Here is a 268,815-nt window from a genome sequence, read left to right as displayed (position 1 = left end):
TTTTACTCCAATAGGGAAATTTCTGGTACAGGCACAATCAAGTGGGAAGTCAGTCTTCTGGATGGAGGAATGAGAATGTCTCTGCGATAGCAGCTCTCTGTTTCTTTTCTGATCTTCTTACCTTGAGTTATCTTGCAATTTAATCATAAATACTTAGACAGCCAAGGTCAGGGATGAATACACCAAGTGAATTGACAAGCCAGCTGAGCAACTGCCCCTAATATCCATCCATAGGAGCCAGTTAACTCAGGTTTCCACACATCTTTCTCTTTGTTAACATAAGTGAAAAAATAAAGAAGTTGATCTTAGTCACTTTGAAGTAGATAATTTTTTTAAAAACATAATACTCCCAATTCATACCCCACTGAATGGATGTTGAACAAACATGCAACGCATCTTAGTTTCAAGACATCTAGTCTTTCCCCAGTCCTGAAGGTGAGCCTGGGGAGGCACAGACCAGGGAGACCTCCTGGCCTGCTTTTATCTGTGCTCATAGGCTACAGGCAGCCATGGCCCCCACATGGAGGAGCTCAGCTTGCCAGAGGAAGTGACCAGAGAGGGGCAGCATCAAGCCCTGGAGAAAGGCCTTTGCTTGCTGTGTCTTCATGGAGAGCTCCTTTAGGATCCTGTATTGAGAGAGGTATCTGTCTGGAAACATGGGGTTCTGAATTCAGCTTATTCCTGGTGTTCAGACTTTGTGTTGGGACACACATCAATAGAAATATTATGTGATTTTTTATGATTAGGATTAGCTGGGATTTGGAGTGTTAGGATCACAACTGTGACTTCTGAATTAGACCAAATCTGGGATGATAGGTTGCACTCCAGCCTCCTAGACTCTGAATGACATTAAAAGGTATGCATTGTGTCTGTAAAGGTCCCAGTAGGTGGCATGCCCCAACTGGAAACTGATGAGAGTTTAATGCAGGAACTATGTACAGAGGCATGAGTAGGATTAAGAGGACAAGAAAGAATAGTAAAGCACCCAGTAACTAGCAAGAGCAAAAAACTGATACCACCCTAGGGCTGAGGGGACAATGTGAGGGAGCTGTTTGCAGAGCCGGGCAAGAGCCACAAACATGGGGGAAGGGCCACCTGACAACCCGGCAGAGGAGAAGGGGTATGGATATCCTGACTTCCCTCTCCTTCTAGATTGTCATCATGTTAGTAACGTTCACTGGCCAAACCTAACTGGACTCCAGAGAGAAGGGGAGCCCAGTACCGGAATGCTGGAGAAGAATGAATAGCAGATCTGAGGTGGGGCAGAGAATACCCAGCATGGACATGAATACATTTGAATGGAAAAGCCACGTCCATGAGCCTCCCTGGTGATGTTGTTCTGAATAACCGAGAACACTGTGCGCTGAACACAAGGTCAATCCGCTCTTAAGAATTAATTAATGACTGGAACAGGGTTTTTAGCTACACAAAACCAATAAAGAGAGTCTGTAATTTTGTTTTACAGGAAATAAAAGGCGAAGACAGATCTGAATCTGTGTCCTTCGTTGGCTAGGAGAAAACCCCCCCAATAAGGGGAGAACAGTGTTCAGAAGGGGGCCCCACAAGAGTGGAAATCCTGCAGAGAATTCTGGGGTCAGGGGCGAGGAAGAGAGAGAAAGAGAGCTGAACAGATTTTGCCCCAAAGGTGAGGCCCTGGACGGTAAATGAAAACACGGAGGCTGTGAAGAAACAAGGCATGGGGAGCATGCCAGAACCAAACAGAGGGTGCACCCACATTAGGGTCGTTGAGAGGGGAGGTCCAGAAAGGAGTCCCCTACAAAGCCGTGGGCAAGTGTAGAGGGCTAGCGTGCATCCCAGGGCCAGGGCTCAAGTCTCTAGGCTGAAGAGGCAAGTACATGGAGCTGTTCCAGGCAGCCAGCCCCAAGACAGGCAGGCTGGCTGTATGGAGGAGGCTGTCCTGCAAGAGCTTTCTTTGGTCAAGGGAACCAGCCTGACAAGATCCTATGGGGCAGGAGCCAGAGGACTTCAGCCTCAGGCTCCCGCCGCCTCCCCACAAACCAAAACCCCGAGGCAATAGAGTTGCATGCCATGCATCCCATCAGCCTCATGGGCACAGAGGAGGGTGGTAAGGGGAGCAGAGCTGGAAGGCAGATGGCCTTCCAGCCAAGAGCAAAGGCAAAATGTGGGGCCAGTGCGCCAGTTATCCTGTGACATATTGTGGATGCTAGGTTATGAAGACTCTGCTTTTGGTGGTAGGCATGTCCCCAGAAAAGGGACGTGAATTTCTCTGGCCTCTGAAACGTTCCCACCTGGTATGGCTAGGGAGAATTATTAACCAGTGACAAATGACTAGGCTCAGCGGTGTGCCAGGAGAGCATCGATCACGGAAGCTCGAGCCCTCACGGCCACGTTTGAGGCCTCCCTAGGCCCTTGCCTGTGGCTGCACCAGGTAACTCTGCCCATCACATTTGCCGCCTGCCTTCTATTCCCCTCGCCACTCCCGCAGCCAGGCCCTCTGTCCACCACCGGCTGTTGCGGCTGCCTCCCTAACTGGTTTTGGCCTCCCCTCTTTTCTATCTAGTCTAGAACCAAACCAATCTTCCCACGGTTCGTAATCCTGGTTCTTTGTAATGCTTAGCTTAAAAACTGCAGTGCTCCTTACTGCCTAGGTAATGAAGCTAACATTTCCTCACTGACCTTCAAGGGCCCCCTACCCTGCATTTCCAGCCTCATGGGTTGCTCCCCTCCCGCGCCACACCTCCCACATCGCATGAGCAGCACGCTGTTTCACACCCTTTATTGTGCTCTTTCTCGGGGCTGTCCCTCTGCCTCAGGCGTCCCCATGGTGCCCTGCCACCTCCCTGTGACGGTCTCATCACCCTCCAGGCTTCTCCTTCGCTACTAAACCTCTTCCAGCCTCCCTGGCCACCCGGGTCTCTTCCTCCTCTGAAATCGCACAGCGTTTTGCTGGCACTTGTCTTCGATGCTTACCCTAGTCTGCTTTTTATTATAGGAATTTCGTACATAAGGATAAGAATGTCTTTTAGGATTACTGTGTGGTTGTAATTAAGTAAGATATTATTTTAATATACCTAGACAGGTGATAGCATACCATAAAATCTAGTAAGTTGTACATCGTTATATGTAATTCTATAATAATAATGTGATTACTGTTATAATTACTATAGACACAATGTGCTAAAGTGGTTAAGAACACAGCTTTGGAATCTAATGGAAAAACAGCCAACACTTTATTAAGTGTTTATGATGCTCCAGGCACGACGCTAAGAGTTTTAGCATGGATTATCTCTTCACGATCTTACCCTTTTTTTTTTTTTACTTCATTTTTTGAAGCATATGATGTGCTAAACAAAATGAGAGGCACTGGAGATTCAGGAGAAACCAAGAGAGAAGAGGGCTTGCCCTCAAGGAACTGATAATTTTATTAACAGAGATAGGCAGTAAACAAGGAATTTTGAATAATTTGAATAATAAATATCTGCTTGCCTATATGTCTGTCTCTACCTACTAAAATGCAAGGCCCAGGGGATGACTGGGTGGGTCAATGGTTGAGCGTCTGCCTGCGGCTCAGGGCATGATCCCAGGATCTGGGATGGAGTCCTGCCTGCTTCTCCCCTGCCTATGTCTCTGCCTTTCTCTCTCTGTGTCTCTCATGAATACATAAATTAAATCTTAAAAAGAAATGCAAGCCCCAGGTGTGTGGCTGCCTCAGTCAGTAAAGTATGTGACCCTTGATTGTGGGGTCATGAGTTCAAGCCCCAATTGGGGATAGAGTTCACTAAAAAATAAAAAAAATAAAATAAAAATAAATAAAAAATAAAATAAAATAAAATAAAATGATAAAATGCAAGTCCCATGGGGGTGCCTCCAGTTCATTGCTGTATCCCTGCACCTAGAAGCCAAGCCTAGAATGAAAAGAACTCTTAACAAACTTGTGTTATGGCTGAAGATGTTAGTGCTCTGAGAGAAGTAAGCCGGGTAACAGTGGAAATGGTTGGTGGGGAGCAGGGGGACAGTAGGATGATCAGAAGAACCTCTTTCTGAGGAGCTAAAACCTAAGCAATGAGAAGGAGCCATCCAGGTAAGGACCCCGAGGAAAAACACCCCCTGCAAAGAAACCAGTGGAGATGCTGGGGTTTAGAGGGTTGAAACCATGAATGACCTGAGGCCATAGGGCAACTCCACCCCACACGCAAAATGCAAATTGAGACAATCTGATTTTAGAGACTATGTGACTATTTCACAGAGTATGTAACATCCGTAAGATGCTTAGGACAATGCCTGGTACATAATAAATGCTCAGTAAGCATCTCTTACATCTACTCCTGGATTGTTTTTAAATCAATCCTGTTTTAAAAGCATGGAATTATTGATCAGCTGGTTAATGATTCAGCATATGGATGACTTTTAGGACCCAAAGAAGTCAGTTTGTTGCTGTTTAGTTTCAGAGTGATCTTTTTCCCTCCCAGATAAGTGAGCAAGATGGAGAGGGTGATGGGAGAGAGAACGTCCCAAGATACGCAAGGTGGGAGGGAACCCAGACATCTATGGGAAGCACAACAGTTCAGCCACCCACTTGGGAGAGCAGCCCCCATTTCACTGACACTGACTGTCGGGCCAGGGTTATTAAAAGCATTTCTTTCTAAGTCACAGTGACACTGCAGCTACTCCAGTGGAGACCAGTCTTTTTTCTTTATTTTATTTTATTTTATTTTATTTATTCATGAGAGACAGAGAGAGAGTGAGAGAGAGAGAGGCAGAGACATAGGCAGAGGGAGAAGCAGGCTCCATGCAGGGAGCTCGACGTGGGACTCGATCACGGGTCTCCAGGATCACTCCCTGGGCTGAAGCTGGTGCTAAACCACTGAACCACCAGGGCTGCCCAGTGGAGGCCAGTCTTGACCAATGTCCACGCTCTCCAAGGCAGAGCAAAGGCTGGCGTGGAGAGAAGGATAGGAGAGAGGAAAGCCAATCCAAAAGGCATCATAGTTATGACTGGTCCTGGCCCTGCTCTGGGCCGGCTACAGCCAGCCTGCTCTGACTTCATTCACAGGAGGCTGCTAAGAGCTGTTTTGGGAAAAGTAGGCATTCCTCAAAGGAACACAGAGCAACAAAGGCCCAGGCAGCAGGCAAAAGGGCAGACAGCAGGCATGACTCACTGCCCTTTGCAAGATTTTGAGAAGACATGGCTTAAGTGGATCATTGCCTTATTAAAGTTACTGGAATAAGAAGACCATGCAAACAAGCCCTCAAACAGGAAGACAGTTCAGTGGCTTCCTGCTCCTCACCCTGGTGGCCCCAAGAGAGACCCCCTTGCTCTTCTTTTGGAATTGCACTTAGGCACCATTTAGCCCTGCTGACCAATACAACCCTGCAAAGTCACTGTTAACATCCCCCTTTTACAGATGAGAACAGTCAGACGTAAAGGGACTAAGTGATGTGCCCAGAATCACAATGTAAGTAGGGGAACAAAAATTTGAACCTAGTTACGTCTGATTTTAAAGCCTCTATCTACCACACCATTTTGCCTTTAAGAAAGATCTATGCCCAGGGAGGGATTAAAACCAAAATTGCAGAGAAATCTGAAATCTGACTGCAGGGCTGCATCCATCCAGAAGATGCAGTCTACGAACAAAGCCAGGGCTCCAGTTGGCCTCCCTCCATCCTCTGTGTTAGCCGTCTCACTAATAAACAGTCTAGTGCAAAAGAGTGTCAGGAAGATGACAAGCACGAAGCCCCCAGGGACTGCTCTTAAATGGGAGCCTTACCTAAAGGATGGGATGTTCAAAGAGGTTTAGTTTTCAGCACGCTCTCTCCTCCCGACTCCTGGGAGAGAAGCTTTCATTCCAGGGAGTCACAATATTTGTGCGTATTTCAGACAGCTTTCTTTTTAAAGCTGTGCAGCACAGGTAGTTATGTAGCTCTGGATTTATTACAAAGGCTGCTGGGGGAGATGGCAGAGAGCGTGTGCATGTGCGCATGCATGTGTGTGTGTGTGTGAGAGGGAGACAGAGAGAGACAGAGACAGAGATGGAAATAGAGACAGAGCAAATCACTCAGCCCCACAGTCTCTCAAACAGAAGGAAAATGCCCCCTGCTTGATAGCAATGGGGTCAGGGGGAATGAGGACTTCACACACAGCCAACATTTAGACAAATGGGTCTAATACTAGAGCCGGTCAGTTGACCTGTATTATAATATATTATTCGACAACAGTTGGGACCTGCTGTAAAAGATCTCCTTCACTGGTTTCATCCATCCTTTCCTTCTTTCATTCAACCAGCACTTAGGGAGTACTTACTAGACGGCAAGAATTGTTCTGGGTGCTGGAAATGCAAAGAATGAAATATAGTGTCTTTCTTTGAAGGGTGTGAATGGGGTCTGGTGGGCTCTCTAACAAAGAACTGCACTTGGGAGCCCGGAGGCAATTTTGGCTTGAAATCCCAGCATTAGACTCATTCCTTTGAATTAAGGCCTAGCTGCAATTACAGTGTCTATGAATTAGGGGTAACTCTGTGGCGTGGATTAGCTGGTCCCTTTGAAATGAGACAGACCCCGAGAAAATAAGTTTCCATAAGGAATATCAAAAGGTCCAGGAGCCTATAAATTGTGTCAGGGGATTAACAAGGGCAGCACAAGGCCATTTGCAAATCAAGAAAGAGTCCTTTCCCTCCTTTGTCCTCTATCATTGTAAGTTTCTTAAGATGCACATCTCACTGAAGCACAAGACAACATAGCTCACTGTAAATATGCTGGCCCTCCACTCCAAGAAATTTTCTTTCTTTAAAAATTTTTTATTTAAATTCTGATTCAAATACAGCATGATATATTGCTTTTAGGAGTACAGTTCAGTAATTCATCCCTTATATATATCATCCAGTGCTCATCATAATGAGTGCCCTCCTTAATGCCCATCCCCCATTCATCCCATCCACCTCCCATGTCCCATCATCACCTTTCAGTTTGTTCTCTATCATTAAGAGTCTACTGGTTTCTTTCCGTCTCTCTCTCCCTTTTTTTACCCCTTCCCATATATTTGTTTTGTTTCTTAAATGCCACACATGAGTGAAATCATATCTTTTGAGTAATGATTATCTTTTTCAAAATGATTTGAAATCAAATCATTTCTTTCTCTGACTGACTTAAATCACTTAGCATGATACACTCTAGTTCCACCCATGTCATTGCAAATGACAAGATTTCATTTTTTGATGGCCGAGTGATATTCCATTGTATATGTATACCACATCTTCTTTATCCATTCATCTGTCGATGGCACTTGGGCTCTTTCTATCGTCTGGCTATTGTTGATAATTCTGCTATAAATATCAGGTGAATTTACTCCTTTGAATCTGCATTTTTGTATACTTTGTGTAAATACCTGGTAGTGCAATTGGTGGATTGTCGGGTAGTTCTACTTTTAACTTTTTGAGGAAACTCCATACTGTTTCCCACAGTGGCTGCACCAGTTTGCATTCCTACCAAAGTGCAAGAGGGTTCCTTTTCTTCTGCATCCTCACCAACACTTACTGTTTCAGGTATTGTTAATTTTAGCCATTCTGACAGGTGTGAGACGTATCTCATCATGGTTTTGATTTGCATTTCCCTGACAGTAAGAAATGTTGAGAATCTTTTCATGCGTCTGTTAGCCAGCTGTATGTTTTCTTTAAAAAAAAAAAAAAGCTATTCATGTCTTTTGCCCATTTCTTAACTGGATTATTTGTTTTTTGGGTGTTGATTTTGATATAGATTTTGGATACTAATCCTTTATCAGATATGTCATTTGTGAATATCTTCTCCCTTTCCATAGGCTGCTTTTTTGTCTTGTTGATTGTTTCCTTTGCTGTGCAGAAGCTTTTTATCTTGATGAAGTCCCAGTGGTTCATTTTTGCTTTTGTTTCCCTTACCTCTGGCAATTTGTCTAGTAAGAAGTTGCTATGGCAAAGCTGTAGTCATCAAGACAGTATGATACAGGCACAAAAACAGACACATAGCTCAGTGGAACAGAATAGAGAACCCAGAAATGGACCCAGAACTCTATGGTCAACTAATCTTTGACAAAGTAGGAAAGAATATCCAATGGAAAAAAGACAGTTTCTTCAAAAAATGGTATTGGGAAAACTGGACAGTCAGCCATGTGCAGAAGAATGAAACTGGACCACTTCCTTACACCATAAACAAAAATAAGTCCAAAATGGATGAAAGACCTAAATGTGAGACTGGAAAACATCAAAATCCTAGAGGAGAACACAGGCAGCAACCTCGTTGGCCTTGACCAAAATTTTCTTTTGTTTAAGTCTGTGTTTGTTTAAGTCTGTGTTTAAGTCTGTGTCAGCAGTTCAGCCAAGCCAATTAAAGTTTTTTAAAAGATTCATTTATTTATTTGAGAGAGAGAGCACATGCACACATCAATGAGGGGGAGGGAGAGGAGGAGAGAATCTCGAAGCAGAACCCCCCCACCCCCGCCACCGCCACTGAACACAGAACCAGAATCAGGGCTTGATCCCAGAACCCTGAGAGCATGACCTGAGCAGATATCAAGAGTCGGCTGCTTAACTGACTGAGCCACTCAGATGCCCTAAGCCAATCAAAGTTTTTATTCAAGTATGCTAATAGTGGAGTTTGAGGTCATGATGTTTACTTGATACAAAAACATTGTTTTTGCTATGGTTATATACTAGATGGATTTTTTCTTAAATATTTTATTTATTTATTTATTTATTTGAGAAAAAGATACAGCAAGAGCAGGAGAGGCAGAGGGAGAAAGACAATCTCAAGTAGACCCCACGCTAAGCATGGAGCTGGACACAGGGCTCAATCCCAGGACCCCAAGATCATGACCTGAGCAGAAACCAAGAGTCAGACCCTTTACTGACTGAGCCACCCAGGTGCACCTACTGGATGGTTTTTAAAAATTCCATTTACTATTATAAAATATTTTCACCACCCCTACAATAATAAACAAAAGGCCCTCTAAACTCTAGCTTTGCAGACAGACCCTCAATAAAGTCTCAGCATTGAGACTGAGTTCTGTCCAGATGAATGCTACATAACTATGATGGTTGGCCATCAGATACCCATGGTACCTTCATTGTCTCCACTTGCCTGGCAAAGCCAACAGTATTTACTGTAGAAGACAAGTGAGCAGAACAATTTAATTCCATGGACAGCATTCAAACTTTCCTTCCCTTTAGCCCTTTAAATATCATTTCATTAACTTGTGCATCCATCTACGTAAGAAAACTAACATGCTGTGTCTATTTCATTATGATAAAGCTGAGAACCAATCAAGAAAATTATAGAATAAAATGGCACCAGACATTATACTTCCATCTTTTTTCTTGTTGACTACAATTATGTTTCTTCAAGTCTGAAGCTCTAAGTCAACTTTCAGAAAATCTCCCCCTCTGCACCTTAGCTGCATGGTTGTAGCCCAAGCTACCCCCAACCCCTAATTTCTCCATAAAATCTCTCAACTTGTCTTTGAGAGCCATTTGTCACTCAAGTTTCCAGGACTCACCAAGACCTTTCTGGAAGCCAGAGTTGGCACATCTCATCATGTCAGTGATCTAACAAAAACCAAAAATCATTTTAATCATCATTTTGCAGATGGAAAAATAGGTTCAGGAGTTTAAGAAATTACTCAATCAACTGGAAAAAACAGAGTAGGGAATCCACCATAAAACTTTGAGCCTAGATCTCAAATTTCTTCACTGTGCTACTTTGATTGGTTTTAGTTCTAGATCCAAAGCAATATGTGACAGCATTTTGATTGACTTAAAAAATAGTTAATAATTAAAATGTAACTACTACATACTAGACTTTTTCTTTTAGTGTTATAAATCAGTAGGATGATTTTTCACATTTTTTACTTCAATGCCCGCTCTTTAGCCATTAAGAACTTGCTAGAAAATGATCAATTTCCTTGGGGTGATTTTTAAGATGTTCTGTTTTAATGAAATTCTGTTTTTTCTCAAGAATATCTTTAAATTTTTAGACAACAATTCCTCCCCTCCCAAGTCTTTTCTGGAATAGTAATATATTTTTGCCATTTGAGTATGGAAGAGTTGAACTCAAGATTGGTTGGATTAACCCCAAGATTAGTCTTTTTTTTTTTTTCAAGATTAGTCTTAAACAAAGGTGTTCTCTTATTTTTTCCAGCAAGGAACTGGATGCCTCAGCACCCAATCATTTGGGTTTGTTTGTTTATCACAGTCTGTTTTGCTGCTCTGTGTACTACTGTGCACTGATCCCTTAATGTTACCAATAATATTCAGTGCCTCCACTGATGGAATGTCCACAGACACTATGCATTCTTTTATTTCATATTCACAACAATCCTGAGACAGGCATTTCTATACCCATTTTGCAGGTGAGGAAACATGTTCAGAGAAGTTTAATTACTTGCTCAATGTCACACATCTAGACTGGTGGAACTGACCTTAAAACATATTTCTGCCTAACTTTGAAGCCAACACCCTCTCTCACACCCCACTTGGCCTCCCAACTGCAAAATGCTCTAGCAGGTATTACATGGGAATTTGAAAGTCCACAGACTTTTTGATGTTTCCAAAGCATTTTAACTACCATTCCCAGAACCCCAAATCAGGGACTAATACCATAAATCAACCCTGGGCACATAATTTTCAATTGAGTTGTATAGTATTGATGTCTCCCCAGCTGGACGTCCTGATCATGTCTGAAGTTATTTTCTGTTTGTTTCTCTTTCCTTTGGGGAGATATATTTGATTGAGAGCATCTGCTATTTTCTGGAACAATTTCCTCATTTGGCTTTAAGCTTGCTATAGATATCAGATGTGCTTCTTCAGATTTATTGGTGCATTCCACAAACATCATTCATACCTGTTGCTTGAGAATGTTTGTGTAAAGTGAGAATGCCCTCTGTTAGTGATGCCACCATCAGCTTACTTAATTCCATTGCTGCTACTCACTCTTCTAGGCACTTTGAAGGAAAGAAGAGAAACCAGCCCCTGCTAATGCTGTTCTGCTGTGGAGGCACCTCTGCCAATAAAAGAGATCTGTGCCTGTTGTACACAGTGATTCCATCACAAATTTCAGAGAACTGCAGCTAAAAGATTGGTGACATTAGTAACTCATGCAGACTTCTGTCACTGGGAGTAGAGCTGCTGTTTACAGGAAGGTTCATGGGTCTGGTCTGACAGAAATACTGAGGGTAAGAAATCCCTCCCCGCCAGAACAGTTTCCTGTAAGAGTACAGCTTCCAGGTTGGAAAGGACAAACCCAACGCCCACTGACGAATTAGAGAATCATTAGATAATATATAAAAGGTAGGTAATGAAGCATGAACCTAGGCGATGTAAATCTTCACAGTTTTCCCAGTAACATTCTTGAATTTTATCCTCCATTGCCAAGAAATTTTTAAAAACTTAAAAACAGAAAGGAAAATTTCACTGAAGAAAATTTAGAACATACACACAGAAACACACAAAGAAAACCTATCTATAATCAGAGTTCACTGTTAATATTTTTACATGTATATAAATACATATTTTTAATATATCTGACATATTGTGCATTTTTAAACTAATTTTCACTAAATAGTTTTCCATTCAAGATATTTCCCTAAAATGTGATTTTTAACAACCTCATAGTATTCTGTCTTGGAGCTGCCTCATTCATTTTATAGATCTTTATTACCGAACAATTATGTTTTCTAATTTTCCCTAGATTCCTGAAATGAATCACCTTATACACGCATGGTTGTGTATCTGCTCAGTTATTTCTTCAGAATAAATCCCTGGGGTACCTGGGTGGCTCAGTCAGTTGAGCAAAGAACTCTTGCTTTTGGCTGAGATCAAGATCTCAGGATGGTGAGATCAGGCTCCACATCTGGCTTCACGCTCAACAGGGAGTCTGCTTGAGATTCTCTCTCTCCTCCTTCCACCACTACCTGGCTCTCTTGTTCACTCTCTCTTTCTCTAAAATAAATAAATCTTAAAAGAAAAAAATGAAATCCTATGAAGTTCTTACCTCAGTACATACATACTTAAAAACCAAAAACCTCTTTGTAGCATATAGCCAACTGCCTTCTAGGAAGATTGTATATATTTGGTATCAGCAGCAGTATCAAACTCCTACCTGTGCTGGATATTGCAAATACACTTATCTTTGCCAATATAACAATGTGATATTCATGATGGCTGTGGTTATGAAATGCTTGTTGTGTGCTAGGCATCGTGCTAGTGCTTTCCTAGATCTTGCAAGAGTGTGCCATTTTTAGGGCCTTGTCAGCCTGAGTGAGACTTATCTTCTAGTCCGAGCCCATGGTGTATTGGCTCTCAGAAACTGGGAACTAAGACCCAAGTGCCCCTGATCTCGTTTTTCATCTGATTATGCTCACATGTCAGCCACCCTGGCCACACCTTCTCTGCACCATCATCCCCTGGATGCTTGGCACCTCCTTGCCCACGCCCATGCCCCCACAGCTCCCCACCTCCACACCCTCCTGCAGATGGGCACTCCCTGCAGACCCACTGTCTTCTCTGAGTGCCCTCATCCTCTCTCAGCCTTAGAAGAAATCTGGCATTTCATTCAGGACACAGCTTCAGTTGCATTTCATTCAGGACATTGCTTCAGTTCTTAAGCAATGGCTTTTTATGCCTTTAGGCCACATGGCGTGTTTGCTAGAAGAAACAGCTGAAGATGGTTCCAGAAGGCAAAAATCGGAAGTGAGGAGAGCAGACCCAGAGTCTGCTGACTTTTGTTATCAGCTTTGTCATTTTATTTCACCTTAGAAATGATGTACATGTAAAGCAACACACATCTATTACTTTGATAAAAATTAAATATCTTAAAGAAGAAAAGTATAGAAATATAAGTAGCTTGCCCCAAATCACATAATAAGATACCACCTCATTGTTTTGCTTTGCTTTTTTTATATATTGCTACTGAATTTGACTTTTTTCTGTTTTCTGACTCTTGGTGTTTCATAATTTAAAAGTTGCTTCATTAGCAGTTGCTGTGCCCTTTTCACTTTGGGGTATTGATCTGACTAATTTACATATAGTCGGTAGTATTAATGCATTTTGACTCTGTCCTATATATTGCAAATCATTTCCTTGGTTTATTTTCTTGTAGTTTTATTAATGCTATTTTTCAGATATACAGACATTTTATGTTTTCAGATAGTCAAAAATTTCAGTCTTTGTCTTTATGGTTTCTGCTTTGAAAACCCTTTCTTATTCAGTAATTCATACAAATGGTTTGTGTATGTAACTATATATTTATATGCACAGATGTTCATACTATTTCCTTACAATCTTTTTTTATTTTTGTAAGGTTGGTAATGACGTCCCCTTCTTCATCTTTGCGATTAATAAGTTCTGTCTTCTCTCTTCCTTCTTGCCTAATCTAGCTAAAGATTTGTTACTAGTCATTCGTTTCAAACAACCAACTCCTTACTGACTAATATTTTTCTATTCTATTTTAATTATTTCTGCTCTACTAGTAGTTATTTGCTTCCTCTACTTGCTCTGTGTTTACTTTGCTCTTCTTTTCTAGTTTTTTATGGTGGAGGGTAGGATTATTGACTTGAAGTCATTTTTTTAAAGATTTTATTTATTTATTCATGAGAGACATAGAGAGAGAGAGAGAGAGAGAGAGAGAGAGAGGCAGAGACACAGGCAGAGGGAGAAGCAGGCTCCATGCAGGGAGCCCCACGTGGGACTCGATCCCAGGTCTCCAGGATCACACCCTGGGCTGAAGGCGGTGGTAAACCGCTGAGCCGCTGAGCCACCCGGGCTGCCCTGAAGTCATTTTTTTTTAAACAGGTGTTTACAGTTATAAATTTTCCTCTAGGCACTGCTTTAGCTGCATCCCAAATTTTGAATGTTGTGTTTTCATTTTCATTCATCTCAAAGTATTTTCTAATTTCCCTTGTGATTTTGTCTTTGAACCAAGGATTTCTTACCAAGGAGTGTGTTGTTTAATTTCTTCCTGTGCCCATCTGTTACTGATGTCTAATTTAATTCCATTTCATCAGAGAGCATACTTAGTATGATTTTGATCTTTTAAAATTTACTGACTCTTGTTTTATAAGCTAGCACATGGTCTAACTGGGTGAAGTGCTCTTGAGAAGAATGAGTATCCTGTGCCTTTGTGGGCTATAGAGTTCTGTAAATGGCCATTCAGTCTATGGGCTTACAGTGTTAAATTTTCTATTTCCTTGGTGATCATCCATCTAGTTATTTTATACAGTATTGAAAGTGGTTCTTCCATGGGCTTTGGCTTATTAGTTTCTACATCTTTTTGAGGAAGTTTTAATTGTTTATATTTTCCTAGAAAATTGTTTAATGCAAATTTTCAAATGTATTATATGAAGCATACTCACAAATCTTCAACATTTCTGCTGTATTTATGACTATATTCTTCCTCGTTCCTAATGTTTTATATCTGTTTATTCATTTTTGATTTAGATTAGATAGTAGATTATCTATTTCCTTGTATCTTGTCAAAAGAAACTGTATTTTAGGATGCCTGAATGGCTCAGCAGTTTGGCGCCTGCCTTCAGCCCAGGGTGTGATCCTTGAGTCCTGAGATTGAGTCCCACATCGGGCTCCCTGCATGGAGCCTGCTTCTCCCTCTGCCTATGTCTCTGCCCCTCTCTCTCTCTCTCTCTGTGTCTCTCATGAATAAATAAAAAATAAAAATAAAGACACTGTATTTTACTATTATTTTTCTAATTTGTGAGTGTTTGCTTTTATCTTTATTAATTGTATATCTCTACTTTCCTTGGGTTTGTTCTACTGTTCTTTTGCTCACATCTTGAATAGAACGCTTGGTGTACTTATTTTTTATTTACACTTATTTTTAAATTTATTTATTAATTGAGAGAGAGTGTGTGTGAACAGGGGAGAGGCTGAGGGAAAGAATCTCAAGCAGACTCTCCAAGAAGCATGGAGCTCTATGCCGGCTTGATACCATAACCCTGAGATCATGATCTGAGCAGAAATCAAGAGTTAGATGCTCAACTGACTAAGCCACCCAGGCACCCCATTTACATTTATTTTTAAATAAATATATAATATATTTAATATAAATATATACTAACTTATATTTATATTAAATTTCTTAAAGGCCACAAAGCTGACTCTGAATATAGCTTTGGCTATCCCCCTTAAGTTTTGCTAGTTGTTATTTTTATTGCCATGATTCCTAAATATTTTGCAATTATAATTTTGTTTTTTTTCTTTGACTCAGGAATTACTTAAGAGAGCACTTAAGAATTTCCAATCATTTGGGTGGCTTTTAAAAATTTTTTGTGGCTGAATATGTGAGCAAATTTTTGTCAATATTCAATTTCTATAGGGTGTAGAGCAGGAATCAATAAAATAGGTCCAATCCCCACCTACTGCCTGTTTTTGCAAAGAAAATCTTGTTGAAACAATCCACACCCAACCCATTTATTTATTCTCTATGGATGTTTTCAAAATACAACCACAGAGCTGAGTTGTTTGGCTTTTTAAAAAATATTTGTTTATTTACTTGAGAGACAGCACTTGAGAATGTGTGCATGCACAAGTAGGGGGAGGAACAGAAGGAGAGAATCCTCAAGCAGACTCCCTGCTGAGCATGGAACCTCATGGGGGCTTGAGCCCATGACCCATGAGATCATGACCTGAGCCAAAACTAAGAGTCAGACACTTAACCGACTGAGCCACCCAGACACCCACAGAGTTGAGTAATTTTAATACAAACTGTATAGCCCACAAAGCCAAAGTGTTTGCAATTTTGCCCTTCACAGAAAAATTTTGCCAGTGACTCCATAGGAATGAAGTATGCAGGGTATAAAAATTAACAAGACAATCTTTAAATAGAACATCTATTTTTGTAAGTATAAATCACCACTATACAATATAATTTAATAATTAAATAAAACACAATAAGAGGATTTACCATCACCAGAAATGACTATGTTCCTGCAGTAAATATTGGGAAATGTCCTAATCCAGTCAAGGGAATCATAACTCAATACCAAAAGGTAACCAAAGAGAGCTCAAATTGGGGGCACCTGGGTGGCTCAGTTGATTAAGCATCAGACTCCTGACTTCAGCTCAGGTCATGATCTCAGGGTCTTTAGCTGGAGCCTAGCATAGAGCTCTGCACTCACCAGGGGTTCTGCTTCTCTTCTTCTCCGTCTCCCTCTACCCCTCCCGCTGTTAGTGCTCATGAGCACACTCTCTCAAATAAATAAATAAATAAATAAATAAATAAATAAATAAATAAATAAATAAATAACTAGCACATTTTAGACCACGCATACCCTAGAAGTACATAAATATTATGGAAAAGTCGTTCTTTCCTATTTCATGGAATATCAATACTACTAGACTATTGAGCTAAAAATGTTAATATAGAGGTGCCAGGATGGTGCAGTTGGTTAAGCATCTGACTCTGGTTTTGGCTCAGGTTGTGATCTCAGGGTTGTGAGATCAAGCCCCAGGCCCAGCTCCACACTCAGCAGAGAGGAGTCTGCCTCTCTCTCTCTCTCTCTCTCTCTCTCTGTCTCTCTCCTTCCCCCTCTCCTTCTGCCCTCCCCACACTTATGAATGTGCTTGCTCTCTTTCTCTCTCTCTCTCAAATAAATAAATAAATCTTTAAAAAAATAAATTAATATAAATACAGCAATGCCAAGGAGTAAAATGTAATTTGTATCTATTTTCAAGATAAAACAAATTACTAAAAGATATTACTCTTGATTGCAGTAGGCTAATTAAACTACACCCTAGACTCCAAGAGGATGCCTTTATTCACTTTGCCATGGGAAGTTGCTGTGGAATTGTGGTATAAGAGTAAGATGTTCTCTGTAATAATTATCAGTGTGTGTTTATATGGGTGTGCCAAGTTCCCAATTTACCTCCATTCAATACCTAAGAGGCTGGTCCAGAAGGCATTAAGCTTAAAATATTCTGAAATTGAAGCAGAAATTGGCAATGTGGATAACAGCCAAAGAAAATTTGATGTAATATTAAGTAAAAACTGTATGTCAAGGCAGAGTTCAGAGTACTAAAAAGACAGGTAGAGCACCCATTCAGGACAACAGAAATGACAGGATATCCATCCTGGGTGCAAACTTCTGGGACCTATAGCCTGGGCTTCTAACTACCAGTTATGTCACACCTACCTCAACTGAGTGAACAAAAGCTCTGAGCCACTATCCAGTTTCCATCTAAAGGACCTTAGTGTGTTCCTCCTGTCAGCATATCCCAAGAAGCCAGAGTTCTCCAGCACCTTCTCTTCCCAGAACCCCTGCTATGTCTTCTTGGTTTCTCTTTACTCCCTACTTTCTGGTCTCGTAGTTAAACGGCATAGAGGAAGAGCCTCTGCTTTTTTTCTCCCTTTCCTAGAGTGAAATTATCAGCCAGAGAGGAAACTTCAGGAGCTTATTCAGGATCAGCATTCTATTCATATCCGATACGGGTGTCTCAGTGGAAATGTGAGCAGCACCAGTGTAAGCTGCTCAGTCCCACTGTAGTGTGTTTTGCAGGGACTGTATGGGGGAAGAATGTTATGAACACTTTATCAGTGTTTATTCAGTCCCACAAAAAGGAATGGACACTGCATTCCAGAAGTGAATGCCCCTATGTGAGGCTTGGTGCTCATCCATCTTTTCCGTAGCCTAAATGAAATATTCCTGAAGAAAGAGTACCTAACTGGCTAATCTCTGATTCTATGGCTGCTTTGAAATAGTCTGATCCTTGGGGTCCTGGGTGGCTCACAGTTAAATGTCTGGCTTCAGCTCAGATCATAATCTCAGGGTCCTGGGATTGAGCCCTTTTGGACTCCCTGCTCAGCAGGGAGCCTACTTCTCCCTCTACCCCTCCCCGCAGTCATGTTCCCTCTCTCTCTCAAATAAATAAAATAAAATCTTAAAGAAAAAAAAATCTGACCCTGTTTCCCCAGTAATGGCAGAGATTGCTAGTTGTCTATCCAATATCCTTTCTGTCCCTTTATTTATAACATAATTATGATTTTGGGAAGAGGAGGGGTGCTGAAATCCCCAGCTCCTTTAAAGAGATTAGGTTAACTCTGTGACTAAATTCTGGTTTCTAAGATATTGGAAACCCTTGGGGAAAGCCCCATAAAAATGATATTTGAATCAGGTGGGAGTTCCCATTGGCCTTGCCATTCCGTTCCTTCCTGTCAGAACTGTGGGTTCAATGATTGGAAAGGCAATGTCTAACTTGTGACCTTGAGTGACCTTCTAAATGGAAACTATGCAGAAAAGATGGCTTATTAAAGGAGTCAAGACCACTGATGACTCTACAGAGCCAGCATACCAGCCCTTAATTGCCCACATTTACATGAGAGAAAAATGAACTTCTATCTTCTTTAAACCACTACTACCCTAGATTTCTTTTGGTAACAGTGAAACACTATTTCTAATGCCCTATATGCCAAGCAGGATGCCTAGGGCTCACTGGTTAGGTGTATCTCTGTTTGCAAAGGAAAAATTGGTACTACAGATTTATACATCAATCTTCTGTAAATTTGGTTAATAGGAATCAAGCTCCTAAAGACTTCTGTACTTCCAGTGAACTACAAATTTGAATTTCCAGGTCCTACAATGTAGCATATGAGATTAGAAGAAGAATACTGAAGAAAACAAGTCCTTGAATTGGGATCAGCTTTTAGTTAAGGGAAAGTGGTAGAGAGAAGGTTCTGTGAGAAGTTTGAAGATAAAACAGAATTAAGTCAGAAAGGTAGGAGGGTTCTAGACAACTAAGCCAGGAGGCACTTCAGTATTCTTCATGCAGATCCAAACTGCCACCCACCCACCCCATCACCGCCATATTCACAAAGCCCTGGGGGCCCAGAGTATACTCAAGGACTCAAGCCTCAGGAATTAGTAGCACAGACGCTGCTGATTTTCCCAATAGGAAGCAAGTTTCCTTTCTTGCTGCCCCAAATCAACATTTGGCATGCTTGCAGTAGCCATGAGAGCCTGTGCTGGCCATCCATAGGACTTGATTGTTGTCCAGTATGTATGTAACCCACCCATAAAGTTGCTGGAAAGTTAAAGTGGTGAATGGTACCTAAAACTAAATTCAGGGTGCATGTGTGACTCAGCTGGCTGGGCGTCTTCCTTTTGGTCAGGTTGTGATCCCAGGGTCGAGTCCCTCATTAGGCCCCCTGCTCCGCGATGAGTCTTCTTCTCTGTCTCCCTCTGCTTCTCCCTCTTGCTCATTCACATTCTCTCTCTCAAATAAATAAATAAATCCTTTTTAAAAAATAAAAATAAATTCAGGCAATTTATAGTTAAGATTTATGTCAGGAATTAATGGAAGGTAAGGGGAAAGTGTCATGTAAGAAATACTCTGACTTGACTAGCCCACAATACCATTACCTTCAAAGAAACAAGGTTGGTAGCAGGGGGTGGTGCTGAAGGGGAAGCGATGATCAACTTCCCTGGGCAAGGCCAGCCCTGGTCACCATGGTGGCCATTTCTCTCCTGGATGACCTGCCTCTAGGCCAGCAGTCACTCAGTCCTGCTTTGCTTCTTCCACCACTTCCTGGGCTCTCTGTGCTGGGCTAGTCCATGTATTTGCTTTTTCAGGGCAAAGGACCCTATCAGGATGCCCGTGTCTCTCCACAGTGGTGACCTAGGTAGTGACCACCACTGAAGGCTCCACTCAAGGCATGGCTGGTCCAGATCAACCCACAAAAAACCCACTCTTCCAAAGTTACAGGCACTGGAGTTGTTTTCGCTACCGAGCACCACAGCACTCTGTGCTAGTTCACTGAATCTTTTCACCTGCTCTGTGGAGTCAGTTCTATTATTTTCCCATTTTGCACTTGAGGAAACAAACTCAGACAGGTAAGTCATGTGTGTCAGATCGCAGTTCCTGAGTGGTAGCTGTGGGACGCACACCCAGGCAGTGTGACTGTGGCGCCCAACTATGAAACATAGAAGAGGGAAAGGAAGAGAATAAAAATAATGGCCAATTCCACCAACAGAGATGACTACTGGTTTCATTTCCTTCCTGCTGTCCTTATTGCAAGCTCCATCTGACATCACCGTGGCAGTAATGGCAGGCACGTTCCTGTGGGAAATTATCTCTCTTCTTCCCTGTCAGTGGCGTATCTCAAGACCACCCCTGAGAAAAGCTGCACCCCTGCCCCCTCCAGGTGACCCCTGTGGGGCCCACACCAAATGAGTCTCTTGACCAGACCCAAGGCCTGTTCTGTTCTCCCTTCCCACACCAGGGCCCGGTTCCCGAAGAGGCCTGCCCTCCTTTGCGTACAGCATGGCTAACCTAATCATATCAGGTGATAATGCTGAAGCGTTAAGTCAGTTACCCCTCTTACTACTCACGGGTGACATGTTTCTAAAGAGACAGGAATGTTTGAGAGATACTGTGGTTTTTTGCTGCAAGTCCAATGTAGAGATAACACTGGGCTCAACCAGGCTTTTGGCATTTTCTTGGAGCATGTCATCTCTATTTTGAGGCTTTACCAGTGGGAAAGAAGTGTTTTCACGGTAAAAGCACCAGATGTGGAGCTGTGATGAGGCGTGGTGGCAGGTGGGTGGTGGGGAAAGATGTTTCATCTTGTAACACAGGAAATCCCCGACCTGGGAGCCACTGAGGACTCTGGTGAGGGCAGCTCATCTTGGAGGTTGTTCTTGCCTCAAAGCCTAGGCTGACTACAAGGCTCCCTCTGCCCCCAGAGCACAATTAGAGAGAACGGAGGGCCCGGGCCTGAAAATAGAGCAGTGCAGGGAGAAGGAAAGTTGGGAACAGCCCTCTCGGACACGATGCTTCCCTTTTAGGAGAAATATTTCTTAATATCCCTTTTACTCTCTGCAAATAGAATTCTTAGATAATATAACCTACCTACACACATTTTTTGAAAAAATCAATATGATCTCCTACCTATAATATAAAGTAAAAATAAAAAGAAAGTAATCATAAATAAAATGTGTTTAAATATGTGATCCTAGGGGCATCTGGGTGGCTCAGTGGTTGAGCATCTGCCTTTGGTCACAACCCTTGGTCCTGGGATCGAGTCCCACATTGGGCTACCTGCAAGGAGGCTGCATCTCCTTCTGCCTATGTCTCTGCCTCTCTGTGTGTGTCTCTTGTGAATAAATAAATAAAATCTTTAAAAAAAATACGATCCTAGCACACGAATACACTGGAGGACATAGCAAAGAGCCAGATGCTTGCACCTTCACTTAAAAGCATCATGAGCACAATGGCTACAAAGATTGATATAGGTGTGGTTAAAATTGGTGAGTTAATATCAGAATAAATATTGCTGTCAGAAACATCCATTTACAAAATTGTGAACAACTTTAGGTAAAGTGCTAAACAAAACATAATATCATCTTCCTTTTTTTTAAATTTTTATTTATTTATTTATGATAGGCACACAGTGAGGGGGGGGGCAGAGACACAGGCAGAGGGAGAAGCAGGCTCCATGCACCGGGAGCCTGATGTGGGATTCGATCCCGGGTCTCCAGGATCGCACCCTGGGCCAAAGGCAGGCGCCAAACCGCTGCGCCACCCAGGGATCCCAATATCATCTTCCTTTGACTCACAGTTACATTCTAGGCTCAGAGAATTATCTGTAAGATTTTCAAACATCTAGTGCAATTTCCCAAAGTCATATAAGACCCTTATAAGAGCTTGCTGTAAGGGAGGATTACCTTGTGCATTTCAGGAAGCTCAGCATCCTTGGTCTCCTCCCTAAAATGTCAGTGGTACCCTCCAGTCTGTGACAAACAAAACTGCTTCCATTAATTCCCATAATTCTCCCAGTGGTGTGACCATCACTGAGAATTGATGTCTGGGGAGACCTCAGGAAACTATTTGCAAGAAGATCCCATGCCCTAACTCCATGTATGGTATGAATAATTCAGTAGCATCCTGGAAACAGAGGCCCAAAACCTGATAAACAGTACAGGCACATGTTGGTGACATGTTTCCCAAGAAACTAAAACTATGCTTGCCCTTAGACCAAACTATAAAATCAACATAGTAGGATTCAATCGGGGATTTGCTAAGTCATCTTAAAGAGCTAGAAGTACCTAAGACTAGAGATTTAATGCTAACCTAAATAATGGTAGTAATAAATCCATACAACTTTAGGTAAACTTGATGAAAATCAATTCATCAAACATCAATTCACCGAAAGATAAGTCACTCAGTGACCAATTCCTCAAAAGCCAACATGTTGAAAATTAATTTGCTGAATGATTGATTAATTTACCCCAGACTGCCAAATCTGGTACCTGAAACCTTAGGCCTCTAGATGAGCTCATCAGAGTGATTTCAGTCCAAGCCAGTTTGCTACAGGTGTGTCACTGAGGCTGGCCAACTGCTAGTGAATTTGGCACTTTGGGTCTATGCCATTATGTAACAAGACGATTTTGTACATTTGAGATTTCATGCAGTGGGCACATCTTCAATGTCAAGGATTTGATAAATAATAAGGTAGGTTTCTCTCTGCAACTATATTTAGCCCATTGTCTTTCCTATTATCCTTAATCATGGCCTTGTGAATAAGCTCAAACAAATATATTGTGCATGTTTCAGGTTTCAGACTCCTTTCACTTTAATGTATATGTGGAAGAATGGTTTGCCCTTTAAACACAGTTTTATGCCAGTTTTCCCTTCCCTATTTTTGCTGACTTTATCAGTCTTTTGAACAAAAATTTTTGTCTACTTGTTAATTTTGCGTATCTATAACAAATGCGGAAACTAGAATTTTCTTTTCATGAAATGAGTTCTATATATAACTTTAGGTGTGTGGCCTATAAAATCCAAGTTATGCTTGAAGCCTCAAAACAAGAGAAGGCATGAGGCTGTGCTGCAGAGTGAGCTCACCTGTTAACATATAAAATGCTGTGCGGTGGAGATCTAAAAGTAAAAAACATAAGGCCAACATTCAACCGGGTCAGGCTGACAAACTCTCAGTAAAATTGCCGGCTGAAGCAGCTCCCATGAGCCACACCAAACAGACACTGAGAGTTACGCCTCAGAGACAACTGAAGCGACGTCATACAATCCATCTGCAACAAGCTCCATGAATAGGTAGCAGAAGCAAGGTTTTGGAGAATCAATACTTTGGTAAGTGGTTCACTCGGCAAATTGAGGATTCAGGACCTGACTTTCAGCAAACTGGTATATCAGCTTTTGGAAAGTTGGTTTGCTTCACTTAAGAAGTGATGTTATAGGCAGAAGAAAATAAGAGTGACAAAAGCGAGCATGGGGGGAAGCCCTCCCAGCACAGCACATTCACGAAGGTGTCCCATTCTCATTCTGACCTGCATGTGGATGCTCCTTGGAGACAGTGGCCTCAGGCTAGCTCAGCCGCTGCCAAGAACAGGTGACTCTCCTCGCCAATCCCTCTCTGACTCTGCACTCACCTGGAATGCTTCATGATTATAAATGATCTTCCCCAGTAGATTTCCCCTAGAGAGAGAATTTATAGGTCAAGGGTCGGAGGTACCTAGTCACCTTGGTGGACATAAATCTAAATGTGCATTAATAAAAGGGCATCTCTGTTTTGCCATCTGTATTTTATGAGCTTTGTAAAGTGTGGGTCAAAGCCACTGAGTCTGATCACCCCCAGGACCTTGGTAAGATGAATTTTTCACAGTGTCTGTGAATAATGGCTGGACCCAGGTCTGTTCTCAATTCATCCAGGTAGCTCTGCAGCCTTATTGTAAAATAATTATATAGAAATAAATAATTTCTATATTCAGGGAAAACATGGCTGAGTAGGACTCTACATTTAAAAAGTGGACCTAAAGTAATTGCAGAGAGAATAAAATATTTTTATTATATATTTTACATAAAAGCCCTGATGTAATCATATGCATCCAAAGCCACATTGGCCAGGAGGCTAAGATAGGGTCACATTAGCAGAAATAAACAGTATTTCTCTTCAGTGTGCTACTGTGGGCCTTGCACACACATTATTTAGGGGGTTCCCACAGAGCTCTTGTGTGCCAGGGAAGAGACCCCTCAGCTCCCCCTGCCACTGCCCTGCCCTGCTTGGCTCCCATCATCTGGGCCCACTGCCTAGAGAGCTCTGCACGACGTTCACAGCCAGGTGGGCACAAAGGGCAGCCATCTGCTCTGGGGCCTAGTCCCCCTGTTTCTCCAGCTGGATCTGGATCTGCAGAAGCTCCTCCAGGTCTTCCAGGTGCCAAGACTGGGCTTTCCTTGCTGCTGTCCTCCTCCTGACACTTGTCCTCCTCCTGGCACTACAGGGAGAGTGAGGAGTAGCTCCCTCTTCTCCTTTTCATCGCAGTGGGCTCAGGACCTTGCAGCACTGCCACATGTCTCCAAAGAGTTGCCACAAACATCCGTAGGACTCAACTAAGGCTCATCCTAGGCCCAGCTAGAGGAGCGGTTGACCATCCCTATGCAGAACTGGAAGGTAAACAGGCTCCATGCATCAGAGAATCAGGAAGTGATGCAGAATCGCCCAACCAAATAAGACACGTTCTGTCAGCATCAGGGTAAAAGGTTGGCTTTACCCCTTGACTGCCTCTGATCTGTCCTAGCAATCTGGAGAGAGATGGGAGCATTACCATCAAAACCACACTGAAGAACATAGGTCACTTTTATAACCATAAAAAAAAAAAGCATTTTAAACCATCATTGTAATAACAGCATACACTCATTTGTTTAGTTTAATGCTTAGTGAGGTGTGCGCACTGCCACCGGAAGTCCCAAGAATGTGGGTACTGCCACTCTCGATGAATCATTTTGCTGCCTCCATAAAGTCACAAGCAGACAAAACCCTTTAGGTGGTGTTGAGAGATACCCGGTCTAACTGGATCCCACTAAGAGCTGCATCTGATATTCCATCACCCTGAGTGGGCAGGCCAGGTAACAATTTTCCCATCCACCTTCTTTTCCCTGCACCTTTGGAATGGGACCTCAGTGGGGTGTGGGCCTGCCTGGCCCTGCCCAGGTTCCCTTTCCAACCCCTCCCCTCCCTCGTCATGTATCTGAATGATCATGTGCACACACACATATGCACACACATGTACACACATTTTGCTCTTGGTCTGGGTGATTTCCAAGACTGCTGGTCAACCCTGGTACTGCTTTCTTTTTATATATATATATATATATATATATATATATATATATATATATATATAGTTTTTATTATTTTTTTTATTTTTTTTTACTGGCACTGCTTTCTTGATTAAGAGTCGCTCTCTCCAGGCTTCACCTCCATAAACTTGAAGAATTTTCCCTGGTTCTGCTCTGCTGCTCCAAGAAAGCGGAGAACCTCCGAGCAGCCTGGAATCCCACCTTTCCCACGTCATTTCCAGACGGGATTCATGGAGGACATCTGTGTCCTCCGGGAGGTCTACATTCTTGTTCCGCAGGTACCTCTAATTGACTTCAGCATTCCCTTTCTTGTGAAATCTTTTATTTCATGTGTCTTTCTCTCAGTCTCGCTCTTCTTTCAAACCAAGTGAGAAGAGGGACTCTGCTATTTATGGTTGACCTTATCCTGTGTTTTATAAGGTATGCTAAAGGATTTTCTCCCCACCTCTGCCACGGGGTTTTAAAATTAATTTTGAAAGAGAATGCAATTTCTGAGGCTGTCCTTCCTTGAAGGACATTTTTTATTCTCTCTGCAGAATGCGTACTGAGGATTATTCTATAGAAGAAATTGTTCCTGGACCTCTGTTTTGTTTTATTCTTGGTGTTGTTTCGGGGGGGGGGGGCGGAATGGGTGACCTGGTGACCCAACTAACAGGAAGGCAGTGTCCCCCCTCTCAGGCTGAGGTTACTTTACAACATAATCAGGGTGAGCGGTGGATATCCTGAAATACTGGCAACGCTCTCTACAAAAAACATCCTTCTGCCTCAGGCCAAACCTATTCACCTTTGCGGTTATTCTTGCTCAGTGTCTAGCATTTTGCTTTCAGCTATCATACTTGGTTCCTCAGTGATTAAAAAGAAGACACAGGGCTTGTTTTACACACACACATATACACACAGACTCTGGGAGAAATGTGCCTTCCAGAAGAGTTCCTTTTATTGCTACTCAAGCCTGAACCTCTTCCTTGAGAAGAGAAGGGCAAAAGGAGGGAGGGTGAATGTGATGTGTGAGTTTGGGCCTGTGTTTCCTCCACCTCAGTGGTGGTCTGCAGTTGGAGTTGGAAAGGGAAGCAGTCAGAGAAGCTGAAAGCCAGCCGCCACAGGATGAGCACTTCCTTTCTCCCAGTTCCATAGCCTGGCTAACACTCCAGCACACATAGGTAGGAAGCAGAGATGGACAGCACTGCTATATCCATATTCCTGTTGGGGACCTTTTCATACTCAAAACCAAAATATGGCATGCAGGGGACACCTGGATGACTCAGTGGTTGAGCATCTGCCTTTGGCTTAGGTCATGACCCCAGGGTCCTGGGATCAAACCCCGCATCAGACTCCCCACAGGAAGCCTGCTTCTCCCTCTGCCTGTGTCTCTCATGAATAAATAAATAAAATCTTAAAAAATATATATGGCATGCATATATATTTCTGGGTTCCTTCTAAAGAAGTGGCAGGACCATTTGTTCATGGAAATCCTCCCAGGGTTAACTGTGAATAGTGTCATTATTGGTTTGAGGTGAGCGTAGTGGTGACGGGTGTGTGCCAGCATGTGGCTCTGTTTCCGCTGCTTCTCTCTCCTGGTTTCTACTTACTCTCACATTTGTCAGCACTGGCAAGGGCAGGCAATCATTCCCTATTATTACCAACCATAAAGCACACAAAACTGAAGGCAGACCACTCCTGAGTCCCTGACCACTGGTTCTACCCAACAGCATACAGCCGTTCCAGGGTGGGGATTTATCATTTACCATTCAGAGTGACCCCAAAGGCTACCACTATAAATATACGTATCTGACTATATTTTTAAAAGAAAGTGAACCTAAAAACAAACAATTTGCTGAAATCGAACTAACTAGAACTCTTACTTAATTAGGATTGTAAACTACAAAGAAAAGAAGCAAAATGATAACAAAAAAGATAAAAATAATAGCTATTTATTGTGTCACTTCTGTGCACCAGGAAGTTATTTTATAACCTATTTGTACCCACCTGTGGGAAACCCTAAGGGTCATAGAGGTAACCTAGACAAGATGCTACTACTACTCGCAAGTGACAGAGTCAAAATTCAAACCCAGGTTCCATTTTCTAAAGAGCTATGCTGTGTTTATCTTGTTTTTGTTGTGGAGGTTTTTTTGTTTTGGTTTGGTTTAGTTTTTGTATTTGAACCCTCAGTCATGTAGTGGGTAAGAATTTTACATCTATAGGAATAGTTATTAGTGCTGTTCACCAAATATTTTCAGATCTCCACCTTTTTGGGCACAGACTTCCTGACGTCAGCTGGTTGCGCAAGGCCCTGTGACCCATTCCGACCAATGAGTTGTGTGAGTGGAAGTACTAATTGTGGTGTGTGTCAACACCAGACCGGGACCTCTCAGAGCTCCCTTCCCTCTGTGAATGGCCCAGTTCCAGCTCCATCAGTATAGGTCCTAAAGCGAGAACAACATTGAGCCAACCCCCAGCAGGCTCAAGGTAGATATGTTGTGTGCAGAAATTTGGGGATTGATATTGCAGCATAGTCTAGCCTACCCTAACTGAAACAACCTAGAAAGTACAAAATATACCTTTATTTTCTCTTAACTGAACTCTATGATCAAGCCCTCACTTTTACCAACGTAGAAAATCTAGTCTTACCCACTCTACTCACTTTCTTTTTTTTTTTTTAAGATTTTATTTATTTATTCATGAGAGACACAGAGAGAGAGAGAGGCAGAGACACAGGCAGAGGGAGATCTACTCACTTTCAATGTAATGGTCAGCCATTTTTTGAGGGAGGAATACTTGGTAAACTCAAGGTTCTGCTCCCCGCCTTGTCCAGTGGGGAACAGGATAGTACATCTAAGTTCTAGGCAATGGAGGAAATGAGAAGAGAGGCACAGGGGACCCCTTTGCTCCACAGCTTCCATTCTGCAGGCCATCATGGCCATGTGCCTTCCCTCTCAACCTCTGTAGTGGATGGCCAGCACTGCCAAGGCCTGCGAACACCAGATGCACCACTCTGGCACCTCCTCATCCCAATCCAAGGCCTCTGGTATCTGTTAGCCTACTCACAGCATTTCTCCTTCCCCTATGGACCGCACAGTCTTTAAGATGCTATGAATTAGTCCTCAGGTACTTCATTCAGCCACAGTGACCACCGTTCCAGCACCAGGCCACATCGCAGGTGATGGCAGGAGATGTCTTTCCCTAAGAACCTCACCACCTCCCGAGGCTAGTCCTTGGGTAGCAAGGCACAAGTGTCTGCTCATCTTGGGCCCCACCTCCCTGAATCTATCAGAGGTGTCTGTCCTTTTGGTCCTACCCAGTTGCTGGGATTAAGCCCAAGGAGAGGGGTCCAGGGTGGTGGTCAGGATTCCAAACATTCTCACAGGGAAGTACCACAGTGGCATCTCTGTCTCTTGCCTCCTGTTCTGGGACGGAAAGTTGTCTCTTCCATCCTGCTACTCACGGTGCTGGTTTGCAACACAAGAAGGATGCTATGCTGGCATGGGAATCAACACACTGTTCCCTTCATCGAGGAAGTCTGGCTACTAAAAAAAAAATAATAGTGCCAACTGAACTAAATAGTGTTCACAGTGATAAAGTTGATTTACATTCTGTTATGAGCTCTTTATCTCAGTAATAAACAGTTCTCAGGAGGCAGCCGACTCTGTCATACATTCCTACCTATTCTGTTTTGTGGATAAATGTTATGCCCAGCTTCCTTCCAGTTTGGCTTTTGATGTTCAAAGCCAGCCTCTGAAATTTAAAAAACCTTTCTACTCTCTGGTTCCTTGCCTTTCAAGACTATTGTTTCAGCTGTGACTTTGAATCAACCTCATTCAACAATCCAACCGACTTCTTCGTTCCATTTTGTATCTGCCCTCATCCTGAGAATAGTTTTTTAAAAAATCATTGCCGGGAGACTGCTGAGGAAAAGCTAACATTGATACCTTTGTGCTATTTAGCTTTTTAATTGTATTTCCTGTTTCCCTGGTTAGAACACTGCATAATTCCTCAGCTTCTTTTCCAAGAATCTTTTTTGCCAAATTTTAACAATCTTAGAAGGTAATCAAACCCTTCAGTTATGGTACATTATTACTATCATCAACCCATTTAAGACCCTTCCCCTCATCCCTGACCATCATTCCAGCCCAATCCCAAGGACCTGTTTTCGCCGCAGGCCTAGGAAGACACACCATGCACTTTGCTCACCCAGCACCGTGTTTCGAAGATTTGTCCCATCACCAAACACGTTCCATGTCCTATCTTGGACAGTTAATATGTTATCATTTGTGACTGGCTTCTTTCACTTAGCATAGTGTTTTCAAGGGTCATGCACAATGGGACATGTATTTTATTTCTTTTACCAGTCAAGCAATGCTCCACTGCGTTGATATCTAGTATTTTGTGTGTCCCATTGGCCTCTACAAGGAAAAGCGTATCACTTCCAGAGCCTACACTATGGTCAGTTTGGAGATTGTTGTAATATTTACTTTCTATCAAGTAATTCGGATAAATGATGTCTAATTTTTAGACAATTTAGGAATTTCAACAAGATGAAGGGGGAGAGAGACAAAAGGCTGGGGGGGGGAGAAAATTTCTGTATTTTTCTATTCTTTGAGAAAAATGGAATTTTTTTCAAACCAGAAATGCTTTCCCACTTTCCCCCTGTGACCACACATCACGTGATGCTTTCCCCAGCCCTGAAAACAACACGCGGTGCTGTGGCAGCTGGGTGCTGAGATCCCAGCAAGTGCTGAATGAGGGATGGTGGCACCTGGTGCCCTCACTCCCTGCTCCCTGCCCCCCCCCCATACTGGTCTTTTCCTGGTGCCAGGGCTTGAGGAGGCAGCAGTGGGGAGGGTTGCAGGAGAGCTCTGGAGTTAAGCTTAATTACAAGTAAATACAATTTCTCTGGAACTGCTGGGGAAAGGCAGCAGATAAGATCAGTGAAAGTGCTCAGAGGGCCTTGGAGGCAGCTCCTCTACAAATATGGGATTGGCTTTTATTGTTGCTGCTGTTAATAAAACAGATGTTCTCAAAACATTCCTCCAACCGCTGACAGGACTTGGAAATGGCTGTCCCTTTATTGGTTGCTGAAACCAAATAAAAATCAAATTAAAGTTTAATTTACCTCATAATTTTCTTTGTGGCAGTTCTGCTGGGCCAGCCGTGAGGCAGAGCCAACATCCCCTCCTCCGTGGCATACATCACCTTCAGCCTGAAGCCCCCAGGGGTCACCTGCTCCTTCCCCCTCTGCCAGAGGCCCAGCGTGGGTGGTATCAGCAGCTGGCAGAAGGGCCACTGCTTAGGCCAAGATGAGAGAAGGCTGGAAGCTGCTGGATGATACCAGAGAGGACCTCCCTCCTCTTCTCCGTGGGGTCTCCATGGTAACGGGGGGGAAGCTGCTAGGTATTCCAGTTATGTGACCTGGGCCGGGCATATTCCCCAGGCTCCCGAGGGGTGCTGGGCACAGAATCTGAGGCCCATGACCTCGTCCGCCATGTTCACTCCTACATTCCTTACGCCCAGGACAGCGCCTGGGATAATTGGGGCTCCATGAACACTTCACATATCTGTTCAGTGTTCTGTTCAACTACTCCACGAATGCATGAAAGAAGAAATGAAGTCATTCTCCAGCTCTTTCCTTTTTAAATTGTCTCCATTCTTTCCTCTTCTTCCTACGTTCCTTATGTTTTTTTCCCTACAACATATGAATAGTCTAGGACTTCCAGGGCACCATTCCAACTCTGGCCGGTGATTCCACACATCCTGGGAGTTAACCCCTTGCCACCAGCCGTAAACTCAGAGCTGGGCTCTGCATCAAGTGCTCTACAAATGCAAGCCAGTGATGTCTTCGTGTAAATCAGACACGACACAAAGCCGAGGAGGTGATCACGATGGAAGCATGTGCTGACTGGACACTAGCACCAAGCACAGTCTTCAAGGTCAAGTGCCCCAAGGAAAACCATGGCAGTGACGCAAGAACCTCAGCGGTAAAACTCAGGCAGGGCTTCAAATCCCCCTCAGAGGTAAGGCCTGTCAGCCCCTCAGCTGGTCAGGTACCATTTCTGGGCCTGCATGGGGACTGGACCCCCCAGGGATGAGAGTGACCAGAAGACTGATGCATGGGGGCCTGCAGGCTAGCAGGGAGGACACAGGGAAAGATGTTGTCACCCTAAAATGTGAAGAGGGCTTCAGCAGAGACACAGTGTAGACAGGGTGCTGGCGGGATTCTCGGCGGGAGTAACACAGGATGGGGTAGGTTTGGTGGAGTGAAGATGAGATCAGGAGGGGCCAGAATAGGATGGAGAGAGGGTATTTCTTGGTCATCCTTCATCTCAGTACCGTCTGAGGTGGGGACCGCCTCCACCAGGCATTTCCCTCCTGTCTTGGGAGACACTCCAATGGACGGATTCAAGCAACATTGATCTTTGCACATACGACTGGAAGTTTCTCTTAAAGAGAACTAATCATGGCATATCTTCTGGCACAAGTTTAAAGAGAAGAGGATGTGGAAATGACGCTGTTGTTAAGAGAGATACTTTCCTTTCTTTTAGAGAATGTAATGCATTTTCTGAAACCGTACGCAGGCTAGACAACTTACGTTTCCTCTATCACAGAAGTAGCTGAGCAGTTAAGCATTCTGATTTCAGTTCATGAACCAGGAAATCTGTCACGGCAGATCCTGGTGAGTCTTCAGTTTGGCTGCTGACGGATACAGAAATGTGCTCTCTGCAGTCCTTTCCTCTCATCCCCTGTTCTGCTTCCCATACTTCTCAGAGCTGGCAATAGATGCTGTTGACAGTTGGCAGAAGGTAGCCGCATGCTTGGAGAGCTGAAGTTTGCTCCACAGGCAGCCCCAGAGACAGGGAAGGGCTTTTTCAGCACCATGTTGGGGTCACATGGTGGCTACATGTGCCCTGAGTGTCACTCAATGAGGCAGATTTTCTTTCTATTCTTCTCCCCAACCTTTTAAAAATTTTAGCATTTCCTGGACAAGATCAGGCTAGTGCTAAAAAAAAAAAAAGATCAGGCTAGTGCTAGGTAAGGCTGATGTTAAGTGAAGGAGAAAATCAGGGAAGGAAATGGAAGAGGAAAAGTGGAAGGGAGAGGTTGGGGAAAGGGGAGGAGGTAGAGGGTGAGGAAACTGGAGAAGCAGAGTTAAAAGAAAGGGTAGACTTTCTAGCATGGTCGTGAGGGCTTACCTCAGGGCCTTTGCAATTGTTGCTTCCACCAGGAGCTCCCTCTCCTCAATGTTGTCACTTTCTCAACACACTTCAAATGAAGTGAGGGGCACCTAGGTGGCTCAGTTGGTTAAGTGTCTGCCTTCAGCTCAGGTCATGATCCGGGGGTCCTGGGATCCAGCCCTGCGTCGGGCTCCCAACTTAGCAGGGAGTCTACTTCTCCCTTTCCCCACTACTCCTGCTCTCTCTCTCTCTCTCTCTTGCTATTTCTGTCTCTCTCTTTCTCTCAAATAAATAAATAAAGATCTTAAAAAAAAAAGTCATCTCATGATGAGGCTGTCTTGATCTCCCTATAGTCCCCTCCCTGTCATCACTCTAATTGCTTAACTGGTTCTTCTTTCTTCAAAGCAATTATCATCACCTGCCTTATGATGTTTTTTGGTTTGTTTTTCTTCCTTCAAAGAAATGTAAACTTCATCAACACGGAGTTTCTCCCTCTTTTTTTTTAATTACTATAAATTGTTTATCTAACTTGAAGAAAACAAGGAGTCCTAAGCGTTTCCAAAACTACTCTGCAGAAATAAGAGCAATATCCTATAGCAACATTTTAATAGGAATATTTCACATAACTAATATATACATCTGAAACACTTTGTGCTATTTTTTTTTTATTTGTCAGTGATTAACTCAGCACTGTCTAGGACATTTGTATGTCTTAGGAATTATTGAAGTATACGGTCTACCATTTTCTTTCTTTTTTTTCTCTCTTTTTTAAACTAAGGTATATTGGCATATAACATTGTACATTCAGGTGTACAACATAATGATTTATTTGTATACATTGCAAAATGATCCCCACAATTACTGTAGTTAATCTATCACCATATATAGTCACAAACATTTTTTTTCCTGTGATGAAAATTTTAAGATCTACTGTATTGGCAACTTTTTTTTAAAAAAGATTCTATTTATTTATCTGAAGGAGAAAGAGCATGTATGAGAGAGAGAGCATGAGTAGGGGGAGGAACAGAGGGAGAAGGAGAAGCAGACTCACCACTGAGCAGGGAGCCCAACTCAGGGCTCAATCCCAGGACCCTGAGATCATGACCTGAGCTGAAGACCAACGCTTAATGGACTGAGCCACCCAGTGCCCCATTAACAACTTTCAAATATGCAATATAGTATTATTAACTATAGTCACCACATACATTACATTCCTATAACTTATTTATTTTATTTATTTTAATTTTTTTTATTTATTTATGATAGTCACACACAGAGAGAGAGAGGCAGAGACATAGGCAGAGGGAGAAGCAGGCTCCATGCAGGGAGCCTGACATGGGACTCGATCCCGGGTCTCCAGGATCATGCCCTGGGCCAAAGGCGGCGCTAAACCGCTGAGCCACCCAGAGATTCCCCCTTTCATCCATTTCACTCCCCTATCCCCACCCCATTCTCTGGCAACCATCAATCTGTTCTCTGTATCTGAGGTTTTTTGTTTGTTTTTAGATTCCACATATAAGTGAGATCATAGGTATTTGTCTTTTTTTGTTTGACTTATTTCACTTAGTGTAGTACTCTCAAGGTCGAGCCATGTTGTCACATAGAGCAGGATTTCATTCTTTCTATAGCTGAATAATATTCCATTATAGATAAAATAATATATAATACACACAAAATATTTATGTTATATATATATTTATCACAATTTCTTTATCTATTCATCCATCAATTGATACTTTGTTTCCACATCTTGGCTATTGTAAATAATGCTGCAATAAACATGGGGGTGCAGATAATTTTCTCAAGCTAGTGTTCTTTTCTTCAGATAAATACTCAAGGTTTTGGCACCAAAAAAAAAAAAAAAAAAAGATAAATACCCAAAAGGGGAAATGCTGGATCATATGGTAGCATATGGTAGTTCTATTTTTAACTTTCTTTTTAAGACTTCATTTATTTATTTGAGAGAGAGAGAGCATAAGCAAGGGGAGGGGCAGAGGCAGAGGGAAAAGCAGGCTCCTCACTGAGCGGGGAACCCAACTAGGGGTTCAACCCCAGGACCCTGAGAGATTACGCCCTGAGCCAAAGGCAGACACTCAACCATTGAGCCACCCAGGTGCCCCTATTTTTAACTTTTTGAGGACGCTCTGTACTGTCTTCCACAGTGGCTGCACCAGTTTGCATTTCCACCAATAGTGCACAAGGGTTCCCTTTTCTGCACATCTTTGCTAACACTTGCTATTTCTTCTTTTCTATACTAGCCTTTCTAATAGATGTGAAGTGATAACTCACCGTGGTTTTGATTTGCCTTTCTCTGATGATGAGTGGTGTTGAGCACCTTTTCATGTACTCATTGGGCTATCTGTAGGTCTTCTTTGGAAAAATGCCAATTCAGATCTTCTGCTCAATTTTAAATCAGATTGTTTGGTTTTTTGCTATTGAATTGTATGTTTTTTTATATTTTGGGGGATATCTGATTTGTAAATATCTTCTCAGTATTTTGCCTTATAGTTTTGTTGTTGGTCTTCTTTACTATGCAGAAGCTTTTTAGTTTGGTGTAGTCCCACTTGTTTATTTTTGCTTTTATTGCCTTTACTTTTGGTAAAGTATTTTATTTTATTTACCTTTATTTTATTGCCTTTTATTTTATTTGCCTTTATTCAAAAATTGAAAATTGATGTTAAGGAACTTACTGCCTGTTTTCATCTAGGAGTTTTATGGTTTTGGGTGTTGCATTCAAGTCTTTAATCCATTTTGAGTTGATTTTTGTGGACAGTGTAAGAAAGTGGTCCAGTTTCATTCTTTTGCATGTGGCTGTCCACTTTCCCCAGCATCATTTATTGAAGAGACTGTCCACACTGGGAAGTTTTCAATTTCATTTCTTGCTTTATCCCAAGCATCTAGAATAGTGTCTTGTACATAGCTGATATTCAATAAGTATTTGTTGAATGAATCAATAAGTCTAGGAACTCCTTAAGAAAATAAAGCCGTCCTCCTTCCCCATCGAATCTCACAATGTCTCTAAGGAGAAAGGGAATTTTGATGTAAAAGCTTTATCTCCTGGAGAGAAATTGTTTTATTTTCTTATAGTTTGAAACTTACCCTCCTTTTCATAATTTTTTCCTAACAGCACCCCAACCCCCAGCAGAGAGAGTCAAAGATAGAGAAAATTTATGGATGATGTGCATGCGCCATTAAAGGGGTCCTGTCTTTCATGGCCATCCTTTGGGACAAACGTTGTGTCTACAAGGCAAGGACAATGATGATTCCTTACCACCTCCCGGAAGAGGATGGGGAGAACCCAGTCACAAAGGGAAGAGCATGATGAGAGACAGAACTCACATCACAGAGATCCTAGGGGATGCTATTTTTTCTCTTCTTTCTAAAGTCTCTGTAAAAAAGCTCCAGACTTTTGTTTCTGAGTTGTGACCACTTTAAAGAATGTAAAATCAAAAAAAAAAAAAAAAACAAAAAGAATGTAAAATCCGAGCTAAAGTGGCTGCCACATGATTTCACCTCTGGCTGCTGGTGTGAGACACAGGGGTGGGGCTCTGGGGGTTGACATCTGACTCTCAGCCTTGGGGAGGAATGTGGTTAGAAAGAAGGGCTCTCTGATGTGATGCTGCTGCCAGTGGAGTTTGGGGCTTTGTGCCATAACTAGAAGCAATTCAGGCAGGAAAGGCTGAAGGAACTGATGAAAAGGAACAGCAGGCAGAAGTGGAGGGAGATGCAAGGCTGCGGAAAAGGGAGAAAATAAACAGAGGTGACTCACGCTATCTCTAATCCATGCCAAGCTCCCCTGCTCCCCTGTGTACAGGGACCAGGGGAAATCTTCAACTTAGTTTCTGGTCAGTGTAGGCCAAAATTCTACACTTGCAGTAACTCTTCATCATTTGATAAAGCTTTCTACTCAGAGCATCTTAGTTGGTCTAATGAATTTGTCAAGGTATAAAGAATTTGTGTGATTTTCCCCCCAGGCTCCTAGCATGGAGCTTCTAACATCCTCAGGATTTCCTGAATGATAGAAGTACCTCTGTTATTCGTGAGTCCTATCACTATGCTATCATGAAGTTAATGAGGTGACTTATTTGTGGGACCCTAAATAGCTTCAGAATGGGAGCTGGTCACCAGGAAGACTGACCGTATGATTAGAGGGTCTTTAGTTGGCTCTTTGAGCTAGCTCTGGCTCCAGGGAAAGAAGGAAGACTGGTGATTGAGTTTAACCATGGGGCCAATGATTTAATCAATTATGCCTATGTAATAAAACTCTAGATGCCAAAGCTCAGTGGAACTTTCTGACCGGTGAACACTTTGATGTGCTGGACATGATGCACCCTCACTCCATGAGAAGACTGCCCAGGACCCTCCCAGACCTCATATGTGTCTCTTCATTTGGCTGTTCCTGATCTGTATGTATTTTTTATTTTTATTTTTTTTAATAAATTAATTTTTATTGGTGTTCAATTTACCAACTACAGAATAACACCCAGTGCTCATCCCGTCAAGTGCCCCCCTCAGTGCCCGTCACCCAGTCACCCCCAGCCCCCCGCCCTCCTCCCCTTCCACCACCCCTAGTTTGTTTCCCAGAGTTAGGAGTGTATGTATTTTTTAATAATAAAAGTGTACTCATGGTCTAGCTCTTTCCTGAGTTCTGTCAGTTGTTCTAGCAAACTATCAAACTACAGTGGTCATGAGAACTCTTAAATTTATAGACAATCAGCCAGAGGGCAGGTGGTCTGGGAACCCCCTGAACTTGTGGCTGCATGAAGTGGGAGCAGTCTTGGGGGACTATGCTAGCTTTGGGAAGTTAGCGCCAGTTTATTTATTATCTATCACCTATAATATATCTGTATTTAAATAACAATGCACATATCTAAACATACATACCAAGTAAATTTCTTATTCCTGACCATAAGCCCCACAGCAAAAACATATACCTCCTCAAAAAGGAGTTGTGTATGTGGGGCACACAGGGGTACATGGGATAAAATACAAAGTGGAGGCTCAAATTGTTTTTTTTTTTTTTATGAGGCAGAAGGGCAGGTGATATCTATTTCAAATACCTCAATGTGTATTTAGGTGCTAGAGGTAGGTAAAAAGATGCAGTGAACAGTCCTAGGAAAATCACCCGTGCCCTGTCCACAGAACAGAGAATCATAGCTACTCCAGAGAGAATGCCAAATTTGTAGGGAAAATGGATGAATCTTATTATTAGTTAGTTTTTCATCTCCAGGGCTGCAATTCAGCATGGTTGTGCACAATTTCATGTCCAGCCCCAGCTTCCAAGAATCCCTTTGCGCATTCCATCCCATCTTAGCCCCAGCCTGGCCCCATTCTCATCAGGGCCTCTCACCAGCCTCTCCTTAATTCCCCCTCCTCATCTCCCCCTCCTCCCTTCCTTCCTGGAGCTGTAGCAGCAGCAGCTAGCTTTCTATGCCTTTAATTGGGGCTGTGAGGTGGAGGATGTGACAGGAAGGATTATATTCTGAAAGTCTTTTGAGCTTCAACATGGACTAGCATGACTGGTCTCCAAAAAGGGACAAGGTTCCAGAGAGGATCCAGATCGGAAATCAAGGTGCAGAGGCTTTTGCAAACTGGGTTCTAGCCCCAGAAAAGAGGGAGGAAGAGGGAGGGGAGTGCTGGCCCCTTGGGAAGACTGGGTCTAGGGATAATTAATGCAATTACCCCTTGGAATTTAGCTTAGGAGATGGAAGAAACAGACCAGAGATGACAAGCTTGAATATTCTCATTTTAGTTTGTTTCCAATCCTCTGCTGCTTAAGGAGAGGAAGGAAGGAGGAAGAGGTGGAAAGAGACTAAGCAAGTGTGTGAGGTGGCAAGGAGGGTGGCCACCTGTTCGCATCTGATCCTGCGGGTTAACACTGGCCCTTGGGCAAGAGTGGGTGCTAATTGTGATCTCCCAGAGGCCTGACTGTGGTTAAAATGCATGGCTGTGGGGCAAGGGCTGGGTGGCAGGGAGAGCAGGGAAGCCAACCTACTTCTCTCCACAGAGAGCCAGACAGCCAGGCAGTCATGACACAGGAGCTCATGATCTCTCTCCTCACTTGAGGGATTGGTCCCTGGCTTGAGGAGGCCCAGGAACTGGGAGAAGAGCTGGATTCATTGTATCAGTGGGTGAACAGCTTCCTGCTGCCATCTCTGACCCTCAGAGCAATACTGCCTGGGCTTTTCTCAAGGTTCCAGAACAGTGGGAGCCTGAACCTGGCAATGCCCAGTGCACCTCACAAACTAGCTTGAGATGAACACTGTAGTATGCTCATATGTTAGAGGCTTTCCCCCTTTCTGGTATCTCTCAGTTAGGAGACCCACACATACCAACCTCGAGGTTACTCTCTCAGGAGATTGTGTAAGCATGAATTCTAAGCTGGGAAAAATCTCACAAGCTTGCAGATGAGTTTGAATGCTTCTCCCTGCTTCTTCCAATTCGTTCCTTTCTTAAGAGGATAAAATCAGCAGTAAAGCCAATAAAATCTGGATGTTTGCAGACTCATCCATAAACGGCGACACAGTAGCGTTGAATGGCCATTAGCACTCACTGGGAATGCCCACTCGCAGTTTGGAAAGGACCCTCCCTTCATTTTCCCACCTCTGCAGCCCAGGAAGGATGGCTTTTGGCAACCAGCTACCAGTCCCTGGTTTAAAGGCAGAGTCTCTGGGTCCAAACCACCTGTTCTGATCTGATCCTGTGAGCAGCCACGTGCAGGAACGTGGTCTGGCTGAAGATACTGCTGCTCAGTGTTCCTCCGTCTGTGTGTTTGCACAGCCTGGGGCAGGACTGCAGGAGCTCCAGCTCTCTTCCCTGCATTTACCATCCCAAATATACATCAGATCTCTTTTCCATCCCCAGGAATCCTCCACTAATCTACAGCTGTGGAAGGCAGTTTGAATTTAACTTGGAATATGGACTATCTGTAGCTGCATCAGCCAGGACAGGCTGGATTGTGCTGTGATAATAAACAACTCTAAAATCTCAAGGCTGACAACCATGAAGATTTACTTCTTGTTCAAGCATCACATCCATCTTGGATCAGCTGTGTTGAGCTCTATGTTGCTTTCACTCTAGGACCTGAACTAGTGAAGCAAGCTTCTTGTGGGGCATAGCTGGCATCATGATAGAGAGAAAAGAGACCATGGCAAATGCAGGCTGGCTTTGAATGACTCTGTACTGTGTGAAACAACCCACATCACTCATGTGTATTAACTACCTATGGCAGCATAACGAATCACTCCAAAAAAATAGTGGCCTATGCATTAATAACTATGTATTATCTCAGTTTCTGTGGGTCAGGAGTTCAAACAGTGCGGTTCTCTCGGTGTCTCTTATGAGAGTCCAAGCTGAGGTTGCATCATCCAAAGACTTGTCTAGAGCTGAAGACTCTCTTCCAAGGTGGTTACTCTCAAGGCTATAGAGTCGTCTCCACATGCATCTCTTCCTGGGGCTGCTTTAGTGTCCTCACAGGACAGTGGATGACCTTTCCCAGACCAAGTGATCCTACAGAGAAAGGCAAAAGCTGCCATGCCTTTCAGAGCCTCACCTTTGAACTCATGCATTTTGCCATATTCTGTTGACCACAACCCCTGACTCCGTGAAGACGGGGATTCCACAAGACCACAGATTCCAGAAGGTGAGATCAGTCGGGGCCATATGGCTACTTCACTCACATTGCTTTTGCCAAGTTGTCTTGGAGCCAATTCTGGCATCAGTGAAATGGCCACATGTAGCCCCCTTTGGAGGGAACTGGAATATTTAGCAAGCTGAAATAGCATCTGCCATAGTGGCTCATAGACTAAGTTTCACCTTCTCTGTAAGACATCACTAACCCTGGCAGCTCTGTTTCTCCTGCTACTGCTTCTCAAAGTTCTTGCCTCTTCAATAGAACGGCCTAATCCCACTTCACTGGGCTTAGGGACCACTTTCAGGAGAGCCATGGAAATGTAAAACCAAAAGTCCTCAGTGGGATGAAGAAGGCTAGAGATCACTGGTGTGATGACTCTTATGTCTTTTTCTGGAAGCCAAGGCTTTGGGAAGGTATGCTAAAGTCAGCTAGGTCTGCACAGAACAGTAGGAAATTATGGCAGAGCCTTGAGGTAGATCTGAGAGCTAGACATAGGCTCAAGTCAGACTCCCCTGTGCTGGCCAAAAGCAGGCAGCGGGGCTCTCGTGGTCCAGGGCAAGAAAAAACAAATCAAACACAAGAAGAACAGAGCAGCAGAGCCAGGTGGATGTAGGTCTTGAGGAGGATGGTAAGTGCAATGCTCATGTATTATGTCAGGAAGTGAGGAGTGGAGGGTGGGGCTGGGGGTCAAGGACCAGAGTCAGAGCACCAAAGAGCCCTCAGTTCTGAGAGAACTTCCTGTCTCAGACCTTAGAATAATATTGCTCTTGATTTTATCTTCTAGACATGTCCTATTTACATTCAGTACAAAACCAAAAGTGGGGTTTCTACAGTTATTATAATATTGAGTTCTGTGATTTTTATTACAATACAAAGCTCTGTCTTTGGTGGGTGCTCAATAAATGCCTATTGACTATCAGTAATCTCTATCAATTTTCAAAACAAAATATATTGGAAAATGCAGCACATTATCAGGGATCGAGGTCCTGAATTTTGAGTCTCCCTCACCAGCCAAAATTAATGATCTCACCAATGAAAGGGAACGTAGGGAAGCAAATTAGAGTTATTCCCCACCTCCCTTGGAATCAGAGAAGGTTTGGCTGCTTTGATCAACAGAGCATGGTGGAAGTGATACTGTGCCTGAGTGGGTCTGGCCATTAGGAGAACTGACACTTCTGTCTGCCCTAAGCTGCTGTGTCTGACTCTAGAGAGACACTGTGGGAAGGCCCTGAGAAGACACAGGAGAGGAGGAGGCCCAGCTGAGCCCATCCTTCCAACTGCCCCCACCCGGCTGCCAGGGTAATGACAAAGCTGTCTTGCATCCTACAGAAAAGCCCAACTGCTACCTGAATCCTACCAAGTGACCTTCTTCAACCACATGACACACAAACACACCACAGACCCTCCACTTTGACTGAGCCCACAGACTTCAGGTGAGCATATCAGAAAACACATGTTTATTTATGTGTCAGAAATCACATTCACATTTCAAGTTTCTCACCTTCTACAAAGCTCTTAGAGTGCTTTAAATAAGAGGCCTTCAGTTGCCAAGTATCCTTACTGTTATCAGCCCTAAGCTCCACCCACAAATCCCATTACGAAAAAGCTGTACGGAAATTCTGTTTCAGCGATAATGTTTAACTGCTTACCACTCTGTCATCAAAGAAAGTTAGAGGAGCCAGTTGCAGGCCAGTAGAGTGTAATTCTCACATGGGATTTAACCAAGTGGTTCCAGGATCTCCTGCCCTCAACCTACTCTCCTATATCAAGAAAGGATAAAAAGGGGCAAGATGCAAAACTTTTCAATTATAACATAAGATAATGTAACTTGGAAGCTGGCATCTCCTAGAAATCCTTTTTAAATAGCTAAGCACTGGTGTGGTCCATACTTGACGGTGGTCTCATGGTGGTACCCCCAAACTCTGATTGCCAGACCAGCATTGGGCTGGCTGCCTCAACAGCACCCAGGGAGCTTATAATACAGCCTCTAGGCTCTCCCTCTGGTGACTGATTCTGTAGGTCTGGCGTGGGGTCAGGGTGAAACCAAAGCATTAATGGGACTGATTAAAGCTACAAGCTAATGAGCACAGCTGCATCTTTTTACCCTTCTTTCCTTTGGCTTTACCCTTCTTTCCTTTGGGAAATGGATTTGAAGCTTGCCTTCCTGTTTCCTCGTCTAGCTGCCTCTAAAACTCTTTCCTTGCTATAGGTGATGTCTCAGTTGATTCTCTTTGCTGTGCATCAGGCATACAAACTTGGGTTTGGTTACAAAAAGATGTGGATTTTTCCAAAAGCTCCCAGGTGATATTGATGCACAGCCAGGTCTGGCAACCACTAGATGAACATCAGTTTAATTCAATAAATCAGGATCTGCCTGACATATACCAAACCAACTGACACATAGAAGAGTCAATACTAGTTACACGAATGCTGAGTGATAATACTGCCCTTTGGGGAAAAGATAACAGACACCTACAACTTTATCAGTGATTGCGTGTATTTACCAGAAGCTTCAGTAAAAAAGGTGCTTTATTATAAAGAAACAGGACCTTACCGAACCCCAGATTGAGAAGCAATGGACTGGAATAAAAAACTAGAAAGCTGTCAGGAACCAGTGTGTCTTTCTACAACATTAAAAAACAAAACCAAACCCTCTGCTTTTGCCATTGTTCCCCTTGTTTCTCTGAAGTCTGGCTATCTCTACTCCGGATGCACAGACCAAACACAGCAACCACAGCCCCTGTCCTGCTTCCCACATACTGGCCAGAGCAAGCTCACAGGGCAAACTGGTGCTCTCTATCAGTTACGGCCAGCAACTAGGTTTGACATGGACAACACAACTTTTTAAATGTAAAATCATTTCAACATTGTGAGATTTCATATAAAAACCTGAATTGAGGACTTCTATAACATTGGAAAACCTGGCAAACTAGGCTCAAATGTGACAGCATCTGGCTGGAGATGAATAACAGCCAGCCCTTTGCATGGAGCACCAGCCCTCCAGCCTCCTGGCTCTTGCTCAGGACTGCACCTGCCCTCATCTGTCCCAGCTGCTGTCCCAAGAATGCAATAGATTGGCATCTTACACACTGCACACTTACTTCTAACAATTCTGGAGAAGTTCTAGAAAATCTGAGATGAGGGTGCCAGACTGGTTGAGTTCTGCTGAGAGCCTTCTTCCTGGAAGAAAGGAGAGGAAGAGAGAGGATGCACGTTTTCTCATGTTCCTTCTTACAAGGGCACTAATCTGTTCACCAGGACCATGCCCTCATGATCCAATTATTTCCCACAGGTCTCACCTCCAAATACCATCACACTGCAGACTGGAGTTTCAACATAAGAATTTGGGGGGACACAAACATTCAATTCATAGCAGGGTCGCTGAGCCCAAGATCACACACAGGTCAGGTGAAAATTGTGCTCAGAAGTCATGTTGTTGCTTTCCTTACACCTGGCCAGCATCATTTACTACATTACCTGTTTGATCTTTACGGGCATTTGAATTTGCAACCCCTGTGACTTTTCTAAGTGTATATTCTAAACTCTCAGAAGCATTAGACTGATCCAGCATGACCACATATCTGCACCCTGGTCCAAACAATTTGGCCACAGGAGTCATGTGACACTCAGCGGGACCTGCGGGAGTAACAGTTCTGAGAAAAAGTTGAGAGCAAGTTCTGCAAGAAGACAGGAGGGGGTTGGAGGGAAAGTGATTAAAGATTTTTTTTTTAATTTTTAATTTTGGGGCAGCCCGGGTGGCTCAGCGGTTTAGCGCTGCCTTGGGCACAGGGCTGATCCTGGAGACCCGGGATCAAGTCCCATGTCGGGCTCCCTGCATGGAGCCTGCTCCTCCCTCTGCCTGTATCTCTGCCTCTCTCTCTCTCTCTCTCTCTCTCTCTCTCTGTCTCATGAGTAAATAAACAAAATCTTAAAAAAAATTTAATTTTGTAGGGAGACAGTGGGGAAGGACAAAGGGAGAAGGAGAGAGAGAATCTTAAGCAGCCTCTCTGCTCAGTGCGGAGCCCGATGTAGGGCTCCATCTCACGACACTGAGATCATGACCTGAGCCTAAATCAAGAGTCAGACACTTAACTGACTGAGTCACCCAGGCGTCCCATTAATGATCCTTGTATACAGGATTCATGCACTTACCCTTCCATATTTTATCTCACTTCTCTTATGACCAGAGATAGGCATTTGCAAGATCAACAGAGTTTAAGGATGCAACTGGGTTGGTAGACGGTGAGGAGTTCTGGGTGAAGGTTTGTTGTTAATTCCACACACTGAGAATAGTGCCTGATCCATAGACAGACCCTATACACATGTGAATGAGGAAATCAATGAACTGAGCCCCTGCCATATACTGAAGAGCTGTGGTTCTCGGCTAGGAGTGCCCTTGGAATTATTTGGAAAGCTTTTAACAGTGCAGACTCCCTGGCCACATCTTAGAGCTATTGAAATCAACTTTCCAGAGATAGGGCTAAAGAGTCTACATTTTTTTAAAAAGCATCCCAAGGGGGTACTGATGAGCAGAGGTTATTTAAAAAAAAAAAAAAAAAAAGGAAAAACTCTAAGATCTTTCCTGAGGTCTCAGATTGTTTTCTAAAATTCCATAAAATAACTAAAGAAGCAGAGGAAGGGAGATAGAGGAGGAACAAGATAAACAGAAAAATTGAAAAACAAGATAGAGAAAACAAGTTTTCAAGCTTTTCAAGCAAGCATTTCTAACAGTGTTTACTGAGCACAAGCTACATTAGCACCAACTGTATTTTAAATCTCTCTGAAAACACACTCTACATTAACTAACTGGAATTTAAAGAAAAACTTTAGGGGCACCTGTATAGCTCAGTGGTGGCACATCTGCCTTTGATTCAGGTTGTGATCCTGGGATTGTGGGGTCGAGTCCTACATCGGGCTCCCCACAGGGAGCCTGCTTCTCCCTCTGCCTGTGTCTCTGCCTCTCTCTGTGTCTCTCATGAGTAAATTTTAAAAATAAAGTCTTTAAAGAAAAACTTTTTTTAAAAGGTTTTATTTATTTATTCATGAGAGACACACACACACAGAGAGAGAGAGGCAGAGACACAGGCAGAGGGAGAAGCAGGCTCCATGCAGGAAGCATGATGTTGGACTCGATCCCGGGACTCCAGGTCCATGCCCTGGGCTGAAGGCAGGCGCTTAAACCACTGAGCCGCCCAGGCTGCCCTAAAGAAAAACTTTTAAAAAATTAATAGGTGCTGGGGATTCAGGAGCACCCTTCCATGAGCACTGGGCGTCGTATGGAAGGGCTGAATCACTATATATAGTACACCTAGAACTAATAGCACACCATATGTTAACTAATTGGAATTTGAATAAAAATCTTAAAAATAGATAAATAAATAAAGCTCTCTGAAAACAATTTCTCCTATTCCCATTGCGGAAAATCAAGCAGGCACTTTATAATTTGTAAGATGTTTACTCTCAGTGAATGCTTGGCTACACTGTCTGAGAACGTCTAAATGGTCTACCAGATTCTGTGTTGTTTGGTCTCAAAGGAATAAATTTTGCCCTAAATAAATTATAGAGAAAATAAAGCTTGAAATAAGTGTGAATGGGCATTAAGGCTAAAAATTAATCTGCCCGAGGTTGACCAGCTGTGGTTTGATCAGAGGCCTAGAAACCGCCTGCTCTGGCATCAGCCTTGGTGTCCTGGAGGCAGAGCGGGGTTTCCAATGATGCTGCCGAGCTGCAGTGAGGCCGTGCTGCTCACGTGAACCCTGGCGCCTGGCCGCCAAAAGGTCACTGGCATTTTCAAGCGTGGCCCGGGCAGATGGTCAGACTTTGCTTTCATTACAAGTATGTGAGGGCTGTCAGCACTGGACATCGAGAAGGCTTTGCCTCACTGTGGTGATCTTTTCCCCACGTCCCAGAAGGTTGGTGATCCCAGGCTCAGGCAGGAAGCTCATGGGATGCTGAGAATAGGAGTCATGGGCACAGGGTCCCAGACTTTTGTGCAGGAACCTGACAACAGAAACAAGCTGGGGGGATGGCAGTGCAAACAGGACTCTAAAGGATCTAAGCCAGGGACGCCTGGGTTGCTCAGTGGTTGAGCATCTGCCCTCAGCTCAGGTCGTGATCCCGGGGTCCCGGGATTGAGTCCTGCATTGGGCTCCCCATGGGAAGCCTGCTTTTCCCTCTGCCTATGTCTCTGCCTCTCTTTCTGTGTCTCTCATGAATAAATCAGTAAAATCTTTTAAAAAAATAAATAAAGGATCAAAACCAGTGACCTAAGAACTCAGGGAATGAACTTACCATCTTCTTTGTTCTCATGTTGTATGTAAGTGTGAGCTGGCTGGAACCTTATACCCAATATTTGTGTTAAAAAAGCATCTACATTTATATGTGTAAGTGGTTGCTTCCTTATGCATACGAAATCTCTGGAAAGACACGCAAAACATAGGTGATAATAGTTGTTTGCAGGGAAGGAAACTGGGTAGCTGCCAGGTTTACTTTCTTCTCCATCCTAGTGTGACTCTTGCATGTTCTGTCAAACAATAATTTTTTCATCTATTCAACAAGTTCTGTGACAGTTAAACATTGTAGCCATGGGGAGAATGTACATGTTGACGGGAACTCAGAGTTGGTACCAAGCACTGAGAACCCTACATTCTAAAGAAAACCCCTGACCCTGGGGAATAGACCACTTCCTCAGGCTCAGCAGACTGGCCTTACCAACCCCACACCTACCACCAGCATCCCTGTCCTCCAGGTTTGATAGGAGAGACAGAGAGAGAGTCGTTGGAGCACAGGCCACTTTTCATCCTTCTGTTCGGTGGGTGTAAGCTGGTTAGCTCACCAGTCTCCTGGGGCTGGCTCCAGCTACCAGGACACCTCTAGCTACTTCAGATCAGGCTTTGTCATGCTGAGGTGGCTTCTGGTATCAGTGGTCTGCATCCACTCAGCCCCTGGAAGGGCTAAAGACACTGACCTTCCGCAGGTTGGAAAGAATTTGTTATTTGACTGAAGCTCTCACCCCGAAATTAGGGAGCCTGGTAGAGGCCTGCTGGTTTGGGTACCTGTTGGTTTTTGTTTGTTTTTTTTTAAGATTTTATTTATTTATTCATGAGAGACACACAGAGAGGCAGAGACACAGGCAGAGGGAGAAGCAGGCTCCCTGCAGGGAGCCCAATGCAGGACTCAGTCCCAGGACCTCAGGATCATGCCCTGAGCTGAAGGCTGACGCTCAACCACTAAGCCACCCAGGTGCCCCAGTACCTGTTGGTTTAACATACATTAGCAGTAAAATCCATAGACTGGGGCAACTTGGCAATTCAGTATTGTCTGTGCATCACTTAAGTATGAGCTTTGATTAAAGGATCTTCAAAAACATTGACACTGCCAGCATCCAGGGAGCTAGGGAGAAGCAGCCAACCAGAGCTAGTTGCTATCATCAGTCTGGAGGGGGGAAGAATCAACCACCCAATCACCCAACCAACCAAACACATGAAAAAGAGAATATTTCAAATACTGATTTGTACAATCTGTGGAGTAGTATGAGAATGGATTGATATAACCCATTATACTCAAAACCATCACTGAAGGAATTGTGCATATGAAAATATATAAAATGATTAGTTTCATTTATGTTGACTATGAATTTGTTTTGGAGAGTCAAATATACTGGGAGAAATTCATGCCCTAGTGCCTGCTGGGCCACTGGAAATATACTGGATGGATTACACTTTGGCCTTGAATGTATTTCTCTTGTTACTAGATCCTGTTACCACAATTATCTCAAAAAGAACACCGTACCTCCAGCTTGTGGCCCACTAAGACCATTAGGCCTTTCTCTTATACCATGTCTGCTTTCCATAAGGGGGAGGATGCTTCTTTGTCCAATCGACATTTTCCTCCCCAGTTTTAAAAGGTAATATTGCCTTCAAGCCTTCACAAACAACCCTATTCAATCTGTCCTCTGAAAAAGTAATGAACGTACCAAAAGTCCATCATCTAAATTGTTGATGAAGATATTAGATGCCTAGAATTAAGTTCTGCAGGACAGTTCTTAACACTACATGCTTTCATTGGCTTCAAATCAGCTGGGTACCATCTAACATACTCTACGCACTCATTCCAAACCAGTGGGTCATGAATTTGGGGAGTTTGGGAAGAAAGGTGCATGGGCAAAGAGTTACCCCTAGGTTTCTGTGAATCTCTCATTGTTTGTAGATGTTTGTAAATAGTGCTTCATGCATAGGTGTATTTCTGCTTTTAAAATGTACCTGAAAGAGGCAGCCCCGGTGGCGCAGCGGTTTGGCGCCGCCTGCAGCCTGGGGTATGATCCTGGGGTCCCAGGATTGAGTCCCACATCGGACTCCCTGCATGGAGCCTGCTTCTCCCTCTGCCTGTGTCTCTGCCCCTTTCTCTCTGTGTCTATGAATAAATAAATAAAATCTTTTTAAAAATAAAAAAATAAAAAATAAATAAAATGTACCTGAAGGATATTAAGAATACTAAATCACAAATTCATTTGAAATTGTGACTAAATTCATATGAGATTTTGGTCATTATGTATTTATCAATTGATGTCCTATAGTATATTTGCTGTTTTGTAGAAATCCTCGAGCAATAGTGTATGTGCCCCAAACTATCCATTACAATTTTGTTTATAATATGCCCAAACTTGGAAATAACCTGGCTATAGATTAGTTAAGGAAATTATAGTATATAATATAATGGTATACCATTCAACTACTAAAAATGATTGTATTTATATTTATTTACACAAAAAATGTCTTAGGAGCAGGCGGCCCAGTAGGATAAGCGTCTGCCTTTGGCTCAGGTCATGATCCTGGGATCCTAGTAGCAAGCCCTGCACTGGGCTCCCTGCTCAGTGGGAAGTCTTCTCCCACTGCCCCTCACCCTGCTTGTGCTCTTTCTATATATACCCTCAAATAAATGAATAAAATCTTAAAAAGAAGAAAGAAAAGAAAAGAAAAGAGAAAAGAAAAGAAAGAAAAAGAAAAGAAAAGAAAAGAAAAGAAAAGAAAAGAAAAGAAAAGAAAAGAAAAGAAAAGAAGGGACGCCTGGGTGGCTCTGTGGTGGAGCATCTGCCTTTGGCTCAAGTTGTGATCTGGGAGTCCTAGGATCGGGTCTCACATCGGGCTCCCTGCATGAAACCTGCTTTTCCCTCCGCCTGTGTCTCTGCGTCTCTCTCTCCCTCTGTGTCTCCCATGAATGAGTAAGTAAAATCTTAAAAAAAGAAAAAATCTTTAAAAAAAAAAAAAGAAAGAAAAATGTCTAGAACTTTTCGGGGCAGTGAAATACTATTTTATGATTTCCCATCTTAATATTCTTTGACTTTTTTTTGAAATATGAGAATATAATTTTTCAAAAGCAAGAAAACTATTGTTAAGGATTCCTACAAATACATGTTAAGTATATATATATGACCACATCTTCTTGGTTTGGCTATAGGGAAAACTCAGTAAAATTCCAATCTTCACTGTATATCTTCTTGTCCTTTATCTGTATAACGCATCACTCAGTCATGGAAATAACTCAAATTACTTTGGCATAATGTATTCACTGGGACCCTACTTTGTGAGGGCTTTCGCATGGCTAGCATACTCACACATACGTGGAATTCAAACTTTTGCACTCCACAAACAGGAGGACACTGAACTCTCACATAGTATCAATGCCTGCCAGTCCATTTGTTCAGCTTCAACAGCAGCATTTTTGGCTCTGAACTTGTTTTGGTTGTTTATTTAAATTTTCTTGTTGTTACTCAAATCTCTTGTTATCTTATTTAAAAATAGAATATTAGAGACTTCTTCTCTAAGCATGAGTTTTTGAACACACTTTTTCATCTCTTTTTCTCCCTAAAGCCCAACTAAAACAACAGTAAAGAAATAAAAAGGTGTAAACAGAGAGAAAGAAAATGGAAAAGACAATGATCATAGTCCAGAGATGTCAACAAACTTGGAAGAAGGACAATGAGTAAATGAATGAGTAGTCTCTATTTAGCAGAAAAGCTCTTATCTATTAAAAGAGCATATTCATTCTAGTAACAGAATAAAGGAAATCAAGATGACAGGTAGTTCTAAAGGTATCTTGTCCTGACCCCAATAGCAGAGAAGTGGTTGCTGTCTAGGAGTACAAGCAGATTATCTCTGAGCTCAGGGACACCTAGCACTGCTAGAGGTGGGAGGGAGATATCACTCTGAATAGCCTATTGAAAGGTAAGAATTCCCAGATTCTTTGCTTGAATTCCAGAATGCTCTTAGCTAAACATATCTCTCGGACCTACTCACCGCTCCCAGAAAAAATTGAGAAGTTTCCCCTCTGGGGAAGTTTACCATCCTGAGCAAAAAGACCATAGATGCTGACATTTGGGGTCTCCTCATGAAGAGCAGTTGTTGTGGTTAACTTGCTAGTGGACAGTCTCTGCCCGTGCACATAGAACTTTTGGGCATATTTGGAGGGCCTCATTTTTAAACATGAATTGCCTACTAGACATATGAAAAAATCCTATAAATTTGTGGACAAAAAAACTAAAGAAACAGAATAAGGATCTTAGAAGACAGACAATGCAGGGAGCAGAGACTAATTCACAAAAGGCATAAGTAGTATGTACAGACAGATAAAAATATATTGCACCTATTAAGTAAGAATATGATGTTATGAAAAAAATTAGAAAATGAGAAAGAGCTCTTCATAATAAAACAACTGCTATATAATATCAAAAATTAAAAGTCCAGTGGAAGGGTTGGAAGATCAAGTGGAGAAAATATCCCAGAAAATGGAGCAAAAAAAAGGCAAATAGAAAACAGAAAAAAATATATAACAATTTAATCTACAAGGTACAAAAAATCCAGAAAAGGAAAGAAGAAACAAAAGAGAAGAAATGATCAATAAACTAAAAATAATAGCAAACCTCCCATGGTATAGGGAGAAAGATACCATTTAAAAAGTTTCTGGGAGAGAGAAAAGAAAAGAAAAGAAAAAAAGAAAAGAAAGAAAGAAAGAAAAGAAAGAAAGAAAAGAAAGAAAAGAAAAAAAGAAAGAAAGAAAGAAAGAGAGAAACAGAGAGAGAAAAGAAAGAAAGATTCAAAGGACCAAGAATTGGAAGCTAGAAGGCATTGGAATAATGCCTTTAAAATTCTGACAGAACAGCATTGCCAACCTGAATTTCTAGTCCCAGCTAAATATTTAACTAAGTAGAGAGTAGGATTAAGATTAAGAACTCAAGAAAATAGAATAAAATAAAAAAAATTATTTCTTGTGCAACTTTTCTCCAGAAGCTACTGCTGGATTTGTTTCAAAGGAGTGACGGGATAAGTCAAGGAAAAGGAAAATGTGGGGGCACCTGGGTGGCTCAGTGGTTGAGTGGGCCCATGCCTTTGGCTTAGGTGGTGATCCCAGAATCCTGGGATCAAGTCCCACATCATGCCCTCTGTGAGGATCCTGCTTCTCCCTCTGCCTATGTCTCTGCCTTTAGCTCCGTGTCTCTCATGAATAAATAAATGACATCTTTAGAAAAAAAAGGAAAATGTAGGCTGAAGGAAGGAGGGGATATTGCAGAGGAGCACAGGGGATTCTCAGGCTGCTGGCAAAGAGAAGTTCAAGATCAGCAGGCTTCAGGGGCACCCAGTATAGGTCAGGAAGGACAGGGAGGGCCCTGGAGAGACTGCTCCAAGAAAAACACAGACATAAAATTGATAAATTTATGTTTACTGTATTTTGAAGAGTATCCTATTCCCAGAAAGATTGGGGATGAATTCATTAATTATTACATGGAAATCTAAGCAAACAAAAAAGAAGACAATTATTTACTTTGGGGGGAAAAAGGTGGTACCTAACAGTAGAGACAATCAAAGAAGATTCAGTGGTTCAACTGGGGCCTATGTCTGCCAAGTAATAAAAATGTCATATCTGATTTTTATATTGTTTAGTATAATTTTAAATGTTGATTTAATAAAAATAATAGTAACATAGATCTTTAGGTAGACAGAAAGTGAGAAAGTATGTGTATAGTTGTGGTGGGGTGGTATAAGGAAACTAAATCCTCATCCTCTATAATTGGAAGTAAATAAGCAATGTCTAAAGTAGAAAATTTTGAAAAATTAGCAATATAAGAATATTTAGAAACACGAGAGTCAAAAACTGAAGAAACAGCTAAAATATTTTTATATGGTTGCCTCCAGGAGCATGCAGTAGAATGGGGAAAGAGATTGGGCACATGGGTGCATTCATAAATTCTAGAAGTTGTAGTACTATTGAGTAATATGTATACATGTTTTACTTTGATATACTTAAGTTTTTAATGACTGGAGAACAGGAAATAAAAGTGTTCTTATTAGTGATAGGAGGCAAAGTTCTCATTAATTTAATGGACTTAAGACAAAGTTGAAAATCATTGTGCTGCAGTATCAGTCTTTAGCCTAATACAAATGTCCATTGGACTTAATGTTGTCAATGTAAACAAAACAAAACAAACCCCACACCCTAATTCTATGTGTTGAATTATAAAGGCAAAGAAAAAACATGAAAATAAAATGTTTGAAATAGATTAAAGATTCTGTCTTAAAGGCAAGGTGAAATTATGGTCCTTAGGGTATTTTTAAGATTCCAAAAATGAAACATAAATCCATTTATTCTCTATTTTACGCCTACTTTCCAGGCAGATCCTTAGAAAAATTTTATGTAAGGGTGGGGGAAAAGCATATGTGAAAGTCTAGGAATCTTGCTTAAAAGAAGCAGATCATCATAATTTTCCTCTTCAATGAAGGACACTTCATTTTCTCTTTCCCACTTCTCAAAGACTCATTCCACTGATGCATTTTTACTACATAGAAGTCCTTGTAATTATTAGTCACTTGGGTTTGTACAGCAGAAGACTCCTTTCAATCAGTGGGACTTGTATGCTTCTAATCAGGAAGAAACCGTCTTTCCTCAAATTTTCAGATTCTCTTTTGCACCTGAAATCATGGCCAGCTAGTGGACTACTGGGTTATTGCAAACTACAGATTTTGTTCAAATGATTCTCTTTCCCCCTGGCCCCAAAACCATCACCATCACCAGTCTGGACAGGTGATTCTTCTCTTTTCAAGAAAGCACAGAGCAAATGTCAGGTGTGTCAGATGTCTTATAAGAGAAACAGTGTTAGGCAATTTCACAAGCTAGTGACTTCCAGCAAACCAAGTTCTCCCTTCCAGTTTATCTTGGTCTCACCAGTAGGTAGGTTTTGGCTCAGTTCATCGTGTGGCATGGAAGTGGACTAAGCTTGCTTAGTGTTCAGATTCCAAAAATATCCCGGCTAAGAGGTGCATTGGAAAGCAGAGCAGCAGGGAGTGTAATGTGTTGAGGGATGGTTTGGGCTTTCAAGAGATGGAAGAAGTAGGAGAAGGAAATATGGTGAGTAATTTGGCTGTTGTTTCTTGAGTTTCTTTGTAGCCATAGTTGCATTAGGGCAGCTTTTTAGAAGGCTTTCACAGTGAAGCAGGGAAAGATTCATCATCCTACAGTGTGAATGAACACCTGGCAGGTACTGGGTCTGCCTTTCCCTCTCAATCATGTCAGGAAGAACAGAGCTGAGAGGCTTTTCATGATCTTCTCAGATCTCCAAATAGCTGCCAAGGAGTGCTTCTCCATTCATCCTGTGAATTTTGAAAAGTCTTCACCTCCAAGTGCAGAAATCCAGATTATCTCCCCAAAGGGATCCTCCCTCTCTCCAGGATGACAAGTTCCTCAGGACAGAAAAAGTTCATATACAATTTGGCATTGGACACCACGCCCAACAAGCATCTTGTCCGTGGCAGGCACCCAGCAGACGCATGGTCAATGAGTTACTAAACATGCCTAGAGAGATGTCTTCTCAGAGCTTTGGATGTTTAAAAGTGATGATTTAAGGGGTGCCTGGAAGGCTCAGTTGGTTAAACGTCTGACTCTTGATCTCAGCTCAGGTCTTGATCTCAGGGTCGTGAGTTCAAGCCCTGTGCTGGGCTCTACACTGGGCATGGAGCCTACTTTATTTACTTCTTTTAAAGATTTTTATTTACTTATTCATGAGAGACACAGAGAGAGAGAGAGAGACAGAGACACAGGCAGAGGGAGAAGCAGGCTCCATGCAGGGAGCCCAATGTGGGACTCCATCCTGGAACTCCTGGGCCAAAGGCAGGCACTAAACCACTGAGCCACCCAGGGATCCCCTGGAGCCTACTTTAAAAAAAATAATTATTTGATTCAAAATCACCCGTATATTTATAGCAGCATTATTTACACTAGCTGAATTATGGAAGCAGCCCAAGTGTCCGCTGATAGATGAATGGATAAAAAGAAGAAGTGGTATATATACACAATGGAATACTATTCAGCCATAAAAAATAATGAAATTTTCCATTTGCAATGACATCAATGGACTACAGAGTATAAAGCTAAGCAAAACAAGTCAGTCAGAGAAAGATAAAAACCAAAAAACAGACACTTAACTATAGAAAACATTATCACCAGAGAGGAAGGAGGTAGGGGGATGGGTGAAATAAATGATGGGGATTAAGGGGTACACTTGTCATAATGAGCACTGGGTGTTGTACAGAACTGCTGAATCACTATATTATACAACTGAAATTAATATAACACTATTATATGGTTATAACAATGTTAACTATATTGAAATTTAAGAAACATGATTATTGTTCAGGATATATATTTTCTTTTAAGATAAGAAAATAATGATCCTTCTTGTATATAGCCAATGAACAAAAATTCCAAGAAGCGATTTTAGTTTTTAAACAAACAATAGCAAAAAAAAATAGCTGCACTCATAAATTTTCTTCCCAACTCAGGCTAGCAAGAGAATATTTTAAGTGAAAATTAAAACTCCAAAAACATTTCTGAGGTATGATAAATATCATTAAGCCAAGAGCTCTTTTTTAGGCTCTTGATTCTGTTATCTCTATGGAATGATCCTTATTTCCTTAAAAAAATTATCAGGACACATACAAGCTATTCCTCTGCTTTGATTACCAGGGCGTATCCCCTGATCTACCTTTAAAGCCCAACCAAGAAGTCACCTTCTCTAGGAAGCCTCCCCTGCCATTGTCTTACCTCCAAACTAAAACTAAATGAGCTTATATGCTCCTCTGTGGTTGGAACATCTTTTGATTGTTATATGAATCACTAAATTGCAATTTATTGTTTACTTTGTAAGATCCTTGAGGGCAGGGATAAAGTCACATTTACATCTAGATTCCCTTGACCTAACTTAGGAACTGGCATATCATAGAGCAGTCAGTAAATGTTGGTTGAATTGAATTGAATGGTAATAGAGAATGTTTTTTTATTTGTGAATTTGATCATATGAAGCTTTACAATGATATAAAATGACTCCATATTTAGTTATATATCTAACAAATTGCCTTTATTAAAAAGATTAAAATTACTATGAAACCAGAGTATCCTGGAACATGTAGACATATGGCCATATGGCTTTAAAGTTGCATATTACCAGCAGCTTGTACTTATTTAATTTGACAAAGTGAGGTGCTCATTGGCATTTAAAAGAAATGTCAGACAACATCATAGGGATGGGGTGGGGGGATGGCGGGGTGGGGGAGTTGTTTCAATTAATTTCTGTTGGCAAAGGGAAGTGATTCACTTCCAAATGATTTGTTTTGACTCTGATATTATTTTCCTAGCACAGAGACTGGTCTTACATCTTCTAGTAATTGGTTTAATACCATGGGGTGTTATCTGGCCCTTTTTCACATGTGCACTGAACAACTCACTTCTAAAATATAAGAAAACATTTGTTTTAAGAACTTGCTAATTAAAGAGCTAGATTCTCCTAGTTAAATCAGGTTCTCAGGGAAATTAGGAGGACTATTAGTACAGAGTTACTCTAAAAGCAGTGAAAACTATAAGGGTTAAACCAATTTGGATGATGAAAGAATAGGGGATGGTGGTGGGAATCTAATCTTTCTATGCCAAGAAACAACACCTGCAGTATAAACCATTTCATTAATTTATTTGTTCACTCAAAAAACTCATATTGAGGCTCACCAAAAATACTGTAGTGACCATAGCATATAATAGCATCCTCCAAAAAGTGCTAGAAAGAATGTCCCAGAAGCTTGACAAATTAAATGTCCTTCTCTAAGAACTCAACTGAATGTCATAACTTATTTTGGTGGCTGAGGCATCAAACAAGTTATAATTGGGGTCTCAGAAGGATGGTCAACCTAAAGCTGAACTCAATCCTATTTGAATTGGATTAACCCTGATATTATATCCTTAACTGTATATTTCACTGCAGACAGGATTTAATCTACAAAGAAGCACAGGTGTTAACAAGGTTTGTGTGTGCATAATTAAACCCCGAATTATCATTTATTTGTTTATTTGTTTGTTAATGAGTTATACTCTTCAGTATGAGAAAAATATGTGATTAAGAGTCTAGAATCTGGCTCCTTCTGGACTTCATTCTTTGTTTTCTAGAATCTCAGAATCAGATCGTTGAATGTGGGTATTCATCTGAACCAACAAAGCTGTCGTATAAAAACATTTTGTACCTATTACGCCTGCGAGGCACTAAGGATGCCAAAAGTATAAGCTAAGGTCTATGTCTGGGTTTATAGACTCTCAAAGGGCAGAATGTGTATAAGAAAAAAAAATTGGAGAAACATGCAAAATGCTTACTGTAATATAGACTAAAAGTCCAAATAGTCTATAGAGACTAGAATAAGTTCAGGGTTAGGGGATAGTCTAGTTGGGGAAATGGACGAAGGAGAACTTGACAAAGGCCTTGAAAGAGGGGAATGTGGGAATTTAGGGGTGGGAGAACAGGAGGGCCTGGCAAGGAGGAGGGAACATGAGGGGTGCTGGAGAGCAATGAACAGGCTAGATCTGCTCCAGTACAAGGGGAACATAGAACAGAGTTTACTAACTGGAGCCTGATGTCTGATTTGGGGCTGTGGTATATGTGTTATTTGACCCAAATGTAGTTTGAATATTGAAAAACTGATAGAAGTCACATCAACAGTTGGATTCTTGGTATTCTCTTAAAAATTGGGAAGTCTGGTAGCAATAGGTCTGTGTTCCTGGAAGGCCAACATCACTGCCATACCCCTTGGAGCAGAGCACAAGTTTTCCTTGGACGCAGTCCCTGCCTGGCCCATTTGCTTTACTTCCTCATTCTCATGCTTACTGTATTTAATGAGCCCACTTTTGCTAGGTTACGCTACGGTAACAAACACTCCCCAAAATCTCAGTCACAACCACAAAGTTTTATTTCTCACCCTTAATGCATGTCAGTTGGCTGTGGCTGTACTCTGTGTCTCCTTCCTTCTGGGATCTGAAGAAACAGCACCTACTCAAGATGTACTGTTCTCAAGAGAGACAGGAAAAAGATCAGAAAAATGGCAGAACCATGAAATGGCTCTTAAAACCTTTACTCAGACACGGCATCCATCACTTCCTCTGAGAATGCATTTGGTCAAGGCATGTGACATGTTAAGCCTATGTCAGTGGTTTGGGAAAATACAATCCTTTGACAGGGAGGTTCAGTGACTAACTGGGAACATATAATGCAATCTTCAGCAGCATTTGAATTTACCACTCCCCTGATGAGAAAACATTTTGGAGTGAGGGGTAGGAGTGAGCTGAGAATGCCAGCTACAAGGCTCATGACTGCCAACAAAGTTCCAAATGCACATCTAACAAACAGACAAACCAACAAACAGACAAACAGACGCCACCAGGGAAGGTCTGACTCTGGGAAGCAGGGTTTTCACACACGCCCTCATAAGAAGCATGCAACTGAACGTGACAGAAGCTAATAGAGGAGGAGGACAGGGTTGGATCCCTTTGCTCCTGTCTTTATTTACAGCAAAGGACAGAACACTTTGTCACCTTGGAAACAGCCAACAAAGGCAGTGTGTAAAGCTCTAAGAAATCCCTGGCTGCTCTCTCAGAGGTGGCTGGGGCTAAGTGCAGGGGTGGGGCATTCAGCCACTCGACTGCCCTGGGTCTTGGGTATTGTGTAGTCAGGCAGGTAGCTCCAGCTGGAAGAAAAAGCTGTTTGGCTTTGATGGTCACAGCTGACTACATTATATGTACCTCCTTGTCTTTTGTATTCAAAGATAACCCTGCTGACAGAGGAGAGTGTGGCCTCAGTGTTGGAACCTGTGACCTGCACTGGGGACAGTCCACTCTCTTTGCTGTATGGCTTTTCTTTGCAAGTCCTATTGTAGTCAGTGATTTTACAACCTGTACAGTGTTTCCTCTGAATAGACCATAACAATCTGTGAGACCGCGCCGTCATTCCCAAGGTCGTCTCTGTGTCACTGCTTGCATGTGGTTACTAACCTTCTCTTACCTTTTTATCCTAAGTTGCATAAGCACTGCACTAATGAAATTCCTTTTTAAAAAGGTTTTTATTTCTTTGAGAGAGACAAAGAGCATGAGCAAGGGGATAGGCAGAGGGGAGGGGGAGGGAGAGGGAGAGGGGGAGAGAGAGAATCTCAAGTAGACTCTGCACTGAGCCCAGAGCCCAGCACGGGGCTCGATCTCATGACCCTGAGATCATGACCTGAACTGAAACCAAGACTCAGTTGCCACTCAGGCATCCCACTACTAAAATTCTTAAGAAGCTGGATGTGCTTCTGTCACAAACCAGAAGAGGACTCTAAATTGGAACATTGATCACACTTATTGCTGTGTCAGCTTAGACTTGGGATGTCTAATGCCATGTTGATGCTACCCTGGCACTATCAAAATACTCTTGGCCCTTGAAATAGGGTTTTGAGCTTCTTGGACTTTCCAGATAGTATCAGTTGAGTTAAGAGCACACAGTGAAGATATCTCAGCACATCTTGAGCCCACGAGGTAGTATGTCCACTCTGTAGCACTTGCATGCCTGAGGCTATTCCTACATGATAGTCATAAGTTGTGCAAATATTTTTTTTGGCATTTTGTTGTAGAAAAACACCTAGTTTGTTCTAGATCAAACATTACTGAGATCAAGACTTTATAATAAATTCCAGTTCATTTGAATACTAAACTTCAGATTATTTATATGTCTCCACATACAATATCATCGAATAGCAATGGCAGCAGATTGAAGGAAAATGAACTTTCTTTTTTTAAGATTTATTTATTTACTTGAGAGAGAGAGAGTGGGAGGGATGGTGTAGAGGGACAAGGAGAGGGAATCTCAAGCAGACTCCACACTGAGCACAGAGCCCAACCCAGGGCTCTCTTCCACAAACCCAAGATTATGACCTGAGCCAAAACCAAGAGTCAGTGGCTCGATCAACTGCACCACCCAGACACTCCCAAGGAGAACTTTGATTTCAGTTCAGCCACTCATTATGTGGCCGAAGACAAGTTTTTATTCCTTTATAAAGAGCGGACTAGAACAAATAAGAGACAGAAAACATATGACTAATATTCTATTACTCCTAACAACTTTGCCATGGCAGACATGACTAATCAATCATGGCCCTGATTACTACCAACCCTGGAATAATCTTCAGGATACTTTTCAGTACAGAGTTCCAGGCAGCTGCTACCAGTCCCTGGACCTGACACTCAAACTGGAATCTACATACAAGTCTTGGTCTCAAAATCTACAAAGTATGGAGATAGCATGTACAAGTGCTCTTCTATGTTGTACAAATTTAAGGTTTTTTTTTTTTTTAAGATTTATGTATTTGAGACAGAGAGGAGCAGAAGGAGAGAAAGTCTTACACAGACTTTGGGTTGAGCACGGAGCCCCACTTGATCTCAGAACCCTGTGATCATGACCTGAGCCAAAACCAAGAGTCAGACACTCAATCGGCTGCACCACCCATGTGCCCCCAAACTTAAGGTGGTGGTATTATTATTATTACCATTATATTAGTGATTGTTACAGAGAATTTGTACAGGTTGTGTTCAGGAATATATGGGGTGTTGATGGTGATTTGTGTCTTACCAACATCATCCATAGTTGTATTCTAATAGCATATACTAAGTACTTCTGGCATTTTTAACTAAGCATATACTAGGAAAGCAGCTTCAAAATACAGAGCAAGGACAGCCTTGGACTGCCTGGGAAGCCATCAGGGAGACATGCTAACCTGGATTTGAAGTCTGACTCCACCTTTTAAGTGTGAACACTGGGCTGTCACTCAGCCTCTCTGAGCCTCACTCATTTCTTCATCTATGAAGTGGGCTTTGGAACTTCCTCTTAGGGCTGTTGCCAAGTTTAAGTGAGCTAGCATGTGTAAACTAAAAAGCAAAAACCGTGATTCATAAGTTGTGCCCTATAAATGTTAGTTCCTGAGGCTGAAAAACTGGTTTATGATGAGCAGCAGTCCAGGAATTCTTACTTTCTGTTTTAGCAAAAGATTAATAAATTTAAGAGTCAGAAAACAGGGCAGCACAGGTGGCTCAGAGGTTTAGCGTCGCCTTCAGCCCAGGGTGTGATCCTGGGGACCTGGGATCGAGGCCCATGTCAGGCTCCCTGTGTGGAGCCTGCTTCTCCCTCTGCCTGTGTTTCTGCCTCTCTCTTCCTGTCTCTCATGAATAAATAAATAAAATCTTTAAAAAAAAAAGAGTCAGAAACACTTTCAGTCGGAAATAATAGTTTTTTTTAGTGCAAGAGATAAGCACCCAAAATTAGATCACCATCTTGCTTCAAAAGGAAGGTAAGAGCTGGAGCACAAGCTCTCCCTCTGTGAGATTTGCGTCTTCTACCAAAAGAGATGTTGCAACTTCTTTTATTTAAAACAATTAGAAAACTTCAAGGGGATGATAACTCAAAAGCTGCAAATGCTGTGTGGATGGTATTCAATAAGGGGAAAATGCTGACTCAGATAATGTACTCCTAACTCCTAACTCTGCAAAGGTTTGAAACTGTCATGTTCTAAGTGCACAGTGCTTGATCATGTAGATGAGAATAATTCAAATCCCCCTGGGAATGTCTGTGCTGCTTCTCAGAGTGATCTGTGTCAAAGTTCCAAGCACCTCAAATGGAAGGCTTCTAATGTTCAAAGTCTGGACACTTCTGCTGTTTCCACCCCAAAGATGAGAATTTCTTTGAACCTGTAAACTTTGCAGTTTCTTCTGCCTCCACTATCCCTCATCCTTCTGCCTCCTCTTCACCAAGTTTATTATCAGTACATATTTTTCATATCTGGAGATCAAAGCTATTTTATTACACTGGGAGGAAATTTTGAGGGTACAAACTGTATAAAGCAGGTTAAAATGACTAATACGTAATTTAGTTAAAAATCTATTTGGAGTAGTATGGTTATAAATCTTGCTTTTGTGGCAGCCCATTGTGGTAGCAAGACTTCTTCCCCAAAGCAACAATCTGTTGCCAATCAACAGCTGAGAGTCCTACAGTCCAGAAGTATCTGTGCAGTACGTGGGGTTTCCTAAAGATTAAGGGAAGACATTCTTGAGCCTTTTCTTGGACAAACGTGGTTTTCTTTTTAATACAAATGAATATAATTTAATCCTTAAATTCTAAACTAGTGGTAAGCATCTTTTCATGTAAAAGCCAATATAAAAACATAAAATAAAAAGTTTACAGTCCCCACTCTCTTATCTTTTTCTAAATGAAAATGTCTTTATTTTTTCTCTCTTTATAAATATAGTATAAACTCAGAAAAATTAAAGCTGCTTTGTAGCCAATAAATATGAATCTTCAGACCATTAAAGAAGCAGCAAAGTGGAAGATTTTTCAATCTTTCCATGAATGTAAATCAAAAAGCAAGGGCAGTAGCATGCAGCCTTCGAGCCACAAAGTACTCGACACTTTCCTAACAGTATTTCTTTTCTAAAAGTTTTTCTTTTAATTGTGGTCTCTTCAAAATTATTGTTGTGGAAAATAACATGATTGTATACTTGAAAAAATCATAGGAGAATCACTTTTATTTTTTAAATTAATTTTATTTAGATTCAATTAATTAACATACTGCGCATCATTAGTTTCAGAGGTAGAGTTCAGTGATTCATCAGTTGCAAGTAACACCCAGTGCTCATTACATCAAGTACCCTCCTTAATGCTCATCATCCAGTTACCCCAACCGCCTACCCACGTACCAGGAGAATCACTTTTTAAACCATTACTAAATTCAATATGGAGACTACTTTAAAGATAAATGTTAGTGTGTGTGTAGACATATATACATATAATGCGTGTACACATATGTAAATGTGTGTTGTATATATATGTATATGAGAAGCGTCATTCCTCTGCAAGTTGGAGTCATTCTAAAATACTGTTTATGTATGGGGAAATAGTTATTTCCAATTAGTCTCTTCTGCTTACGAGACTCGTGGAAGCAAGAGTGGTAAGAAACACAAACATTTTAAATCCTCATCCTCTCTGATGCTAAAATAGGAGGTTGAATGATAGCCTCTTCAGAGTGCCTCAATGTGTCTGGACGAGCAGATGTGAGCCAGAGTGGAGTCTAGAGGGTGGAAGAGAGAAGTTTTGCTGAATTCATGATAGGGAATCCGAAAAAGGGGCTTAACTTCCACTAGGGGGCCCACTGATTATTTGGATTGTTGTGAAGGCAGAAGAGAGGAAAGCCTGTCAGTGGGCTAGAAGTGAGGTCAGAGGTCAGCCAGACCAGGGCTCAGGGACAGAAGTGACCATGAGACCATTTGCTTCCAAAATTGTAATATTATATTGAGGGAAGTAGAAAGATAGGCATTGCAGTTGGCAAAAATGGAAGTTAGGTAATTATATTTAGATCTCAAGGGACCAGAATCTCTCCAGACAAAAGTACCCATTTATAATTTTTAAGCATTGAGTCAAGTCCAGAGAATATGCACCAAACTATCCCCATCATAACCACAACTCATTTTTAGAGGTTCTAATTCATCACATTTGGGGCCCCTAAATATGTTTATTCAAAAGTTTATTCAGGGGTGCCTGGGTGGCTCAATCAGTTAAGCATTTGCCTTCAGCTCAGGTCATGATCCTAAGGTCCTGGGATGGAACCCCATATCTGGCTCCCTGCTCAGCAGGGAGTCTGCTTCTCCTGCTGCCTCTGCTCTTCCCCCCCCCCCCCCCCAGTACTCTCTGGCTTGCTCTCTATGTTATAAATAAATAAATAAATAAATAAAAGTTTATAAATAAATAAACAATAAATAAATATAAAAGTTTATTCAAGAAAGTTACCAAACACTGATGAGAGAATTAAAAGACCTAGGGGCGCTTAGGTGGCTCAGTCGGTTAAATGTCTGCCTTTGGCTCAGGTCATGATCCCAGGCTCCTAGTATCAAGCCCCATATTGGGCTCCCTGCTCAGTAGAGAGCCTGCTTCTCCCTCTCCCTCTGCCCCACCCACCCACCCGCCCCACCCCTCCGCACACACACGTACTCCTCTCTCTCTCTCTCTCTCTCTCTCAAATAAATAAATAAATAAAAATGTAAAGACCTAAATATATATAGATATATACAATATTCATGAACTGGCATATTGAATTTTGTAAAGATATCATATCTCCCAAAAGTAATCTAGCTCAAAATCCCTCAATCAAAATCCCAACACATTTTTTTCAGAAATTCAACAATCTGGTTCTAAAATATATACAGAAATGCAACTGACGAAGAATAGGCAAGACAATCTTAAAGAAAAAGAAGAAAGTCAGAGTACTTCTATGCTATCAGATATCATGACTTATTAAAAAGCTAAATAAATAAAATGGCACAGAAAGAGATAAAAAGATGAATGGAACACAATAAAGTCCACAAACCAAGCTGCACAATTAATTATGACAAAGTCAACACTGCAAAGCAATGGAGAAAGTCTGGTCATTTCCATAGATAGTGCTGAGTGGTTGGTATCCATCCATAAAGGGAAGAAAATAAATGTTGGCCTCTACCTCACACCACACACAAAAAGTAAATTCCAGATGGAGTTTGATGTAAATGTGAGAGATACAGCTATAAAGCTTCTAGAAGATAACATTGGAAAATATATTTGTGACACGACAGGCCCTGTCCCTTCCCTTCAAACAATAAGAACCACCTGGCCTAGAGTGACCAACCACTGTGGCTTACCTGGGACTGTCCTTCTTTTAGTGTTGATATCTCATATCTGGGCAACGGATTATTTGGATTGTGTTATTTCCAGACATTCTCGAATGGTTGGTCACCCTAATAACCTATAAGTGAAAATATCGACAAGGTGGACTGCATTAAAACTAAGAATTTCTGCTCATCAAAATACATCACTGAGAGAGTGAAAAGGCAAGTATTGAAATGGGAGGAGATATTTACCATACCTCTAGCCAACAAAGGGTTAGTATATAATGCAGTCCTACAAATCAATAAGACAATACAATACTAAAATGAACAAAAACTTGGAAAAGGCATTTCACAAAATAGCTAACAAACATACTAGAAGTTATTCAGCTCTGTAAATCCTGAGGGAGAGGCAAATTAACACCACAGTGAGAAACCACTGTTCTCTCATGAGATAATAATGGGGGAAGAGGCACATTCAGATTTTACTGATATTGTCTTCAGCCTCAAGATGCCACGGTATGGGCTGAAGGAATGTGGCAGTTCTCAGAACAGGGGGCCAGGGGCAAAGGAGCTGAGTTTCTGTGCAAGATTGGGTTTTAAGGGAGAGTTTCCATGATTACTAAAAAAATTTTTTTAAATGTTATGACTCCATATAGTGGCTTTTTTTTAAAAGGAATTTAAGAATTTCAGGTACACTTTGGTGGCTCAGTCGGTTGGGCAGCTGACTCTTGATTTTGGCTCAGGTCATGATCTTAGGATTCTGGGATGGAGCCCCACAACAGGCTCCATGATCAGGTGGAGCTGCTGAAGATTTTCTCTCTTTCGTCTTCTGCCCCTCCCACTCTTCATGCTTGCTCTCTCCCTCTCTCTCTCTCCTTCTCTCTCACCATCTCAAATAAATAAATAAATCTTTTTAAAAAAAGAAAAGAATTTAAGAATTCCAACCATGAAAAAAAAAAAAAAAGAATTCCAACCACGTTATGGGGCATGATACTCTAGCTGAGCCCCAGGTCCAGCTGGTGGTTGTTGAGTAGAGCTGCTGGACCCGTAGCTGGCAGCCCTAAAATCCGTGTTCCTTGCTATGCTTGTTGGAGAGAGGCATTTGAAAGGGAGGTTTGGGGTAAATACCTAGAAAAAAGAGGGCAAAGTGAATTAAGAATGGTGCCTGTTCCTGGGCTGAACTCAAGGGAGATAAAGGATAGTCCAAAACCAAAGAAACAGTTTTCTTAAAGTACTTGGTGGGATTTGAGGCACGAGCAGTGATGCTTCTGGGCCAGGCAACAAATTTGAAAACAGTGGTAGAAGGGATGCTTGGGTGGCTCAGTGGTTGAGCATTTATCTCTGGTTCAGGGTGTGATCTGAGGTCCTGGGATCAAGTGCCGCATTGGGCTTCCTGCAGGGAGCCTGCTTCTCCCTCTGCCTATGTAACTGCCTTTCTCTGTGTGTCTCTCATGAATAAATAAATAAAATTTTTAGAAAAGAAAAGAATAGGAAACAGTGGTGGAGTGAGATGTCCTGTCTCCGTGTAAGCCAAACACCCAGCAGAGTAGGCCCAGGGGCTGGTGGCAGCCCTGGGAGGCCACCTTCTCCTGCCTGGTAGGGATGGCAGGGTGGCTTTGAGCAGAGGTACACGGAAGGACAACTCCCACAGGGTGTGCTGATGTTCTGCAGTGATGGGGATTGGTGCTGTGAACAGGAGCTTTGGAATAATCAATGATAATTTGACTTCATTTGTACCCACAGTCCAGTAGGGTCTTGAGACATCTGGGGTGTATGATATCAGTGTGATTTGTGTGATCTGTTTTTTTTTAAACAGAGGAAAGAAGATTCAACTTATGTTGTATAATAAGAGACTCACATATTTTATATTATTAGGAAATGTGATATTCTAAGTAAGTCAATTTTCCAAACGATTGAAATAGTCCCCTAAGATTACACTATTTTAATCTTTCTGATGGAAAGATGCCCAAATACTACACTTTGATACTTTCTTAAACAGAAGAAAAGGATGAATTTAACCATTCCTTGATATCTCCAAGTCATCATGAGCACGGATTACTTTTTGTGCCATGATATGGCAAGGCCCTCAGGCTCTGACATATGTAGGGCTCTGCTCTCCTAAGATAAATTGGGCTGATCTGCTCTGCTCTCTGGGTTCCTGTGTCCACTCTGATAGTTATTTCCACTTGCATAGTTATCCACTGTCCATAGACTCTTCTTGCATCTCTTGAGGAGACAATTTCTAGAAATCTACTTTAACCTCATCATCCTTTAAATTTAGTATTTAATCTGCTTTGGATCTAGAAGTCACATGACTCTTGTAAACAGTCTCTCTTAAAAAAAGCAAAAAAAAAAAAAAAAAAACCCAAATCAACAACAACAACAACAACAACAAAAAAAACAACTGCCTTCTGACACACTGTTGGAAAGGTTTGCCTAGGAATGGAGGGCAAGTATTTAAGATAGTTATTTGGTCTATTTGGAGGCATTTTGATTTAACTTTTGCTCTTGGCTATGTTGCCCCAAATTGAAGTTACTGGATAAGGGACTTCCAGAGAAGTGGTTTTAGTGTACATATAATTGAGATCCTGGGGAGATGGTAACAGACGACGGTAGCCCACCATCTTACCCTGAGTAACATTATCCTATTCATTTTATGGAAATTGTAGTTAATATTCAGAATTAATTAGATTGTACAATCAGTTTCAAAAGCATAATGCAGTGGTGTATAAAATTTAATAATGCATAGAATTGTTATGGAAATTTAAAATTTTAGGACCTAGATGAAATTCAAACATGAATTTTGTATGAAGAAATGAAACAAAATAGTTTTGTTAGAGTAATTTGCTTTATTACAAGGGAGAACATCCACGGCATCATTTAAATACTATACCATTCATCACATGCAATGCTTCCCAGCAAACTAATTTAAGATAGACTCCAGACTTGATAAATATCAAAAGGGTATATCACTGTCCTGCCTCTGCCTGTTTCTCTTTTGAAGATCAGCAGGCTTAGTAAAAACAGATTTTTTTTAAATAAGCATTATCATATACAGAGAAGACTGGAAATCATAAATGATGTGAGCAACTTCCCTTGATTATGACAGGAAGCCTGCATATGTAATCTTTGTAGCGAATAAACATCTTCAATTTCTAGTATTATATCATCCAATTCCAGGAAAACATTATCATAATATGAAATAGATGAGAAAGTAAATAGCAATCAGAACTATCTGGCAATGAGAAATACTAGGTTTTTCCTCTCTCCTGAGTTGGGGAAGCCTGGCTTAATAAGGAAAGCTGATGTAAGGTGCTCCTGGGTTCAAATCTCAATGCCTACGTGACTGGGCAAATTACTAAATTTCTCTCAATCTTAGTTCCTCTGAGCAATGGAAATGATCTTTCCTTCACAAGGATGGATAATGTTTCAATGAGATAGTGTACATTTAGCCCTTTCCTCCACCCTACATCCCCTCTGTTGGGAAACTGTAGTCTACACCATTGGTGTACTGGTCCTCACCTCTTCTATGTATTATCTTTGTAGGGGCTTCCAGCCACCCAACCCGGAAGCCAGTGGTTGTTTCCTCCCTCCCCTTCCTCCCACTGGCTCTGAATGACTCCCTGTCCCCAATTCTCATTTGAGGTAGCAGTCAGATGTGTCTACTTTGAGACTGACTGATCTACGCATACTACAAAGTGTGTACTTAACCTACACTGGTGAATGCTCTATAACCTAAAATTTTCTTGAGGGGAGGAATTGTAGTTTTTATATCCGGCAATGATACCTATGAAACTGAAGTAAAATAAAAGAGAAATAGCCCCCAAAATCCCAGTTTGCTCTCTCCCTATTCCTGCTTACACTCAAGATGCTGACTTGTGTGGCTCTTGTGTGTCACTGGCTCTTGCCCTGCCAAGCCATGCAGGTCTAGTCTCCGAGGGTATTTCTGAGAACCTGTAGGTATGTCCCATGCTCCTACCACCACCTGCAATGACAGCAACACTAGAGAGCACTGTGATCTCCAGGGCATTCGTGTATCTTGCCTGAGGTGAAACAGTAAGAGGGAGAGGCAGAATGGGATGGATCTCAGGTCTGACTGATGTCAGAACTCACCTAACCTTCTCACTATCTTTTCTCCTTCAATACATCAGGCTGGGTGGCTCAAGTCGTGATCCTGGGGTCCTGGGTTCAGGCTCCCCACTCAGCGGGGAGCCGCCTTCTCCTCTCTCTCTACCCCTCCCCATCCTTGTGTTCTCTCCCCCTCTTTCAAATAAATAATAAATAGGTAAAATCTTTTAAGAAATGCGTCTCAGGGCAGCCCCGGTGGCGCACCGGTTTAGCGCTGCCTACAGCCCAGGGTGTGATCCTGGAGACCCAGGATCGAGTCCCACATCGGGCTTCCTGCATGGAGCCTGCTTCTCCCTCTGCCTGTCTCTGCCTCTCTCTCTCTGAATAAATAAATAAATAAATCTTAAAAAAAAAGAAAAAGAAAAACGTCTGATCAGTTACCCATGGCATCCCCATTTTATACCCTTTTGTTTACTTAGTCTTCTTTCCAGCACTGCAGTTTTTGATTTGCCAGAGTTGGTTGGCGTTCTCTCTCTCCCCTGCATTAACCTTGACCAGAGGAGTACCAGAGCTCCTTGTGTCTCCATGTCCTAGAGCAAGTTTCATAGAATAATCTTTATAGAAAGGGCTGAAATTCATCAAGTATGCCCTGGGAAGGCATGGGGTGCAGCTGGCATCTACTCAGATGGGTTGCTTGTCTGTTCTGTTTGGTCAATGCTCAAACCAAATTGGGTGCTAAATATTTTGAGTATCACCTCTGCTTCCAGAGCTACCTCTCCACAGGAAGCCATAGATGAGTGCTCATGGGAGTCTGAGCCAGGAGTTTAACCTGAGTTTAACCAAAGCATAGTTGCCTTTACCCTTGAAAGATCAAGATGGACTTGGATGTATGGTCAGGCTGTCAGTACCAGAATTGTTTAGGATAGTTTTTCTCTCAGAAGTTTCTTTAGAAAAAAAAAAAAAATGAAGAAGTTTCTTTACATCTTTAAGTAAACAGTTGTCTATTGATCCATCGCACACAGCTAGATATGTCCAGACATAGCTAAACATTAATGGTCTACAGTTTGGGCTCGGTCTTGCCAGGGTTCCGACACACTTGATTGTAACAAGATGGGAATGGGCATCATGGTTACTTTACATTTCTGGTTAAGCAATAATTGGGAGAAACACCTTTTTCATTGAAGTCTTCTATGCTTATGATCTTGTCAGTCTTTGTAATTTAGTTTTTATTTTATACATTTCAAGGTAGGTTGTTAGTTGCATACAAATTCATAATTTTTTTAATTTGTATTTTGAAGATATTTTTATTTATTTATTCATGAGAAACCCACAGAGAGAGGCAGAGACACAAGCAGAGGGAGAAGTAGGCTCCATGCAGGGAGCCCGATGCAGGACTCCAACCCAGGACCCCCAGTCACAACTTCAGCCAAAGGCAGATGCTCAACCACTGAGCCACTGAGGTGCCCCTGTTATAGCTTCTTGATGGATTAGCCTTAACATGTATTTTTATTCCTTTGCCTTAAATTCCATTTTTTTATGATAATAATATTGCTTAATAGCTTTTTAAAAATATTTTATTTATTTATTCATGAGAGACAGACTGAGAGAGAGAGAGAGAGAGAGAGAGAGAGAGAGAGAGAGAGAGAGGCAGAGATACAGGCAGAGGGGGAAGCAGGCTCCATGCAGGGAGCCGGATGTGGGACTCGATCCCAGGACCCCATGATCATGCCCTGGGTCCAAGTCAGGCACTAAACCGCTGAGCCACCCAGGGATCCCCGTTTTTTTTTTTTAAGATTTTTTTAAATTTTTATTTATTTATGATAGTCACACACACAGAGAGAGAGGCAGAGACACAGGCAGAGGGAGAAACAGGCTCCATGCACCGGGAGCCCGATGTGGGATTTGATCCCGGGTCTCCAGGATCGCGCCCTGGGCCAAAGGCAGGCGCTAAACCCCTGCGCCACCCAGGGATCCCGGAATCCCCGTTTAATAGCTTTTTATAAAGGATTTCATTCATGTTTTCTTCTGGAATTTTTATTTTTATTTTTTTACATTTAAATCTTTGAACCATTGGGAATTGATCCTAGGCTAGTTCTGAAGTACAGACCCAATTTTATATGTAATATATATTAACATGTACATACATATATTTTGCTTTTGAAATACATATATCTGTACACATACATGTGTACATATTTTTTGAAGTTTTTCTCCTTTCTCTCTCTTTTGCTGTTTAATAGTTTTGTGATTACTGTCACCCTACCTCCAGGTGTCTAGTCTATTCTGGGTCTTCTGGTGGTGGTTAGGGTTCCAGCAATATTAGAGAATTCCAGGGAGTAGATCCATTCACTTCCCGGTTGGAAGGCTGTCTTGGTCTTCCTACTTGGCAGATCCTCAACTTCCTAAAAAGCCATAGCCTCAGGCAGCAGTCAGGAAGCAATTCTATTCAGCCTCCATTCACAAAGGTGTGTGGGAGTGTGAAATGACTCAGGAAGAAGGTTGCTCACTTTGATACTGTGAGTAGCAGGAAACTTTGTATATAGCTTGTCCAGCAAGAGAGGAGGACTGGTTGAGTAAACCACAGTTCACACACACGATGAAGTACACGCAGCTATAAAAAAAAAAAAAAAATGAGTAAAATCTCCATGATACGATCTTCTTAATATACAGCTAAGTGAAAAAAGCAGGGTACAGAACAATATAGATGGAACCACTCTCTTTTGTGAAAGAAAAGGAGAAAAATAAGAATTTATATAGTTGCAAGAAGAGATGGATAAGGATAAGCAGCAAATATAAATGGTTTCCTAAAAAGGAGAAGTGGGGAATGGGGAGAACATGGGAATTCTCTGTATCATAAAATGCTATATTTTTAAGTTGTCATTTTTGTAAGATAAGATGATTTATGTAAGATAAAATTATAACAAAGCCCTACAGATACAAAAGGAGTGTGTGTGTGTGTGTGTGTGTGTGTGTGTGTGTGTGTGTGTTCTGGTTTGTCCTCTTTGTGGCACTAAAACTTCAGACACCATTGCCTGCCTCTGGGCCTATACTCTAATAGGCCCACTGCAACAGACTCACTCATGGTTTGTGTTTTGTGCTCTTCTTGATTCTTAGAAATGATAACTGCTTTTGAGCCCATTTATTTTTGGTTATCAGTCTTTGCATTTTATCTGTCATTGCTGTGTATTTACAGCAGAGGAAATGCTTGTATGTGTGAAACTTCTATGGCCGTGGAAATCTTTTTCCTCTTGTTTTAACCCGTATCATTGAAAATCCCTTTAAAACATTTCTTGTCCTGCCTTAAAAAGTCTAGTATATACTCAGAATAATTAAATATTTCTTGGATGATAAAACATATCAGAATGAAATATCTAAACCATAAAAATTCATGTAAAAACCATATTTCATGGAATTTAAAATGCTACTGATTGTGAGATAGACCATTATTTTATGTACCATTAAAAAATGCTGCCAATTAAACTATGATGCAATGTTTTCCTGCACATTCTTTGTAAGATGCATCTTGGTTTCAAAGATACTAAAATGTGAAAAAATGTGCATCTTAAGCTAGATCAAATATAGAGTTATAGATACAGACTTGAAAGATAAAAAGGTTGAATTAAATGTGCACTCATCTCAAGATGTTCCAAAAACCAAAAAGAAATATTTTGCCTAGAGCAATGCCAAGCACCTGGTGGGTACCTGAAGAATACTTATGAGAGAATAAAGGCTTCTCATACACCACTGAATGGTCACTAAAATACAGAGAGAAGTATGAAAAAAAATTGTTAAACATAGACTATGTCCAGCCTCTGAGCTGTTACTTTAAGCATAAAAAAGATATTAAAAAATGAGGACAAGATGGACCACCCCTGGAATAGTTTATACTCTAGTGAAAGAGACAAATGTAACAAACATACTCTGATGTTGGAGGGGAAAGCAGCATGAAGGTGTAGATTTGGGGGTTGTCTTCAGAGGGATAACAGCTGAAATTGTGGGGATAGATAATGACATAAGGCTTGCAGCAATGAGGAGAGGGATGAGGGTAAATCCTTGGAGAGTACCTATATTAGATGGGGAGAAAAAGAGGATCCAATGAGGAAAACCAAGACACGGTCAAGATAGCTAAGGGGAGAAATTGGAGAGCAATTTGTCACAGGCCAGAGTTAGAAAGATGGTTTTAAGAAGGGAGGAACAATCACCATTGTCAAATTGTGGAGAGATGGAGCAGGATGAGGAGTGAAGATGTTATCAGATCTGGCAGTTAGGAGGTCATCAGTGACTTCCAATAAAGTAATTTCAGGAAAATGATTGGAGCAGATGTCAGACTATAATGAGTTGATGAGTAAATGCAGGAAGAGTTTATCTAGAAAAGCTTATGAGAAGGGATAGGAAGAGGCAGGAAAAAACAGGAAGGGCAGATATGGAATCAATGAATGCAGGAAAAAGTAAGCACCAAAAAAACCTCATGGAAACAAAGCCCAGGGCTGAATGTCTAGATGTAGGCCAAATGTCAGGATGGGGAGGCAGATGGCCGTCAAGGCTGGGAGCAAATGTGGAGGCCTTAGAGAGGAAAGGCAGAGAAGGTAAGAGATCAGGCAATCTTTGGTTCAGTTCTTAGCTCTGTCCCTTACTGTATGAATTTGGGCAAATTTCTTAAAACTCTGCCCTTCAGATATTAAGAAAGAATACCCAGAAAGAAGATAGACACTCAAAAACACTCCTACAGTAAATATGATACATTTCTCAGAGGTTTTTTTTTCTTATGATTTTAATGTAGGCTGATGACATAAGTCCAAAGCATAATTCTAGGAAAGAAGCCTACAAGGGGACAAAATGATGTATTTCAAGTGCACAGCTTTGTGACAGTTTAGCTTTTAAGAGTATCTAGGGTTGGAATTACAAATGGATTTCATCCTGCATGCCAGCACTGATGAGATGCCAATGACTTCCTGAAGCACTGGTTGGACAGAATCATGTTTGAGGGAGTCTAGGCTCAGCATAAGAAAGGGCTATGGATTAAAGAAGTTGGCCAGAGGCTTGAGAAGGGATGGTAGGAAGAGTAGGGTCATGAATTTGCTGACCCTGAACCAGGGAAGGAAAATGGGCTATGTATCCATCAGATAGTTTTCCATCAATGATATTGAGCTTTTTGATAAGTATTGACTTGTTAAAAACTTCAGTGTACATTCTCTGAGGAGTACAAGTACTCTACGTTATACATTAAGAGTAGAAACATAAATTGCAGCAGTCAGCTACAGCCAGTAGGTTTGACATCCTTTTATGAATATTAATATATGTGATCAGAATATATTCATTCACTTACTAGAAGCCCTCTCCACCTGTTCAAGGTAGAGGACCATGGAAGTATCTAAGGCAAGATCAAAATCTTCCTTGGAAAAACTCCTGGTTATGAAGTAAGATGTGGAGGAAAAGGAGATTAAGCTCCTGATGCTTCATATACAATAGCCATGGATCAATTTATTTTGAAAACTTTTAAAAGTTACTATTGCTAAGCTTATGTAAGCTCCAGGTGTATATATATACCTCCTGAATAAAAAGGAGGTAGAAGGTTGGTTTTCATCCTACCTTAAGGCCAGCCTTAAGGGTTTCATGAAACATGGCTTGGAAGCCTCTGTTGTAAGATTAATTAGTTACGAAATGCACTACCAGTCACTAAACACATTAATTTGCTCTATTAGAATGATAATGTTTATGAATGGGCAAAATGTTGGAGATATTTATAAAAAAATGACCATTTTTAATTTAGTTACCTACGGTAATTACAGTCATTAGAATACATCCTCCAGAGTCTGGATTCTTCAGTCTAACAAAACTAACATAGCAGCACCCAGAGTTAAGTTCAGGTGAAGGAAGGCAATGCCACGCTCAGGCCCAGGCTTCTCTTCAGCCCGTGGAGAAGATCGGATTTGCTTCTTGCTCCTCACATGGACTGATCTCTTGAGAACATCACCCCCCAGCCCAAAAAGATCTGCTCGAATTTTAGTATTGGCATCTATGTTCCAGATGAGAAAAAGGGAGAAAGAGGAAGGAACGGGGTGACCCTGCTGCAAAGGCTTACGTGGTTCCCTTTAGTAAAACATACTGACACCTTCCCATTTGCATATTTCTACTGTTAATAAAGGAACACCTGGTAACAGGAATACCTAGGCCGACTTACTATCATACCGTTGACTGCTTCTATACTTGTGTGTGTGTATACATATGAATAAAACCATATGTATAGATTTTTTTTTATATGTATAGATTTTTATTCCCACCAGCCCAATCAGGATACAGAACAATTCCATTACCCCAAAAATCCTCTCACATGCCTATCCCTTACAGTTGCACCTTCTCCCGCCATTATCTCCTGGGAACCACTCATCTGTTTTCCATCACCATAGTTTTGGGATTTCAAGAATGTCGTACAAATGGAATCAGATAGTAGGATTCCTTTTGGGACTGCCTTCTTTCACTCAGCACAATGCCTTTGAGATTCGTTGAAGTTGTTGTGTTGGTAGTTCATCCCTTTTTGTTGCCTAATAGTATTCCACAGCATGCAGGTATCCCTGTTTGTTTATTCATTCACCTGCAGAAGGACATTTGGATTGTTTCTAGTTTTTGACAGTTGTAACAGAGCTGCTATTTATGTATGTTTTTGTGTGAATGTAAGTTTTCACCCATATCTATGTTTTTATTATGATGAGATTACATACAAGGACCTAACCATTAATATGTTCTCTTCCCACATTGAAATATATGAACCTCCAGGATTTTGCCTGATTCAAAGCAAGTAGCAGACTGGTACCATGAAGAGTAAGTTCCTGGACTGTATACTTTTCAATAGTGATGTGGCATTAGGCAAGTTACTTCACATCTCTATGCCTCAGTTTTCCCCGTCCTGAAAAATTGAAGCAACTGGCAGGATCCCCATGTTGGTTCCCTGACCTGTGGAGTGAGACTATTATAGCAGGAAAGGCCATATGGAAGCCACTAGATCTACTTGTATTTAGGAAAATAATACACTAAAAGCAACACTGCATATTGGAGGGATTGCAGGGATTAGTGCCACCATCAAGGATTTGAAAGATGTAGGGGTGGTCGTTCCCACCACATCCCCATTTAACTCTCCTATGTGGTTTGTACAGAAGACAGGTGGATCTTAGAGAATGATAGTGGATTATTGTTAAACTGAATTAGTGGTGGCTGTACTTGCAGCTGCTATACCATATGTGGTTTTGTTGTTTGAGCAAATTAACACATATCCTGGAAACTGATATGCAGCTATTGGGCTGGCATGCTTTTTTCTTTAGCCCTGTCAAGAAGAACCACCAAAAGCAGTTTGCTTTCGGCTGGCAAGGCCAGCATTCTACCTTTCCTGTCCCACCTCAGAGGTATATCAACTTTCCAGCTCTATGTTCTAATTTAATTCATGGGAATCTTGATCTCCTTTCCCTTCCACAGGTTGTCACACTAATCCATTACACTGATGATATCATGCTGATTGGACATGGTGAGCAAGAAGCAGTACCCACAGTAGGCTTATTGTTAAGACATTGGAAATAAATCTGGCACAAATTGAGGGGCCTTCTATCTCAGTGAAATTTGGGGGGAATCCAGTAGTGTGAGGCATGTCAAGATATCCCTTCTAAGGTAATGGATAAGTTGTTACATTTGGCCTCTCTTACAGTAAAAAAAAGAGGCACAATGCTGAGTGGAACTCTTTGGATTTTGGAGGCAACATATTCCATTGGAGTGTATTAATTATTCCAACCTATTTTCCAAGTGACTCAAAAAGCTGCTGAATGAGAAGACTCTGTAATATGTCCAGAGTGCTGTGCAAGCTGCTCTGCCATTTCCACCATATGATGCAGCAGATCCAATGGTGCTTGAAGTGTCAGTGGCAGGTAAGGAAGCTACTAGGAGTCTCTGGCAGGTCTCAACAGGTGACCTGCAGCTCAGACTCAGGATTTTAGAACAAAGCCTGACATCCTCTATGGATAACTATTCTCCTTTTGAAAAATAGCTCTTGGCCTGCTGCTAGACCTTAGGAGAGACTGAATGCTTAATCATAGCCACCAAATTACCATGAGACCTGAGCTCCCCATCATCTGACTTGTGAGGAGAGACGCTACATTCCAAAAGAACTGCATGAGTTTTCTAATGTATACAGACAGAAATCTGGGGAACACGTGTGAGGATGGATATTAAGGGTATGGGATAATGGTAGAAGGAACATAAAGTGACTTCTCAACCTCCAAAACTGTATAAGTAAATTCCTTATAACAAATCTCGTTCATATATACAGTTGGTCCTTGAACAACATGGGTTTGAAGTGTGCAGGTCTACTTTTACATGAATTTTTTTTTATCATAGAGTACTGTAAATGTATTTTCTTTTCCTTATGATTTTAATAGCATTTTTTCTCTAGCTTACTTTATTGTAAGAATTCAGTAACACAATATATATAACATACAAATAACACATAAAATGTGGTATATTTATTTATAATTCATATAATACACAAAATAGTGTTAATTCACTGTTTGACTATTTATGTTATTGGTAAGGCTTCCCCAGTCAACAGTAGGCTGTTAGTAGTTAAGTTTTTGAGGAATTAAAAGCTATACTTGAACTTTCACTTGCTTGGGAGGGTCAGTAATCCTAAACCCTGCCTTGTTCAAGTGTCAACTGCATAATGAAAGTCATTCATATATATATATATATATATATATATATATATATATATATATACATATATATATATATATTCCATTGGTTTTGTTTCTCTGGAAAACCCCAATAAAGGCAAGTAATGTAATGTAACATCTCTGTGTCTCAATTTCCTCAACCTGGAAAATTGGGATTAACAGTTTCTACCTTCCAGAGTTGTGAGGATTAAAAAAAATAACTGATACACAGAGTTTGCTGAGGTCAAAGCAGTGTTTTCTACATTTTTTATTTTTATCACTTAGTAAAGTTGATGGCAGAATGCAGATGTTCATAAATATTTGTTGAATAAATGACTTAATCATTTTTAAAAAATAATCCTAACATATATAACTGTATTATTCATTATTTTTATTCAGCAAATATTTATGAATACCTACTATGCCCAGGCATAAACGTTTTCATTAGGAGGAAAATGAATCATTGATATAGACTATTTTAAACTGTTTTTTTCCTCACAGAGCTATTCTTCCTTAAATAAAAATTCATTCTATGAAAATTTCTTTTTATGGAAATGAGATAAAGAATGAATAGCACATGCACAGGCTTCAAGTACTTTCTGAGAGTCATATTAATTTGCTTTTTTAAACTAAAGAGCAAAACAAAGATCAAGACAGAAGATAGGAATTTAAGTATTTAGGTTCTTTTTCTTAGTGGAGGTATTTCCTTGCCCTCAGAGCAGGGACCTGTAATTAACTTTGCTTCAAATAGGTTGAAGATTTTGAGACTTCCCTTATGGTAATGCCGGTGAATATAACTTAGGCTATATTTCCGGATTAATTGTAACAGCATTGAAATTTGCATTTCCTTAACTGTGTGTTGGTTGGCGTGGCTTGAAATAATTAGATTATATGGTGGCCCAATTATTTGGTTTGCACAGTCAAGCACACACCCTACGGCTTAATTACCATGAATAAATCAATCCCACCCCAAATTCATTGGCTGTCACTGACAATAGCTTCATCTGTACTCGCACAGTGTAAGGAATTCAATGAGGAGGCTAAGACCCGTGATTAAAACTTTAGCCGTTAGAATAACCGCTCTCTTAGAGATCCGTTTTTCTTTTATGTGGAATCGGCAATTCTACTCCATTTAAACTTTACAGTCATTTCTCTCAAGACAATCTAGGATTGAATTTCTTTTTTATTAAACAAACAAACAAAACAACTAAGCTCTACACCAAAAGTGGGGCTTGAACTCAGGACGCTGAAATCAGGAATCACAGACTCAACCCACTGAGCCGCCCAGGGCCCTCCTGAATTTCTTTTTTTCTAACTTCCCTTAGGAGAGATGCTATTCTATTCAGCCTCAAAAACAAAGACCAAAAAACAAACAAACAAAAACCCAAACTGGAAAAATCTTAGGGCTTTTTTTAAAAAGAAATTGTAAAAATAATTGACCTGGGTCTTGTCCAGGGAAATTTACCTTTAAAGATAAATCTTAGAACATGACTGAAATACAAGAGATCTACAACACAAAACGCCTGCTATTATTTGCTCTGAGAAACAGTGACATTCTGGATGAGGCTACCGCTGATTTCGAGACTGATTGATTGATAGATTGATTTTTTAAGGTCATCAGTTTCCAGTTTACGGCTAGGTTTTAAGTATGTTCCCAAGCCAAAGTCAGGGGAGAACGGCTTCCCACGGCCCAGGGCGCCGGCTACGCGCTCCCGTCGGGCGAGCTGCGATCGGGGCGCAGGAAAACCCCGCCAAGGGCAGGGGCAGGCACGGGCCACTGGAGCGTCCGGCGCCCCAGAAGCGACCGGGGGTTACAAACAAGTAGAGCAGAAGGGATGGGAGGCTAATTAAAACCAGCACGAGACGCTCCCCCGCGCGCTCGCCCGGCCGGGTCTCCAGCATTCGCGGAGCTGGGGGCGGGGACTCGTTAGGATTCAAATTTAAAGCGGGACGCGCGCGCAGAGCTCAGCAGGTGCCTCCAGCCCGGCTCCCCGCGGCGGGCGTTTCCGCCCCTACCTGCCCACCGGGCCGGAAATTACCTAGCGGGGGAGCTGCCCCTCCTTTGTTGTCAGAGGTTCAACTGCGCGGAAAGCCTTAAAAAGCGCGCAGCGGAGGGGACGCCGGGGCTGGTCCTGCCCGCGGGTACTCCACGCGTTTCCACGCTCTGGGCCGCCGTGCCCCCTGCCCTTCTTTCAAAATGCCACTGTCCATTGGGGAACGTCGGAGGGAGGCTGGGAGGGCAGTGAGGCGGGAGGAGAGCGGGGATAGTAAGAAGGGACGAATGCTCAACGTGCTACACAGGTTACGCTTCAAGAAGGAGCCCAGGAGAGGTAACGCATGCGCCGCCTGCATCTCAGGCGCGTGGAAAGCGTTGCGCATGTGCAGAGCCGAGAGGGGCGGGGGGCGGGGGGGCAAGTGCAGCAAAGGGGTGACTGGCAGGTTGAGGGCGCTTTAGCTACTGGAGAGCCACGGCGACCCGGGGGCGCGTGCGCAGAGCGCCCGAAGGGGTGGGGCTCCTCCAAGGGGACGGCCTCGCGCGCCCCCTGGCGCGAGCCCGGGGAGAGGAAGGAGCGGGAGGGGGCGGAGAGGAGGGAGGAGGCACGAAGGGCGGGAGGGGGGAGGGGAGCCGGAGCGAGGGAGGGTTTATCGACCGGGCGATTTTGGTTAAAATATTCAAAATGGCGGACGGAGGAGCAGCGAGTCAAGATGAGAGTTCAGCCGCGGCGGCAGCAGCAGCAGGTAATCATTACAGCATTTTACATATTCATATTCATACTCAACCCCGGCTCCCGCTGCCCCCCCCGCGACTTAGCATAATTTATTAGTACTCAGGATTATTATAATTAACGGCGGGGAGATGGGGGGCCGGGGAGCACGGAGCCCCCGCCGGGCGCCGAACGGAGGGCAAAAGAGGCTCGGAGCGGCCAGGCGGAGGGGGAAGACAAGGGGCAAAGGGGGCTGCGATCCACCGCCCTCCTCCTGCCCCCGGCCCACCCCGCCGCCGCCGCCGCCGCTCGCCCGCCCGCCGGCACCGGCCCTCCTCCTCCGCGGCCGCCGCCGCCTCTTCGCCGCCGTGCCCGAACCCGAGCGGGTCCACGGCGGGGCCGCGGGGCCGGGGCACAGGGAGAGGACAATAAAGACATTTTACATATTCATAGCCGCTGGGCCGGCGGGGCGCGGGCGGGCGACCCGGGCCGGGCGGGCGCGGGGTGGGGGGGGGCGTGGAGGGGGATGGAGGTGGCGGCGAGCACAATGCCGGGGAGGCGGCGGGGCCGGAGCGGACCCCGGCGGCCGGACAGCCACACGCGTCCCCCCCGGGAGAGGGCCCGGGCGGGGGGGGGGGGCTCGGCCCGGAGGGCGCCCGGGGGTGCCCGGGGGTGCGCCCGGGGAGAGCGTTCTGCCCGCGCCCCGCCGCCGCACGGGGGTCGGAGCGGGGCTGAGCCCGGGGGTCACGGCCCCGGGCACCTCGGCCGCGCCCCGCTTGTCCCCCGTGTGGCGGCCTGACCTGAACCGGGCCTGCGCCCTAGGTGGGTAGGGGCAAGCGGTCGTGGGCGCTGTGAGGTGGCCTCGGGGCGGCGGGGGTGGGGAGCCCGCGCAGGGGTCCGCCTCGCCCCCTCCGGGGCGGACGGGCTGGGAAGGCGGCCCTCGTGGAAAGTTCCCCTCGGAGGGGGATGCCCTCCGGGGCAGCCCCATGTGTTCCGGACCGTCGGTCAGCGGTCCCCGTGGGTCGTGCTTTCCCTGGGGAGTTGGCTGGAGGCGTCTGGCGTGGTCTGATCTCCGTTCCCCCCCGCCCCTTCCCGCGCCCCCGCCCCCGCCCCCGCGCCCGCCCCCGCGCCCAACCCGGGCGGACGGGACCGGGGGCCCTCGGGGGCCTCTGGCTCTCAGGCCCCAGGAGCACCCGGAGGCCTCTCAGGAACTTGGATGTAGAGAGGGCTGCCCTCCTGCCCCTGCCCCAGAACCGGCTGGCCTGACAAGTTGATAATATGCTAGATTTCCCCTCTCCTGGGGGGAGTTAGGTAGGGGCGGGGATCCCCTCCCCGGTCCTGTGGTGTCGGTTTCTTGCTGGGTGCTGGGTCCTCTCTACTCTCGGCTTAGCCGAACCTCTCTCATTTGAATAATGTCTAATTCGGGGAGGTTTATATTATTGAAATGGCCGCCTGGCTTTCCCCGCCTCTCATGTTTAGTAATTCAGACCTTTAATAACAGCCACTCACAGCCCAACGCCGTGTTTATATTTTACATTCGCCCCATGTGCTTTTGTGGTTCGATATGATTCTTTTTTTTTTTTTTTCCTTGGCAATCCACGGGGCTCTGAGATCAAACCCAGGCTGTGCTGGGAAGAGCAGGGGGAGAGCTAGGCCTTGGCTCCTCTAGCAGTTGCCTAGGCCTCATTCTCTGCCGCTTGATTTATTTACTAATAACCAAAATGACTTTCCCCTACCAACTTCCATACACAGACCCGTCCTCCGCGGGCAAAACAAACCCTCCTGGGGCCTTAACCAGCAGTAAAGCAGCTCCTAGCTAAGCTTCAACTCTGTCGTGTTTTGTTTTCTCTTAAAAAGACTTTCTTACAGTTTGCAGTAATATTAGGCCTAAGGAAAGAAAATCTTCTCATTTTCAGAGGCGACTGAAACCTATTTTGATTTCATACAAATAAATCACTTTACTTTGGTGATAGTTCTCCCCTGCCCCTTGACTTCTACCTCCAAGTTAAACACTTTCAGGCTTTGTAAAGGTCTGCAGTATTTGTAAAACCCATAGTTTTTTCCTAGGAGTTGTAGAATAAATGTTTTAGAAGTTCCAATTAACAGCACTTTCAGAATGTCTCAGTGCTGCATTTCCTTTTCAACTTCTTCATTCTAATTTAAAAGATGGCTGATATTAATTTTGTGCTATTATCCCTGTTAAGGTTTGCTTATTTTAATGGTAGCACTCCTAAAAACAGAAATGGGGTTATGTTTTCTTTAAGTATTTGTGTCATGGTTAAAGGAGTGAACATGGTAGAATAATAAACATGGGCATTGTGTCTACCCTGATCTTGTAACTTATTCTTCTCCCAGCACACCCACCCCTCTTTAAGTTGTCAGAATTGATTTTATGTTTTATGTAGAATTAGGACAGTTGGTCTGTGAAAGTCAGGCTAACTTCCATAATTCAGAAGAAACAGTAATTTTCATTTTTGGTCTTTCCCTTGTTAAAGTTTTCTTTTTTATTTTACATAGTTTTAGTGTGTTTTTTTGTTTTTGTGTTTGTTTTTAAACAGCGTTGCTTCTCATTGGTGGTTTTTTTACCCTATTAGTAAAGTACCAGAGAAGTGTTATTTAGCATTGATGTGTTAAACCTTTGAAAATATAAGGCACTTTATGGTCAGTTGCTAGGTACATATTTTGGAAGACATTAGTCTTCAGTTTAATTTGTAACAAAATTGTAGATTTGATGGGCTAAAAGCAAGCCAGTTTCCAATGACCAGTTCTTATCATTTTTTCCTTTTTCACCTCCACTAGGCAGGCCCTGAATGCAGCAGGGAAAAAAGTCTGTAGCTTTCATGTGAATGTTCAGGTGAATGACTGCTTCAGAGACTTGAAGCATGAGGTCGAATGGACAAAAAGCAGTAATATGATTTCATGCCTTAAATAGCGTATGTTTTTGCACCCGATTCCCAAGATGTGGTCAAACTGATGATGTCATTGGACTGAGGACAAGGTGCAGTTAATTTGATTTATTGTCCTGAGGTGAAGTGTAGCAGTGAAACCTTCTCATAGGGAAACCATTTATCTCGGGACAATTTCCTTTATAGCTGCAATTTAACCACTACCAAGGCTGTAGATATTTTATCCAGGATGATAAAATGTACGCTGCATTTTATAAACAAAATTCCACTGTTCAGAATTTTTGTAATAGAGGAAAGGATGAGTACTGTTAACTGGCCTTCTATTTTGGTTGGCATTCTATGCTTTGTAAAAATTCACCCCCTCAAATTCTCAGAAGGAGACCATGGGTTTTAAGTAAATATAATCATGGAAGTGGATCAATATAAATGCTTATTTTAGAGCTGTTCTTTGTGACCTCCCAAACTCAAGGAAGAAGCTGCCAGGCTAAAGAAGGAGAGATCATTTGCCTTAGAACCTATTTCAGTGAGTAAAGTGAAGTTGAAGAGAATGAAGGCTATATGTTTTTAGATTGAAATTACAATGTTTCAAATAAGGTAGATACTTAGAAGAAAGTATTTGCTTTGCAAACAGTTTTTTAAAAAATAATTCAAAATTCTTTTTGAATTTGTCTTTAGTCTGGACAAATTTGTTTATTTTGATAAGTAATTTTTTTTAAAGATTTATTTATCTATGATAGACACAGAGAGAGAGAGAGAGAGAGAGGCAGAGACACTGGCAGAGGAAGAAGCAGGCTCCATGCAGGGAGCCTGATGTGGGACTCGATCCTGGGACTCCAGGATCACGCCCCGGGCTAAAGGCAGGTGCCAGACTGCTGAACCACCCAGGGATCCCCTGATAAGTAATTTTTAGAATTACATTGTGAGGTAGTGCTTCCACCTATGATTTCTGACATAGAAGACTTCTTTTAGACATTTTTCATCGTAGTTTTTACCAGTTTATCTTGAAGTGCTGAATAAAATGCCCTGGGAATGTGGTAGGATGCTGTGCTTTATCCCTTTCAAGCTTGATAGAGAATTTTAGATTACTGTTGAGCCTTAGTAAGTTTATAATCGGCCTGTCTCCTTATGCGTCTGTCAGGCAGCTTCTCACAAGTTTTCAGAAGACCCACTGTTGCTTCCTTCTTAACTTGCCCCACCTGTTAATTATAATGGTACTTTGAGTCCAGGTCTTGAAAATTCACGCGACAGCCGACCAAATGTTTTTAATATCTGAAAGGACCATTCTGCCTCCAAGCTGCTATTGTAAAGTAATTTTTAACATCTTTCCCAAACTAATTTGATTCCTTTCATTTTGTCATTGTCGAAAACCCCAGTAGTCAAAGGAAAACAAAGTGACTATTCAGGTTTAAATTGTATAGTATTCTGTCATATTTTTAAATGTATTATTCTCTGCATCGACAGGCAGTATAAAGCAGAAGAAATAAAACGTGTTTTATTGTTGCCTCGATTGCAGTAATTGTTAATCTACTATATTCATCTGGTCACTGGATTTTGGAATAAGTTTAGGGCTCAGAATGTTAAATTGCTGTTATCAAGCCACCAAAGATGTTTAAAGGAGCCCTGAATATCTTAGGCCAGTGCTTCTATAACGACAGAACTGGAAATTTGAAGGTTATCTTTCATAAGTATTTTGCATTAAAAATGAACTATTTGAAGTTTCTTGAATCTGAATTATTTGATCTTGGATTTAGTTGTGTATGTTTAAGTTGTTTTTAAAATTGGTTACTTTCATGAGTATGTTTCCTAGTCCTAGGAAGACTATGATATTGTGTAGGGGTGATTGCCTTATTATTAATGGGTTTTTTTGCTTTGTTTTTTATGTTGAAAACCCACAGGTCTAGTCTTTGCATATAAGTCTTTCATGCACTATTAGAAATAATTTTCTTTGAAAATACTGGTACATGACTCATTAACTTTTATACAACAGTATTTGCTCAACTACAGTTTTTGTGATTAGTAAATACTTATTATGAAAGCGCAATTTTAAGCAGGATGTGTTTTCCCAATGGAAGTGATTATGTTTAGAACTATTTAAATAATTATTGTTTACTGAACGGAACAAGTCACAGACAAAACATGCTCCTTTTGGGTCACTTTGTTCTTATTTCTGTTTTTTCTTTTAATGTTAAATACCTGAGCAAACATGCTTATTACTTATTTCTTCAAGGAAATCCAGTGTTAGGTATTACAGTGTAGGTTTGATTATTATACATTTGTCTTACTTGAGTTTCTGTATCCTTTCTGCATGAATTTTTCCTCCTCCTCCTCTCTTTAAAGAAACTGGGCAGGAGTTTTGCTTAATTTTTTTTATTGTATTGCTTAAATACGATAAATCTTTTTGAGGGGAATCAGGGTTGAAAGAGGTAATGGTTACAGATCATAGAGAATAGCAGGTTCCTTATCCATCTTTTGCTCAACATTTTTGCACATTATTGACATTCTGTGAATAAAGATAATAACTTTGCAGATTTATATTTCTTCTTAGGTTATTTACACTGATGTGTTATCTAATTGTATCCATGGAAAGAGGCAAGCTTAGGGTGCTCCTTCTTTGCCATCTTCCCAGACTCCCCCCCTCTATTTCTTTTTAGTGATAAATCTGTTTTATTTTGTACTGAAATATTTCTATGTTCTAAACTGGCTGTGAGCCCTTATAAACTCTTTCAGCACTAATAGCAAGGAAAAAAAAAATAGCATGAGTGGAGCCATTGCCTGACTTTCTGATCTACTTACAGTATATTTAGAATTCGGAATATGAGAATTATCTTGGATTTCAGAGACTGATATAAAGAGGCTCTTTATATAGTGTGCATATAGTTTAGAGAGTGCTATGTGTTTTTACTAGAGGGTGTTACTGAGCATTTGATAGGTTATCTTGTTTGTCAGTGGCTCATATAGCTTCTTTGGGATTTTGTTTTTCACCAATACCAAGTCTTCACTGTTACCTAGATTTTGCTGACAAGACTAGCACTGAGCAAAAGAAGAATCAGTAGACCTCTAGATTTATCAGATTTTTTAAAATTTTTATTTATTTATTCATAGAGACAGAGAGAGAGAGAGAGAGGCAGAGACACAGGCAGAGGGAGAAGCAGGCTCCATGCAGGGAGCCCGTTGTGGGACTCGATCCCGGGTCTCTAGGATCACACCCTGGACTGAAGGCAGTGCTAAACCGCTGAGCCACTCGGGCTGCCCAGATTGTTTTTTTAAAGTACTGTCCAGGAAACTGGATATTTATCCAGAAAAGGATACATAAAAATAATTTTAAAAAAAAGACAATGTGAAAAGCACAAAACTAAGCTCAATATGAGTATTGGTAGTAAGTAGCTTTACTTAATCTGCAATGTTGAAAGTCATTACAAGTACAGTTTAATTTGTCACATGATTTATTTCATATTCTCTGTAACTTTATTGGTTTTTATGTTGGAATCACAATAGTGGATAAAGTTAAATCAGTAAAATAATAAAACCTATGTAGGTTTTTTGTTTTGTTTCATTTTTTTTTTTTTTTTGGACTAGTCAGCTTTCTCTTTGCAATAGAAGATATAAACATGGGGATTCCTCGGTGGCTCAGCAGTTTAGCACCTGCCTTTAGCCCAGGGCGTGATCCTGGAGTCACGAGATCGAGTCCAACATCAGGCTCCCTGCATGGAGCCTGCTTCTCCCTCTGCCTGTGTCTCTCTCTCTCTGTCTCTCATGAATAAATAAATAAAATCTCAAAGAAGAAAAAGAAGAAGATATAAACAAGAATGGCTGGGAAGTGAACATTATGTTTTGTTTAACGTGATCACCTTAAATAATGGAGTTGTACTGACTGGTGTTGTAACTTACGGAGTAAATTTACTTTTTTAGAAAAAAAGTGACTTACCTGTTTTCTTGTTTAGTACACTTATTTTAATGGTCTGCTTAATGAAAAAAAAAGTCCTTTTTTTGCTGATTCATACTGCAGCAAGGAAGTATATTATAATCAAGCTTTTAAAGACACTTACTTCATCGCTTACAAAAGCTATTTATCTGCTGTGTACCTGGTCTTATGCCAGTTGTTTTTGGAGATAACAAGGGAAATCTAAGACTCTGCTGTGGAGCAGTTGGTATGTTTTCTTAGCAGGGAAAATTTAAAAACAATGTATGTAATTACATATTAAAATATATAGCAGATAATAACGATCAGAGTAGAGATCAAAGTGTGTCCAAATTTGTAGGAACCAAAGCATCCTAGAGCCGTTATAGCTGGAAGGTAATGTAGATACCATCTATCTTAAAGCCTTTATAAATGAGGAAATGCTCTCACAGTGGTTTAGTGTCTTGCCCTCAGTTTCTTAACTGTTGAGTTAGCCGTCAGAATACAAGACATCTGACTTTCTAGACTCCTCCTACCCACACCTCCAGTCTCTCCCCTCTCTCTACCTCACTGCTGCCAGTCAAAGAAGACGTTAAGTAGAAGATGAGTCTTAAAGCTGAGCTTAAAAAGGCTAAAAGAATTTGGAGGAATGGGAAGACAGGGAAACACATTGCTGGGGAAAAGTTCAGGACTGTAGATAAAGGATGAGGCAATTGTTCTATGTGCAGGGAGTCTTTTGAAGGTTTTTGAAGTAAGGTTTTGAAGTAATTCTGTGATAAAAGTGATATTTTAGGATTAATATGGTGGTGTACAAGATGGTTGGAAATAGGAAGCAGAGACTGGATCCATGGAAACCAGTATAATAAAAATTGAGGCATGTGGTTTGTTGACTAATTGCTTTAAACACTGTTAGAGCTACAAACAGGACAGTTACCTGACCTCCACAGACTTTCAGTCTAATAATAATGTAATAAAATGGAGAATCCATGATAAATATGCTGAAGATGTCCAGTTAATCACGTGGAATAGGAACCTTTGGGAAAAATTCTTGTTAGGTTTTTATATTAGGAGAACTGTTTTATTTCTGACCAATCGTTTTGTTTTTAGTCTCTGGACATTGGATTGTCTTATTGTCTTAGTTTCCTTTTACTCAAACTGTAGTGTTTAGACCACATTATTAACCTGAAAATGAGATAGGAATTATGGTATGCATTTTTCTTAGCCTCCTCATTCCCATTTCCATTTCATGTCCTTACACCTTTTATTTTATATTTCTTTTATTGCTTCTATCTTCAAAGTCTTGTTATTCTGTGTTTTATGTGGGCTGCCTTTATATCCTTTCTGGAGCAAGGCAGGTGTAAATAAAATTACCATCACCATGACATAATGATAATGTCTGTATTTTTATAGTACTTTAAAGTTTATAGCAGCACTCTCATTTTCATTACCTCAGTTGTTCCTTTCAGGCAAGTATTATTATGCCCATTTTATAGTTGAGTAAAATAAAGCCTAGATTAAGTGATTTCTCAAGGTCACGTGCTCAGTAAGCACAAAGTATATTTGGGGAACAGCAGGACTTCCAGGTTAGTTCTTACATAGGCTATACAGTGGGGTGTGGTGGAAGGTAGTTTGGGACTCTGTTCTGGATAGCTCTGAATGCTCTGTATTGGTGGTGTAGAAGTTTGGATTTCTTTTGCCTAGGCAGTACGGAGCCATTGAATTTTTTTTTTTTTTCCTGGACTAGCCATGATCAGAGCCCTGAATTTTAAGTGTTTAAAACGCAGCTAATTAGAGTCAAGGTGGGGATGCTAAGGTTTTGGACTTAATTTCTAGGACAGTGCCAAATGAAAGGAAGTAGGGAGGTTGGAAGGGGGAGCTCTTTGGAGAATAGGCAATGAATTCAATTTTGGAAATGTCATTTGAGACATGATTGGGTGGATATTAGGTTATAAACTCATTGTGAAGATCAGAACAGTTTTACTGAAGTAAACGTGTGATAAACATACAAATATTAGGATTGAGATTTGTGCTCATGCCACAAATGTGTGTGTATGGACTGAGTCGGAGCATTGTAAATACTAGACATCTCATTTTGACTTTGCCACTGACTTCTGTGGTTGTTTCAACAGTAAGATGGTGATAATACCAGTGTTAGAGTGATGCTGTGGGGAGTAACAAATTGATAACAGAAGTATTTTTAAAGCACTGTAATAGTTTTTCTTACAGGAGCACCAGAGTAAAATCAGCAATTTCATTACTTGTATTGTTGCTGTAGCGAAGGAGAAGCTAGCTTTAGATTGATTCTGTGGGGCACCTTACTGCAGGTTGTACATTTCCTTGTGCAGCCAGCACCTTGCAAGAGGGAGTATACTCCCTGCTACTTCTGAAAGTTTTACATGGTGGTGGTGTTGCATTGTAGCAAACATGAACTTTGAAGGTATTCTGCTATCTAGTCCCCATCCCTGTCTGTGCATCCTTATCTTATGCTACTTCCTTATAGAGCCTGACTCAACACTTCCACCCAGGAAGTCCCCTTATAGATCGCCACACAGCTGCTTTTATCAGGTTGTCATTTTTTAAAAATCTACTTAAAATTTTGTGTTGAAGAGCTGTTCAGGGAAGGTGGCTATATTTTGTTCTGATGGTTGTTTGGGCTCTTTCAACCTCCTTTCCCACCACCTACCCATCCTGCTCCACAGTTTGAAATCCCAGTTTGAAAGTAAACCTGATGTTTTGGTCAGGCTGGCATTTGGGATTCTTTGTGAGAACCTCTGCTCACATTGTCCCCTCCTTGGGAATGTCATAGTGTGTGACATGGTATAGTGAGCTGAGAGACCTGGGTTCTCGATCACTAATTAGCTTTGTGATTTTGGGACAAGTTACTTCACTGATGCCCCCCCCCTTTTCTTCATATTTGTAAATAAGAGTTTTTACACTTAAAAGCCATTTGAGTGTTTTGCGGTTTTTTTTGTAATATCTATCTATCTATCTATCTATCTATCTATCTATCTATCTATCTAATCTATCTAGAGTTCTTTTTAAAATGAAGTTTAGACCCCTGGGTGGCTCAGTGGTTGAGGGTCTGCCTTTGGCTCGGGGTGTGATCCCCGGGTCCTGTGATCCCTGGGTCCTGGGATGAGTCCCGCATTGGGCTCCCCACAGGGAGCCTGTTTCTTCCTCTGCCTATGTCTCTGCCTCTCATGAAAAAAAAAAAAAATCTTAAAAGAATAATAAAATGAAGTTTAGGCCGAAGCTTACTATATGAAAACTAAGAGTGGACTTGTTCCTATGGAAATGGTTGTCAGGGCCGGAAAAGCATCCTCTGTCTCTTATCATTGTGGCCCCTAAGGCACTTCCACAGGATTCTTACAGACTCCTGCTGAGCACTGTTGGAAAGCTGTTGTCCTTGTTTATCATAAAGGACCTATCTGTTATTCTGTCTCCAAAAATAGCTGATCTCTCAAGCCTATGCTACTGTCCTAGTTTCTCTGAGTTTAGCACTTAATTTGTGTTCATTTAGCTAATTCAGCACTTCATTATACACAGTCTTATTTTCTTCTCTAATTGAGTTATATAAGTAAATCTTTTCTCCTCTAAGAGGAGAGCAAGTGTGTTACTAAGGACAGAATAGACATTTAGCAGATAATGTTTGATTGATTAAATTAGGGTTCTTAGTCTTTGTTGGGATAAGAATCACCCTTGGAACTTTCTCAGCATGCAAAGGCATAGATAGGCCTTTCCCCCAGAGTTCCTAATACAGTAGAGGTATGGCCATCCACAGTTTAAAAAAGCCTTACAAATGGGGCGTGTGGGTAGCTCAGTCAAGCATCTGCCTTCCGTTCGGGTCATGATCTCAGGGTCCTGGGATGGAGCCCCACTTCTGGCTCCCTGCTCAGTGGGGAGTCTACATCCCTCTCTGTCCCTCCCCGATCCTGCTCTCACACGCATTCTCTCTTAAATAAATACAATCTTAAAAAAAAAAAGCTTTATAAATTAGTAGCATTGAATGATTAGGATAATTTAAATTAGGATAGTTTCATTTCAAGACTATTGCTTAGACTATTTTGAACAGTGATTCTTGATATACTAAAGTGGCTCTACAGTGGAAAGACAAACAGAACTAGTAAACCTAGGTCCTTATTCTGTTTGTAGCACTGTGTAGCTTTCTGATGATGCTTCACTTTTCTGGCCCATAGGATTCTCACGGATATATTGTAGATTGTCTTCATACTTTTTTTTTTTTTTTTGCTTTTTAAGCTACAGAGTTCTTCAGTAATATTTCTTGGGTGAAGGCCAGTAAACAGATACTTTGAATAGCTTCGCTTTCATCTGAATACCATTTTAAATATATTAAAAATATAGAGCATGATAGGCATGATCCTATCTTAGCAACAGAGCTAAATCATAAGATGGGTAGTCCAGAAAGGTGGAACTAAGTTTTGAAACATCTTACTACAGTGTGACTGAATAAGGACAGTAAGCTTATCAGAAACTGTAATAGTTTTCAATGTGAGCATGAACTGGATTATAATTAACCAACCTGACTGGTCCTTCTGCATTCATTTAATTCAGTAAGTATTTATAGAACTTCTTTATTCCTTGCCATGTACCCAACACTGGAGATAGAATAGTGAGTAGGATGGATATGGTTTTTGCCTTCAAAGCTTACAATCTGTTAGGCAAGTCATACATTAAATAACACTGTTCCTACTTAACTGAGTAAAACATGGAAATCAGGGGTACTCTGAATAAGATAGGGTCATCAACTTAAAGATAGGGACACCTAATCTGGACTAGAGGATTTGGGACAGACTCCCTAAGCAAGTGATGTTTACACTGAGACATGAAGGATGACAAAGTTAATCAGTCCAAGACTGAATAGGAAGTAGGATTGCAAATGTTCTAGGCAAAGGGAACAGTATAGTACATTACTCTTGAAACTCGTGGAAAGCATAGCACTTTCAAGGAACTCAAGTTGGGCCTGTCTAGTCCATATTTAGCTAAAGAGGTGATGATGATTTTATTATAAGGCTATTTTTATGATCTTTGTCCTTTTTAATGGCTAAATATACAGGCAAAATCTGTGGAAGAGACTCCATACCCTACACCAAATGTATTGATTTCCAGTGACAATAATAAATAACATTTACCAAGCCTTTGAGCCAGTTACAAAATGCTTGACATGCATTTTTGTATTACTCTTGACAATGACCCCATGAGGTTATGTGCAGTTGTTATCCGTATCTTTCACGTGAGAAAACTGTGGTTAAAAGAGGCTAAGTGGCACATCTAGGTCTCCGGCCTATTTTGATTGTGGCAGTAGCAATTAAGAGAATTATCATGCTCTTAACCATTAAATTCTGTTTCAGGCCACTTGGATGAGAAGTATATAGCAGCTATTACTTCTGAGTTTATCCTTAGAGCACTTAAAGCTCCCATGCCCAAACTGTGTGGTCTAGAACCAATTGTATATTCATCTCTATCTTGCAATTTGGAGAGGTGGACAACTGATTACTACCTCTATTGTTAACCTATCTTTCAGGTATCTCCAGATGTTGATTATAAAAATATTTTGCGGGGTGCCTGAGTGGCTCAGTTGGTTAAGTGTCCATCTCTTGGTTTCGGCTCAGGTCATGATCTCAGGGCATCCAGGTCCGTGCTCAGCAGAGTCTGCTTGTCCCTCTGCTCTTCCCACTGTTCTCTCTCTCTCTCTCAAATAATAAATAGAATCTTTAAAGAAAATATTTTGAAGCTATTTGTGTACACATTGCTGAATCTGATAACCCATAAATCCTGAACATTTTGGATTTCTGTTAAGAATTATATCTAAGGGGTGCCTGGGTGGCTCAGTTGGTTAAATATCTGCCTTCAGCTCAAGTCATGATCCCAGGCTTCTGGGATTTAGCCCCACATCAGCTGCCTGCTCAGCGGGGAGCCTGCTTCCCTCTCTCAGAGCCTCTGCCCCTTCCCCTGCTTTGTGCTCTCTCTTTCTCTTGCTCTCTCTCAAATAAACAAAAAAATAAAATAAATTAAAAAAAAAGAATCGTATTTAAAACTGAAGTTGCAATTGTTAACAATTAGATAATTTTTATTTGGGGCATCGTTTATTTTCTATTTTTTCATGACCCAGTATGCTACATAGGAAATTAGGACTTACTCTGTTTTGTATTATTTTGATTAACATGTGTTTAAAATATTCTACAGAGAGGGAGGCAAACTGTAAGAGACTATTGACTAGAGAAAACAAATTGAAGGTTGCTAGAGGGGAGGTGGGGGGGGATGGACTAAGTGGGTGATGGGAATTAAGGAGGGCACTTGTTATGATGAGCACTGGGTGTTATATGTAAGTGATGAATCCCTGAATTCTACCCCTGAAACTAGTTCTACACTGTATGTTAACTAACTTGAATTTAAATAAAATCTTGGAAGAAAATATAAATAAATAAATAAAATATTTTAATGTTTAATGAGTTCTGACTTAAAATTGATGTATAGGCAAATATACTATGCATTTGTTTTTCTTTCCCTTTACCCCTTACCAAACTGTTATTAAACCAGAGGTGTAGGGACACCTGGGTGGCTCAGCGGTTGAGTGTCTGTCTTTGGCTCTGGGTGTGATCCCAGAGTCCAGGATCAAGTCCCACATAGGGCTCCTTGCAGGGAGCCTGCTTCTCCCTCTGCCTATGTCTCTGCCTCTCTCTGTCTCTCATGAGTAAATAAATAAAATTTAAAAAATATAAAAATAAACTAGAGGTGTAGCTTTCAGTTGAGGAAACATGGCAGTTGAATATTATTTCTGATAAGTTAGTCATTTAATAGTATTGGTGTTCTCTATCATATATACCCTGTTTAGTCTTGCTCAGTGTCACCTAGTTTAGTTGTTACACTGTTCTTGTCTGAAATATTTTTCTTTACCTTGTTGAGAGCTACTCCCCTCCACTCATCTAGTATTTTCTTACACAGTCAGCCAAGAATGCTGTTTAGGGAGACTAAATATTAGGAGACTAATACACACACACACACACACACACACACACACACTCATACAGCAATCAGTTAGAAGGGAATTGGTGAGAATCCTTTGATGTCAGATACGGTAAACATCACTATAGCCTGGGAAGACGAATTAATAATGCATATTGCTAGAAGAAATCATGTTGTGTTTTCAGGGACTTAGACTCTAGTGTCAAGCCACTGCCCGCTCATGATGCTGGAATCATGTCTTATCAGTTATATAATGCTATAACAACCAATATGATGTTGGTTTATTTTTTTTAAAGATTTATTTATTTATTTATTTATTTATTTATTTATTTATTTATTTATTTATTTATTTATTTATTTATGATAGAGAGAGAGAGAGAGAGAGAGAGAGGCAGAGACACAGGAGTTGGGAGAAGCAGGCTCCATGCTGGGAGCCTGATGCGGGACCCGATCCCTGGACTCCAGGATTGCGCCCTGGGCCAAAGGCAGGCGCTAAACCGCTGAGCCACCCAGGGATCCCCTATGATGTTGGTTTAATTACTGAACCCCTTTCTGGAATGTGCTTGTATGTGTAGACACATACCCATTGGTGCATAGTGCCTACATATATCCACACTTACACCCCAGATGTGTCTGACTTCTCATGTATGTACATTTAATTTTAAAAAGGAATCCTAGTACACCTGTTACATAATTTGCCTCCATTCCCGTTTCTTAAATTTTTGCAAGGCTTCCTATTCAGGATTTTTTCAGGTAAACTTTTTTTATTTGCCAAGTGTAACCCTTGGGTAATTTCAAGGCTAACTTTTTTTCCTCCTCCTTTTTCTTTTACAGATCTCTGAAGTTTATTTAGTTGAGTAACTTCTAGTGGCATAAGTAACAAATGATAAATTAATTGTTGAATTATGACTCAGGGTGGCCGTAGCTGATCAAGGGTGATTGTTAGGTTAAACAGAAAGGCCCAATGAATCTTAGCAGAGGAGCAATTTTTTACCGTGTCTTATAAAACTAGAAAATACTGACATGGCTACAAGTTTCAGTTTTTCTTAAGATTTTATTTATTCATTTTAGAGAGAGAGAGAGGAGGGGAGGGGCATAGGGAAAGGAAGAGAAGCAGATTCCCCACTGATTGGGGAGCCCTGACTTGTAGGGTGTGGTCCCAGGATCCTAAGATCCTAAAATCATGATCCGAGCCCTGAGCCAAAATCAGGAGTCCGAAACTCAACTGACTGAGCCACCCAGGTGCCCCCTAACCTGCCTTCTTTTTATCTAACAGTTGTTCATAAATATTCTTCCACGTCTCACCTCATCCTTCTGAATGCTTGCATAGTACTTTATTGTATGGGCGGATGAACTAATTTAAATTTACTTGATCCCTTTTGATGTGTTAGATTTTTCCCCATAGTTACAAGCATTCCTCTATACTATTGGGTTTTTTTAAAGATTTTATTTTTAAGTAATCTCTACACCCAACATGGGTCTCTAATTCACAACCCCAAGATGGAGGTGCATGGTCCACTCACTGAGCCAGCCAGGCATGTCCCGATAGTGTATTTTTTTTATATATAAATTAAGAATAAAAATTGTAGGATAAAAAAATTTTACACCTGTAAGAATTTTACATTTTGTCATTGTATATTTTTACCTATCTACAATATATATTTTATCTACAGTATTTAATAGTGTCAGTTTCTCCATAAGTTCTTTTAAATTATTGCTATGTTGATAGATGAAAAATATTTATCAACATTTTCATTTTCATGTATCTATTGTAAGTTTGGCATCTTTTAAAATATTTTTCTTTAAAAAAATAAAATAAAATATTTTTCTTTCATATTGCAATGGTTCTAGCCTTTCAGAATATTTGTGGTTTTCCTGAAAATTTATAACTTAAATATTCTCTTTCTATGAGTAAGTACCTCCCCCTTCTTCCATCTAATTAATTCTTATCTGTCTTTTGAGAAGTAGTTTAGGGATGAGAGGAGAGATTAGGTCACCTGTTGGGAACTCAACTTCTACTGCCTTCCCCATTTCTCCCAGACTCAAAGTCCGAGTCAGAGTTAGTGACCTTTTCTGTTTCTGTAAATCCTATTTAGCCATCTATCTTAGCGCTTTTAATTACAGGTTAACTTTTTCCTCTTTTTCAGAATAGCTTAAGCTCTGTGTGGTTAAGGACTGCATTTTATCCCTGACATTTAACATATGCTTGCTAAGTATTTGGTGCTTAACAGGGATGTTTATTTATTTGTTCTCTGCTTTTACAGAATTAATTTTACACCTGTTAGACCAAACAGCATTTTAAACACTAACATACATAAACTCCCTAATAAGATAAAGACAGAAGAAACAACACCATCACTTTATAGTCTTTTAGAACTATTGCAGTTTAACTTTTCATATTTGACATGTAGACAACTAGTTTTAACAGAGAACACTTAAGCGGATATGACTGCTTTCTTAGGTAGGAATTTTACAGACATTACCTATATTACGGTGGAGCTGAAGAGCATTGGTCTTCTCCAAGCCGCACGGCGGGAACCAGCAGCGGTGCGGTGGAACTTGTAGCCCTTTTCATGGCCACGGCCTTGGCGGGTTGCACATGCCGGCCCTCACGTCTCCTTGTGCTTGCTGTGGACTGGTGTGGTGAGGCACTGGGTGGCAGGAGTTCCTCTGATAGCTTTACGGAGTGGACCAATGAGGATAGCCCCTGAGATCTTGCCCGCGGAATCCTCACCAACCCAGTAAGAACTGGGGACTCTGAGAGTCGCATAGCGGGGCCCAGCTTGCTCCTGGGCAAGCCAGAAGGCTTCAAGCCGCCTTGAACTGGTTTACACCCCGGCTGGCCAGGCCTGGGGTGGGTGGTGCCTTAGGAGCGGGCCTCGCCGGGTGGGCGGGGCCGGGAGCGCAGGAGCCCCGCCTCCCCTCCCCGCTTCCCTGCGCGCCCTGGCCGCACCCCCGAACACTTGGAAGCGCCCATCTTGGCTTCGGTTTCAGCCGATGGCTGCTGTCAGCCTGGAGGGGTCAACAAGTATTGATGATGGAGTGATGTTTTGATTTTCAGATTTTCTTTGAGTACCGTACTTCTAGTGGAAGAGGATAATGAACTTGTATCTTTAAGAGAGCCTGGGGCTATCACAAAAATTTCGTGGCCCATATAACTAAAAATAGTAATTATGAATTCTTTATTCTCTTTTGTAATGCATTGGTGTTAGTTTTATATACCAAATACTTAAAATTATTCAACTTTGAGTAAATTTACTTTCCAGGGAGATCTGGCATGTTTATCCTGTGCCTTTGAGTACTCTCCCATCGATCCTTGGTATATTGATCTCCCGCCATAAGGAAGTGAAAGGAGCTCTGTCTCTGGAACCGGACAGATTTGGGTTGGAATCTTGGCTTTGTCATTTACTGGCTGGGGGCCAATGGGCTAGTTATTTAGTCTCTTTGTAGTACTCTCCAGAATGATTCACTTTATTTAGCAAGTTTATGCATAGCATATATTTACTGAATGTTTACAGTTTTCAAGGCACTGTTCTAAGTTTGTGATTGTAATGGCCATAGTGCTTATCTTTATGGAGTATTCCATGTGCCAAGGTTCTCTTCTCTGTGACTGTTACACATTTGCCCTCTTTCCCTGGATCTGTAGCTAATTTCCCTTCTACTTAACAGAGCTTCAGCGACAGACAGCCAAATTTTACTAATCTGGAAGCAGGGTATGCAGACTAACCATTGTTTAAAAGAAATACTGGGGCATCCCCGGTGGCTCAGCGATTTAGCCCTGCCTTCAGCCTGGGGCTTGATCCTGGAGATCCAGGATCCAGGAGTCCGCGTTGGGCTCCTTGCAGGGAGCCTGCTTCTCCCTCTCCCTGCGTCTCTGCCTCTCTCTCTGTTGTCTCTCATGAATAAATAAATAAAATCCTTAAAAATAAATAAATAAAAGGAATACTGCATGTTTGAAAGAATAAGAAATGATCAGCAGAAAAATCTACATAATTTAAACGACCTCTCATTGATCCCTGCATCGTAACCAATAAATGTTAGCTGTATTTATCACCTTGGTAGTCAGATACTTTCTTTTTCTAGCCATCTCTTAGCTGTTCAGTCATAGAGAGGGGAGAGTTGAAGTCTAGGAGGGACTGATCAGCTGTAGCACTGTGATCATGGAAAGCAGAATCATATCTCACCCTTGTACAAAATGTTCCTTTTAGCACAGGGTAACTTGAGTGAGTATAATTTTTTACTCTGTGTGCTCATAAGACATTTTGATTTTTTTTTATCAAATATTTGAGAGGAAGGATGCCTAGGTGGCTCAGTGGCTTAGTGCCTGCCTTCAGCCCAAGACGTGATCCTGGAGTCCCTGTATGAGTCCCACATCGGGCTCCCTGTGTGGAGCCTGCTCCCTCTGCCTCTCTCTCAGTCTGTGTGTCTCTCATGAATAAATTAAAAAAAAATATTTTTAAAAAAATATTTGAGAAGGGAAGAATAATAGAGGAATGGAAAGATAATGCTGTTTGGGCAGTCTAGGAGTTTATTTGGATTTGACATACTTAATAGGACTCAGTCTTTCCAGTGCTAGATTTAAGTGGGATTTAACCTTTGAGCAAACTTGGGGTTCTTGGAGGCATCAGTCTGTTTGCTTTTACAGGTAGTACCCTTTTAGCCAATTTTGTCAAGCAGTTTCTATGTTTTTCTTTATCAATGTAACTGTTATTTTTACGATGTTGAGTGATTCCTGTGGAATAATAAAGATTTCTAAATATCATATATAACTTTAACCATACAGTAGGTTTGGTTAAGTTTACAGAGTCATTTTTTTACTACCTTTTGTCTAATTTATAAAATAATTTGAGATAGTCCCTCATCTTTTCTCTGTACCTCTTCTCTTGTTAATTTCTCTTCCCTTCTTCCCCAGTTAATTGAGAGTTGGCTGGGTTTTATTTTTTTCAATCCCTACATCCTATTCTCCAAATCCTTCCTCTCCCTTGACTTCTCATATGACTTTTTTTCCTAACCCCTTAAATTTAAAAAGAAAATTGTCCCTATCATGCATTAATGCCAACTATCCATTTGTTTTATTTTGTCCCCTCCCCCAAATTTAAGGTGGTTTATAAAGATTCATAAACTAGCAAGAAATGTGAGCTAAAGATGTAAAATAAAATCAAGGCTTAATATAAAAATCCAATATTTGCTTTCAGTAGAGCATAAATATTTCTCTAAAGTTCATATTAGGCGGTACAAAAAAAAAAAGAAACCTGGTCGATTTATGTCCATAACATTTAAAAGCAAATACACTTTTGTTTAAAGTAAAGCACAATTCCTTGACACTAAGGTCATAAGGGAATTTTTTCTTTGAGGCTCTATAAACAGGACTCCCTGGGACGCCTGGGTAGCTCAGTGGTTGAGCATCTACCTCTGGCTCAGGGCATGATCCTGGTTCTGGGATCGAGCCCCACATTAGGCTCCCTGAGAGGAGCCTGCTTCTCCCTCTATCTTTTTCTCTGCCTCTCTCTGTGTGTCTCTCATGAATAAATAAATAAAATCTTAAAAAAAAAAACAAAAACAGGACTCCCTGTTATGGAATGAGCAGTAGCCTCATTGTAGCCCACGATGGATGCACCAGCAGACTTTGGAACACCCCTGTATAGGCCACACATCAACCAGATCACCTCATGTAAAGGCATTTATGCAGTAGAGAGGTGAGAATGATTCAGAACAGAGTCTGAGCTAAAAGAGGAAAAGGTTTTGGAATAATTAGAATGATAGAGATATTCTTATATTCATATTCTTAGTCAATCTTCTATAAATATTCCCTTTCTCAACTTTTTGTTCAAGGAGGAAGTATATCTGTGTTCACATTAGTTCAGGAGTAATGGCAGTAAGAAGTTTTGTCAGAATAAATACTGAACTGCACTTTTTTAAAAAATTTTTTATTTATTTATGATAGTCACACAGAGAGAGAGAGAGAGAGAGAGAGAGAGAGAGAGGCAGAGACACAGGGAGAGGGAGAAGCAGGCTCCATGCACCGGGAGCCCGACGTGGGATTCGATACCGGGTCTCCAGGATCGCGCCCTGGGCCAAAGGCAGGCACTAAACCTCTGTGCCACCCAGGGATCCCTGCACTGATTTTTAAATTGTGGCTATTATCGAAGGTAGGAAGAGAAAATGGTCTTGTTCAGGAAGACTAGTTGGCTACTCACATGGCCTCTCAGGGCAGCCCCGGTAGCACACCAGTTTAGCGCCGCCTGCAGCCCAGGGTGTGATCCTGGAGACACTGGATCGAGTCTCATGTCGGGCTCTCTGCATGGGGCCTGCTTCTCTCTCTGCCTGTGTCTCTGCCTCTCTCTCTGTGTGTCTCTATGAATAAATAAATAAAAATCTTTAAAAAAAAAAAAGGATATTACTACATTGGCAGGCTCATTGGCAGGCCTGCTTCTCAGAAACTCAGTTTTGTTACCATACTTGCAGGTAATTGAGTTCAGAGGAACTGAGTCTTGATAACCAAATACAGGAAGGATGGGACGGAAATAGAAACAATGCTTGTGCATTTGCCTGCAGTTCAGGTCATGATTCCAGGATCCTGGGATCAAGCCCTTCATAGGGCTCCCTGCTCTGCGGGGAGTCTGCTCCTTTCCCTCTCCCTCTCCCTTTCCCCTCTGTGTGTGCACATTCTCTCTCTAAAAAAAAAAGAAAAGAAAAGAAACAGTGCTTGTTTGTGTTAACCTAACATGAGAAGTATATTTGCATGGTGGACTAGAATTGTTGGCCATTCAGCAGTATGTATTCTTGCTTTAGGAGAAGCCAAATTATAATTAGAAGAGTTGCTTAATGACTCTTCCTTAGTCAAGGCCAAGGAAATTAATTAATTATGTTGATGATCAAGACATACCTTTCCTGCCGGCTAAGGTATATTTTACCCTGAACGGTGCTGGTCACATCCTGAAAATTTTGGGAATTTTCTAGTTTTCCCTTTCCTGTTCTTTTTCTTTTTTTTTAAGATTTTATTCTTTTATTCATGAGAGACAGAGAGGCAGACACACAGGCCGAGGGAGAAGCAGGCTCCCCATGAGGAGCCTGATAAGGCAGTGGATCCCAGGACCCTGGGATCACTACCTGAGCCAAAGGCTCAATCACTGAGCCACCCAGGCATCCTTCCCTTTCCTATTCTTAATCCAGGCACTGCCTTCTAAAAACATGGACAGAGAAAACTTAAATAGTCTGCTTAAAGGGTGTTATAAATAAGGGAAAAGGTTGATATTTGATATTTGGATTATATGTGAATCTAAACTCCCCATGTTCTTGTTTGTCAAGCTGTTAAGGCATAGTGAGCTCTCAGTTATAATAAATATGTATAGCTTGCATAGTTTTCACTGCTTTGCCAGAGTAAAAGAGTATATCTAAAAGTGCTACCCATAGGCAGCAGTTTAGGTTTTAATTTTAATGCATATGACAGGTGTACACATGCATAATTAACTGCTCTGGTGGCTTAATGGTTATATTTTGGCATTGTAGTCAAATTTGATACTCCCATTCCACCTTTCCCTTTTATTTTCAGTCTGGCAGGTGCTGGGAATGCTTGAAGCAGAATACGTAGCCCCTTGAACAACAATATGCTTTGAAAAGTGATCACTTTGATGCAGACACGAAAGTTTCTTGTCAGCATTAAACCAGAGTTTAGGAGCATGGAATGATTGAAATTGACATAGGTATAGGAACCAGGTAGTATTAGGATAGTTGGCTGTCTGAAAGAAGAAATTGTGTGTCAGGGTCATACCTTATGTAATACACAAAAATGAGTTCTGGAGATATTAAAGATTTGAATGTTTATTTTATTTTTTTTAAAGATTTTATTTATTTATGAGAGACACAGAGAGAGAGGCAGAGACACAGGCAGAGGGAGAAGCAGGCCCCATGCAGGGAGCCCGACGTGGGACTCGATCCCGGGTCTCCAGGATCACGCCCTGGGCTGAAGGCAGACGCTCAACCACTGAGCCACCCAGGCATCCCAAGATTTGAATGTTTAAAGAAAAACTCAGAATAGCACTAGGACAACAGGAGGGATAATTTTAATTTAATTTTAGGAATGGAAAGCCTTTTTGACATGACACACAACTCATAGAATGAAAAGATTTGATAGATTTGTGTAAAATATGTAACGTTCTGCCTACCAAAAGAATGTACAGATATAAATAAGGTATGTAATATGTGGGAGAAAATATCAGTAGCCTATATGTTAGATTTAATTTTTCCTTAATGTATTAAATCCTCTTAGACATCAAAAATAAATGACAAATATCTCAATAGAAAAATGGTCAAAATGTATGAATAGGCAGTTCAGTTAGGCGTATAAGCGTTTGAACCCTGATTAAGATTCTCAGATGCAAAAACCAGAACCTTTTTCCAGTTAGATAAAAAATGAAAGATGGGGGCAGCCCGGGGTGGCTCAGTGGTTTAGTGCCACCTTCAGCCCAGGGCGTGATCCTAGAGACCTAGGATCGAGTCCCACGTCGGGCTCTGCATGGAGCCTACTTCTCCTCTGCCTGTGTCTCTGCCCCCCTGCCCCACCTTTCTCTGTGTGTGTCTCTCATGAATAAATAAATCTTTTAAAAAAATGAAAGATGAAGACATTGGCAGATGTGTCCTTTTGGTGGGGTAATGAGGAAATTAACATGTTAGGGGAAAGAATAGAGTTTAAGTGAATTCTGGCAATTATTTAGCAGTAATTTATGAGTGTTTTTTTTTAATATACTTGGTAACTTTATTGCTTTAAAGGAGGAACAAATATTTAAAATCAGGAAATAGTTAAGTAGAGAAGGGATTCCTGCCATTCCTGATTTAATATGAGGGACAACAGATGAGTGATTTGGGTTTATGCCTTGCCTGAGCTTGCGCAGTAATTGTTCATTTGTTCCAAGATAAGTGTCTCACAGATAACGGAAAGTCATCTGTTGTTCTAACTCACTTTTTCTTGTGCTCCTGCACAGACATCTCTAATAAATACTTACTGTTATTGATGAAGGTACTGTGTTGCAGTGATTTGAAGCCTCCCTGAGTTTTCCAACATTTTGTTTATGGGAATTTTATTTGGATTCAGAACTCAACTCTGCAACTTTTTTTTTTTTTTTTAACTCTGCAACTTTTGAGTTAGGGGATTACATGTTTTGTAATGAAATTGTCACCCAGATAGGAGTTAACCAGCAATCCTTCTCTCCTCTTTTTCATTGGCCAGTAACCTTAGTACAGTCATCTCTTTTGTTATGACCTACTTGTCTTCTCCAGGCATGACTCCAAATGATCTTACGGAATCTTTTTTCTAGTGCCAGGTGAAATAATGAAAATATTTGTTTAGAAAGGAGTCAGAAACTGCTTTGCTTCTAGGTGCTGCTGGGTTGTAAAAGTGATATCAGCAAAGTTAATTGAGGAGATGAAGTGATGCTGTTACAAGAATTTTAAAGCAAAATTTGCTATAGGTAAATAAGTTAACAGCAAATTTTGTTGCTTGAGCTAAAAAATTAGCAAACAACTTCATTTGGTGGTATTAGCTTAAGATGGAATGGTTCTGGGTTATAAAATAGCAATTTATCAGGTTTGTTTTTAGCTCATTTGCCTGTCACTGGTTTTTGTGGATTATCTCATTGAATTCCCACCTCATTGAATTCCCACCTCAGCACTATGATGAACACACATATTGTTACCTATGTTTTGTAGATATGGAAACTGAAACACAGGGATGTTACATAATTTTCCAGTGTTAGCATAACTAGGAATTGATGAACTAAGACTCTGAGAACTTACCTATAAGAATCCTTCCTTACAGGCAGCCCCAGTGACTCCTCCATAACTCACTCAGAGTCTCCCTGTGTCTGTCCATGTTCTAAATCATATTGCCAGTTTTCTACTCATCCTGGCTTTGAGAATCCTGAACACTGGACCTGAGATAGCAAAAGTCCTTGTTATCTGTAAGGCTTAGTGAAGAAGGGTTGGAACAGTGTTATCATATGGTTTCTGGAGTTTTGGAATTGGCAGTATCTTTTAGGTTGGAGACTAGCATGTAAGGGAAGAGGGAGCAATTTTGTGGGTCATATATCTGGGCATGGCTTAGCTGAGTCCTCTGCTTCAATCTCTCAAAAGGTTGTAATCAAGGCATTGGCCAGAATGTGGTCTCATCTGAAGGTTCAAGTGGGAAAGGAACTGCTTTCAAGTTCACCTACAGGGTTGTTGGCTGGAGGCTGCCCTCAGTTCTTTGCCATGTGGGCTTCTCCACATCACTTCATCAGAGCAAGCACATAAGAGCTAGAGGGGTGCCTGGGTGGCTCAGTCAGTTAAGCATCTGACTGGCTCAGCTCATGATCTTGGGGTCTCTGCATCGTGCTCTCCGCTCCGTAGGGAGTCTCCTTGTCCCTTTCCCGCCCCCTCTACTTCTCCTCCTGCTTGTGCTGCCTCTCAAAATCTTAAAAACAAAAAACAAACAAACAAAAAAAACTAGAGAGTATACAGTTGACATTTGAAAACCCTGTGGGCTAGGTGCCTAGCCCTGCCCCCCTATAATTTTGCCTCCCCCAAAACTTAACTACTAGTAGCCTACTTATTGACTGGAAGCCTTACTGATAATATTAACAGTTGATTAACATATATTTTGTATGTATTATATGCTGTATTCTCAGAATAAAGTAAGCTAGAGAAAAGAAAATGTTCAGAAAAGCATAAGGACAAGAAAACATTTTTATAGTACTGTACCTATATTTATTGAGGAAAAATCTGCATATAGGTTGGCCTGGCTAGGACAGGAGTGGTGGGCCTGGCTGGGGAATAGTAATGTTCTGGGTTCGTGGCCTTGGCTCAGCAGGGTCAGCTGCAGGGTGGTCTGAGGCAACAGTGGCCCAGAGGTACCCAGACAGCTATCCCAGCCACCTGGAGGTGTAGCACTGGCCATAGCCACTGGAAGCTTCAGCCAGCCACACAGTGAGCCAGCCTCTGGGAGACCTCCAGACTGAGGTACTGCCCCATAAAGGGATTGATGCCTTGCTGGGAGGGGCCCCAGGTCTGCAGCCAACCTGATGCATAGCTGGGAGGACTGGGACAGGGAGTAGGGCACCCCTGCCCAGTCCAAACCTTGCCTCTGCTTCAGCCCAGCCTCCTGGCCACAAGACCCCAGGGTTCAGTCCCACCAGATCACCCACATGGGGTCCCCCAGGAGCTGTTGTACTCAAAGGGCAGCAGGTGTGACCCCTGTACTAATAGCCTTAGATTCAGTCGTGTGGAGACGAGTGGGCAGTTGTAAATAAATGGCTCGTGATTTTTGCTGTCAACTCTTTAAAATAAACAAAACAAAATAAAATACTATGTATAAGTGGACCCACCCTGTTCAAACCCATGTTGTTCAAGGATCAACAGGAAAGGAGTATTAGAATTCACAGCCTTTGTAACCTAATCACAGAAATGATATCCTGCCCCTTTTGCACTATTCTGTTTGAAGCAAATCACTTGGTCTGGCCCTACACTCACGGGGAGGGGACAGCACGAAGGCACCAGTAGCAAGATTTGGAACTCGTTTGGGGCCATCTTAGAAATCTGCTTACTACAGGGCCTTTAATAATTTTTAGAGATGAAAAGGGGCCCTGAAATTAAAAAAAAAAAAAAAGAACTGCTAATAGACATACTAAACTTATGGGCTATGTGTGGGAGATAATCCCTCCCTTGAAAAGGTATTTTTTTGGAGTCAGAACATGGGCCTGTAGAGTGAAAATAAAATGAGGAAAGCCTCTGATTTTTATGTACCTTATTTTCTGAAGAGAGGCATCCTAATATTACATATTTATTACATAGTCATTTTCCAGCAGCATCTTTTAGGAAATGACACAAACATAACAGGAAAAATAGCAAGGTTATAAAAGCCAAAACATCTCTGAAATTTATCATAGCTGCCAGGAGAACACAAAGCACAGTTTTGTCCTAGTCATTGAAACTTCATGTCATTAGTGGGAGGAAAGAATGTAGATACTTAGGGTACCTGAGTGAGAGATGAAAAAATAGCATCTAACTAACATTTGTATTATCCTGTAGGACCTGAGAAGCTAAAATGCTTGGTTTCTCATCCAGATTTTGAAAAGATTCCACTATCCATTTTGCCACTGTTTACTTCTGTGGTCTTAATCTCTATGGGCAAAAATTTCTTGATGTAAATGGAGCCACGATGAAGAAGGTTCTGTCTATCTTCAAAGTTTCTGGGGCGCCTAGGTGGCTCAGTGGTTGAGTGTCTGCCTTTGGCTCAGGTCGTGATTGCAGGGTCCTGGGATCTAGTCACACATCAGGCTCCCTGCATGGATCCTGTTTCTCCCTCTGATTGTGTCTCTGCCTCTCTCTCTCTGTCTCTCATGAATAAATAAATAAAATATTAAAAAAAACTATTATCAGATATATTTTGGAAAGAGTTGTTTGAGTAATGTGTGTATAAGTTATTTGAATAATGTGCATGTGGCAGCCCAGGTGGCTCAGCAGTTTAGTGCGCCTTCGGCTGGGGATGTGATCCTGGAGACCCAGGATCGAGTCCCATGTCGGGCTCCCTGCATGGAGCCTGCTTCTCCCTTTCCGTGTGTCTCTGCCTCTCTCTCTGTGTGTGTCTCTCATGAATAAATAAAAAAATCTTAAAAAAAATGTGCATGTATATTCTGAATTTAGAAACATTGCGGGAATTTATGTGTGGTAATTCTTTGGAGTGTAATGCTCTTTAAGGACTCTGGTAGTTATATTTTTTTAACTTAAGAGTTTAACTGTAGCGTATGTTATAAATGATAGACGTTAAGTTAGTAGATGAATTTGTTTACTCTGTTCCATAAAACAGTCCTCTAAGACTAGAATAACTGATTTATTCATTGATTTTAACATTCATTGTTACCCGTCAAGTATGATGTTAATACTGAATTATGTACATCACTTATTCTTAAACCCCCTTAACTTTAATCAGAAAAGATAGCTCCTGTCCTGGAAGAACTCACAATTTAGCTAGGGGGAGGGGAAAACAAATGTATCACTGAAAATTATAATACCCTGTGATAAATACTGTGAGAATGTAAACCCAGTGTGCTCTGGACAAATAGAAGAGATTCACTTAACCCAGCTGTTTAGCAGGGAGGAGGGAGAGAGCCAGCCAGGGGAGACATGTCAAAGAAGACCTGGAAGGCTAGTAAAAATTAGGTGGGGTAAAAGGGGATCAGGAAAGTCCAGTACACTCTTCTGTAGTGGACTGAACACAAAAGCATCTAAATAACATTTTAAGTTCTTAGCCAGAATAGGAGCTAACATTCCATATAATGCTTATTACGGTCCAGTCACCATTCCAAGTATGTTCTATGTATGAACTCCTTTCATTTTCACAATAACACTATTATATAGGTATTCTATTCATCCCCATTTTACAGATGAGAAAACTGAGATGCAGAAAGATACATGAACTTGTCTGGGAAATAGCATGGCTAGGAAGTTGAAGAGCTGCAGTTGAAACCCAGGCTGTCTGATTTCAGAGTTGGGGCTTTTACTATATGAGGAATTAAACTGTGGGTTGCATTGGAGATAAACCCTTTTCAATTAACTTGTATTACTGAAGCAAATATATTATTTCTGTAAAATGAAAGCAATGGATCCCACCCATTTCTTTCTGCTTCTGGAGGAATGTTGGACATCTTTATCTTCTCCTTGCCTCCAAAAGGCTCAGTTACCAGCCCTCTTAAACCTCAGCCTGAGCCAACTTTGTTTCTGCTCCCTTGCATACCAGCCTTTTCCTTCTTATCTCCAAGCTTCTTTGAACATAATGTAAACTCAACTCCCTTCCTCTGCTAAACGCCTTTAATTTCTTCCTCCACTCATTAAAATCTGGGTTCTAAAGAGAGATTCATGAGGACACTTGCTGGATTGTGGAGGGCCAGCCTGCAGGACTGTGCCTTCTATTTTTAATTTTGCTAATAGTGCTTGGAAGCCCGAGGTATATGAGTGGAGAAGGCAATCAGATGGAATCTGTGAGGACTGGGCTTTGTTGGGATATATAGCAGAAGGACAAGGAAGCCAAGGAGTAGAAAATATTGACTAGAAAGTATTAATGGACCTTGTGGTCTCCGTGGAATTGAGATAGAAATGAAGAAAGGAGTTATTAATGGTCTCAGGGGAAAGAGGTGGGGGCAGGAGGGCTGCCTGACTTACTGGATGAGTTGGAGAGTAGTCGTCTTTCATGGGGTTGAGGGAGTGACAGATCCAGGAGTAGGGTTGGATTGAGAGAGTTTAAGATATTAGAGGAAGAAGAGTTCTAGGTGGTGATGGAGTTCAGGATCTGGCCATTGATGTGAGTGACTGAAGGAACAGTTATTAAGTGGAGGCTACTGATTCCCTCTGGTGAGGAGGGGCCTTATGTGTACAGCAGTGAACACTGATGAGCCATGAAAGAATGAATGCAGAATTTGCAAAATGCTTTTTATTTATCTCTGTCCCTTGCTAGCAGTTAAATGGTAGATACTCGTTTTATTAATGGGGATGTGTTTACCTTTGTAATTGACATTTTATTTTTGTTTGGATAGAATAATGCAAAGGCTTCAGTGAAAAGGAACATTATTTGTATGATCAGATTCTTGTATGTATCTTATTTTTGGTATGTTTCCTAGCATAATTTCTCATGTTAGCAGTGTTTTGACCTTATCTGTCATTCTGGACAATCTGTTCTGGCATTTTCTTTCCAGAAGTCAAAGAAGAGAAAGGATATGAAATGAAGATGTGGATGGACACTCATCTTGAGCTCAGAGTGTTTGAATTATGCTGATGATTTTGGGGAATATTCACCAGGGTCAGGTAGACAGAAAGCTGTAATCATAGCTTAGGAAATATTGTTTTCTTTTTGTTGTTTTTATTTGTAGGTTCTTACCAGAATTTGAATTATGATGTTTAAATTTTAGTAAAAATGGAAAATGATGCTTAATAGTACTTTTATTTTTGAGGATGTCACCACAAGAACATCAGAGGGAAAAATGCAATCTTATGATTGAGAGAATTAGTTTATTGTTGTTAGCCTCTCCCTGAAAGGATACTACTTTGGGGCTAAACATTGATGTATACAAGAAACAAACAAAGTTTGTTGGTTTTCTATGAGCTTTGGCATAACTATACTTTAAGTGGACTCTGGAAGTGCCACTCCCCATGCTACCCTCTACCCCCAAAGCTGCCTTTTTAAAAAAAGTCAACAGAATGGATCAAATAGAGTCTAAAAAATGGTTTCTAGTCATCTTCTAAACAGAGGAAACCTAAACGCCTGGAATATATTACATACTTCAGTTTTCTTGTGTACTAGAGCATTATTTTAAAATATGTATCTTAACACCCTGTCTTTTTATTGTAAGTTATTTTATTTCTTCAAATTTTGTTACCTTTCCTACTTATGTTTAGATTAGATAAAAAATGAGTACACATACACAGTCTATTTTGCTAGGATTCTATAAAAATAAATTAATGTGTTATTTTAGTAGTTTCAGAATTGTGTTCCTCAAGAGATCAGTAAAGATTTAACCAACAATAGTTTCAGGTAATAATAGTGAGATTTATGTGTGTGAGAAAGAGAAAGGTATTAAAAGAAAATCTCATGAGCAGACTATGAGGTTTTTAGCTTTAAAACTAATCTTGAATTCATTTGTACCTCAGAAAATTAGGGCCAATATTTACCAGTATTTCCCGGAGTATGGAGAGAAATAGAGATTAGAGAAAGAGTTTCAATTAATGTTAGTGGGAAATTTTCATTTTCATTTTCTTTCATCTTCTCTCCATATCAGGTACTAGGAAAATAGCATTTTTCCATTAAAAGATCATACTACTTAGAAATTCTCCTGGTTTGACAGCATGAGCTTGTTGTTCTGACTATAGAGTCTTTCCTGCTTGACATAGTAGGCTTTGCAAAGTGAGTGAAGACTCCATACCATTTTTGTCATCAATGAATATATGGTGTGACAGGCTTCATGATGTATAATGTAAAGTAATTTCCTGTATTTTGTCACAATTATGAGAAAATTGATATGACATAATATTAAGCTTTTCCTGTTTCTTGATATATGGATTATTTAAGTCAAACACATTTCTTTTCTAAGGGTTGGCAGTTTTCTCCCAAGTTTTCTTATATTTTATGTCATAACAAAATCGCTTTATATGCTTCTACAAATGAAGGCCATTCTATTTGCTATTAGGATTATCTGAACAGACCTCTGGAGAGACTATATTTAGAACCAGTAGTTCAGGTTTCATGTGTTATGTCTTTGCAAATGAGGAGAAGCAAGAGCACAGATGTTTGCAGTTTCTTTATAGAATATCCCTACAGAACAGCAGTCCCCACCAATTCCTCCCTGAAAGACTTGAGAATTCAAGTGGGCTTTTCCAGAGTTCTAGCCAAACTTAATTCCTGTATGGTTTTCCATGTTGAAGAAACTCATGCAGGAATTGCTAATACGAAATTTTGTGGGGGGACCCAAGATCCTCAAATCTGTTTTCAGTGTTAATTTTTTCTCACCACGAAGGGGAACTAGCACCATAATAAACTCCATTGTTGATCATCTGAGAGCACAAATCAGATAATTATCTGTATTCTGTATAATTGCATAGTTACAGCTTTTATTAGATTTGGTTTTTTACTTTTTGCAAACTCCACACCCAAGAATGTTCATAACTGAACCACAAGTGGCCAAATGAATGGCATTTCTGGGCAGTAAGAAAGGTTAAAAACATTCTTTCAAAGTGCAACTGTACTTGGTAGTTTCTTGCTCACACCAGCGTCAAGTTAACATGGATGACAAGTTTATAGCTTTCAATCTAATGCATGTTGACAGTAGCGGGGAAAAAGCATGTATCCCTCTAGGATGGCATTTCTAATACTTCCTATGCCAAAGACTGCTGCCTGGCATTTTGCCAGGAGCTTTGGGTATTGACTGATTTATGTATACATTTAATTCAAATTTACATAATCTAATTGGGCCTTTGGGTTTTAAAAAATGGCCTTGTTTTATTGCAGTATAGTGTTCATTACAATGCATATTTTTAAATGGGGTGGCCCAAAGAGCCCGTTATGATGAGTTTGCTAATGAAATATGTCTGAAATTTGGACAAACTTGATCATCGAGGTACAAATTCACTTATGAGGCCAAGAGTTTCACTTCAAAAGGGAAGCCTACAGTATTTACTTTTAATGGTTTGAATTATGTTTTTATCTCTCATCTGCCAAAGAGTTTGTATTTGAGGGTCAGAGACAAAACTTTTAGCCTTTGAGAATTTACTCTCTTGTACAACAGGTGTCATTTGTTTCCCCACTAAAATGTTTAATCCTTTATTTTTCTAGTTTTTTTTCCCAAGAGTGAAACTTGGAACAATATTAAGAATTTTTTCTTTTTTAGATTTTATTTATTTTAGAGAGAGAGAGAGTGTGCCTGAACATTAGCGAGGGGGGAGAAGCAGAAGGAGGGGGCAAGAGTGGAGCCTGATGCCAGCCTAGGTCCCAGGACCCTAAGATCCTGACCTGAACTGAACTCAGGAGCTGATAGTTAAATGACTGAGCCACCCGGTGCCCCCTATATAAGGATTTTTTTTTTTTTAATTTTAAAGAAAAAAGTTCCCCTTAGATTTTTTTAGTTTTAACTTGGTGCTAGGTTTGTTTGTCTCAGTGTGGAAAAGAATAGAAAATACTGGCTGAAAGAAATTTTGATGTCTTTGTTGTATTATTTCATTTTTTCCTATTTGTTCCCTGCTTTTACGATGCAACTAGGGGGGAAAAAAAGGAACATCTGTTTTGTGTGGAGAGTCTTACTCCTGTCCACTTGCAGTCCCTGCCCTGATAGGTGGTTCTCACTCTGTTCTGGCATTTAGGACTGTGTACCCCTAGGCAAGCGATCGGTTCAGATGGACAGTTTCTCAAGTGAAGCCAACCACAGTTTCTGTTTGTTTTTGTTTTTAGATTTTATTTATTCATGAGAGACAGAGAGAGAGAGAGAGAGAGAAAGGCAGAGACACAGGCAGAAGGAGAAGCAGGCTTCATGCAGGGAGCCCAGTGTGGGACTTCATCCTGGGACTCCAGTATCACACCCTGGGCTGAAGGCAGGCGCTAAACTGCTGAGCCACCCAGGGATCCTGACAGCTTCTGTTTTGGGGGGGAAGCTATGGAACCTAAACCCAGGCTGATGAAAGGCAAGAGTGACTGCAGTTAGCTGGGTACCATGTGACACCCAAGATTAAAGTCCAAATAAGAGAGACATGTTGAAGGGAATTAGGAGGGGTGGGAGAGGGAGAAGGAGAGAGAGAGAGTGAGTGAGAGAGAGAGAGAGAGAAATCAGGTCTTGAAGATACTGTTTGAGGGTTGGTAGTATCTTCTACTTCTGGCAATTCCAGTTACTTGCATCACCCCCACCTCCTCCTTCATCTTTTTTTTTTTTTACTTAGCTGTGTGTATTAGGTTTCTTGTGCCTTAGAATTAATAGGATCCTTAACTGATAAGGAAAGGATGATTTGTTGTTGTTTTTGAGACAGAAGAATAAATGGTGGGACTAAGGTGAATTTGTAGCAGAGGAATTGGTAAGCATATTCACACACCAAATAACCTTGAGTTCCTAAGTTGGAAGCAACTGAGGTTAGGTGACTTGTTAAAGATCAAGCATCAGACAAGTAAGAGCTGAGCCTAGAATTCAGATCTGGGACTTCCAACTCAGTGATTTTTATACCATATTATCTTACTTATGCTAACAGAGGTGTTTAAAAAAATGTTAGTCTTTTGATCAGCTGCCTGTGGATAAAGGGAGACATGAATTTTTTTTTCTTTTGGTGATGGTATTTGAAAAACTCTTTGGAATATAGCAGTACAAAGACTTTCCTGCTCTGAAGAGCCTCAGTGTATATCTATTGATATATTAGGGTCTGGGTACTCTGGTTATAGTTACACAAATCTTTATTTTGAGGCAGTCATAATTTTGAGTTGCTTCAGGGAGAGAGATACTTATAAAGCAGTAAAATCCTGTTTGAATGTAGCAGTGCCTTTTCACTGTCTGGATGTGCTTGTGGAAAATGTCTCCCTAGGACCTTTAATTTTGTTCCTAAATTTATAACAGAGCCACTTCTTGATGCTATCTATTGCTCACGGTACTTTTGGTGATAAGATTGTTATTAAGTTGGGTAGGTGAGCTGTAGACTGTGTCCTGCAGGGAGCCATTTATTGTTTTGTACAAGAATAGGTAGTGCTGAGGAATCATGTCTCATTTTGGGCATCAAATGGTCTCTCACTTTAAAATCTGACATTGGCACTACTTTTTCCTTGATTTAAGCAGAAAATCCAGCAAATGCTCATATGAGCATGAGAAAGATAACTTAAAAACAACCCCTTTTGAGGCATTGGCTCTGTTTTATTTGTTCTATGGAAAATAAAAATGAGGAAGAACATTACAATAACATGATATATACCTATGTCCAAATGATGAGAAGTAGATGGCAGTTTGGTTCAGTGTCAGTTACTATAATTCTTTCCCCTAGAAAAATATATTTCTTTTGAGCCCCAATATTGATTTTCAGTTGGAAGTGTTGGAAGTATACAGGGCTAAGAATATAGTAGTTTGAAATCTAAAGAAATTTGCTGAGAAGTAAAGTAAAGGTGTTAGTTATTAAACACTGAGGAAGAAGAGTTTTAGAGAAAATGGAAAATATGGACTATAAATGACTGGCTTTGTAGGAAATACTAAGGGATCTGTTTAGATAAGACTTTGGCAACTAGTTGTAATAATACCATCATTTATTTATCACTGATGTTGTGCCAGCCCTTTGCTTAACTGTATTATTTTGTTTAATGCACAGGAGTCTTAGGATGCAGATGGTGTTTTAAACCCTCATTTTACAGCAGAGAAATCTTGAAATTTAAGTTAAATAACTTGCCCAAGGTTTCAAAGCTAAGCTATAAATATTAGAACTGAGATTTGAACCTAGGCACACTGATTCTTAGCCCCACTTTTAACCAGTATGCTCTACTGCCTCTGGTTGTGTTGTAACTTCAGAAATGACCACAGATAAAATTTACCTCATTTTTTGTTATTTCTCATGGTGTGGGTACATCTCCATCTTTTGGGGGCAATGACTTAAGTGGACAAGAATCAGCAATTCCTCCCCATCACATTTTCTTCATTTTATTTTCTCTCTCTCTCTCTTTTTTTTTTAAGATTTTATTTTTATTTATTCATGAGGGATACAGAGAGAGAGAGAGAGAGAGAGAGAGGGAGAAGTGGGCTTCCTGCAGGGTGCCCATTGCAGGACTCCATCTTCAGACCCTGGAATCACACCCTGAACCAAAGGCAGATGTTCAACCTCTGAGCCACCCAGGCATCCCTTTTCTTCCTTTTCTGAATGTGATCATTAGGTACTTTTTGTCATCCTGGTTATTATCTACTTCTATCCTTTATTTCCTTCATAGCAATTACCATAAATTGCAAATCATTGTATAATTGCATTAATTTCTTTGTTTACTTTTTTTCTTCCTCACTAGTAATAATATCCTGTATTTAGCCTTTCCTAGTGTCAGTTGTGCTCTGTATATTTTGACTGTTATGATTATTTCTAATAACTCTTTCAGATAACAGTTAAGAAAATTAAAGCATGAGGAGTTTAAGAACTTGCTTAAATTTACACAGGATACAGCACGGCTGTTGCTCTTAGAGGCTGACAAACTTTTTCTGTAAAGAGCCAGGTGGTAAATATTTTAAGCTTTTGAGACATTTCGAAAATATGTAGATTTTTTTTTTTTTGGATGTGAGTACTTCTATAACAAGAGAGGGAACAAATTCCATGCATTTTTAATTTTTAAAAATTTTTATTTATTTATGATAGTCACACACAGAGAGGGAGAGAGAGAGAGAGAGAGGCAGAGACACAGGCAGAGGGAGAAGCAGGCTCCATGCACCGGGAGCCTGATGTGGGATTCGATCCCAGGTCCCCAGGATCGTGCCCTGGGCCAAAGGCAGGCACTAAACTGCTGTGCCACCCAGGGATCCCTCCATGCATTTTTAGTTACTGAAATTCGAAATACTGTAATTGGTTAAAAATTTTTGTAATACAGATCTATTAATGAGAATAATAGAATTATTGGGGGGGGGTAACATTTCACTTAATTGGAGTTCAAAGTTAGTGTTCCCTATCATCAAATCAATTGAAATGTTCTTCTGTAAAAACTATTTTTAACTTGTGGACCATACAAACCAGGCAGCCGGCCAAATTTTGCATGCAGTCTGTAGTTTGCCAATTCCTGTCCTTAACTGCTACCATGGTACTTAATATTACCAAGGTGGTGATTCTCCATCCAGGGTGCATGTTACAGTTACCTGGGAGCCTTAAATTAGAATTTCTGCCAATCATTATTGTGGGAGCTAGGGAAGCAGTGACAAACACAATACAAATCCCTGCTTTTATGCAATTAGCTAGTGTTAAATGCTAAGTAGGAAAATAAAACAGGGAAGGGAATATAGGGCAAGGTGTTTTGGGAGGATTGCAATTTTAGGTAGGGTGGTTAGGGAGGTTCTCCCTGGGAAGCTTTGAGGCCCCTGTGTACCTCTCCCCAGTGTCATCTTTTCCAAACCTTCAGATAACCATCATTTTTCATAAATATGTAGTATAATTGAACAAGGCTTTTAAAACATGTGTAGATATGATAACATATTTTTGTGCAACTTTTTATGCATAACAATATTTTTCAAATTCATTTCATATTAATATGTATCACTTTAATCCTTTTACATATCAGTTATCTATCACTTTGTAACAAACTTACTGACTTAAAATAACAACCATTCATTATTACTCAAGAGACTTGGGTCAGCTAGGTGACTCACTTATCATGGCTAGGCTTGTTCATGTATATCTATGGCCAGCTGGGTTGGCTGAAGTTTTGGTAGGTCAGAATGCTTTGGTGGAGACAGCTTGTTCTCTGCTTCACATATTTTATCCTGTAGGAGGTTAGCCCAACATTGACTGAGCAAGGTCACAGGAGAGCAAGAGGAAGTGTGCAAGGCCTGGAGGCTGAGGCTAGGAACTGGCACGTTCTTTTATTAATACACATTAATGCACATTTCTACTGTCTCTAATTCTTGGCACTTATAAGCAAGGCTACTGTGGATAATGTTGTGTGCATCTCCTTGGATACATGCACTGCAAGAGTTTCATTAAGGTGTGTGTGAGAGAGAAAGAGAATGCATGTGCAAAATATGTATGTACTTACATAAACTGGAAGTGAAATTGTATGCTCATTTTTAGCTTGACTACATATTGCCAGAGTGACTGGATCAATTTACAATCCTACTAAGTAGTGTAGTTCTCATTGATGCACATCTTTGTGAAGAAGTTTTCGTTTTTTTGCCAGCCCCCAATGGGTGTGAAATGGTATCTCTTAGAAGGTTTTGTATTTTCTTTATTATTGAGGTAAGCACCTTTTCATACCCTTATTGACCATTGTGTTTCTTTTGTGAATTGCCAGTTAATATATCTTACCCATTTTTTTAAGTAGTCTTTTTTTTTTTAAGATTTTATTTATTTATTCATGAGAGACACAGAGAGAGGCAGAGAGCTAGGCAGAGGGAGAAGCAGGCTCCATGTGGGGAGCCCGATGTGAACTCGATCCCAGGACTCCGGGATCATGCCCTGAGTCAAAGGCAGACAATCAACTGCTGAGCCACCCAGGGGTCCCTATCTTACCATTTTTAACTGGATTGTTTTATCTTTCCTTGATTTGTAGACAATTTTGGATTCTAATCCTTTATTGGTTTTATGTGTTATAATACCCTTTCCCAGTCTGTGATTTGTCTTTGCATTTTTTTTTGTCTTTGCATTTTTTTAAAAGAAGACTTTATTTGAGGGAGAGGGAGACCAAGGAGGGGGGAGAGGAACAGGGGGAGCGAGAGGGACAAGCAGACTTGGCAAAGCACAGAGCCAGAAGGAGGGTTCCATTGATCCCAGGACCCTGAGATCATAACCTCTGCTGAAAACCAGGGTCAGAAGCTTAACTGACTGCCCCCCTGGCTCCCCTGTCTTTCCATTACTTAAATGAACTCTTGATTTAAAAAGTTTTTAATTTTAATACTGTTGAGGGACGCCTGGGTGGCCCAGCGGTTGAGCATCTGCCTTTGGCTCAGGGCCTGATCCCGGATTCCTGGGATCGAGTCCCACATCAGGCTCCTTGCATGGAGTCTGCTTCTCCTGTCTCTGCCTCTCTTTCTGTGTCTCTCATGAATAAATAAAAAAAGTCTTAGAAAAAAAATTATTTTAATACTGTTGGATTTTAAGCCTTTTCTTTCATGGTTTGTATTTTTTATGCCTTATTAAAGAAATATTTCTTTCCTTTTCCAATTTCAAAATCTTATATTTTCTGGAAGTTAAGAAGTTTGTTTTTTCACATTTTGGTCATAAATCAGCTTTGATTTATTTTTGTGTATGGTGTGAGGTCAGGACATATATATGGATTTGCAGTTCTTCCAAGGCAATTTGTTGAATTGTTTTTTTCCATCTGCTTTTAAGCAATGTCAGCTCTGTCATACATTGAGTTTTTATGTGTACATAGGTTCTGCATTTCATTTAATGTGAATTTTTTTATATAGTGTCAGGGAGGAAGACCTTCCTCTGCCCTGTAGTCCTTCCAGCTGGACGCAGAATCAAATTGACATGAGACAGATTAACAGGAGAAAATCAAATTTAATAGATGTATGTATGGGGCATCCATTCAGACATGAAATTCTGAAGACTGTAAAGCCAGAGGAAGCTTCTAGGAGCTAAGGAAAAGTGCCTGAGCACTCATAAGGGAGAAAACTCATTAGCAAAAAAAACGAACGGATTTGTTTGGAAAAACAAGACTGTTCTGTTATGCAAATGATTCCTTGAGTAAAGGGGGGCTCTGTTAATACACTGCTTGCTCCTTGTTACAGGCTCTCTTTTTCAGTGTAAATCTAGGCAGTTAGGGAGAAGGCAGAGAGCCTTCCTGCTTACTCTGGGTTTTTATTACTTTTAACTTGAAATCATCTTTATGCCAAAGGGGCATCTTCTGGGGCAGCCTGCCCAGGCTGCTACACAATAGAATGCCTACTTTTCACTTTTGAAGCTGATACTTTTAGTTTCCTCAGTAATCCCCCATCATCTGTGGTTTTGCTTTACATGGTTTCAGTTACCTACAGTCAGCCGTGGTCCAGAATCAGCTGATCCTCCTGACACTCGTCAGAAGGTCAGTAGTAGCCTAGTGCTACGTCACATGCCTACGTTATTCCCTCACTTCATCTCATCACGTAGGCATTTTATCACCTCCCATCATCACAAGAAGGGTGAGTATAGCACAGTAAGATATTTTGAGAGGGTACATTCTCAAAACTTTTATTGCACTGCATTGTTACAACTGCTCTTTTTTATTATTATTGTTGTTAATCTTTTACTGTGCCTAATTTTTATTTTATTTTTTTGTGCCTAATTTTTAAATTAAACTTAATCATAGTTATGCGTGTATGTATGTATGTGAAGAAAAAACTAGTATATACAGGGATTCTGTACTATTGGAGGTTTCAGGCACCCAGTGGAGGTGGTGGAACATATCCACCATGGATAAGGAGTCACTGCTCTAATGTGTTATTGCCTAAGTAGTCCTGACTGAGATAGGGTCCTTAATTCCTTTGGATAATAATAATAGATTTGTCTTTGTTGCTTAGTGTGTGCTAGATTTCTATTCTTAGTGCTTTAATGAATTTTAGTTCATTTGGCCCTCATAACCATACTATGAGTAGCTGATTTTGTTCTCATTTTAGAGATGAATAAACTGAGGCACAGAGGAAGTCTGGGTAGCTGGGATTATGAACCCAACCCAGCTGGCCTGAGGGTCTCAGTTTTAACCACTATGCTCTGCTCTCCTTCATTTGAATGAGTTTATAAGTTACTTTTCTAATCTGAAACATTTGAACTGTAGATTTAACTATATATCTCAAGGAGAAAGTTTGTCCGATTATGGATGTTTAAGGAGGTAATTATTAGAATGAGGCAGGGGATCCCTGGGTGGCGCAGTGGTTTGGCGCCTGCCTTTGGCCCAGGGCGCGATCCTGGAGACCCGGGATCGAATCCCACATCGGGCTCCCAGTGCATGGAGCCTGCTTCTGTCTCTGCCTCTCTCTCTCTCTGTGTGTGTGTGTGTATGACTATCATAAATAAATTAAAAAAATTAAAAAAAAAAAAGAATGAGGCAGGCAGGGCCATGAAGATTTATTGTAATTTGTTTTTAAAATTTATTTGGCTTCCTAAAATGGTCATCTTTGCAATTTCCTTCTCTACCTTCACATTGCATGTAAGGAAAATGTAGAAAATGATTTTGTGTTTTGGAAAATGCTGTGTTTTCAAATTTCTGGACTTTATTTTTAAGATTTATTTATTTATTTATTCATGAGAAACACAGGCAGAGGGAACCCGATGCGGGACTCAATCCTGGATCTTGGGATCATGACCTGAACCGAAGGCAGGCACCCAACCGCTGAGCCACCCAGGCATCCCTGAAATTTCTGAGTTTTATATCTGAGTGCTAGTAGAGGACTTCTCTGTGCAGTGAATGAGGTCAGTGAGCATGTACATTTATAGGTCAGAGACCCGGTGCTCTACATGGTTTATTATTATTTTTTTAAACCAAGATCTAGGAGGAGGATATGGCTATTGGAGCAACCTGGGAACACGTTGTTTTGGATAATCTTGCCTCTTCCAGCTATGACTCTCAGAAGTATTCTTCATCAAAGCCTTGCCAGCTGTGGCCTCTGCATTCTCGACTTTCATGGCACTTGTTATTTATATCAGCTCTTTTGAAATTCATAGTTTAGAATTTAATTGTTTGATAGTACTTTTATTATTTTTCTGATTGCTGTGGAAATTGTCATATGTTCCTAACAATATTATTAATAAGCTTCTTAGGACAGGGATGGTATTTTATAATTATTTGTAATCATGTGTTCTCTTAGCGCAGTAGCCAACTGCAGTACAGTTGCTTAATTGTGTGTATGTGTTTTTACAGAAAGGGAGTGGGGGCAAAACCAGAAGGAGAGGGAGAGAGAGAATCCCAAGCAGGCTCCATGCTCAGGAGCTCTGTCTCACAACTCTGAGATCATGACCTGAACTGAAATCAAGCACTGGATGTTTAACCAATTGAGCCACCCAGGCACCTCTGTTCTTTTTTTAATGTGGCTCAGTGAATAAGATCTGAGTGATAAAAGGCAACTTTATGTTCAACTTAAATTTTTGTGTTTTACTCAACAAAGTTGTTTAAATTTTTTTTTTAATTTTTATTTATTTATGATAGTCACAGAGAGAGAGAGAGAGAGAGGCAGAGACACAGGCAGAGGGAGAAGCAGGCTCCATGCACCGGGAACCCGATGTGGGATTCGATCCTGGGTCTCCAGGATCGTGCCCTGGGCCAAAGGCAGGCGCCAAACCACTGCGCCACCCAGGGATCCCCAACAAAGTTGTTTAAATACATAACTTTGTTCAAAGAATTTCAAGAAACAAAAGGTGAATCAGAAACAGTTCTTGCCCTCAAAAGGAATAGGCTCTTAGAACAGTTTATAGGGATCCCTGGGTGGCGCAGCGGTTTGGCGCCTGTCTTTGGCCCAGGGCGCGATCCTGGAGACCCGGGATCGAATCCCACGTCGGGCTCCCAGTGCATGGAGCCTGCTTCTCCCTCTGCCTGTGTCTCTGCCTCTCTCTCTCTCTCTCCTCTCTCTCTCTCTCTCTGTGACTATCATAAGTAAATAAAAAAAAAATTTAAAAAAAGAACAGTTTATAAATTGTAAATACAGTTGTTAATTTTGTGTACATAAGTATCCATCTTTCACAAAAGGAAGGGGCTAGAAATTATTTGTGATTTAATTAGGAAGCTCAAACCTACAAGGAAAAGGTCATCTAAGATAAGAATGTAGTAAGTTACAAAGCGCTGGGGCTCTGGGTGTCTATAGAGGAAGAGGTGATTTTGTATTAAGGATGCTGGAGAGAGACTGTGGGTCTTAGAAGCATGTGAGCTGAGTCCTGAAACAGGAATGCAGGATTTTGACAGGTGGATTAGGAGTAGAGGGTAGAATTGCATTTCAGAAAGATGGAACAATATGAACCAAGGTCTGGTGGAGGCAGAAAAAGCTGGCTCTGTTGGAGCAAAAGTAGTTAAATTTGGCTAGACAGACTATAGGGTATTAAAAGCAAATAAGTTGGGGCCAATTTATGTAGGGTCTTAAATATCAGGCTAAGGTGTTTGGACTTAATTCAGTAGACAGTGGGGAGCCACTGAAGTTTTTTGAGTAATATGATCTTAGCCATGTGTTTGGAAGATTAATCTGATTGCATTAGAAGTAATGAATGAATGGGAAAATGAAAGTATTTTCCATTGTTGGATCAGTTTTTGTTTTCTATACAAAATATAATTAAAACAAATGTATGCTTAATTTAGTCATTAAAATAATGCTAAGAATCCTCATTAATTAATAAGTAAGAAAAAATATATTTGTGTTCTTCAACTGCCTTTTCAAACTAGTTGAGGCCTTATTCACCTGTTGAATTCTAATTAAAAATTTTCTGTATGACTGGCATTTCTTTGGGGGCTTCCCCACTGTCAGAAGTACTTGTTGCATTTATTTTGTTTTAACAAAAATACAAGAGAACAAATCTACACATTTATTTACTTTTCAGTACTTGATGCTTGAGGGGTACAGCATCTCATGGACTCTGTGGCCAATGACCTTAGCAGGAAGGCTGCTTCAGAATTTAGCAGGAACCATCCCATTGTTTCCATGATCACTAGTTGCTTTTCTCCAGATTATTCTGGGGTTGTTGGGTTTACCACCAGGAGTCACTGTGTTGTTGTGCTTTGCTTTGTACACATAGGCATATCTCTCGCCTAGATAGAATTCAGTTTAATCTCGAGCATAAATACCTTCAATTTTAAGAGCTGTGTGCTCCCTCTTGTTCTGGAGACCCCGCTTATCACCAGCAAAAATGGCCTTCAACCACAGCCTTCTAGGCATGTTTGTTGTTTTAGAAGCCCTGTTCCCAGCAGGCCTCCACAGGCTCCAAGAAGGCTGAAAAAGCAGAAGTATTTGGTGCATTTGGATTCTAATTAAATTTTTGCATTCAGGGGCACCTGGGTGGCTCAGTGGCTGAGTGTCTTCCTTTGGTTCAGGTCATGATCCCGGGGTCCTGGGATCAACTTCTGGGATTGAGTGCTGCATCGGGCCCTCTGAGGGGAGCCTGCTTCTCCCTCTGCCTGTGTCTCTGCCTCTCTCTCTCTCTCTCTCTCTGTGTCTCTCATTAATAAATAAAATCTTTTTTTTTTTTTAAAGGAAGTGAATTTTATAAGCTGAGAATTGAAATGTGAGAGCTCCAGCTATCATGTAGGCAAGGCCAAGAGTGAGAAGGGCATTTCAGGCAGAGAGAACAGTATGCTCAAAGCTCCACCCCATGGAAAAGAATTTGGAGTAGTAGAGAACCTGAAAGGACAGTGTGGCCAGAATGTATTTTGATTGCTGAGAAGTAAGATGAGGCTGGAGACTTAGGCAGAGACCAGATCTTACAGAGCTGTTTAGGCCATATTAAGGATTTTTCATTTTATATAAAGTGCAGTGGGAAAAAGGTGACAGTTGAAGGATGTTTGAGTTGAGGAGTGGCACAACTCCATTTATGTTTTAATACTAAGTTGTGTTAGTATGTTTTAAAATACTAAGTTGTGATTAATAATACATCCAAAATCCAACTATTTCTTATCTTCACTAACCCACTCTGGTCTAAATCTCATAAATTAACTGGTCTCTGCTTCCACCCTTGTAGCCCTTCAGCCTATTCTTGACATAGTCACCGGTATTTTCCTTTAAAATATTACAGCATGGGACGCCTGGGTGGCTCAGCGGTTGAGTGTCTGCGTTCAACCCAGGGCATGATCTTGGAATCCCGGGATCGAGTCTCATATCAGGCTCCCTGCATGGAGCCTGCTTCTCTCTCTGCCAATGTCTTTGTCTCTCATGAATAAATAAATAAAATCTTTAAAAAAAATAAAAATAAAAATAAAAAATAAAATATTAGAGCATGATTCGCCTCTGCTCCAAGTCTTCTAGTGGTTTCCCATTTTGTGCAATGTAAAGGCAGAGGCATGCCCCCAACTCAGGGCCTTTGTACTTGCTGTCCTTTGCCTACAATGCTTTCTCCAATATCTACATGGTTCAATTCCTAACCTTCAGGTCTTTATATAACTGGTGAATCTATCCTTGGCCAGACCCCATCCCTGCCCATCTTTCCCTACCTTCTCTTCAAAACACTATCCTCTCATATATTTTATTTTATTTTTTTGTTTAGAGATTTTATTTATTTATTCATGAGAGACACAGAAAGAGAGAGGCAGAGACACAGGCAGAGGGAGAAGCAGGCTCCATGCAGGGAGCCCAATGTGGGACTCAATCCCAGAACTCCAGGATCATGCCCTGGGCTAAAGGCAGATGCTCAACCACTGAGCCACCCAGATGTCCCTTTCTCTCACATATTTTATATTAGAATTTAAGTTTCCCTAGGTAAAGGATTTTGTAAGAGAATTTTATGCACCAATGTTTTCTTAGTGCATGGAGTGCCTGACACATAGTAGACTTCCATGAAACTAGTTGAATGGATGAATGAATGAATGAATGAATGAGTGGAGAATGGGTTGGAAGAGTTGAAAGTAAAAGGTGAGTAGAAGCTGAGAGAACATTTAAAAAGGCTCTTTGTATGAGAGATGATGTTGGCTGAGATGAAGGTTGTCCAAGATGCAGAGAAATGATGGATTCAAGATATATTTTGGATATAGAATCAACAGGATAGTTCATAATAGTTAAAATAACTCAAGTTTTTACCTTAACAAATTTAATATTCTTTCTGTTAAACCGAATGAAACCTAATTGTTAGCTAGTAATATGTTAGTAACCAGATGAGTCTTTTTTTTTTTTTAAGTCTGTGTCTTTGGTGCTGTCATATTCACTGATGGCAGTAGATGTGATGAAGGTTAATAAGAATTTGATAAATATTTCGAGTGCTTAACATATTTGCATACTTTAAAAATTTAACATGTGAGATCATGCCTACAGAAGTGAGATGCATGTGATAGTTGTTTTGGTTAGCATGGAGTAGTGGTGGTTCTCAAATGGGGATGATTTTGCCCCTAGGGGCTATGTGGCAATCTGTGGAGACATTTTTGTCGTCATAACCTGTAGTGTGGTATTCACGGCAGTAGTCATTGGAGGCCAGGTATGTTGCTAAACATCCTGCAGTACACAGATCACCCCTCCTCCCTCCAGCACAATTATCTGGTCCAGGATGTTAGCAGTGCCCAGGTTGAGAAACCCTGCCTCAGGAATTAAAGCTTTATCAGTGCCAAATTTACAGTTATTCTGTTACATCCACAGGCTGGTACAACTAGAATGGTTGTGCTTAACTTACTTACTTTCTTTCTTTCTTTTTTTTTCTTTTCTTTTTTTTTTAAGATTTTAGTTATTTATTCATGAGAGACACAGAGAGAGAAAGGCAGAGACACAGGCAAAGAGAGAAGGAGGCTCCATGCAGGGAGCCTGACATGGGACTCAATCCCCGGACTCCAGGATCACGCCCTGGGCTGAAGGCAGGCACTAAACCGCTGAGCCACCCAGGCGTCCCTGTGCTTAACTTTCAAACAAATTTAGTATAACTGACACACATGCATGCTCATGTACTTAAATCCAGTTGAAAGCTATATCTTCTGGGATCCCTGGGTGGCTCAGGGGCTGAGCGCCTGCCTTTGGCCCAGGGCATGATCCTAGAGTCTCAGGATCGAGTCCCATGTCAGGCTCCCTGCATGGAGCCTGCTTCTCTCTCTGCCTGTGTCCCTGCCTCCTCTCTCTCTCTGTGTCTCTCATGAATAAATAAAATATAGAAAAAAAAAGATTCTCTTAAAAAAAAAAAAAAAGAAAGCTACATCTTCAAAATAGTTCCCTTAAAAAAGGTTGTTTGTTTGTTTATGTGACCCTACCTCTTTTATAGTTGCTTTTGAGACCTGTGGGAAATTCTTTCAATCTCCTTATTGGTACCATATTTTTTTTCTGAGTGTTTAGAAATATCCAGTACTTTCTGATTGTACTCTGATGAATAATGAGGTTGTGTATTAATTTTATTGTAAGATGAAATTGAGATAAATGACCGTAAAGAAATAATTGGTTCTAAACATAGTTTAAAAGTGATGTTTCTTCTAACACAATATCTTCATCAGTAAATATTGAAGTAAATGTATATATTCTCATTTTGAAGAAGAGTAGTTATGTGTGAAAGTTCTAAAATGATTTATTTATTTTATTTTTTATTTTTAAAGATTTTATTTATTTGTTCATGAGCAACACAGAGAGAGAGACAGAGAGGCAGAGACACAAGCAGGCTCCATGCAGGGAGCCCAACGCGGACTCGATCCCGGGTCTCCAGGATCACTCCCCGGGCTGCAGGCGGCGCCAAACCGCTGCGCCACCCGGGCTGCCCTCTAAAATGATTTAAAACTAAAGCTGTGTTTATTAGAATGTCAAATACTAAAAACATAGTTGTCTAGAATCATGGGAAACAGACATTCTTACATAATATTGGGAAGACAACTTGACAAAACTTTTGGACAGCAATTTGATTATACTATTAAATTTAAAAATGTTTGTACCCTTTCACTTAGGAATTCTATCTCTAGCCGTTAATTTATAGAATCATTTAGACCAGTGAGCAAAGGAACACATATATAGTGTTATTTCTTAAAACTTTGTTAGTAAAGTGGGAAAAAATAGATATAGCTCAAATATATAGTAATAGCACATTGGTCATTAATCCTTAGTGTGTCCTTTCAGTGGATTACTACTATATACTACCAAAAACATTTTTCTTAAGATTTTATTTATTTATTCATGAGCGACACAGAGAGGCAGAGAGAGAAGCAGGCTTCATGCAGGGAGCTGGATGTGGAACTCAATCCCAGGACCCCAGGATCATGCCCTGAACTGAAGGAGGATGCTCAACTGCTGAGCCACCCAGGTGTCCCTCCCAATTTTTTGAGATTTTTAAATTTATTTATTCATGATAGACATAGAGGCAGAGACACAGGCAGAGGGAGAAGTAGGCTCCATGCTGGGAGCCCGACGTGGGACTTGATCCTGGGACTCCAGGATCATCCCTGGGCCAAAGGCAGGTGCTGAACCGCTGAGCCACCCGGGGATCCCCTCCCTCAAAATTTTTGATATGAAACTTTTGATATGATACCTGACATGAAAGGAGGTACAAAATATATTAAATCGAGGTAGGAGTGTGTAAAAACAGCAGTCCCAAACTAGTATGTGTGGTATACAATACAAAATTATGTATGTAAGATACACATAGAAGAAAGACCTGGAAGAAAAAATACTAGATCTAACAGTAGGCATAGAATAGCTTCCAGTATTTCAGACTTATTTGGTTGTTGTATAATGAATGTAGTGTTTTACAATCATAAAAAAATAAATCTATTTTTATTTTTATTTTTATTTTTTTTAATTTTTTTTTAATTTTTATTTATTTATGATAGTCACAGAGAGAGAGAGAGAGGCAGAGACACAGGCAGAGGGAGAAGCAGGCCCCATGCACCGGGAGCCCGACGTGGGATTCGATCCCGGGTCTCCAGGATCGCGCCCTGGGCCAAAGGCAGGCGCCAAACCGCTGCGCCACCCAGGGATCCCAATCTATTTTTAAAAAATATTTATTTACTTGAGAGAGAAGAGAGAGAGCAAGAGGAGGAGCAGAAGGAGAGGGCAAGCCCAACATGGGGCTCCATCCTAAAACCCCAAAAGACCATGACCTGAACCAAAACCAAGAGTTGGATGCCTAACCGCCTGAGCCACCCAGAGCCCCCAAATAAATCAATTTTAAAGTCATGATCTTTTATTGTTTTGAAGCAACCTTTTGTATTAATACATAACATAGCTAAGGATCTTTTGAGTCCTGTATTTATATTCATGAATACCTAAATTGGCCAAAGGTTCCTACATTTTTTGTTCTCTATTTAAAGTTATTCACTCGTTTTAAAAGTTTTTTAAGTCTTGACATTAAAGTGAAAGTGTCAAGGCAGGGATGGCTGAGTCAGTTAAGGGGCTGCCTTTGGCTTAGGTCATGATCTCAGGGTCCTGGGTTGGAACCCCCACATTGGGCTCCCTGCTTAGCAGGGAGCCTGCTTCTCCCTGGCCCTCTGCTCCCCTCCCCGCCCCACTTGTGCTCTCTTGCTATCTCTCATAAACAAATCTCTAAAAATCAGTCAATCAATCAATCTTAGGCTTTGAAATGTTCTAGAATGCTCATCTGTATTTATCCTGCAGGTGGTGCTGGTGTTTTTGCAGTGTTCCTGGGCACTGTTTATACTCAAGTGTAATTCCCTGAACTGGAAAATTATTTAATTATTGGTTCTGGGTATAGAATGCTATCTAATTATGTAATTGTTGAAAATCAGGTATTTTATTACTATTATTTCAAGAACCGTGGTATAGCAGAAAAAAATTGTAACTGGTTATAAGGACATAATTCATTTTGTTCCTTATTTGTCTAGGTTATTTCTCATTACAATCTCTGGAAAAATTAATTTCAACCCTGAATGATATTCTCTAATTCCTTTAAAGTTCCAAAACTTCATCAAAACTGGCAAGAGAACTAATTTTTTCAAATGAATTCCTTTTGAAGTCCCCCCCTTTCCCTTCTCTTTGTGTGTTCAACTCCCCCGCTCTTCTCCCTCTCTTTCTCTCAGTCTGTCAAGTTCAAGAGCAGCTCAGATGCCATGAATTAGGTGAAACACAAAAGGGGGAAAGGAGACCCTTTTGAAGAACAAAGGCCTCCCATTAGGCTGCCATGTTCTTTTTTGACCAAACGTGCACCCTACATGGTTTCTATTGTTGTCCACATGCCCTGCACATAAGGTAAATACAGTAGATCCTCATTACCTCACGTTTTCCTCCTCTTCCTCCTATGCCACACACAACCAGTGAAGCTTTAGGTCTTTGATGTCTTTAAGCATTCTTATACAGTTGCTTTATCTCCTTTAAAGAACGACAGGGGTAGAAATGGAAGTGGAGAGCAATGCACACCAAGTAAAACTCCACACAGAGAGAAAATTAGCTGATAGAGAAGCTGCAACCCAAGAATCCAGGGCAGGTGGAAGGAACCAAAGATTTTACTGCTATTATTCTTCCACTCTGTGCCTTTTAATATCCTGTATTTTTAGGGTAATAACTTTGATTTACACTCCCTATAGATTGGTGAGTTAGTTTCTGCTTTCTTTGTCTATGTAACAAAACATACAAATGGGAATAAATTTAATTGCTGAGAACAGTTCTTGTAATAATGAGAAACTCTTGCTAATCTGCTCCTGCTTATTGGATGTTTGCTCTTTAGTGTCATGTAGATGGCTTAGCTGTAGGTTTGTTGTCTTAATGGTACTTTTCATTGGAATGGAACTGAGAAATAAGATTTTTTTAATAAAAAGCTTTAAATAGGAAATAACAAAAGAGATAACCTATGTAGAACAAACTTAAAACTTCAGAGAAAATTACTGAAATTTTATGTTATACATACTTGAAATTTAGCCGGCTTATGGTCAAGTTGTTTTAATGTTGCTTTTGCAAATAGTGTATGATTCTAGATATTTGCCTACTGTTAATCATTGAGAGAAACATCAAGTTAGCAAATCTTTAGAAATGAACTTAATTCCTTGCAAAGATAATTAGAGTTTTGGACCGTGGTTTGATTTATTTTTATTCTCTTGAAGAAATTGGATAATAAGTGCTCTGTGGTAGGGTTCAGGGGACTGTCCAAAAGAGATGGAAGAGGGAGAAGGATGATGGGGGAAAAAAGAGCAGTGTTTCCCTTTATTGTATTTTTAAATTAAAAATTGCAGTGTAGTGAAGAGCAAGGTTAGAATTTCTGACAATGTGTTTTATATTTTAGCTGATGTTAAATTAATGGCGGGCAACTTGTGACAACATGCAGTTAGGGTGTCTGTCTTTTTAGGATCATAGGAGTCATTCAGTGGAGTAAAAAGAGCATTAAAAAAGTAATTTCTTTGTAGGGATAGTAGTACCGTTTTATTTTGAAAATTTCATGAATAAGTTTTTAGTATTTGTTTCTTTCCCCATGTGCATTCAAGTAAAAATACATAATACAAGTAATCCTCCCGGCTTTTTTTTTTTTTTTTTTTTTTTTTGTGTCCTAAGGATTTCTTTTAGAATACTCAATCCTAGCTAGTGCACTTGAAAAAAAAAATTAAATGTGTTAACTACTAGAGGAAATGTTTTGACCTTTAATGGACCCTGGATGTTGCTTTTCAGGAACTGTATCCCTTGGTTTCTTGTTTTTGGTGGGGGGGGGGGTACAGTGGTTTGCAAGAAATCCTTTGGTTTATATACTTGACAGCAGAATAAAAGGCAAAGAGCTTCTTGCTTTGTATTGTGTAGGAAATTACCATTTCTGTTGTCTGTGCAGGATGTTGTAAAGATGTAGCCAGGGAGTCTCAGAGGAGAGAGAGAGAGAGAGAGATGCAGTTCTAATCTTTTCTTGCTTTTGCCTCTGGTCATAGGATGGATTGTTTTTCTGCTTTTGTTCCTTGGGGTGGCATCTGTCTTCAGGAGAAATCACTTCACAGTCAAACACAGATTGCTGAACTGTGGCATTTTTGCTGTTACTGTTATCCTGAATTCACTGGGAACTGTTTTAATATAGGTGCATTTAAACACTTGTTATTTATGAATGGGGAGAGTTGGAGAGTGAAGTCTCATTCCTTATTAAATGCTCCATCTCCTGACCATCACCTTTCAAGAACACAATTCTGTCCTAGTACAAGGCTTTTTCACTAATGCCCGAATATTTATGCTAATCTGAAAGAGCCCCTGCAGCAGGGACTACACATTTACACACTTTCCACATATAAAGAGACACTTATGAAATGGATGATTTCTTGACACTTTCTAGTTTAAGATTGTACCTTTCCAAGTTTTAGTATTGATTTTAACTTATTTCAGATGTTACACTCTGATGGGTTTAATGCCTACTTACAATGGTTCAGTTATTTAAGTAATTTAACATTTTAGGACTTTGTAGCTTTAAATTTAAAGAGATGCAAGTTTTTTTACATATATGAAACGTCCTAGTAATGATGTTATTGTAACAATAATAATAGTAATTAGAAAAGTGATAAATAATTTTAAAAATAGAAAAGAATCCTTAACCAGCAAAGTGGAAACAGAAGCATTTTAAACTAGTAGATCACCTCTTTTCTTGAGACACCATTTGAACAGTTAGTTACTGGCAAGATTTTAAACGTTAAATGTATTTGTGACTAAAACCTTCCTTCTTAAGAATGCAGCGTAACTGCTACAACCTCACAGGGGTCTCATTGTATAGAACCAGACTTAAATGATGGCTGAAAGAGACAGAGCATAATAAGATTGGCCAAATCTATACTTATTGAAAGATTGAGCATGAAAAGATTTGGAGCTTTACAGTAGTTCAAGGAAGTAGGATTTATAAAAAAAATGTGATGAGTGACTTTTTTTCTGACATGGGTAGATTTTGATTTAAAAACATCCAAGGGACTGGCAAGCTGTACCCTGGGGACAGGGATGTGCAAGGAGGGAAGGAATCTGATGAAATAGGACTTTAGAAAGTTTCTGTGGAAGGCTTGGAACTGGGAATGGAGAAAAGAAATTAAAGAAATATTAAGAAAAATATTTTTATAGATATTTGTAAATTTTTATTTCTGCAAATGTTGATAGAAATAACACAGGTATGGCATCAAATGGGCCTCTAAGAATGAATTTTACATTTTTAATTGGAAGAAATAAAAAGCATGATATTTTATGACACGAAAATTCTATGAAATCGACATTTCTGTATCCATAAATAAAGTTATATTGGGACACAACCATACCCATATGTTTAGTATCATCAGTGTATTATGTATGACTGTACTTGTGCTACAGTGGCATAGGTAATTGCTCATAATGACTAAAGTGTTTGCTTCCTGGCCCTTTCCAGAACATATTTGCTATAATAAAGGATTGCCTGCAGGGTGGACTTTTTGCTAAGGTTAGGTATGTTTGCCATTTGTGGGTGTTTTCTATATTTTTGTATATATTCATCAATAATCAATGCTTTTTCTAGTGAATTGTTTCATTAATTCTGCAGAATGTGGAAATAATAAATATGGCCCTTTGGGGGGCTCCTTATTTTGGGGTGGAGGTGTTCTTAATCTGGCTCATTAAATATATTCCCTACTCATTAAGATTTCAGAAGATCAAACCATATTGAGGACTCATTCTAAACTTCTAAAGTCTGCTAAGAGTTTTGTTGCACTCTTTGGAGCATGGGAGATTCCACTATTTGAACACTGGGAGAGCTGTTTACTGCTCTTACAAAATAAAATTCAGCCAAGGAAATATGAAGATGTAATTAGCTTTATTAAAGGGTTCATGAATTAGGTAGCATCCCCTGTAGTAAGTAGAGGGGAACTCTCAGGAGTTATACAAAAATAAAAAGTTTTTATGGGAAGAAGGATAGGGTGAGAAAATTATTAGCAAAAGAAAAGAATTGTTCCAGGCAGGTTCACTTTTCCTTAGGGGGGAAGAACAGGTTGTCTTATCATGCAGACTATATCATTTTCCTTTGGGGAGTGGAGAGGACCCTTGTGCCCCATTACTTCACCAGTGGGGGTCAGAAAATTCCTGACTAACCAGTTATGAATACATTTCTGGGTGAGGTTGAAACTGCAATCAGATTAGTTATTAAACCCAGACTTGGTGACTTGGTTTAAGTGATGCCATTTGAGCCTGTGGTTTTTAACACTGCTGTTAGTGAAGGTTTAGGATCTTAGATTTGCACACACAAGTTTTGCCCCGTTGGAGCCAACTACATTGAAATGGGCAGTGAATCTTTCTTGAAAGCATTAGGTCATCCAAAATTTGTAAACCAGGCATTTAAAAATGAATTTAAAGAAATGTAATGTAGACTTTTTCATTAAAATAGTTGCTTTTTTGGGGTGCCTCACTGGCTCAGTCTGTACAGCTGGCGACTCTTGATCTTGGGGCCGTGAGTTCAGGCCCATATAGCGAGGGATAGGGTTTACTTAAAATTTAAAAAAATAATGAAAATTAAAAATAAAGCTTAGATTCTCCTTGTTCTCTGGTCCAGTAGCTTCTGTTTCCCCTATTATACCTGTGAGGAGTGTGGGCCTTGTTGGGAAGTAACTGGGAGCTCTCCTGGACTTCCATAGGAAAAGCTGGGATGACCCATATTACAATCTACTGATTTCCCTGTGTAGAAGAGTAGGTAGACAAGAATTTGAACTTGCAGCCCATTTTCTCTAATTATTCCACCTTCCTCCCTCCTAACAGCTTCACGTACTTAGGACAATAAAATTAGGGATTTTGAAATGTCACAGTGAAATAAATTATTGGGCTTAACAAAGTTATAAGACTCATAGATAAAAATAAGTTATTTAATTTTCTTGTATTTCTTCTCTTAAATAATTGGACCTGAACCATGATCACATTGTTTATGACTAATCTCTCTGTAAAAAAACAAAACAAAGGTAGTAACTGTAGGTCAAACTCCTGATTTATTCTGAAGACAATAGACTGCAAATTAAGTGATTTCTTTTTCCCCCAACTAGATTTTCTTTTCCTTATCATACCTAAACAATGATAAGGTTGATATTTCTTTTTTTTTTTTTTTAACTTCTTTTGGTTCACACTGAATTACTCTATGCAGGATTTTTTTTTTTAAGATTTTATTTATTCATAAGAGACAGAGAGAGGCAGAGACATAGGCAGAGGAGAAGCAGGCCCCATGCAGGGAACCCCATGGGGGACTCTGGGATCATGCCCTGGACTGAAGGCGGTGCTAAACCGTGGAGCCACCCAGGCTGCCCTCTATGCAGGATTTTAAAAAATACTTTATATAAGTTCTTACACGTCTTTTTCCTCATTTGTTAGAGATGTAATCTCTAGCAGGTAGTATTTTGCAGTTAATCTGTTGCTTATGTCTCCTAGTAGCCCCCCCACCCTCTTTTGGGTAAAGTTCAAGGAGTTTTATAATAATGTGCCTGGATAGAGAATAAGCTGTCAAAAATCCATATGGCTATTAGAACTAATAATACTATTCAGTTTGACTATTTTAGATAATTCCTTTCCCAAATTTTTTTTTCTTGTTCTTCTAGCTCTGAGTATTGCCTAAAATATACCTTTTCTGGTAAATTTGTATAGGAGATGTGGCAATATTGAAGAGGCAGATTTTATTTTATTTATTTATTTTAAAGATTTTATTTATTTATTCATGAGAGACACACACAGAGAAAGGCAGAGACAGAGGCAGAGGCAGAGGCAGAGGCAGAGGGAGAAGCAGGCTCCATGCATGGAGCCTGACATGGGACTTGATCCCAGATCTCCAGGATCAAGCCCTGGGCTGGAGGGGCGGCGCTAAACCGGACCTACCAGGCTGCCCGGCAGACTTGATTTTAAATAAGAAGTTACCTATTCTTGCTATTTTATTGGCCCTGCTTTCTGAAGAATTTGCTGTATTTGGTGCTACATACTCTGCCTTAGAAACCAAAAGTTTACCCACTACTGTCAGTTTTAACATAGTTGATACATTTGGTAATTAGTAGGATTACCTCTCTATAGATTCAACTGTGCTGTCAAAAAGATTGGGGAGTTAAAGTAGTTTGGTTCTTATTTGTTGTTATTCAGTTGTGTGTATAAACTATGAATTTTAGTAAAGTTATTCTTTTTTAAAATAATATTTTATTTGGGGGAGAGAGAGAGAGAGAGCACAAGTAGTGGGGAGGGCCAGAGGTAAGAGCAGACTCTCCCCACTGAGCAGGGAGCCTGATGTGGGACTCAATCCCAGGACCTTGGGATTATGACCTGAGTGAGCCAAAAGGCAGTCGCCTAAGACTGAGCCACCCAGGAGCCCTACTCTCTCTCTCTCTCTCTTTTTTTAATAAATCCAGTTTTTGCAAGAATTCTTGTCACTTTTCATTAATACCAACATCTCCATCTAAGAATATTGGCACTCCTCCCACTTTCCTCTGCAGTCCTTTCTTGTTCTGTCTTTTTTCTGGTCTTTCTGAAGATTCTCGTTTGGAACATGCTGCCGTTAGTCCTCAGATTTGCTGCTGCTGAGTTCCAGGGTTAGTTTACCCTCAGTCAGACAAGTGTGATAGTTATAGCTGATAGGAGCACTGTGATAGGACCAATAGTGTTTTCTTCCTTTCTTTTTATTTCTTTTGGAAATACTTGTATATTGCAGCAGGAGGGTAAGGTAGGTCACTGTCACCGTAAGGAGCAGTATCAATTTGCCTAAGAGGAATTACAGTATTTTTGTAAGGAACATAGAGGAGTGGTTTAAATTTTATTTTATTTTGTCATTCTTGCAATGATTGTCTTATGTTGTTTTTTTTTTTCCTGCAAATTAGGAGTTTCATTTTACTGTTGTTTTTTTAAGATTTTTAAAATTTATTTATTCATGAGAGACTCAGAGAGAGAGAGAGAGAGAGAGAGAGGCAGAGACACAGGCATAGTGAGAAGCAGGCTCCGCGTGGGGAGCTCAATGCAGTACTCAATCCCAGACTCCAGGATCACACCCTGAGCCGAAGGCAGACACCCAATACTTCATTTCCTTTTAAAGTAATTTTTCTCCTTAACACTTATGTGTATATTTTAAAAGTCATGGTTTCCCCTACTGGTATGTATGCTCCATGAGGGCACAGGTATTGGCATGTTCTCTGTGCTATCGCCAGCACCTGAACAGTGAAGAGAGCTCACTAGGTGCTCAGAATACTTGTTGAATATAGGGCAGCCCGAGTGGCTTAGTGGTTTAGCACTGCCTTCAGCCCAGGGCGTGATCCTGGAGACCCGGGATCGAATCCCACGTCAGGCTGGAAGCCTGCTTCTCCCTCTGCCTGTGTCTCTGTGTCTCTCATGAATAAATAAATTTTTTTTAAAAAAAAATAGAATACTTGTTGAATAAATACACCTGTGTACACACATCGGAGGCCATGGTTGGAGAGGGAGTGCTTTTGTCAGGGAGTACCTTGGTGAGAAGAGACTATGCTCCCACCAGTAATATTTTCTTAACACCAGGTCAGAGACTTAGGAGTATTACCAGTAGCCCCTCACTCTCAGCTTCAAATTCTTATTACAGCAAAATCTTCTCTCTCTTTTTTTTTTAAGATTTTATTTATTTATTCATGAGAGACACAGAGAGAGAGAGAGGCAGAGAAGCAGGCTCCATGCAGGGACTCCAGGATCACGCCCTGGGCCAAAGGGAGGCGCTAAACCGTTGAGCCACCCAGGGATTCCCAATATTATAGCAAAATCTGTAAGTTTTATATCCTTTAGTAATTCCCAAATCTGCCCATTTCTCTCAGTCCATGTTCTCTGCCCCAGTCCAAGGAGCAGCAGCATCTCTGTCTTGCAGAATAATACCAGTTCCCCCAATCTTCCTTTAATTGATTTTCTACACTGAAGCTGGGATGATCATTTGAAAATACAAATCCAGTCATGTCATTCTCCTGCTTAAGATTATTCCCCACTGCTCTTAGGATAAAGACCAGCATCTCGTATGCCTGCATCTTTAGCCTTTCCTCCCTCTCGGTACTTGAGGCACCCAGGCCTTTGTTCACGTCCTCACAGGGACCATGCTCTGACCCTCCACATCCCCTTTTGCTGAGTCAATTCCATTTAATTCTTCAGAGCTCAACACAAAGAGAGTTTCTATAGAAAAACTGCTTCTTGAGATATATCTTTCCTTTTATAGAATTTATCATAATTTATCATTATATATGTCTGCAATGAGACCAAAAACTCCCAAGAGGAATGGAACCTTGTCGGTTTTATTCATTGTGTTCTGAACTCCAAGTATCTCTAGCACCTGGCACCTGGTAGGTGATTAATAAATACTGGTTAAATGACTAGAGTTTGTCTTTTCTATAGATTTAAGGTATCCTTCACTGGTCTATAAATTTTACTTTTCCCATAAATTTTACTTAGGGCACAGCATAATCTTTTAGGACTCAAATTTTTTTTTTTTATTTATTTATGATAGTCACAGAGAGAGAGAGAGAGAGAGAGGCAGAGACACAGGCAGAGGGAGAAGCAGGCTCCATGCACCGGGAGCCCGATGTGGGATTCGATCCCGGGTCTCCAGGATCGCGCCCTGGGCCAAAGGCAGGCGCCAAACCGCTGCGCCACCGAGGGATCCCCTCAAATTTTTTTTTTAAATTTTATTTTTATTTTATGATAGTCACAGAGAGAGAGAGAGAGAGGCAGAGACGCAGGCAGAGGGAGAAGCAGGCTCCATGCACCGGGAGCCCGATATGGGATTCGATCCCGGGTCTCCAGGATCGCGCCCTGGGCCAAAGGCAGGCGCCAAACCGCTGCGCCACCCAGGGATCCCTAGGACTCAAATTTAAGGATAGTATGCTTATCATTAACACAAGTCAGAAACTAGAGATCCAGTAAAATCAGCCAATTTTTGAGCTGGACTTGAATCTCTTCAGATTGTCTCTGAACTCCCATTTTTACCTGTCCTGACATGTTTCCTTAAAGAAGATAAACTGACTTAGAGATTTTGCTTTAATTTAGCAAACATTTGAGGGCTTATATTATGCCACACACTTGGGAGACTTTAATTAGCTACTTTCCCTTTATTTGTCTTTCTATGATAATGGAATTTAAAATAATTTTAAACTTAGATTTGGTTTTCAAGACCTCTGTTTCCCCATGGTTATATATTTGGGTTTATGGTTATGTATTTTATTTATTTGAGAGAGAGCATGAGAAAGAGCCAAGAGAATGAGCACAAGTGAGGGGAGAAGGGGCGTAGGGGAGAAGCAGACTCCTTGCTGAACAGGGAAGACAAATGGGATCAGGACCTCCAGATCATGACCCCAGCAGAAGGCAGATGCCTAACCAACTGAGCCACCCAGCTGTCCCTGAGGATTCTTTAAAAAAAAAAAAAGCACTTTATGGGGATGCCTGGGTGGCTCAGGAGTTGAGTGTTTATTTATTTTTGGCTCAGGGTGTGATCCTGGTCCCAGGATTGAGTCTGGCATGGCATCAGTATCCCCACAAGGAGCCTGCTTCTCCCTCTGCCTGTGTCTCTGCTCTCTGCCTCTTTTTGTGAATAAATTTAAAAAATCTTTTAAAAAATGTACATTATAAATAAAATGCTTACTTGAAAACTTTTCTCACTTGACTGGTTAGTTAAGTAAATTCTCTTTACTTTATACATAATTATGCATGTTAAAGGTATTCAAATGCTATTGGATTAAGGTTTGTGTCCCTGAGTTCTTCTCTTTCCCTCTGATCATGATAATATTCAATTCTTATAGCATAAGCCTGACAGTATTTAATGAACACACATTATATGTAGAATACTGTCTAGATATTTGGCAGAGGTTGGCAATGTGTAACAAATGTCATTATGGGATGAGACTTAGCAAACATAATTGGGGAGCAGGGCAGGGTAGAAGGCCTGGGTAGCTCAGTGGTTGAGCGTCTGCCTTCGGCTCAGGGCATGATCCCGGGTCCAGGTTTCAAGTCCCACATTGGGCTCCATGTGAGGACCCTGCTTCCCCCTCTGCCTATGTCTCTGCCTCTCTCTGTGTCTCTCATGAATAAGTAAATCTTAAAAAAAAAAAAAAAAAGACGGGGAAGATTCAACACTGATAAAAAAATTCAGTCTCTTGTTTTACAAATATAATACACCGATTTCTACTCTAAGATACAGACCAACAACTGTTACAAGTTTTCAAATGTAGGTTTATGCTGAACCATTTCTTTTGTAGATGTCCTCCCAGCCATGATAGAATACATACTCTAGAGTTAAGGGAATAACCTGTGACCTACCCTTGTAATTCAGATAACTATAGAAATACTTGATAAATTAGTAATAAGAGCTTGAGGAATACTTAAAAGGTAAGAAGAGATATGATCTAGAGTTGGGGCAGAAATGCAATTTTTCGTAGAAGAAACTACAGCATAAATGTTTCAAAGGGAACATGCCAATATTGGTTGGATTTGGCCAATGATGACTGGGATCAAGTAGAAGGCTTTTCAAGCAGGGTTCTTGTGTAGGGGAGAGAATTTTTTCCTCTGTCCTTCTAGGTTGTTTTGACTGTTTATTAATTAAATTTACATTAACAGGAGAGAACTCCAAACAGGTAATGGAGGTTTATATGCATCCTGACCTAAGGGGAAGGGGGTAAGGGTCTGGGGCCTCAAAACATAGGAAGACGATTTCAAAGGAAGATGAGAAGAACAAATGTTTGGTTAACAAATATTTGTCCTACCACATGGAGACAGTGGGACACAGAGAAGAACCTGAACAAATAAGCCCTGCAAATACCCTCCAGTTTGCTATGCCTACCCTATATTCATGGTAGTTGTCCCTACTGACAACTTTCTTCCTAGACCAAGTCCTCTATCTTACAGGCAGTTAAAGTGGAGGTAAACACACACACATACACACAAAACCTTTTTCTGAGTCTTTAGGGCTTTGATCATCGAGAAAAATCCACCTGTCAAAGTGACACATTTTGGGGCTCTTTTTGAACCCCTTCATTAGTATAGAGTGAAGAAAAAAGGTATTAGTTGGAATTATGATTGGAAACATAGGCTAAGAATTCTGACTTAATAAAATGATTTGTATTTAAAAACAGGACAGGGATCCCTGGGTGGCGCAGCGGTTTGGCGCCTGCCTTTGGCCCAGAGCATGATCCTGGAGACCCGGGATCGAATCCCACGTCGGGCTCCCAGTGCATGGAGCCTGCTTCTCCCTCTGCCTGTGTCTCTGCCTCTCTCTCTCTCTCTCTCTCTCTCTCTCTCTCTCTCTGTGACTATCATAAATAAATAAATAAATAAAAAATTTAAAAACAGGACAAATTTGTGATGTAAGGAAGAATAAAACTTCCTCTGTTGGTCTTGTGAAAATGAAAGTGGACATGATAGGTAGCAAAGATACTTGATACTTGAGCTTGATTTTTTTGTTTGCTTTGTTTTTGAGATTTTATAGCTGGTCTATTCATTTGGAGAATGTGGAAAAATAACCCTGAACACTTCCCATTAGTGAACATGTTGTTAGGCTCTCAACAAAATAATTTCTACAGTCATTTGTTCTGTGCCAGTATCAGCCAAAATTACTTAAAGATACTGTTGAGGAGGAAGAGTTTCCTCTGCCCTTCAAGATCTTTATGGCTGGACTAAGAATCAGGTTGAAAGGAGACAGATGAACAGGAGAAAATCAAATTTATAGTTTATGTCTGGGGAATCCACATAGACGTGAAATTCCAAAGACAATGAGGCTTATTGAGCCAGGGAAAGGGTAGATGCCTGAAGGCACAAAAGGGAGGAGCAAGCTCATTAACAGAAGGTGAGGAGATGTTTAGAAAACAAAGATGTTGCCCTATTCAGATTGAAAAGAAGAATCTTTGTTAATAGCTCCCATGCTGGTAAAGCAGACGGCAGGTGAAGAGCTTTCCCTGAACCTACTGGGTTTGGATTGCTTTTAACTCAAAGTACTGTTCATGCCCAAGTACGCCATCATGGGCAGCCTGTCTTTGGACCATACAATATGAATAGTACTGTGATAGTTACCTTTACAAAGATAGTTGACATTAGGTTTTTATATGACCCTGTCTTTTTTTTTTGGAAGGTGAATATCAGCGTGTGTCACAAGCCAATTTTGCTTTTCTTTGAAATTATTTTAATTTAGGCTTTTGTGAATGTTTGACTTTCTTTTTCATTGAGATGGTTTCCTTTGCATGTTCTTTCCAGTCTTAACCTTTATTTTTCAACCCCAGCTAAGCATAAAATGATCTTTCTTCTAACCTCTTCCCTGAAATTAATTGTGCTAAATTACCAGCTTCTTAGATATCAAGCAATCCTCATGCTAAAGGCATTTATTAAGTGTCCATATGTGCTTGCTACTATGCTAAGTGTTGTAGTAATAAAGTAGGAACTCTCGGGACTCACATCTATTAAGTGCTTTTAAAGTGCCAGGTAACACTAATGCAAATCATATTACCAAAGGCATTCATATAAATGGTGTCCCTCTGCCCCCATCCCACCTAGCTAAGTGCCTTAAATGCTTTAAGATTGCATCCCCATAGGAGGAGGGTGGAGTGTTTAGTTTTCATTTGGGTCTGGTTTAGATGACGAAATACAAGTTATACAGTTCTCCAGAGGTCCATTTATAGACTGGTCGTACTTAAAATGTACATAAAGTATTTGGGAATACTCTCCCAGTAGCAAAATGCCTAAGACTGCGATTGTGTGAATAAGGAATAGTGGCAAAAGAGCTATAGTGTGCAAGCTTAAAATAATGTATTTGGGGACAATATTCTAGTTACACTTGTTAGAATTATGGTTTTCAAGTTACTGTTAGGGAAGAGAAATGAAAAGTTATTGTTTATTATTATTGAAAATAGCAAAAAAAAAAAAAAGAAAGAAAATAGCAGACTGATGTACTGTGATCAAAAGATTAGTTCTGGATTCCAAAAGAGAGCTTATTGGAAACACAAAATATTTTTCTACTCTTACACCTAAATGATCTCTGTATACTATATGTAAATTTGAACACATTGTTTCAGCAAAGAAGGAAGGTCCAGAAGACGTATGATTAAGGACCAGAAAGCCAAAATAATTACAACATTTCAATCTGGAATGAATGAATGAATGAATGAATATATGAGATTTTATTTATTTATTTGTGAGAGACACAGAGGAGAAGCAGGCTCCCTGTGGGGAGTCTGATGCAAGACTACATCCTAGGATCCTGAGATCACGACCTGAGCCAAAGGCAGACAGATGCTCAACCACTGAGCCACCCAGGTGCTCCAATCTGGATTATTTTTATAAAAATTTAGGATGTTTAGGCATTCATTCAGGCAGCTATTTATTGAGGAACAACTATGTTCTAGGCCTTGTGCTGAGTTCACAAAATGTTCTTTGTTGCCTTTGTCAGACAGTATACTACTGGTCCGTGCAAACTATGCCTCACTAATTGTTTTTCTTATGCTGTTAGGGGAAAAGAAAAGAACAAGAAGTACAACACAAATAAAACTTTGGGATTATATATGATCACAGGTTATAAAATTTTGAATAGGTGGAATCAAGAGATGCAGAGTTTTTTTAAATCAACCTTTGAGACACAGAGGGGTTTGAGAAATGGGATTCTAGAGCTAGACTATCTGCATTTGAGTCTTGGGGGGCTCCCCACCCCTATGTGTCTTGGCTGCCTCATCTATAAAGTAGGTTGTTCTGAGGATAATGTATGCAAAGTGTTTAGAACAGTTATTGAACCACAGTAAGGGCTCATTAAATGGTAGCTATTAATTTGAAGAACACTAGAACTTCTTAAGGATTTGGAGAACTAGATATTGGACAAATGAAAAATAAAAAGCACCCCCCAATTAATTAGCATGTCCTTAAATAAATTTACTGGGAAACTGAAGATCAGATCCAGTGGAGAATGCCTTCCAGTAGCATGTAAATATTCATGTTTTTAGAATTCTGGGATATAATTATGGTGCTTGAGGTTTATTAAAAGGGGGTTTTAAGGGTTGTTTGAATGACAAAAGATTGGCCTGCTGAATGTAGAAGAGCATTCCAGGAATCAGGATTAATTTATGAGAAGAGTTCAGAGCTGGAAAGATGATGTTAAATCAGTTTATATGGGTCTAGATCAGTCCGTGTTCTCAAACATGGGCACATTTGCCTCTTTGGAGACATTTTTAATTGTATTTCCCCAAGTTGGGGGAGAAGGGTGCCACTGTCATCTCGTGGTTAGAGGCCTGGGTGCAGTTAAACGTCCTACAGTGCACAGGATAGTCCCCACAGCAGAGATTTGTTAAAATTTCAGGAGTGCTGAGGTTAAGAAACAATGTTCTAGCACAAGGTATAATAAAGGCCACCTGGTAGTAGAAGCCTACATTTATAATATCTCCACCCCTTCTTGTATAAAACAAAGAATACAAATTTAGCTCAGGTTAATCTAATACACCATGATCCATACAAACACCTCCTTACACTGACCACCCTGCTGTCAACATTATCATTTGTTTTTTCCGGTAGATCACTTTATTCTCAATGGAAGAAAATAACGATACATTTAGATTAAACATATCAGAGATCTCATCCCAGCTTTTCCATTAATTTCCCATGTGACATCAGGCAAATTATCCTGCTTTCCTGAGCAGACCCCACCCCAGTTTTTTTCACCTTTAAAATGAGTGTAATAACAGTTACATCCAGGGCAGCTCCTGTGGCGCAGCAGTTTAGCGCCGCCTGCGGCCCGGGGTGTGATCCTGGAGATCTGGGATCGAATCCCATGTCAGGCTCCCTGCATGGAGCGTGCTTCTCCCTCTGCCTGTGTCTCTGTCTCTCTCTCTCTGAATTAATAAATAATCTTTAAAAAAAATAACAGTTAATCCAGAGTTGATACAGGGATTAATGAATCAAGTACAGACACTCAAATGGAAACAGATTGTCCACAGTTGTGAGGGCTCTGGAAAAAGCCTCACAAGACAGGTTTTGTTGTCATAGTTTATATGCCAAAGTTCAAGATTTAGTCTCCAGCGAGATGGGTTCAGAACCCCATTTATCAGTACATGTCTTTAGATAGGACTCTTATAAACCAGGCTCAAGAATGCCAGTTTGTAGCTTTAAATTGTTTCCATTGCTGAATCTTCCTTAATCTTCCTGACCTCTAAATGTTACAGTGCCCAAGACTCAGAATCAAACCTTTTCTCTTCTTCCTACTCTCATTCCCTGGGTATGTTCCTGGCTACAAATACATCTGCAATTTTAACTCTCAAATTTCTATATCCAGCTCTGTCTTCTCCCTTGATTTCAAGGTTTTTGGTTTGTTTGGTTTTTTGTTTGTTTTTCAACAGATAGTAACTAATGTTACTGAAATTTCCATGATGCCAGATGCTTGGCTAAGTGTTGTGCATACTTAAAAAAAAAAAATCCAGTCTAGTTAACATACAGTGTTATGTTACTTTTATGTGTACACTATAGTGATTCAACAATTCTATACATTATTCAGTGCTCATCATGATAAGTGATTTATTCTTAATCACCCCTTCATTTTATATACAAACACACCCCCCACCCTCACCCCCAGTAGCCACAAGTTTGCTCTCTATATTTATGTTTCGCTTTTTGTCTTTTTTTTAATTCAATTAGCCAACATATAATTCATCACTAGTTTCAAATGTAGAGTTCAGTAATTCATCAGTTGCTTAGTTTGTCTTTTTTTTTGTCTATTTGTTTTGCTTCTTATTCCACATGAGTGAAATAATATAGTATTTGTTTTTCTCTGATTAACTTATTTCATTTAGTGATATACCATCTAGATCCATCCATTAACATGTTAATGTCAAGATTTCATTCTTTTTTATGATTAATACTCCATTGTATATTTATATACCATATCTTTATCCATTCATCTATGGATGGACACTTGGGTTGGTTCCATAATTTGGCTATTGTAAATACTGCTGCAGTAAACATAGGGGTGCTCTTTATTCCAAACCTGTTAGTTCAACTATTTGCTAAAACTCTGCCCTAGGTATAGCCACTTAAAGGTATCCAAACTCCTTCTTTTCCCCATCATTCCCACATTTTCCCTTCTTGTGCTCATTTTCCTCTGTAGCTCCACCACCTACTCAGGGCTCCAGCTTGAAACTCGCCGTCGCTCTGCACATCTCCTTCACTTAACTGAGCATTCAGAGTAGTACTCAATATTGTTCATACCTGTTTCTTATCCATTATCTTGGCTGCTACCTTTGTTCTAGCTTCCATTCTTCCTTCGTTTCATGTGTTGGTTCAGTTTTCAGACTGAGCCCATATAACCTGTATTTATACAGCTATCAAGTAAACTCTCAAAAAATGGTTTTTAAAATTATTATATTACTCTTGATTAAAACCCACACAACTTTAAGGACAAAATCTAAACTTTCAGTTGAGCTGAAAGTTAAAGTTGAGGAACTTGATTCTATCCTTGCTCACTTTTCTCCTCTCACCTCCTGACATCTCCTCACCCTTCACTCTGGCCATCTCGTAGATTTGCCACTTCCTGGACTTGTCCTGCCTGCCACATACATCTCTTTTCCCTTCCTGTGTTTGACGTTTTGTTTTTCCTTTATTTTTAGTTGGAGTGTAGTCGTAAATGTTCTGCTTTTTCTGTATTTGTTTACACCAACATTCTTTGTTTCACTTGTTTCTACTTCTTAAGGAAGGCTGCTTTGACTGTTCTCTGATTGAGATGTTGCATCTCTTCTCTGCCTTTTTAGCATGCTACTGGAGAGGCTAAACACAGGGCTTGCTCTACAGGCAGTTTTAGCAAATAGTTGAATTTACAGGTCTGGGATAAAGAGTACCTCTATGTTTAACTGGTTTCATATATTTTGCTTGTGTAGATTCGTAGAAATAGAGCAGGCTGAGTAATAGCAACTTTAAACCAGATTCTTTAGGGCATCTGGGTGGCTCAGTAGTTAAGCATCTGCCTTTGGCTCAGATTGTGATCCTGGGGTCCTGAGGGGAGCCTCCTTCTCCCTCTGCCTATGTCTCTGCCTCTCTCTGCATCTCTCATGAATAAATAAATAAAGTCTTTAAAAAGAAATAAATAAACCAGATTCTTTAAAATTTTTTTCTCCATTCTTAAGGACTCTGGCCAAAGCAATTTACCCTCTAATTTTCTATTTATGGCACTTAAACGGTTTCTTTTCCTTTTAATTTCCTTAATGATTCAACTTTCTATTTGCTCTAAATACTATATGTCTTTTTTTTTTTTAAGATTTTATTTATTTATTCATGAGAGACACAGAGAGAGAGAGAGAGGCAGAGACATAGGCAGAGGGAGAAGCAGGCTCTATGCAGGGAGCCCAATGTGGGACTCGGTCCTGGGTCTCCGGGATCATGACCTGAGCCAAAGGCAGATGCTCAACCACTGAGCCACCCAGGCATCCCTAAATAGTGTATGTCTTAAAGTTAACGTTTAATTATAGTAAATATTGTAGTAAATATTGATTTTTTAAAAATTAATTTAAGGGCAGCCCAGGTGGCTCAGCAATTTAGCGCTGCCTTCAGCCCAGGGAGTAATCCTGGGGCTCTGGGATTGAGTCCCGCATCAGGCTTCTTGCATGGAGCCTGCTTCTCCCTCTGCCTGTGTCTCTGCTTCTCTCTTTCTCTCTCTTTCTGTGTCTCTCATGAATAAATGGGTAAAATCTTTAAAAAAAATTAAAAATTAAAAAACTCTATAAAAATTAATTTTTTAAAAGTTAATTGGAAACCACGTGCATATTTCTAATCTGAAAGTACCAAAATGTATTTCACAGATTGGTCAACTACTTAAAATCACAAAGGTGCTTGGTAGTATTTTTTTTTTTTTTTTTTTGTACTTATTAGTATCTGAGAGGTAGAAGCCCAGTGCTTTGGCTTCCACAGTTTTTGCTTTCTGGTAGATCATACCGCATCTCCTGCTGTCCTGGCCTAATGGATGTTCTTTGGTGGAACTAAGATAAATGCATTTTAATATATATAGTGCTCACCTCTGTATTCTGATTTAGAAGAAAAACCCTGCTCTGGAACCCTGCCTTGTGGAAAAAACTTGATGTCAATATTAGGTTACATTTTTCTCTTTAAATGGATTTTTTTAAACAAAAAATGGGGACTAATTTGATGTTTATTTATTTAAAAGACTTTATTTATCTCACAGCACAAGCAGAAGAGCAGAGGGAGAGAGAGAAGCAGGCTCTCCTCTGAGCAGGGAGCTGAAACGGGGCTTGATCCGAGACCCTGGAATCATGACCTGAGCCAAAGGCAGACTTAACAGACTGAGCCACCCAGGCGCCCCATAACTTGATGTTTAATTTTTAGTGTTAACCTATAAAATTTTCCTTCATGCTACCAATGGTAGATTCTCTGCTTTAATATTTTTCTTAGACTTTTTCTTTTAGAATTCTATTAATGTGTTTTGCAATAAATATTTGTGTTTTATTTTAAAGATTTTATTTGGGCAGCCCGGGTGGCTCAGCGGTTTAACGCTGCCATCAGCCCAGGGCCTGATCTTGGAGACCCGGGATTGAGTCCCAGGTCAGGCTCTCTGCGTGGAGCCTGCTTATCCCTCTGCCTGTCTCTCTGTGTCTCTCATGAATAAATAAATAAATAAAATCTTAAAAAAAAATAAAGAATTTATTTATTTATTCATGAGAGACCCAGAGAGAGGCGCAGAGACACATGCAGGGAGCCCGATGTGGGATGATCTTGGGACTCCAGGATCACACCCTGGGCTGAAGGCAGGCGCTCAACCACTGAGACATCCAGGCGTCCCAATAAATATTTGTTGAATTGAACTTGCTGAGTAGATGAATTGTTTGGCTTTTCTGAAACAAAAATTCTGTCGCAAGTATAGAGGAATAATTTGTGGCTATTTGCTATCTATACTGGATTTATTCTTGTCTATGATATTGTTCCCTCCCCCAAAGATTTTATTTATTTATTTGTTTGTTTGTTTATTTGAGAGCAAGGGAGAGCACTAGTGGGGGTGATGGTGCGGAGGGGAGACTCTCTGCTGAGCAGGAGCCCAACATGGAGTTCAATCCCAGGACCCCAGGATCATGACCACAGTGGAAGGCAGATGCTTAACCAACTAGCCACCCAGGTGCCCCTATGATATTTTTAAAGTATTTTTTCTTACTTATTTAGATGTGGAAGTTAAATGATATTCGAAATCACTTATCAGCTGTGATGTTAGTATAAGAGCAGTAAGCTTGAAATTGAAAGATCAAGTTTGTGCCTTGACTCTGGCACTTGGATAGCATTTGTATTAGGACAACCTGCATAGATTTTTCCCATTTGTAAAAGGAAGAAGAGAGTAAGGCCTCACAGAGTTTTTGTTAGGATTAAATGGGATCACATTTAAGCTTACCTAGCACAGTATCTGGTACATGAAGAGTGAATAATAAATATTTACCAAATTAAAAAACAAATAGCGCTTCAGGTATATCTTATAGAATCACAAAACCTGGGGGATCCCTGGGTGGCTCAGCGGTTTGGCCTTTGGCCCAGGGCGCGATCCCGGAGTGCCGGGATCGAGTCCCACGTCGGGCTCCTGGCATGGATCCCGCTTCTCCCTCTGCCTGTGTCTCTGCCTCTCTCTCCTCTCTCTATGACTATCATGAATAAATAATAAAAAAAAGAAATAAAAAAAAAAGAATCACAAAACCTTAGAATTAGAGAGACTATCAGAGTTCAAGCTCAGCCTCCTTTTTAAGAATTTAATTACTTCTCTAGTATCCTTGTCAAGTGTTAATTTCTCAGCTGCTGTTAAGTTTCTTCTACAGACAGGACACTTTTAGATTTTTAGGAAGCTGCAGAGTTGTATAAGGCACATATATTCTTCTCAAGGAAATAGTTCAGGGCAGGGCCGGCTTCACGGAAGACCTGGCAGTGAAGGTAGCTCTTGAAAGATGGTTAGGATCCAGATATTTAGAGGGGTTTCTGACTACGGGAATAGGTGCAACAAAGGAAAGAATATAGGGCAGCTACAGAAAATAATGAATTTGAGTAATTCCATTTAATAGGACATTAGGGGAAGGTAAAAGGATAGTGAGAGGTAAGGTTGTAAAAGATTATGGCCAGAGAGTAGAATCTTGGATGCTGCCTTCAGATTGACCTCATACCCTCTAATGCAATACAGAGCAAAAAAATTTTTTTTGAAAATTTTATTTATTTATTCATGAGAGACACAGAGACAGAGAGAGAGGCAGAGACACGGGCAAAGAGAGAAGCAGGCTCCATGCAGGGAGCCCGATATAGGCTGAAGGTGGCACTAAACCACTGAGCCATCCGGGCTGCCCCATAGAGCAAAATTTTAACTAGAAGTGATATACTCAGATTGATTCCATTTTATAATAAATGTTCTGATTTTTAAGTAGTTCTCCCTTATTATTAACTTGAAATATGCTCCCTTTTTGTAACTTTCATCTCTCTCCTCTTTAAAAAATATTTTTGTATTTATTTAACAGAGAGAAAGAGCCAGAGAGCACAAGCAGGGGGAACAGCAGAGGGAGAGGGAGAAGCAGGCTTCCTGCTCAGCCCTGATGTGGGGCTCAATCCCAGGACACTGGGATCATGACCTGAGCCAAAGGCAGATATTCAACCATTTGAGCTACCTGTAACTTTCATCTCTTTATTCCAGTTCATTCTCTATAGCCTTACAGAGTCGATATCTTTCTCATCCCTTATATCAAATCAGACACTTGTCAGCTCTACATCTAAAACACATATAGAATCTGTCCCTTTTGCTACCAACTGAGCTTAAGTCACCGTCATCTCTTTTCTAGATTACTGTCATACATGGCCCAGAATCAACCAGTAAGTTTACATTCCTGTTGTCCTGTTTTAGAGCACTTGTCAAAACCCTTATAGTCCTTCATTCTCAAAATACTGTAGAGAGCAAGTGCAAGTCATGTCACTGCCCTTGATCCTTATCTCCAAAGTTATAGCAAAGCTAAAGAAACAATTTGCTTATTCTTATTTTCTTGTTGTAGTCCAAGCAGGAATTGCTGAGGTATTGTCATTGTTCATGAGTTCCCTCGCGTTGCTGAACACTGGGTATGTCTGTTGTAATCAGAGCAGGGAGGAGATGTCAAACTCATGACACGGTGGGGTAAAGGAAGACCCATGACAGAGTGTGCGCTGGGCTGTGGGAACACACAGGAGCTGACAAAACTCATTTAAAGCTCGCTTGTAAAGATTGAAGTTGTTTGTTTTAAAACTTATTCTCAGAGACTTCTGGCACTACAATAGATTATTCTAAAGTATTTTGCAAAACTCCTACAAATGCCTGTGATATATATCCCTTTAATGTTTGCTTGCAAGCTTAAGGATATAGGGGATTTCTCCAGGGCCAGTGAAAAGGAAAGGGTATGGTCAGTCAACCTGTGTAGTCTGGGAAACCCAGAAATAAAAAATAAAAGTGATCTTGGGCTAGAAGTGCCTCACTGGGGCAGCGACAAATTTATGGTCTTTTTGAGGGAATGCGCTTTCAATCCAGGCTTCTCAGATTCCTCCTCCAGAGCCTATATCCCCAAATTATGGAACTTGGAAGGAACAAGCCAATATCAGAGTTGCAGCAAAGCAATCAACAATAGAGGTAGACTCCCCTCATCTTCAAGGATCGCAGATTATTGGAATTAATCAGATTTATTATTATTCAAATTAACTTACAAATGTTTTAATAATAAGAGAAGTGATTGAAAATATGGGTAAGAAACAAAGTAAAAATGACAAGGCAGATTTGGCAAAGAAACAATTTCTAGACAGGAAAATAGTCATTGTAATTTTAAAAGCTCCGTGGACAAGCTAATGGTAGAATACAAACTTTTTGAAGAGTGAATTAATGATCGAGCTCAGGAAATTAACCAGATGTAGTACTAGTAGTTACAGATGAAAGACAGGAATGGGAAGGTAAGAGATCTGGAGGGTGGGATGAGAAGTTTAAAATGAATCTAATTTTGGAGTTCAGAGAGAATAGAAGGAGTTCTCAGCTGTTATCAATTCAAATACTACATACTGGCTGAGAATTTTCTAGAATTGATGAAAGGCATGAATTCTAAGCTTTAAGGAAGCACAGTGAAACCCCACACAGGATAGATAAAAGTTCTATCCCTAGATATATTATAGTGAAACTACAGAAAATCATATATAAAAAGAGTATCTTTAATAGGGGATAGGAAGAATAGATCATTGCTCATAAAAGAGCCACATTTCACAGTACTCAAGAGCAGCAATGGAATCCTGAAGACAATGAAATTATCAAATGCTGAGAGAAAATAACTACAACCTTAAAATTTTTAAAAAAGATTTTATTTATTCATGAGAGACAGAGAGAGACAGGCAGAGCGAGAAGCAGGCTCCACACAGGGAGCCCGATGTGGGACTCAATCCTGGGACTCCAGGATCACGCCCTGGGCCAAAGGCAGGTGCTCCGCTGAGCCACCCAGGCTTCCCCCAACCTTAAAATTTTTACCCAGCTAACCTTTTATTCAAGAATAAAAATGAATTGACTTTTTTTAAAAAAAGGTTTTATTTATTTTTTCATGAGACACAGACACAGGCAGACATGGAGAAGCAGGCTTCATGCAGGAAGCCCAACATGGGACTCGATCCCGGGTCTTCAGGATCATGCACTAGGCCGAAGGTTGTGCTAAACTGCCGAGCCACCAAGGCTGCCCTGAATTGGCATTTTTAAACAAATAAAAGCTGAATTCGCCCCCATCACACTTTAACTAAAGGAACTTGTAAATGTACATAAAGAAGGAAATTGAACTCAGATGAAAAGACCAAGATGTAAGAGGGAATGGTAAGCAAAGATGTTGATAATGTAGGCATATCTGCGTAAAGTCTACAAACCTGTGTTTAGACCTTGGCCCATAGTAAATGCTTGATTGACAGATAATTGGTCCATCAATTTTCCTGAAATAGTGTGCTCTCCTGTTCCTCGATGGCAAATAGAGGAATTCACTTCTTAATCAGAATTTTTCAAGAGACGCTGGAATTTTAATGGGACTCCCAACATAATTAGTCTTATTTTACAAAGTTAGGAGGCACGGTTGGTCTTTTAGGTGTGACTTGGAATGGCTCAGTTTCTTGAAAGATTTGTATCTATTTATTGGTGAGCAAAGTTTAATTTAGGTATTAACTAACTTTACCCCATTTACCAAGATCCTAAATGTCACTCTTGATTTATATTTGAATCTGGAATTTCTACACAAAATGTTCTTAGATTTTTCATCCATTATTTAGAATGCAGTTCTAAAATTATTGTTTCTGAGAACTCATGCTAATCTAGGGGAAACATTAAACATAATAATAAATAAAATAGAACTTGGTCCTCTAAATGTCCAGGAATCTCACAAACCAGGAACTGCTCTTTGTCCCTTATAGTCTTGCCTTTAAAAAGAAGTATTTGCTAGACAGAATTTTTTCTGTTGAAATTCAGATATGATGTCAGTAGTATACTTACAGTAGGATTTTGTTAGAAGGGCCAAAATCAATAGATGAGTCCTCTCAGCATATATTTTTATGTGTTTTTGAAATAGTTTTTTTTTTTTTAAGGAGTGTTGTGGACTTAAGTTGATATCCCTGATCTATTATTTATTAGGCTTTCTAACCACCATTCCTTTATTTAACAGATATTTTTGAGCACCTGTCAGATTGTCTCCTGCACAAAGGTTGCTGTAGTGAACAAGATTAATAAGGTGCCAGAGCTTGGGGAGCTTGCCTTCTGGTGGGACAAGTAAATGAGTTTTAAATTATCAAAAGAACATAAAGAGACTAAAATAGGGTGACACAATAGTAACTGGAGGAGGGGGGCATGTGTTTTAGGTTGAACGGTCAGGGAAAGCCTTTTTGGGGAGATGACAGTCAGAGCCTGGAATAGGGAGAAGAAGGCACCTGAGCAGAAGTCTTCAGCCGAAGGAACAGAAATTGCAATATAAAGGCCTGCTGTATGGTGTTTGCTTCTGTGGGATTGTAAGTGCTGAGAGAGCATATTAATGTGATGGTTTAAAATGACTTTCCATTTTGTAGAAATTAATTTTGATTTTATAATGGTATGAAAATCACACCAGATTGTCATACCTTAAATTCTATCTTTTACTGACTCAAGTGTTGTTACTGTAATTTTTACTCTATTCTGTTTTCAGCCAGTGAACTCGGTAATATTTGGTTGGAGATGTTTGATATATTTGCTGGCATGTGGTCTGTTCTCATTTGGGCAGTTTTTAGTGACTCCACTGTAACATAAAAACATTAAAATATTTAGCTAAACTTGGTTGAATTACAAATCTAGTTTTTTTTTTTTTTTACATAGGAGACAAAGAAGAATGACAAATGATCATAGTGTTTTACACATGAAGTTCTTTTTAAAGAAACTTTAAAGGCAGTATCCAAACCCTCAAATTATGCTATAGAATTTAAGCATCTAGTTTGTTTTCTTTAGAATAAACTATTTCATAAATATCTAGTTACTTACGGTTATTCTACATAAATAAGCCCTTTAAATCACCGGAAAACTGTATTTTTTGTGTTAAAACATGCATTTATTTGTACCCTTTTGTCAAAAAGTAAAAACTTTTTTTAACCTAATTTAGCTCTAATAGAGTTCTTTTGTCTGTTCTGTCTTTTCAGTCCGCCAGACTGAAGCTTTCCAAGGTCAGAATCATGTCTAACTCATCTTTCTGATCCCATGGAGCAGAGTACAGCGCCTTATACATAATGATCTCTTAAAATTACTGGAGTGCCTGAACAAATGAACGAATGAATATATGAACGTTTATTATAAAGTTAGTGTTTGGAGAATAATTACCAATAATCAGTATACTTAAAAAGACATCACTTTTTAAAAAGTGCCTTTATAATATTATTGTTGGAAAATTTAAGCATTTCTGAAAGGGAGGTGGCCATTATGGAGAGAACTCATATGGGCTAAGAATCAGAAAATGGATCTGAATTTAAGCTGTGTGCCATCACTCACAGAGTGTTCTGAAATAAATCATGCAACCTTGCACATAATTTCCTTGTTTGTACAGTGAAGGGATTGGATTGATTGTTGCTAACATTTCTCTCTGCTCTAAAACCCTCTGATTTTTATCCTTTGCTATTTGCAAGAGCCAGGAGAGATAAAGGTTGCCTTTTATGTTAGATTTGATTCTAAATCTAATGATACAGGACAGTGGTGCTTAAATTATTTTTTGTTAAACAGTAAGGAAACGCTGAAAAAGGTTCAGTGGTAGTATGAATACACACTGTGCTTTGTTACGACTAACTGCTACTTTTATTTTAATGGCCTATACTCTTCATCTGCCTATCTAATTTTTCTCTTAATATTATTATTTTAGCACAAACAAGGAGTGCATTTTTAAGAAGGGACTTAGCCAGTATGGTAAAATGTCTGGATCATTAAGAAAAAAAAAAGATGTCTAGATAGTTGATAAGTTTCTAAGTATGAGCTAGTCTATAATATAGTACCTTTTTTTTAAAAAAAAAAAAAAAAGGTCTTTTTTAGGGTGGAAGGAGGTGCTAGGTACCTCTCTCTTTCAAATTCAGCCTAACATTCTCTTTTAGGGATACCTGGGTGGCTCAGCGGTTGGGTGTCTGCCTTCTGCTCAGGGCCTGATCCTGGGGTGCATGGAGCCTGCTTCTTCTGCCTGTCTCTGCCATTCTCTCTGTGTGTCTCTCATGAATAAATAAAAATCTTTTTTTTTAATTACTCTCTTTTATAGCATGTTAGCATGTTGTTGAGGAAGTTTTCTAAAGTGAAAATAAAATCTGTTTAGTAGCATATTCAAGTTTAGAATAGAGAATTTTATAAAAAATTCTATTAAGTAATCTATATACCCAATATGGGGCTCAAACCCACAACCCCGAGATTCAGTAGTCATATGCTCTATCAACTGAGCCAGCCAGGCGCCCCAGAATGGAGAATTGTAATGGCCTCATTTTGTCTACCAAACAGGGTAAGGTGGTGGAAGATTATTTGAGTAATAATAATAACATTACTGTAGATGCTCTTGTTTCTTCCCATGTGGTAGGCAAAATGAAGCCTAGCTACCCTGTAGAAGTGCTGCTGGCTTGGAGCTCCTTGGATCCCATTTTTGTTACCCTGTCTTAATTTGTTTTCTTTCAAATTCATGTTAGGGGGATCCCTGGGTGGCACAGCGGTTTAGCGCCTGCCTTTGGCCCAGGGTGTGATCCTGGAGACTCGGGATCGAATCCCACGTTGAGCTCCCAGTGCATGGAGTCTGCTTCTCCCTCTGCCTATGTATCTGCCGTTTTCTCTCTCTCTCTCTCTGTGTGTGACTATCATAAATAAATTTTAAAAAATTAAAAAAAAAAAACAAATTCATGTTAGAATATGCACTCACAAATATTTATGTTGCCTTAATTATCTCTTCTTGATGCTTCTAGACTGGGGAGAAAGAGCTAGGGAGGCTTCTTACAGGTAAATTATGCTTCTTTTTTCTATCTTTTTGGTCTCCTTCGTAGCACTCTATTACAGGAGAAAGGAGTGACAGTATGGAATAAAAACAAATTCAAGACAGGTTCTTATCTCATTTAGCTAAAATGTTCCCTGTTTGTTGATCCTTTTTCTAATTGTCATTAATTATTCCTCATTGCTTGGAATTCTTATATTGACTTTCCACTTTGAAAGTTACTGGCAATTCTAACGTATGTTGGCTTTACTGTCTGGAAGGAGCACTGAGTGAACAGGGCTATAGAATCATCTGCTGTTAGGTTAATAGTTTCAGAATTTTCCTATAGGGCTTTAGAAATTCCTGCAATCATTTTTGTGGAGTACGAACATTACTTCAGAGGCCAAAATTATAATGAGATTTTTTTTTTAATGGCTTTGTGAGGAATCATTTGCTTGGTGTTGTCATAACCAGTGTAGTGTGAAAGGGTTGTAGAAGGTCTTTCTCTCTACCATGTTGACCAAAAAGCTTTTCTACCATTTGAACCCCTTAAGGGTCGCTGTTAATATTTTGTTGCCATTTTTTGATGAATGGTTCAACTATTAAATAAGCAGAACCTCTGGCAGTCTGGGTGGCTCAGCAGTTTGGCACCTGCCTTTGGCCCCGGGGCCTGATCCTAGAGGCCCGGGATTGAGTCCCCTGTCGGGCTCCCTGCGTGGAGCCTGCCTTTCCCTCTGCCTGTGTCTCTGCCTCTCTCTCTCTCCCTCTCTGTCTCTCATGAATAAATAAATAAAATCTTAAAAATTAATTAACTAATTAACTAATAAGCAGAACCTATAATAGAGGTATGTTCTGGAGGTACTGCTTTCTACTAAAGATAGTGCAAAAAGGATCTTGAGTGGCTGCCATAATATTTAAAAAACATTAACAGGGTCACCTGGGTGCCTCAGTGGTTGAGTGTCTGCTTTTAGCTCAGGACGTGATCCCAGGTCCTGGGATCGAGTCCCACATTGGGCTCCCTGCATGGAGCTTGCTTCTCCTCCCACTGCCTCTCTCTCTGTCTTTGTCTCTCTCTCTCTGTGAATAAATAAATAAAATCTTTAAAAAACAAAATTAAATTAAAAACAAAAAAATTAACATTTTTATTTTGTCTCAAAACTGTACAAGTAGAAAATTTTGTTTAAGTAATTCAGTTTAAAAAATGTTTAATAATAAAAAAAGAAATTTATAAAAACTATGTATCGGTTGAAACGAATAAAAACAGATGTATATGCTAAATATTAACTTTATTTATAAACCTGTACACACATGAACACATATATGTATATATACATATGTACAAAAAAAAGGTGGAAATCATGCTTATAACTCATCTAACATACTCCTGTTTATATGCAAAGCACTTTACTGTGAAATGGAACTATTTGAACTTTACTGACTTCTATCATGAAGACTAATTTCTTTTGAAAAAAAAATTTTTTTTAAAAGATTTTATTTATCCATTCATGAGAGACACAGAGAGAGAGAAGCAGAGACACAGGCAGAGACATAGGCAGAGGGACAAGCAGGCTCCATGCAGGGAGCCCGATGTGGGACTCGATTCCAGGACTCCAGGATCATGCTGCGGGGCCGAAGGCAGGCGCTAAACTGCTGAGCCACCCAGGGATCCCCTCTTTTGAAATACTATAAGCTAGAAATGTTGATGCAAATACACAAGTAGATCACTAAATTAATACATGAAATAGGAAGGAATAATTGAGACTGAAAACCTATAATTTGATCATGCACAAATAATAGGACCAAATTTTGGAAATTCCACCTTGTACATTATGTACTTGTACATTAAGAGTTTTGCGGAATTGGGATGCCTGGGTGGCTCAGGGTTAAGCGTCTGCCTTCATCTCAGGGCATGATCCTAGAGTCCCGGATCGAGTCCCACATCGGGCTCCCTGCATGGAGCCTGCTTCTCTCCCTGCCTATGTCTCTGCCTTTCTCTCTGTGTCTCTCATGAATAAATAAATAAAAATCTTAAAAAAAAATAGTTTTGCAGAGTTGCCTCTAACATAAGTGGCAACCACATTTCTTAGCAGATTCCAGTAACTAATTTCTAATTGATGAGCACAAAATTAGTATCTCATTTAATAAATATATGTTACTGGTAGATTGCTTTCAGCTACAGATAATGGAAACTGAGTCTGGCTTAAACACAAGAGAATTGGCTTGGATCACATGATTTAGAGACGTGAAGCTTCAGGACTGGGTTCTGTATGTTCCTTTGCCCTCAGGTTCTTTCCCTGGTGGTTGCAAAACACCTGCTAGCTTCCTTATGAGAATCTGGAGAATGGAGAGTAACCACTTCTTTTCTTTTTTTTTTTTTTTAAAGATTTATTTATTTATTCATGAGAGAGAGAGAGAGAGAGAGAGAGAGAGAGAGAGGCAGAGACACAGGCAGAGGGAGAAGCAGGCACCATGCTGGAAGCCCAGTGTAGGACTCGATCTTGGGACTCTGAGATCACGCCCTGAGCCAAAGGCAGTTGCTCAACTGCTGAGCCACCCAGGCCTCCCAACCACTTATTTTCTATTAAAAATGAGAATAACTCTCAGAAAGATCTAAGCTCTTTCCTTGGTTTCATTGGCTACAACTGAGTAACGTTCTGGGTTGCAGTCTATTCCTGAACAAGTCAGTAGCTACAGGGATCGGATTGATCATTTAGATCTTTCCCTTGAGCTGAGAGGTCATTTGCTAAACAGAATTATTCTTACCCAAATGGGGAGAATTGGAATGGCAACCAGCATGTGCTTAGTATGTAGTCTGAAGTGAAACTTCAGAATGGGATTAAGAAATACAAATTTCAGTTTTGAAATAAATAAATGATGAGGATGAAAAGTACAGCATAGCGTAAGGATTATAGTCAATAACAGCCTAATAACACTGTATGGTAGCAGATGGTAACCTCACTTCTCATGATTAGCATTGTGTAATGTATAGGATTGTCAATCACTGTGTTTTACACTGAAACATATGTCAACTATATTTCAAAATAAAAATTTTTAAAAAATCAATAATTAGCATTTGGGGATCAGTTCTGGTCCACTAGTAGCACAAAGACAATACTTTGGGAATCACTGGTATAGTGAGAGTGGACTGAGGGCAGACCCTGAGCAACACCAGCATTTAACAAAGAGAACGAGAAGCCTGTGAATCAGTCTTCTTACTTAAATTTATTTTGTATGTATTTTTAATTATGAGCTACAGAAAGCTATTCATTTGGCCTTATTTAATCATTTCTAACAGCGTATGTCATATTTCATTTTCCCAGTAGTTTTTCTCTATTATATCTCTCTGTTTGTGTCTGGTTACTTTAATGTCACTAGAATGGTGTTTCTTTGATATGCTGCTCATTATCTTAAAGGAAATAGGGAAATAATTATACATGGTGTCCTGAAGTTAAAGGAAAAGTGAAATGTGTATTTTGTAGTATATAAAGTATCTAATGATTAAGATACTAAAGAACTGCAAGAGCTGTATGCTTTTTTTTTAAAGTTCTTATAAGTAGTTCTTTATAAGAAGTGAGTAATGTTAAAATTTATGACAAACTTCAGACTTATACCTACTACATGTTAGGTATCTTAGAAAAATTATTATTTTTTTACTATAAAAGAATAAATGGTGAGATTTACTACCCTGTGTCTGAAGACTTTAATGATTAGAAATGGGTTGTGAGGGCAGCCCCAGTGGCCCAGCGGTTTGGTTTAGCACCGCCTTCAGCCAGGGGTGTGATCCTGGAGACCTGGGATCGAGTCCCACGTCCCTGGTCGGGCTCCCTGCATGGAGCCTGCTTCTCCCTCTGTGTCTCTGCCTGCCTCTCTCTCTCTCTCTCTCTCTCTCTCTGTCTCTGTCTCTGTCTCTCATGAATAAATAAATACAATCTTAAAAAAAAAAAAGAAATGGGTTGTGATTGGTAGGGGGCTATGTGTGGTAGTGGATCATGTGTCTTATTTGCAGACCCTCCTCTCCTTGAGTAATCATGAGCCTACACTATAATTTTTTTTCTTGTACTTGACATGTGTAGGAAGGATAGATATGATGAACCACTGCTCATCTCTGCATATTTTTTAGGCAGTGAGTTACTAGCCAACAGAACCAATTCAGGAGGCCAGTGAGTTCTCCTTTACATTTTATTACTATGCCTCACTTAGTTCCAAGGAGTGAGGTAAGGCATTGCATTTTCTATTTCATATATCAGTCTTCTCTGAGGTTTGGCACTGTAAATCAGAAGTTCTTGAGCTTTATCATGCATAAGAATATTCTGGAGGGTTTGTGAAAAAAATTATTGCTAGGCTTCCAACCCCCAAAGTTTCTGATTCAATAGGTCTGGGGTAGAGCCTGAGAGTTTACATTCCTAATAATTTCCCAGATGATCCTGATGATACTGATCCAGGTACTGTACTTCGAGAATCACTGTTGTGAAAACATTTGACATGTAATAAAAAGCAAGGAATTCAGTCATACTGAATTTATTTAAGGAAAAGATACATGGTATTTACTACTGTTTAGATTAGACTTTGGTTTTTTTTTTTTTAATTTTTTTAATTTATTTATGATAGGCACACAGTGAGAGAGAGAGAGGCAGAGACACAGGCAGAGGGAGAAGCAGGCTCCATGCACCGGGAGCCCGACATGGGATTCAATCCCGGGTCTCCAGGATCGCGCCCTGGGCCAAAGGCAGGCGCCAAACCACTGCGCCACCCAGGGATCCCTAGATTAGACTTTGTATTGCTTTTCTCTCTCTGGTTGTTGGCTATTACATTAAGTGACCCACAGGGAATACTCTCTTAAATTATGTTTCTTTACTAAAGAGTAATTACCATTTGGCAATTGGCATCTCTTAACTTTTCACAGATGCATTGATTATTGCTGCTGGGCTGAAACCCACTTTTGGCCTAGATGAAAGCACTTTGCATTATTTTGCTTGATGATCCCAAAGATAGGATTTTTTTTCCTATCTGTTCTTTACTAAGATATCGTAATTGTTATTTCACTCAGTAAGTATTGAAACTTTAAACCAGTCTGAGGCCAGTACAACCCCTTTGCTATTGCCAGCTGTGCATGTTTCTATGGAAACTCAATAGGGGCCAGCAGGATTACTATTGTAAGGACCACACCTGGCTTATTTGCATCCAATTTAAGTTGAGGAAATTTCAAAAGAATAAAAGGTCTGTAGATGTGTCGATGGACAGCCAGAAAGAGCTTGTTTGTAACCATCATATTGGTCTAAAGAGGAAGAGTTGGGTGGTTTTCCTTATTCATTATAGTGCATGGTTTTGGAGGGCTTTGGTGGGTATGTTAAAATTTGTACTTGTTTTGTGTATTTGTCTTGTGTTTTGTTTCTATTTTAGGAATAGCCTTTTAAATGAAATATCCTAATTTATATCTTTAATTAAATATCCTAATTTTATGATATTAAAATTCCCTTAAAGAATTTAAAGTACATATGGATCAGACTCTTTTTCAAGGAAGAAAGAATTTAGTTTCTTTCCAGTTGTATAAGGTAAAAATATCTTAGTTTTTGACACTGTTGCAGAATTATGGCAGAATTTTGTGTTGATCTCCACTTTCAAGTGTAATGAGCTGCTGTGAACCCCTTCTCTCACAAAAAATAAGACAGTTTGAATTATTTACATATTTGATTTTGTTTGCACCATTGAACTTATTAAGCTTTGTTTCAGAGTTTCATAAATGGTTAGGACCATCACTGAATGTATAGGAAAAAAATTATATGGACTAGTTACATGAGCACAGAGTACAGTTATATAAAACTTAGATGCTTTTAATTAATAAGTTATACCACTCAGTTATACTAATTTATACTAGTTGTACTAATTAGTTATGCTAATTCAAATATAGCTATACAGTACAGGTACATGGCAAATAACAGTTAGTGCATGTACCCACTCTTCTTCCTTGGTTAAGGCTGCTTGAACTTTTTACTTGTCAGGATTCTGAGATTTTCTGGCAAAGAATGTAGTGGTCAGCCAGTGATGGTGAGTCTCCACACTTGTGTGTGCCAAGTATTTCTTGTCTTCTAGAGACAAAATGTAATCCTGTACCCTTTTTTCAGAATATTTTACAGTGATAGCAATATATATTGATTACCTGTGAACTTACATGTGTGTGTGTATGTATGCATATATATGTGTGTGTGTGTATAATGGGTGTGGATAAAGCCAGTTGAAGTAGATACTTGTACATTTGGAAGTAGGTAGCATTTTGGATTTGGGGATTTTTTTTATTAGTGAAATCTACTCTGAAGAAAAAACTTTGTAGGTTATTTTATTCAGCTTTATGAGAGAGTAGCACCTTGTGTAATACATGTTCCAAGAAATTTCTATTTACCTCCATGTTCCTGAAGTAAGGGCAGGTGCTAATATCCCTATTTTGTAGATGAGGAAATAGGCACAGGAGAGGGGAGCTGCCTGTAATCCCTTTATGTTTAGGCAGCTAAACACACCCTGATGGGTAGTCCAGTGTTCCCCACTGTGTATAATTGTTCCCCCTTGAAGTGTTAGGTTATTTTATACAGCTTACTCAGTCTTGCCTTTTTCTCTTTTTGTATTCATAGACTGGAAAAGTAAGAAGAGCTTTCCTGCCTTTTTAATTACCAAACTACTCTCAATTTTCAATGAATCAATTCAAAGAAAGAATGCAGTCTTTCTATACCTGGTAAATATTTTCTGCTCCTAAAAGCTATTAATTTAGTAGCCTCTGATAAATCCAGGTGTTTGTGATGGTTGCCTTTAATTTTGTGGAATGACTATAAAAATGACTTATATATATGATATGAACTCTGAAATTTATTTGATACTTATTGATATGGAGTGATGCTTAGAATGCCTGTGCCCTAGCCAGCAACAGAAAATATTTCAGGATTGGCCCTAGTATTTAGGTTAGGTACTCTTGGGTATTGTGGGGTTTTTTGAATTTTTTTGGAAAAAGTTGTGACATTAATGTAAATAGGATGCATAAATATATTATTTTGTTAAGTATTCTCTATTTAAAAGTACTTATAAATAATAGTTTTATAAAATTAATCTAGGAATCAGAATATTAAACCTACATTTTACCATTTTACAGATGACCTGACTGAACTTAGATCAAGTAACTTGCTTAAGAAAGTTCAGCCAGCCAATGTATAGCTGAGATCAGAATTTAGATCAGAGGCTACATATTTTGATTCCTACTCTAGTGCCTTTTAAAAATTCTTATTTTTAAGTACCTTATTTTTTTTATTTTTTTTAAGATTTTATTTATTCATGAGAGATACAGAGAGAGGCAGAGACATAGGCAGAGAGAGAAGCAGGGTCCATGCAGGGAGCCCCACTGTGACTCAATCCTGGGTCTCCAGGATCACGCCCCAGGCCAAAGACAGGCACTAAACCTCTGAGCCACCCAGGCATCCCTTAAGTACCTTAAATAAGAATTAACATGCCCCTGGGCAGCCCAGGTGGCTCAGTGGGTTTAGCGCCGCCTTTGGCTCATGGCGTGATCCTGGGATCGGGTCCCATGTCGGGCTCCCTGCATGGGGCCTGCTTCTCCCTCTGCCTGTGTCTCTGCCTTTCTCTCTCTCTCTGTGTCTATCATAAATAAATAAATAAAATCTTTTTTAAAAAAAAAAGAATTAACATGCCCAAGAGAGTGAATAAACCATAGTGACATTTCATTTTTTTTTTTTTAAGATTTATTTATTCATGAGAGGCAGAGACATAGACAGAGGGAGAAGCAGACTCCTCACAGGGAGCCTGATGCAGGACTCAATCCCGGATCCCAGGATCACGACCTGAGCTGAAGGCAGGCGCCCAACCGCTAAGCCACCTAGGTGTCCCCCCATAGTGACATTTCATATGGGTCTTTTGTAAAACTTATAATGTTAATGTAAGAACACAGAAGACAAAATGGATTAATATATGCTACATAAAATATTCTATCTATTAACAGCCATTAATTAGCTTCTAGGTACCATTAAACCTTTTAAATATACTTTATTTAAGCCTGAGGTGAACCTTTGGGCATATTTTGGACTTGCTCTGCAGACGAGTAAACTGAGTCTTTCAAAGAGTGTGCTATATAGGGCAGCCCGGGTGGTTCAGTGGTTTAGTGCCGCCTTCAGCCCAGGGTGTGATCCTGGAGACCAAAGATCAAGTCCCGCGTTGGGCTCCTTGCATGGAGCCTGCTTCTCCCTCTAACTGTGTCTCTGCCTCTCTCTCTCTCTGTGTCTCTCATGAATAAATAAAATCTTAAAAAAAAAAAGGGCAGCCCCGGTGTCATAGCGGTTTAGCGCCGCCTGCAGCCTGGGGTGTGATCCTGGAGACCCGGGATCGAGTCCCAAGTCAGGGTTCCTGCATGGAGCCTGCTTCTCCCTCTGTCTGTGTCTCTGCCCCTCTGTCTGTGTGTCTCTATGAATAAATAAACAAAATCTTAAAAATCTTAAAAAAAAAAGAGTGTGCTATAGCTTAGGATGTTAGAAGTGGAGTTTAAACCCAGTTCTCTGTGACTTCAAAGCCCATTACTAAGCTGTAAAGCCTGTTGATTTTTTGGAATTAAAACTAATCATAAACCCAACCTCTCACATGTTAACTGATGCTGATTATGGAATAATTTCCTCTCATAATTCACCCATCCAAAAATCTGAGCATTTTAGGGACACATTAAGGTAGTATAAAGAAACCAGGTCTTCCTCTGTAATGATTTTAACTATAGGAATCATATTAGCTATTTTTGTAATGTTATTTAGAGGTATAGATCTTATACCCCCTTTAAAGAAGAAAGAATATTATGAAATATTTTTATATTCTAAACATATGCTTAAACTAACTCAAGTAAGTCCAAAGGTATATTTTGTGTGACTGAACATTTGTCTCCATATTTTTACTTATTGTAGTTGATCAGTGAGGAATGATTTTTAAAATAGACCTTTCAAAATTGGTTAAGAAATCTTAATGAAAGAAATCAATGTTACAGCAAAGATATCATCCAAAAATTAATACATTTCAAATGTCTGACTGCTTGGGGATAAATAATAGCTTATTATCTTAAATGAAATTGTAATGATGAAACTATAAAGAAAGTTCATTCTTTAGTAAAGTACCCAGAATACTGAGTTTGCCCGGACCAGGTGTATCTTTCCCTTAAAACATGACTTATACCCTGAAACTTACCTTTCCCCACAAATCTTTGATTTAACACCATCACCTGCCTGGCCAAAAGAGGGTGGGGATGCATAGAATGTAGGCAATGAGATACTAAAAATTTGTTTTATTAGTACCTCATGTCAGTTAGCTTTTATTTCTGGTAGTGTGGAGAACTTACAGAAAAGAAATATAATTTGCGTGCATTTTAATCTATTCAAAATGAGAAATTACATTAGCTTGCCTGGTATTTTTCTATTTTGGGCAGTCATATGTTAGGACTCTATAAAAGGTGAGATACATTGACAAATTTCCTTATTTTTTTTAGTTAAATTCTTTCTAACTAACTGGAGCTTGCAAAGATGGTGTGAAACTTACTGATATTATGACATTGTGAGAAGATTACAAAGTTGCTTCCCTACTTTTATATTGCAACTTTGTATCATCTGAGTAGAAGGGAAGGAAGTGAGGCAGGGCTGGGACAGCTAATGCATACTGAATTCCTACTCTTTTGGGCATCTACTAGGTATGTTTTTTAGTGGAAGTGTAGAAGTACAGGAAGTAGAGCAAAGAGAATTTGTACTATGTACAAAATTAAGCCTTACATTTTGTTTAGATGCTCAGTTTATTGATCTACCATATTCCTTCATCATCTGCCTTTGGCAGCACCAAATGCTGTTGGTTGTTTGTAGTGCTCTGAGTCACAACTACCTGGGATTGCTCTTTTATTGCTTATGGCCATAAGGGGATCAGTGTTCTGAATTTTGTTTGGTTTTGGTTTTTTTTGTTTTTGGTGGGGATGGGGTCAAGTTTCAAATTTTCAGAAAACTATAGTTAACAATATTGTACTATTTAAAATTATGATTAAAAAATTGCTTAGAGGGTAGATCTTACGTTAAGTGCTCTTGCCATTCACAGAAATTTTTAATGAAGAAAAAGGAGGGAAGGAAACTTTTGGAGGTGATGGACAAGTTTATGGCCTTGTTTATACTCTCACAGGTGTATACTTATCTCTAAATTTATCAAGTTGTATACATTAAATATGTACAGCTTTTTATATCTCATTTATAACTTGACAGAGTGTGTTTCAAAAAAGGTTTTAGAAGAGAAAAATCCTACTTCTTAAATGTTATTTAAAGACCAAAGCATGAGAAAAAAGCAGAAATCAGCCATGTTCAGATGGTTGTAAATTAAGTCTGTTCTTACCATATACAGCAAAGGGAATTTTTGGGCCTATGGATTAAAAGTCAATTAAAAAACATAAAAGTAAGGCAGCCCGGGTGGTTTAGCGGTTTAGCGCCGCCTTCAGCCCAGACTGTAATCCTTGGGACCTGGGATTGAGTCCCGCGTCGGGTTCCCTGCATGGAGCCTGCTTCTCTCTCTGCCTGTGTCTGTGCCTCTCTCTCTCTGTGTCTCTCATGAATAAATAAATAAAACCTTAAAAAAAGTTTAAAAATGGGGAAAAAAAGTAGAAATGTTCAAGAGCATCACTTAAAATTTTTTATTATAACAAAATTTTTGACAGTGGTATTTATTAAATTATCAAAAGCATAATAATACCATTATCATTTTCATAATTCTTGGTTATTTAAGAAATAATTTATATTCTCATTTTAAATTTAAAAATAAGCATGAGTGATAACATGATCTTCATTTTTCAAATGAAGAGATTAAGGTTCAGATGTTATGTTAAATTTTCTAGGGATGCCATAGGAAAATACCACAAACTGGGTGGCTTGAATAACGGAAATTTCTTACCTCATAGTTCTGAGGGTAGAAATTCAAGATTAAGGTATTAGCAGGGTGTTGGTTCCTTCTGAAGGAAATGAGGGAGAATCTGTTTCATGTCTTTCTTCACATCTTCCCTCTGTATCTGTCTCTGTGACCAAATTCTCCCTTATTATAAGGAGTTTAAATCAGTAGTGTTGGATTGGGGCTCACCTTGTTGACCTCATCTTAACTTGATCATCTGTAAAGACCCCATTTCCAGCTAAGGTGACACAGATCCTTGGGGTTAGGCTTTTAACATCTTTTGGGGGACACAATTCAACCCATAATAGATGATAAGTCTTTTGCTCAACGTCTCTAAAGTAGGAAAGTTAGATTGCATAGTAGTGCCAGTAAAATAGTAGTATTAAAAGAACGTAAAATATATATAAGATTTATTTACTGGGGCACCTGGGTGGTTCAGTGGTTGAATGTCTTTCTTAGGCTCAGGTTGTGATCCTGAGGTCCTGGGATTAAGTCTCACATTGGGCTCCCCATGGGGAACCTGCATCTTCCTCTGCCTATGTCTGTCTCTCCATGTCTCTCATGAATAAATAAAGTCTTAAAAATATATATTTACTGGGGATCCCTGGGTGGCTCAGTGGTTTGGCGCCTGCCTTTGACCTAGGGCGCGATCCTGGAGTCCCGGGATCGAGTCCCACGTTGGACTCCCGACATGAAGCCTGCTTCTCCCTCCTCCTGTCTCTGTCTCTCTCTCTATGTCTATCATAAATCAATCAATCAATCTTTAAAAATATATATTTACTAATATTGCCTTTTGTCTGGGTAGATTTTATTCAAAATTAACTGAGTTTCTAAAATATTTAATAGAGGGGCACCTGGGTGGCTCAGTCAGGTAATCATCTGCCTTCAGCTCAGGTTGTGATCCCAGAGTTCTGGGATCGAGCCTCCCCCCACCCTCCATCGGGTTCGCTGCTCAGCCAGGAGTCTGCTTTTCCTTCTCTGTCCTGCTCATACTTTCTCTCTCAAATAAATAAAATCTTTTAAAAAATAAATAAAATATTTAATAGAATTTTGGGTTATGATGGGTTTTAAGCTCTTTTTTTGGTATATGATGTGTTTCCAACTGTGGAAAAGTTGTTCAGTTCTTAGTGCTTGCATATGAGTTTAAATCTGAACTTCCATTCATGCAATGTGGAGCCTTAAGATGTGGACTCCTCCTCCATACCTTGAGGTGTCCATCAGAATATTGTTTAAATTGTTTCAGGTGCACTTTGACCATAGATAATATGTGCATTTCAGGATCTGTAAGAATTGTAGTGTTGTCAGTGTTAATATGCACCTTGCAATCAGATTTCTGAGGGATGGAGAGGGCAGGGCTCCACTAGAAAAATAACAAAACACTGGTAGTTTGTTTAGCTGCTCCCTTCCCCCTTTTTTCTTTTCTTTCTTTGCTATTGTTTTATTTTGATTTTAAATCACTCCCAGTACTTTAGTGAATAACATAATACCACAAATAATGATGTTCTGCATAGCCATGATACAAACATAAAATGTGGGAAATTAGCAGTATCACTTTACTATCCACTAATTCATAGACCTGATTCAAATTTCACAAGTTGTCCCCAAAATACCCTTTATAGCAAAAGTATCTAATCTAGGATTTTACATAGCATATAATTATCCTGTCTCTTTAGTATTCTTCAATCATAGTTCCTTAGTCTTTCCTTGATTTTCAAGACTATGACACTTTGGAAGAATGTATTTTGTGGAATGTCTTTAAATTTGTGTTTAATAGTTCCCCATGATTAGGTTCAGATTATGCATCTGTGGCAAGAATATCACAGAAGTGATGTGTTCTCTCCATCTTTTCTGGTAGTGTACAATTTTGATTTGTCCTTTGACAAGTGATGTTAACTTTGATCACTTGATTAAGGTGATGTGTACCAGGCTTTTCCTCTGTAAAATTGTGTCTTTCCTTTTAATTGCTTAATATTTTGTAGGGAAACTGTAAATTTTTATCATCAAATTTTTGCCCACTACATAGAGTATTTTGACTAAACTTTTGATAATGATGATAATGAGAGTTTCCAAAAGCTGATTTTCTGTTATTCTTTCTATATTTATTATTTGGCAATCTGTAAGGAAAAACTTTCTCTTTTCCCTGTTTATTTTATATCAACATGAATTCCTATGAGTAATGTTTACAATTTTTTCTTTTAAGATTTTGATTTATTCACTTGAGAGAGAGAGAGAGAGCACAGAAGGAGGGGGACAAGCAGGCTCCCGACTGAGCGAGGCTCAACACAGGGCTCAATCCCAGGACCCTGAGATGACCTGAGCTGAAGTCAGACACTTAACCAACTGAGCCACCCAGGCGCCCCGGTAATGGTTAGAATTTATTATTTTCATTTATTTTGTTCATATTGTCCAAAATTTGATCAATGGGAGGCCTTTCAAACTTGCTTCTCTGTCTTCTCCACATATTCCCATAATTTTTAAAGCACTTCCGCTACTAATTTTTTCACCAAAACAGTAAAAGAAAAATAAAATATAAAGTCTCAGCCTAGAAACAAAAAGCCTCAGTAAAGAAATAGAAAATATAAAGAACTAGGTGTACCTGGGTGGCTCAGTGGTTGAGCATCTGCCTTTGGCTCAGGTCTTGATCCCGGAGTCCTGGGATCATGTCCTGCATCAGACTTCCTCTGGGGAGCCTGCTTCTCCCTCTGCCTATGTTTCTGCTCTTCTGTCTGTGTCTCTAATGAATAAATAAATAAAATCTCTAAAAAAAAAAAAGAAAATCTAAAGGACTAAATAGAAATTTTAGAACTGAAAAGTACAGTAACTGAAATAATAACTCACTGGATGGGCTCACAGCAGAATAGAGGGGGCATAGAACAATGGAACTGGAACGTCAAACAGTGGAAATTACCCAATCTGAGCAAGAAAGAGAAAATGGAACAGTAAATGAACAGAGAGCACAGAGACTTATGGGACTATGACAGAAGGACCACAGAGGAGGAGAGAAGAATAGGGGCAGGGCTGGAAAGCTTTGCCGAAGGACTGGCTGAAAACTTTCGAAACTGGTCAGAAGGCACAGACCTACAGATTCCAGGATCTGAGCAAGTTCCAAACAATATAAACCCAAAGAAGTAATAATAAAATGTTGAAAACTAAAGACAAAAGAAAAATCCTGAAAACCGTAAAAGAGAAATGACACCTTTCCCTATGGAGAAAAACAACTCCAGTGATAGTGGATTTCTCCTCAGAAACCAAGGAGGCCAAGAGGCAGCAGCATAACATTTTTCAAGTATTCAGAAACATAAAAATTGGGGCACCTGGGTGGCTCAGTGGTCGAGCATCTGCCTTCGGCTCAGGTCATGATCCTGGGGTCCTGGGATCGAGTCCAGCATCAGGCTCCCCATAGGGAGCCTGTTTCTCTCTCTGCTTAATGTCTCTGCCTCTCTCTATGTCTCTCATGAATAAATAAATAAAATCTTTAAAAACAAAACAAAACATGGGATCTCTGGGTGGCGCAGCGGTTTGGCGCCTGCCTTTGGCCCAGGGCGCGATCCTGGAGACCCGGGATCGAATCCCACGTTGGGCTCCCGGTGCATGGAGCCTGCTTCTCCCTCTGCCTGTGTCTCTGCCTCTCCCCCTCTCTCTCCCTCTCTGTATGACTATCATAAAAAAAACAAAAAACAAAAAAAAAAAACAAAAACGAAAGCTAAAAATCCCAAGTTAGTTAGTTAGTTTATTTATTGATTGATTGATTGATTGATTGATTGATTGATTTATTATAGTCACAGAGAGAGAGAGGCAGAGACACAGGTAGAGGGAGAAGCAGGCTCCATGCACCAGGAGCCCGACGTGGGATTCGATCCCGGGTCTCCAGGATCGCGCCTTGGGCCAAAGGCAGGTGCCAAACCACTGCGCCACCCAGGGATCCCCTAAAAATCCCAAGTTCTTTATTCAGCAAATACATCCTTCAGGAATGAAGGGGAAATCAAGACATTCTTAGATGAAGGAAAGCAAAGCAAATTCATCTCCAGTAGACCTACCCTAAATGAATTGCTAAAGAAATGAAAAATGTAGTTTTAAATCAACAGAACATATTTAGGACTTGTGTACCGAGACTACCAAATGCTGGTGGGAGACATCAAGGAACATACAGGGAAAAGGAGAGATACACTGTGTTCGCATGTTAGAAGACTCAACATAGCAAAGTTCACTTCTCCCCAAATTGATACACAGGTTTAATGCAATTCCTAACAGAATCCCCCCTATGACTTTTAATAGACAAGATTATTCTAAAATTAATATAGGAATGCAAAGGAATTAGAATAGCTAGCAAAATTTTGAAAAAGAAGAAAGTAGAGAAAATCAGTTTTTCTAATTTCAAGACTTATATAGTTGCAGGAATCAGGTCTGAAGATGTTGGTGGAGAAATTGACATGTATTAATCATTGGAACAGAATACAAAACCCAAATAGGTCTACACAGGCATAATTGACTGATACGTGACTAAGGTACAAAAACAGTTGGAACAGAGAAAGGAAAATCTTTTAGACAAATAATTAAAAAAAAAACACACCAACCTTTAATCTTCACACTAGGAAAAAAAAAAACATATAAGAAACATGATACCAGGGACACCTGGGTGGCTCAGCAGTTGGGTGTCTGCCTTTGGCTGGGGGCCTGATCCTGGAGTTCCAGGCCCACACTTTGGGCTCCCTGCATGAAGCCTGCCTCTCCCTCTGCCTATGTCTCTGCCTTTCTCTGTGTGTCTCTCATGAGTAAATAATTAAAATCTGAAAGGAAGGAAGGAAGGAAGGAAGGAAGGAAGGAAGGAAGGAAGGAAAAAAAAAGAAAAGAAAGAGAAAAAAGAAAAAAAGAAAAAGGAAAAGAAAAGAAAAGAAAAAGAAACATGACACCAGAGGGGCAGCTAGCTGCTTCAACCAGTGGAGCATGCAACTCTTGATCTTGGGGTTGTGAGTTCAAACCCCATGTTGGGAATAGAGAGAACTTAAAAATAAAATTAAAAACAAAAACATGATACCAGAAATACAGCCTACAAAAGAAAAAAATTGAAAAAAAAATTGATAAACTAGACTTTATCAAAACCAGCCATAAAAAAAGGATGAGATCTTGCCACTTGTGAAAACATGGACGGACCTAGAAGGTATTATGCTAAGTGAAATAAGCCAGACAGAGAAAGATACCATATGATTTCACTTACATGTGGAATCTAAGAAACAAATGAATAAACAAACAAAAAGTGGAATCAGATCTGTAAATACAGGAACAAACTGATGGTTGCCAGTGGGGAGGGGTTGGGGGAATAGACAAAAATGGGTAAAGGGGAACGGGAGATACAGGTTTCCAGTTATGGAATTGAACAAATCACAGGAATAAAAGACATAGCTTAGGGAATATAATCAATGATATTGTATTAGCATTGAATGATGACAGATGATAGATACACTTGTGGTGAGCATAGCATAACATTGTTGAATCACTGTTATATTCCTGAAACTGATGTAACATGTGTCAGCTGTACTCAACCCCCCCCACACACACACACAATGAAACTCAGTCCTAAAAATGTAAATAGTCCAGAAGGGATATTATGGATTTTTAGGAAAATCCAAAAGAATGAAATAGACATGTCACTGAAGAGGATATACTAATGGTAAATTAAGCATATGAAAATACATTCCATATTACTAGCCATTAGGGAAATGCAGATTGAGACCACTTGAGATGTCACTACATGTTAGAACAGCTACCATGAAAAATAATGACAGTACCAAATGCTGATGTAGATTTGGAGAAACCGGATCTCTCATAGACTGTGGGAATCTAAAATGGTACAGCCATTCTGGAAAATATATGGAAGTTTCATTAGAAACTAAATATACACTTACCATGTGGCCCAGCAATATCACTTCTGTGCATTTATCCCAGAGAAATAAAAATATGCCCACATAAAAAGATATACATGAATATGCTTTACATGTTATAGATGAAAGTCATTTACCAGACATGTCCTTTGCAAGTATTTTTTCCCTGTGTGGAGCTTGTGATCCAATGTACATCCCAAATGTGAATGTTCGTAGCACCTTTTTTTTGGTAATAACTCAAAACTGGGAACAACTGAAAATTCTTTCAATGGGTGAATAGTTAAACAAATTATGGTACATCCATACTATGGAATATTCTGTTCAGCAGTAAATAGAAATGAACTGTTGATACACGGGACAACTTAATTAGATCTTAAGGGTATTATGTTGAATAAAATTATGCCAATCTGAAATGGTTGTATACTCTATGATTCCATTTGTATCATATTCTCAAAATGACAAAATTATAAAGATGAATGACAGATTAGTGGTTGTCAAGGATTCAGAATAGCCGGAAGGGGAGGAATGAATACGCTTATAATGGGATAGCAGGAAGGAATTCTTTGTGATGAAATAGTTCTGTATTTTGAATGGTGGTTATGTGATCTACTTATTCATGTGACAATAAAATGACATAGAACTATACATACCTTTTATACCAATGTCATTTGCCTGGATTTGATGGCATATTGTAAGATGTAACCAGTGTGGAAACTGGGTAAAGTCTTTACAAATTCTTAGGAATTTCTAACTATTTCAAACAAAAGAGAGAGAGATTGTCATTGCTATAGGATTTCAGAGAAATAGTTACCTGACAAGGAGAGGAATAAAGGAAGATCTGAGGTCATAGCTTTTGAACCTGTTTTATAGGATGGATAGACTTTTTTCATGAGTTGATTTGGGGAGGGAAAGATATTTTAGATTGGGAATCGGTAAATGTTAATGGAATGGTGCTACTATACCGTTGATACTATTAAAGCATATGAGTAACATCCACTTAGTCAAAAGAACATTTTAATTAGTTGAGTAGAGGAATGTGTCTTTAAATTTTTTATCTCTGGGATGCCTGGGTGGCTCAGCTGTTGAGCGTCTGCCTTCAGCTCAGGACGTGGTCCTGGAATTCTGGGATTGAGTCCCGCATTGGGCTCCTGCATGGAGCTTGTTTCTTCTCTCTCTGCCAATGTCTCTGCCTCTCTCTTTCTGTGTCTCTCATGAATAAATAAATAAAATCTTTAAAAAATAAAAATAAAAAAATAGGGATCCCTGGGTGGCGCAGCGGTTTGGCGCCTGCCTTTGGCCCGGGGCGCGATCCTGGAGATCCGGGATTGAATCCCACGTCGGGCTCCCAGTGCATGGAGCCTGCTTCTCCCTCTGCCTGTGTCTCTGCCTCTCTCTCTCTCTCTCTCTCTCTCTCTCTCTGTGACTATTATAAATAAATTTAAAAGAAAAATTAAAAAAAATAAAAATAAAAAAATAAATTTTATATCTCACATAGACTCTGAGATACTTGTTACCCTTGTATTTTCACACAAATTTATGAAACCTGAGAGTAAGAGACATAGAGAAGACACAAATCCCCAATATCATAGATGAAACCTAATACTTCAAAGGGAAGGATGGGAATCATTAAAGTAGTGTGGTTTCAAAAAATAATAATAAAATAAAAGCCTGTATTTCATGGGTTTAAGAAATGGAATCAGAGAAAAAGTCACAATGCAATTGTTAAAGTAGGAGAACTCTAATTTTAGCCAAAGATGTCAGACAAATTATAGGCTTGTGTTAAAGCTGTGTAGTCACCTATTCTTTTACTCCATGGAATTTTCATACTTGATGATTGTGTTTTTGGATGCTTAATATTTCTTTCTATTCAGTTGTAAGCTTTCTGTGGCTCAGCAGTGTATCCTCAATTCCTATCCCACTGCCTGGCAGCACCTAGTAAATATTTGTTGAATGTGCTCATGCATGAAATCAATGACTTTGCAAAAACTCTTTAAACTAGAACAAAGAAAAGACAGTTATAGAAATAAACAGGATGATAAGGAAGGCTAGACAGGTACATGTAATATGATGGTAAAACTTTGGTAGAGCTATGCGGAATTTAAACTTTACAACCAAGAAATTCAGGATTGGGTTCTGTAATGATATGTTTCCTAAAGGATGCCAACATGTTCGATTGAGCAATAGATGAGCTATATACATGACTGTAGTAACGTATGTTGGCAGAAATTAAGGAAAAGAGCAGGAGCACCAGCCACTTCATACTAGCTGCTGTGATAGCTTCCTTAACAAACTAACATTAAATAAATGACTCATTAGATTAACTGCTTCCTTGAGGATTTCTGCTTAAAACACACCATGATGCCCTTCAGCATGTTGAATACACTTTTCAGTATGTCTCTGCATTTCTGCTGCAACTAGTTGAATGGTATGATCAACAGGATCATGACTTGTTTGTGTTCCCAAGCCTGTTCCAACTGGTGGTACTTATTTTAGTTACATGATTTAAATCATTATATAAGCTAAGGAAAACAGAAGAGATGATGTTTCTGTGAAAACTTAAGTTGAATGTTTTGAAAAGAGTAGATAAAAGGTAATGACTAAAAATACTGCTGAATTAGATATGAAAAGAGCTGTAAAATATTAGAGATAAATTAATTATTCTTTAAAAAAGAAAGAAGAAGATTCTGTACCCAGAGTGCTTGACTTGTTAAGTTCTTGCATTTTTTTTAAAGATTTTATTTATTCATGAAAGACAGAGAGAGAGAGGCAGAGACCTAGGCAGAAGGAGAAGCAGGCTCCATGCTAGGAGCCTGACTGGATCGCGGGTCTCAAGGATCAGGCCCCTAGGCTGAAGGCGGCGCTAAACGGCTGAGCCACCTGGGCTGCCCCTTGCATTTTTTTTTAAGATTTTATTTATTAATTCATGAGAGGGAGACACACACACACACACACACACACACACACACACACACACACACCACAGTGGCAGAGACCCAGGGAGAGAGAGAAGCAGGGTCCATACTGGGAGCCTGATGTGGGGCTTGATCGCCCGACTCCAGGATCACACCCTGAGCGGAAGGCAGGTGCTCAACCGCTGTGCCACCCATGTGTTCCCTTGTCTTACCTTTAAAGCAGTTTTTCAATCTGTGGGTCATCAAGTCAGTTTAGTAGGTTGAAATCTGGAACCTTTTTTTAAAAAAAACAAGGATAGGGCAGCCTCGGTGGCGCAGGGGTTTAGCGCCGCCTTCAGCCCAGGGCGTGATCCTGGAGTCCCGGATCGAGTCCCACATGGGCTCCCTGCATGGAGCCTGCTTCTCCCTCTGGCTGTGCCTCTGCCTCTCTCTCTCTCTCTCTCTCTCTCTCTCTGTCTTTCATGATTAAATAAATAAATAAAATCTTTAAAAAAATATAAAAATAAGGATATACCAGATTATAATCATACTGCGTTACATCTAGAAAGGAGCATCATTTCATGAATTTTTTTTGAGTTTTTAATGTTCTTAATATATATGTAAACTGTGAAAAGCTTGAAAAACAAAGCTTAAATTGAAAATGGAAATACTAGAGTAAGTATAAAGGATATGATTTACCCAAAAAAGGGCACTGAAATTAGTAGATTCAAATTTTTAAAGCAAGTCTACCATCAAAAGATTGTTAAATACATATTAATGTACTTTATGTTAACGTGAAATATTTAAGGTATGTATATAATGGTTGTATAGTATTTATTTTAAGTTGACCTTTTTAATTGACCAACTGCAAATCTCCATGTTATGGGTAAGAGTTTTAACATATTTTATTTTACTTACTTTCATCTCATGCCTCCTCATTACATCTTTTTCTCCTGCTTTCTCTGTCACTTAATCGTGTGACCAAGAGTCATTCTTTAGGCCTCAGTTTGGTTTTTAGGAAATAAAATTATCCTTTAGACCACTTATTTGGCAGTGCTTATTTGCCAGAATGATAAATTCTATCTTGGTGTTTGCCATCTAAGATTTTTTATAAATAGCAGACATTCTGTTTTCTTAAATCTTTTTTTTTTTTCTTGAGCACTGAAATCCTCATATTGCAACCTTAGGGGGCATCATTCACATATATTGTGATATACAGTGCATAAGAATAGTGGTGGTGCTAATACTCATTACTTGATTCTGGATCTAAGAAATTTCCAGATCCCGGAATGATCTTTTGTATTTGAGCATTAGTAAATTATTGTAGGCTGTCTGTGGGTGAGGAGTTTTGGGATTAATTTTTTTGGTAAGATAACAATTTATAATTCTTGAGGTAATAGCATTTTTATTACTGAGCATCTGCTGACACAGTGTCACTGTTTTAAGGAGACTAAAGTAGTGGCAGATTTTGAAAAGAGGTGATGTTTAAAAAGGATATCGATGTGCAATTGAGACTGCCTAGGAGTGAAAGCAGTGGAGCTAGGAGATGACAAATCCTACCAAGAGGACAGTTGCTGAGTCGTACATTCCCATCCATTGGACTAGGTATACAGGCAGTCCAGGATAGCATGTACAAATGGCTGTTCATCTAGTATGTGACCAGGTTGGAATTTGATAATTTAGGTAGGTAGAATACAGGCCTACCTCAGTTCACTCATATACAAAAGATGTATTTTAAAAAGCTAGTTTGTAATTGAGTTGATTCTGTCATCAGTTGCCTTTCTAATGAGACCTAGACTAGCCCATAAGATCACGAGTGAAAAGTCACTCTAATACAGATGGTGTTAGCCGTGAATTGTGGATCCTCAAAGATCATTTCTTCCCCTTCCCCCTTTTTAAAGAAAAGGCTCAGGGGTGCCTGGCTGGCTCAGTTGGAAGGGCATGCAACTCTTAATCTCAGGATCATTGAGTTCAAACCTCACAGTGGATGTAGAAATTACTAAAGTAATAATTAAAATTATAAAACAGCTCAGTTTTAAGCATAATTTTGAAATTCGTGAATTTTAATTTTGTCTTGCAGCTCCTTTTTATACTTCCATATGCTACTATTTCCTATTTTCTACTTTCTATGAACCCTGTGCTCCCACCCCTATCCCCTGAGTCCAGGTCAGCTAAACAGCATTTACTTTATAAGAGTATTTACTGGCCTTTTTCCAGTGGGAACAATTATTACTATACTAATCAACTCCTAAATGAGTGTTAAAGGAAAGCAGTTGAATTGGATTAATTTATGCTGAAATGTGAATGACAGTTCTACCAACTTTACAGAAATTTTCTTTTTTTTAAAAGGGTATTCTTTTTAGGTTAAGTTTTAATCTGATATTTCAGACAGAGGACCATATAAAGTGAACACTTGAGCTTTGTGGGGAAAGCTGTCTGTTCCCTTCTTTTGGATCTAACTTTGCCATGGTTGAGGGAGTCCAGGGCAGAAATAGATGGCAGCCATTTTCCCCTAATCCATCTATAGAGGCTTAGACAACCTTCTTGTATTTAAACCTGCCTTTTAGAATGTGGAGAGTACCTGCATCAAGGGTGGTGAGTGGGAGTTTTCTTGCCGTCCCTGTTGTAATCAAGTCCACAGCATGGGTGAGGCTTCCTGTCACCCTGGATACCTGCATTTCAGCATCGGCCTTCTTTTGCCCCCTCTTCCTGTTCCTGGGGTGAAGATAATGACTTTTGCAGTAGAGGGGACAAGGTTCCCTCTTGGGAGAGCAGCCTCTGTGATGGGGAGCTATAGGCCCCCTGCTATGCCAAGGCCCGTGGGACTCTTGGCTCAAGGGAGTAGGTTTTTACACTGCCAAGGTCCTGTCCCTGCGAGGTACCTTCCGGCAAACACTTAGTTGGCAGTAATTATCTGGCTGCAGCTTCAGATCACACTTAGCTGATTTATGAAAGACCAAATTGGTATAAGAAAGATAGTTTAGAGGTGTTGATGCAAATAGCATAAAAAGTAGATGGTAAGTTGCAAAGATCGTCTATAATAAGCACAGGCAGTAAATGTAAAATTTTATGAAGACAAAAGAGAAGGGAAATAAACATATATTGATAGCTACTATTTTCCAGTCACATTCAGCATTTCTTCTAATACTTTCTCACCAAAAGCACTTGTATAGTTCAATGCATTCGAACCTCATTTGAATTTTATATTTCGTTGTATAATATAGTCTTGATTGTTTTACTACAAAGTGTTGTGAATTATTACTGGATAAAATTGGTGCTCTTAAAAGATGTAGCATGTTTGTCCTGTCCCCAGGTACAGCTGCATCATGCTGCACTCCATGATCTAGTCTGAGAGGCACAGGCACATTTATCCTCAGAGCAACCTCATGAATAGATATTACCATTTTACAGATGAGAAAATCAGGGTTCAAAACGGGAAGGAACTTGGTCTCACTGGAACTAAGTGCAGTGACAGTGTTCAGTTTCTCCCCTTAACTCCTCAAGGATTTTGTGCTTCTACAAAACAGAAAAGCTAGCAATATAAATAGAGTGCTTATCTAAAAGTTGAGAAGTTTTTGGTTCTGTTCCTGCATAATTTATTGACTTGTAAAGAAATCTTTTTAAAGGTCCATGATAGAAGTCTTGTCTTTCATTTCTACATATGCATGTTGAATTTAATTTCACCCTTAACGTTGGAAAAAAGTACATACATATTTTTAAAAATCAGACATTTGGCATGTTTGAAGACTAGTTTTAAATAAAAATAGTCATTAATGGGATAATACCCTGGAGAACTCTCTTCAATTCTAGTGCACTCTTCTGTGTATCTGTACAAACTTGACTTTTAAAGACAAAATCTGGGCAGCATGTGTGGCTCGGTGGTTTAGCACCTGCCTTCAGCCCGGGGCGTGATGCTGGAGACCCAGGATCGAGTGCCACACCGGGCTCCCTGCATGGAGACTGCTTCTCCCTCTGCCTGTGTCTCTGCCTCTCTCTCTCTGTCTCTCATGAAATAAATAAATAAAATCTTAAAAAAAACACACACACACACAAAATCTTTGTCACCAACTATTAGTGTCTTCACTACACTGACAACAAGCTATTTTAATCTGCTACCTTATTTCGGCCCCCAGTGCCTTCTCCTTCCATAAGTATATAACTTGGCCACAATGTGTGATAATAGCCAAGAGCTCAGATTTTGATGTCAGTAAAATCCAATTTTAAATCCCGACTCCAGATTATTAGTGTAATACTGGTTAAAATGCTTTAGCTTACTGCTCACTGTGCCTCAGTTTCCTTTTATTTATTTATTTTTTTAACAAAGTAGTAATACCTACTTCATGAGATTTTTTTTTTTTTTTTTTTTACTCATGAGATTTTTATAAATTTTCTCCCAAGTTGTCTATGGTGTTTACAGTAGAATGTCATATCATGTCATATCATGCCTAAAAAGTTTTGGGCTGATATTTTTACCTTGTAAATTCACTTTAAATTGAACAGATACATTCTTTAGTAAAGAGTATATATATCTATATATATAAAGAGTATACATATATATATTCATATACATTAGATGAACTTTACTTGAAAATACTAAGTCCATAATTTATATGACCCATTTTTTTATGATATTGTAAAGAACAAAGTGCCTTCATACTTTAGAGTGATTTTGATGGGGGAAGAATACTGCATAATATATGGCATTCAACTAATCTGTGGATTTGGTAGTATAAAAAGATTTATCGATGATGAATTTCCATACTCTTGAAAATAATTTTATAGCTCTTCCACTGCTTCTGGATTTATATTGTTGCCTTGTTTTAAAGTAGGACTTTCCCTAGTATATGTTAATATTTGGAAAATTCCCTATCAGTAGGCTAGCACCATCTTGACAGCCCTATGTTCTGCTTCTACCTTGCTAATTGTTTCCTTGGGATTATTTGGATTGTGTAGAAAGCTTTTTGCAAATCCTCTTATTACTGAAGTCATTGTTGCCAGCAGGAATAAGATTAAAGGTGCTTAAGTCTGTAGAGTTGTTTCTAATTTGTACGTGTCATTTCAGTGCCATTTTAACAGAACTCTGTCTCCTGTCTCTCCCTTCTCCCCCGGTACTATCTCAAGTTAGGTCCGAGAAGCCAGGCCATTGGAAGAAATCTCATTTTATCCTCCTAATTATTATGCTGGCACTCAGGAGATAATTTTTCCCTTCATGCACTGCCAATTAATATGCAAATGGACTGATAAATATTTATGCAATGATTTAAATTATGCAGGGAGTGCTTTCAGTGTGTTCTGTAAATGAATTGTTCGTGGACTTCAAAGTGCTGGCTGCTGTGCTAACGAGGGGAGATTTGCATAAGGCCCTAATCACACGCATACTGATTAAGCTTCATTATGGAAACTGCCAGCTGCAATCTTTGTTTCTATTTTATTACAAAAAGGGGAACTTTTCATGCTTCAGTTGCCTTGACAATGTCAGTCCTAGCTGGTAGGAGAGACTAAAACTCCTCTGAGCAACTGAAGTTTCCTTATTCAGTTGAAGATTGCTATGGTGTAACTGAAGTTGTATTTTGCTTCTCCCCCAATCCACTTTCCACCTCCCACCCTTGTTCTCTTAAGAACATAGTGTAGATTTATTAGAAATAGTAGTACCTTCTTTCCCCCACCCCAAACTGCTACCTGTTTCTTCCTTGCTCTGGACTGTGGGAACCTCTAGAAGATTTCACAGCAATGCTGGACTGCAGTGACTATGTTCTAGGTGGGTACCAGCACAGTTCTTTCTTATAAGCTTTAATATGGAAATAGCGCGTGTGGGGTTGACTATGCATAAATACTTAATCGCATATGCAACCAACTCGGGGGAGGGGGAGAGGTGGATTGAGCAGAGAAGGAAGAAAGCATTTGCAAGGCACGAGCATACTTGAATTTGCAGTAGGTCCCTCCCTATCACTAGCTCTTCTGGTTCAGAAGACATTTTCAGTACATAGTGTAGATTTGGAATTCAACTTAAACAGAGTACATTTTTGCTTTTTGGAAATATCTATTGGGAGCATTTCATATAGTTCTAAAAAACACTCAAAATCTAAAACTGGTATAAAGTGTACCTAAATAATGTGTACATATTAATAAAAATGTTTTGCATACCTAATGTGAGTGTCTTATATAAAAACCAAAAGTGCATAGTGAAAAATAAGATGGAGCCATAGTGCAGAATGGCTCCCATAAATACAAATGCAGAGGGTAATTGCAGTGGTACTGCAATAGGACTGTTGATCAGTTTTCAGATTTGAGAAACCACCGTTTCCAAAATTTGGCTGATATTAGCCTTTTTTATTAAAAAAAAAAATCAACTTCTGTTCTTCAGAAAACAATTTTAAGTGCTGGAAAGCCTATTTTTAGAGTTTTCTCTATAGAACAGCAAACCTTTTAGGGAAGGGAGTGTGAGGCTTGATTATATAAACTGTCTTTGGTAACTGAGATTTAAAATAGATTGAGACACATTGTGGCTCATGGTGGCCCTATTTTGTGTTGAGATTTGTCTGTTTTGTATGCAAAATTCTTGAAACCTCTTTAGGTCACTCTGGTTACCTGGAGAGTCCGATGATATAAACTTTAGGTTGAAAACCTTTGCAAGTGTTTTTTTTTTTTTCCTGTGTCATTTTTCTCACTTGAAAATTTGTGGCTTGACCCCCCCCTCCCCCCAATCTCCTTCACAGTTGCTAAGGATAAAATTAAATGATAGTTCAGAAAATGTTTACATTCTTAGGAAGAAAGAATGGCCTAAACTCAAGGCAGTAGTAATATTTGTATAGCACAATAAAAACTATGATTAAAACAACAAACTGGTGTCAAGAATTCAATCCGAGAGTAATTTGTAGACTGTGTATTATATTCTTACACAGTCAGCTCACTGTGCCCAGAGAGAGAAAAAGCTTAAATATCAAAAAAGAACTTACTTGTATTTACTCTTTTACATCTATTAAGTTGGAAAGTCAAGAAAGGAAAGAAAAATATCTTTTTGAAATACTTTAGCATTATATTTTAGAATGAGAAATTAGATCTCTTATTATTAACAGTAACTGTCATTTGAATAGTCTTCACACTGTTGTACAGTTAGTCAGAATTTTGATGTATTTACATGTGTATGTATGTGTGAAGTACTTTTACATGTCTTAAGTTCTTGACAATTCAGTCGAAAATGCTTAGAAGACTCACACAATACCTGTGACATAATTTTTAATTTAGATGTGTGGAAATTAGGTTATGAATTGCACAAGGACAAGCTCATGACTTGTTAAGAATTATTCCTACTTCTCTGTGTAAAAGATATGTGGAAAAACTGTTTTTATGAATAATAACTGGTTCATATTTTTCCCACTTTTAACATACATTCTGAAGGCAGTAATGAGCAGAATGTATGTTTAATGGTATATTAACATTTGTTGTGATCTTTGCTGACATTCATAAGATTTGGTTAAGTCATTCAGAAAGCTGATTTTCACTAAGTTGTACACCTGTTCCTTTCAAACCTTAGTATGCTTTCAGTGACATTTAAATTTTTCTGTACAGTAGGGGCACGGAAGTTGTAGAACTACTCTCATTTATGACCACAGAAAAACGAATTTGAACCCTTTGAACATCTGAAGAACAAACCAAAGATATGATAGAACTGCATAAGACAAACATTTTTAAAAAAAAAATTAGAAAAGCTATTACACAGCTTCCAGGTTGGAAATGAAATTTATGGGAGGAGGACTCTTGATTCTCTCTCATCACTTACACATTTATGTAAAGCAACCGTGGACAGCATGGTTGGGACTTCTCATGATTGTGATTTCCTACTTAAACATTGAAGCAGATGGCAAAATGTACTCTTCAGTGGAAAAAAAAATCAAATAGTCTATTTATTCTCAACTAATAATTATAGTTAAATGGTTTTTAACCCAATACGAGAAAAGGGAGAACTTGCTTTATAGTCAACTTGAATCTAAATATGTTAAGTTTGGGTTTATAGTAGAATAGAATGAGGTATATATTAAATGTGTATTTGGGTTTTACCCTATTAAAAAGTTGGAAGAAAAGCAGACTTGTTCTTATCTCTTGTATATCCTCTGGGATACCTAATAGTGCTTCATTAAGGAGATAATGTCTGGAGGTTCATATGGGATATTGATCAGATAGGTGATATTTTTAGGTGTGTGTGGATGTGGTTCAATTTTGAAATTATTAGATGTATCTGTTATCCCTTATGGTACAACTTCTTGTTCTGGTTTATGATTGAGATATGAATTTGACGTATTTTTATTTTGACACATGGTTAGTTTGGGCAGGAAGTAAATAAGGAGGTTTTTTTTTTCTTAGACATGCTTTCTTATTCTGTTAGGTTGAGTTACTGTCCAATTTGTTATGAAGATTTTGGTTGTAATTAAGAAATACCTGGGATCCCTGGGTGGCGCAGCGGTTTGGCGCCTGCCTTTGGCCCAGGGCGCGATCCTGGAGACCCAGGATCGAGTCCCACGTCGGGCTCCCGGTGCGTGGAGCCTGCTTCTCTCTCTGCCTCTCTCTCTCTCTCTCTCTCTCTCTCTCTCTCTCTCTCTCACTGTGTGCCTATCGTAAATAAATAAAAATTCAAAAAAAAAAAAAAAAAGAAATACCTTTCTTATGGAAAAATAAACTTTATTTGAGAATAACATGTTTTAGGGACACCTAAGTGGTTCAGTGGTTGAGCGTCTGCCTTTGGCTGAGGGCATGATCCCGAGGTCCTGGAATCGAGTTCTGCATCAGGCTCCCTGTGGGGAGTCTGCTTCTCTGCCTCTGTCTCTGCTCCTCTCTCTGTCTCTCTCATGAATAAATAAATAAAATATTTTTTTAAAAGAGAGAGAATAACATGTTTTACTTTGTAGGGTGCTTGGCCTAGCTTTATTTCTGTAAAGTATTTTATGATTCATACTACATTTACTCCATTTACATGTTAGACTCTAGTATAATTTTTTTCAGGTTAAATTTCAGTTATCTTTGTTAGAAGAACATTAAAATTCTTTGGAAAGACAATTTATTTGTGGATCACTTCAGGGTTAAGGGAATCCTGAATTTCTTTCAGATAAACTTTTATTACAATTTCTAGTGTTTTAGCTTGACCCTCTCTTTGAACTGTAGGACTGTAACAGTCAATATTCTTAAACCTGTCCTTTTCCACAATTTTCCCTCCCTAACCACATCTCCAATTTTTGAAAAGCTTCATTCACCTCTGATTTTGTTTTTTCACCTCTGATTTTCATTGCAGACTCGAGAATGAACAATCCGTCAGAAACCAGTAAACCATCTATGGAGAGTGGAGATGGCAACACAGGTAAGAGATGGTTCCCAGATCCAGCTTTTTAACCAGATCTAACAGAGTTAACAAAAGAAACTTTTCATTAACTGTGACTCCTGTTTGGCAAATAAAGACCAGTTGTAGTATTGAGTTGTCAAATATAATTTAGTGCTTGCAGGAACTGGTATTGTATTTGTTTAAAATTATTTGCAAATTACTTCATCTTTTTGTTACTATTTATCAGAGAAGCTCTGAAGTAGTTCAGAGAATAGTCCTTTGGAGTCAAGTAGTTCTGGTATGAATTAGGGATTTGTGAGATGCCTGGGTGGCTCAGTGGTTGGGCACCTGCTTTTGGCTCAGGTCATGATCCCAGGATCCAGGATCAAGTCCTACATCGGACTCCCTGCGAGGAGCCTGCTTCTCCCTCTTGCCCCCCTCTCTCATGTGTCTCATGAATAAATAAATGAATCTTTTTAAAAATGAATTAGGAATTTATTATTTACTGGCTTTGGACTTTGGGGAATTTCCCCAATTTTTTGAGACTACCACTATGAAATGAGGATAATATATTTCATAGGTCGTTGTGAGTATTAAAGGAAATGGATTAAGCACAGTGCCAGGTACACAGTAACCATTCAGTAAAAAGTTGCGTTTGTTACAGGTGTTAAAATAGTAAATGTTATCTACCACCCCCCATTCAATATAAAGTATTTGGAAGTTATAGTGTCAGTAGACAGTTAAAAACACATACTGCAGGACGCCTGGGTGGCTCAGCGGTTAAGCGTCTGCCTTCAGCTCAAGGTGTGATCCTGGAGACCTGGGATCGAGTCCCACATTGGGCTTCCTGCATGGAGCCTGCTTCTCCCTCTGCCTATGTCTTCTCCCTCTTCTCTCTGTGTCTTTCATGAATAAATAAAACACACACACACACTTGTTTCTATTCCTAATATGTTATTTTATTCGGTAAGTTTAAAAAAATTTTTTTTTTAAATTTTTACTTATTTATGATAGTCACACACAGAGAGAGAGAGAGAGAGAGAGAGAGGCAGAGACATAGGCAGAGGGAGAAGCAGGCTCCATGCACCGGGAGCCCGACGTGGGATTCGATCCTGGGTCTCCAGGATCGCGCCTTGGGCCAAAGGCAGGCGCCAAACCGCTGCGCCACCCAGGGATCCCAAGTTTTAAAAATTTAAATGCAACTATTGATCAGGAGAAAATTAATATCATGTAAATGAGAAAACTGAGGCCCCCTGAGAGAAAGGTAAATCCGTGAAGGACCGAATGTCTCCACAACCCATACTCTTAATTCTTCACATTAGTCAGAGGACATTTAACTGTGTGTCTTTATCATCTGCAAGAGAAGGTACAGGGACTTCCCCAGTTTCTGGTGGAGACATAAAATAATGAAATGTGTGAGAAGGGAATTCTGTGGGCAGGGTTACACAAAGTAATAGTTTCTAATGTAAACTAGGTTTATCACTTGCAGAGAGGGTTGCCTCTTTGACCCATAATTTTAAAAATACTTAACTATGAGAGTTATAAGAATGAGAGTCACTCTGGAAACAGCCTTTGTTTTCCACCTCTACTGACCATAACATGTTTTAATTAGAAGTTGATGAGTTGAACCAGTATAGCAGTTCCTGCCTACATATCTTTCCATTCAAAATTGTTCTATGTCTGGAGATCCTTGTTAACCTTTTCATTTCTAAAGTATACATGTTTCTTTATGGGTCTTTCTGTTGTACCGACCATGTCACTCAAAATACTGAGGCTAGCCAGGTAGACTGCTCTAGCACCTCCTGAGGAGGAGAAAGGCAGCATTCTACTCTGTCTAGGTGGTTAGCCGCAGCCTCATTTTTGTTGTTTCTTTGTCCTCTGTTTGGGTTCTGTCTTGCATTATTTTGTAGCACTGGTCCATCTGCCAGTGCTTTGGGCATCTAGCTTAGGTGTGGGATTTGTCTGCAAAGAGAAACTGGGCAGTCGATCCTTTAAAACATTAGGGGAGAGTGTGCAGGGCACTCCTGCCTAAAAAAACTGCTTCAAAGGAGAGGCAGGTGTTTCTAAGGGAAGAAAAGCATGATGGAGAACAGTGAAAATGTCTCTACACCTTTTGAAACTCCAACTAATAACGAGACTTATCAATAGCTACCATTTATTGAGCACCTACATATAATAAATAATTTCTCAATGACATGTTTTTAAAAATCTTAAGCACTGTACCCATTACTTGATTTCAGTTTTGAGGGGGTTTTTTGTTTGTTGTTTTAAGATTTTATTTATTTATTCATGAAAGAGCCAGAGACATAGGCAGAGGGAGAAGCAGGCTCCATGCAGGGAGCCCAACATGGGACTCAATCCTGGGTCTCCAGGATCAGGCCCTGGGCTGAAGGTGGCACCAAACCGCTGAGCCACCTGGGCTACCCCAGTTTTGGGTTCTTTTTTTTTTTTTTTTTTTTAAGATTTATTTATTTATTTATGATAGACACACACACACACAGAGAGAGAGAGGCAGAGACACAGGAGGAGGGAGAAGCAGGCTCCATTCCATGTTGGGAGCCCAACGCGAGACTCGATCCCGGGACTCCAGGACTGCGCCCTGGGCCAAAGGCAGGCGCCAAACTGCCGAGCCACCCAGGGATCCCCCAGTTTTGAGGTTTTGAGTTCTTAATGACAGTCCTATAAGTTAGGTATTATTATTTCAAGGAATAGGAAATTGAGACACAAAACCAGCCAGGAAATAAAGGCAGAATGAGGATTTACACTGTGCATGTGGTTTCTCCCATGAACTGCAATAAAATAAAACAAAAAACTTAAGCAATGCTTTGTATATATATTCAGGTCAAAACTATTTTCAGAACCATATATAAGAGAAATTCTAGCTGGAGCACTCGCTAAAACAGTCTCATGAATAGTTTTAAATGCAGTGCATGGCGAACTCCTAAAGCTGAGCAGCATCACTATAGATATTTACTTATTGATGTCTCTAAACTCAGCATTTGTTGCCTTTGTAAAATTATAAATTACTTCCATGTTACAGACCTTTACATGCACTTGAAGATAACTAAAATCTTGAATATCAGTTTCTGAAAAAAAATTTTTTTAAAGAATTTGTTTATTCATGAGAGACACACAGAGAGAGAGAGGCAGAGACACAGGCAGAGGGAGAAGCAGGCCCCTCACAGGGAGCCTGATGCAGGACTCGATCCCTGGATCATGGGATCACGCCCTGAGCTGAAGGCAGATGCTCAACCGCTGAGCCACCCAGGCTCAGGGGTCTCAATTTCTGAAATGTTAAGGGCCTATCACTAGTATCTCCCACTAATGTCAGTTTGTTAGTTTAGGAATATAAAAATTACATTTGAGTTCCACTTTGCCTATTAAAGTACAATGTTCATTATATTAGATATAGGGCAGCCCTGGTGGCTCAGCGGTTTAGTGCCGCCTTCAGCCTAGGGCATGATCCTGGAGACCCAGGATCGAGTCCCATGTCAGGCTCCCTTCATGGAGCCTGCTTCTCAGAACTCTGCCTCTGCCTCTGTCTCTCTTTCTCTGCGTCTCTCATGAATAAATAAATAAAATCTTTAAAATATATGTATATATTAGATATAGAATTACAGTTTTTTCAGACAATTACATGCTTACAAATTGATTTTTATTTAAAAATAAAATGAACCGACCGGCAGCTTATTTAATTGTAAAGGATATATGGATTCTTAGTTTTTGCTAATTGAATAACAAGTAAAGTTTCAGTAGAAAGAACCTTTAGTGTTCTTTAGTGTTATAATAAAACTAAAGTCTTACCTTTTCTTGGATTTGGAATACTTTTGTGTAGATTACTGCAATTTAAAATATTTCAGGAAAAAATAAGTTTGATTTGTGACATTTTATGGGGTGTAATACTATAAAATTATTTAAAATTGTGTTTGATATGTTTCTTCTTGCCTTTTTTCTGCCAGAGCGATCTATTTAAGTTGAGGAGATAAATCTGATGATGTACTTTTGTCAAATTGTCCTTATGTGTTCACAGAAAATCTGTCGTTTAGGTTGTCAATTTACTTATTCATTAATTGCTTGTCACATATGTAAAATATTGTATGTGGTGTTATTATAAGATAGTGCAAATAAATGAGATTCTCTCAATTTTTGAAGAGTTAGCAGTCCATTAAGAAAACAGATAAACAGGAGATTCAGAGTAGATTATGGTAATTTAAGAGGAGGTATACAAAAATATCATAATGGTATTTTTTTTGAGGAAATCTGAGTATTTTTTTGAGGTATAATTGACATAAAATGTATTAGTTTCAGGTGTATAACATAATGATTCAATATTTGTATACACTGTGAAATGATGACCACTAAATCTAGTTTCCTTTGTCACCATATAAAGTTAGATAATATGCATTACAGTATTGTTGAATATAGTCATCATTTACATCCCCATAACTTACTATTTTATGACTAGAAGTTTGTACCTCTTGACCCCCTTCTCCTTTTTGGCCCATCTTCCCGTCATTCATCCTTTCTGGTAACCACCAGTCTGTTCTCTGCCTTGATGGAGTTTTCTTTTTGTTGTTTGTTTCTCTTTTTAGATTCCACGTATGGTATTTGCCATTCTCTGACTTATTTCACTCAGCATAATACCCTCAAGATCCATCCATGTTATCACAAATGTCAAGACTTCATTCTTTATTATGGCCAAGTAATATTCCAATTGTGTGTATATACAACATCTTCTTTATCCATTAATCCATGAATGGATACTTTGGTTGTTTCAATATCTGTGAATGGATACTTTGGTTGTTTCCATATCTTAGCTATTGTGAATAATGCTGCAGTGAACATGGGCATGCATATATCTTTTCTAATTACTATTTTTGTTTTGTTTTGCTTTGTTTTTTGGATAAATACCAGTAGGTGGTTGAATTTTTAGCTTTTTAAGGATCCTCCATTCTGTTTTCCACAGCGGCTGCACCAATTTACATTCCTACCAACAGTGCACTAATGTTCCCTTTTCTGCACAAGTCACCAATACTTGTTACTTCTTGTCTTTTTGATAACAGCCATTCTGACAGATGTGAGATGATACCTCATGTGGTTTTCATTTGCATTTCTCTGATGATTAGTGATGTTGAGTATCTTTTCATGTGCCTGTTGGCCATCTGTATATCGTCTTTGCAAAAATTGCTAATTTATTTTATCAGATTGGTTTTTTTGTTATTGAGTTATATGAGTTTTTCACATATTTTGTCATAAATTGACCATATGTGTATGGGTTTATTTTTGGACTCTGTACTGTTATGTTGATCTGTGTGTCTGTTTTTATACCATACCATACTATTTAGATTATTATAGCTTTGTAATATAGTTTGAAATAAGGCAATATGATGATTCTAGCTATATCCTCCTTTTAAAAAAAGATTTATTTATTTATTTTGAAGGGAGAGAGCAAGCAAGCCGTGGTGGTGGGGGTGGGCAGGGTGGGGTAGGAGGAGAGAGAATCGCAAAGCATACTTCCCACTGAGCACAGAGCCATGTGCAGGGCTCCATCCCAGGACCATGAGATCATAATCAAGGCCAAAACCAAGAGTTGGCGTGGGTGGTTCAGTTGGTTAAGCACCTGACTTTGGCTCAGGTCATGATCTCTGGGTCCTGGAATCCCTGATTTCTGCACTCAGTGGGGAGTCTATTTCCCTTTCCCTCCCCCTCTGTCCCTTCCCCTACTCGGGCACTAGTGCACACACACTTTCTCTCTCAAATAAATAAATAATTTTTTAAAATAGAAGAATATGTACTCATTTTTCTACAATTGGGGAGAAGTTAGCATTGAAGAATGACAAAATTGAGGTGGAAAGAAAAAGAAATAAACAATTCATATTAGGCTGCTTTTTAAAAATTTATCATTAAAGTAGTTGAGGTGGTCATTTATTTATTTTTTTTTGAGGTGGTCATTTAAGAGGAAAATAGGGATAATGATAATAGCAGCAGTTAAAATGTGTTGAAATGTTACTAGGTATGCATGTCTAGTTACTTTATTAGGTATGCTTTATATCATAATTGTTAAAATACTCCCCTAAGGTGGTGTTTTAACACGATAATGGAACTAAATTCAGAACTGTTTAGTAATTTGTGATTGTTAAGACCATGAGCCTTTCACTACTTTTCATTATCTTACATAACCTCAAAGATTGAATGAAATGGATTTGGGAGTTTGAGTAGAGTGAATGAGTTTTGATATAGCTACCTTTATGGAACTGATATAAATAAATACATAAATAAGATTAATAAGCTTTTTGAGGGTCAGGCTCAGTTTAAAGAAAACAAATATGTAGTTCATCTATCTAGCCAATAGATTATATGACCTTTTCATAGCCTCATTTAAAAAGTCCAAGATCATAAGTGAAGAAAATGGAAGATTGATTATTTTCCCAAAATAATTTCCTCTCAACAAACTTATCCATCTGGATAAGAGAATAGTAATGATATTTCTTACAGTTTGTTAGGCCAGGATGCTGCCAAGGATATTTCCCCTAGGGTAAGCAGTAACTCTCCATATCTTCCTCCTTCCAACCCTTGGTGACCTCTGATCTATTTTTTGTCTCTATGAATTTGCCTATTCTATATACTCAGTGTAAGGGGAATCATACAATATTTTTTCTTTTCATTTAGCATGTTTTCAGGGTTCATCTCCATTGTAGCATGTATAACTGAATAATACTCCAGTGTATGTATATACCACATTTTATTTATCCGTTTATCTGTTAATGGACAACTGGATTGTTTTCACCTTTTAGCTACAGCTACAGTAAACACTGGTGCACGAGTATCTTACAGCCTCTGTTTTCAGTTCTTTGGGCTAAACTAGCAGTAAAATTGCTGGGTGAATCACAAATTTATTATCTTTACAGTTCTGGTTAGAAGTTCTAAAATTAGTGTTGGAAGTGTGCATTCCTTCAGGATCCTCTGTGGAGAATCTATTTCCTTCACCTTTCTAGCTTCTGTAGGCCACCTGCCTTCATTGGTTTATGGCCTCTTCAGAGCCAGAAGTAAGGTGTCTTCAGGGTTGTCATTCTGTCTGTCAGATTCCTGCTTCCATCATCACAACTTCTTTGTCTCATTTTGCCTCCCTCTTCCTTACAAGGACCATTGTGATTACACTGGGTCCACCCAGATACACGAGCATAATCTCCCTATCTCAAGACTGTTAACTTCATCAGATCTTCAAAATCCTTTTGCTGTGTAAGGGTAACTGTTCACAGCTTCTGGGGATTGGAATGTAGACATCTTTGGCCATTGTTCTGCCTACTACACTACTTTATCCTAAATTAAATCTGATCAGCTTTATTACAGATACCAATTAGAAGAGTAAAAAAAAGTTGTATAAGGTTTTATAAACATCAGTAGGGACAATCGGTGCATTTTTTGATATTAGAAATAGTGGACAAATTTTAAAGTCTTGCTCACTTTTAATCAAAGGGCAGACTTCTTTCATCAGTACTTCTGACCATTGGTTATCTACCCTGCCTGGGCTCATCCACTGACTAGGAGTAGTAATTTTTAATACATCTTCTGTTGTTACACAGCTCTATCATCTATAGTCTTTTGGATTCTGCCCTTAGGAGTAACATAGATTGAAACAATTTTCCTGGTGTTCTAAAAAAATGGAAGCTCTTCTGGAAGTCATTGCCATATTTTAAGTCTTATCCATTTATTTGATAAATGCTAAGTTATTATGAGATACTATAATTATGAGATACTAAGTTATTATGAGATACTATAATTTATTATAGAGTAATAATTCTTCATACTGTAATATTATAATAGCAGCCATCATTAAGTATTTACTAGGTGTAAAAAAAATTATTTACTAGGTGTGTTAAGCACTTTGTATAGATTGTCTCAGTTAATCTTTGTAACAACCATATGAAGCACTGTTTTTCTCTTTATGCATCAGGGATTTGAGGCTCAGGGATGTTTGGTCACTTTATAAAGGTCACACATATACATAACCTGTTCTCTTGTCCTTTGAGCTATGTTGTTTCTTATGTTTTGTCTTCTTTTTTTTTTTTTAGAGGTTATGACTTTTTTTTTAAGATTTTTTAAAATTAATTTATTCATGAGAGACACAGAGAGAGAGAGGCAGAGACACAGGCAGAGGGAGAAGCAGGCTCCATGCAGGGAGCCCGATGTGGGACTCGATCCCAGGTCTCCAGGATCACGCCCCAGGCTGCAGGCGGCGCTAAACTGTTGCGCCACTGGGGCTGCCCATATGTTTTGTCTTCTGTGTGCAAGATGCTATACTAAGTAAGATCACTAAAGGTGAATCAAACATTGATTTTGTTCTCAATAAACTTAACTTACAGAAAAAATATCATGAAAATGTAGTAGAAGATTCATAAGAAATATACAGAGGTCCATGAGACTTTGGTGTGGGAAACTTGTTTCTAGCTGGGAGGGTGAGGGAAAGCTTTGGGAGAAGGTAGAGATGAAATTGGACTTTGAGGGCCGGACAAGATTTCAGTTTAGTGGTAGAGGCAGTGTACATGCTTAGCATAAAGAAGCAGTAAAGCTAAGATGGGAAAAGATGTGTCCTAAAGTTTTCTGATCCCTTCCAACTCTTCCATCATGCCCTAAGATTTCTAAAACCTTTATCATTCCATCGTTCTCAGAATCAGATGGAGTCTAGTTCTTTATACTTAAGTGCAACCATTACCATCACCATTGGCTTATTGTTGTTTTTGAAAACTTATCATTTGCTTATTGTAATTTTTTATAATTAAGGTAAAATGACATTAGATTTTTTTTAAAGATTTTATTTATTCATTAGAGACACACAAAGAGAGAGAGAGGCAGAGACATAGGCAGAGGGAGAAGTAGGCTCCATGCAGGTAGCCCAATGTGGGACTTGATCCCAGGATTCCAGGATCACACCCTGAGCCGAAGGCAGACACTTAACCACTGAGCCCCCCAGGCGTCCCAAAATGACATTAGATTTAAATGTTTAAAATAAAAAATGTTATTTTCTTAGAATATTTGATTGTTTTGAAATACTAAAACTTATTTCAAAACTGCTAACTCACTTGCTGATTCATTGAGATTGTGGTCAATTAACTGTAAGTCTTTTTTCACCTGAATTATGATAGTGCTAAAGCTCCCCTATTCTGTCCTAATTCACTTGATTTTTCATTTTGATGATTTTTTCCCAGGATGATGTCAAGATCTTTTCGCAACTGAAAAGATCAAATAAGGTTATTAATGCAATCCAATGTACATCTATGAAATTGCATTCAAAAAATACTTTATCAGAAGTGTCTAGCAACTAAGGATATATTTGTTCTGTGAGATTTATTAGCGCTTTGCGATTTTAGCAAATTATAAGAGAGCTTGAGCAGACATCATTTTCTCCAAGATAAAGAGAAAGAATCCTGAAAGACCAGGGCACCAGTGAATATACCTGCTATTCTTCATAGTAATTGAAGAATCTTGAAGTCTTGAACCAGCCAGCACTAGTTTTGGAAAACAGTTCCAGATAAAATACAGTGTTTTCAGAGAAGCCTCAGAAATTCACTGAGGAGCAGGCCTCTCATAAAGTTCTCATCAAAACAGTAAAGCAATTGCAGATTTCAGACTCCAAAGGGCTATTTTCCCTTTGAACTTATGTTTATCTAAGGGCCATTTCTAATATTCTTATTGCTTTTATTATTATCATTTTAAATTTATTGCATGCTTTACTGTGTAGACTACATTCTCTACTGGCCAAAGTGCTCTTATATAAGCCTAAGAGTGGAAATACCAATACTTATTTTTCTTGGAGTTCCTCATTGGAGTTACTGAAGTTTTAAATAGTGGGTAGTTTTGCTTTGTTTAAGATTTTATTTATTTATTCATGAGAGAGAGAGAGAAAGAGAGAGAGAGAGAGAGAGGCAGAGACACAGGCAGAGAGAAAGCAGGCTCCATGCAGAGAGCCTGACTTGGGACTTGATCCCCGGTCTCCAGGATCAGGCCCTGGGCTGAAGGCGGCGCTAAACCGTTGAGCCACCCAGGCTGCCAATAGTGGTTAGTTCTATGGGTCAATGAAACTGGCTGGCTGGAACACTTCTAGAAAGCCTCAGAAACACAGTGGAGGATATACTGTGTCCTTGATGATCTAGAAACAAAAAGCAAATGCCTATAGGAAAGATAGATCTCACTGTAGTGTTTGGTTTGGTAGATATCAGTTATAAGACACAGCTTCTATGAGATTCTGACCACTATATGTTGAGAAACTTGTCCTGGCCCTGCCCCATTGGTACATGTGGAGATTTTTTTTTAGGTATATGAGACAAGGAGCTATAATTACTGAATGTGTGAGAATACTAAGTGGCATTTGAATTAAGAATATGTTTTTATTAAATGAATGAAGGAGCAAGTGATCCTTTTGCCAGGCGGCAACCCAATAACAAATACAGAATTTTAAAAATAGAATCCATTTCATTTTTATTCATTACCAACAGAAATTTGGAACATTAATAAAAGAGGATTTATTGCTCAAATGCCACTGTAGGTATAAATTGTGAGATTATAATTTTCTCCTTTCTCCCTTAGAGGGCGGTTTTGTTTCCTGTCATGTTAATTTTTTGTGTGTTTTTTCCCCTCCAACAAGTATAAAAGAATTTTCTAGTTATGTTACACTTTACATTTTACTTGAACCTAAAGAACTAAACTCATTATTCTTTCAGTTAGATCCATTATATGGAACTCTGGCTTATAGCAGTGGCAGTGGAAGCCAGGGGTCAGATTTAATGAGCATTTGTGGGAAGAGGAGAGGACATTGAGAAGGGAATAAACAAGGGAAGACAGGAATCTAAAATGAGTGCCTGTATTTGGTTTGGGACCTGGATAAATGTAGTGCCATCCTGTGAAGGGGTATGCCTGAGCCCCAAGTATGCTTGATGATGGGTGATGCATCAGGTTCTGAAAATGTTGTACTGGAGGTGCCTTGTGGTGCCTGCAGGGGAAGAAGTGAGCAATTGAAAATAGAGCTGTACTCCAGAGGAAAGAAACCTGGCTGCTTATATAGGAGTGGAAGTAGTTAGCAGGGAGACACCACTGGGAGGAAAATGGAACAAGCTAGGAAAAAAACAAAGACAGACCTCTTTCAGTGCCAGACACTGAAAGGGCTGGCAGAGGAAGACGGGCCATGAAGGAGCCCTGTACTATCCAGGAGGATGGCCCCAGGCTACCTGTGGCTGTTAACATTAAAAATTTTTTTTTAATTTTATTTATTTATTCATGAGAGACGGAGAGAGACAGGCAGAGACATAGAGGGAGAAGCAGGCTCCTCGCAGGGAGCCCAATGTGGGGCTTGATCCTGAGACCGGGATCATGCCCTCAGCCAAAGGTAGATGCTCAACTGCTGAGCCACCCAGGTGTCTTGACTTTGAAATTAAATTACAAATTCTGTCAGGCTGGCCATATTTCTATTGCTTAGTAGCCACGTGTTGCTAGAGGCTACCATATTGGGTAGCACATATATGTAGTGTTTCTATCATTACAGAAATTTCCACTGGGTGGTGCTTAAGTTGACTAAAGAGCAACCATGGAAATCAGAAATGAACCAGATGGTGATGTTCATAGTTAGTGTCTGTCCAGTGTAGTCCAGTCCTGCAGAATGATCAAGATAGGAAGCTTAAACTGTGACCTCTATATTAGTTATTATGGTGCTTTTAAATGGCTCTAGGTAAGTGGTAGAGAAAGAAATTGCTGTGCCTAGAGAAGTGAATAATTGAGGAAGGGAAATGATAAATATAGGCAGCTCTTGTAATAGAAACTCCGTGAGATGCTGTATAGCATAGTGGTTAAGAACACAGGCCCTGGAACTAAACCACCTGGATTCAGATCGCTGGTTCCTTCATTTACCAGTTATGTTACTTTGGGCAAATTATTTCTTTCTGTGACATAATTTTCTTAGCTGTAAAATGGACATAAGTAATAAATCATTGCATAAAAGTGATGTATGCATTGAAAGCAAGTAGACATAGGACTCAATAAGTACTAATTGGCAGTATTTATTCAGAATATGATGATGATATGGTAATTATATATTAAAGGAAAGGAAGGAATAGGAGAGGAGATCAAGTATATTTGTATATGAAGGAGAAGAAACAGCAGGAGAGAGTGGTGCAAAAAGGATGGATGGATGATTTAGGAATCAAAGTTCCCAAAGAGAAGGGAAGCAGTAAGTTTCTGAGCACTGGTAGATGAAGTAGCTTAGAATAGAAGCGTCCCTCCTCGTCCTCCCCCCGCCCCCACTGCCACTTTAAGTTAGAGAAATGGGAGAGTGAAGGAGTTAAAGATAGATATAGATAATGCCTATAGATAAGTTTGTAGGTGGAAGGGTAAAGTAAGAAAGCACTCTGAATAGGATTCGAAACAGAGGCAATTAGGGATGTCTTTGTCATATTGGGGAAATGAAACCAGTGAACAAAATGCAATGAAGTCTGGGAGTAGTTAGTTCATCCAGATAAATAAACAATATAAGAAGGATTGATAGCAAGGAGTCATAATTCAAGCTAGGAACTTTGACATCAGATAAAATCAGAGGACCAGGAGTTTCACTGCAGCTTCTCAGGCACTCTGTGTTTCTAAAGAAGGCAGGAAACTGCCACCCTTTAGCTAGCTTACATCGTAAGGGTCAAGATGAGTAAGGAACATTTGACTAAGTTAGGGGGGCAGGAGAAAGATGGAGCAGAGTAAATATTTGGTAAATTTTTCTTTTCAAGAAAACTATTAGCATGATATTACAATTTTAGAATAAGGACTTTATTTGTGGTTTTCTTGGTCCTCAAAGTATTCCCTTTAGATGCTACATATTTAAGTTATTTGAAAAAGACCTGGTCTGAATAGCTGGTAGGTCACAAGTCATTCATTTTTCTACAATTAAGAATAAAGTCTGTTTTAATAATGCCTTTCATCCAGATAGACTTTGTAACAATTTGACAAACATTAACCATTTATGGAAATCTTGTTGTGTATCACTGATGTGCAGTCATCTACAAGGCAATATATAAATAAGCAATTAAAAAACAAAATGTATATCATTACTTAAGAAATGAAGAATATACAGTATAACAGCAGTAGAGATTTTTAGTAGATAGGTAATAGTCATCCATCCTGTAGAAATTTAGAGCATCGTTTCTGATTATGCTTCATGATTTTATAGTAATATAGAACTTTTCTAGAGCCATAAGAGGTTTTCTTTCTAGATTTCCATTATCCCAGATTCTTCCCATTTTATGATGGCTCATTAGGAAGTAATCACCTACACACACACACACACACACACACACACACACACATCCCCAAATGAGCATAAGCTGACTTTTCCTTGAAGATCTTTTAGCTGTTATTTATGGTTAGTTATGTCCCATAGTTACATGACTTTCAGTAAACTTCTTTTAGAATCTGTGCTAGCTTGTTATGGTAATGTAGTAATAGATGCAGACATTGTTATTATTTCCTTGGAGGGCATCTGAAGTTTAAGCTCTAATTGGTAAATTTCACTTTGAGGGCCTTAAATTGATGGACAGACAAATTCCACCAGGGTGGCTCTCACATTACTTGGTGTATAGCACAGTTTAAGTAGCTACTTGGGCTGATGAGGCTGGGTGCTATAGACGGGCAAACTCATAGGGCAGTAGAATTGTTACTGCCAGGTTTGTGCTGAGCTGCAGATTTCTCTTTGATTTTATCTAATTGAGGTGAAATGTATATAACATGAAATTAATCATTTAAGGTAAACAATTCAATGGCATTTAGTATGTTCGCAGTTTGTGCAGCTACTGCCTTTTTCTAGTTCTGAAATGTTTGCATCACCCCAAAAGGAACCTTCACTCATAAAGCAGTTGCCCTTCATTTTACTCCAGCCCCAGCCCATCTCTATATAGAGATTCACCTATTCTGGATATTTCATATAATGGGATTTAGGGCTTTGTGACCTTTTTTGTGTCTGGCTTCCTTCACTTGCCACAGTGTCTTCGAGGTTCATCTACATTGTAGTATGTATAATACTTCATTCCTTTTAATGGCTGACTATTACTACATTGTGTGTACATACCACAGTTTGTTTATCCAGTCGTTTGTTGATGGACATTTGGGTTGTTTCTACTTTTTTGGCTATTGTGAGTAGTGCTGCTATGAACATTAATATCAAAAGATTTGTTTGAGTACCTGTTTTTACTTCTTTTGGGTATATTCCTCGCAGTAGATGGGTCATATAGTAATTCTGTATTTAGCTTTTTGAAGAACCACCAAAGTCTTTTCCACAGCACCTGAATCATTTCACATTTGCATAGTCAATGTACAAGGATTCCAGTTTCTCTATATTCTTCCCAACACTTGTTATTTCCTTTTTTTTTCTGTTAATAGATATCCTAATGGGTTGAATAATCTACATTTATTTATTTGCTTGTTTATTTTTAAAGATTTTATTTATTCATGAGAGAGACAGAGAGGGAGGAAGAGAGAAGCAAACTCCTGGCAGGGAGCCTGTGGGACTCCATCCCTGGACCCCGGGATCATGCCCTGAGCTTAAAAAGGCAAATATCCTACCACTGAGCTACCCAGGGGCCCCTATGTATTTTTTTAAATAATGTACTTTTTTAAAGTAGCACCTGTGCACTCCTTTTTCCTCAGGGAATAATATAGAAACTGAATCCTTTCTCTTGTTTCTAATAGTGTCTTTGTGCATCTCCTTCTATATTATGGTCAGAATGTCTTGCAAGAATGAGATGAGCAGTGGCTAATATAAACTGTCTACATCTGAACCATTACAGAACTGCCTTACTTTGTTGGGATTGGTGACTATTCTTTTTTATGTTCTGCCTTCTGTCATCTTTTTGTAGATAACTCCTTTGGAGTAATCATCTTTTACATTGTAATTGTTTCTTTTCTTTTTTTTTTTAATTGTTTATTTTCTTGTCTGTCACCTGTACCTAACTGTTGAACAACTTGTGATATGGGAGCATGACTTGTTTATTTTTGTAAACCAAGGACCTAATAGAATATCTAAAATTGTTTGTTTGGATTCCTGGATGTTAAACTTGTGTCATAGTGTCTTCTACTTTTGGGAGAGAAATGCTTAATGTTTTTCTTCTTCACATAACCACTTCCTTTTAATTCCATCTCATCCTCTTAAGATTCAACTAAAATATTGCCTCTGAAAGAGCATTACCTTTTCCCTTAAAGTCCCCCTTATGTATCCTGGTCACGTGTGAACATCTGCTGTTTTGGTTGCCGTGTTGTTTTATGAAATTGGAACCACAGTTGTTACCTCTCCACCCCCACTACATTCCCTATCCATTTGTCCTCTTTATTTTTTCCATAGCATTTATTTCTATCTAATGTTCAATACTTTTCATTTTCATTTTTATTGTCTGTTGCCCCACACTAGAATTTAAGCTCTATGAAGACATGGTTTCTGTCTCTCTTCTTTACTGTTCTATCTCCTGCATCTAGGACAGTGTCTGCCACATAGATACTCAGGAGTTTTTCTTTAATGGTGAATTCATAGGCCTGAGAACTCCTTAAGAACAAGGACTGTGGGGATGCCTGGGTGGCTTAAGGGTTGAGCGTCTGTCTTCGGCTCAGGGCATGATCCTGGGGTCCTGGGATAGAGTCCCACATTGGGCTTCCTGCATGGAGCCTGCTTCTCCCTCTGCCTATGTTTCTTGCCTCTCTCTCTCTGTCTCTCATGAATAAATAAATAAATAAAATATTTTTTAATAAAATCTTAAAAAAAATTTTTTTAATTAAAAAAGAACAAGGACTGTTCTTTTCTTCTTTATATAATCTCAGCACTTGGCACACCAATGCACAGGAAATGTTTGTTGAATGTAGCATTCATTCTTACAAGGTCTTTCTTCTACATGGTATATTATTGGTTCTCTTTTGTTGTTGTTTTTACCTAAATAACATTTATATGTTTTATTTTTAATCTATTCCAATAGTGACTACTTTGGAATACAGATACTGAGTTTATTTGGCTATATCCTAAATGATTAACTTCTTAACCAACAGTGTTGTCCATCTTTACAGTCAAAAGAAATTTCTCCTTTCAAATGAACATTTTTATCTTTATAGGGAATATCTTTTGATAATGTAGTTATGGCTATATACATGAAATTTATGAATGAATCATCTTCCATTTGCACTGAGAGTGTTCATTTTGCTTATGTGCATTTTCTGCTTTTATATAATTATTTAGGTATAAACATCTATATAAAATAATATATCAGATGAACCAGATTTATAAGAGGAGATCACATACACTGCAGATTAGATTAAGTTCCCAATTTAATTAGCCAATGATAACAAATGTTTTTGGAAGCAAAGTAGCTTCAGCACAGATGTAGTATATTTAATGTGGCTTCCCCTTGTCCCCAACATTATTAATTGGGTTGGGGTAAGCAGCTGACTATGACACTCTCTCCTTACAAGTAGAGTCTTATCAGATCTAAGAAGGAAGAGGGTACCTTATTCTTTTATATATTCAGAGTTTAGGCCCCCACTCAGAGTAAGTAATTTTTTATCCTCCTTTGAAATCAAGAATATTAACAAATATTTTCAGGGATTCCAGAAATCTCAGTTGTCTGTAACCAATATCTTTGATTTAATTCTGTTTTGTGATGTGTGATGTTTCTCATACTTGGTGTGAGTAGCACAGTAACAAAGTAACAAATCAATTTCTACGCATTAGCAAAAGAGTCTGAGGCCACTTACATTAGAAAAAAGATTTTTTTTCCTTTTTAAAACTGGCTTCCTTTAGACATAGCTGTATCCTGAAGAGATTTTTAAAATATATTACTATAAGTTTTAATTTTGGCCTTAAAGGGTTGATCTGGTTGATCTGTTTTTGTTAGGCTATATAGGCATCAAGACTGGGGAGAGATTGGTGTGCCTGGGTGGCTCAGTTGGTTGAGCATCCAACTCTTAATTTCAACTCAGGCCATAATCTCAGGGTTGTGAAAACAAGCCCTGCATTGGGCTCCGTGGGGCATGAAGCTTGCTTGGATTCTCTCTCACCCTCTGCCCCCCCCGCCCCCAAAAAAATAAGATTTGGGAAAGATTATTTATAATTAGATTGGCCCTTAAAGAAGGTAGATTCCAGGCTGCATGTTGAATAATACCTGGACTTTCAGACATAGAGAAGATGATGGAGGACATCTACATTTGGATCCTATTGTGAGGATGTTATATTAGTTTTCTGTCTCCTCCTTCCTCCCCACATTCTTCTCCTCCTATCTTTGTACTTCCCTCACTAGTATGTTATGTTTCCTGTCCCATTTATGAATTTTAACATTAGCATTTAGAGGGTACAGATTTCTATTCTCATTTATGGAGAAATAACAATAACAGGGTAAATAAAAAACAGGTGTAGTCACAGAATTTAAATAGCAGAAGTCAGTCTAATCCAAGAGATAGTTCACTTTGGAGATAACATTGAAGGAAAGATAGAAAGGAAGCCTATTTTAGGAAATGTGAAACTGAACAAAACATTAAGTTGTTATGACCAGTTTTTTTGTTGTTATGACCAGTTATAATACCCACAGTAGATCATTTGAAAAATATAGATTAATGTATCTACTATCGACATTTTGATTTGTTGCCTATTTGGAGCCCTTTTCTGGGGGGGGGGGCGCAAAAGTTTTATATAATGTGGTAATATTTTTCATGAGCTTTAAATTTGATTGATCAACTTAAAACTTTTTACTTTATTGTAAAATAGTAAAAGTAGCTCAAAACGCTGTGAGGTAGAAACCAAAGGCTCAAATTTCTTATACTGTCATCATGTGCTATGTCCTTAGCATGACCTTGGCTCAGTTATAAGTTGGTTAATATCCTTTGCTAATGACTGTTGAATTGGACTCCTTGATCTTAGGATGGTATAGTACAAAGAACAATGAGAAGAGAGTCAAGGATTCCGAATTTCAGTCTGGCCTTGGTAATTATCCAGCTCTGTTACTTCAGTGAACATATTTCCATATATTATTTTGTTTTTCTCATTTGTAAATTAAGGAGGTTGATTGATTCCTTTTGATGGTGTCTTTCAGTTTTGCCTTTTCCAAAATGCCATATAAATGGAATCATACTATGTAGCTATTGAGTCTGGCTTCTTTCACTTAGCTTAGTATGTTTGACATTCATCCCTATTGTTCTATGTATCACAGCTCAATCTCCCCTCTTGCTGCCCTCCCCAGGCTGGAGAAGTGCCAAATGTGTTGCAGTAGTATGTATATAGAAGGTACAGATTATTGCTTTTGGGTTAGAGAGCTGGGAACCATGAAGGAAGGCAGCATTTGAGCTGTGAGCTCCATTTAAAGGACTTTGAAAGCCTGACACCTGTGCAAAACTGGGTAGTATGAACTCTTCCTTTGATTTTTATATTTCATCTTTGACTGCTGGTTACGAAGAGAGCAACAAGAACTTCTGGGGAGATGAGGACTCCATGTACATTCAGCTGGGCCTTCACTGTAACTGGTGCTGCCTTGGATTCACCTTTTGGATTCCCTTACACATTCCCAAACCTTTTCTCTTGTCCAGAACTTTTTTTTTTCCTTTCTTTTTATAAGACTTTATTTATTTATTTATTTATTTATTTATTTATTTATTTATTTATTTATCAGAGAGCGAAAGCGCACGCGCGTACAAGCTTGTGTACAAGCAGAGAGAGCAGCAGGCAGGGGGGGAAAAGCAGGCTTCTCTCTGAGCATGGAGCCCAGTGTGGTACTTGATCCCAGGACTCCGGGATCATGACCTGAGCCAAAGGCAGACACTCAACCACTGAGCCACCCTGGCGCTCCTGTCCAGAAGTTTTCTGCCTTCTGTTTTGCTGTTTTTGTTTTCTGAAAATGACCACCTTTTGATTACTGAGAAAATTGTAGCTGTCTCCCTCAGCTTTATATTTTTTTTCACTCAGCTTCTCCTTTTCACTCGCATGTAAGAAATAACCTTTTCCACTATTATGATCCTTCACTTTTCACTCTTAATTCTGTCTTCTCACTTCCTTCAGGTTCTTGCTCCATCTTTTCACCCCTTCTTGCATATTCAATATATCCCTTCCCATAGAACCTTTCCTCACAGTGCTGAGGTATACATGGGTTTATCAGCCCATAGACCCTAACAGCCCCCCACCCCCAGTCTATACCCCTTTCAAAGACCGTCTTCTCTCACTCCTGCCACTGCCAGACTTACTAAAGGATGGAGCCCCACTCAATACTTTGGCTTCATTACCACCTACTTTTTCCTTTGCTCCTTATCATCTGGATGTGTCCTTGAAATTTTATTGCAACTCTTTTGTCATGGGCGTTTTACTGTTTTAATGTAAATGTAATAATCTTAGACACCTGTATGTAAACATGCATGTATAGTTTAAGTATTCATGTGTCTCCCATTCTGATCATGAAACAGAATGTTACCCTGTCCTAGGAGGCCACTGTAGGTCCACCCTGGTTAGAGTCCCTTCTTCTGCCACAGAGGTAGAATTCATTCTAAATTTAGTGTTAATAGTCATATTGCTTTTCTTTCCAAATTTCTTTCTAATTAGTTTTTTTTTTTAAGATTTTATTTATTTATTCATGAGACACACACACAGAGAGAGAGGCAGAGACATAGGTAGAAGGAGAAGCAGGCTCTATGCAGGGAGCCCAATGTGGGACTTGATCCGGGTACTCCAGGATCCTGGCCTGGGCCAAAGGCAGGCGCACAACTGCTGAGCCACCCAGGCTTCCTTCTTTACAAATTTTTTTTTCATCTGTGTATTTACTATCCTCAAATAATACTTAGATTCATCTGTTGCCATTATATAAATTGAATCAGACTATATTCTGACTGGTTTCTTTTGTTCAACATTATGTTTTTGAGATTCGTCCAACTTAGTGCATATGTTTATAATTTATTTTCAGTGGATAGAATACCCCCATTATATGAATATATCACAAGTTTTCTATCCATTCTATTATTTGGGTTATTTTTAGGCTTTTGCTATTATATTATTGCTGTAAAATAATTTTGTACTTATCTCCCGATGCATTTGCATAAAAGTCTAAAAAGACTTAGTAGTGTAAGTGCTGACCTTACTCCAGTGTTACTCGGTACTGCCAGCCAGTTTTCAAAGCATTTGTACTACTTTGTATCTCTACCAACAACAGATAAGAATTTCACAATCTGGCCAAAACTTGATATTAACCAACTTTGTAATTTTAGCCAATTTAGTGACCATAAAATGGTATTGTATTGGGATTTTAATTTGCATTTCTCTAATTTCCAAGGAAGCTGAACGTCTTTTCTAGTGTTTGTGCACCACTTATGTTTCTTCTTTTGTGAAATTCCTGTTCATTTCTATTGGTTTGGCTTCTTTATTGGATTCATAGGAATTCTCTGTGTGTTCTGAATACTAATCCTTTGTTGTTTGTATGTATTGCAAATACTTTCTTCTTTGCATTCTCTTTGTGTAGTTCTTTGATGAACAGAGGACTTTTTTTAAGTTTATTTATTTATTTATGATAGTCACACACACACAGAGAGAGGCAGAGACACAGGCAGAGGGAGAAGCAGGCTCCATGCACCGGGAGCCCAAGGTGGGATTCGATCCCGGGTCTCCAGGATCGCGCCCTGGGCCAAAGGCAGGCGCCAGACCGCTGCGCCACCCAGGGATCCCTCAGAGGACTTTTTAAATTTTGAAGTAGTTAAACTTACATCTTCTCATTTTTTGGGTTTTGATAAATCCTTTTCCCAAGGTTATAATGATGTACTCTTAATTTGTCTTCTGAAAACGTAATAGTTTTGAACTTCACATTTAGGCCTTTAATACTTCTGAAACTTAACTTTCTTCCTTCCTCCCTCCCTGCTTGCCTGTCTGCTTGCTTGTATCCTTCCTTCTGTATAGTACGAATTGATCTAATTTCATTTTTTTCCCCAAATAGATACCCAGTTATCCTTTATTGGAAACTCCATCCTTTCCTCGCTGATGTGTAGTAGTACTACCTATCACGTTGCAAGTATCTAAAGTGTGGTTTCCAGACTCTACTCTGGTCTGTTCATCACTGTTCTAATACTATGCTGTTCTAATTATTGCTGTTCTATGATAATTCATAATATCTTGATAGTACAGATCCCTCCACTTGGGTTTTTTTCAAAAGCATCTTGACCCTTTGCCCTTCTATTGAAATTTTAGAATCTTGGGGCATCTAGCTGGCTCAGTTAGAAAAGCAAGCAACTCGATCTTGGGGTCATGAGTTCAAGCCCCACCACATTGGGTATAGAGATAACTGGGGGGAAAACTTTAATAATGTTAGAATCACATTGTCAGTTACACACACGCCCCAACTCTGAGAAAGAGAATGAAGGAAAAAGAGAAAGAAAATAACTTACTGAGATTTTGATATGAAATTGCTTTGAATCCGTAGATCAGTTTGGAAAGAACTGATTGATATCTTACAATGTTGAGTTTTCCAGTAAATGAGCATTTACATATGTCTTCTTTATAATTTTTAAATAAAGTTCTATAGTTTTTCACTAATTAGGAATTGCTGTAGGTATATAGCTTTATTCTCAGGATTTTATATTTTTGAAATGTTAGAAATAAAATTGTTAAAAATGTTTACCTTTGGTATATAAAAGCAATTTTGATAGTTTCATGTGCTACAACCTTATTAAACTCTCTTACTCTAGAAATAGATCATTGGATTCCTCAGAGTACTGTATATACATTATCAAATCATCTGAAAAGGAAGTTTTGTGTCTTTTCCCAACTGGTGTATTTTCTTTTCTTGCCTTGTCTATTGGCTGAGCCATCCAGGAGCTGGCACCCTTAGCTTGTTCTTAATTTTAATGCTTTTAATATTACTCTTTATCAAGTTAGGGAAGTTTCTTTCTGTTCCTTTGCCTAGAATTTTTATCATAAGTGGATATTGAATTTTATCTAAGGACTTTCTTTACCCTTTGAGATGATTATAGGATTTCTCCCCTTTAATGAATGTGGTGAATCACACCAATTTTTTTTTTAACCCCAAACTAACCTTGCATTCCTGAGATAAATCCATGGTGGTCATAATATTTTATCTTATGAGATTATTTTTGCTAGTACTATTTAGGATATTTTAATGTATGTTTGTGAGTAAAACTGGCATATATATTTTTTTCTTTTTTATACTCCTTTTTGTCAGGTTTTGGTAATGAGATGATGCTGACCTCATAAAATAAGTTAGGAATTATTTCCCTTTTTTCCCCATACTCTGGAAAAGTTGTGTAAGATTGGACTTGTTTGTCCCTTGGATTTCTGGAAGCAAGCAGAGTAAAATTATCTAGGTTTTCATTTTTCCTTTTGGGAAGATTTTTACTTACAAATTAAATCTCTTCAAATGTTGTGGGATCCTTTGGATTTTCTGTTTCTTCTTGAGTTAGTCTTGATAAGTTATATTTTCTTGGGAGTAATCCTTTTTTTTTTTTAAGTTATTTATTTATTTATTTATTTATTTATTTATTTATTTATTTATTTATTTATTTATTTATGAGAGATACAGAGAGAGAGGCAGAGACACAGGCAAAGGTAGAAGCATGCTTCATGCACGGAGACTGATGTGGGACTCCGTCCTGGGAGTTCAGGATCTCGCCCCGGGCTGAAGGCAGGCACTAAACCACTCAGCCATCCAGGTATCCCGGGAGTAATCCATTTTTAAGTTTTAATTTTATTGACATATTTTTTATTGGTTTATGAATCTTTTTTTTTAAGCATCTGCAGCATTTTTTGATTGTCCTTCCTTCTGTTATCCTTAAATTCTTTGCTCCTTCTCTTTTATTTTTTTCCTTCATCTTACCAGAAGTTTGTAAGCTGTATGAATCTTTTGAAAGAACCAAGTTGGGTATTATGTGGGTTTCCCCCCTGCTATTTCATTAAGTTTTGATCTTACCTTTATTACTGTCTTTCATCTATTCTCTTCGGATTAATTTCTTTCTCAGTATTTGATCCTGTTCTATACCATTTGGCAGTAGTAAACCACCCCATCCTTGTAGCCTTCTTTTGCCTGTGCCTGGCTCCTAAGGTACACTAGTCCTGAGAGATTTTTTTTTTCCTGTTTTCTAACTGCTTCCTCTCTAGTTCTCTTTGTGTTTACATCTCCTAATGTAGAGACCCTCTTATCTTCTTTTCTCTATATCCACTTTTAGTTGATTGACATTTTTACTCTCCAGATTTCAACTATCACTTCTCTGTGAGTGATTACACAGAATCAGGGGACCCTGCCCTTGACTTGGCTTTTCCACTAACTAGCTATGACATTGTGAACAATTCATTAAGACTACTTAATCTTCACCAATAAAATAAGGAGGTTGGATTCAAGATCTCTGAGGTTCACCTAAGTAACACTGTTCTAGTGGCAACCTTATAGAATCTTTAGCTCTGGACTATGTCATTTCTAAATGCCTTCTGGATTACTTTTCTTACGTTTTGGGGTTTCTCAAACTCTGTATATGTTATGTTAATCTTCTTACATAATTTACCTTCTCTCCCATCCTGTTAATTCCCCTAGCTCCTTATTTGGATGTTCCTGTTGTCTCTGACACACATTTGGTTTTGGCTCCCAACATCCCTGTCTCCCCGTACTGTCTGCTTACTCAAGTCAGGTGTATGTGTCTGTGTGTGTGCCTGTGCCTGTGTCTGTCTGTTCCACTCTCCTTTCCTTTTAGCCCAATTTATATTTTACAAGAATGATTTCTATGTAATATCTACACTCTTCCATCCCTTACCTCCTAGTGGAGCCTCAGAATTTTATTTAAAAAATGCCTGCTTTTCCATCTTAAATCTCTGCTTATCTGAATTGTTGCCCAGAACGTTCTTTTACTTACTAATATTGGATACTATACCTCTGCATTCCCCCAAGAGGGTAAAGCCAGGCACAGTTACTTGTAGGCTACTGTAGGAGGCTCTGTCCAGAGATAAAAATTAGTCAGTTATGTCATATAGTGCCTTGTGATTTACAAGGGGTATATCACTTTTATGGCAACTGGAAAGTGGAACCAGCGTGTAGAATTTTCATGGGAGTGAAATATTTGGTTCTAGAAGACTTCCTATATTGGTGATGTGTTAATCTCTAAATGCTTGTCTCTGTTTTTCAAACTCTCATCTTCTTTTAGTCTTGTGGATTGATTGATTGATTTTTTAGATTTTATTTATTCATTCATGAGAGACACAGAGAGAGAGAGAGAGAGAGAGAGAGAGAGAGAGAGAGATAAAGAGAGAGCCATAGACATAAGCAGAGAGAGAAACAGGCTCCATGCAGAGAGCCCCGATGTGGGACTTGATCCCAGAACTCCAGGATAATGGCCTGAGCTGAAGGCAGACACTCAACCACTGAGCCACCCAGGCGTCCCTAGCCATGTGGATTTATGTGATATATATTGAGCATAACTCTCTAATGGTGCACAATCTTAAAATCAACCTAAATAATGATTTTCTGCATAGAAATAGAGACAGCAGCTAATGACAGAATGTGCAACTTTAAAATAATGAAGTTTCTGTATATGGCTTGTGAAGGTGACCCTAATTTAAATTTTAATTCATACTAGTTTCTCACTACTTGACACAAGTATATATGCTCTTTTAATATTGTTAGCTATGTATGTCTAGGTAGGCCTTTCATTTTCTATTTATGGAAAACTTGGGAAAAAAAACCATAAGAGAACAATCACTATGAAGTTTTAAGTAGGTGACACTCCTTTTATAATTATCTCAAGGAAACCTTAAGTAGTTCTTTTGATTCATGTGATCTACCTCATTATTCTTATTAAAATGATACACTTGCTAGAGGTTAGTTAGGATATATAATGGCCTAAGTTAGTAGCCATTTAGAAATACTACTCTAATGTGCTAGCTTCTACTGCCCTAACTGGTGTGCTCCATGTGTGCACACACAGGAGTATGGATGGACAGGTGGGTTGTTTGAATGTTAGGAAATGGAAGTTCCTGTGTCTTGATGATTCTTGCAGGTTCTTGTAGTCTTATATTTTGAGTACACGGAATTCTGGTAATTTGTAAATAATAACTCGATATATTAGTTTGAAAACAATGTATTATATTCTTTAAAAATTTCTGAGTATTAGGATGGTATGCCTTTTATAAATTAGTCCTCTTCTAACATCAGATCTCAGCATAAGTGATTAAAATGCACAGGCGTAACAGCTCGAAGGTTGTAATTATAGAAAAATTCTTGCTAATTAGATATATGCAGCAGTCTATACTTTGGGATTGAAGAAATGAGTAAAACTATTTTATCATGTAAATGGTAGTTTTTGCCATCGGACTGTCATGTATTAAAAGCCTAAGTTAAGAATGTATCATCTTGGAAAGTCACCAGTGAATTTCTTCTGCTCATGCCAAGTATTGAGAACAGGGAGACCAAAAAAGAGCTTTAGTCCCTCCTTGGAAGTCTGTCTGTACCATTCTGTACAACAGTAGTAATGACAATAATCTCTTCCTTGATGCTCATAGGTGCCATGCTTATTCTGACCCCAATTACTACATTCACTTCTGGATTCTGTAACACTATTTTAGGATTAGAATTCATTATTTATATTTTTGTTTCTGTTTCTTAAGCTTTGTGTTCATATTTACTTGTCCAGCAGTCCTCTCTTTAGAAGATAAAATACAGTAAAATGATTTATCTATCTTTTAAATCTCATTTATGGAGGTACTTAAGAAAGCGCATATACAAAATAGATGCCTGGTAAATGCTCGTGACTAAAGTCTAGTGCTTTATTTCATTTTTTGTTTTTAATTAGTTAACATTATTTTGCTTGCTTTTTAGGCACACAAACCAATGGTCTGGACTTTCAGAAGCAGCCTGTGCCTGTTGGTGGAGCAATTTCAACAGCCCAGGCCCAGGCTTTCCTTGGACATCTCCATCAGGTAGAATGCTCTGCTCAACCATGAGGGAGAGTAAAAACTGGAGGCACAGAATGTTAGGACCTAGGGAAGTTACTTCAGTGTGCAGGACTTTTTTTTATATTTTTAAAAATTTATTTATTCAAAGAGATAAAGAGAGGCCGAGACATAGGCAGAGGGAGAAGCAGGCTCCCTCTGGGGAACCTGATGTGGGACTCAATCCCAGGACCCTGGGATCATGCCCTGAGCCAAAGGCAGACACTCAACCACTGAGCCACCCAGGTGCTCCCAGTGTGCAGGACTTTTTAAATCAATTAAAGCCTGGTGCTAATCACACCTGATTGTGTCCTTCAGAATGGCTAGACTGGAATCATAGTGTTTAATTGACTGTATAGCTACTGACCTCACCGTTGTGTGGAAAAAACAATTCTTTGTTATGAATGGAATGTACGTAACAACTGAGTTACTATTTACATGTCACTGTGGGTCTGTGATGGCTCACTGAAGGTAGTAAATTACAAAGCTATCCAAAAGGATGTAGCCACCATTGCCCGAGACCTACTGTGTAAGGCTCTCAGTTCAGAATATGTTTTCATAAACTGTATCTTCGTATGTCTTTTGAGCTTGTAAAATATATCTTTAGACTACCTGTACTTTGTATAAAAGAAGCTCCTGCACTTGAAACAATGGAATTTTAGAAAGGTCTTCTAAAGCCCATTTATTTACAAATTCAGAGGAGTAGTATGCTGGTGGCAATTAGCATACTGGAGTGAGGTCCTAGTTGACACACACTTTTGCTCAAGCCGATAGCTTTGTTTGCTTTTGAAAGTAGAGGAACTTCTGGAAAAAAAAAAAAAAGTAGAGGAACTTCTATATGAAACTTCCAGGTAAAATATTAAGATGATTTAGCATCTAAAATAATTTAAGACTGTATTGTAGAAAACCAAAAATATTATTTTCATATTGATTTTCTTCTAAAAACTTTTGTAAGTGCACCTGGGTGGCTCAGTTGATTAAGCATCTGCCTGTAGCTCAGATCTCAGGGTCCTGGGATCGAGCCCTACCTCGATCTGCTTCTCTCTCTCTACCTCTGTGTGCGGGCATGCATGCGGGCGTGTGCACACGCGCGCGCATACTCTCTCTCTTTCTTAGATAGATAGATAGATACATAGATAGATAGTCTTTTAAAAAATAAAAACATGTGTAGCCTCCAACAAGTTTTCTGTTTTTTTAGAGGAATGACATATTTGGTAGTCAATTTATGTGGTACATATTAAGCCTCTACCTGGCTTAAATTTGTGATGGTCCAAATGTGTTAAAAAAAAAAATCCCGGAAAGTACATAGATGATATGCAGTCTTTTCTCCATTGGATCTGAATTCCAAGAAGAGTGCAACTCTTGCACCAGCTCCAAGGCCTCCAGCTACTGATTACCAAAATCATTGAACCTTCAGTATCCCCCCAAACCAAAGGACTTTAAAATCAAGGAATTTGATATGAAATCTTGACATCACTGAATTCTCCATTAAGATGTCAGTCCCTGCAGAATTGCTCACCATCTGATTAGACACATAATTAACATAAATGTGGCACTTACCTTCTGTTTCTAGCCCTCTTATTGACCAGATTCATACTCTTTTTCCTTACCATAATTATAAACGTGTGTACACATATACAAAGTAGATGATTTTAGTTCTATCACCCCATAAATTCCATAAAGATGGGAACCTTTTTTTAATCTTTATCCCAGTATTTTCCAAAGAGCCCAAAATATAATAGATGTTCAGTCATTATTTACTGAATAAATGAATGGTAAAGTTATATGGGAATATAGAGGTAGAAATAATTAGCTGAACCTGTACAATCAAGGACATTTATCACAGGATGACTTTGAGCTAAGTTTTGAAGGATGTTGGGAGGTAGCTAAATGAAGTGGTAAAAGGATGCTCTCACTTTTTTTTTTTCAACTTTCTATTTTGAACACTTTCAAATTATAGAAAAGTTATAACTGTAGAACTGTTTTTTACTGAAAGCCCCTCATCTGGAATTATCAACTATTAGTATTTGCTGTCTTTGCTGTGTGTGTATAAACACACATACATAAAAGTGTACATATATTTTTTTTCAAAATCATTTTAGATAAGTAGCAGGCACTATGACCTTCTACTTCTAAGTACTTTGTCATGTTTTTCCTAAAAAACAGCATTCTTTTATATAGCTATAACATAAATTTCAAATTCCAGAAATTTAGCATCAATGCAATACTATTATCTAATGTTCAGTCAGTATTTAAGTGTTTTCTGATCTACAGTCTAGTCCACACCTTGCATTTAGTTGTCATGTCTATTTAGGCTTCTTTGTTCTGGAACAATTCCTCAGTCTGTCTTCATCTTTCACGATATTAACATTTTTTAAAAGTAGAAAACAACTGTTTTGTAGAAGGCCCCTCAATTTGAGTTTGTTTAATTTTTCCCTTGTGATTGGATCCAAGTTTTTGACAGGAGCACATTAGAAATTCTGTGGTATCACCTTGTCCCATTATTGTGATAATAAATTTGATTATTTGATAATGGTAGTGTTTTAGATTTGTCCACTATAAAGGCATTTTTCTTCCTCTTTGTAATTAGCAAATAATCCATGAAAGGGGATATTTTAAGACCTGTAACTATCCTGTTCTTCAACAAACTTCTACCCAGAAACCACATGACTTAAATAAAATCACATGGAAACTTTACTACCTTTAACTCTTTGTACCAAAACTCTTTCCTCTGGCTCTTTGGTTGAATTCTTAGCCTTTGGATCTTAAGCATCTTTTCAGATAATCCTTCCTTGAATGCACTACATCTAAAATGTGTTCTCTGTAAATGTCTAGGTTTATTTCTGAGGGTTATTATCTATTAACAGGACTGTTATTTTTATTTTTTTTATTTTTTATTTTTAAAAGATTTTATTCATTCATGAGAGATGCAGAGAGAGAGGCAGAGACACAGGCAGAGGGAGAAGCAGGCTCCACACAAGGAGCCCGATGCAGAACTCGATCCCGGAACCCCGGGATCACGCCCTGAGCCAAAGGCAGATGCTCAACCACTGAGCCACCCAGGTGCCCCCAGGACTGTTAGTTTTAAATAAAGGGTAGCAGTCTATTCATTTTAGCCCTGAACTCTATACTGAGCTCCATATCAACACTTATATTTAACTTCAGAAAACTTCGATGCAATGTTATATATCCAAGATGGAACTCACTGGCTTTCTATCAATGATACTACCTTTTTCCAGTCTCTCAGATTTGAACCCTAGAATAATTCATGGCCTTTTCCTTTATTTATATCTAGCCAGTTACTGGGATCCTATGTAGCACTTCGCAATGTCTCTCACGTTAACTACTTTTTATGCTGACTGCTGCCATTCTAATTTAGGCTTCCATTTATTTTACCCTAGTTTATTTTCTTTTTCTCCCAACATAGTCTGTCTTTGTTTTCAAGACACTGGCATTTTTGAAAAGAATACAAACTAGTTATTTTGTACATTGTTGCTCAGTTGGGGTTTGCAGAGGAATACAACGTAAAGTAACTCTGTGTTCTTTAGTGGATCAAACTGGAAGGCACATGTGTCACTACTGGTGACTTTACCTTTTGTAATTGGTAAATATGTATGGAAAGATAGTTGAGAATATGAAAATATCATGTTATTCCTCAAATTTCACCCATTAGGGCATCCATTGATGACACTTAACCAGAATCAGTTATTATTAACATGATTGCCAAATAATGATCCTGATTCTAATCATGGTTTTAACTCTCTAAATGCATGAAATATATTAAGTGTTATGACAGACTTCCATGTGTGGTTTATAAGACAGATTCTTTATTTCGGCTGGCAGTTTTGAGTTATGACTATAAATGTTTTAAGACTTAGCTATGTAGGTGTTTATATAAGTAAGGTTTTTACTCTGGTATGTACATGAAAATTTTGAAATTAGAATGAGTAGATAATTCTGATTATAATGATACAAATAATGTATATAAGTAGCTTGTTATTTTTTTCTAATACAATGGAAGGTGAATTAAGTTGTTAGAATCTAAGTGTCCAATGAATACAAACAGGATGCTATATAAGGATTGCCTAATACCAGTGCGGCATGCCTGAAGAGGCTATTTTAGTGTGGGAAAGCATTTTTTAGAAAAGAAATATTAATAGCATTTTCTGGCGGGAGTGGAGGAACTGTGAACTTGTCCATTAAGTTTTCGCCCTCTGAGATAGATCTCTTTATGTTCTCAGTTCTAACTCAGTGATATTCACTTAGTAGAGATTCTTGAAATACTTGTTGATGTCAACTTACAGTATTAGACTAGAAATTTACCTGATTACATTGCTTCTAGGTCCAGCTCGCTGGAACAAGTTTACAGGCTGCTGCTCAGTCATTAAATGTACAGGTAAGCTGGGTCATGGGATTATGGATCAGTTTTCCTATTTTTTACCATATTTTTCTGATTTTTTGATAATGAGCATACAGTAATTCTATAATAAGAAATACTTAGAGGTATTACCCTTTTTTATTACCTAATGTTATTAAGATCCAAATAATGATAATCATTGACATTAATGAAAATCCAGTTTATAGTATGCTACTGTGAATGACAAAAGGTGAACAAGAAAGAAAAGTCCTATTTTCAGAGTTAGATATGTACGTTTAGTAAAATGTTTCTAAGTCATACAGTAATAACACATACCTAAACACAAAGCCAAATAATATCTTAATGCCCTTTTGTTTCCAGATGTCTTTTTATTTGTCATTTTATAGTGTAGAGGAAAGAGCACTGGACTGAGATACAAAGGTCTTAGGTTTGTACTGTCGCACTAACTAGCTGTGTGACCTTTGGCAAGTCATTTCACCTCGTGGGGTTCCTTTTGTCTTACGTTTATTTAAGTGCAGAAGTTTAGAATCTTGCCATAGTTCCTCTCTGCTCTAAAGTGCTGATTCTAAGGTTTGTAACTAAACCTGTTATAGTCATTGATAGGCTTCATATAGTCAGAATTTTCAAAACAAAAGTTAAATCGGCTACTTTTCTGATACAGACCATATGGTAAAACATGCAGAGTTCAGTTATTATGCTTCACTCCATCTTCATTTAGTGGATCTCCTTCCTTTCGGTATAGTCTTTAGGTTGCTAACAGTCAAGAGGGAAAAACCGTATTCTAGAAGATTGATTTCAGTGTTGCTAATGACTAAAGACCTTGAGTTGAGCATTCCAGGAAACCCAGTGGAATATGGACCTAGTAACACATGGAAGCAAGAAGAGAAAAGAAAAAGAGATAATGTGACCTTCCTTTCTGAGGGAGAGGAGGCAGAAAATTGCCTTGGTTGCCATGGTAAACTTTCATCCCTTAGAGAGATGTTGGCAAACAGGCTGTATCTCCAGTGCAGCATGTTTACAGTCCTGCACTGTAATTATCTCTCAATGACTGGCAGAATTAATCAGAGCCTTTATGTTAATTAGCCTTGCTGCAGTCCCCAAAACAGGTGGTGGGAAATATGCAAATCTATGCAGAATGTTAATGCTCTGCATACCCAGTTTTAATTACCATAAAATTTCCTCTTAGTGTCCCTTTTAGGAGTGTGTTCTCTTTCCCTCCTGACTGCAGCATTTTCCCTCTAAATTTGTGTGTTACTTGTTGGGATTTGCTAAGCTTACAGTTATTTTAAATATTAGATGAAAGGTTCTGTGGGTCAAGTAATCAGTCTCTGAGACGATATATTTAAGGAAGTTTCCCACTGACCACCAAATACATCTCAGAATGTTGGGATGGAGGGTCTGATGTAGAGGTGGATTAAGAATGTGCTCTTCCCTTATTCCTTATTTCCAAAGTTGAGGATTGGGGTTTTTAAAGAATCCTGTTGATCTGAGGAGGACCAATTATTTTTTTTTTCTTGGAAGTTGTAACTAGAGCAGTGGAACATTGCTCTAGTTGGAACAAACTGAGTCTATACCATTGGAACAAAAAGTCTATACCAAAAACTTGTGGATAATTTTTATATTTTATTTTTCTACTTTTATATGTTCCATATTTGACCATTTATACTTAGAAAACAACAAATAGTAAATGTGATTTTTAAAGGAAAAAAGTCTAAAAACTTACTATGTCAAAATTAGGAAAATACAAAGATTAATAAGAAAGGAAAAGAGGGAAACCAGAAAACCTATGACTAGATAAATTCATGTTGTAAATAATTCTTAAAATATGGAGTTTTAAGTACAGTTTTTTTAGTCAGTCGCTTGAAATCTCATGTTCCTTCCTGAACTGCCCAGTCTAAATCTAATGAAGAATCCGGAGAGTCACAGCAGCCAAGCCAGCCTTCCCAGCAGCCTTCAGTGCAGGCAGCCATCCCCCAGACCCAGCTCATGCTGGCTGGAGGACAGATAACTGGGGTAAGTCTCCACTAAGAATTCTAATAAGCTTTGTGTTGGAACTGCCATTGGTCAATACCTGATTAGTACTGGTTTTTTTTTGCAGTAGGTGCGCCTGGGTGGCTTGGTCAATCGGTTAAGTGTCTGCCTTCAGCTTGAATCATGATCCCAGAGTGCTGGGATTGCCCTGCGTTGGGCTCCTGCTCAGTGAGGAGTCTTGTTTCTCCTCTCCCTTTGGTCTTCTGTCCACGTGTATGCTCTCTCTCTCTCAAATAAATAAATAAATAAAACCCTTTAAAAATCGGGGCCGGGGGAGGTAGAGGAGGATGCCTGGGTGGCTCAGTGGTTGAGTATCTGCCTTTGGCTCAGCTCAGGTCCTCATCCTGGGGTCCTGGGATCAAGTCCTGCATAGGACTCCCTGCAGGGAAACTGCTTCTCCCTCTATCTGTGTGTCTGCCTTTCTCTGTGTCATTCATGAATAAATAAAGTATTTTTTTAAAAAAAAAAAGAAGAAGAAGAAGAAGAAGAATGGTTTGTAGTAGACAGTGACATGGTTTTGCCTGACACTATTTTCTGTACTGTAGGAATTTTCTGTAGGCAGCTCTGAAAAAGGAATTACCTTTGTCATAAGTTTTCAGGGTATCTTTTCTTACTTTTGCAGACGCTTTAGATAAACTAAACACTTCTTTAAACTCATGTTTCAACCATTGCTTCATCATGCCAGTGAAGTCATCCTGTAACTGAGACCATTACATTGATGAAATTATAGTGGTTAGTTTGGAGTTCTGATATTGCTGCAGAGTAGAAGTTAAAGAACAGACCAGTACCTACAAAAGAAAAACATTTTCTTTAAAGTCACGGTGTAATGTTCTCAAATGAAACCTCTGGTCTCCTGCCCTGGCTCTGCAGTTTGCTGTCTGGGCTAATCTACTTGTCTCCCTATGCCTCATTTTTCTTTCAGTTAGATGAGGATGTTCTCCATGTAAGATGCATCTCATATTATTCAAAGGTGAAGAGTCCCAATATTTGTGAAACTCAAAGAACAGTGCTTGGCACGTAACCATCAATAAATGTTATTTACTTTTATTGGTAATAAATTGGCCTTCTCATGAATATATTAAGTTTTTAACTTTTCAGCTTTCTTTGTTTTAAGATTTCAAAAATATATATATATTTTAACAAATTTCATTTTATTATTTATTCATGAGAGAGAGAGAGAGAGAGAGAGACAAGGCAGAGGGAGAAGCAGGCTCCATGCAGGGAGCCCGACATGGGACTCCATCGCGGGTCTCCAGGATCACGCCCTGGGCTGAAGGCGGTGCTAAACCGGTGAGCCACCCGGGCTGCCCAAGACTCCAAAAATATTTTTCCAGTGTTGAACATTTGTCTGTTACTTTGTGGGTGGAAAGGCTAGGAGAGAGGTAAGAGTTGTTATTGTTCAATTCATATCACATCAGCCCACACAATTTTTTCTTTTTTTTTTTTTTGTTAAGTATGTCTTGGTAATGGAAAAGCTCTTTTAAGAAATGTTGCAAAACTGGGACACCTGGGTGGCTCAGGGCATGATCCCAGTGCAGAGATTGAGTCCCACATCAGGTTCCCTGTAAGGAGCCTGCTTCTCCCTCTACCTGTGTCTCTGCCTCTCTCTGTCTCTCATGAATAAATAAATAAAATCTTAAAAAAAAAAAAGAAGACATGTTGCAAAACTGTTTTTAGAAATCCCCTCAATAGAGACAAACTGTAAGGGTCTCTTAACCTTAGGAAACAAACTGAGGGTTGTTGGAGGGGAGGTGGGTGGGGTAATAGAGTGATGGGCATTAAGAAGGGCATGTGATATAATGAGCATGGGTGTGATATGTAACTGATGAATCACTAAACTTTTCCTCTGAAACTAATAATACATTATATGTTAATTATAATTGAATTTAAATAAAATAAAATTTTAAAATAAAAATTCCTTCAATAGAGATTGATATATTTGTGTATTATATAAAATATTTATAAGCAAATATACTTGATAGATATTAAGTTTTTGAATGATTTGATTTTGATTCTTTTGACTCTAATATGCAAATTGTATTGGACCCTTTTAGGAGGGTTGTACCACTAAGTGAATGCACTTAAGAATATATTCCAAGGTGGGGTACCTGGCTGGCTCAGTCAGAAGAGCATGTGAATCTTGATCTCAGGGTCATGAGTTCAAACCCCATGTTGGGGGTAGAGATTATTTAAAAAAAAAAAAAAAACTTTTATTTATTTTTTTTAAAAAAAAACTTTTAAAAATAAAAATATATTCTAGGATTCTTTCTTGTCTGATTAGAATATGCCACCAAAAGGAAGGCAAAACACACTACTTTGTGTTTGAAATAAGTTGCATTATGAAAGCAAGTTTAAATCTGCTCTAAATACATTTCCTGTTTTACACTTTGGGTTTGTTTGGGGTGATTAGTGTCTACAATAGTAAGAGACACTTGGGATTCCAGGTTCTTGTGGCTGGAGCTTCTATTAAACCTGGGCATTAGGATTCATTTGCATGTAAAGAGAGCGGCTGTCACCACCTGTTTCACCGAGATAATGTCTTAGGAAGGGGATGTGAAGTTGCAGAGACCCAGTGCTTTTCAATAACAGAAAAGACTGGGTTGGGGAGGGCTGTAGGGAGACTTGGAAAAGAAACAAATGGAGCTCATATTCTTTAGTCATATCTTAGGGCATAATGGAAATGATGGAATATGGCAGAGATTCATGCTAATGGCAAGCAGCTGGGCCTTATCAGTTCTTTCCGTGGTCAGACCCAGCATCCTTGTTCCTCATTCATCTGACTAATCACTTGATGTTCTGTTTGGTGTAAATTTCTTTTCATATCCTGTCAGCATTGATTCTTTTTTTCCTTGCTTACTAGTTAATTACTTTTTTTGCCTGAACCCCAGGGCCCTGGACAAGCTTGAATGATTGTTTAAGTCCAGAGTGAGGAACACCATTTTCATTTAAATGTTCTGCTAGTAATGATAGCTTGATTGCTGATGAATGGTTTAGTGTCATAGTAACCGTGTGAAGTTGGGTAGCCAAGGTCTTACACCACTTGAGATACCTACACAAAGTAAATTGGCTTGCATCAGGGCCCCTTCTCCTCCAGACCTTTCAGATTGTTTGTTCTCATTTTGTTTAGCTTACTTTGACGCCAGCCCAACAGCAGTTACTGCTACAGCAGGCCCAGGCCCAGGCCCAGCTGCTGGCTGCTGCAGTGCAGCAGCATTCCGCTAGCCAGCAGCACAGCGCTGCTGGTGCCACCATCTCAGCCTCCGCCGCCACGCCCATGACGCAGATCCCCCTGTCTCAGCCCATCCAGATCGCACAGGTGAGTGAGTAGCTCCTGGGGCTGGAGCAGGAAGTTGAGGAAAAAACGACAGGTTTTCTTTAGTATAAAATTCACTTTCTGATTGTTCATGTAGGTCCTTCAAGGCCTGGAAAGCTCTAGATCAGTGAACTATGTGGTAGCCTTCCTTACCACTGAACTAGAAGTAATATGTTTGTTTGCTTATTTGAGTTGATATTATAAACACATAACTGATTATTTGAATAACTGTTTATATTAAGTGACAATTCTTGAATAATTAGTTGGCATATTTCTGAAGCAGAGGATTACTGTATTTATTTTAATTAGCTAATTATGGCAGGCATGGGTTCTTTCATGTGCTCTGCAGTGAATGTTGACACTTGTGTGTGTGAGAGATGGCACATCATCTTTCTGCTACAGAGTCGTTAACTCCGGCAGAACTGTATTAGAATGTTGTTTGGTTTCAGTTTTCACATTTTAGGGCAAGGTATCGAGAGATAATAAAAAGTTATCTAAGAGGCATAGACAGTACTACCAAGGAAGAAAGGTAAATGAAATCCTTTATTTCAAGGAGAGGAAAAAAGTACAAGTGTCATATCAGTAAGTCATACAAAGAATTCTTATGAGTCTAGTGCTAGACGAGGGTCTTTATCCCCCTAGAGAAGACTCAGAAGTGGATTTGTGTTGTAGCTAGAGTTTGATTAGATGTGAAAAAAGAGCCAGTTGACTATATGAGTAAAGAATAGATATCACTAATCCTTATGACCATTATATACAGGTTTTATCAAGATAATGTTTAGTTTGGGGTACTTTGTTCATCACCAAATACATGTTTTTAGTGTATGAGACCCTATGGTGACATTATTCTAATAAGATAATGTGCATGAAAGCAAATTGAAAATTATAAAATGCTAAAACCAAGATGAGCAAGTTTAATACACTATGGATTGGATTTTTATATGGATAGCTATTTTTAGGTATTTTTCACTGATTTCTCATACTTGTGTCAGATTTAATGAATCATTATAGATATTTTAATTTATTGATGTAAATTCAGACATAGTGCTCTCAATTTTTACTTTGAGAAAGATCAGTTGAATATTCAAATACTCAACATATTCTTTTCTCACTTGATTTTAAAGCCCATATTGGTCTTTACATGTTAGAACACTCAACCGTAATCATTTGTTCTGAGGAAATTGGAAATAACTATTGGAAATGAGGTTTGGCCTAAGTTATGATGCAGCAGATACCCACAAGAATCGTAAATCCTTGGGGTGGTCCCAGGTTTCCTCCCATGCTTTGTGAACATACTCAGAGCACACCCAGTTCCCAAGAATGGAAGGATGTAAACTACTAACTCTTTTTTATGTGGGTGACACAGTTCATAATCTGGGAACCTTATGACTCAGGGAGTTTTTGTTTCAGGATCTCCAATCTGTGTTTTAATTCTGGTTTTCTAGGATCTGCAGCAACTGCAGCAGCTTCAGCAGCAGAATCTCAACCTGCAGCAGTTTGTGTTGGTGCATCCAACCACCAACTTGCAGCCAGCGCAGTTTATCATCTCACAGACGCCCCAGGGCCAACAGGGTGAGCTCCTCCCCAGCAACCCCTAGCATAGCACTGCATAGGGCTGCCACTTAAGGAACTGTACATCCGCTGCTGTCATTCTGTCTATCAGCACAATGTTTTCATTTCATTTACTTTAAACTCAATATTCAGGGGCACCTGGGTGGTTCAGTCTGTTACGCATCTGCCTTCAGCTCAGATGACAATCCTGGGGTCCCAGGATCCAGTCCTGCATCGGGCTCTCTGCTCAGCGGGGAGTTTTCAGGTCTCTCTCCTTCTCCCCCCAATTTGTGTGTGCACGCTCTCTCTCTCTCTCTCTCTCTCTCTCTCTCTCAAATAAATAATAAAATCTTGAAAATAAATAAGTAACCTCGGTATTCATGTTAAGAAAAATACATTTTTTGGTCATGCACACCACATGTTGAAGTCGTCTTTTACTGTCTTTCATCTGTTTAATCACTTAGGGGGGACCAAGAGTTTGGCCAAAAGTCTAAATGAAATCCTTCAACATAAATTACTTCTGGTATTTTGATAGTTTTTCTTGGGAATGTATTAAAAAATGTGGGCTGAGCATTAAAATCATATGCTTCTAACAATCATATATTTTCTTTTAAAGTGTGAGAAGAGTATTATATTAGAAGTTGCAGATTTTTTAGTGGTAAATATTGTCGTGTCATTTCTGTATCAGTTAAGTTCAGTCATGTTTGTAGTTGGTTAATGGAATCAGTGTGGAGAGTGACAGGGTAGTGAGGCTTTCTCCCAAGGGAAAGTGCATCTCTACCAAGTCCGCATTATTTCTGTCCTTTAGCCTTCCTCTTAATGATTAATTCCAAAAAAAATTTTTTTTAAGATTTTATTTATTTATTCATGAGAGACACAGAGAGAGAGAGGCAGAGACACAGGCAGAGGGAGAAGCAGGCTCCATGCAGGGAGCTTGACGTGGGACTTGATCCTGGGTCTCCAGGATCACACCCTGGGCTGAAGGCGGCGCTAAACCGCTGAGCCACCCGGGCTGCCCTCCAAAATCTTTGTGTAAATATCTGTTCCACTTAATAGATAGTCTGCTCCTTTCATGAACCAGACAGTTCTCTGGTCCAATATATACTGGCAGTTTCTAATGGATTCTGGGGTAAGATGAGCTCTTTTTTGAGTTTCAAGCTGCTTCCATTTAGAATATTTCTTCATTTTCATCTATTCCTTACTAATGTAGAGGATTGGCCAGTCAGAAGGGTCATCAGACAGGTTATCAAACACATACACATCAATTTTAGTTTGATGTCCAATTCTTCCTACTCAAGTCATATTTAACAAGTTTGAATTTAAGGCAAATAAGACATTAAAAGTTTTAAGATTGATAAGGTTATCAAGAGATCAGTAGGAGATTTTCATTTTACTTTCTTATATTTTATTTTGCCGTATGTTCACAATAATCTTCATTGTTTCTGATATGACATGTTTATGTTTTACAGGACTCCTGCAAGCGCAAAATCTTTTAACGCAACTACCTCAGCAAAGCCAAGCCAACCTCCTACAGTCGCAGCCAAGCATCACCCTCACCTCCCAGGTCAGTTTTCTCCCATTAAGGGTTGCTTTCTCTTGCCCTGGTGTTTTGAGGGATTCTTGAACTTTATTAAATTAAAAACAGCGAAACCCCATAATACTCTACTAAAAGTTATCCAGATAGTTTTCACAAACTGATCAAAAATTCAAAGCAAAACTTATCAGCTTGTAAAGCAATGCTACCAAATTGACGTAGTCTTTGAAAATCTTCGGAGTTCCTATTTTCTTTTATGTTTATAAAGAATAACTCTGTTAGTGGCAAATGAGTAATGGGTTCTATTTGACATCTTCTAGTCTTCTTCAACCCCTCCCTGTAGTTGGCAGTAGAGATTACCACTTGCACTAGAAACCTAGTGCCTTAGTTGAAACACATCATTGTCCTTTGTCCTGTCTCAGAAATTGCTCTGATATCTCTATTTTCTTTCCTCTCAACTTCAAGATGTTGCTTTAGCTCATTTCTACTAGAGTTTAATTCTATAAAACGTATATGTCTAGGTATCTTAAGATTTGAGCTTTAGATCTAGTTTATTTCTTAACCAGCTATGACTTTGAGCATGTCATTTCACCTCTGTGGACAGTCATTTCTTCTGTAAATTAGATGATTGAACTGACTGATCCTAAATCCCTCTTCCAGCTCTGATTCTCTTTATCTATAATCTTGGAATTTATCATTAGCACATTACCAGATACATCTGTTTAAGATAAAAATTCATGCTAATAGGAATAGTTTTCAAACCTAGTAAAGACATCTACAAAAACAAAACAAAACAAAACCTACATCATACTTTCCCATTAAGATCAGGAATAAGGCAAGGATGTCCGCTGTTAACCACTTTTATGCAGCATTGTACTATAGGTCCTAGCAATAAGACAAGAAAAAGAAATAAAGGACATATAGATTAGAAAGGAAGATGTAAACCTGTCTTATTTAGTAGAGGACATGATCGTCTATGTACACAATCCTAAGGAATCTACAAAAAGCTACTGGAATTAATAAGTGAATTTAGCAAGAATGTAGGATTATATTCTTATAATCAGTATTAACTATGATTGGAAGTTTTTTGTTTTGTTTTTTTTGTTTTGTTTGTTTGGAAGTTTAAATTAAGAGGAAAAATATAGTACTTACGGATAAATTTAAAACATTTGTAAGAATTAAACATTGAAAACTACAAAATATTGCTGAGTTGAAATTAAATGGAGAGATATAATATGTTCATGAATCAGAAGACTTAAGTTGTTAAAATGTGAATTCTTTTCCAAATTGATCTATAAATTCAACACAAAAAAATTCAACACAATTACAGTCAATACAACAGGCTTTTTTAAATAGAAATTTGCATGGTCTTTCTAACATTTATATGGAATTGTAGAGGACATAGAATGATCAAAACAATTTTGGAAATAAAAATATTGAAAGATTACCTCATGTCAAGAACTGTTATCAAGCTACAGAAATGCAGATAGCATGATTATGGTGCATGGATAGAAATGAAACAGAAAGAAGGTTAAGTAGACCTGTACATCTATGGCCAACTGATTTTCCACAAAGGAGCCAAATGATTTCAGTGAGAAAAGGAAAGTCTTTGGTTATCCATCAGCAAGGGGGAAAAAAAAAAGAATCTTGATTTTATTCTATGCAATTTACAATGATTAATTTGAAATAGGTTATGGACCTAACCTTCCAGAAGAAAACTTAGGGAAAAATCTTTGTTTCCTTGGAAATAAAATGGTTTTTAAAAGATTTTATTTATTTGAGAAAAAGAGAGAGCACAAGCGGTAGGGAGGGACAAAGGGAGAGAGAAGAAGCAGATTCTCCACTGACCAGGGAGCCCAGCATGGGACTTGATCCCAGGAACCCAGGATTATGACCTGAGCCAAACGCAGACACTTAACTGAGCCACCCAGGTGCCCCAAAGTAATGATTTCTTAAATAGGACCCAAAAGGGGGTGCCTGGGTGGGTCAGTCAGTTAAGTAACTCTTGATTTTCAGTTTGACTCTTGATTTCAACTCAGGTCATGATCTCGGGGTCATGGGTCAAACCCCATATTGGTCTTCACAGTCAGCAGGGAGTCTGCTTCTCTCCTCTCCCTTTCCTCTGCCTCTCACATGCCTGCATTCTCACTATAAAATAAATCCTTAAAAAAAAAATAGAACACAGGGCAGCCCGGGTGGCTCAGCGGTTTAGTGCCACTTTCAGCCTAGGGTGTGATCCTGGAGACCCTGGATGGAGTCCCATGTCAGGCTTCCTGCGTGGAGCCTACTTTCTCCCTATGTCTGTGCCTCTCTCTCCCTCTCTCTCTCTCTGTGTCTCATGAATAAATAAATAAAATCTTTAAAAAAAAAAAAGGACATGAAAAGCCTAATCATAAAAGAAAAATTAATAAATTTAATTTTATAAAAATTAAAATTTTTTTTAAAATACTAAAAGGCACAGAATGGAAGAGAATATTCTTCAGATTTATATCTGATAAAAGACTGTTCAGATTTTAAATGAATTCACACAACTCAATAATAAGACAACTTGATTTAAAAAATAAATAAAAGGGCGGGGGGCAGCCCGGGTGGCTCAGCGATTTAGCGCCGCCTTCACCCCAGGGCCTAATCCTGGGGACCCAGGATCGAGTCCCACGTCGGGCTCCCTGCATGGAGCCTGCTTCTCCCTCTGCCTGTGTCTCTACCTCTCTCTCTCTCTTTCTGTGTCTCTCGTGAATAAATAAATAAAATCTTAAAAAAAAAAAGGGTGGGTATGTGCAAAATTTGAAAGTATTTAACCAAAGAAGATATGTAAAGCCCAGTAAACATACCAAAATAATGCTCAAAATCATTAGTCATCAGGGAAATGCAAATGAAATAGCACTACACATCCACTAGAAAGAGCAAAATTAAAAAGACTCTGACAATACCAAGTGTAAAGCAACTGGGCTCTTTTTTATATCATTAGTGGGGTTGTAAGTTGGTGCAAACACTTTGGAAAACAGTTTGGCAGTTTCTTTTATTTTCTTTTTTAAGATTTTATTTATTTATTCATGAGAGACACAGAGAGAGGCAGAGACACAGGCAGAGGGAGAAGCAGGCTCCATGCAGGGAGCCTGATGTGGGACTCGATCCCGGGTCTCCAAGATCACACCCTTGGCCGAAGGTGGTGCTAAACCACTGAGCCACCCAGGCTGCCCGGCAGTTTCTTATAAAATTAAATATGCTCATACGTTATGACCTAGCAGTTCTGCTCCTAGAAATGGAAGCATATGTCCACACAAAGACCTGTATATAAATCTTCAAAGCAGTTTTATTCATCATTACCCAGACCGGAAATAATCTAAATGTCCATCAGTTGGTGAATAAGTAACATGATTTTTGCCATATCCATAGGATGGAATACTACTCAGCAATATAAATACTTCTGAAACATTCACCAGCATGTTTAAATTTTGGAAGCATTATGTTAAGTGAAAGAAGCTAAACATAAAAGGTCTGAATACCATATGATTCAATGTGTATGGTGTTTTAGAAGATAGAACTATAGAGATAGAAATCGTATCAGTACTGCCAGGGGCTGGGGGCTAAGGGTGGAGATTGGTAGCAAAGAGCACAAAGAAACTTTTGTAAGGGATAGAAATGTTCTGTGTTGTAATTGTCATAGCAGTTCATGACTATATACAGTTGTACACTTTATATAGAACATTAAACTGTACACTTTTAAATTTGCATTTAATTGTGAATATGCTGCATATAAAAGTCAGGTTGGAGTTTTGAAAAAAGCCTGTACCAGCAATTCCTTCTTGACCTCTGTGCTCTGGGCACAGTGGCAGGGCTGTTGTAGCTTTATCCTGACTCCTGCTCAGTGAACTCTACTCGACTACTTCTAGATCTAGCCCAGTCCAGCCTCAGGGATAACTTATCTGTAACCACTCCACCTGAAGGTACTCAAACTATTTTTAGTCCTTTATTATTTGAGAACAGGGCTATGTCAAGCCTGGAGATGAAGTAACAGAGAATTGAGACACACTTCTACCTATCCACCAGTCACACCAGGAAATGTACAACTGCATAGGATTTTAGTATGGTTGATGCTTCTTTTGGCTCCTATAGAATGGTCAGGTTGAAAATCACTCAGTGTGAGCAACATCTAATAGAGATGGACTTGGTTGTCTTCATTGAAGCAGGATGATAGAAAGGAGCCTACTCCATTTGTAGGCCTATGGCGTGTCTGTTGTGTAGTTTTCTGGGCCATTTGGTTCAGCTGGAAAAAGCATATTACTATCCAGCTCGAAGTTTGGGGTGTATGATGCATTTAAATGACAAGAAAATTCACAGCCACAGACTTCATCTGTAACCCTGGTTTATAATCTCTCACCTGAGCTGCTGGTCACAGGAAGGGTCAACTCTGCAACTGTTTTTGCAGTCAGGGCAACACCTTCTCCTCATGAATACTGGCAAGGGCAGGTTCTACTCAGGGCTTGTGAGTAAAACAGAGTAGCCTTGTGTTTGTGTAATAAGGAAATTTAATAGTTTCTTTAAAAGAAAAAGAAAGAGTATACCTTCATGTCCCCAAATAAATCTCAGATTTAAATAAATATTTAAAAATATGTAAGAGGAAGCTAGCAGTCTATTAAAAGGAATTTTATCTGAGTTAGGAATAAGTAAAAGCTTTCTCAGATTTGAAGCAACAAGGTATTAGAAAGGAAAAGAAAAATAACCCAAATGACAATTTAAAACTTACGTACGCTGAAAAATAAAAGGAGAAAAAGCAGATTGGGAAATCTGTTTGTACTAATAAAACAGACAAAGGCTTAATCTCTAACATCTGATGAGCTCAATAAGGATGAGGATAAGGAGATCATTAATATATAGATGGGTTGTGGATATAAATCAATTGATAAAGAAATACAAGTAATAATGGGCACAGAAAAATTTTACTTTGAGTAATAAGAGAAATACAAATCAAGGAAATAGTCAAGTACCATATACTCCCTCAATTAGCAAAACATTTTTAAGAACTGCTAACATAATCATGTGGAAGAAACTAGCATTTTATAGTGAGAACCAACATGATGTGTATCAAAAGCCATGCAACTGTTTATGGTGTACCCTTTATCCGGTTGCAGAAAATCACTTGTGAATTTATCTCAAAGAACTAATTACGATGGTGGGGTAAATTACCCTCTGCACAAAGTTTTTCATTATGGTGTTAACTATGTTAGTGAGAACATAAATGAAAAAGTGTTTAGCAATGAAGAAATTATTAAATTAATTAACAATAATATTGCCTCAGCCTTTGAAAGTGATAATTGTGAAGCAGAGTATAAAATTATATGTACTGTAATTAAACTTAAGAATGTAAATAAATCTTTAAAAAAAAAAAAGAATGTAGATCCAAGGGAGGGATGGACTTGCTAGAGGTAATGAGTAAATTTAGGGCATTGTGTATGGTGAAAATATATATTCGTGAATGTATACTATCTTCAGACTCATCAAGATGTACACATTAAATATATACAGCTTTTTTGTATGTCAGTCATACCTGAGTAAAAACAAAGTTTACCATTTTGATTTTGTGCTCTATGACCCCTTCCAATGTCTTAATCATATCATAAAAGTTACTCTGATCTGTGAGGTGTATGCTGTTATTGAAAATTTGGAAATTACTTCTAACTTGTGAAAGAAACATTTACAGATTAAACAGTGCAACAAATCAAAAACAGGATAAAAAAAGGAAAGAAATGTAGGTCTATGGGAAGAAATACACAAAAAGGAAGCTAGTAACTTATTTAAATGATAGATGATTTGCTTTTCCCTTAAAATCATTTTAATCTTACTCTTTTTATAATACAGTGTCATTAAGGGGTCTATTTATGAAATAGATTCTTTAAAATAGAGTAATTTATTATGTATGTTCTGAACACACATATTTCATGCATACATATATTTGAAAACCCAAATATAAGGGGTTTCATTTTTCAGTACTTCTTCATGGACTTATATGTTTAACCTTAACTGTAATTATAGTACACACAATTTCATACTGCTTTTCTGGCTGAGCATTTTGTTATACCTTCTACAATGTTACGTGGTCTTCATAGTTCTTCATGAATAGAGCTGCTTCCTTAAGTTTTTCACTTGTGACACATTCCATGATAAACTTAAGTATCATTTTGTATGCTTGTTCTTCTCCTTCTGTTCTTTGCAACAGCCAGCAACCCCAACACGCACAATAGCAGCAACCCCAATTCAGACACTTCCACAGAGCCAGTCCACACCAAAGCGAATTGATACTCCCAGCTTGGAGGAGCCCAGTGACCTTGAGGAGCTTGAGCAATTTGCCAAGACCTTCAAACAAAGACGAATCAAACTTGGATTCACTCAGGTAGGATGACCCCACCCTTCACTTGGATCTCCCTCCTTGACTGTGTCCAGATCTGTGCTTTCTAGGTCCATAGAGGCTTCTGAGGCACAGTATGTTCCTCGGCCTTGCTGTCCCTTCGTATGTATGTATGTATTATTTATTTATTATTTATTTAAAATAAAGAGTTTATTTATTTGAGAGAGAGAAAGAGAGAGTGAGCAGGGAGAGAGGTAGAGGGAGAAGCAGGCTCCCCGTTGAGAAGAGTCCTCTGATGCTGGACTCAATCCCAGAACCTGGGGACCATGACCTGAGCTGAAGGCAGTTACTTAACCCATTGAGCCATTCAGGTGCCGCTGTCACTTAGTTTTATTTTATTTTTTAAAATTTTATTTATTTATTCATGAGAGACAGAGAGGCAGAGACATAGGCAGAGGGAGAAGCAGACTCCATGCAGGGAGCCCGATGTGGGACTTGATCCTAGACCTCCAGGATCACGCCCTGAGCCAAAGGCAGACACTCAACCGCTGAGCCACCCAGGCATCCCTGTCACTTAGTTTTAGACTTCTATTTGTTCTTAGCCATTTTCTGCACTTACAAATTTAGACTGCTAGTCATATATTCAATTACAAAGTTATGATTTAATGTTTGGTTAAAACCTTTAAGATTAAAAAAAAAAAAACCTTTAAGATTTCTCTCAGAACACAGGCCCCTGAAATCATAATTAGACCAATAAATGGTCAGAGTTTAAAAGATTGTGTTTGGGGCTACTGTAACTACAGTTAGGATTTTATTTGTAGAACATCTGGCTCTAGACCTTAGTGCTTTGTTTGTAAGATTGCAGGGTCTTTTATAGTAACTGAAAGGGAAAAAGTTTGAAAGACTTGTTTAAAAACAGATTTTGAGGAGAGAAGAGGGGCCAGTGGAGACATACATACATTCATGTAAAATGATATGAGATCATTAGATGAAAAACAGTTACTGAAGTATAGATTGGAGTGGATATTCTTACGGAATCAGGAAAAACCTGGTATTTTCTAAGAATATAATTCCTGTTTGAAGATTAAGCCACTACTGAAACACTATCTGAATTATTTTCAGTTGAAAGTAAAATAATGATTCTACTGTGGTAAATCAAAAACCAAAGATGATATCTTAATTTTCTGGTGTTTTTAAGAACAGACTTTTATTCCTTATATTTCTCTGCTCAGAAGAACTAATTACATACATATTAGGAACATGAAATGATTTTTTAAGTAGATATAATTTTAGAGAAAATGAGGAATTTCAGTTGTGAAGAAACAAATTACAATTCAAAAAGAGTTTAGTATTTTTGAAACATCTCAACAGTCTGGCTTGTTCTTATTTTATTTTTTAAAGGTTTTATTTTTTTATTTATTCATGAGAGACACAGAGAGGGAAAGAGAGAGAGGCAGAGACACAGGCAGAGGGAGAAGCAAGCTCCATGCAGGGAGCCCAACATGGGACTCGATCCTGGGTCTCCAGGATCACACCCTGGGCTGAAGGCGGCATTAAACCGCTGAGCCGCTGAGTCACCTGGGCTGCCCTTTGGCTTGTTTTTAAAAAAGAAAGCTGAGGATACAACTAGTTTGATAGGAGTGAGTTAAGCTTGAATGCTTAACTGCTAAGTATAAGGTTAGCATATGGAGCACTGCTTCAGCTTTTAGGCTATTAGCACAACATACTCTTAGGTTCCCTAAGAGATTGTTGCCTCAGTGATATGCCAAGTATATTAAGGCTTTTAAAAATCTTTAACTTTTGCCCAAATAATGTTTACCCTTCCTGTGGCGTTTGACCCAACATATTTCTTTCTTATATGTAAAGGAGCATCCTTACGGTCTGGTGCTTTATGGTTTTTATCCTATTATTTGGCATGATTCTTCCTTTTTTTTTTTTTCCAGAAAGACTGACATACCAGAGACAACATTTTGTAAAATTTAACTACGTGGATTAAACCATATATTACTGATGGAGGATGGGAAAATCAACTTTTATTTTTAAGTCACATACCCCAGTTAGCTATTCAAAGGTTGCTTTGTATCCTGTTGGTTTATATAAACACACAGAGGAAATTAGACATTCAAGTTATTAGTTTAAACAAACAAAAATCTCTATTCTCTGAGTAAATATACATGTTATTAGATATTTTAAACAGTGTTTCTCTTGTTGTTGTTGATGTTTTTAAGATTTTATTTGTGTGTGAGAGAGAAAGCAAGAGAGAGTATGAGCAGAGGGGAGAGGGAGAGGGAGAAGCAGACTTCCAACTGAGCAGGGAGCCTGACACAGGCCTCCAGCCCAGGACCCCCTGGGATTATGACCTGAGCTGAAGGCAAATGCTTAACTGACTGAACCACCCAGGTGCCCTCTAAACAGTAATTTTCTAATTACTTAGTTGCTTAAAAGATTGCTATAAATGTCTCTCTATAATTGGGAGGCATACCATTGTATAACACTTTTGTCATATGTGATATATTCATTATTTCCTAATCCCAATCTTTGTTCCTTTTTTCCTGTTAAAAAATATCAGGGGCTTCCTGGGTGGCTCAGTCAGTTAAGTGTCTGACTTCGACTCAGGTCATGGTCTCAGGATCCTGGGATCCAGCCCTGTGTCAGGTTCCCCACTCAGTCTGCCTGTCTCTCTATCTCTGCCCCTCCTCCTTCTCTCTCTCTCTATCTCTCTCTCTCTCTCTCTCTCTCTCTGTGTGTGTCAAATAAGTAAATAAAATCTTATCAAAGAAAAACATATCAGAGATATTATATAGTTCAGATGATGTAGGACACAATTACTTAAAACATTTACTTTTGTGAGGAAGAACTCAGCATGGTAGTAACAAGAGCACCAAACTGAGCATATATCAAATTAATGAGAATTAGTATATTAACTGAGGGGCCTGTTGCTTTTTATTCATTTAAATAATTTAGGGGCATATGGGTGGCACAGTTAAGTGTCAGCTTGTTTTTGTCTTGGGTCATGATCTCAGGATCATGAGACCGAGCCTAATGTAGAGCTCTATGCTCAGCACAGAATCTGCTTAGGATTCTCTCACTCTCCCCTCCTCTTCCCGCCCCCCCCTGCTTGTTTACTCGATTTCTCTCTCTCAAGTCTTTTTTAAAAACTTAAATATGAAGTAAAATTGTATTATAAATTTCGCAAGGGGGGTGCACCTGGGTGGCTCATTTGGTTAAGCATTTGCCTTCAGCTCAGGTCATGATCCCAGGGTCCTGGGATCGAGTTCTATATCACGCTCCCTGCTCAGTAGGAAATCTGCTTCTCCTCTCTCTGCCTGCCTCTCTCTGTGTGTCAAATGATAAAATCCTTAAAGAAAATAAATCTCACATGGATCTGTCATAGTTGTCATGAGTTGATGGCATGGCTTTATGTCTAGCCACCATTTTAAGGCATTGTTTATTTTTATAATGATATGATTTTTGATGTGTTATTTTTGTGTACTTACCAATATTGTTACTTTTCATAGAAATATAGAAGTTTTTCAGAAATTCTTAGCAAATTATGCAGATACAATCTCAGAAGACATTTATTTTCACCTGACTACTACAGCAGGTCTTAAAGAATTGTAAGGTTTAGTTGGCCCAGCTTTCTGGAAGATAATAATCTAAAGAAATAAAGTGACCAAGACATGAATATATGTGACAAACAAAACATGTTTAATGCCTGAATATACTAGGCACTTGGTAAATATTTGTTGATTAAATGAAGTAAGATTAAATAAATGTATAGAGATACCAATATAGATAAATCTTTATCTACAGATACATTTATATATAAATATCATGGATAGCATTATGCCCCACTCACACTATCCTGGTTCTTTCAGTTTTACTGTAATTGGAAGGAAATCAATAAGCAGTCCATTTCTGTTCTTAGAGATTGTGTATTCAGAGCTGTCGGTGAAACTTTCTGTGATTCTGGGAATGTTCTGTATTTGTGCTAAGCAGTACAATAGCCACTCTCCACATGTGGCTACTGAGCACTTGAAAGATGGCATGACTCTTCCCTTTTTTTTTTTTTCTTCCAGAAAGACTTTGACATAAGGAACTGAGTTTAAATAGAGACACCAATTGAAGTCCTGATATTCTCTAAACCTCATTTTATCATATAATTTAAACATTTAAACTTATAACTCTCTATTAAACTTTTTATCAGAGTTGCACACCAGTAAGAAAATGGAAGTTTCTTAAAAAATGTTTTTTCCTTTCCTTAACTACAACCTAATGCAGGTGCTAATAAACAATGTGTTTTCCAAAATATGGTTGGGCAGGGGTGGGGGGAGTCAAAGGACTAAGATAATCCCAATTCAAAATAAGTGTTGCCACAGTTGTTGGGAATTGGCTGTTGCATGGTAGAATTGGCTGTGTAGTACTTAGGACTAGAAATGTTGCCTTTCTGCCCCGCCACCAAACTAGCTGAAACGAGAGCATGAATCATTTAAACTCCATGTGTTTTTATTACCCGTATATAAAATAACTATTAAGATATGGCTTTTTCCAGATTTAACAAGAGAGATTCAGCTAGAAGAAAAGCACTGTATACATTTCAAAGGTTATAGGCTTATAAAGAAAGACATCTTTTGTAATATATTCAGGGGATCATTGTTCTATTGCTATAAGGTTACCAAGTTTCCAGTGCCCATGAAGGTTTAACTAAGTGGGTCAAACCTCTCTACTGTGAATTTCTGTCTCTATAATAGTTACAAAAGTAGTCTTTTAGGATATGTGTTTTTGTAACCAACTTTGAAATCCAAACTAAGGATGGAAAATAGATTTTTTTCACTGCTTCCAGAAATATTTTATGGGAGGCGGGTAGGGGGAGTGCAGGGAGAGTGGGGCATTACTTCTAAATTTTAAAGTGATTTATAATAAGAAAGTTTGGCTAATTCAGAAATACCTGAAGTTTTATCTAAACAGTTATATCTATTAACCCTGTAGGTGATACAGAGAACTGATTTTAAGGATTATTTATTATTATTATTATTATTATTATTATTATTTAAAGATTTTTATTTATTTATTCATGAGAGACACAGAGAGAGGCAGAGACATAAGCAGAGGGAGGAGAAACAGGTGCCATGCAGGAACCCAATGCGGGACTCATTCCCAGAACTCCATGTCCTGAGCTGAAGGCAGACACTCAACCGCTGAGCCACCCAGTTGTCCCTTAAAGATTATTTATTTTTTTTTCCTTAAAGATTATTTAAATCATTGTGGGCTTGTTAGAATATTAGTATTATCTTTTGAAACTTAGAAATTCTTGATATCTTGATTGTTACATGAGGTAACAAGAAGAGACTGAAAATGCAGAGCTTATGGGAGTTAAGAATTTTGTAATAATCAAGGTCTAACAGTCTTCATTGAATGCTGTGCTCAGTTTAAGGTTGGATGCTTTTGTGGGACCTAATAAATGGAATGATTGTTTAGTCTTTAGAACAGTTATTGGAGCAGCATCCTAGAATGAAGACTTTGGACATTAGTAAGATAAGTCTCTTCTCTCTTCCTCTCCCCCTCCTGTTCTGTATTACTGTGCAGGGTGATGTTGGGCTCGCTATGGGTAAACTGTATGGAAATGACTTCAGCCAAACTACCATCTCTCGCTTTGAAGCCTTGAACCTCAGCTTTAAGAACATGTGCAAGCTAAAGCCACTTTTGGAGAAGTGGCTAAATGACGCAGGTGAGTAAATATGTAAGACACAGGAAGTGACCAGTGGAATTTTACAGGAGAATTGTTTACACTTAGATTTATGTTCCCTGTTGCATTATTGGTACTTCAGAACATTGAACCACACTGATGTTGAGAGGATCAATGTAAATTATGACTATAAATTAGAGAACTAATTCACTTAAATGTAATAATTACAACGTACACAATGAGCAAGAATTTTTAGCCTTGGAATATTTCTTGTATTTGAGCCAGGGTTAGGAATAATTGAGGGAAGAAGATAAGTCTTATATATTTAGATACACTTGAAAACAAATTTATAGATTCTTCCTTGATGAATTATCATGAACTTCTTTTTTTTTTAAAAAAAAAAGATTTTATTTATTTATTCATGAGAGACACACACACACACAGAGAGAGAGAGAGAGAGAGAGAGAGAGATTGGAGCAGAGACACAGGCAGAGGGAGAAGCAAGCTCCATGCAGGGAGCCTGATGTGGGACTCGATCCTGGGTATCCAGGATCACACCTTGAGCTGCAGGCGGCGCTAAACCGCTGTACCACCGGGGCTGCCCTCATAAACTTATTTCTGATAATTTGTCTGCTTTTGTAATTAAAAATGACCATATATTTCATACGTAAAAAGCTGAGCTGCTAGGTTTAACTTAGGTACTTTGTACTGAGATTTCCTTTTGGAAAATTTGAATTTTGAGTCACAGAATCAATAGGCTATGTGAGAACTGTAAGGAGCCATGGAGATCTCCTAGACTATAGTTCTTGTTGTAAATGTGAACAAAAGTCAGGTCTTTGGAAAAGATGAATCTGTAATGCCCACCTTTGGATGGTCTGCATCCATAGCTCTGAATGAGGCCTTAGCGTCTATAATCTTACTGAGTTCTACAGGTGAGAACATCTCATTTTACATAGTGTGTAAAGAAACTCAAAGATGTCTATGACATGACCAGGGTCATTGGTCTATTAAATAACAGAACCTTGTTTAAGCCTTAAAGAATTCAGAAAGATATGGTAGTGAATGATGTTTTAATGTAGGTTATGAAAACCCTTCCATGCTTGCTTTTAGCTTAACATATTTTGGTCAGTTTTATTATTGGTAATATGTGTATTATATGCATGAATTGTGCTCCACTAACTTGGTTTCTGTGTTTTCTTCTTTCTTACAGAGAACCTCTCATCTGATTCAGGTCTCTCCAGCCCAAGTGCCCTGAATTCTCCAGGGCTAGGAATGGAAGGCTTGAACCGTAGGAGGAAGAAACGCACCAGCATAGAGACCAACATCCGTGTGGCCTTAGAGAAGAGTTTCTTGGAGGTTAATAAAGTTCTTCATGTACATGTGATTGTTTGTGTGATACTAGGTGCTATATATGATAAAAGATGGACTTACTTGCCTCAGTCCTTAAAGATGCTTATAACATAGTAGAGAACAAGAGACAAACCAGTTGCTGAACTTACTGAACATTGGAAACAGAACCAGAATACTTCCGGGTTGAGGAGAGTCCAGGCTCACATCCATGTGAGCACCAGGGTGACAGAAGCAGCAGCTCCCCTGGGATACATAGGACCAGGCTGGGAGAAGTGGCAGGGAAGCACTGGAAGCAGAGAAAATGCACAACCAAAGGCATCCAGAGAGGGAAAACCATGAGGTAGAGCCGGTGACACACAAAACAGTTTGGTTTAACTAAATTCTAGCCTGTGTGCCTAGAATAGTCATTTGGGACTAGACCACTACAGGCCTTGGATCTCAGTAGTTCAAGTTAGTTCTAACAGGTATTTGGCCTCCCGTTTGTTAATTGCCTCATGGAAGAACACAGAGCTTCCAATACAATTTTGACTTCTAGTTTAAAAAAGGGTTAAGCATAGTGGAAGGAACATTGAATCAGGAATCTTTACCCGTTCTACCACTTTTATTAACTGTGATTGGTCAAGTCACTTGATTTCTTAAACCTTTTATTTTTTTTTTTTAATTTTTATTTATTTATGATAGTCACACAGTGAGAGAGAGAGAGGCAGAGACATAGGCAGAGGGAGAAGCAGGCTCCATGCACCGGGAGCCTGACGTGGGATTCGATCCCGGGTCTCCAGGATCGCGCCCTGGGCCAAAGGCAAGCGCCAAACCGCTGCGCCACCCAGGGATCCCAGTCACTTGATTTCTTATGCTAAAGTCCCTTTATCTGTAAAACACTTGCCTTTTCTGCCCCATGGGCTCACTGCCTACCTCATGGATCCTGTTGAAAGCATGTGTGTGAAGCACTGAAAAATCTCCTAAATTCCTACTAATATATACAGTTGTGTTGATTATTAATTTTAGTCAAGATTAATAGCCCTTAAGATAAAAAAATGAATATTCAAGGATAACTTATTCTTAGTTAAATGAATAAGTTTAATAAATATATGTTCATTAGAATGTTTATTTATAGAAGTTCTTTGTTTAAAGTAGGCCAAAATGATCATATATATCGCAACTTCATTCTCTGATTTGGCCCTTCCCATTTGTTTATTTACGCCAGTAGGTTTAAAAAGTTATCCCCCCCAAAATTTTTTTAATTAAAAAAAAATTAAAAGTTATTCCACAAGATGATTTTTCTTTTTCCCCTTTAGAATCAAAAGCCTACCTCGGAAGAGATCACCATGATTGCTGATCAGCTCAGTATGGAAAAGGAAGTGATTCGTGTTTGGTTTTGTAACCGCCGCCAGAAAGAAAAAAGAATCAACCCACCAAGCAGTGGTGGGACCAGCAGCTCACCTATCAAAGCAATTTTCCCTAGTCCAACCTCACTGGTAAGGATAAAGAAATAGAGGATGATCTATGAAATCAATTTATTTCATGATAGTAATTTATTGTGTGTATATATACATATATATACACACACGTATATATATACACATTCATGTTGAGTAAGTATATATAGATTTTTATTTTAAATGTTATCAAAGTAACTAAATCTCATGTTATCATTAAGCCAAGAACTTAACTGATTTTTTAAGTGAACAATTTTAATTCTTTCCTATTTCATGATGGCTCCATTTTTCTCTTCTTTGATGTAGTTTAGTTTATTAGGTTACTCTAACTGTGGGAACAGATTTGCTAGATTCCAGTTACCTAAAAAAAATCTTTAGTTGCTTTTTATTCATGTTGGGTTTTGGAGTTTTTGTTTTGTTGTTTTTTAGAGAGGGAGCGAGGGAGAGGGAAAGAATCTCAAGCAGACTCCCCCACCCCCACCCCCTCAGCTTGGAGCCAACATAGGGCTCCATCTCACAGCCCTAAGATCATGGAGGCAAAATCAAGGGTTAGATGATTGACCGATTAAGCCACCCAGGCTCTCCCATATTCCTATTGGGTTTTAAAGCCCAGTTTATTAAGCTTACATGAGGAAGTGACAGGTGACAGTAAATTCCCCAGATAGCCTTTAGCTCTGAACTTGTATGAAAACAACCATCTCACATCTTCACTTCCAAACATGTATGGGGCCTTTCATTGATAACCTCATTGAGTAACTTCCACCAATTGCTTTGGAACAGTATTCTAGACTAAAGGGACATGCAGCGCTCAGGTACTCCCTTGATCGTAAGGATGACGGCAGATGTGACTCTGTATTTCCAGGCAGGCTTCCACAGATGACAGGATTGAGTTTGCATTTCTGATCTTTCCTTGTTAATTTGTTTTTATTATATTTGAATATCATTCTGTACTGGATGCTTTTTAAACTGAAGTCATCATTAAGAATGCATACTAGTTGTTAAGAGAAGGCTGTGGTTGTTGAATGGTTGGGCTTTAATCTTGAAGTTTATGACATAGTAGTTATGAAAAAGACAGTCTTTAGACACAGTTCTGTTTTGTGTTTTGTATTTATTTGTACTAAAAGAAAGACAGTGTTTCTTATAAAACTGTAGAAATACTTTATTTCAAAAAGAAACTGTCATCTTTTTAAAATTTTGCTTCACATTCTTTCCATTATATCTTTTCATTAAAATCAAAACCAAAACAAAAACAAGACAGACCAAAATTAAAAGCAATCCAAAATCCTTGATGCTCTGATCCTATTGAATAATTTTCTTTTGTAGATTAAGTTGATAATCAGCATAATATTCCTTACTTGGAGTATTTCTTTTTAAAACCTTGGGCAAAGCTGTTTCTCTTATCCATGAAAAACCATCTTCTAATAGCCGCCTTTGAACATAGGTCTATTTTCTCAATTCCAAGATCAAAAAATGATTATGAAATTATTTCCTCTGAGGCCCTTATAATCCTGTTGTATCTAGAATTTTATTATTTTTTTTTAAGATTTTATTTATTCATTAGAGACACAGAGAGAGAGAGAGGCAGAGACACAGGCAGAGGGAGAAGCAGGCTCCATTCAGGGAGTCCAACATGGGACTCAATCCCAGGTCTCCAGGATCAGGCCCTGGGCTGAAGGCGGTGCTAAACTGCTGAGCCACCTGGGCCACCCTATATCTGGAATTTTAAATTTTTTTATAGGCAAAATATGTCTTCAATATTGATGTAAATTTTTTTATTTTTCAAAATACTTTTGCGTATTTTCATTTCGGACCTCTAGGTGGCAACCACGCCAAGCCTTGTGCCTAGCAGCGCAGCAACTACCCTCACTGTCAATCCAGTTCTCCCGCTGAGCAGCGCTGCGGTGACCAACCTCTCTGTTACAGGTAAGCAACGGCAAGGCTGTGCAGCTGGCGAGCAAACTGTAGGCCCATGACAGGTCTCTCTGAGAATTGTGAATTAAACTGCAAATTAAGGCTCTAACTAGAAATACATATTGCTTTTTTTGAAAAGTCATACATAAAAACCTGAAGTCCAAAAAAACAGGCATAATTAATTTTGTTAGAAAGAATACTTCCACTTAAGATTTTCTTATCTGTTCTTTCCCATGTTACTCTTATTTTCTACACTGTTCCCAGAAATAACCTTTCAAAACTCCCAACTTTTTTTTAAGTAACTCTTCTTCGTAAAAACCTTCAGTGGCTGCAGCTTTTTGTATTCAGGAAAGCATCCAAATTCATCATCAATTCATAGAAGGTTATTTCTAGTCTGGATCTTATCTTCTGCTAGTCTTTTCTCCTTTCCACCCTCAACACACAGGAAGATTCCATCCATGCCTTTGTAGACATCTCCACTGCCTAAAATGTTATCCCAACCTGCACTTCTTTCTGATAGCAATGAAACTGTTCCAGCTTAAGTATCAGTTCTTTCTAGAAATACTCTTTAGCTTTCCCAGAAACTGTTAATTTCTACCTGCTTGTATTATAAATAATTATATTTTTATGCTTTGTCTTTTCCAATAGACTTTGCACTTCTTAATCTTTTTTTTTTAATTTTTTTTTACATTTATTTATGATAGTCTCAGAGAGAGAGAGAGAGAGAGAGAGAGAGAGAGAGAGGCAGAGACACAGGCAGAGGGAGAAGCAGGCTCCATGCACCGGGAGCCCGACGTGGGATTCGATCCCGGGTCTCCTGGATCGCGCCCTGGGCCAAAGGCAGGCGCCAAACCGCTGCGCCACTCAGGGATCCCGACTTTGCACTTCTTAAAAGATCTAAATATTCTTTTTGCAATCTCAGGGTCTAGTGCCTGACATTTACTATAAAATGAATAATTTTTTTTTCCTTTGGCCTCCTTTAAAATAGCACATTTCCCAAGTACATTTAAAATAACTCAGTGTTGTCATCAGAAGTTTTTTAGTGATATATGATGCATAAGGCATTCTGTAATTATTCACCAGCTTGATTATGTGCTAATAAACTCTCGAAGAGATTTGTGATATTTCACAATGAAACTTGAATTTAACCTAGAGTTAAGGAATTTGATTGTCTTCACTCATGTTTTAAGTTTGTTATAATACTTCTTTGGTTCTGTGATCTAATTGAATGGCTTTTAGAGTTATTAAATTTCTAAGTCATTAGGAAATCTCATAATTTTGTTTATTTATTTGTTGTAGCACTTTTTTTTTTTAATAGGCTTAAAGTGGAGCCCAGAGTGGGGCTTGAACTCAAGACCCTGAGATCAAGACCTGAGCTGAGATCAAGAGTTGGATGCTTAATTGACTGAGCCACCCAGGCGCCCATAGAATAGTACTTCTTGACCTCTTTTGGGTCTTAGAGCTCCTTGAAAATTTGATGAGAGAGACGCCTGAGTGGCTCAGTCCGTTAAACGTCTGCTTTTCACTCAGGTCGTGATCCCAGGGTCCTGCTTCTCCTTCTTCCCCTCCCTGCTGCTCATGATCTCTCTCAGGCTTCTTTCTCTCTCTCAAATAAATAAGTGAATAAATAAAATCTTTTAAAAAAGAAAAGAAATTTGATGAAAGCTTTAAACTTTCCCCTCACAAAATAGATATACTCATTATTTTTAGTAAAATGTAAGGAGGTTCATAAATAACGACTCCCATCAGTCTCCACCTCACCAGGGCCATTTTTGGATGCCTTAGGAATAGACATTGCAAGTTAAGAACCCCATGTTTCAGAGTATATAGTATTCAGCACTTTAGCTTAGTAAGCAAACTGTGGATGATTGGTTGCTTTGTTTTAGGCAGTAGGAATGTCAGATTCCCACCTTTGAGGAGCTCAACATCTACCATGGCTGCCATCATCTTTTAAATTATGAGCTGAACTTTACCTTCCCAACAAATTATAAGTTGTATTACATTAGGCCTAAAGGTAACCATTTTCCACAAAACAATTCCTAATGGTTCAAATAGAACTTAGTAGAATAGGTAGCTTTGTAGATTTTCTAAAAATGTGAAAAAAATCTGAAACAAGTTAATTTTTAGGAGACACACGTACTCAAAACTAGCTTAAAAATTTTCTCTCAGTTTTTCATGATCCTAACTGACTGATGACATTTTCCTGAACTCATTTAATTAGCCCACTTATGTGGATTTAGTTAGAACCATTTTCTGAGGGGCACCTGGATGGCTCAGTCAGGTTGGGCATCTGCCTATAGCTCAGGGTCATGATCCTAGGGTCTTGGGATGGAGACCCACATCAGGCTCCCTGCTCAAATGAGGGGAGCCTGCTTCTACCTCTCCCTCTGTTTCTCCTCCTGCTTGTGCATGTGCTCTCTCTCTTTATGTCAAATAAAGTCTTCAAAAAAAAATAATCTATTTTCTGAAATGTTGGTAATTGGGGCGCCTGGGTAGCTTAGTCAGTTAAGCATACAACTCTTGAACTCAGCTCAGGTCTTGATACCAGGGTCATGAGTTCAAGCCCAGCATGGACCCTACTTAAAAAATAAAGAAAAATAAATATATAAACAATAACAATGGAAGTGTTGGTAACTTTTTTTAGGATGAATTTCTTCTTTGGTTCTTAAAACAGTAGAACATTATAGGAAACTAAAATAGGAAAAATAATCACAATTAGCTATTTTAATTTTGCCTTTAAATCATACACACACACACACACACACAATTCTAATAGTGTTTCTGTGTCCTAGTTTTTCTTTCTGTCTTACAATAAGTATCATTCCCTTACAGTTTTTACATTACTACTTTTGATTTGCCCTTATTGTATTTAATGGCTGTATCAGAATTTTATAAACATTTCTGCGTAGAGCCATCATAATTCAGTTCTACTTAGAATGACCAGCTTATCTAGTTTGAGTCCTGCAAATCTTGCCTCCTGAGAAACCCCTCAGTTTCTAAATCACAAAACTGGTCTTGCTTGTTCAATACTGTTTCCTTTGTCTTTAGCACACTACCTAGAATGTAAGATACCCAGTAACTAATTACTAAAGGAATAAAGTTTTCACTATTATAAATGATGCTATAATGAGGAACTTTGACATATATATTTGTCTTAAATTTTCTTTCTTTCTTTTTTTTTTTTTTTGTTTTATTTATTCATAAGAGACACACACACAGAGAGAGAGAGAGGCAGAGGCAGAGACACAGGCAGAGGGAGAAGCAGGCTCCATGCAGGGAGCCCAATATGGGACTCAATCCCAGGATTCCAGGATCACACCTTGGGCCAAAAGCAGGCGCTAAACCACTGAGCCACCCAGGAATCCCCTTAAATGCTTTATTTTTATGTAATTTCAGATTTATAGAAAAGTTAGAAGAATAGTTCAGAGAAATCCCACATTTCTTCCCATTCTCCAAATGGGAAAATCTTACTATTTGCTTTTTCTCTACTTTTCCTCTTTATGTTTCTCTTTCTGGGCTGAAGGCAGCCGCTTAACTGAGTGAGCCACCCAGGTGCCCCTTTCTGAACTGTTTTAAGAGCAAGTTGTGGACATGCTACTTGATTCCCAACTGCCTCATTGTGTATTTTCTAAAAAAAAATAATAATAAATTACCTCATATAGCCCGAATACAGTTATCAAAAACAGAAGATTAACATTGACTCAGTACTAATATCTAGTAAACAGTTCACATTCATATTTTACCGGCTGTGCCAATAATGTCTCATAGAAAAAAATCTTAAATCATGCATTGCATTTAGTTGCTGTTGTCTCTTTAGTCTTATTAAATTGGGGACAATATGGGTCTTTGTATTTTAGGACGTTGACTTTTTGAGGAATATAGCTGTTAATTATGTAGATGTTTTGTCTGACATTTCCTCATGATTAGATTCAGATTATGTACTTTGGGCAAGAAGACAACAGAAGTGATGTTCAGTCCTCCTTTGTGCATGATACAGACACATGCTGTTGAGTATTCCCACTACTGGTGGTATTGACTTTGATAATTTTATTAAGGTGATATATGTCAGGATTTTCTATTGTGTCATAATTATTTTACTCTTCATAGCTAGTAAATGGATTTGAAACTATACAGATATCTTGGTTGGTTTGTTTTTTTTTTCTAAGCCTTTGCCCACTAGTGTCCATTGATGATTTTTGCGTGGATCTACTATGATTCTCAAGTAATTCTGTCATTTCTTCTACATTTTTTAGTTGCCTTTCAATTATAAGGATGAACTTTTCCTTTTCCCTATTTATCTGTCTGTATCAGTATGGACTCAGACATTCTTTCTGTCTTCAATAGGTTAGAGTCCTATCTTTTTTTTATTTTAATGTTCAAATTGTTCTGCATTTGCCAGTGGGAGCCCTTCAAAGTGACTCCTGTGCTTTTTTGACATGTCCCTACCATTCTTTGAGTGCTTCCTTATTTTTTGGCCCAAGATGTTCAGCCTCATCTTAAAGTTTCTCTGATCCAGGCCTAAAATCAGCCATTTCTTCAAGAATCTCTAGTTCCTTTTAGTGTGGAGAGGTATGTAGATATCAAGATCTACATGCACTTATTGATACTGTGTTGTGATGGCTGCTAGGGCATCTTGGTGGAAACAGATAGACATATACATACATTAGTATATGTGCTTAGATATATACATCTGGAAGTATATTTTTACATATAGATCCATATCTACATGCGTTTTTTTCTTTATCTTCATTTATTAAAATCCACTCATACATACTGGTATCTCCAATTCCAGTCCAGCACCCTAGAGTTTATTCTTTTCTATCCTTACCTTTTTCCATATGTTAACTCCCTTCAAAGTGACAATGAGCAACCTGGCTCCTATTATCAATAATATTGTTACTTAATTGCTCGATCCTATAGTGAAAACGAAATGGTTTCAAAATGGCTAACCTATGCCTCTGAACAAAAAAGGCCTACTAGTTTGAGTTTCATTTTTGGGTAGCATTCTTGTCTTTAATCTGAAGGGATATAGTACAAATACCGTGTTCAAAGGTTGTTCAGATTAGGTTTTTTTTATATCCTCTTCAGTGTAGTTACATTATTCATTTGAAATTCAGTTTGTTTTGCTTGTATTCAGTATTAGTGTTCTTCCTCTCATCCTTGTGATTTTTATTTTTAAGTATATGATATAATATAGCATATCATCAAACATTGGTTTCAAAAGGCAGGACTATACAGAAAGTTCTCTTCAGAATAATGTCATTCCCTTCTGTTGTAATTCTCTTTCTCTGACAACTCTGAGCTTGGAATCTCCTCAGGGCTCTGTTGAGGTGAGTGATTCTCACTTCTGTCATAGTCTTCTGCTATGTCCTTCTGGACTCTCGTTGGCTTCCCCTACCACCCAGTTTGAACCTCTTTCTCATTTCTGCAAATCTATCAAAATCTCAAGTCCTCTGATATCTGTCCCCAGAGCTCTGCTTCCTTTTTTCTTTACCATCATTTGGAATAGGATTTTAGAAATTTATTAAAAAAAAAAAAAGAAAGAAAACATGATAAGTAAAAAAGAGAAAAATATCGTATGATTCCATTTATATGAAATGGTCAGAATAGGCAAACACATAGAGACAGAAAATAGATTTGTGGTTGCCAGGAGCTGGAAGGAGAAGAGATTGGGGACTGACTGCTAATGGGTACAGAGTTTCTCTTTGGGGATGATGAAAATGTTTTGGAATTAGATCATTGCAATGGTTGCACAACTTTGTGGATATACACTGAACTTTATTTTATTTTGTTCTGTGTTTTTACTTTAAAAGGATGAATTTTATGGTATGTGTTAAAATAAAATTTTTAGCTAGAAAATAAAAAAAAAAAGAAATGAAGAGAAAGAAAACATATCCTCAGTTTACTATCTGCTAAGAGAAATCTTATCTGATTGACACAGTTGTTTTTGTTTTCCAATATTTAGCATAGTGCTTCGCACATTATAGCTCCCTGGTAAACTTTCCTAGAATAAATAAAAGAATGAATATGACTATACACAGAAAGACGTGTGTTCTGATGTGTCTCAGACTTAAAAAAAAAAAATCAACAGCCTTTAATAATCTCAACTAACATGCTCTGTCCCAATTTTTTTTTTTTTCAAAATCAATGTTTCATAATGAACCATATGCCACCCTATGCCCATTTACAGTCCCTCCCCACCCTACTCCTGGCTGGTCTACTCTGTCTCTATGGGTATGCCTGTTTTGGATATTTCATACAAATAGGGTAATATATTATGTGGCCTTCTGTGTATGGCATCTTCCATTTAGTATAACATTTTCCATTTTCCAAGGTTTATCCATCTTGTAGAATATATCAATACTTCATTCCTTTTTATGGTTATGTGATATTTAATTGTATGGGTAAAACACATTTTGTTTATCATTTATGAATTGATGGACATTTGAGCTGCTTTCAGTTTTGGAGCATTTTGAATACTGCTTTGAGCATTTGCATACAGCTTTTTATGTGGACATGTTTTCAGTTTTCTTGGATATATATTTAGGAATGGAAATGGTACATTATGTTGGCATAGTGGAATATTATGAACAACCATATGCCCCCCAAAAATAAGACAATTTAGATGAAATGATAAATTCTGAGAAAGACAAATTATCTAAACCAACTCAAATTTAAAAAAAATGTAAATAGACTTAAAGCAAGAAAGTAAATGAATCATTAATGTTAAAGCTTTTCCAAAAAGAAAAACCTAGGCCCAGATGACTTTAGCAGTGAGTTCTATCAGATATAAGAAAAAATAAAGTTAATCTTCAGCCATCTTCCAGAAGAAAGAGGAAGGATAGCTCATTGAATGAAGTCAGTATTACCTCTATGCTAAAGCCAGACAAAGATACCACAAAAAAGAAAATTACAGGCCTGTATCCCTTATGAAAATATACACAGAAACACTCAGCAAATTTTAGTAAATCAAATCCAGTAACATACAGAAAAGACTATACATCACCACTTAGGGGGACTTGTCCCAGAAATGTAAGGTTTGTTTAATAATAACGGAACATCAAATAATGTAATACACCACACCGGTAGAATAAAAGACCAGAACCAACATGATCATCTCAGCAGATACAGGAAAAGCATTTGACAAAATCCAACATAATAAAAACCTGGAATAGAAGGGAACTTCCTCACCTGATAAAGAATAAACAGCACCAGCTAAAATCCTACAGCTAACTGGATACTGCATGGTGAAAAGACTGAATACTTTCCCCCTAAAATTGGGAACAAAGCAAGCTCTCATAGACTTTGAATTAAAATTGTACTGGAGGGATCCCTGGGTGGCGCAGCGGTTTAGCGCCTGCCTTTGGCCCAGGGCGCGATCCTGGAGACCCGGGATCGAATCCCACATCGGGCTCCCGGTGCATGGAGCCTGCTTCTCCCTCTGCCTGTGTCTCTGCCCCCCGCCCCTTTCTTTCTCTCTCTCGGTGTCTCGCTCTGTCTCTTATGAATAAATAAATAAATAAATAAATAAATAAATAAGATCTTTAAAAAAAATAAAAATAAAACATCCAATAAGAAAGAGGAGAAGTCTAAAGTCCTTATATGCATTATTCTATATATATATATAAAAATCCCAAGGAATCCACATACCAAAGAAAACTACTAGGACTAGTAGATGAATTTAGTGCTGTTTGTTGGATACAAGATCAATATATAAAAATCAATTGCATTTGTATGTGTATCAATGAGCAGTCCAAAGATAAAATTACTAAAATAATTTTATTCATAATAGCTTCAAAAAGAATAAAATACTTGGGAATAAATCTAACAAAAGAAGTACAAAACTTACCCAGTGAAAACTGTAATTTGCTGAGAGAAATTAAAGAAAGTCTAAATAAAAGGAGATATTCCATGTTCATAGTTTGGAAGATTCAGTATTTTTAAGATGACAGTATTCTCTGAATTGATCTATAGATTGAATACAATTATAGTCAGATTTCTAGCGATTTTTTGGCAGTAATTATGATAAATTCATTCTAAAATATACATAGAAGGGAACCAGAATAGCCAAAATAATTTTGAAATAGAATGACATTGGAGGACTTAAATATCCTGATTTCAGAGTATAGTATAAAGCTATATAATAAAGACAGTATCCCGCCAGCATGAAGACAAATAATAGAGTAATGGAACAGAATCAGGAGTCCAGATACAAACCTTTAGATATATACTCTGTTGACTTTTGACAGAGGTACCAAAGCAATTCAGTAGCAAAAAGATAATGAGACAATTAGATGGTTCCAAGACAATTAGATGTCCATATACATGAAGATGAATTTAGACCCTTTCCTTATACCAGGCACAAAAATTAAGAAGGAAGGATCAAAGGCCTAAATATAAGAAATAAAACTTTTAGAAAACAAATAGAAAATCTTTATGACCTTAGGTTAGGCAAAGAGTTTGAAGATACAGCACCAAACAATCCATAGAAGAAAAAAATTGATAAATTGGAATTTTTTTGTACTTAAAAAGCAGAATCTTTTGTTCTAAAGGAGACATTTTAAGAAAATGAAAAGATACCCACAGACTTGGAGAAAACATTTGTAAATTATATGTCTGATAAAGGAGCTGCATCTAGAGCATATAAATAAGTAAGATTAAGTAGTAAAAATACAAAAATATAAACAGCCTCATTTTTTTTTAAGATTTTATTTATTCATGAGAGGCACACAGAGAGAGAGAGGCAGAGGGAGAAGCAGGCTCCATGCTGGGGGGCCCGATGTGGGGCTTGATTCCAGGACTCCAGGATCATGCCCTGAGCTGGAAGGCAGACACTTAACCACTGAGCCAACAGCCTCATTTTTAAAAGGACAAAGGTTTTTAATTTAATACACATTATACCAAAGAACATACAGAAATGGCCGAGTAGAACATGAAAAGATGCTCAACATTATTACTCATCTGAGAATTGCAAATTAAAACCATAGGTATTTTTCATACTCACTATATAATGGCTGTCATCAAGAAGACCAAGAATAACAAGTGCTGCCCTAGAACCTATACACATTGCTGGACAGTGAAAATGATACAGCCACTTTGGAAAACACTTTGGCTGTATCTTTAAAAGTTAAATGTAAGTTTTTCATTTTTGTCTGGTACGTCCCCAAGAGAAATAAAAGCATGCCCACACAAAAATTTTGGTAGAGATGATCATAGCAGCATTATTTATAATAACCAAAAACTGGAAACAAGTCAATGCCCATCCACTGTGAATCAGTAATGGTCTATCCTCATGCAGTGGTCTACCCATCCAGTGGTACTTTCCAGCCAGAAAAAGGAAGTATTATTTTGTGCTACAACATGGATAAACCTTGAAAACAGTATGCTAACTGGAAGAAGCCAGATGAAAAAGATTACAAGTCATATGATTCCATTTATGTCAAGTGTCCTGAAAAGGTAAATCTACAGAGAGAAAAGCGAATGACTAGGTGAGCTGTAGGTGGGAGTGGGATGTGACTGCAAATAGGTACAAGGGACCTTTTCTGAGTGGTGGTAGTGTCATAAACTGGGCGCAGTGGGTGATAATTATACAACTTGGTAAATATATTAGAAACCATTGAATTTTGCGTTTAAATTGGGTGTATTTTATGGCATAAATTATACCTCAAAAAATCTATTTTCTAAAAGAGAAGATGAGGTAGGAAGTGACAGGATGTGCCAAACACTATATATCCTTGCATGTAACTTCCTACTAGCCTTCCAGGTAGGTGATGGCATCTTATTTTGTTGTTGAAGACAATGAAGCTCAGGAAACATCAGTTCTTTGGTCGAAGTTTCCCAAGTAATTATGTTGCCAAGAATATAAGAATATAAGGTCATAAAATGTTGATTAAAATGTGATTCACTGGCTAGGAGAATTTATTTGAAAATTACTGGTGCTCATATGACATATTCTTATTGAAAACACCTGGGAGTGGTTTCTGGGGTCAGGTTAACTTTGCCACTGAGAATGACTGGGACTTTCTTTGTATACATATGGGATTTTAAGAGAGTGACACTGAATGGTCTGTCTGAAAACAGTGGCAATGGAGAGTGAAAAAGGCTTATATTAAGCCTTTGACCTCAAGACAAGGGGTCTTATGGAGATGGACAGTTTCAGAACTTTGAAAGGGAAGTATAAATATATACATAAAAGGGTAGATAAGGTGAGAAATTGGGCAAGAAAAGATTGAAAGTGCATTGAAATATCTTAGTAGTACAAGAGAAATGAGAAAAAAACGTTTATCTTTCTAAATAGAACAAGAGGCAGGTCTTATAGGTATCAAAGTGGAAGAGTGTGAATCTGCCCAGCCTAGGACCCAGCACTGCATCAGGGGCTCAAGAGATAAAGAGTGATCAGGTAAATGTAGAACCGAAACAATAATGGAGCCATGATTAATGATACCCACACAAGTTTAGTTGTATTTAGGGACAGAGCGATAAAGAGGAAACTTTATCTGTTTTTGAGAAGGGAGAAAGAGGAGTAAGTGGTCCCTTTTTGACTAGCAGTAAGAAAGATATGTTTATGGGATTCACTGAGACCACATAACACTTTTGTGCAGCAGTATGGGGGCGGGAAGAGTGGAGTCAGTACTGAAACAGATGATGTCGAATTTCCTCCCAGCTCCATGGTGTGTGAAAGAAACGTTTCCTTAGCGTTAAAATGAGAAGAGAGTTGAATTCTGGATGTTCTTAGTATAGATCAGAAGGCTCGAGAATAGATTTAGGAAGATAAAACTGATTTTTTTAAGAGAGAGTCTTCCTCATCTTAGTGATAGATTTTATCACCAAAAGGTTATCTTTTACATAAGATCTTTGTTCTAATGTGTTGATGGGTTTGAAATATTTATTTTGATTGGGCGAGTTCTTCTATAATTTATCAGGTCTTTTATAACCCGCAGAAATATTATACTGAAAATTTATAGATGCTTTTTGTTTTTTGAGTTCTCTGTCCTGAGAAAATACCACTTAGGTTCTGTTTTATCCATCTATATGTTTGGTGATATCCTAGAACATAGTGAGTTTCAGTAAATTAAGTTCCATCTGATGTAGGCAGCCCGTGTTTGATATGTGGCATTTACTGAGAACTGACATAAGAGAGCCTGTTCTATATTGCCTTCTGTAAATAGCATCAGAATTACAGCTCACTGGGGACAGCTGGCATCTGCTTTACAGAAGGTTTTCTATCCTTTGACTGTCTGATGAGTCATTTCTACTTTAGGCCAAGAGACTACATTCTTTATATCACACTTACCTTTGTGACTCAACAGGTCTAACTTCTAGACATATTTAAGACCTGTACTGGCCAGCACTAGCCTCGTGTGCTTTATAAGCACATAAAATGGGAGTGGTTCACATGGAGATATGCCACCAGAAGTGTAAAGTATATGCCATTTTCAAAGACTTCATATGAAAAAATACTCTTGGTACTGATTTCATGTTAAAATGATAATATCGTGGAAATATTTTAACCTAGTTCTTTTTAGTATTTTCATTAGGACCACTAGAAAACTTTAAATAATATATATTATATTTCTGTTGGACAACATTGATTATATAATTCCAGTGTGAGTGTGTTTTAGTTTTCAGCAATGCTATTTGTAAGGTCAATTTGTTGTTTGTATAGAAATGTTTGTTGTTTTCCTTACAACACAAAAGAAGTTTGATGTCTTTTTTTAAAGGTCTCTCAAATAACAATTTCCTAGAGATTCATTTTTCGTGCTTTTGGTGAGATTCATAATATCCTTGTTTGTTACTGTTTCCATGAATAAAAAATATGTGTATACCACAATAGGCATTTTGAGAGCTGATTTTCATTATAAAATAGCTCCTTAAATTTTTCAATGCAAAGAAGGCATCTAGACTTGGGCCCTTATTTTCATACTATTTCTGCAGATGTTATTATTCACACTTAACTTTAGAAAATTATTTAACTTTTAGTTTTTCTTACCTTCATTGTTTTGTTTTGATTTTTCTATAGAGACTAAGATTTCTGATCAAAAATGCTTTTCAGAAGCAAGGATTGTTTTGCTTCAGTGGTTCTTCCCCAGACCAGTTGTATTCCATAGTTAAAGCTTCTGTGATTCTTTCTTTTATTTTTTGAATAGGAAATTGGAAATAGAAAACTGTTCTCTATTTATTTTATGGCTCCTGCCTCTTAAAGTGTAGGGTTTGTGCTTTTGGTTCTAAAATGTTAATTTCCGTAGCATCGCTAAACAAGGTGAGAGCAAAAGGACACATCCCAAGAAGGTTATTGGATGGTAGGTTAACAACTGGCAACTGTGGAGCCTAGAGTAGGGCTGAGCAAAGCCACGGTTCTCGCGGCATGCCCCACCAAAGGTCACTCTCTCCTCTGGTTCTGCCTCCAGGCACCACAGACAGCACCTCCAGCAACACTGCCACCGTCATCTCCACAGCGCCACCGGCTTCCTCAGCAGTCACTTCCCCCTCGCTGAGCCCCTCCCCGTCCGCCTCAGCCTCCACCTCCGAGGCATCTAGTGCCAGTGAGACCAGCACAACACAGACCACCTCCACTTTGTCCTCTCCTCTTGGGACCAGCCAGGTGATGGTGACAGCGTCAGGGTTGCAAACAGCCGCGGCAGCCGCCCTCCAGGGGGCTGCGCCGCTGCCTGCAAATGCCAGTCTCGCTGCCATGGCTGCCGCTGCCGGACTGAGCCCAGGCCTGATGGCACCCTCGCAGTTTGCAGCTGGGTAAGGAGTTCCCACCCCCGATACCTCTGAAAACCAGCCAGGAGTCATCCCTCCAGTTACTTGTAGGGGATACTCCCATCACCACCTTAAATGCAAAAAAAAAAAAAAAAAAAAACTCTCTTTAAACCCATCTTCTCTTTGGAACAGGTAGCTCTGTGGTAGCACAAAGGCCTTGGTTATAGCTGGACTTAGTTTTCTTAGTGTCCTGGGGAAGCAGCAATCATATTGTTATTTCCAGATGAAGACCTAGAACACCAGGCCATCAGAGTTGATCTGTGTGAGTTGTGGGTCCAGGAGGAATGCCCAGAATTCTCCATTTAAACTCTCTCAGCTGTCTGCTTTCTAATTGTCAGACACAGACACTCGATAGAGTAATAAGATCCTCAATTTTATCTTATCAAACATAATAAGGATAACTTTGTAAATATATTCCTTTCTCTGGCATTTTGTTTTGTTTTAGAAAAAAAGTAATTCAAAGAAGAGTCAAAGTGACTGTGCAGGCTTTAGGTTTTGTGTGGATCATATCCTTATTTTGCTTTGTACAAGTAAGCATCAAAGAAAACAGTAAACTTATTCTCATAAGGAGAATAACAAATATTTCCGTATACTTCCCCAGCTGTATTTTCTTCTTTCTCTTATCCCTTTGGATATATTGTGTCTACATTGTAATGAAGTGACTCCTCTTTTGGACTTGCAGAGGTGCCTTACTCAGTCTCAATCCAGGGACCCTGGGCGGTGCCCTCAGCCCAGCTCTCATGAGCAACAGTACACTGGCAACTATTCAAGGTCAGTAGAATTTTTCCTCTTACTTAGGTCTTTCTTTTTTTCTTTTTTCTTTTCTTTTTTTTTTTTTTTTTTTTTTTTTTTTTTTAATGAGGGAAGTTTGCTTTGCTAGAGGTAAAGTTGATGGGGAGAGAGAGTTTGAATTGATAATGCTGACTTACTTGAGGACCAAGATGTCCTTGTAAAAAAAACTTTCTACAAGAAAGGTGTTAGTTTGTAAGAACAGGAAATATGCTTAGTTTCTAGTATTGTAAAAAACCAGGACTCTATGTTGATATTTATTCTTTTTTTTTTTTTTAAGATTTTTTTATTTATTCATGAGAGACACAGAGAGAGGCAGAGATATAGGCAGAGAGAGAAGCAGGCTCCATACAGGGAGCCTGATGTGGGACTTGATCCCAGGTCTCCAGGATCACGCCCTGGCCAAAGGCAAGTGCTTAACTGCTGAGCAACCCAGGTGTCCCTGATATTTATCTTCTTATGTGAATAGACTTGGATGCAGAATTTCCCCCTGATAAACTTACCTAAATAGGCATCTAAGATCCATCCTCAGGCAAACTTGACCAAGAAAAAAAAGAAAGAAAGAAAGAAAGAAAGAAAGAAAGAAAGAAAGAAAGAAAGAAAGAAAGAAAGAAAGAAAGGAAGGAAGGAAGGAAGGAAGGAAGGAAGGAAGGAAGGAAGGAAGGAAGAAAAGAAAGAAAAGAAAGAAAGAAAAGAAAGAAAGAAAGAAAGAAACATCTCCTAGTCCCCAACCCCACCCCTAAGAGAGGCACATGTGAGAAGGTCCAGTAATGAATTAACATTGGAGCACATTATGCAGACTTTAGGAGTACCTTTCATTGTTAGGTTCTGCCCTTTTTTATCCCCATCAGTTTAGAGCATATATTCTCTTGGATTGTCTCATTTCCAAGCCCAGATGCATCTCTTTTGGATTTAGCATGCTATCCAGTCTAAATCCACTCATTCCATATAGGGAAGGGTTTGCCTTGTTTGGCTTCTGAGCTTTGTGTCTGAAGATGCTATGTTATGTGATTCAGGAAGACAATTTGAGACATCACTGTATTAATCAGAGAATAATTTTCTCCTTAAAATTTAAATGGTTTAACCTCTTAAATGAGACTTCCTGGGGCCAAAAAATAAGCTGTTAGCCAACCTCAATTAAGATTAGTGTTTTATGAATGATACCTCCACAGTATACTATAGAGAATATGAGTTACAGACAAATCTAAGACATAATTTAGATTAGATTGCTCTTTCTAGGGTTCCTAGATCCGATTCCAGCATGCCCCTCCCCACCCCTAACACCAAGCAATTCTTGTTTACCAGCAGGGGATCTGAGAGTTCAAATTAATTCTGATACTGTCTACCTAGAGACAGTGTCAGATTCCACAGGTTAAGAGCTCAGTCCTACAAGGCTGCTCCTGCTCTCTCCCATCAGTTGTAAGCCCAGGCTGTTACTACCAGTACTTCTGACCAAGTACAGATTTGAGGTTCCAGCAACCTCTTCCTTAATTGTTTCTGTTACTTTGCTAGAGCAGCTCACAGAACTCAGGGAAACATTTATGTTCACCAGTTTAATAAAGGATATGGTGAAGGAAAGAAATCAATAGTCAGATGAAAAGATACATAGGGAGAGGTCCCAGACAAAGGAATTTCTGTCCTCGTGGAGTTTGGGACCTGGCTCAGTGGCACATATAAGTATTCCAGTTCTCCAAGAGTGGAAGCTCTCCAAAAAAAAACGTAAGATCTGTCCTCTTGGGTTTTTACAGAGGCTTCATGACCTAGTCCTGATTGACTAAGTCATTCGCCCTTGGCTAATTCAACCTCCATCTCCTCTTCCCTCCCGTGAGGTTGGGGGTAGAATTGAAAGTTCTAGCCCTCTGATCACATGGCTGGTCCTCAAGGCAAACAGTCACTGCCCTTGGGTGGGGTCCTCAAGTTACCCGCACAGATATTAGGACCATTTCACCTTTTTGGCTCTGAAGTATTTTCAGGATCTGTGGATACAGACCAGATATATCTGAGAAATAACTAATTTGGTCATTCAGTCATTTGAATATGTATTATAAATCATTACCTTACATTATATTGACTTTCACATAGGATAAATGATACATAAAATTGATGATTAGACCTGTAAACCTTTTGTTATAGAAGGATTTCTTTTTGGCATAAGATTTGTGATAAATCACTTTTTCTCTTGCATGAGGGTGTACCTCTGGGCTGTAGTGATGCTACTAAGGCAGATGCCTTTCCCAGGGCACAGCTGAGTTTAGAACAAGTACCCTCTGGGAAGATCTAGAACTATTCTGTAACCCTAAGCATAGAATCTCCAAAAACTTCAAGCTGCACCACATCTCACTGATCTGTACTCTCTGTATGATTATGTCTGAAGTCAGAAACATTCCCTTCAGTCCCCCTAGCTTTCTTTATATATACTAGAGAAGAAACTAACCAAAATTTTAATGCCGTTAGAAAACCCCTCAAATCTACATGTGAAAATGTGGTTTTATGGGTGGGAGGGTATTGGAGGGGTTGTCAGATGACAGAAGATATTGAGAGTGCAGAATTATTTCAAAGAAAAGTTCAGTGATGGCTTCTATGGAGCAGCGACAGCGTCATAGAGAAATTCTCCCTCATGAGAGCAGGCCCTGACCTCAGCTAGCCCCTAAGGCCGTCTGCCTCAGTGCCTCTCTGCTGTCCTTCTCCTGTGTACAAGTAAGTCCTAGGAATCATATCGATGCCTTGGCAAGTGAAACAGTAACCACACGTTACATTTTATTTAGTAATAGAAAATTATTTTAGAACTAAAGCCATTTTGAAGGATCATTTTCATCCTGTACATCATACTAAAAAAAAAGTACTCAAATTTATCAATGATGCCAGTTATTGGCTAAAAGCTAACCATATTTTAATGCGCAGTCACTATACCTTGTTTGTCTTTTGAATGAAAGTAGTTTAAAATCAGCAATCTTCCTTAAAAACAAAATTATTGGACTTAATAAGTCCTTATAGGTGGATGAGGTACTCTAGGGAGATGAGGCCCCGAGACGGCAGCATGGTGTGATTCAGTAGTGCTTGGCTCTCCCCTCCCCCCCGTCCTGTGTGCTCATTAAATTATTTAATAATACAGCTGCTCAGGCTCTTCCAAAATTACAAATACACTTCAGTAAGCGACAGGAAAGTGTTATAAGAGAGAACATCAATGAAGGGCTGCACTCTTTCCACCCAGGTTGTAGGAGAACTCAGTGCATTTGATGTGTTACTTGGCTTCTCTAGAATGGTTTTAACATTTTCCTTTCTGCCTGTTTGGGGGGATTTTGTCTGTAGCTCTTGCTTCCGGTGGCTCTCTTCCAATAACGTCACTGGATGCAACCGGGAACCTGGTATTTGCCAATGCAGGAGGAGCCCCCAACATCGTGACTGCCCCCCTGTTCCTGAACCCTCAGAACCTCTCTCTGCTCACCAGCAACCCAGTGAGCTTGGTCTCTGCCGCTGCAGCCTCCGCAGGGAACTCTGGACCTGTAGCCAGCCTTCACGCCACCTCCACCTCTGCTGAGTCCATCCAGAACTCTCTCTTCACAGTGGCCTCTGCCGGTGGGGCCGCTTCCACCACCACCACCGCCTCCAAGGCACAGTGAGCTGGGCTGCACGGGGCTGCCACTAGCCTTTTCCACTCGCGGCATGATGGGGCTGCCAGCCAAGCTGAGACTGAAAAATGTGATTGGCTTCCTCTTGCCATGTTTCAGCAGCAAGGGAAGAAGGGAGAGAAGGAAAAAAAAATGCATACCAGAACAACAAAAGGATGGAGACAGGACAACATTTGCCTAATTTTGTAATAAAACACTGTCTTTTCAGGATTGCTTCATGGATTGGAGAACTTTCTAACCAAAAATTAAAAAAAAAAAAAAAGCAGAAACAAAAAAATCAAAAACAAACAAAAAAAGAAGTGAAAGGACTACTTCTCATTTCCAGCAGTCATGGTGACAAGTTAAGGTGGGTACCAATTCCAATATAGGAAGGGGGTTTCTTGTTTGTCTAAATTTCTTTTTTTCTTAAAAAAAAATCATTTTTATGGGTCTGTTGTACAGGCCATTAAGTCATAACAAGGTGTTTATAATCGTATCAATTGTGTTGGGGGTTCCTTTCTTAACTGGTACAATTTAGGCAGGCCTGTATTACTGTATCTCTATTATTGTTGTTGTTGTTATTGTTTTTTATATATATATATAGTTTGGACATGTTTATCTCTTGCTCCTGGATCCTATTTCAGTGAGCTCCCACACTGTGGGGAGGGAGGGTTTGGGGGTCAGGGGAGACTTACGTTCTTAACTGCGGGGAATGTTCTTGCTGGTTTCCTTATCCTTGATGACTCTTACAGAGGTGCTAGAAAATTATTTTCTTTTGCCACTTATGCAAGAGGCTTGGTGCAGAAGCTGAAGGCAGTGTGTGCAAACACTCCCACTCCACACACGCCCCCTCCCCCCATCAGGTGGTGCCTTTCGAGCACTTTTGCGTAGGAAGGAATTCCTGCTGAACTGTAGCTCTCACTCACCCCAGATCATTGAATGACCCTGAGGCCCAGATCCTGCGGTGCACAGGTGCTGCTTCTGCCACTTTCAGCGGGAACAGCCATGCGTGTTGCAGGACGGGATCTGGGCCCGAAGAGCAAAGACTACTGCAGACACCTGACTTGGTGGTTCTCCTGATTTCTTATCTCCTGAAAAATGCTCCTACTGTTGGTGTGTTTGTTTGTTTGTTTGCATTTTGTGGAAGTTTTTCATCCAAACTTCCTTTCATTTACTTGGCAAAGAGCGAATTGACTGATTGAAATTGGGAAACTCCGCCCTTCTTTTGTTTTCTGAAGGAACTCCACTAGACTATTGCCATCCATTCTGTATCCCCAAAGAGGTGTGATGAGAAGAGTCTGAGGCCACCACCTTTGCTCTGGCCGCAGACCCCTTTTCACTGGACGGCGCGTAAATCCCTCTAGCCCTGAGACTCTCCTTGCTGCCCTGACTGGGGAACGCACTTACTAGCTGGGCATGGGGTCATTAGAACCTTTGAAGGACTTTGAGCAGGAACTTTGCACACACCTCAAGTGTCTCCTTGGTTTGTTAGTGATGCTCCAGCTTAGGCAGGTCACAATGGAAATACACGTCTCGCTGTACAATGTAGAAAGTGATATATAGCTTCTGGAATCGTTTTCAGGGTGTTTCTAGACTATGTACATGAGCCCACAGAGAGGAAGAGTTTATGGAAGTAGATGAAGAGGAATGGAGGGTAACATGGAAATTCAGTTCCCCTTCCTGTCAGTGTGCTGTCATTACAGTATCTATACCAGAACATTTCCCAGAAGCCGGGGTCACTGCAGTGGGGCTCATGTGAGCTCCCCTCCTTATCGGAGGTCAAGGTTCCCAGTTGGCATCTGTGGGTGCTTGCTTATGTCTGTCTCTGGTGGCCCAAGACTGCACTTGCCCCCCTTTCAAGCTGGGGTCTGAGAGAGGGTGTGTAGGTCATTTTCATTCTGATCGCTCTGCTTGTGTCCCCAAGGGAGCTTGGAATCTTTGTATTTGTCTCTTCACAGTGTTGAGAAAGGCAGTGACACAGACACAGTGCATATGTTTGTGATCATCCAAGTGGGAGACAGGCACCTTAATATTAAAAGGCCAGAAACATTTGTAGTCCCTTTGTTAGTTTTTCTTTCGTTGCTTCTGTCTTCCTGTTTTATTTCACAGAGTATTTAATTATCAACCTAAATTTCCTCTTCTTACCATTCACCTTCCCTAAAATTCCTCCCAAATCAGTGAACTGCAAGCAGGGAAACTAACAAATGTCCATCCACCTTTTTTATGTGTGGTGTGTTTTTTTTATGTTGTCGGGGGTTTTTTTTGTTTTTGTTTTTTTTTTAACTAAGCTTGAACCAAAGTCAATTTTTAGCAAGCTGCTGTACTAATGGACTAGTTTATAAACGTGCGTTTCAGACACATTGAGGAGATAGATGCTACTGACAATTTCTTTTTTCATTTGTCTTTATTAATTTTATATAAAAGTTGCTGCTTGTTTTAATCTTTTATGTTGGTAAATTGTAATATCCTCTGGGCAGACATTAACTTGATTTTAACTAGTGTATTTAGTTTGGTGTGTAAATAGAATGGCAGTGTCAGTTACTAATTTTTCTCCTCTCCATCTTGCTATTTCTCTGATGTAGTTACATTTAATTTGTTATCCTGACTTGACATGTCTAACTTTAGTCTGCGTAAATGGTTTTAGGGCAATCGGTAATACTGTGGTGCCCGGTGGAATGAGTCCCTCCCTCGGGAGAGGTAAGTTAGGAGGAAGGATTCAGGGAGGGAAATGCTGATACCCACCATCCTGGATTAGAGGTTATAGCATTAATTTCCCAAAACTGCTACCAAAGGAAGTATGGAGTCCTTCAAGACTCAAACCCAATGGGTTAAAAGGAAGGGCAAGGAAAGGCTGTGCTTGTTTGTTTGTTTTCCTGTGTGGTTCAAAAGATGCTCCCTCTCCCAAATAAGATTCACCAACAGACTTCAATATTTTGAAAGATCTTAAGCTTTAAATGTCAGTATGATGGTCCTCTACTCCCTGCCTTGTCTGTATTCTCTAGTCAATCTGGGATAAGGAGATTCTGCCTTTTTGTGTGTGTGTGGATCCACTTTAGGAGGATAAACCTTAAACCAGCATAAAAATCTGTGTTTAAAAGAAATAAATCCTTAGACAAAGGTAACTTTTTAAATTTTTCTCATTTTTTTTCTTAAAGACAAGTTGTAAAATGAAAAGTACATTTGTACATGAACACATGAAACACTAAAACCCTTTGTTGATGGGTGTTGAGCTTCAAATCACCTCCCCATCACCACCCCTAGATATTCTGCTCATCAGACTGCTTCATGACTCAACCTTTAGTCCATTTTACTTTATATTCTTTTATCATCTCAAGAAATGCGTTTTGAATTGAGTGAATCTCCTCAGCTAAGGTACTCAAACTTAACTTTAAACCCCTTTATACAGAGAGTCTGGAAATTAAGGGGACCATTTGATCAAAAAGAGGCGTTTGGTAGAGTTTCTAAGCGGATGGGCTAGATAGGTCATCATAACTCATTGTACATTCTTTTTTCCTCCTAATAATTATGCAAATTTTATTTCATCCCTGAATTTGGTGAATACATATTAAACCAAAGACTAATTCTGAATGCATTTATAGTGATACTCTATTTGCCCATGGTAATGGGCCCTCCCTAGGGCGTGGTGAATGTAATTGAATCCTGCTTATCACAAGCAGTGCAGTTTGCTCATGAACTGTATTTATATGGGTCTGAGGGACAGAGCAGAAAGACTTGGAAAAGCGCTTCTTGTAGGAACAGTATTGTTGTTCCTAATTTAAGAAGTTGAGTGCTCTATTAGTTCAAATGTTTCTGAAATTATATAGGCAGCTTTTTAGAATTAAAAAAAAAAAAAAGGTCATCTCCATTACCTGACCCAATATACACTTCCTTTCATTTGGTTGATAAGAAAGACCAATACCATCCCAATTTACTCAACTTATTACTCAAGAAGTGGAACCAAAGGAATCCAACTTCCATTTTGTGTAGGACCATACGTGTCTGTACTTTGTGGTGGCATTATTAGACATTAACAATCTTTTTTTTTTAAGGGAAAATAAGGTTATAATGAAAAGATTTTTAGTGAGATTATGCAATTTTGTTCTACATAATTCATCGTTGGGGAAAAAAAGCACAATTATACCTCTTTTTTATATTATTTTCTCCTGTTCTCATGTATATATGGGAAGGTAGGGGAAACCTTGTCTGTATTATCCAGAAGCACAGATATTGCTCAACACAATATTGAAGGTCAGCCCAATCTTCAGCATTAAATTTTCTATTTAAATTGCTGGGAATGCTGGATATATTTGCAAATATAGGAAATCATTGCAGATTTTTAAAGTTATAAATCTGATAGTAAACATTGCAATTAGTGTAGAATAAACACTTTGCTTACAGAAGAAACTCTTTATAGTTCTGGTCTCAAGTACCCAACCCTGGTCATCCTCACAAAACTTTCTTCACCAAGAAAAAAATAAACCCGTTGAGATAGGAAGATAAGGGAGAAGTGCTGGTGTAGAGAAGTCCACAGGCACCAGGGCTGGTGGAGGCAGTGATGGTGAGGGCACCCCACAGTCAGTCTGTAGTTTGACAACCCTCAGTCAGAAGAGAGCCTCAACAATTTGTTATATTTTGGCCAAATACTTTTTTTATTAAATCAGCATTTAAATTAATTTAAAGTTTGTTTATTCTTCAAACCATGATTATTGGAGCTGAAAATGTCAAGAGACCATCAGTGTTGACAGAAAAAAATGACTTAAGTCCTGAAATTTAAAGTTATTCAAGAATTGATGGATTACTTTGATCGTAACCATTATGAGTTCATTTTTGTATGTGTGTGAAAAGCATGTAATGTGTGACATTGTTCATGTGGTCATAGCCCTGGCCATTTTGAAGACGACACTATAAAATGGTAAATCTTTCTAAGCAATTACCTTCATTTTTGAGAAGGAAAAAGAATCTTTTGCCATTCTTTAAAAAAAATAACTAAGATCCGCTATTATGCAAGTTTGCATAATGGCAGACACAGTACAAATGTGAGCTTGGACAGGAATAGGATAAATAGACTGCTTTTTTCATTAAAAGCTGATACTAATCCTGTTCTGCCTCATTCTTTTCTTAATCCAAAGGGATTAAATGGGATACCCCTGAGATTTCCAGTAAGATATTTGAAAGGATTCCATTAGGAGGGCCGGGAACATGCTTTTTCTCAGATTTGTCCAGTTTACACTCAGATTTCCATATGATTTGTAACCTGGTGCTTTCTTCTAATTGTCCTTATTCATGAAGCACTTGGTTCTTGTTTTGGCTCTTCTACTCTTGGCCTTTTCTAAAAGCAGTAGCTTGAGTGAGTCTTTCTTTGATTCTTTGACCTGGAGTTCCTTTCCCTCCGCCTTCTCTTCCTTTTCTTTTTGAATGGTGATAACCTTAATCTGTGAGGGTAATGCTGGTGGGTAACAGCTAGCTTCTGGCACCTTCATAAAATACCTCAGTGTAGCTTAGCATTGTTGCAGACCTGGTTTTAATCTAAAAACCAAATAAATAAAAAGAAGAAAACTTTATAAATAGTGGAAATAATTCTAGCTGTAGCATTTAGTTGAACTGATGTTTATTATGATAAACATGATTGATGCTGTATGTATTTGGGATCCTGTTTATAGGTTACAATTTATAGGGTTAGGGAGGGTTGGGATGGGGAGAGGAGGAGTTGATTATGTTAGAAGGAAAATGTTGCTCATGTGTTTGTTTTTCCTTATATCTGTCTTGCCAAAGGAAACTTGATTATCCCTGTGATGGGTTGGGGATTCATTGGCCTCTCTGTGGTTTGACTCGCTTTGCAGTGTGTGGTGGTGGTATGCAGGTTACATATGGGTTGTCCTGGAGGTTCAGGGTCCCCTGAGGCATTCACTCCCTTCCTATGGGACCCTTGCCACCAGACCCTGCCATTCTCCCCTAAGGACTCATTACCTCTATGTACCAAGAGCTTCGGTAAAGGGTGTATGTACGGAATCTGGGTGTGTGGTTGAGAAATAGGCAGAAATAGACATGTGCCACTTAATTTGGAGAGGAAAGAGGAGTGTGTGATGTATCTTGATCGAGGAAAACTGAAGTAATACCCGTTCTTTTTGTCACCCTGTCATGTTATTGAATGTTGTGCTAATAGGCCAACATTTTAAAACCCTACTTCCTTTTTTCATACCAAGGCTATTTCTGTCTAGACCAAAAATGCAAACAGAAGTAAAACTAAACCAAGCAGTTGAAAGCCAACCTGCTTGCCTCACATGTGTGATAAGCATGACCTTTAGGGATTGGTAGGTTGGTGAGATTGAGGAGAGGATTGTTCTTGCTGAGAATGTGAATGAGAAATCATACTGGTTTAGGAGAAATTAAAGAGCCCCTTCTGCCCATACAGACAGACTGTCTTGGTTCCCCATGTTCAGATATGGATTGTATCTCAAAAAAAAAAAAAATCATACTGTATCTGATTTTTAAATAAACCATCCATCTCACAGAACTTGAGTGGGATTTGGTTTAGATACCAAAGACACTGCTATGTCATTGTTCATTCTTAAATTTTTAAAACAGGCAGAAAGAATAGGAGTGAAAGGTTGAAATGTGGGAAAAGCTGTACCTATGTCTCTTTTCTCTCCTCCCTTACCCACTTTTTGAATGAAGTCTTGTTGGTTATCCTGGTTTTAGAAGAGAGATCGATTTGGTTTCACTCTGCTGACTCTGTAAAGATGGGTAGGGTTGCTCAGTGTAGCCTTGATGTTCTTGGAATTGCTGGCAAATTATGGGGGGAGAGCAAAAGATGAAGGTAAATTTTTTTTCTTTATTTCCCTTTATCTAACGCTTATAAATAAAACCAGTACAGCCTGTTTGAGTTCAGATGATACCTAGCTGTGCTGTCTCTGTTGTGTCACTTGTAAAGGATAAGCATTTTCAAGAGCAGGATTACATGGAAAACCAATAGACTGTCCTTTACTCTCCCAGGGAGCTTTATCTTTCCAAAATGATTTTGTACATGAGTTCTAGGGAGTTAAGAGTTTCATTGTCTTGGTGTACTATTGATGGGACACAGAAAGATGAGACATTTATTGCTCTCAATATTCTGTCAAAAAATGATCAGGTTGCAGAACGTCATGAAAGCTTTACTAATAATCTAATTGTTCTGACATTATATAAAAGTGGTATTACTATTGTGTGACTTTTCAAAGTGCTAGATAGGTTTGTAAGTAGGCAATAGGGTTATAGAAAGTAAGAGCACTTGACACAGAAGTTACAGGAAACAAGGTGTGCTTGATGGAACACCACTTTGAGCACAGAAGTGAGCCTCCCCAGGCCAGGGAGGGAAGGTGCCAGGTCTGGTTCTTTCTCTGCATCTGCCCACTCTGCGCCCGGCTCTGTCACCCAGCACCACCTTCGGGTTCAAACCCAGGACACTGTCAAAAAGTTCAGACCCCAAAAGTAACTTACTGTAAAAAAAAAAAACAAAAAACAACAACAACAGCAACAACAACAACAAAAAAAAAAAAATTGAGGTCTGCTGCAAAGTTCCCCCGTGTTTTCTCTCTTCACTTGTTCATCCTTGTTTTAAGTCAGCCACCACCTTGCAAAAGCAGCTTTTCGGGCTTCTTTCATCACCTGGCAGCAGCATTGAGTTCTCTAACATTATATCCTGAAGTCTGCAGGCAGACGGCCGGATACGGTGCTGGGTAAAAAACGAAACATCAAATCCTTCTTTATAATTGGAATCTCCTTTGAATGAAAACAGTAAGAAAGGACAGAGTCCTCCCAGTGTCTTCAAGTCTGACAATACAGCAGGAAAGGAAATGCACTTTCAGAGGCTACAATATAGGCAGTTATGTCAGGAAAGGCTATCTGTAGGTGGGTGCGGTGCCACGTCCCAGAGTCCAGTCCCGCACGGACTTTCCTAAGAGTGGAGCAGAATGATGCCTGCCCCGGTGGATTTAAGACTGCAGACACGGGGTGGGGGGTAGGGGGCACGGGGAGGAAGGAGCAAGACACCTTGCAATCGTACTACAAGGCGGCCCTTGGCAACATCGGAGGTGTGGGGCCCCTGAGACCAAGGGAGAGAGGCAAGACTTCCAGCTCCTCCCCTCTGCCCTAGGGAGCACTGCACCGTATTACTCAGCCCCCTCCCCCACATTAGACCGTAGTTCCAGTCCCTTTCTCTATGGTTGTAGCAAAGGCTAGGTGAGTAAGTGTGGGGCTTCTGCCCACCTCAAATCCAGGAGCTGTTGTATACCTCATTTCTAACTCGTGATTGAGTAACTTGCTTTAACTTTCTCTAAACCCTACAGAGTTGCCAAGTCTGCCCTCCCTCCTCTAAGCAATGTTGAACTCTGGCCTATAGCATCACAGGACCTGTAGCCTAGGGTGGGACCTCCTAAAGCCTCTGAATGTCGCTGCTGAAAAGCTACTGCAAACTGAGGGCAAATTGCAATCTTCTATTTCTTTTTGTTGCAAGGGGTCTTCACAGGTCTCTTAACATCTCCTTTCCCTGCCACCCTGCCTTCAGGGGCTGGCCAGCTCTCCACTCCCCCACCCCCCCAGCCCACATTTTAGATTTCCCTAGTGGGTGGAGGCCATCCCCTTCCTCTCTGAGGCCTCAGGGTTCTGCTTATTTTCAGGACTTTGGGTGGAAGGGAAAAGACACCAAAGGCTCCTTTAAGCTGACTGCTGCATACACATTTCACTTTTTTTCCTTTGACATGACCAAAAAAAAAAAAAAATCCAAATATTTAAGTTTTTATTATTAATATTATTATTATTTGACAATCTTGTATCCAATGGGCTCTCTAGAAGCTGCATCCCCAGCCCTTTCACCTTTTCTTTGAATGTAGTTCCCAACCTTTGATTCCCACCCCCAACGTTGAAAGAAAGCTTTGCCAGGTCTTAATACTGCTGCTATAAGCCAGGGGAGGGTGGTTTCTTTGTTTTGTTTTGTTTTTTAAATTTCCAGCCAAAACCAAAGATTCCTTAATGATTGTATAAACTCAAAACAAACAAAAAAACCAAAGAAAAGGGAAGTCTTCAGCATCAATCCAGTCTGTGGCGTCCTGGCATTTAGAGGAGTGAGGCTAGGGGTGGGATGGGGACCTCTGACCCACGGGAAGGGTAGGGGGCTCTTTTGCCCGTGTTTTGGAGTTTGTGGAGGTGCATCCTCAGTAGCTTTGGCCCTGGCCAGCTCGTGAATGTGCCGTGGGGAAAATTGGCATTTCAGACTTTCTAAAACAGACGAAACGCCATCACCCGGATGCTCCACCCGACAATAACCACGGTCACCACAGGGGCTCAGCACAGGGACTGGGAGGCTGGGGATGCTGCTGGACCGCTGGACCCACAGAGTGGGGGGAAGTTGAAGACACTGGTGCAGGACTGGCTGCTCTGCTGGGTGCTTGGACCTCTGGGGTCATGACAGTGAGTACACGCCAAGGTGCCCTTCTGAGCCTTTTCTCTTTTCCTTTACTGGAACTGCTTGGAAGTGGCTGCCCTGTTTGTGAGAAAACATGCAGAACGATTACCAAGCTTTTCATGTATCCTTGCTGTAGTTGGTTTCCTTTGGCAGCACCACTGTGCAACTATGCATTGTATCTCACAACCTTTGTGCTAGGTAGATGCCTGTGACTTTTTAACTTGGGGGGTGGGGGGATTGCAAATGAAGGAACTTTTTACATGGATCTTTTTAATCTCAGTTGATTGGGGGAGGGGGGTATTTGGTTCTAGGGTCATACAAGCTCTATCCCAAAGCAAAATCCAAATGTTAATAATATTAGCCTGATGCAGATACCAAAGATGATTTCTTTCCTGCAGAACCTTAGACTTGTGTATTAAGTACGATTACCCAGCACTTGCATTAGTCTAACCTCAGTAATTCCAAAGCTTAGATGTATATTTTGGTATATTTCTGGGATATTAAAAAAAATGTCGTTTAACTTCTTGTTTGTTTCAGTGTAATGCTCTTAAAGTCATAGCATGAAAATAACTGAACTGTCCTATTCTTAGTAGTTTGAAATAATAGTATTTTTGTATGTTTTGGGTGTGTCTATGTATTAACATAACAGTTTTCACTGCCTAGGTGTTCATAATAAAAAAAGAAAATGAAAAAGTTCTGAGTGTACATAATATTCAGTAATAAACTTCCACCAGGTTCAATTTGGTTTGCATATTTGCTGATTACTGTTCCCAACTGGGATTTTGTTTTGTTTTAAAGAGACAGTGATCGTGTTTTCCTAAAGATGTTTTCTCTCTCTCTCTCTCTCTTGTCTTTTAATATCTTAACTCTCCCCCACACTTTTTTCTTTTCCTTTTCCTTTTTTTTTTTTTAATATTGATTCAGGGGTGTTTTTCCACTGTTGTCAAGGGAGGGTCATAAGGGGGACTGACCCCCTGGCCTCCTAGAACTTTTTGTTTTATGTACTTAAGTTTAAAATGTGAGTTTGAGTTCTCTTTTGTGGAAACTTAAGATGTGGTGTAAATGATTCTTTCCAAAATTGTCCAGCAGCTTTAATGAGGCAGTGACGGTTTCTGAGTAGTTGGTTGGGAGTCCTTTGACATTTCTCCTTAGATAACTTTGCAGTCTGGGTGGCTATTGTGTAGCCTCACTGCCCCAGAATGCCTGCTTAGCCATTTCCCCTTGATAGGGATGTTTTCTAAGAATCTGCTGATAACTTGGAGTTTGGGGGACCTTGTTATCTGGGCCCCTGGGAAACATGTGTTTTCTTGATTTTGAAAATCCAGAACACAAGCAACTTTACATTTGGGGGAATTAGCTGATGTGCCTCCCAGAGGCTTAAGGAGGTGGTGGGGAATATGAGCGGTGCTGTCTCTTTAAAAGTGCCCTTTATATGATTCCCCCTCCTGGGGCCTCCTGCAGGGGCTGTAGGCTTGGGAGAGATTGCGTAGGTGACAGTGAATCAGAATGAAATGGTAGATTTTGTGTAGATGCATTTGTCTGCTGTAATTTTTATATATATATTAAACTTACTGTAACTGTACAGTTCGTTTCTGTTGTAAAACATCATTAAACCATTTTCCAAGTGTTTTCACATTGTTGGAGTTTCCTTGAAATTGTATGTTGGTGTTCTGGATGCTTCCTGCACAGAGGGCCACCTAGGCCTTCTGGTTGGTGTTTTCCAGAAAAGCAGGAGCTCCCAGGAGACCCAGGCACATGGGTTCCTGGGTCCTACTGTGCGTTTCCGCCTGTGCCCATGGGCCCTGCAGCCACCACACCTCTCCACCCACCTTCCCAGACCTTGGTCTAGAGTTCCCCTGCCTCCTCCTCGAAGGAGTAGCTTTAGTCCCCTTCACACCCCAGGGCTTCATGTGACCGAACACACAGACCCTTGACCGCTCCTGTGCCAGAACTCTTCAGAGCTCCCATTTCACTTGTGTCTGACGGCAGACCTGGTATTGAGCTTGACTTTTCCACACTTACTGTTTATATTCTCTTGTGCCCCTCCAGCATTTCCTGCCACATCCTGAACATCCACTAGTCCTGGACGTGGCATCCACTTCTGTCGGAGGGTACACAGCTTAGCATAGCTCCCTCCCTCCGGCTTATACTAGTTCACAGGTAATGTCTTGATGCAATTTGTCATTTGAAAATGTGAATCTTAAAGTGAATTTCCCACGGAGAGCAAACCTCAGCTTGTCGAGCTTTCAGACAGAGGCATTCCTGTCCAGATAGGAGTGTGTGCTCCGTGTCTCAAGACGGGCTTGCTGTCCTCTCCAGGGCCCACCGTGGGAAGACAACGGCTCTAACTCGCCGCTCCTGCATCTAAGAACCCGTCATTCTTTACCACTCCACCCCTTCTTGTATTTAGAGCTTGCACATAAGTTTGGGGAGTTGTTTCCTTAAAACAACTTGGAGTTTTCAATAGAAATCCTGTTTGGTAGAGACAGTGGCATGCTCACTAGCATGGGAAAGACCTCAGAAAACAAACCCATTTGTCACACCCTAAAGAATGAGGGTACAGTACTGATGAGATCAGTGTCCTGTTGCCCTTTTTAAAAACATGGTTATATTCTAACCCACTTCTGGTTGGCATCTGCCAAGCCAGATTACCTGGGAGATGATGTAAGTAACATCTGCTCTCATTGCCGCCTTTCCTTTCTCTAAAAACTAGGGCTTGAGGTTATAGGGCATGTGTCGTTAGACAGTAGGCACAGGTTCACAGGCATGTCCAGTACCGGGCTACCGAGCTGTGGCCGGAGTTACCCGTGGACAGGTCAACAGCTGACCAAATGACCGGGCTTTGAGTCCCCTTTGGAGCCATCCTGTACACTTGAATTGATCGTCTGTCCTGTTGTACCAGCCAAACCTGGGCTTCAGTGACTATCCTGTGTGTAAACCCAGGAGCCTTGAGTCATATTCCGGGAAGAAGAAAAACTGATCAGAAGTATTCACATCCTACCTGATTTTACTAACATCAAAGTAATGACAGTTTTGAAAAATACTCTGGAAGCTTCCATTTTCATTTACACACACTCATAAAATGTTTTGGTTCCTCAGTGCAAGTGAAATATGGACGCATCTTCATATTTTAATCCTCTTAAAATGGATGTTTATGTGAAGAGTGGTGTTTTTACTTACAATGAGTTCCTGGCACATCTCATACAATCAGTAACTTCCTGGGATGAAAGGGATCCAGTTGTGCTTCAGGGAGAAGACGGCCAGACCCGGAGTAGGACAGGAACTGGGCAGCCCGGGGACCCTGCCCCGGGCCCTGGGGTTCGTTCTCCCGGTACAGGCTCAGCTCACCAGCTGTCTTCTCTGTGTCTTGCCTGTGGTCCCACGAGTGTCCTCGCTCGCTCGCCCACCCACATCTGCTGCAGCACCCACACCTCATTGCCAGCTCTCCTCCCTGCCTCTTGAGTCAGATTCTTGACAGAAGTGGGTTAGACTCTGAATTCAAGCCAGCCACATGGGTCACATGGCCTGTGTAGAATTCAGCAGACTTTGAAACTAGGTCTGCGGTGTGAGGCCAACCGATGAACTCAACTTCAGTGTTTAGAAAGCCTGGCGAGTAGAAGATGAAGGAGTAGCAACCCCAAAGCGGCTGTTGTCTGGGAATCAAGGCAGCCAAAGCTACACACCATTTCCCACTCCCTCACCTGGTGACCAGGTCACATAATTCAGGCTGGCCGGCGTCAGAAGCCTTCTCCCATGAAACCTGCCCCATGTCTCCAGCCCCTTGTGGGACTCTGCACCCCTGCACTGGCAGCTCCGCCTCCCTGCCTGGCTGTGGGGTACCACAACGCAGCCTTCCTGGGATGTGGCCGGAATCCTGTGGCAGATGTTCAGTCCCTCCCTAGTGGCTTGCAAAGTGCTGGGCACAGGAATAGGTGCAGGGTAGATATTTATTGACAAATCAAATTCCCCCTATGAGGCCAGGTTACAAAACGAATGTCTTCCCTTTATAGGTGTCCTATGTGCACCTAGTGGAGATGCGAGTCACTCCTGCTGCAATCTCAGATTCCCCAGGGCCTCTAATGGCCAAGACCTTGGGTTTTGTTTTTTTTTTTTTTTTTTTTTTTTTTTTTTTTTTTTTATTCATGATAGACATAGAGGCAGAGAGGCAGAGACACAGGCAGAGGGAGATGCAGGCTCCACGCAGGGAGCCCGATGTGGGACTCGATCCCGGGACCCCAGGACCATGCCCTGGGCCAAAGGCAGGCGCTAAACCGCTGAGCCACCCAGTGTTGGGAACCCGACCTTGGGGTTTTGAACTCAAAGTCTACCCAGTGTTAACTGGCTGCTTGATGAGTTGGGGCCTCTTTTATAGCCACTACGTTTAGAGAGAAGCTGACCTGGAAAGACCTGTCATCCTCCAGCCTGCCCCAAACCCTACAAACCG

At 39.5% G+C, this 268,815-nt stretch overlaps 1 protein-coding gene and 1 pseudogene across 2 annotated transcripts; one reads left to right on the top strand and one right to left on the bottom strand.

Moving 5' to 3' along the window:
* Positions 1 to 79,360: 79,360 nt before the first annotated feature.
* Positions 79,361 to 266,000, top strand: POU2F1 (POU class 2 homeobox 1). 2 transcript variants are annotated; one of them, XM_055323811.1, is made up of 16 exons: positions 79,361 to 79,414; positions 182,257 to 182,322; positions 208,122 to 208,222; positions 212,577 to 212,630; positions 214,506 to 214,625; positions 217,771 to 217,959; positions 219,402 to 219,528; positions 220,977 to 221,071; positions 227,259 to 227,432; positions 232,974 to 233,115; positions 234,284 to 234,429; positions 235,719 to 235,898; positions 237,677 to 237,782; positions 250,178 to 250,520; positions 251,218 to 251,306; positions 254,634 to 266,000. In XM_055323811.1, the coding sequence occupies exons 2-16, from the start codon at positions 182,265 to 182,267 to the stop codon at positions 254,942 to 254,944; spliced, it is 2,235 nt and encodes a 744-aa protein (XP_055179786.1). In that variant the 5' UTR covers positions 79,361 to 79,414; positions 182,257 to 182,264; the 3' UTR covers positions 254,945 to 266,000. The 2 variants fall into 2 exon arrangements, with proteins under 2 accessions (XP_055179786.1, XP_055179785.1); XM_055323810.1 differs by having other exon boundaries at positions 234,284 to 234,447.
* On the bottom strand, positions 120,876 to 121,214 carry LOC129509001 (60S ribosomal protein L35a-like; annotated as a pseudogene).
* Positions 266,001 to 268,815: the final 2,815 nt, after the last annotated feature.

Source organism: Nyctereutes procyonoides, unplaced genomic scaffold (assembly GCF_905146905.1).
Source record: "Nyctereutes procyonoides isolate TBG_1078 unplaced genomic scaffold, NYPRO_anot_genome, whole genome shotgun sequence".
Lineage (NCBI taxonomy): Eukaryota > Metazoa > Chordata > Mammalia > Carnivora > Canidae > Nyctereutes > Nyctereutes procyonoides.
This window is presented reverse-complemented; position numbering and strand designations above follow the sequence as displayed.

What these genes read in the sequence shown, in the direction of transcription:
- POU2F1 (XM_055323810.1), top strand. Translation starts at nt 182,265, where the DNA reads ATGAACAATCCGTCAGAAACCAGTAAACCATCTATGGAGAGTGGAGAT. An exon ending in CTCAGTCATTAAATGTACAG is followed by an intron (nt 212,631 to 214,505) that starts GTAAGCTGGGTC and finishes TGAACTGCCCAG; the next exon opens with TCTAAATCTAATGAAGAATC. An exon ending in GACCAACCTCTCTGTTACAG is followed by an intron (nt 237,783 to 250,177) that starts GTAAGCAACGGC and finishes TTCTGCCTCCAG; the next exon opens with GCACCACAGACAGCACCTCC.